The sequence below is a fragment of the Eptesicus fuscus genome, chromosome 13 (assembly GCF_027574615.1).
Source record: "Eptesicus fuscus isolate TK198812 chromosome 13, DD_ASM_mEF_20220401, whole genome shotgun sequence".
Lineage (NCBI taxonomy): Eukaryota > Metazoa > Chordata > Mammalia > Chiroptera > Vespertilionidae > Eptesicus > Eptesicus fuscus.
The window spans coordinates 23,344,990-23,594,806 of record NC_072485.1 but is presented as its reverse complement, the minus strand read 5'-3'; the positions used below and the strand labels follow the sequence as shown (position 1 = coordinate 23,594,806).

General features: G+C 44.9%; 4 protein-coding genes, 1 long non-coding RNA gene and 1 pseudogene across 5 annotated transcripts; 4 read left to right on the top strand and 2 right to left on the bottom strand.

The window, feature by feature from the left end:
- Positions 1-44,107: 44,107 nt before the first annotated feature.
- On the bottom strand, positions 44,108-52,666 carry LOC103292988 (transmembrane 4 L6 family member 1-like). The gene is made up of 5 exons (XM_054725106.1): positions 52,496-52,666; positions 48,509-48,574; positions 47,115-47,260; positions 44,431-44,617; positions 44,108-44,212 (listed from the first exon to the last, which is right to left on the bottom strand). The coding sequence occupies exons 1-5, from the start codon at positions 52,664-52,666 to the stop codon at positions 44,108-44,110; spliced, it is 675 nt and encodes a 224-aa protein (XP_054581081.1).
- A 40,722-nt stretch (positions 52,667-93,388) lies between these two features.
- HEPHL1 (hephaestin like 1) lies at positions 93,389-149,736 on the top strand. The gene is made up of 20 exons (XM_008149172.3): positions 93,389-93,558; positions 103,877-104,121; positions 114,384-114,596; positions 115,665-115,844; positions 116,836-117,090; positions 118,699-118,867; positions 121,220-121,359; positions 121,512-121,643; positions 123,476-123,687; positions 126,560-126,710; positions 129,465-129,677; positions 132,534-132,747; positions 137,453-137,592; positions 139,879-140,019; positions 143,651-143,757; positions 145,574-145,796; positions 147,270-147,409; positions 148,735-148,897; positions 149,366-149,440; positions 149,534-149,736. Exons 1-20 carry the CDS (start codon positions 93,389-93,391, stop codon positions 149,734-149,736), a joined length of 3,486 nt encoding a protein of 1,161 aa, XP_008147394.2.
- A 9,420-nt stretch (positions 149,737-159,156) lies between these two features.
- On the top strand, positions 159,157-210,240 carry PANX1 (pannexin 1). Its single transcript, XM_008149174.3, has 5 exons — positions 159,157-159,560; positions 185,966-186,105; positions 202,904-203,127; positions 204,187-204,845; positions 205,600-210,240. The coding sequence occupies exons 1-5, from the start codon at positions 159,380-159,382 to the stop codon at positions 205,677-205,679; spliced, it is 1,284 nt and encodes a 427-aa protein (XP_008147396.2). The 5' UTR covers positions 159,157-159,379; the 3' UTR covers positions 205,680-210,240.
- Positions 210,241-215,339: 5,099 nt separating this feature from the next.
- LOC103292934 (tetraspanin-6-like) lies at positions 215,340-217,038 on the top strand. The gene is given in 3 exon segments (XM_054725100.1): positions 215,340-215,488; positions 216,059-216,421; positions 216,423-217,038. Coding segments are annotated over 3 exon segments (954 nt in total). The 3' UTR covers positions 216,865-217,038.
- Positions 217,039-230,671: 13,633 nt separating this feature from the next.
- On the top strand, positions 230,672-236,740 carry LOC114234321 (uncharacterized). The gene is made up of 2 exons (XR_003620499.2): positions 230,672-230,794; positions 236,596-236,740. It is a non-coding gene; the product is annotated as an uncharacterized LOC114234321 (long non-coding RNA).
- Positions 236,741-245,196: 8,456 nt separating this feature from the next.
- Positions 245,197-245,881, bottom strand: LOC103292936 (ras-related protein Rab-11A-like; annotated as a pseudogene).
- Between the last annotated feature and the right edge of the window lie 3,936 nt (positions 245,882-249,817).

Below are 249,817 nucleotides of genomic sequence, written 5' to 3'. Positions count from 1 at the left end.
AGTAAGGTGGTGGAACAGAAAGGTGGAAAGAGGGAAGAGCATGGAAGTCCAGCACCCTTTCCTAGCTCCTTCTTCTGCTTCCTAAGGGGGACTCTTGGCCAACTCTGTGGATTCACAATGAGGCTGATGGTAGCGGTACCCTGCTGACAGCCGCAGGGTGGATTGTGAGGCATTTTGACCAACCAGAGTACACTCTTCACCAGCCAAAGTGTCTGGTTCACCGATGGGCTGGTCTTCCCTGGGAATTCCCTGAGGCCGTTGTGGGGACTTCTAAAATCAGAGAATACGAGGAACCATTTTGACTGTCACATGGAGAGGCCCTGAATGAAGAATGAAGCTGAGATGACACAAACAGCTGGGAACTGAGAAGACAGATGGAGCCCCAATGACATTGTGTGTCTGGGATTCTACACTTGCCTTTCCCAGTTATGATGAAATAAGTACCCTCTTTTGTCTCAGGAAATTTAAGTTGTATTTCTATGACATAAAATGAGAAAGTCCTGATTAATATAGGTGATCTTCCTGACATTTTCTGTTGTTGTTTTTTAAAATATATTTTTATTGATTTCAGAGAGGAAAGGAGAGGGAGAGATAGAAACATCAATGATGAGAAAGAATCATTGATTGGCTGTCTCCTACACGCCCAACACTGGGGATCCAGCCCGAAACCTGGGCATGTGCCCTGACTGGGAATCAAATCGTGATCTCCTGGTTCATAGGTCGATGCTCAACTACTGAACCACACCATGTTCTTTTTTTAAAAAAACAAAAAAAACACACAACACCTCAGATGGTCTTTGTCATTTTCTTTTTTAACCCAGACAAGGATATGCTTAGAGAGAGGAAGGGAGAAAGAGTGAGAGAGAGGACCATCAATCAGTTGCCTTCTATAGGATCAAACCCACAGCCCAGGTATGTGCCCTGACTGAGAATTGAACCAGCAACCTTTTGGTGCAACCAACTGAGCTACCCTGGCTGGGTGACATTTTTCTGTTTTCTTTATTCCATGGAAGGGGATTCAGGAATCACTTGTATCCATTTGTTTATTCATCAGATTTTTATTAAATCTGCCCCTGTAGCAGGCCTGCAGCTCCAAAGATGAATCACTCATTGCTCCTAGGCCCAAGAAGCTCACCAATAAATGGAGATAGAATGATCCAAATTGAGAAAGGCCTTCAGGCATACGGCTCTTCCTGCTGAGGCCAAGGAAGAGGAAATGGGCTGTATTGCTCACTGTCCTATACCTGGCACCTGGCACAGGGTAGGTGCTTAGTAACTATTCGTTAAAGAAATATATGAATGAGAGACTTAAGAGAGAAGAAAGAACTTCAATGAGATAAAGAGCGACTGAAGGCCAGCTGGACTGACTCAGTGATACCATGAGTTCATATCCTACTTCTGTCACCTACCAACTCTCTGGACCTCTGAGAGTTGGACTGTGTCAGAAATGGCTAACCCTGTCTGCACATTAGAAAAAAAGCACCATGCCTTGGGCCTCACTCCAGTTCAATGGAATCAGATTATTGGGGGTGGCATTAGAGTTTTTCAGAATCTCTCTAAATGATCTCATGTACAGCCATGATGGAAAACCACCACTCTAGATTAGTTAGAAGCATCTTGTGGTCATGCCGATGACATTTAGATCTGAGTTTATCAGATCCTTTCTTTAGAGTAGGATTCCATAGAGGGGAGTGTTAGACCCCCAGAGCAAGGACGATGGGCCAGGTACAGAAACTTATCAGGAAGAAAGCCCCAGATGCCTAGCAAGGGGCAAAACTGGGAAAACAAGAACCTTGCCCCCAGGGTAACCTATCCTCCCCTAGCATATCACTGGCCATGCAGTGTGGACCCCTGATCTTTCATATTGCTGGTCAGGTGATTTAGCTTCCCTGACCTTTTCCTCTCTAAAGATAGCATCGAGGCCTCAGTTGTATTTCAGCTCCAGGCCCCAAAAGCAGCAAAACCAGACAAGTAGTGCCAAGAGCTACTTTGACTAATGACCCCCTGCCCTAGCACCGACCAATCAGTGGAGACCACGACCCTGAAAGAGCACACCTGGAAAGCTAATGAATATTCTGTGAAGACGCTCCCCTGAGACCTCTCCAAAAATTTCCACCTGGAAGGGAGAGATAAGCTCAGGACCAAGGACTAGTTGGAGCTGTTTGTCCAAGGAGCACACCCCTGCCATTCTCCCACAGTCATGTATTCCACAATCTCTAAGGGACCCCATGAGACTTGCAACCAGGGGAGCAATGGGCAGTGTCAGCTCATCGTGGGCTTACCCCGGGAACCTATCTCCAAGGCCCCCCTTTCGGTGTGTAGCCCCACCTCCCATCCCCTTTTTCTTAAATAAATTCAATTTTCTTTAATCACCATCTGAGATGACCATTTACCCACCAACTTTAACCTTTCAGGGAGAATTTACAGTTTTAGTGGTCCTTCTTCCCTTCCTCCCTCCCTCACTTCCTTTCTTCCTTCCCCCGCTCCTTTCTTCCTTCTTCCTTCCCTCCCTCCTCCCCTTCCTTTCTTTCTCTTTCAACAGACATTAATTACCTGCAAGATTCCCGGCAGGGCACTAGTCTGATTGAAGCAGAGAGGAGGGAGTAGGAAGGAAGACTAGAAAAGTAGATTGGGGCTAAGATTTGAGGAATCTATGTACGAAGTACTGAGGATGCTTGTGTTTGCTAAAAGGATGTAATTCAAGATTCACACTTGATCCGAAATGTTGGCTTCTCCTCTGCAATCTTTGGCATATATTATAGCCCTCTGTTCTTGGGTACAGTGGAATATCAGTTCTCAAATGTAATTCATTCCAGAAGGTTGTTTGAGAAGTGATTAGTTTGAAAACCCAATAACTTTTTTCCCCATTAGAAATGATGTAAATGGAATGAATCCATTCTAGAACCCCAAATGATTCCCTGTTTTAACCTTTCTTATATACAGTACATGTTTAATGGGCTGTTTAATCCATACATAAACCCTTCTTAAATTTATCAAACCACCCCTACTAGCCTTCAAGGAATCACTTCAGCACTGGTTCCAGGGGTATCTTCCAGATCAGTATGTAGCATCTTTGCTTTTTCACATATGAAAGGCTGTCATGGGCTAACTGCTTTTTATTTATCCAAATCAACAACAGTTTTTCTACCTCTTCAATTGTCCTGATCATTGTTTGTTTCTCACCCTTAGCAACATTAGCACTCCTGATGAGCACTCTTGATAGCCTCTTTATGTGTTAAAATTGTGCTGATGTGGATTTCAACAGCAACAAAAGCATTCTTTCTTTTGTTTGTTGCCCAAGAGACGCTTTTTAAGGAAAAAAAAATATATATATATATTATTGATTTCAGAGAGGAAGGAAGAGGGAAAGAGAGATAAAAACATCTACGATGGGAGAGATTCATGGATAGGCTGCCTCCTGCAAGTCCCTCACTGGGGATGGAGCCCACAACCCTGGCATGTGCCGTTAACTGGAATCAAACCTGGGACCTCTATCCACTGAGCCAAACCAGCTAGGGCAACCACTTTTTGTCATGCTGAGGTATCAGCCTGAAAGGGTTATCAGGTCAACAACCAAAGCTTGGTTGGACAACTGAAACATTTTTTCTGGAATAACTTGGTCAAGAACCAAATTGTTTTGATGGCAGACATTTGAGAAATGAGGTTCGACTATAACTCTTCTCACTGTTAAGGTAAAAAACCATTGAAACCTGTAAAGAATTTTTGTGAGTTTATTTCACCCAAACTGTCGACATATGCCGGGAAGCAGAACCTCAAGGAATTGAGATAATGCTCCGGAGAATGGAGGGTTACATCTGTATTTATACATTGCAATCAAAGGAGGGACATAGGTGGGTTACAAGAAATTCATTGGTGATAGACTTAGGAGGTGGGATAAAGCAAAGCGGTGGGAAACCCCTGAGATTGACTAAAGAGTGAAATGATGGACACAAATGGTAAGATATGTACACATATAATACCTTAATAATAAATAAAAATAAATAAATAAATTGATGGACACATACTTAGGTGAGTGCAGGAACAATTAACATGATAATGAAGGAATTTGTGGTATGTGTCCTGGCGCCTACCACATTTGGTTGTGCCCCAGGGGCTCCAGAAAAAGGGAAGTTACAAGTTACCCAGACAGCTCACAGATATGTTATCTTAGAGGCAAAAGGCAAATGGGCTCAGTAAAGATCTAAGTTGATCTTTGTCAGGGAAGATACTGGCCTAGGATGTAACTGCCCACCATAACTGCGTTTAGTTAAAGTCTAATTTCAGACCATCGTTTGTGGTTACTTTAGGTCTCTGAGTTTGCAAGACTGTGATGCAGGCCTCCCCTGAGCTTGTCAGGTCAGCATGTGGCCCCTTTCGTCCACATCACTAACCAACCATTCTGGAAAAAAAGAAAAGAAAGAAAAGATAAAAGAAGCCCTGGCCAGTTTGGCTCATCGGCCTGTGGAATGAAGGGTTCCATTCCAGTCAAGGGCAAATACCTTGGTTGCAAGCTCCTCCCCAGCCCGGGCCCTGGTTAGGGTGCATGCAGGAGGCAACCAATCCAGGTGTTTCTCTCATCGATGTTTCTCTCATTGATGTTTCTCTCTGTCTTTCCCTCTCTCTGAAAGATCATGGAAAAATATCCTAGGGTATGGATTAACCAAAATAACCCACTGTTAGGTGGGGGGGGGGGGGAGGGGGGGTGCGGGTGAGTGCAGAGCTGATGCATGTAGCTGCAAGGTAGATGGTGACACAGATAACTGGCTCCTTCCTAGACCTCAGCCGAGGGGGAAATTCTACACCGCTCATGCCCTCTGCCCTCCCCACCTCACCACTAAACAGCTGTATAAAAGAAGTACCTACATTCCTTTTTGGAGCAAACTTCCCTTGCCCACCCTAGGACCATGGAATTTCGCCCGGGAGTGCAAGATTAAAACCTCCCCCTTTTAGTTGGCCTGACTCTCTGTCTCTTGTCTCCTGCTTCGTGAATCTCTCACCCCCCCCCCCCCCCAACAGTATTTATTTTCTCAAGACCTCAGGAGTTACTCTTCACTTCCAAGATAAGCAAATGATGTGTTTATAGAGTCCTGACTTTATGACCGCCATACATCTTTATACAGTTCTCATTTTCAAGGACAGTCCTAACTTTATGCTAGTCCATCATTCCTGTAAATTCATATGAATCTGTGAGACCAGATATGCTGGAGTTTGGTTCTGCAAAATTGGTCACCACCTTCAGATGACATAAAGTAGTATCTTTTTGTGGATTATGTGATTATGGGTAATTAAAAAAATAAGTATAAGTTACATACAATAGAATGCACAGATTCTAAGTGGTAAAGTGAGAGAGTAGAAGAGGTATGTGTAGGGGGAGGGGAGAAAAAAGAAAGGGAAGTGGGGACAAGGAAGGGAAGATAGGATGGAGATGGGAGAAGAAGGGCATGAGGAGAGGAACCACCCACCCAGCAGACAGCCTAGGAATGGCCCAGGACTGGAGGGAAATGCATTTGCCATGAGATCCGTGTCTGCCCTCGGTAGGCTGATGTCCAGGAAGTAAAGCTGAGTTGGGCTGAGAGCATCCCTCATTAATATCACAGGCCCCAGCAGCCCTAATGGCCATTGAGCCTAGTGCACTGCAAAGGGACTGGCAAGGGAACATGTTGGTTGGGCAGGTGCTAGGCCCTGCTTATAGAGATGGCACCTCCCTGGGCCAATTTGGGGTCTGATGCCAGGCCAAGGCCTAGAGACTGCTGAGACATCTGGAGGGTAAGGAGTATTTTTTTGGGGGGATGATGAAAACATGATCAGTCCAGTTCTCTCACCAAGCCTGGGTGACAGCAGCCCCTATGGCTATAGTTAAGGGTCAGAGAAGCAGCTTCTGGCAGCTGTGTTACTTGACAAGTGGTCAGTTTGGATTCATTTGTCCAGTCAACAGACACTGAGGCTTGCCTGGATCCCATCTGTCCTCAAAAGGCTCAGTCTAGTCAGTAGGTGAATTACTGATCAGACTGAAATATGTCCTACAAGGGATTAACCCTATAGCTCCTTTCAAATGTCAGGGGCTCAATAAAGATTTATTGAATAAATGAACAAATAAATGTTCAACCTGTGTATGTAGTAACACAGAAGAAAAAAGGTCATTTATGGACAATACATTGCCCAGGATTGGATACATGATCTTTGCCCAATTCAGTTTTATTAAATTGGGCTGATTACATTTCACTGCAGAGAAAAATGCAATACTCTCTAGGGAAGTAGACCTCTAAGCTGCTGTCACTCACTGGTACGTTAATATGAACTTATTCGTGTTGTCCATTTTTGCTGATATTTACAAATCACATTAACTCCCTTAAAACTCATATCCATCCTGTGAGGTGGGCAGGGCTGGCACCATCCTCTGCATCCTATCTAATAATAGACAAATATGCAAATTGACCGCACCTTTGCTAGCCCAAGCCACGCCCACCAGCCAATCAGGATGAGTATGCAAATTACCCCAACAAAGATGGCGGCTAATTTGCATATCAAGACAGTGTCGAAAGAAGCCAAGAGCTGCAGAAGGGAGTAAAGCTTCGGAGAAGCAAGCAAGCCGGGGGGAGGAGAAGGGAGGAGCGGAGGCGGGGCCGGGGGCGAAGGGAAAAGCAGGCGGGCTGGCGGAGAATGCGGGCGGGCAACAAGGGAGAAGCGGAGGTGGGGTAAAGTGCAGCAGGAAATCCTATTGCAGGATTTTTCCTGCAACGGGAATGCTAGTTTAGAGATAAAGACATGAGGGCCAGCCAGGCTGGGTGCTTTGCCCGATAGAAATATTAAAGCCACATCAGGAAGCAAGGCTCCTGCTGCCAATCCAGCTCTCATTGCACACTTCCTGTGGCCATACCCATGCTCAGTAAGGCTCATGGAGGGGCCTCTGGAACTGGGGTTTTGCGGGGGAAGGATTAATGGTGGAAACCACGTGCTGGCACTAATGTGGCTTTATGTAAATTACTTCATTTAACTGTCACACAACCTTCTGTGATGGGAGTTATTATCCCCATTTTGAATGAAGGAAATATAGGCTTAGAAAAATCATGTAATTTGCCCATGGTAAGAGCTGGGATTCAAACCAGATTGGTTGCGCTTCGAATCTCACATTCCCCCCCCCCCCCCCCCCCATTGCATCATGTGGTTACTTGAGGTCATTTTGGAGAGAAAAGAGCAAAGTGATGACAGGGAAGTGTCTTAGATTCTTCCAGCAAGGCACAATTGCTCTGGGACAGGGCGGGAGTGAAAGGGTGGAGACTGTGTATTTCCAGGTCCCAGGATTTCCTCCTTGTGGAGTGAAATCTGGAGTTTATCTGGCATCCTTCCTAGAGAGGGAAAAAGTGAAAAGTCTTCATTAGTTGGGGTAGCTGGGCTTCCAGGCGAATTCAGGGGCAAACCAACCCATCAAGCGTAAGTGGGGTAGAGTAGGGGAGAATTCTGAAGAAAAAGAAAGCAATTTTCCAGCCCTGGCCCGGTAGCCCAGTTGGTTAGAACCTTGGTCGGCAAACTGCAGCTCGCGAGCCACATGCGGCTCTTTGGCCCCTTGCGTGTGGCTCTTCCACAAAATACCACAGCCTGGGCGAGTCTATTTTGAAGAAGTGACGTTAGAAGAAGTTTAAGTTTAAAAAATTTGGCTCTCTAAAGAAATTTCAATCGTTGTACTGTTGATATTTGGCTCTGTTGACTAATGAGTTTGCCGACCACTGGGTTAGAACATCGTCGTGATACACCAAGATTGTGGTTACTAGTTTGATCCCCACTCAGGGCACGTACAAGAATCAACCAATAAATAAGTGCATAAATAAGTGGAACAGCAAATCTCTCTCTGTCTCGCTGTCTCTCTCAAGTCAATAAATAAAAAATTTTAAAGAAGAATGCAATTTTCCCACAGTTCTCTGAAGTGGATTTCTACCTCATACCAGCAACCAGCGGGGGTAATTTCCATGTAAATGGGGATGGCCCAGCCTGTCACTTCAACCTTCTCCCTTTCACTCCAGGGGCTTCAGCCTCCACTCCCATGGCCCATCTCATGATCCCGCTGATACCAAGAACAACTCTGCCTCTGACACCTTAAACAGCTTTCTTGTAGCCTCCTTCCACTGCCGTTCCAATACGCCTGGAAGCCTCCGGAGCCTGAACCCAGGCTCTGATCTCTGTTAGCCTTTATTCTGTTGGCCAGTTTGTATTATTAGTCAGGGCTCTTCCAGTGGCCAGTGACTGAGTCATTTTAAACTTGGTTAAAAACGAGAAGGATCCCTGAACATGGCAGAGCGCACAGCCACCTCTGTTCCTGTTTTCAAGCCCTATGACTTAAGGTTTTTCAGGTTGTACAGTGATATATGGATAAAGAGTCCTTCCAAGTTGAGGAGAGGTGCTTTTTCCTAATTCACACAAAGGTGCTACATGGCTTAGGACAGTCGTCGGCAGACTCATTAGTCAACAGAGCCAAATATCAACAGTACAACAATTGAAATTTCTTTTGAGAGTCAAATTTTTTAAACTTAAACTTCTTCTAATGCCACTTCCTCAAAATAGACTCGCCCAGGCCGTGGTATTTTGTGGAAGAGCCACACTCAAGGGGCCAAAGAGCCGCATGTGGCTTGCGAGCCGCAGTTTGCCGACCACGGGCCTAGGATGACCCTGGCCAGTCTTTCACTCTTCATCTCTCAGTTCTGTTTTTTATTATTCCAAACTATTATAGAGGGGTTCTGCCCCGGCCAGCGGGGTCTTCTAACGGGGGTACTGAGGCGGCGCACCTAAGAGAATGAGAGACAGACAAGGGACGCAAAGAATGGAGGCAAGACAAAAGGGTTTCTGATCAAGCCTCAAAACTTTATTTTTTACATCGTTCCTTATATGTGATTTCTAGAAGGGTGGATGCCTAGGAGGGGTGGGGGCTGACCTAGATAATCGGCTAAAGTCGTAACTATAGATAAAGGGTGTGGCAGTTGAAGGGCGGCTACAGAAGAAATGCTTTGTCCTCAGGCAAGAGGAAGTGGGCCTAGTTTCAGTAACTTACTGAAGGTCAGAGTTAATCCTTTGACCGACTCTTGGCTCCTGACATCTCCTCCCTCTCTGTTTAAGAAACGGGAGTGGGCATTAATCGACCGAGGAGACATTGACCTGGTTCCTCCCGTGGGCTTTGCATACCCACCGTGTGTGGCTCTTGACATCTTTTGGGGAGGAGAGGCAGAGCCATTATTTTTATCGATGTCAACCTCTATGCAAACCAGGTATACTCTCAGGGAAATCCAGAGGAGGTTGGAAAAATATCCCAACCTTCCCTTGCAATGCTTTGCTCTGCACCCGGTTCGATACCCATACCTCTGGCTCTGGCTAGAGCATAGGTAAGCATCCCTCTGGTTAAGATGCTGTCCCCGTAGGGAAGGAGCGAGTCTGGGTCCGGAGGTGCTCGCGCTCTTGGTAAACTGAGTCCCACCTATCGGCCATTTCCAGGCGTTGATAATGAATCTGAATGGGTTTTGCTAAAGCTGAATCTATTTGCTGTTTTACGAGGTCTAAATGCCCAAGGGCCAAATGTAAGAATAAGGAGAAAACCAACAAGGGGACCAAGGATGGGGAGGAGGTAGGGGAGGAGTCCATTAAGTCCACTCCAGAGCGGGTTCTTGTAGCTTCTTGATCTTGTCTCGGACGATGCCAGACTTGTTGGCGTAGAAGCAGCATCGTTCCTGTAGAGCCAAACATATCCCTCCCTGTTCTGCCGTGAGCAAATCTAACCCTCTTCTATTTTGTTGCCACAAAGGAAAAACTTGCCCGGGGGCAGGACATAGGGGCTCAGAGTAGTTAGTGATTTTGGAGCAGTTAGAAAAGGTTATAAATCCCACATCTAGATCATAACTGTCATTTTGGAATGTTCTTTGATAGCAGATAGAAAGGTTGAAACCTACGGGTTGAACCCTGAAGGGGACATTAAGACTACAATTGGTACCTTCAGTGATGGAGGAATTGGATGCCGGAATAGCTGTAGGCATGGGAGTTCCAATAGTCATGCATAGCCAGCAGTCTCCAGCAAGGTGAGGGTTGGTGGCATTTAAAGCTATGAGAGTGGCTTCTAGGATGTTACTTGTCTGGGTGTCAAGATCTACATCCCGAGACTTTGGGAGAGCCAATGGATGGTATTGGAGGGGAGGATACATGAGTTTAATAATTTCTTCGATTTGTTTTTGAACTATGGATTCTCGTACTCTGTCTGTTGGCCCACCACCATCAGATATGTGAATAGGTGCTTGTGTCAGCCAACAAGTATCTTTTCCAACATCGCCAGAGCAGGAGGCTTGGGCATATTTAGTGTGACCTGTTAAGCTGGAGAAATCAAGCTCACCTCCCATGGTTCCTAGTTTAGTTTTCTGGAGAATGGCTGTTAGATATATTTTACCATCTGTGTGGGTACACTGCTGGACACTGTTGTAGCAGGTCGAGTGGAGTTCTACCACGTGTTGGCAATTACTGGGACACTGCCCTGGTTTGCCCTCAATTGTAGGTATAACCTTGGGCTTCCCAACACATCTCCATCCTTGCTTGAATCCTCCCCCTACTAATCTTTCAGCGGCGTCCGTGAGGCGGCTGATAAAATCACTGTAAGGCTCGTCAGCCCCTTGGCGAATTTTGGCTAGCGAGGTAGTGGCAGAATCCTTAGGGGGGAGATGGCGCCAAGCCTTAAGACCGGCGACTTGGAAACCAGGGGGAAATTTGGCCTGGACTTCATTGGTTTCATAGGGGAGTCTGCCAAGAAGTTTATCTCTGGTCCACGAGCGGGAGTTTTTACTTTCATTATTACGTTGGGCTGTTTCTCGGCAGTTTTCAACAAAGTCTGTACGCCAAAGGACATAATCACCTCCTGAAAGCGTGGCTCGAGCTAAGGATAGCCAGTCATTAGGTGTGAGCCATTTGTCACTTAAGCTTTCGAGAAGGGCGATGGTAAAGGGGGCCGTAGGGCCATAGTTACTGACCGCGGCTTTAAGATCTTTAAGATGTTTAAGATTAAGGCAGCGGTATTTTTGTTCAGATGTGTTACTCTGGCTAGGGTTGGGGTCTTCAGTGTCTGAAGCTTCATTGTCTGAGTCTGGATTTTGAGTTTGAGAGTCAGAGCCTTCTTCTTCTTCCTCAATGACCATAGGGCGGGAACCCTGACTGTGGGTGACGGGAAAAGCGTGGAGGGTGGTTTTTGATTTCAGGTTTTTTGGGACGGTTTTGGAAGGGTTTGGGTTAGTAGTAGAAGTTCTGCCTCGAGGGCTTGGAAAGAGGATATGTCTCGGGTAAGAGAGATTTGGAGCTGTAAGCTTTATTAGGAGGCTCTTGAAGAGCAGGAGCAGTGAGACCCCAGGGATCTTCACCGTCGTGGCAATGAGCAGCCTGCTCATCAAGGGTTTCTTGATCTTCTGGGGAGAGTTTATCATCTAAGGGGGTCTTAGGGATTTTCTCTGGGCCAAAAGTCTCATAATAATCCTGAAGGGCGTCGCCCACTCTTTTCCATCGCTTTGAATCGATGGTGCCCACTAGTGGAAACCAGGGACATGTTTCATGCCTTTCTTTTTACCCTTACTCCTCGCGTCCTGAGGGACTCCTTGAGCCCATCGAGGAATACCTTGTGAGAACTGAGAGAGGTGCCCATGTTGATGTGGGAGCTTCTCAATTTTTTGCCTCCTCCGCGTAAGCCTCTGGGACGTATAAACCCCGTGCCAGGTCAGCCCTGAGTTTCCGTTGCCTAGGACAGTTGTCTCGTCAACAATCTCTGTTTGCCCAAAGGCCCCTGCTCGCGTATCATAGGTTGGGATGTATAAGCCCCATGCCAGGATAACGACCACTAAGACAAAGCGAGCTCAGGGTTTGCGAGAGACGTGACGAGGAACCGACCAGAGACAAATTACTCCTCAGGGTGATTCAGAGTTCTCGCTCAGCCAGATCGCGGTACCCTTAACTCTTCCCGGATCGGCGAGACGAGTGCTTATTAGCGGACTGGAGGTTGAATCGAGAAGCTCAAAGTGTAGGAAATCCGTCAAAGGGCACAAAAACTCATTCTCACAAGGAATTCACTCTTAAATCTTGTCTGAAAAAATCATCTGCAAAACTCAACTGCGATCATACTCACGGACGGGCAGCTCCGCGGCGATCAAGGGACCGAGTCTTCACTCACGGCGTTCCGCGGCGACTCAAGAGGGTGTCCGGCCGGACCGATGTGCAGATGTTCCCCGGAGAGCCGACCCTCGGGCCCCACGTCTGGGCGCCAGTAATGCCCCGGCCAGCGGGGTCTTCTAACGGGGGTACCGAGGCGGCGCACCTAAGAGAATGAGAAACAGACAAGGGACGCAAAGAATGGAGGCAAGACAAAAGGGATTCTGATCAAGCCTCAAAATTTTATTTTTTACAGCGTTCTTTATATGTGATTTCTAGAAGGGTGGATGCCTAGGAGGGGTGGGGGCTGACCTAGATAATCGGCTAAAGTCGTAACTATAGATAAAGGGTGTGGCAGTTGAAGGGCGGCTACAGAAGAAATGCTTTGTCCTCAGGCAAGAGGAAGTGGGCCTAGTTTCAGTAACTTACTGAAGGTCAGAGTTAATCCTTTGACCAACTCTTGGCTCCTGACAGGGTTCCTCTACCTACCTGTGTCAGAGATGGCTCCAAAAGGAGAAAGAGATGCTAACCCTTCTCTGGACTAATAACAGTATTAACCAAAATTGGATCAGCACCTTGAAAGTGTTTCTCACTTTATTATCTTATTTAATCCTTATAATCAGCTTGAAAGATGGGCATTTTGATTTCTGTTTTACTGCTCAGGAAACAGACACAAAAAGACCCGCTCAAGTCCACCTGGCTTTATTTAGCTCAAGTTCAGGACTGTTGACTTCAGCCTGGTGCTCTCTCCCTGCCCATAGTTGCCTTCCCTGTTGGCACTTAGCAGAAGTGGGTTTGTGTAGTGTTTTGTGTAGTGTTCTGTAGTGAGTGCCTGGTCAGGTTAAAATTTGGGGAGCTAGAGAAGATGAGAGTGGGCCAGAAGAAAAACAATTTCCATAAACTGGGTTTTCTACTTTTTATTTAACATGTTCTCTTCTATGAGGAACCATAATTCAGTCAGCGGATCTCAGTTCTCACTTAATTTGCTTTTATATGAGCTTTCAATTCAGAAATTAGTATAAGTCCTAATAAACCATGAAATATTTTCTTATTATATTGACAGAAACTTGATGGCACATATTTGTATTTTTGGTGCCTGTTACAATGTTTTGGGCAATAAATATTGCTGAGTGAATGCATTTTTCTTTTATTAACAAGCTAGAATCCTTCCCTCTGAAGTTAAATATTTTTTTTAAAAATATATATATTTTATTGATTTTCCACAGAGAGGAAGGGAGAGGGATAGAGAGCTAGAAACATCGATGAGAGAGAAACATCGACCAGCTGCCTCCTGCACACCCCCACTGGGGATGTGCCCGCAACCAATGTACATGCCCCTGACCGGAATCGAACCTGGGACCCTTCAGTCTGCAGACCAACGCTCTATCCACTGAGCCAAACCGGTTTCGGCTGAAGTTAAATATTTAATACCTTGAAGATCCAGCAGATGGCGCTCCAAGACTGCCTCGTTTAGGTAATACTTGCTGAAAAAGAATTCTGGGCACAGGGACAAGGCACTGAAATGCTGTTTTTGGTTTAAAAGAAAGAAAAGGGAGACAGAAGAGAAAACACCTTTGGCCTTGGCACTCTTTGCATCAACAGTTGAGCCATAGCATGAGACCTCCTGTGGTTTTACTTAGGCATTTATGACTCCCTCATTTCCTAGCTGCTCTAGGTCAGGGGCTCTCCTAGTTTCCTTTATACTCAATACAAGGTCCAGTGCATAATAGGAATCTGACATATTCTTGTGGATCTGAGGTAACTAGCTCTATCTGGAAGCTGACCTCTACAACATTTCCCTGAATTAGGCTTCTTCCTCTTCGGATCACTTCTTGGTTGATGGCATTGGCTGTCCTGGCATCATGGTTGAATCCTCAGAGCCACCCTGCTGCCCGGCAATCTCTCCACGAGTCTCTTGTGGGCATCCAGTCCCATTTTATACAGTAACTGCGTCAAATCTGCAGTTCTCTCCTCATTCCTCCCTTCCCTCCCTTTCAGGAGATGCCCCTTACCACCCCCCAACCCATAGATAAAGTAAAACATCTGTGGAGACTCCCTCAGCTTCCTAACTCTGCACTTCTGAACTTCCTCCTATTCCCATCTATCCTCTTCAGCTCACCTTCCGTGATGCTAGAAGAGGCACCTTTTAATTTGATCAAGGTAAATTCTATCTACCTACACTGTTTTATCCTTTCATTTGTTCATTTATTTACTCATTCTTCAAACATGTATTAATTATTACTGTGTGCTAGATTCTGGGAATACAATGGTGAGTAAAACTGACAAGATCTCATAGGAGAGACAGCTGGTTATTAATTGAGTCACCAAACCTCTAGATGAAGTGGGGTCAACATTTTCATTCTACACTGAGATATGCTAAGAAAATGTGGCTTTTAGTTTGCTATAACTGATATGTCTTCCTCACAACCAGTTATAGTGCCTCAAGTGTAGACTAAAGAATCAGAATAAACCCTCTAATAGAGTCACCTGCACCTCCTGGGGGAGGGCCCTGCTTGACCCCCTAAGAAGGGTTCTGCTGGGCACTGTGGCAGGAAAGCCACCATCACGCCAGTGACTCTGACTTCTCATATTATGCTGCCCTTGTGTCTGGGTTCAGCTCTCCCATTGCCTGGGTGGGGAACAGAGGGAAGACCCGAGTGGGGGCAGCATAGATGTGTGGCACCTATGGCTAAACTCAAAGAGAAGGATTCTGGGTACAAGTGGAAACAGGTCCAGTGGATGTTCAGGCCAAGTTCATGTCCAGGGTTAATTATCTGAAGAGGCCAAAGAAGAGAGTCTAAAAGACAAAGTTGAGGCAGAGCTACCATATGGAAAATCGGGGGATAAAATTATATGAGGCCCTGGCTGGGTAGCATAGTTGGTTAGAGTATCATCCTAATACACCAAGGTTGTGGGTTCAGTCTGCAGTCAGGGCACATACAAGCAACAACCAATGAATGCTTGTGGGACAACAAATCAATGTTTCTCTTTCTCTCTCTCTCCTTTCTCTCTCTCTCTCTCTCAAATCAATAATGAAGCCTGGCTGATGTGGCTCAGTGACTGAGCGTCAACCTATGAACCAGAAGGTCACTTGTTCGATTCCTGGTCAGGGCACATGCCTGTTTTGTGGGCTCGGTCCCCAGTATGGGGCATGCAGAAGGCAGCCCATTGATGATTCTCTCTCATCATTGATGTTTCTCTCTCTCTCCCTCCCTCCCCCTTCTACTCAGAAATCAATAAAAAATATATTTAAAAAACCAATAATTAAAAAAAAGTGGTATGAAAACAAGACGGACACCATGGCTGTTAAGAGTACGTGTACCTGTTTTGACTATGGGAGAGAATATTTGAAATTGGGAAGAATTAAGAAAATTAAGAATTAAGAAAATATAGCCTTTTTTTTTCTATAAATGGGTCACCCTAAGACTATTTAACGGTGTGAGGAGTCCTCAGTTTTCTTTCTGTTTCAAACTATTGCCTTTTTCTAGTTTCATGGTATTTTCTATTACCTTCTACGTTTCATTGCACGTGTCTCTTGACTTTAGGTCTCCAAGGTGTTCTATTTGGAGTATTGCAAAACCTCAGACACCTGGAGTCATCGTGGAATGAGCCCATTGAAGTTTCTCATCATCGTATACCTCTTCAGACACACTTGGGCTAGTAATGATCCTCCTAATAATAATTCTCAGGCTTCCTTGCGGTTAGGGTTCTGCCTGTGACCTAGGTGTGCCTTCTGAGACTTGGATGACAGGGCGACATTCTTCACAATGTAGGGTAACTGTAAGGTGGCGGCGATGTAGAGACACTGGGTCTTCCTGGATGCTGTAGTGGAGCGTCTATTCTGGCTCCAGAGATGCCAAGTGGCAGGCAACAGCAGGAGTGGGGTTTCTACTAGAACTGTCTCATGGTGCAGTTGCCCTAAATTTGTAGCAGCCAAACTTAATTCCATGTCTCCAATAAATTCTGTAAATCACACTGTAACAAATCCTTGCAGGCTTGAACTAGCTGGAACGGAGATCTGAGTCAGTCTCTCTCTGTCTCTAGCCCACATTCTGACTTCTAGACCCCTGTACCCAATGCCCACTGGGCATCTGCACTTGGGTGCTGGGCATGCACCTTAAAGTTAACATGTCCCCACTGAACTCAGCATCTCTCCATCCATACCTGGACCTCTACCCAGGCTTCCAAAATACAAACTATTTCAAAAATACAAACCTGATTGTGCTTTTCCACAACTCGCCATCCCCTAATGACATCCTTTGGTAACATTTCTTATTTTGGCGCTGACTATTCACTCCTCCTTCACACACACTGGCTATCATCCAATAGAGCTCCTTACATTCCTCACACTCATGCTGTCTCTCACCTCTGGACCCCATACCTCTGTCACTTCCTGTCTGCATCCCTCTGTTGGGGTTCTCATGCTCTTCTTTTGGGCTCTCCCTGAGTCCCCAAGACTAGATTAGATATCCCTGCTATGTGCTCCTGTGGTGTGGGCAATGGGGAAGTGAAGGCAAGAAGCAAAGACACATTTTGAGAAGATGGAGCCTTGATCATCCAAAAGAGCTGCTGTGCAGAACATTGTTCAGATAACACTTTATTTTTTTTTCTTTATTGATTAAGGTATTACACATGTGTCCTTATCCCCCCACTGACCCGCAACCCCTACACTCACGCCCTCACCCCACTGGTGTCTGTGTCCATTGGTTAGGCTTCAATGCATGCATACAAGTCCTTTGGTTGATCTCTCCCCCATACCCTCCCCCTCCCCTACCTTCCCTCTGAGGTTTGACGGTCTGATCGATGCCTCTCTGTCTGTGTAGATACTTTAAAACCCAAATCTGTGACTCTATTGAAAGGAGAATCTTGTTCAGGGCCTAGGGCAGCCGAGTCATAGCCTCGGGTGTGTCCTGATGACTGGCCACATCTATCCTAAGGGACGATGCACAAAGCTTGCACTTTATTTATGCCTTCCATAAACAGGCCACGTTGCTCTTTGTAGGAGCCTGGGCTAAGAGAGATCAGTTCCATTGGTCCTTAGAGGTGGCATCACTGTGGCCTCTTGGATGCTGCCCCAGAGTCCAGTCCTTTGGGAAGAAGAGCTCGCTGACAAGCACAGGGCAGCCTCAGCCCTGACCTGGGCGGCTGGGATTGGTTGGGCTGCTGCTGACTTATGTGTGGCCTCAGATTATTTACTCCTCCCTCCTGGTAGTCCTTCATTCGCCTATAAAATGGCTATAATAGTTTTTACCTACCTCAGAGGTGCATTGGGAGGTATAATTAATGGTGGTTAAAATATTTTGAGAGGCATAAATGAAAGGCTCTATATAAGTTCACATCGTTATTATGATTAATGATATTTTTCTTCCTCAAACACACTGGGAGACAGCCCTCTTAATTTAAATCATTTAACTGCATCTCAGCTCCCGGTTCAGACAAGAGGCAGTACCGCCTCCAGGCTGACCACACAAGAAAACTTTAATACTTTGGAAATCTACGGAGATCTCCAAAGTGATTTAAGTCTTTTACTCACTCTCTTTTGAGATTCCTCCCAAATGATGTGATCATGAATGATCTGTTTAATTCAAAGCATTTCAGCCAGTGTGAAGGGAGAAAAAAATATATACTCATCATTGTTAATTAATATGCATGGATTAACTTGGCCCCAGCCCAACCCTCTTCCAGATCACGGAGATAATCCAGGCATCATGGAGCCAGCGAGGGACCGATTTCCCAAGGGAGGAACCCAAGTGACTCATTAGGGGGCAGTGCTAAGACCCTGTTGGGTGTTTGGGTTCCTGGGAGTTGGGATCCCTGCTCCTAAAAAAAGGGAACTGCTTTTTTATTTCCACTCAGACTCCTCCAGCCCCATCCTGTGGAGCACATGTTACGTGTAGGTTGTGAGTAAAAGCGATGGCTTCTCTAGTGGCCTGTGAGAGGGACGCGCCAGCCTCGGCAGCCAGGCCAGGATTCTCATTCCTATCTGCTTGTAATTAGCTGAGTGACCTTGGGGAGGTTACATAAACATTCTGTGCTCCCTGAGGACAACACATGTCCCTCATAAGGTGATCAGGGAATGGAGAGAGAGGTTACCATATGTGAAACACCATAGAGCCTGGCACACAATTGGCGCTCAACACGTTGTCCCTTTCCTTTTCCTCAGTGGGCCTGCAGAGGGCTGCATCCGCTTCTATAAAGCAGCTGGGCAAATGCCCAGGGTGTCTGACCACCAGGCAGGCTTCCGGGAGAGGCAGAGTCCTGCCACTGCCTCATTTGGGCGATGTCATGATTATATACCTCCCAACCCAGTAACCCATGGGCAGGAGCCTCCTGTACTCAGGTAGGAGGACCTGGGGAAGCTCCTGCAGTGGCCCTTAGATCCTCTGATTCCAGAATCTTCTAACCAACTGCTGTAGCATTCATGACACTAATTGAAATGGAAGGCACAGAGGAGTTGGGGAGGGGTGAGGATTAGCCATGTGTTTTTAAATTATTATTTAACAGACTTGTAAACGTCTAACATTTATTCACATGCATGTATGCGGACATCGACTCCGTATGTGTGGGCTTATGAGGACGTGGCAACGTGGCATTAGTTATAGTTGTATCCCAACCCATTGCTCCTCTTTTTCTTGATCAGAACATGCCCTGGAGTAGGAGGCTCAGTTCTGAATACCATTGAAGAGGGACATAGACAAAATTGGAGTGAGTTTGGAGGTGATGCTCAACTGGGAAAAGGACACAGAGCTGAGAGCTGGAGGGAAGGAAGGCTCAGGGAAGACGTGGTCACTGTCTTCAAGTATCTGAAGGTGAAATGAAAGTCAGGTGAAACCCAGGGGCCAAAGGCTGCAGAGAGACAGCTTTTGGCTCATTAGAAGGAAGATCTTTCTAGCTGTCTGGCTGTCTGACATAGACCGGACCGCCTTGGGGATGGGTTCTCATCAATTAATGTCTCAACAGATAATTGACAGGCCTTGATCAGAGGATTCGGGCACTAGGGAGGAGCATTGACTTAAATCAGGTCTCTTTCAAATGTCCAAAACGTATGCCTTATGTTTCTAAAATTTGTCTAAATTAACAATCCATGTCTAGAACCTATGGCAGCTTCGTTAACCAGAATATTTGCTTAGTGGGATTGTCTGTCCTCGGCAATGCTTTGTAATATAAGGTTTGCTGTAATTTTTTAAGTTCTGGGAACATAGCCTTTGCTATGTACTCAATACTACTAAAAATATGAGCACAAGCTTTAGTATTAAGCTACTTTGCTAGGACCTCCAAAGTTGGGAAGTAGAGCCACAATATAAACTCCTTTCAGCATCCACAGTCCCTTTGACCACTTTGGTCAGTGTAGGTGGGAGATGCTGAAATAGTTTGACCAATCACTTGGCTGAGTGATGTTGGCACCATCTCCGAGGGCTCCCAGGCCCTTGGGGAAATGCCCTGGAAGTGGACTCAGCAAGCCGCAAGCCAGTGGAGCTCGGCCTTAGAGATGGACACTGGACCACACCTCGGACCACCGTAGGGTCCAGTCATGCTTCAAGACTAAGGTGCAAACAGCTCGGAAGGAAAGAGAGGGTCCCACACAAGCAGTAGGCTAACTGGGGAAGTGACTGTAGAGCTGGTTTCTCTGACAAAGGACTTCACTTCCTCGAGTCTGTTTCCTGATGTGTGGAATGGAGGCGATAATCACAGCACTTGGCTTATGGGATTGTTGTCAGGATGAAAGGAGTTGATGGGGATGTTCCAAATGTCTTAGTTCAGTTTTAAATCTTATTGTCTTCAGAAGGACAAATGACTCAAACTTAGGAAAAAAGCATAATTTTATTTAATATATGTTTTTATTGATTTCAGAGAGAGGAAGGTAAGAGAGATAAAAACACGGATTGACTGCATCCTGCATGCTCCCTACTGGGGATTGAGCCTACAACCCAGGCATGTTCCCTGACCACAGGCATCGAAGCGGCAACCTCCTGCTTCATGGGATGCCACCCAATCAAATGAGCCACACCAGCCAGCCAGCCAGAAAAAAAACATCATTCATCATTTTAAATGAACTCAAATGAATACCATTAAAGCACTTTAGAAGAGTGCCTGACATATAACAAGTGGAATTCACACCTTAGAAAACTGATTTGCTGGGAAGCCACTCCTGAAATCTCACAGATGGAAGGCATGCACTAGATAGTTTCAGGAAGAAGAAAAGGAAACGGGGATCCCGGAGCCAGTGGTCCCCAAACTTGAACGCTTGTCAGAATCACCTGAAGGACTCATTAAAAGTAGATTGCTGGGCCCCGCCCCAGGGTGTCTGATTCAGTAGGGTTAGGGTGGGGCCCCTGAATTTGCTTTTCTAACAAATGACAGGTGACATGGTGCTGCTGGCCTGGGGAGCACACTTTTGAGAATCACTATTGTGGGGGAATGGGTGGAGGAAGCTGATCTGGTCTTCAGGTCACCTCATCTTCCCTGGGAGGGAGAAGTCCAGGAGGCCGGGTCCGGGCAGGTTCGTCTCCACACACCAGTCTCTGAGTGGGTGGGTGATAAGAGGAGAAACTCCCAAAGTCATAAAATGGTGGCTGAGGTTAGAGCAAGCACCCCAGAGGCCCAGGGGTGGACGTAGAAGGGAAAATGGTGACCATCTGAGGCAAGTCCTGGTAACAAATCTGAGAAACACTCTTGTGAAGGTTACATTTATGTGTCAACTTGGCCAGGCCATGGTACCCAGATATTTGGTCAAAGATTATTCTAGATGTTTCTGTGAAGGTCTTTTAGAGATGGGTTCTGGGAGTGGGGTGTGGAGGGATTGAGCAAAAAAGAAAAAAAAGGAGAACTCATGGACATGGACAACAGTGTGGTGATTGCGGGGGGTGAGAGAGGGATGGGTGGAGGGGGAGAAGGGCATAGGGGGATAAATGGCAATGGAAAAACAAACAAACAAACAAACAAACAAAAAACAACCAAAGAAATAACACTGAAATCAGTAGAGAAGATTACTGTTCATACTGTGGGTGAGCCTCATCCAATCAGTTGAAGGCCTTTGGCCTCTACCTGTAACTCTTTTCTGGGTCTCCAGTCTGCCAGCCTACTCTGCAGGGTTTGGGCTTGACCAAGCCTCCATTATCCTGTGAGCCAATTCTCTCTCTGTATATCCTGTGGGTTCTGTTTCTCTGAGAACCTCACTTAATACAGCACACATGGGGATGTGCCCACACATATGATTCTTATTATTGTCAAAAATTTGAAGGCACATTTAGTCAATACAGTTTGAAATGTTCATTCCAGCCCTGGGCTGGAGGTGGGTGGCAGGTGGCAGTGTGTCATCTGTCGTGGTGTTATTTGGACTGAGCTCACTGAACATGAGTCAAAGGAAGAAAGTTGGTCCTGGGGGAGGGGGGAGGGCACATCCCTGATGACAAAAGGGTAGGCACTAGTTTGGTGTTTTTCTTCTAACAAGTGACGTACCTCTTTATTTTCCATGTTGGGAGACTCAGCACTTTCAGCTTCAAAGGTGCCTGCAAAAAGTAATTAATATCCTTAAGACAGCGCTGGGAGGCAGAGGGTGTTATTTCCATTTTATGTCTGTTAAGACTGAGGTAGTAAGATTCTGACACATCTGAAGATGTGAATAGAGACCTAACTTGGACTCCCTGGCACCCGGGTCTGTGTTTTCTACCAGGCCTTGCTTCCTTCTAAAGAGATTCATAATTGGAGGATCAAAAGTACTTTCATCCTATATAATAAAACCCTAATATGCAAATTGACTGAATGGAGGAGTGACCAGTCGCTATGATGCGCACTGACCATCAGGGGGCAGATGCTCAATGCAGGAGCTGCCCCCTGGTGGTCAGTGCACTCCCACAGGGGGAACGCTGCTCAGCCAGAAGCCGGGCTCATGGCTGGCGAGTGCAGTGGTGGTGGCGGGAGCCTCTCCCACCTCCACAGTAGCGCTAAGGAGCAGCAAGCCGAGCAGTAAGGAGCGAGTAGGTGGGCAGTAAGGAATGAGGGGTCCCGGAGTGTGAGAGCCCCGGACTTCGAGAAGGATGTCTGACTGCTGGCTTAGGCCTGATCCCCAGGCAGACATTGCCTGAGGGGTCCCAGACTGCAAGAGGGCACAGGCTGGGCTGCAGGACCTCCCACAGTACACAAATGTCGTGCACCAGGCCTCTAGTTAATAATACCTACCATGTATTGACAGCTACCATGTGGCAAGTGCTGTATAAAATACTCTGCATACATACATCACCTCATTCAGTTCCCCATAACTGCAGGTAGCTGATGAGATTACCATCCATACTTCATAGATGAGAAATTAAGATTTAGGAAGGTTAAGATATCTGTCCAAGGTAGCTCATTTGGGAAATGGGAGTGAAAGGGTTTGAACTCAGTCTCGTTTTCTCCACATCCCATACCTGCACCACTACACATCCTAAGGCCTTGTATGAATCCTGAGGAGCAACTAGAAAACAAGAGTTTGGAGACCAGCGAGTCTGAGCATCCAGAGATTCTGAGCACCATTGATTGTAAACAACATGAGGGCAAGGACCAGGGCTGGTTTGTTCACTACTGCAGCCCCCGTGTTTAGCACAGACCTGAAACCCAGTAGGTACTTAGTAAATACTTGTGGGAGAAAAAAAGAATAGTAGAATGCTTTTGGAACTTTTTGGAGAAATGCCTTGAAAATAAATAAGGCAGCTTATTCTAGCTCTGTAAGATATTGCAAATAGTATTTTGGTGCCCCAAGAAAGAGGGCAACCCCAGAGACATCTATAAAGGTTAATGTGGGAAGTGGTATGGTACGCAAGGACCTGTGGACGTGGTTTATGGTGCTAGTGGCTTCTTCTGGTTGGTGTTCTGTTTGGATGAATTACCATATTCTATCTTTCAGCAAAGCTGGAGAAATAGTATTGGGATTCAAGATGTCATGCCAGCCCGGCCAGCATGGCTCAGTGGTTGAGCATCAACCCATGAACCAGGAGGCCATAGTTCGATTCCCTGTCAGGGCACATGTCCAGATTTCAGGCTCGATCCCCAGTAGGGGGCGTGCAGGAGGCAGCCAATCAATGATTCTCTCATCATTGATGTTTCTATTTCTCTCTCCCTCTCCCTTCCTCACTCTCTAAAAGTCAATAAAAAACATTAAAAAAAAAAAAAAAGGATGTCATGCCAGCAGGAGGAGCTGATGTCCATTCCAGCAGCAATCTGTGACGAGGGCTTGACTCTTTCTACAGTGCTTCTCCTCAAGTTCTGTCCATTAGAGCAGATCTGGGCTGCGCTTGTCCCTCCCTCAGCTTAGAATCTAGAAGCTTCTCTCTCATTACATTATTCCTTTCTAAGACCTAGGTGGTGGAGAAAAGGTCTATCTGTTACTGGCTCAACCATATTATCTGACAAGGTAGGGCTGAGTTGAAAACAATTATTTTTTAATTAGTGATATATTATAATTAATGATATATTTAAATCAATGAATGTTTTTTATTGTGGTAAAATATACATAACAAAAATTTACCATTGTAACCATTTTAAGTGTACGATTCAGTGACATTAAGTACATTCACATTGTTGCACAACTGTCATCACCATCTCTCTTCAGAACTTTTTCATGTTTTTATAATGAAAGGCTGTTAGATTTTGCCAAATGATGACAGAAATCTATCTATTGAGATATCATGTGGCTTTTCCCCTGTATTTCATTTTACTTAAAAAAAATTTTTAAAAATAAAGTTGTTTTCTTTTATTACATTTTTGTTAATCCTCACCTGAGGATATTTTTTCTATTGATTTTTAGAGAGCATCGAAAAGAGGAGGAGAGACAGAGAGAAACATTGATGTGACAGAGACACATCGATTGGTTGCCTTCGCTAGCACCTGACCAGGGCTGGAGATCAAGCCTGCAACCGAGGCACATGTCCTTGACCAGAATTGAACCCAGGACCCTCCAGTTCTTGGGCTGACACTCTATCCACTGAGCCGAACCTGCTAGGGCTCCCATTTATTTTATTATGGTATATTACATCGATTGATTTTTGGACGTGAGCCCAGCCTTGCTCTCCTGGGATACGTCCTCCTTGGTGATGGTGTATTGTCCTTTTTCCATGTTTCTGGAGTCAGCCAGTGCTCTTTCATCTGCTACAGTTGTACCTCACAGGCCCCTTCTCTTCCTCAAAGCAAAGGTCTAAATCTCACCTCTGATCTCAAACACTGCTGAATGGAAAATGCTAATCTGTAAGCCAAACACCATTCAGTACATCATCTTGAAGCAAACTTATAGATGTAGTCATAGGAGAAAAATAGCTGGTTCCTCAAGGGACCCTCGGAGCTTGGTGAGACCAGCCACAAGGACAACTCAGAGGAAGCTCTGGGATGCTGCTGCTATTCTTCTTGTGTGTGGGAGAGGCAGTTGGTGAATTGCCTGTGACCTCAATGAGCTCATGTACCAGGTCTCCCACCACCACCCTATTTTCAAATATTTTTGCTGACTGGCATCAGACCACACGTCCAAACTTTTAGCCTAGAGAATACGGCTTCTCTTGTCATTAGAGCCAAGCCATCCAGATCTCAAGCCCAAATGACAGCACCATCTGGAATGTGGACCATCACCTATGGCTACAACTCGGAGAGAGGTTTGGCTCAAAGCAGATGTTCCTCCACCTCAGACTCTCGATTTTCCCGCGTTTTAGTGTTGTTTGCATTTTAAACACTACAAAAAATGCAAGAGAAAAGACTCTGAAACCGGAGGGATGAACATTTATTATAGCCAGTAGCTGGCGGCATATTAAGCACCCTAATTATAGCACATGGCCCAAAATGTACCCGCAGTAAAGGAAAAATAGTCAGTAAATCATGTTGAAGCAAACTTATAGATGTAATCATAGGAGAAAAATAGCTTTAGGTTTGGGATTAAATCAAATTGAGCCCTCTGAGTTTATGGCTCTCTGCACTAAGCACCATTATTATGTATTATTGTTATAGATCAAGGCAGGAGGATATAAATCCTGAGTCCTCCAAGGAATTTATGGGCCTTGAGGCTGTCATGCCAGCCCTCGTGCCTCTTCATGCCTCTTGGAGCGTCCACCAGGCTGGTTTCAGTGGCAGGTTTTATCTATCTCCCTGGTGAACTTTGAAGGTGGGCTTCACATCTAGGCATTACATGGTAATTTGAATACATTTCTCCACTCAATAGTCTGAGCTGACCCTGCCCCAGTTCTTGAAGAAAAAATCCAAATGGCTACAGGAGGTCCAAGACTTGCCATGCCCAGTGCAATGTGAGAAGTGGGCAAAGCTGGAGTTTCAGGTTTCCTGCCTCTTGCTAGGTAGTAAGCTTGGGAGATGTATCTTAATTAGAGACAGAACTTCTGTGTGTTTTTTTTTTTCTCCAGGAAATTGAACTTGCCTCTCTGAGTTGTCATGACGATTAAATGAATGCATACAAGGGATTTAGCAAGAAGCTGGGCATACAGGAGGTGCCCAGTAAAGGTTGATTCATTTTCTCCTTCAGTTGAGGCAAGAACCCAGAAAAGAGTCAACAGTACATGGTGGCTATGGGGTTGTAGCCATGAAGCCAGGCACGGCCATGTCAAGAAGATGTTAAGAGCCAGAGGGCCTGGGGTCAGTGCTGGCTCTGTTACTTACTAGTCATGTGGTTTAATACAGGGCACCTAAACCCTCTGAGCCTCAATACCCTCATTTTTAAAAAATATATTTTATTGATTTTTTTTTTTTTACAGAGAGGAAGAGAGAGGGACAGAGAGTTAGAAACATCAATCAGCTGCCTCCTGCACACCTCCTACTGGGGATGTGCCCCGCAACCAAGGTACATGCCCTTGACCAGAATTGAATCTGGGACCCTTCAGTCCGCAGGCCGACGCTCTATCCACTGAGCCAAACCGGTTAGGGCTTAATACCCTCATTTTATTTTATTTTATTTTTTATTTTTAAATATATTTTATTGATTTTTTACAGAGAGGAAGAGAGAGGGATAGAGAGTTAGAAACATCGATGAGAGAGAAACATTGATCAGCTGCCTCTTGCACACCCCCTACTGGGGATGTGCCCGCAACCAAGGTACATGCTCTTGACCGGAATCGAACCTGGGACCCTTGAGTCCGCAGGTTGACGCTCTATCCACTGAGCCAAACCGGTTTCGGCTAATACCCTCATTTTAATAAAAGAGGTGATGATAGTATCTGAGACTGAGGCATTTCTTTGCTCGCTACGGTTTCAATACTTATACATGAGTTTGAGCTTCATGCCTGGACCAACCAAGTCTTCCAAACTTTTGCTTTTCCCATTCTGCTCTCCCCAAAGTACTCCTTGCACCCCTCTGCCTGGATGACGAGGGCATGGCCAGATCATGATGCTGACCACAAGTCCCTTGGTTGTGGCACAATGACCCATTCTTTATGCTATGGTGGCTACCAGCATGGGATCTTGGTCAGTCATACAGTATGGGCTCTGTCAGTTACAGTTGGTGACCTTGATACATGACTTGATCTGTGACTCTTTGTTTCCTCATATATAAAAAGGGACTAATGATATCTAATACTTGCTTCAGAGAGTTGTGGTGAACTTTAATATTGGTTAATATTTATTAAGCATTTACTCTCAGTAAGTTAGTGCTAAGCATTATGTTAAATACTTTGCACAAGTTTCCTCATCTAATTCTCACAACTATGAAATGGATAATATTATTAAGCTTTCCAATGAATAGATGAGGAAACTGAAGCTCCAAGAATAATTAATCTTGTTCAAGGTCACATAGTTATTATATGACAAAGTTTGATCAATGCCCATATTTTTCTAACTTCAGAGGTAACCTCTTAGGTAATAAGAAGACATGTCTAAAGCACTGATAACACAATCGGTGCTCAAAACAAGCTACTTGCTATGATAAATAGAATATGTGGAGTGTGGTGAGATTGATACTTCTTTAGCTTTTGAGGATGACCAAATGCCCTGAAGACAGAAGTCAGAGGCCCACCTCAATCCCTGCACTCTCTCTTGCTGTATCTGCTGCCCTGCTAGGGATCCCCCCATACTCCTGGGACAGGGAGAAGGCCACTCTGCATCAACACAGCTGCTTCCTCATAAAGATGGCACTGGGCTCACTCCTGAAGGGATGAGTGAAAGAATGAGTAAAGCAAGATGGTTAATGAATCAGACCCTACCGGAGAGAGGTGATTGAGTGAGGCTGGGCTGGAAGAGGTAGAGTTAGAGTTTATGGCTAATGCTGGGTTTTCCACCCACTGCCTATGGAATGGGGTTGAGCCTAATGAATGTTTGCAAAGGGTCTTTGAAATTTCTGAGATGAAAGGCTATGCCCCATTTTTAAAGAAGCTTTTCTAGCTCTCATTGATCTATTTGTCTGTTGTTGGGGATGGAGGGCAATTAAATAATCTGTGAACATCAAAGATGTATTACATCACTTTGTATTCTCACTGTTTAACTGAGTGTCCCCTGTGTATAATGGGAGCTCTATATTCATCTGTTTTCACGAGAAAAGATGTGGGACACCTGGCTTTTTAACTGGCTCTGGTTGTCTTCATTCAGCCTATCCCCTCTTCTGTTAAATGTGTATGCAGTTCTGAGGTGCCATGCATGTTTATGGGGGATTGCTGGAGGGATAGAAGTGGTAAAAGGGAGAGGAATGGAACATTCTTCTTTTCCCTCTTTTGCATGTCAATCAGAGTATATAATGGTCAACACATGGGAGTTCCTGGCACTAGGGGAATGTGTGTGTGCTGGTGTTGGGGTGTATAATGAAAACCAAATGCAGAGCAAAAATACAATTCTCAACTCTAAAGAAATCAGAACTTGTTGCTACAGGGAAAGCGCTCTTGAAGGGCCTGTGAAACGGAGCTATGCATTTGGGCCAAAGTTGTAGTCTCTGGAAACCAGGCCTGCGAACACCTCTCAGGCAATGCCTTTCAGAAGCCATGACACTTACTCCCCCAAGATGGGCCTCAGGTTAGATTAATTATGACTTTTAATTAATTAACTAATTAACTAATTAATTAATTAATTTTTTACTGTTTCCACTGGCTAAGCAATGCCATTGATGGAACTCTGGATGTCCTATGCCTTAACCTTTTGCACTCGGATGTCGAGTGTGACTCGACACGGTTAGCATTGGTAGCAGGAATCGAGAAAAAAGCCAGCGAGTGCAAAGGGTTAATTTATGGAAGTTCTCAGATTTTCTTTATCACAAACATTCATGAGGCTCTCCATTACCCTTAGTTTGTTGTTTGGGTTTGTCAAGCCACCTAGCATTTCCTCGTTGCAGGATTTCAAATGAGATGCTACCTGTATTCAGGCAAGTGAGGGGACTGGGCTGGTTGGGTGTAATGGCGTGGGGCTACAGGTGAGCTGTCCCTGCTTGGGATGAGTATGGAGCAGTTTCTAAATTTTCCCTCAGAAGGTCTACACCACCGGCCAATCTGATAAACGAATTCATGCAGGGACATCTGGTGTGGTAGGCAGAGCCCTGCATTTTAAATCAGAAGACTTGGGTATAAATAATAGCTCAACTACCTATAAAGTTGTGTGTTAACTGACCAGCTCTCTAAGCCTTGCTTTCTTCACTCAGTGACGTGAGTATATTCATCTCTCTCTCTCTGTTACCGCTGTTTTGGGATCAATGGGATGATGAATGTGAAAGGTAAGGGGCCATATGGAGGAACAGATTTGTGAATGGTGTTCAGAGAGGGTAGAGAACTAACCAACATGCCAGGGCAGGTGCACATTTGAATTATATTTTCTAGAGAAAATACTCTTTCCTTCATTGTCAAACTCCAAGGAACTCTGTTTCAGGTGACACTCAAGTCACAAAGCTAAGAATCCAATGCCCAGAATAACAGGTGACATTTTATAGGCACCCAAACATTCTTCAATGGGTGACAGAATAAGTGGGCACTCCATAGAATGTTCTTGTGTAGATACCTTCTGAGTATTGTGGGGAGCATTTATTTACTGGGCTTAAAACAGTGATGGGCAACCTTTTGAGCTTGGTGTGTCAAACTTGGCCAAAAAACAGCATAACTCGGGTAGTGTGTCACTTTGAGGAAAAAACTAACTCCAAGACTCTAGTCGCAAATGTTTCATCCTCAGGAGCAGCAAATGTTTCATCCTCAGCATGCGGCCGCGTGTCATCAGAAATGGCTACGCGTGTCAGTGCTGACACGTGTGTCATAGGTTCGCCATCACTGGCTTAAAAACATAGCTTTAAATATAGGAACTCAGCTAGCATAAAAAAGAAAGGAAGCTCTAGAGTTCTCAGTAAAGAATTAACAAAATACTGCATTATGTATTACAGATTGCAAACCCAGAATTGTTTCTAGTAATTTCAAAATAACTGAGTATGTCTCGCAGCTTCAAATCTACTCTTCCATATTGGGCTCTAGGGCAGGGACTCAGCAAATCACCTTTCCCCTTTGCCAGTTGCTTCCCGGTAGCGCCAGGATGGTGGCGATAGAAGAAGGCTGGAGGAGGAAAAGGGGAGTGGACTTGGCCTATTGGTGAGACTTAGGTGCCTCTCAGCATCATCCCAGCACATTCACCTTGGCACAGCCAGTTTGTTCCAACTGCAGCAGGTGAATCGAATTCGCTATTTTCTCATGTTCCCAGAATCAGCCTTGTGACAATACCCCTCCCAGCCGGACCTGGGCCATCAGCTCCAGCTGGCCAGTGTCTCCTCCTCAGAGGTCTGGATCCCAGTCCCACTGGACTCCTCCTCCAAGCTTCCAGGTTTTAATCATTCCACCCTTTTCCCTTTGTTTCCCAGCCCTCCAGATGGGAGCTGTGTCCTGCCCTCTGTGATACCTTAGAGTCCTCTTTCTGCCTTTGCAGTTTTTTTTTTTTCAGATCGAGCCAACCCTTCTTTATATAAATTATCCCTCTTCAAATCATAGGTGTGGCAGCTGGTATGGTGGATTGCACTCTGACCCATACTCCAAGTCTTGGAAACCTTGAGAGCTCTAATGAGAAGTTGCTCCCTTCATGGGGTTAGTGGGTCCTGAGTGACCACCTTTTTAGCCAGCAGGCACAGGGCAGTGTACGAGGAGGCACTGCCTGTTCCAGAACATCTGGAGAGGTCGCATTCTTGGGAGTGAGGGGCAGACTTTTTAGTGGATATCTTATAAATATCTCTTTCTCATTGTTTAGAACTTTTTCTCCAGGCTTTTCAAAATACAAGGCTGGAAGAGACCTCAAGGACCACTTAGTTTAAGCTCTTAATTTTATCGGTGAAGAAACCAGGTCCAGAGAGGTTGATAGCTGCTTGAATTCAGTTAATTAAAGCTATCGTCTGGGCTGGACCGCATGTCTCTGGATGCCCATTCCTGTGCATTTGTCACATCACGCTGGACTTAGTTATCAGCTCACCTTGGCCTTGCATGGGCTGATTCCTGATCAGATGGCTCTCTAACCCATGTGGGCGTGGGGGGTGGTTGCACTTTCTGGAGTTATTAGGCATAGGGTATGGCTCTCCGGGGCTATGTTGTGACATGTATGTTGGAATTTTTCTGGGAACTTCATATCATAGATGCCACTGAGAAATGAAATTTTGACTATGGGGAAGGTATATATGTTTGCTTTGCTGGCTTCTTGCCTTCTAAATGTCCAAGTCCCCCAAGCCTTAGGCTTTGAACCTTTTCCGTAGCTATACTCACTCTCTAGGTGACCTTATCTAGTTTGACTTTCAGTTCATTCTGTTTTCCAGATTCATATCTTCAATTTTGCACTACTTTTCAGACACATATAACCAACTGCCTATGTGTCATCTCCCCAGGGACACCAGCAGGAAACTCAGACTTGACATGCCCGAAACCAGACTTTATCTTGCTGCAGTCACTAAGCCTGCTTCTCCCGCAGTGTTCTCCATCTCTCTAAATGGTACCACAATTCATCTTGCTGTTCAGGTCAAAAAGCCTTAGAATCATCCTTGATTTTTCTTTCCTTCATCTCCATATATAATTAATCTGCAAGTCCCATGGGTTCTACTGGGTTCTACCTTCAAAATATATCCAGAATCTAACTTCTCCTCACTTCCTCTATTGCTCTACCTCACCTTTAACCAGAATACTGTAGTTCTCTCCTAACCGGTGTCCTGTTTCCATTCTTGCCATCTTTCAATCTGTTCTCCACATTGCAGCCAGACGGGACTTTTACCACTGCAGGTCAGAGAACTGGAAGCAAACATGATGAGCCCAATGATCACTCCAGGCTTGCCGTCTGGAAGTGCTTTCCAGACTGTCGTGCAAGGAGGGAGAAGCTAAGCAGAACATGGTGGCCTTGCTGAGCTGAGGAGAGATTGGAATTTGGGGGTAGGGAGTGGGGTGCTGAAGCAGCTAAAATTTGCAAAGCAGAGTAATGAAGAGGAGGAGGGGGCACACCAAGAAAGAAATTCCCTTGAGTCATCAAACTCATTTCTTGCCTCTGGCCTTTCTCCTTACAATAATTTATCTACAATCCAGCTAGTGTATGCAAAACTGATCACTTTGCTCCTCTTTCTGTCAACTATTCTCTCTTCTGAATAAAGCCCGAAGCCTTATTCTCACCAAGCAGAAGATAGCATCTGCATTGCTAGCTGGCCTAATTGCTGGAAGACCAGAGTAAAAGATCTACTTGCCATTCTCTGTGCTCCCTGAACCTGACCTCACTTCTGGGGTCTGGCTAAACAATGCCCAGAAGGGAAGAAGGCCAGGCAAACAATGACAGTATAATGCATCAAGTGCCACCACAAAAGCCAACACTGAATGTTCTGTAGGGAGCAAAGAAAAAGTATTAGAGAGTGGGAATTTTTGAGCATGCTTTCTCCTAGTCGACTTGGCCATAAATCCCAGCTACAACTAACAAAATAGCCGTATACGATAGATCACTGTCAACTTTCCTGATAACGGGATGCAGTTACTTACTCCACCAGGCGCCAGGACCCTATAAATGACATGTTGACTTTACCTAAGAAAACTACTTTGTTTAAATTGTTTTAAAATTGTTTGCTCTGCAAAAACAGGAGGTAGTGAATGGGTATAAATATGGTTGGACACAAAGGGTCGGGGCTGCTCTCTGGGCTGCGTGGAGAGAGAGCAGTCAGCCGGCCGGTTATTAAAAGGCTCCCTAAATTTTAATCTGGTCTGGACTCCAGTGGTCGTTTACTCGTGTTTGCTCCACAACAAAAGGTGCTTGGGAGTGGCAGGAGGCATTTGGAGGAAGTGATACGTAAGTTGCATCTTAAAGGATGAGTAGGAGTTTTGCAGTGGTCAAGGTGAGAACAGGAATTCTGGGCTGCGCACACACTGTGACACAGGTGCAGATGTGTCAGATGACAAAGGGTGTGATATGTCATGCACATGATTCTGCATATGTACTGGAGGGTGTTAGAATCAGATTTGTGTGTTGAAAGACGACTTTGCCAACAATGTATGAGAGGGATTTAGCGGGGGTGTGGGGGGGGAACTGGAGGTCAGAAACCAGTAAAGAGCCACTGCGATAGTCCAGGCAAGAGATAAGGAGGGGCAGAAATACCGCCACTAGCTAACATCCATTCAGAGCTTACTATGTTCCAGGCACATAGTAGGTTCCCATTTTATCTCATTTTATTCTAACAACTTTTCTATGAGTTTGCCCAGGGTCATACAGCCAGTGGCAAAGCTGATGTAGAAGCCCCAGTGATGCCAGGCTGGGTGGCTCAGTGATTGAGCATCGACCTATAAACCAGGAGGTCACAGTTCGATTCCTGGTCAAGGCACATGCCCGGGTTGTGGGCTCGATCTCCAGTAAGGAGTGTTCAGGAGGCAGCTGATCAATGATTCTCTCTCATCATTGATGTTTCTCTCTCTCTCCCTCTCCCTTCCTCTCTAACATAAATAAAAAACATATTTTAAGAAAAAGAAAAGAAAAAAGGAACCGTCGTGGTGGCTCCAGGGCTCATGTTGTACACAGGGGTTGGACTCTAGTCTTCTAGAATATTAAGTAATTAAGGGACAAGTTCCCATTTTCCTCCCAGAACAGTTGAACTCAGAGTGCTTGATTTGGCTTGTGGGAGGGTCACCAGAAGCCAACCAATCTCCCCCGAGCATGGAGGACATGAGTCAGGCCTTCTGGGCTGGCAGCTGGGCCGGTTTGTGTTTCCTCTAAACTTTGCTTGCTTTGTTTCTGCCTTGTCACACGATGCCACCGGATTAGAATTAAGAGAATTACTGTGGTTGGTGGGTGCCAGCGTGATGCTTGACAATCTCCAGATTGGAAGGAATGTTCCCTGTGAGCTAAGTTTAGGGCACATATGGCTCATCGGGAGGCCCAGAGAGTGTCAGTATGCAGAGATGTATCGGCAGCCTCTCTGTAAGGCAAAGCAGATGACTCTGTTTTCTGGGAGGGACTAATAAGAAGAAAATGACTTCCCAGCATTTACCACTCACCAACAAGGTAGATTTTGAAGACCAAAGTGATTAAAAGTGTTTGTTTGTATTTCCTAGATCATCTCTAATAGGAATGCAAATTTATTTTAAGCTTTAAAAAGGCTGTGGTACATTTGAAACCAGACAAACAATGGGTCCATGCTGCCTGTCACTACTTGAGCCAATGAAGCAGAGGCAGGGTTGAATTGTAGTATCGAAAATCAGCGAGCTGGACAAGACTTAATGAACCAATTAGTTAGGAGTCATCTTTATTGCTCACAGGTTCAGAGCAGATTACCTCTGTCAAATTCTGAACAAACACAGGAGGGAGTATTTCCTTTTTATATCCTTCTAGTTCTTTGTGTAAGATAGCTTTAACCTTGAATACATATCGTATCTAGCAAACACCTGTCATATCTATACAGACAGCTTGTAACTCTGAGTACATATCATATCTATATAGACACCTGTAACCTTGGATGAACAAACACTTGGCAGAATATGTGAATTAATATCAGTATCAGTGTATCAGCCCCTTTAAATGGCTAGCTTGCAAGGTCAGACAGTTAAGTTTATCTTTTCTATTATTCAAGCTAAAAATAAAATTATTTTTTATAGAATAAGAGACTAAAAATAACAGAGTAGTTCAAACAGCAGTTTTCCAAAGGAGGGACCACCATGCTTCAGAATCATATATGAGTGTTTATTCTAATACTGCCCGCAGGATGGGAGAGCAGCAGGTCAGCCACAGAAATCTGCTCTGCAGCCCCCCATAAGCCAGCTGCTTATATAGGTAGAACTACAAAGGAAGAGTAGGCAAAAGGGCAGTTTATAGATATGCAAAAGGACTAGGGGCCTTTAAAGGGCTTAGTGATATGCAAGGGCTGGGAAATAGCCAAAGGGAGTGCCAGATGGGCAATTAACAGGTAAGCAGGCTAGAGGTTTGCAAAGGCCTGCAGGTATGCAAAAGGGCTGGGGGATCTTCAAAGGGCTGGCGATTCTGCAGCAAAGTTGTTCATCTTTCCATGATAATAGGCAGCTCCAAATGGGGAGGAAGGGCTGCATGTCCAGGTCAGCTCCAGCCAGGGTGGAATGTGCCTTCTTTAATCAGAATAAACAATCATGGTTAACAGAGCATGATTACTATTTCTTACAATACTTTCTCCCCCCTTTCACATTTACACAAAGGAATACTACTTGGCTGTGAAAACCTCCCTGAAATTAAGTAATTACCTTTTGTGACAGCATGGATGGGTCTGGGATTGTTATGCTAAGTGAAATAAGCCAGTCAGAGAAAGACAAGTACCATATGATCTAATTTATATGTGGAATCTAAAGAACAAAATAAACTGATGAACAAAATAGAACCAGAGGCATAAATACATGGAACAAACTGACAGATCTCAGTGGGGAGGGGTTTGGGGGTGGATGGATTAAGCAAACACACACACACACACACACACACACACACACACACACACACACAAAACATAAATATAGACAAAAGTGTGGTGATAGTCAGAGGGGTGGAGTTGGAGGTGGGCAAAGGGGGGATAAATGGGAATGGAAAGAGACTTTACTTTGGGTGATGGGCACACGATTAAGTGTGCAGGTGATGTTTTGTTGAGTTGTACACTTGAAACCTGTATGGGTTTGTGAACCAATGTCATCCCAATAAATTCAATTAAAAATTAATCAAACACGCTATTAGTGATCTATTGGTGATGGCTGTATTATCATGCTTCTTTTGCCAAAACAGACTTGTTTGAGCTCCACTGGCAGTTGGATAAGCAGAAGCAGAGCAAGCAGGACCCCTTGCTCATTGAGAACCTCCGTAAGTGCCTGAGAAACCCCAGCAGCTCCGGGGTCCACACAACTGGCCTGCAGGTCACTCTGATGTGACAACCTTCACAGTGGCCTTAAGCCTACCGGACTTCTGTATCCTGCTGCAATCGTCTACAACGCACATGAAATAAACAAATAACTTAAAAAAATGTAAAGAAAAATTAAGTAAGTATAAAAGTTTTATTGGCAGCCTTTTTATCGTGTTTAAACCTGTAGATCTCAAAGAATCACTTCACTTCCTTTAGCGCTCTGTTCAAGACCATCCTATCTGAGAGGCCTTCCAGACCTCTGAATATAAATACCAATGTTCCTTTGTCCTGACCACTGTTACCCCCTAGCCCTGTTGTCCTGATTTACTTTTCCCCATAACACTTAGTAGCACCCCACCCAATAAATATATTGCTTGTCATCCATTTCTCCCTAATAATCAAAATTTCATGAGGGCAGGGACCATATTTTGTTCACTGCTCTATCCCCAGTACTTAGAACAGTTCTTGGAACATAGTAGATGCTCAACAAATATTCATGGAATACTAATTTAAAAACTCCTACCTACTTCCAATTACATTAGTATAATGTGTATTCGAAGTTTATGCTGATCTTCAAGCTGCATACTCAAAAGCCTTCTATTTCATTCATCCCTTTTCTGCATTTCTTTTTTTAAAATTAATCCTCACCCGAGGATATTTTCCCATTGATGTTTAGGGACAGTGGAAGAGAGAGGGAAAGATGGAGAAATATATCGACATGAGAGAAACACATCGATTGGCTGCCTCCTGCATGAGCCCCAACCAGGGCCCGGCCCAGGGAGAAGCCTGCAACCAAGGTACCTGCCCTTGACCAGAATGGAACCTGGGACACTTTGGTCCTCAGACCTACGCTCTATCCACTGAGCCCAGTCAGCTAGGGCTCTGCATTTCTTGCTGGTGGCTATCCTTTTGCAGTTATAGCACTCCTCACATGTGGCAGAATTGCCTTTGCTTTTGAGAATCATTCCTATTGTCAAAGACCTTAGCCATCAGGATGTGCAATCTGCTTTTCATCATTTTTAACATTTATTTATTTATGTATGTATGTATTTTTCTTTTTTTTCTTTTCTTTTTTTTTTTGATAGGGAATGAAAGGAGAGAGTTTCCTAATCTGAGAGAACAGCACAAGCAAAGGCAGAGTAAATTTATATATATATATATATATTTTTTTTTTAATTGATTTTTTACAGAGAGGAAGAGAGGGATAGAGAACTAGAAACATCGATGAGAGAGAAACATCGATCAGCCACCTCTTGCACAACCCCTACTGGGGATGTACCCGCAACCAAGGTACATGCCCTTGACCAGAATCGAACCTGGGACCCTTGAGTCCGCAGGCTGACGCTCTATCCACTGAGCCAAACCGGTTTCGGCTGTATTTTTCATTTTTTATTGTTGACAGTATTACAGATGTCCCCCATTCCCCCGCTGTGTTCCTCTCCACCCAGCCCCTGCATACCCCAGGCCTTCACTACACTATTGTCTGTGTCCATGGGCTAGGCATATCTACACTAATAAAAGAGAAATATGCAAATTGACCATCACATCACAACTCCCACCAGCCAATCAGGAGTGAGTATGCAAATTAACCAGACAAAGATGGCAGTGGCCCCGCCCCCCAGCCACTCCGGGCCTCTGGGCAGCATGCATGCAGGCGTGGAGCAGCTGGGCAGGGTGGGATGCCTGCTATGAGGGGGAGGGCGGGGGGCAAAGGGAGCTACAGGAGCGGCACTCTGGCTGGAGCTAAGACTGAAGGCTCTGGCCCGAGTCTTCGCTCAGGCTGGAGTGAAGATAGAAGGCGGCGACCAGAGCGAAGGCCTAGGTCCCGGGTGCAGGAGGAAAACCGGTGCTGGCAGCCAGGGGAAGGAAGGCCTATTGCACGAATCTTCGTGCAGCAGGCTTCTAGTATGCATATAAATTCTTTGGTTAATTTCTTTCTGTCACTGTCCCCAACACCCCCTCACCCCTGCCTGAGATCTGTCAGTCTGTTCCATGCTTCTATGCCTCTGGACCTATTTTGTTCATTAGAGTCCACATATAAGTGAGCTCATGTGATAATTTGTCTTTCTCTGACTGCTTATTTCACTTAGCATAATAATCTCCAAGTCCATCCATGCTGTTTTAAAGAGTAAGAGATCCTTCCTTTTTACAGCCGCATATAATACTTTTGTTTCCATTACCCCTCTTAATAATATCAGTAAATTCCTAAAACTATGTGAGCATAGCCATGTGCCCCAACAATATCCCAGAGGGTAAATGACTGCTAACACCAAGTGCTGGTCAAGGACATTTTGGCTCCAGAGTTCAGCTTTGTTTTTGTGTGAAAGCTCATGCATATCAAGTTCACCAATAGAAGAGCTTCTCTATTCCCAGGCATGCAAAGTGTTTTGCCACTGCCCCCATCACCAGGCTCTGAAGAGTGTACCCTGGAGGCTCTGAAAGTCCTGCTTCCTCTGGCTATTCCCTCTGCCTTGGAATGGTCTCTCCTTTCCACTCATCCAGCTCAAGCCCCTGTCCTCCTGAGGCCTCCCTTACAGCCCTCTGGTTCTTTCCTCTAACGGGTTCTTGGCCGTATCTCTTCGACCAGGCTATGAGCAGTGAGAAGAAACCCTTGGACTTGGCATCTGTGAGCCTCCTAATCTGCTTCATCTTGGGCAGCCACCTCTGAGCCTCAGTTTTCTCCTTGGTTAAATAGGGATAATTATTCGTCCCAGGACAATGAGATGTGGCAATGTGAGGGTCAGATACAATCATGTAGGGAAAGAGCTTTGGAAATGATCCAGCCTCTGCAAAGGTCCCAGACATTATCATTATAGGACTTCGGTGTGTTGTACTGGTAAAGGAAAAAAAAAACAAACCACTGTTTTCCTTTACTGCATACAACACTCTGCCTGCTTCTGTACTCTGGTCAGCAAGTGTGTGAGGTTTTTCCCACACCAGGAAATTCTGTGACACCAGCCAGGTGTCCTGCGATTCAACTCAATTCTGGCAATACCTGGAGATAGCATCACATCCCACAGGTTAAGGACTCAATCCCACCAGACTGCACTCCCCTCCTTACCCGAGCTTCTGACTACTGGCTATGAATCAGCGGTTCCCAGGACCCCCTTCTCAGGTTCAATGAATTTGGTAGGTCAGCTCACAGAACTCAGGAAACAGTTTACTTACTAGATTACCAGTTTATTATAAATGATATAACCCAGGAAGAGCATCCTCCACGTGTTCACCAACCTGGAAGCTCTCTGAACCCTGGCCATAGAGTGAGGGTAGGAGTGGGGGTGATGAAAATTCCAATCCTCCAGTCTCAGTTGGTTCTCCTGACAAGCCAGCCCCTCAGGTGTGTAATGAATAACAGAGGACACCTTCATCACTCTTTTCACTTAGGAAACTTCAAGATATTCAGAGCTCTGTGCCAGAAAGGAAGGAAGGCCAGGTATATCCATTTCTTATTATAAATCGCAATATCACCATGCTGCGCCTAGAGCAGCCTGACCCATACCACGAACTTCATGTAACCCCCCGCTGATGGGCGGTGGCCAGCGACAGAGTACATTTTAACTTACAGTTGCAAAATGAAGTGACTCTGACTTGGCTTTGTTTCCTTTTGGGAACTTCCACATCTGGGCCAGGGCAGTGAAAGAGAGGAAGAGAAAAAGAAGGAAGCTGTTTTTTAATTTTTTGTTAAATTTTAGATATATTTTTATTGATTTCAGAGAGGAAGGGAGAGGGAGAGAGATATAAACATCAATGATGAGAAAGAATCATTGATTGGCTGCCTCCTGCATGCCCCACACTGGGGATCAAGCCTGCAACCCGGGCATGTGCCCTTGATCAGAATCAAACCCCGGGACCCTTCAATCTGCAGGCTGACGCTCTATTCACTGAGCCAAACTGGCTAGGGCTGGTTCATACTTCTTAACTCATATCACTGTGAGAACCAACTTTAGAGTACAGTGTTTATTGTACATACAATTCCGTTTTTCTTAGTTTATTGATTTTTAGAGAGAGGAAGGGAGAAGAGAGAATATGGATATGAGAGTCCTAATATCTATCAGCTGCCTCCTGCACCCCCCCCCTTCTCCCCCAAACTGGGGATTGAGCCAGCAACCTGGGCATGTGCTCTGACTGGGAATCAAACCAGCAACTTCTTGGTGCATGGGATGATGCCCAACCAACTGAGCTACACCGGCCAGGGCAATTCTCTTTTTCTTTAGCCTTACAGTTTCTAGTCAACACAACTTTTCCCATTCTTTTCAGTTACTTAGTTTATCTTCATTCTCTTCCCCCTACTCCTTTTAATGTAACCCCCTTTTAAAATTATTTTCTGCCCATCTGGCTTAGGAAAAATGCCAGATGTTGGTTTGTCAATGAGCATTTGAACCATGAAGTTTGTCTCAAGTCAGTGTAGACCTGCAAGAGCATTTTGCCAAATAAATGAGTTCTCTAGATGGTTTTTGTAAAATGGTAAAATCAATTTTTCACATATATTTACAACTAGAGGCCTGGTGCATGAATTTTGTGCACTCGGAGGGGGAGGGAGTCCCTCAGCCTGGCCTGTCCCCTCTCGAAGTCCAAGACCCCTCGGGGAATGTCCACCTGCCAGCTTAGGCCTGCTCCCCGGGGAATTGGACCTAAGCTGGCAGTCAGACATCCCTCTGGCAGCCTGGGAGCCCTCAGAGGATGTCCAACTGATGGCTTAGGCCCGCTCCCCAGAGGGAGAGGCCTAAGCCGCAGTCGGACATCCTTAGTGACTTAGGATGAGGCTCCCGTCACCACTGCTGCACTCACAGCCATCAGCCTGGCTTGTGGCTGAGCAAAGCTCCCCCTGTGGGAGTGCACTGATCACCAGGGGGAAGCGCCTGCATTGAGCGCCTGACCCCTGGTGGTCAGTATGCATCATAGCGACCAGTCGTCCCCGGGGATTCAGCCCTTAGGGTCAATTTGCATATTACCCTTTTATTATATAGGATTATACAAGTCATTCTTACTTTTTCTGGAAAATGTGGAAATCGTTATACTATAGCAAGGTGTAAGGAGAAAAATGGGAAGACTTTCTAAACTCACTAAGTAGAGCTACTTCCTCCACATTTCCAATAATGTGTATCACATTATGTAACCTGTATCCTGCAGTTAAAAACAGTTTTTAACCCCTAGAATGAGTCTGGGGGAGGGGGGAAATGTCAGGCAACTGCGGTCTGGAAAACACGTAGTTTCCCTTGAGAGAGTAAGGGATTGGAAAAGATGAGATGCGCTTGAAGACAGAGATTGAAGTGAAAATCACCACCTTCCCGTGTCTGCCTTACATCTGGGTGGTTGCGCGCTGCGATTTCCCCTTTGCTTAAACCTTTTCTCCAGAACACTCCACCCTCTTACTCCAGGCACTTTCGCTTTGCACGCTGTAGAAACTCAAGAAATACTGGTCATGTATTTGAAAAGTAGACCTAAGCCAGCCTTGAAAATAATTCATTTCTCCTTAATTTCAGAGAGCTATTTTTATTTGGCAATAAACACTTTCTTCAGTGTGTGAATCATGAATCATTTTATGGTTTGCCTACATTTCACACGTTGATGGTGCTCTTCCCTCCTCCAAAGCCCTTGATGGGGCGAATTAGCTGAGCCCCGTGTGTCCTGCACGAATCCATGAGCTGGGGCCCCACCCAAGAGCTGCTCGGTGCCTCTCCACCCACTTTATTGGCTACAGAAGGTACTTTGGTGTCTTTAACAGCAAATTCCTTTTAAAGGAAGAACCACAAGAGGGACTTTTTTGCCAGAGGCAGAAAACCATTCTCCCCCACTTGCTTCAAATCCATCACTTTACACAAAGGGTGTGTTAATGGGGAATAGCTAATAAAACGTTTTGCTTTAGATTTGTTTTTCTTCCCAGGGGAACAGTAATCGGGCCATATACAGCCATTCTGTCTGGTGGACCAACTGTCCTAAAGACTTCCCCTCCCTGAGCCCAGTTTCCTTTCGGGGTGACCCCCTCACAACATTGTCAAGGCTGGGCTGGTGCAGTGCTGGGCTCAGTGCTGGGGGCTTAGTACATCTCTCATCTGGGCTGTATGTCTGGCTTCGTGTCAGTGGGAGAGCTACAGGGAGGCTGAAGAAACAGCCTGGTTAGCAGGGCACTCAGGCATTGGTGACAACGGCAGGGCCACCCCGTTCATGAGGAGGTTCTTTCTGCACAAGACAGGTGACTGACTTTGTGTGTGTGGGTGGGGGGGTGGGGTGGGGGGTGGGGGGGTGGGGGTAGGATGGGGGATGGGGGTGAGGGTGTGAGGGTCTGCTTCCTTTTTTTTTTTTATTATTAGTGATGTTAACATTTATTAGCCAGTTTTGTTTCCTCTTTGGGAAAGTGTCTATTTATTTGTGGTCTTAGTTTTTCTTTTTTCTTTTTAATTACTTTATTGATTAAGGTATCACATATTTGTCATCAAACCCCCCCCTCCCATTCCCATCCCAACCCCCCCCACATGCATGCCCCCATCCTCCTGTTGTCCGTGATCACTGGTTAGGCTCATATGCAAGCACACAAGTCCTTTGGTTGATCTATCTCCCTTGTCCCCACCCTCCCCTACCTTCCCTCTGAGGTCTGACAGTCTGATCAATGCTGTTCTTGTTCTTCAGTCTATGTTGTTCATCTTTTCCCCTAGATGAGTGAGCTCATGTGATACTAGGAATACACTTATAGGAACCGAAAATGAGACAAGCAATAATGGTTATGCTGAGAGGCAAATGAATCAGTCTATAGTGAGTTTCTTTCTGGGCCAACAGTTCTTTTGAGTCCCGATTTCTATGTCCAACAGTTGTTAATGTGTTCATAACAGCAATGATATTTCAGTTCTGGATGGTGGACAAGAGGGTCTGCTTCCTTGCACCCTGGGCTGGGAATGTGTATTATATGAATTTCCTAAGGCTGCTGTAACAAGCTACTACCAACTGGGTGACTTAAAACACTAGGAATCTATTCTCTCAGAGTTCTGAGGGCTAGCAGTCCAAATTCAAGACGTCAGCCAGGTTCCGGAGGCTCAGAGGGAGAATCTGGCCCATGACTCCCGGCTCCTGGTGGTTGCCTGGAATCCTTGGCATTCCTTGGCTTGTGGCAGCTCCATTCTCTGCCTTGATCCTCACATGGTCTCCTCTCTGTGCGTGTTTCTTCTCTTTTTATAAAGACACTGGTCACATTGGACTTAGGGTCCATCCTAATCTAGTATGACCTCATTTTAACTAACTACATCTTCACAGAGCTTATTTCCAAATTAGATCACATTCTGAGGTTCCTGTTAAATATAAAAGTTGAAGGGATATTAGTCAACCCAGTACAGGCTGCATCAACCTGGAGGATAAGACGCCTTTTCGGAACTTGCCATTGGTTCTGCCTGCTTGCCACGCTGTATCCTCTGCTTTTTCTCTCATTTGTACAAAGGCGCCACACGGGCTAGCAGGGCCCGGATATCATGGAAGCAGTCAGCTAGGCAGGATCCATGAGTTTGCAAGCTCCCTCAACCAGAGACCCTGTCTGACGCCTTTTTGGGAACTGTCAGAGCTTGTATGGTAGATATTGAATTCTCAAAAATGTATATTGCAATGACAGTAAAGGAGCTTTAAAATAAAACTTCTGATTCCTGCGGTTACACCAAACTTAAGAAACAAAAGCAAAAACAAAAAACAAGTGAGTAGTTCTTAACCTATTTCATTCCGTATTTTTCTGCTCCTCTGCTGGTTTGGAAAACCCTCTTGGACTCGCATGGGTTAAGTGAAGTAGGTTCTCCCTTATCACCAAGTCATACAGTGTTTCTCCAAGTGTGCTCCATGGAATATTAGGCCCATAAAAAGTGTTGCAGGAGAAAAGCGCTTTGCGGCCAGATAAGACCAGGAAATTGTGCATTTGCTATTCTCTTCATGGAGATAAGCAATGCACACTGGCTCTGTAAAGGTTCTGACAAGTCCTGCAGCAGAGAAGCCTATTACACACTTTGTTTAATCCAGTGCATCTCAAGTTAATTTGACCACGGAGCCCCCACCATCCCTTTTTTTTTTTTTTGTAAATGAATAATAACTAGTTAGTGTTTAAGCAATAATCTATGAGATCCACAGGAAAGTGGTCTAGACTACAAATGTTGGAATCAGGCTCAAATTCAAAACTTAGATTCATTGACTTCAGACAAGCAACTGAACCTCTCTGAGCCTGAGATTCCTTATCTGCAATATGGCATTAAAATGCCACTTGCTTTATTTTTATTTTTTAAAAATATATTTTATTGATTTTTTTACAGAGAGGAAGGGAAAGGGATAGAGAGCTAGAAACATCGATGAGAGAGAAACATCGATCAGCTGCCTCCTACACACCCCCTACTGGGGACATGCCCGCAACCAAGGTACATGCCCTTGACCGGAATTGAACCTGACACCCTTCAGTCCGCAGGCCGACGCTCTATCCACTGAGCCAAACCAGTTAGGGTGCCACTTGCTTTATAGGATTAACTGAAATTGTGTAGATAAAGTGCTTAGCACAGGGCTTGGATATAATAACCACGGAATACAGTAAGCATCTATTATTATACTATTTTTTATTTCTATCATTGTACATCCCTATGACTTCTTACATCATGCGTAGAGATCATTTGGAGGAAATGTCAATCTTGCTTCTAGCAAAGTGGATGAAGTTCGCAACACTGTTTCCTTCATACAAACCTACTCTGGTAAGAAAGTCGGGGGCTTTTTCCCCAGCTTCTCAGAACTCTGGAGATTGACATTCGCCAAATCCAGTCCTCCTGAAACCTGGGGATTCTCTTTCACCTGTCAATCAGGTGTGATTTCTTAGGCTCCTCATAAACCAGTTATGTTCACCTGAAAGAGAAATTAAACCCAAAGTGGCAAATGAGGTTCTACATGTCAAAAGGCATTTCCTAGTTACTGGCTTACCTCTGGCCACGTGGGGCCAGGGCAGGAGAGAGACAGCGTGGAACAGATCAGGGGGAAGTGACTGAAAAATTCCCGGTTCTAGGAGCACTCACCTGTCCTTTTCGGATGCAGGTGCCACAGTAGACGTCACAGAGTCCACTGATGACTTGGCTAAGGCAAAGCACCGCTTCCACCACGCCGATCCCTAGGAGGATGGAGAACAAGACCACGTTCCACAGGACGATATGCTCAGGCTCTTGGCACGTGGCCCAGGTGGGCTGGTTGAACAAGTAGTTGCCCCTGCCAGGATAGACGAGAAAATGAGCCTGGCTTTGAGAGCCAGTGAAGGGAGGGAGGTGTTAGGCACTAGTCCAACACCGGAGATTACAAAGCTTCAGGGTCTTCATTGTTCTCATCTTCATAACGATAGAAGCTTTATTATTGCTCCTTGGTGGAAAGGCTGAGCAGACCCTTTCCCTCTGACTGCCCAGTTTCTCAGCAAGGCATTGTGGATGTAGACATAGCTGCACAAGACAGCATATGAAGAAGCGGGAAACCCTGGGCTACAAGATTTTAACGGCTGCTATAAGGTCTCAGAGGCAGTGGAAGTGGTTAAGAGCGTGGGTGTGAAAGTCCCACAGAACCAGGTCCTAACTCCAGCTTCCTCATTAAAAAGTTCTACATAAGTTTCCTAAATGTTTTTGTACATCAGATTCCTTATGTGTGAAATGGCGTTAAAAATGACGACAAGGCCCTGGCCGAATGGCTCAGCTGGTTAGAGCATCATCCCAATTTGCTAAGGTTGTGAGTTCAATCCCCGGTCAAGGCACATACAGGAATCAACCAGTGAATGCATAAGTAATTGGAACAATAAATCGATGTACACCCTCCCTACCTCTCTTTAAAAATTAAAATTAAAAAAATGGCATCAATACCATAGAGTGATTGGGAGGATTAGATCAGGTGTTAGCACATTGCCTGCCATGCAGTAGGCATTATGGTTTAGTTATATCCTAGAAAGGGGAAGGCTAGAGGTGTAGAGTAGCTGGAGAAGGCTTCATAGGGAAAGCTGCAGTCACTTGGCCTGGAAGGAGACAGCAGCGGAGAGGAGAGCAATGAATTATAAAAAGAAACAGCACGTGAGCAAAAACTGTAAGGGAAATTTGGACTCACAGTGTACCAGTTGGATAAAGAGAAAATGGAATAGGTTTTCAGGCCATATTTCACAGAGCTGTATATTACTTGACATTCCTGTCTTTATTTCTACCTTTACCCATATTCATATACGTATCTATTGAGTTTCCAAACTTAAACTTACATTTAAGTTTCTTTAAACGTAAACATTTCTTGGCCTTATCAGCATCTTTACATTTTACAAAAACCCTTTTGGCTAATCTATGGCAAAAGGCTTGAAGGGCAAAGTGGACCTGGGATACTGTTGCTTCCTAAACCTGGTCAGGAGCTTCCCAGGTGTGACCTGAAACCAGCCCCTGCAGAGGGTGGTTAGGGAGAAGCTGAAGAAAAAGACAAACCACTCCAGACTGGTAGGGGGCACATTTCATAAGCAAGGGAATTTAGTTACAATACTTATATGGCTACAGGATGAGTAGTTTTCCATACCCACCCACCTGCCAGCATCTTAAAAGTTTTTATAGCGAGGCCCTCACTGGATTCAGTCACGTATAGTCTCAATATCACATTGCTCTCTCCAGGCTGTATCCTTGGAACAGCTTCTGGGAGTGGGGAAGGCAAGTGAATGCACATTTCAAGGACGGGGGAGGGGCTGAGGAGCCTCCAATTGCCCAGGTCCAGCTTGACTGTCCATTGGCGATCACGTCTTCTGGATGAGCTCCCCCAACAGGTATTTGTTGGAGGTAGATGGTGTTGGAGATTGGGAACAGGGCGACACAGACTAGGTGAAAAGCAATGTATATTCAAGATATTGTCAGGAGAGAATTGACAAGATCCGGTAATGGATTGAACATGGGAAGTACGAGGGAGAATAATCAAAGATAACTCACAGCTTTTAGGTGACATTTACTAGGATGGGGATGACCAATAGGAGATTTGTGGATATAGAGTTTAGGACAAATTAATATTGAAATACCATGTGTTCAAGAGGAAATTTCAAGGAGGTAATTAGATATTTGGGTCAAGAACTCAGAAGATTTAAGCTTGAGATAGACATTTTGGGATTATTTACATGGATAGATGGATGGTTGTGAAAGCCATGGGGATGGATGAGACCTGCCAGGGAGAGAACATGAAATGAAAAGAGAAACAGGGTATTTCTCAATCAGTTGGTGTTGGGTTTCTTTCTGTATCCCTTCAGGAAAATAAATGTGCATCATCATCACAGGGTCCAGACATTACAGGTAATCTGTGTAATTCCAAACTTGGTGATTGTCTTCCCAGTTTGACTGTGAACTACTTGCAAATAGGCAAGTTGTCTCATCCTTCCTTTGCACTCCCTTCTCTTTTCACAGTGCCTAGCAAGTACCAAGCAGACCCTCAGCACATGCTCAGTTGAGTTTAATAACTGGGGCTAATGAAATCAGGTATTAATTATATTGAATACCTTGGGCGGACTGCTTAATTCAGGGGCACGTTTCCCCTTGGCCAATCACCTCCTAGAGATTACAGATTTGGAAGCAGGTGTGGCGAGAGGAACAAGACACTAGGTATGAATGAAAGTACCTGGTCCCTTGGTCAATACTGAGAGCACATACTCTTGTGGTCATCAGCTGTATCATCATAATATGTTAGACACTGACCCCAGACCATGAATGCTACTCACTCCAGGCTGTCATTCCTGAAAGGGTAGGTGTAGTTTCCACTGCCTGTGTCACAGAAGGGGCCACTGAGCAAACCCAGTGAAGAAATGACCACACAGTACACAGCCCCCATTGTGCCCTGGATGGCCAGAAGCACAGGGAACAGCATCTGCAAAGGAACAGAGTCAGAAATTCAGTGCAGCAATGGGAAGGATGGTGGGTGGGAAGCCAGCTTTTTACAGATGCACCCCCTGAGTTTCCTGGCAAATTGAAAAGGTTCCAAATCTTTTCTTGCAAATGCCAGACCAGGTAGGTGTCCTTGTTTTGCTTCCCAAACGTACAAAATGAGTGCTGGAGGTAAGACGCCCTCTGTCCATTGATCTACTCCAGTTACAATTCTAAAGAATGAAATGATCCACTACCATTTGCCATCCTGGTGCTCGGTGTTCAGTACGTGTTTGTTGTACGGTTGGATGAGTAAATGAGTAATTATTTTTCTAACGCCCGAGTCAGTGACCAATTGAAGGGCTGTGCTGTGTACAAACTCCATAAATATCTGTTGACGGGGTGGGTGGGTGAGGGAGTGTCACAGTGCGGCAAGTGTCGAGGGAAGGTGGCATATTAGCACATTAATGAATTGGGGATAAGCTGGTGAACTTGTTTGCTTCAAAGCATGAGCTTTTATTCCTGACACATCCATGTTGTGTCCCTCTCACCACAGGGAGTAAGGCAGGGGGACAGCTGGAGCGGAAAGGAACGACTCAGGGAGCTCCTTGGAGATGGTCCTTAGGCGGCATGGGGCTAAGATCTCTGCGGACACTCTGATTGGAAGCTGCAAGGGTTGGGGCAGGGACTTTTGAAGCAGAAAAGAGAAATGAGATGGTGTGTGAACTAGGAACCTAAAAGAAATGGACAGCTTGCTGTGATCAGGGACAAGATCAGGAACAAGAAATAAATACGTAACGGAAGACCTTACAGAGTGGCAGCTTTTGTTCTTCACAGGACATTTTGAGAGAATTCCTGTGAAAGTGTTTTTGAGAGTACAATCTTCAACATCCCTTCTTGCTTGAATCCCAGTTCTGTGATGTGTTACCCCATTGGCTACCAGGGGATAGGAAAGTCAAAGGATGTGAGGGTCTCCCCACAGACAGACAGGCAGACAGATAGAAGTGCAGACAACCAAATGCTAGCAGGCTGGTCTACCAGAGCTTTGTGTCCAATGCAAATGACTCTCCTCACATCTTCTCCAAGTTCGTTTTTCCTTGTATCTCTTTTGGCTAGAGCCCTGCATAATATCACTATGTTCCAAAGGAGCATTGGTCTAAAAGCACATGGCCTAGGCCCTAGGGAATAAGCCCTGGTGGGGAGGGGTGGGTAGGTAGGAGGTTAAACGTTCTGTAGAATCCACAGAACTTACCCCACATCTGTGGACACAGCAGCCTCCTCCACCTCCTCTCAACAGCATTAGTGCTGGCACCATAACCTGTGGCAATAATATAAATAAAAATTAAAACTCTTGTAATGAAGGGAAGGTTCCCCTTTTGGAACAAGGTTTTGATGTGTCTCTAGCTATTAAAAATGTCCAATGATTCCTCATTGCCTGTAGAATATGACATAGGCCCTGACTTGGTGTACATGAGCCCTTTGTGGCTTCACCTTCCCTCCATCATTCAGACCTCCTGACACACCAGTTTATGGCCTCCCGGGATGGACCCAGGACTTTCCTGCCTCGGAGCCTTGAATAGGCCTTTCACCCTTGGCCATCAGGTAGACTACTCTTCACTCTCAAAGGGTCCATTTAGAAGCTATCTCCTGTGGTAGGCTGAAAAATGCCCCTCTCCAAACCCTAAAGGTATCTTCACTTCCTAATCCTGTGACCTGTGAATTGTACCTTCTATGACTAACGATGTGGTTAAATTGGGGTCTTACTAGGAGTTTACCCTGGGTGGGCCCTAAATACGATCATATGCAGGGAGAGTTTTGAGAGACCAGCACACAGAGGAGAAGGCAGAGGCAGAGGCTGTGAAGATGGAGTGATGGAGCCACAAGTCAAGGAATGCCAGCAGCCACCAGAAAAGTCAGGGAATGGATTTTTCCCTAGAGCACAGAACATGGGGCTGTGCCAACACATTTCATTAGAACTCTGGCTTTAAGAACTGTGAGGGAATACATTTCTGATGTTTCAAGCCACCAGGTTTGTGGTAATGGATTCTAGCAGCCAAGAGACTCCATATGCCCTCTTTGTAGTTTTCAACGACCTTCCTCCCTCCCCCCTCCCCTCCCCCAGCTAAAGTGAATAGCTCCTTCCTTCCCACCACTCTGTCCTGTTGCTCTGAGCACACTGCATCCTCCTCCTCCCTCTGGGCTCTGGGCTCTGAGCTGGGGGGCAGGGCGGGGGGAGGCAGCAGCTCTTGCCCCAGTGCCGGACACAGAACCAGGCCCAAGGACATGGTGGTAAAATTTGTGATGACGCTTCCCCGTTTCTTCTGGCAGTGTGGGATAGGAGAAAGGGCACTGGCATGCTAAGACCATGAGCCAGGAACAGGAAATAAATACACAATGGATGAACTTAACTTTATGAAAAAAAAAAAAATCACCTCACCCGAGAAAGGGTTGGTAATGTATTTGCTGATGCAAACACCCGAGAGATCCCCAGTCCCCTGTCCTCATCAAGGTGACTAAGACATACCTTAGGGAAAATATGATTGGTATGTGGTTGATGCTAAAGATGATAGCCTGAGGCTGGGTGTGGGGGGATGGAGATGCTAACTCACATGACTTTAGAGGCTCTGCATGTAATTTTAAGTAAAAAAGTATGTCCTGGTATAAGGTATTAGGGAGTGGTGGGGACTGTGGAGAACTGGAGGGCACATTCTCCTCCCCAGAGAATCCAAGTCACTGTAAAGCAAAACATGCAGACACTGCACCAGACTCCCAGCTGGTGTGCAAGTTTTGACGTCTTGATGAGAGCTGGGGCAGTTCCATGGCACCCGGTAAAAGGAGAGCCACAGGACTTAGCAGTGTGTATCCACAGTGCTGGAGAAGAGTGCGCTGAGTTTGTCAGCTCTCTCTTTATAGTGGAAGTGGGTGGATCCAACTCCATAACCCTAGGTACAAGGATGGTTTGACCTCCCCTTGCTCCAATTGTCTTATGGCTGACATTGAATGAGCGCTAGCCACAAGCCAAGCTTGACTCTCTACATGATCTCATACAGTGCTCACCATAACCGTAGGAGATGGCTATTATGGATATCCCCATTTTACAGAGACTTTCAGAGAGATGCAGTGCTGTGCCTAACATCTCACAGCTCAAATACACACTCTTCTCTCCAACCCCATGGCCACTGCCTTAGTTTGCCCTAGAGCTGGGCACATAGGAAGACATAGAGCGGCACTAAAGACTGACTGAACAAAAAAGAAGGAAAAGAAAAGGAAAAAAAAAAAGAGAGAGAGAGAGAGAGGGACTGGCTTTCTGTTTTTCACTTTATGCAACCATTTTCCCAGGAGATCTGGGAGGTTTTGTTGGAAAGCTGGAGCCAGGGTTGGACAAGCCCGCTGGTGGTAAGGGGTGCTGTGGAGACAGGGTGCCGGGTCCCTGATTGAGCTGGGCTCCCTCTGTTTCCCTCCTGGTCAGAGAATGCTTTCCCTCTGAGTCATTCTCTTCAAATACAGGTTCTGAGATTCTGCTTTTAGGAAACCCAGGTCTCAAGCTGCTCGATTCCTTTCAATAGTCACTGTACCCACTCATTTATATTTTGAGAGAAGTTGGGTGCTGATGTTCCTATGCATTCTACAGTTAAAGAGGGTGAGTTTAGGAATTTGCCTGGTGGTGGAGCTGAGAAATGCGAACCTGTCCTGCAGAAAGAAGCAGCGAAGGTCAGAGGCAGGAGACAGGCGCTGGGTGGACCCACAGAGAAGGTGGAGGAGCTGGGAACCGAGCCAGGAAAGGGGACAGCTCGCATTTCACTGGCTGCCAGGGATTGGGGGCACTCTGCGGACGTGGTCTCATTTAGTGTCTCCACCCTGTTGTGAGATGGTGCGGATTTTCCTTTCACTGCAGCTCAGGGAGGTCGCACAGCAGGTGCAGGGCAGACTCATCATCTGAGCAGGGCCTGTGAGACTCCTGCGTCTGCGCTGCCCATAAGGAAGGGCTCTGAGCTGAGAAACAGACAACCTTGGCCCAGGAATTGCTGGTTTGGATGTTCCCTTGTGCAGGGAGGGGTGGGTGGTCAGTGGATGTCACTTGAGACATCACTGCATCTAATACTGTGGGGGGAGAAGGAGCAGGAAGGGAGACAGTCAACTTTTTCGGAGGCTTCCTTATGCCCCAGGCATTCATCCATTTACTGGCACTGGGGCCTCGAATAATTAAATGATCTTTTCAAAAGGGACTGCTGGGAGAGGGGGAGCCAAAGGAAAACAAAGGCGGAAAGGAAGGAAAACACACAATGTCTACTTCAGGGGGTAACAAACTACAACCTGTGGGCTAATCCAGCAAGTTGCCTGCTTAATAAATAAAGTTTTATTGCAACATAGCCACACCCAGTTGCTTACATATTGCCTACGGCTGTGTTTGCCCTATGATGACAGAGCTTGAGTGGTTGAAACAAGAGACCACATTGCTTGCAAAGCTGGAACTATTTACCACCTGGCCTTTTACTAGAAAAGTTTGCTAATCCCATAATTTTGCGCAGGGAAGCCTGGATGGGAGTGACATAATTTATATTTCAAGTGGGTCATCTTGAAGCCAGATGAACTTGACAGATACTCAGTTATTGTGCTTTTTATAAAGTGTATCTTTCATGCAATTAGCAGCCACATATTAAGCTCTAGTCTCAGCCGGCACTTTGCTAGGTAGGTTCTCAGTGGGCAAAGGTTAACAAGATTTGGGCTCTATTCTGGAGGAGCTCAGAGCCCAATGGGGGAAGAAGGGACATAAAAAGATGCTTGATATGTTGGGCACAATGTGGAAACTGTTTCTGTATCATGTGTTGTGGGTACTGAGGCGGAGCAGCCACCATGCTCTGGGGCCCAGGGAAGGTGGCTTGAAGAGGAGACAATTGCTCTGTGACTCGCCTGGTGTTAAGGGGAACCCTTCACCTGGAAGAGGTAAGCTAGCTAAACCTCATTCTTTTTGTTGTTGTTGTTAATCCTCACCCGAGGATATTTTCCCATTGATTTTTAGAGAGAGTGGAAGCGAGGGGGAGAGACAGAGAGAGAGAAGCATCCATGTGAGAGAGACATATTCATTGGTTGCCTCCCACACGTGTCCCGACCAGGGTTGGGGATCGAGCCTGCAACTGAGGTATGTGCCCTTGACCAGAATCAAACCTGGGACCTTTCAGTCCCTGGGCCGATGCTCTATCCACTGAGCAAACTGGCTAGGGCTAAACCTCATTCTTACCAAGAGTCCAGCTCCAAGAAAGCCGTGGAAAAACCAGACCAAGTCTGTGATCTTGGCAGGCTCCAGCACCTGCCCGTTGGGAAAGTACAGCAGGAGGTTGGCAATGATGGCAGCGACGGCCAAGGGCAACAGCAGCATGCCGGTGTACCTGGAGCCGGTCTCCGAGCACATGGTGACTCCTCCCTGGAAGAGAGAGAGAAAGCAACCAGGAACCCGCCGCTCCAGCATCTGGAGAGAGTGCATCACTGCAGAGCCCCAAGAGCAGGTGCCACGCCCCCCTGCCCACCTTCTCCGATGGTAGGTGGTGTGGCCTGGGAAGGCACGTCGTCTCTCCGAGGCTCAGTTTCCTCTGTAAAGCAGAGAAAAATACCGACCTCCTAGAACAGTGGTTCTCAACCTTTCTAATGCAGCGACCCTTTAATACAGTTCCTCATGTTGTGGTGACCCCCAACCATAAAATTATTTTCGTTGCTACTTCATAACTGTAATTTTGCTACTGTTAATGAATCGTAATGTAAATATTTGTGTTTTCTGATGGTCTTAGGCTCTACAGCAGCGGTTCTCAACCAACCCACAGGTTGAGAACCGCTAGCAGGGTCGCCTAAAACCATCGGAAAACACAGATATTTACATTATGATTCATTAACAGTAGCAAAATGACAGTTATGAAGTAGCAACGAAAATAATTTTATGGTTGGGGGTCACCGCAACATGAGGAACTGTATTAAAGGGTCGCGGCATTAGAAAGGTTGAGAACCACTGTCCTAGAAGATGGTGTATGGACCCAAGGAAGTAAAATCAATGTGAAAACTGCTGGCTCATACTAGATGTCCCATACGTTTCCTTAAAGGACTGGGGGGACTGAGGTCATATTTAGGAAATTACTGGTATCCTGTTCTGGTTCTTTCATCCACTCCAGGACTAATTCCCATAGTGATTATGAACTAGATCTGGGGTCTAAACCCTGGCTCCACTACACAGCAGTTGTATGACCTTGGGCAAGGTATTTAACCTCTCTCACCTCAATTTCCTCATCTGTAAAATGGGTTTGACAATAGTCCTCCCCTTGTGGGATCAATGAGACGATGAAAATACGATAATATATTCAAATATTCTCATACAAGGCTCTCAATGCACGGTAGCTGGAGAGTCAAGAACCAGGGGACTTGGAATCATCTCATTTTATTTATGTAGAAAACGTCTTTTCTCACGTTCTCTGTCAGTCAAGTTTATTGAGCCTGGAGGTTTCAGAGAAGCCAGGATGGAGGCATATGGAGAGAGGGAAAGGTTTTGCATCTTATTTTCCCTACACTCACTGCTACCAAGCAAACAGGAGATCCAAGTCAGGAATTCATTCGCTGGGTGAGGGCTGCGGGAGAAGCCTGTGGAATGTGACTGCGACCCGGGAGGTGTTCCAGTTTCGTGTTAGGGGGCGCTCTCCTCACACCTCTTTGTGGCATTCTCGACTCAGATTCAAGCTGAGATTGTTGACTGGCTCTTGAGTAGCAGCTCATTCACCACCCCGCTCCCCAGACATGGAGGCCTGGTGCCCGGACTGGCCAGTCCCACAGGGGGAAACCTGCAGTAACTGGCACGGCCAGGGACCGCCACTGAGAAATGTCTGGCATTAGCTCTCTGCTCCTTAGAAGGTTCAGATAGTTATTAGTGAACAATGGCTTACGCAGGAAGGTAATGCTTGGGGTCTTATTTCTAGCTGTTATCTAAGTCCAGGCTGCAGAAAGCTGACGCCTGAGTGGGGCGCTGCCTCTGGCTCCTTTGCTTGGATGGAGGAGAGAGAAACTGCTGACCTCACTCCCCATTATGATCACTAACAGCTGTGATCACGAAAATTTAACACTTGGAGGGGCGTAATACTGGATGAGGTGCAACAACAACACGCAACTACTTGCTGTTTGCTCGAGGCACAGTATAGACATTATTTCATTTAATCCCCGTGAGGTAACAGCTAACAGCTCCACGAGGAAACAGTATTATAGAATCCAGGGTCTCCCAGAAGTAAATGTCAGACCGGATACTCAAATGTTGGTCCGCCCATTCCCACCTCTAGTTATTCCCAGTTAGGGCAGGTGAGTAGGGACTGGGAGCTCTGAGAAGCCTTCTTACATCCTGTAAAAGGGTACAAACCCAACAGCCTCCTATTTCTCCTTAGCACATGGTGTCACAGCTCCTGGTGTAGTGAATACAGCTGTGCTCAACCTCTGGGAAAACTGCAGATCTTCTTAAGAGGAAGGGCGGGTGGGTGGAGACTGGGGCCCCATTTGGAAAGGGGGACCGTGTGACACTCAAGGACGGCACTTAATTAAACTATAAGAAGCTGATCATTCCCTTGGGCCATGGCAGAGACTGTTAGAGATACTAAGAACTCCTAGAAATCCAATCCCTTCATTTCCTGGGAAGCATAGACCCAGGGCGTTAAAATTATTTGTTCAAGGTTATACAGCTAGGTAGTGGGAATAAAACAGCAAAAATAGTCACAACCATGTCCACAGACTTGACTTCTTTTGATTCTTCAATAATCCCATCACAGAGACATCATTATAATACCCATTTTATGCATTTGTTGCTGGACACAGTCTGAAGCTCAGAGAAGCTAAGAAACTTGTCTGAGGCCACACAGCTTGTAATGGGGCAGATCGGCTTCTGAGTCTATCCAGTTCCCATAGCTTTTGGCCTCAACAGGCGGGACAAGCACAAGCCCTTGGGTTCCGTAAACACAGACTTCATTTCAAATCACCTGCCTCATGCTTCCCAAATAGTCATATTCATACTTGTCGGACAACTGTACCCCAAGTTTGGGTTTGGACAGCCTGGTCGCCGCACTGAGGCTTTTAGGCCGGCTGGGTAGTGCCAAGCCGTGGCACTAGCTTTCAACACCAATCCTGCCCATCCCTGAGCAGAAACGCCCAGACGCACCCGTCAACCCAGTACCTGGTCCGTGGGGGTTTGGGGCGCAGGCTCGCGGGGAAGCTGCTTCTGGCCACGCCACCCTGGCCCCTCCAGGCCAGCAGCGTGAAGGGGCCCTGCAGGCCGTGCTGCAGTTCCAGAGAATTTTCTAGCTCAGCTTCTGGAAGTTCCTGGGTGGGCTCTGGATCCTTCCACCTTTCAGGAGACACTTAGATGTCGGAGAGCAACAAGTCCCAGGCTCCCACCTCACAGGGCCGTTTAGACATCCAACCACAGCGTCTACTTTTCCCCGGAGCCTTCTGAAGGAGCAAGACTTTTGTCTCAGAGGCCGAGGCCCCAAACCTTTCCAGGCCCCTCTCAGGCCACTCAGCACTATGGCAGGCTGGGTCCTGCGACACGGGGGCTCCCCTCTTCCTGTCTGTCCCCTCCTCTCTCCTGCTACCCCCTAGACTGGGCAAAGCAGCTCAGATTCCCCCAATAAGAGCTGGCACTGCCTCCCCTGCCAGGCGGCCCCAGGGGAGGAGCCCAGCCACCCAGCCGCAAAGGCTCCCTGCGCTGGGTCACGCCTGATAACCTCTCAACAGTTTCCCTGGCGGATGTGTTTCCACGGAGCTGAGATGGAGGAGGGCGTAGGGCTGTGATTGATTGCTCTGGATGTTGGCAGGCAGGGCGGGCATCAGCCCTGTGTGAACATATGTGGGAAAGGCCCAGGTTATTGACTGGGGGCGGGGGTGAGGGTGAGAGGGGTGTGTGTGTGTGGAGCATCACCTTGTCATCCTGCAGAGGCCCTGCTCAAGGATCCGGGCTGTTGACCAATCACACGTCACCTTGATGGGCAGTGGGGCCTCCTGGCTGTGTTTGGTTTTCTGCCTGGGCTTGGTGTCTGAGCCAGCCAAGGAGGGGAAACGATGGTCCAGGAGGCCTTCCCTCGCTTCTCACCCATTCCTCTGGCCCTCAAGGGCTGTGATATGGAAGCGGCAAGAGATGGATGAAGTGTAACTGGGGCACTGCGCCAGGAATCTGGTTATCTGATCCCCCAGTGAGATGAGCCCCAAATGGCCCTGCCTCGCGTCTATCTCGACTTTCGCAGTCAGTGGCCAGCGGTGGCTGCAGGAGAAGGGCCTCTTTGTCTTTGGTCTGGCGGCCCCCCCTCCTGCCCATGAGAACACATTTCCCTTTAGTAATCTACCAAGTGTTATTTTTCCTCCACAGTGACCAGCAGTGTGTTACTAAACCTCTGAGAAAGTGGAATCAAGTGATTCCATAATCAGATACCAGGCTCCTGAGGTCCAACCATGTTGCAAATTATAACCTACATCTTAGCAAAGTGCTTTCCTATGCTGTGCCTAGACTGTCCTTTCCGCAACCCGAGGGCTGTCCGGACAGATGTTTTCCCCCTCCGTATTCAGATGGGGGAAGAGACTCATGGTTGAGCTGACTTTCTAATCTTGGGCTGTCCCCGACACAGCCTGTCGCCTGCAGAGAGTCCCTGGACATGCTGCCCATAATAATTTCTCATGTGTGCTTCTCCATCCCTCGTCTGCTGGCTGGATGCAGAAATCCTAAGGGATGCTCACACCACAACATCTTCTCAGCTCTATCCTCCATTCCCAAATTCCAAACCAGAACACTCCTGTCCCTGAGCCTGCCCAGGCTGAAGGACTTCACCGCATCCACAGCTTCCCCCTGCCAACTAAGTCAGGTAGCACACCTGCATTTGTTGGGATGTTGACATTCCCTGTTCTGTGATCTCATCTCCTATTCTCTTGGTCTTTTCAATTATTTTTACTGTGTTTTTGGAGGGCATTTCCAGGGGGTGGCAGAGACAAACACAGGTACGATCCTTCATGATTAAACAGCAGTCCTGTTTGACCACCTTTAGAATTGACACTGGAGTGGAAAATGTGAAAATAACTTCAGAAATAATGATTTTGCATTTATTAGTTGTTGTTTGGGATTTGTAAGCACAAACCACACCTGTGTAATTCATTTACCTTTAGTAAACTGGATAATAATTAATAGGACATTGAAATTACATATAATGTGTGGGTTTTGTTTTGCCTTTTTTTTTTGCTTTTATTTTTTAATGATTTTTTTTTTTTAAATAAAAAGGGATGGTGGGCCCTGGCTGGGTAATTCAGTTGGTTAGAGCGTCAATCCCCACTCAGGGCACATACAAGAAGCAACCAATGAATGCATAAATAAGTGGAACAACATATCAATGTCTCTCTCTGTCTCTCTTCCTCTCTCTCTCTCTCTTCTCTCCCTCCCTCCCCACCTTCCTGTCTCTCTCTAAAAATCAATCAATAAAATTAAAATTTAAAATAATAAGAAGGGCTGATGGGAGCTTCCTGACCAGTTTTGCCGCCTGAGCCTGTTTACTTTCATGCTGACTGGGATGCATGCCTGAGGCAGGCTGAGGCTGGCATGGTTCCTTGGTGGCTGTGGCAGAGGGAACTAGGATCAGGTGGGCAGCTGCATTAGGTGACTGTTGGTTTTCTCCCTCCTCTGAGGTCCCACGACTCTGTCTAATGTCTAATGTCCAGTTGTAACTTTTTTGCTCTTCTGATTCAAGCATGAAAGGCTAATCACCTCAGCCTCTCTACTGAAGTTGCTGAACAGCTTTCACGTATGTTTTAAACATGTATTTTGAGTCCTTTTCCGAAGATCAGATGAGAGAAATTTGTACTGAATGTTACCCTTTCTGGGCTTTAGAATATCAGAAGGCACCACCGCGTCGTACTCATCGCGCCCCTCAAAGGGTGAGCTCAGACCATACTTCTGGGTGAACGTGAGGAACTCCTCTGTAACCAAATATGGCCATTAGAGGGAGCCTTAGACCTTGTGAGAACATGAAACGCTGGTGAGGAAAGGATTGTATGAAAAAAGCAGCAGAGCATAGATTCTCTTATTCAGTTTTTACTCCGCATGGACTGGGGATCTGCTCATGTTTGCTTGTCATCATTGTCTTGTGTGATGAACAGAGAGTGTTCCTGAGTTTAGATCTTTACACTAAATGAATGGGCAAGGAATGGGCAGACAGGGCAGCAGAGGGAGGACACCGAAGAGCTGGGAAGACAACAGCCTTGCGGTCTGTCCCAGCACACAGACAGACACCATAGAGTTATGCTCTATTGTGTGCCACCTACTACTCTTGCCAGAAAGACTAGGGACCCATTTCTTTTGACGTGTGGAGGAGGTGGGTTGTAGCTGACGATGTGCATTAATCCAAGTGATTTCTCCTCCTGGCCCAGAGTCCTTGTCATCGGCAAGTCAGGGAGTTCCTCCTTGCTCAGTAAGCTGGTAAACTGAGCGGCTGTCTCCACCCTGACTCCTGGCCTCCTTCAGGGCCCCACGCGAGGCTGAGAATGCAGTGCACTCCTTCCTTGGCAAAAGGCAGCACCGCATGGACTTTGCTCCTCCTGAGTCACCCAAGGTGATTTGATAGCTCCACTGGCTGGTGTGGCTGGGATTTCATCGGGAGCCCACATGTTCATTGCATGTAGGTCCTTGACCAGACATTGGTGTCCTTTGTCAGGTTTAAGATACAACTTTGTGTTGATAGAGGCAGTTTTGGGCAATGAGCTCGTATAAATATGAAAATATTCTTAATAAGGAATATTAAAAAAACACACCCAGATTCTTTTTAAAAAATATATTTTATTAATTTTTTACAGAGAGGAAGGGAGAGGGATAGAGAGAAACATCGGTGAGAGAGAAACATTGATCACCTGCCTCCTGCACACTCCCCACTGGGGATGTGCCCGAAACCAAGGTACATGCCCTTGACTGGAATCAAACCAGAGACCCTTCAGTCCACAGGCCGACGCTCTATCCACTGAGCCAAACCGGTTAGGGCTACCCAGATTCTTACTGTAAAGTCAAAATTGGTAGAAGATTTGGAAATTTTTTTTTTTTTTTTTTAGTAACAGACATGGCTTGATGCCACCGTTAAAGTTAGTATAGACAAGAGAAAGAGGTTTGGAAATGGAAGGGGATACTTTTCTTAAACTCAATTAGGCAAAAATAGTATCATTGAAGGGAAGAGTCCTGGCCTAGGAGAAGAAAGCTAGATGACCTCAGGGAAGATTCGAGCCCAAGCCCTTCTTTCTCCTTGAAGCTTCTTTCTTTCCCTGCCTTCCCCTCTCTGGATGGTTCCCTCCCTCGGGCCAGAAACTCTCTCTCCACCTTGCAGGCACAATGTCCATTCTTTATTTAGGTCTCAGCTAATATACCGTATTTTCCGGCCTATAAGATGACTTTTTAACCCAGGAAAATCTTCTCAAAAGTCGGGGGTTGTCTTATACGCCAGGTGTCATCTTATAGGGTGGGTATATTCCAAATATATATTTTAACTGGAAAAGTTGGAGGTCGTCTTATATGCCCAGTCGTCTTATACGCCAGAAAATACGGTATTTTACTTCCGTTGGGAGGCTTTCCTGACCCATCCTGCCACATGCTCCCTACCAACTACTTCTCCCCAGATAATCTAGCCTATAAACCCATGGGAGATCAGGGATGGGTATCACACTAGTATATGAAGGCTCTAACACAGGGCCTGGTCTTTGGTGGGTGCTCACTAGAGGACTACTGGTTGGAAAAAAAAAAAAAAAAAAGGCTGCTCAAGCCCTTGCTCACCTTACGTTTCCCTACAATCTTATTTCACTTACTGTCCTGTTTCTACTTCCCAGGGCAGTATTGTTTCCATGTTTTTCAATGTATGCATTTTTTATGAATTCAAGTACATTATAAACTACTGGGGAATGGGCACCAACTTTATTCTTCCCTGAATTCTTCCGGCCATCAAGCATAGAACTGAAAACCTAATGGGGGGTATTATAAATACTTTCTGGTCTATTTAGTGAATGGATAAGACACTGCTCAAAATTAACTAGGTCTTTCTCATTTCTCCCCGTCTTCCTTCGCTGTTTGTGATTTACTCCTTTCTCCTCATGGCTCCACCTTTCTTGGCCCCAGATCACTCAGCCGAAAGAGGGAAGAGATGGAGCCCATAATTAAGCCTCCTCACAAGTGTCTTCACAAAAAGTACTCTTCAGGACTTTAAAAAGCCAGATTAAATATCCCAGAATCCCTTCCAAGGGTCCTGAGGCTCAGCACTTACCCCCTTAATTCTGAGTGATAGAACCAATCTAGCAGGTTGGTAATGAGAGTTCTTTGCCTCAGTTTTCCCATATGTATAATGGGGTTAATAACACCTGCCTTCTACCTTCCACACAAGAACATGGTGAGATAATGTCATAACATGCACTGCTGTCCTCAGATGAAAGGTACCCCATAAATACCAAATGCTATTAAAAGCCCTTGACCTGTGGAAGATCATGGAGGCTTTATTGCTTATGGTGTTCACAGCAAGATGAATGAAAAGGACTTCTTGGCGCTGAGACCTGGCAGCTGCCCATGAGAATTAGAATCTGTGCGTGAAGCAAGGGCCTAAAAGCGATTTGGCAGTGATCCAAGAATGCTTTAAAAAATTTCAAATACATTTATAAAATAACTGACTATGGTTAATAAATCAAAGTACAAAAAACTCTTGTAATAAAAGTTCCTCGTTTCATCCTTTTCTAATTCCTGTCCTTTCCCCAGTGTAGCCACTTGTAATCTTCTGACTGTATCTTTTGATATTATTTGCTGTGTCTAAATAAAATGTTTGTACTCCTGTTTGCTCATTGATCAATTTTAAAAGTAGTTATTGAATTTCTGCTACTAATTTATTATGATTTTACCATTCCCTTTCTCTCATCCTTTTAATTTAGCTATATCACTATTCTATTCTTTTATCACTGTTCTTTGAAACTTTGTCATAAGTGTACCACTCTATTTCTTGTTCAGCTATAGGCGTTTTTTACTTCCTACCTTAAAAAATGGGAACGTTTGCATCTTTACCCTTTCTTACAACTCCCCTTTCTGCTTTCCACCTCCCCACTTCTATCATTTGAATTTCTACACCGTCAAGATCTATAATATTTACACTCTGTCCCAAAACCATAACTGTATTCTGTGCTTTTCCTATGGGTTTAGTTTCAGAGCTGAAGTTCATTTAAATTGCTTATTGTAGAACCCTATTTTGTACTATGATTGTATTTCTTTTCTTGTAGAGCTTTGGGTTTTTTTTTTTAAAGTCTCTATCTCCTTTTCTTTTCTGGCACTGTTTATTTTTATTTTTATTATATTTATCTTTAATTTATTTTCAGCTACTTGATCCAAATAGGCATTCTATTACACACCCTTCATCCATTTCCCTGAGATACCCCTCCTGGGGCTCTCCCTCCTCTGACTGACTCTTCTCTAAATGCTGCACAGTCGCTACTCTGGGACTTCCTCACTGTCTCAGGTTTTTAGAGCCCACATTTTCCTTATTCTTGGTTAATCTTTTGTTTTGCTGAGGTATATTCTCAATAGCTCCCCAAAAAGGCATATTAAAAAAATAAATATTTAGTTTTGAATGCCTAGAAATGTTTTTATTCTTCCCTCAACATAAGTGATAGTTTGTCTGGGTAGAGAGTTCAAGGTTGGAAATAGTTTTTTTTTTTCCTGAGAGTTTTGAAGACCTTATTCCATTGTCTTCTAGTTCCCAGTGTTGCTGAGGGGAAGTCTAGTGCCATTCTGATTCTTGTTCCTTTGTCGGTAACCTATTTTCTTCACCATAAAATCTCATAGAATCTTCTTGTTTCCTTATCATATTGAACTTTCACAATGATGTGTCTAGATGCGGGTTTGAGGAGACTTGGTGGGCCCTTTCAATTTAGAAATACTTATCTTTTATCTCTGATAAGTTTTTCATATAGTTTCTTTGATAAATTTTTTTCCTCTTTGTTTTTCTTAACTTTTCTTTTCACTCTTGCTGGTTGTCATGGGCTGAGTTGTGTGCCCCAAAACCCACATGTTGAAGTCCTAATCACAAGTACTTGCAAATGTGACTGTATTTGGAGATAGGGCCTTTAAAAATGTGATTAAGTTAAAATGAGATTAGGGTGGGCTCTAACCCAACGACTGATGTCCTTTTAAGAAGAGGAAATTTGGACACACAGAGAGACACTAGGTAGGCATGCACAAAGGAAAGACCATGTGAAGACACAATGAAAAGGTAGCCTTCTGCAAGCCAAGGAGAGAGGTCTCAGAAGAAACCATACCTGCCAACACTTTGGCCTTGGATTTCTGGTCTTCAAAACTGAAGGACAATGAATTTATGTTGTTTAAGCTACCTAGTCTGTGGTACTGTGTTTTGGCAGATTACTATACTGATCAAGTTCAAGTGAAACATATAGAAATAAACAAACTTTAATTGGTTTCTTTTAATAAAGAAAATTTATTGGCCACATAACTAAATAGTCAAAGGTTGGAAATAGCCTTGACCACTGCTGAATTCAGGGGGCCCAGCAACATCACCAGGATATGACTTCTTTAATCTCTCAGCTCTATACTCTTCTGTGCTGCCATTATTCACAGACCCTGGGTGGGGGTAGGGTCACATGGTCCAAGGTTTAAGTACAGTGGGAACGAATCTCTCTCTCTTTTTCTGCAGTTCTAGAAAACATCTCCTTTTTCTTCATTTGTCTTTTTGAGTCACATGTTCCAAATTTTGAGACCAGGAAATTGTAGTATTCTGATTATCTAGTCTAGTATTACATACTCCCTTTGAGCTGGGAGTGTGGAGTCATCCGCATCTAAACTGAATGAGTGTGAATGAAAGAGGGATGGTTATCTTATACCAGAAGGAATAAATGCTGGTGCTAAATAATAGCAAAGGTTTATATAGTTAGGTTAAATTTAGAATTTTGATTTAAATGTGTCTGGTAAGAGGAGTATAGCTGCATTCATTTATATAAATTTGAGATATTTAATAGTGGAAGAATGGTGAGCGAGAGAAAATAAGGATCTGATCTAATTAGTATTTGATGAGTATGTACTCTGTGTCTTGGAGGTAAGTGAAGGTGAGGACAAAGAACCTTTTTATCTTTAGTGAGTATGTGTGTGGTCAGTGATTGTTGTGGAGTTTCCATCTGTGTGCAGATGGGTCATCCTTTAGCACTTTTCCATGACATCTGTCTTTGTAGTGGGATGGGGAGTTATGGCTCATCTATCTTATTTATCAACACTTGAGGCTCCATGAAAGAGCTCTGGGAAGAGAAACTTATTTCAGAGAGATTATCATCACTAGTCTGAACAGTGTTTATTTCGATAACCTCTGTCATCAGTGGATGAGTCCACGGACCTTTCTTTGATAGATGGCTTTCAAGCTGATGTTAATGTAGAGAAAGTGGGCACATTTTTGTTAGAAAATCTCCTAAGACTTGATGAGATTTGAATATGCTTTGTAACTATCCTCAGGAAACCCATTTCTGGGATTGGTTCCAGGTCCCATTACTGACTCACTGGATGGCCTCTGATCTGCAATTCATAGCTGGTTGCCTCAGTTTCCCCATTTGAGAACAAGCCGCAACCAGACCCATTTCCTTCTGTAAGATGTTGTGATATGTAATTAGAGTTTTACATTTCTTTTTAAATTTTTTATTGAATTTATTGGGGGTAACATTGGTTAATAAAATGAAATAGGTTTCGGGTATACAATTCTAAATAACACATCATCTGTATATTGTATTGTGTGTTCACTACCCAAAGTCAAGTCTCCTTCCATCACCATTTACTCCCCCATAGCCTCTTCTACTTCCCTCCACCTCCCTTTCCCTCTGGCAATCACCATACTGTTGCCAATGTTTATGATTTTTTTTTTTGCTTAATCCCTTCATCTTTTTTACCCAGCCCCTAACCCCCTACCCTCTACCAGCTGTCAGTCTGTTCTCTTCTGAGTCTGTTTCTATTTTGTTTGTTAGTTTATTTTGTTCATTAGATTCCACATATAAGTGAAATCATATGTCATTTGTCTTTCTATGACTGGCTTATTTCACTTAGTATAACAATCCCAGGTCCATCCATGCTGTTGCAAAGGGTAATATTTCCTTCTTTTATTACTGCCGAGTAGCATTTCATTGTGTAAATGCACCACAGCTTTTTTATCCACTCATCTACTGATGGAACTTGCTTCCATAGCTCGGCTATTGTAAATAATGCTGCACTGAACATAGGGGTGCATATATTCTTTCAATTCAGTGGTTTGGGTTTCTTCGGATCTATTCCCAGAGGTGGAATTGTTGGGTGGTAAGGTAGTTCTATTACTAATTTTTTGAGGAAACTCCATACTGCTTTCCACAGTGGCTGCACAGTCTGCATTCTCACCACTAGTGCAGGAAGGTTCCCCTTTCTCCACATCTTCACCAGCACTTGTTTGCTGATTTATTGATAGTAGCCATCACGTGAGGTGATATCTCGTTGTGGTTTTAATTTGAATTTCTCTGATGATTAGTAACATTGAACTTCTTTTCATATGCCTATTGGCCATCTGTATGTCCTCTTGGGAGAAGTGTCTATTTAGGTTCTTTGCCTATTTTTTAAAAATTGGATCATTTGGTTTTGTGTGTGTGTGTTGTGGTGTGTGTGTGTGTGTGTGTGTGTGTTGAACTGTATTAAGTTCTTTATAAATTTTGGATATTAAGCTCTTATCAGATATGTCACTGGTGAATATGTTCTCTCATTCAGTGGGTTGTCTTTTCATTTTGTTGATGGTTTTCTTTTACTTTGATGTAGTCCCATTTGTTTATTTTTTTCTTTGGTTTCCCTTGCTTGAGGAGATATATCAGAAAAAATATTGCTACAAGAAATGTCCAAGATATTACTGCCTATGTTTTCTTCTGGTATTTTTGTTTTTGAGTCTTACATTTAAGTCTTTAACCCATTAAAGATTCTTTTGTATGGTATAAAAAAGTGGTCTAGTATCATTGTTTTGCACATCCTTGCCCAATTTTCTCAACACCATTTATTGAATAGACTATTTTTTTACCCCATTGTATGATCTTGCCTCCTTTGAGTTTTATTTTCTTCCTCTCTTAACTTTATTTCCTCCACAGGCTGCCCTCAGTGCCAACTGATCTCAGTTAGAAGGGAAGTGGTATTCATTCTCATTATCATTACCATTATCATCATCATCATCATCATCATCATCATCTAATAACTACTACAGTAATAATAGCTTACATTTATTAAGTGCTTTCCATATATCAAGAACTCTGCTAAGTGATTATTTTTAATTACGCTTTGCGGTAAGTGGCCTTGTTACATAATCCCATTTTAACATATGAGGAAACTGAGGCATAGAGGGGCTAATATGGATTTGCTTTTTTTCCCTTCAAATTTTTAGCTTTTTTTTTTTTTTTACTTTTGTGAACACATTTTATTTATTTATTTTTTTAACATTTATTGTTGAAAATATTACATAAGTCTCCCTTCCCTCCTCCCCCATTGACCTCATCTAGCCCCCTACTTACCCAGGCCTTCACCCCCTATTGTCTGTGTCCATGGGTTATGCATATATGCATATAAGTTGTTTGGTTGATCTCTTCCCAACTATCCACACTCCCACACATTCCCTCTGAAATTCTGCAATCTGTTCCATGCTCCTATGTCTCTGGATCTATTTTGTTCATCAGTTTATTTTGTTCATTAGATTCCACATATGAATGAGATCATGTGATACTTGTCTTTCTCTGACTGGCTCGTTTTGTTTAGCATAATACTCTCCAGGTCCCTCCATGCTGTTTCAAAGGGTAAGAGATCCTTCTTTTTTACTGCTGCATAGTATTTGCCTCACTCTGGAGCCATTATTCTTAACTGTTACACACAGCTATCTTCCTGAACAGCAAGAAGTCAAAGGGCTTATGGAGCAACAGCAGCTTCTAGCCCAAGATCGCCCAACTTCAGTGGTCAGAAGACTAAAACTACTTGGGGGATTTAGGAAGAACTTTAGGGGTCATGGCTTCTAACACTCAAATTATAGGTGAGAAAGTTAACATAAAGAGATTGAGTGACTTACTCAAGTTCATACTGAACAGGACCTCTGTATCAATAATGATTTCCAAATATCTTCTGAGCCGACATCAGAGCTCACACATTGATTGCTAATTAACAAAATGTTCTACTCCTCTAACATTGATGTTTAGTGACAAAGAGAAAAGTTGCAGGCACGACTTTCTGATATGGGTATTTTCCATTTCAAGAACTGAGTCAGACTCTTCACATTGGTATTTCATCCAACTCTTGGAAACTTCTTGCTAGTATGTGCATGGGCTCCTCGTTGCTATGCCACAGTGTGTGCTGTTGATGTCATCTGATACCAACAGTATCTTTTGATGTGAGAATTTCGTCATTAACTCCTCTATATCTCTTTAAGTATCATATTGTGTGTTTGTTTTTAGGTGTTTTTTGTTTGTGTGTGTTGTTTTTTTTTTTTAACTTTTGGGTTGGGTTTAGAAGCTTTTTGGAACCATCTGACTTATTTATTTTTGTCCTGAGGAGTAAAAGTTTGAGTCATATCTCTGTGGGCTTTTTGCTCTTCCAAGACTAGATTAATCAATTTATTGAAAAGCAAGGCCACTGGGCTTTGTTTAAACAAGGAACACGAGTATTATATGGCTTTGTACTTGAGAAGTTTGTTCACAGATAGTGCACTGGCACTAGAGATGAATGCATTGTCCTATCATTAAATCAACTTTTCAGATAATAAAAGAAAGTCACTTTTTTTCCAGTCCACTGTGGAAAATCATCATATTCAGAGTTTCATTTATTCCAGTACCAACTCACAGTCTATAGTTACACTAGCATCTTTTTCACTGTCATAAAGGGTTGCTTTTGACATGGAGACATGCTAAGTAATCTTTCAGATAAAATGCTAACAGCTCTGCCTCTACAGGTGTCTGTCTGCTTTGAAACCAAGGGGCCTTTATTGTAAAATGCTTTGGGCAAATGAAGCCTTTGATGAAGGGAGCATATAAGATATGGTCTCATACCACATAAAACACACCTGTAGGAAGAAGTATCGATACATGAAAACCCTATTCTCTGTCTATATGCCTCTTTCATTAGGATTTATTATAGTATCAGTTGTTCATTTATATGCATGTATTAAGCACTGCAGAAAGTGTTGTTGGGGGATATGAAACTGAGCAAGCGTGGGATCTGTTTTGTGGGAACTTGTTGGATAGCTGGGGATCCAAGTTGTGAGCACAGGGCGGCTTGCACAAGAACTATGACACAGCAGGCAGGCACATTGACAAGGGTGCTACAGCGGGACGTAAAGGCCCAGTAATTCGGGATATGAGGAAAAGGGGCGGGGCTAACATTCCTATGGGAAATATTTCTGGGAGAGCTGGATTTTGATATATGCATCTCAAAGAAGGTAGAAGCTGTGGATTAGAGAAGAGAAATTATGGGATTTGAAGAAAAGAGTGCTGAGGAAAGGAATAAAGTATAAAAACACTAAAATTGACTTGGCAAAACATTTGTTTAGCTAGAACACAGGCAGCATGCAGGAAGTAGATGGGATTGCAGAGGCGTAGGCTTGGGGAGATGGGGGCTCCGTGGACAGACTACAAACGGAGAGGCTATGATTTGATATGAAAACGACATGGGAAGCACTAAGTGAAAAACTGCCATGTGAAATAAAGAGTTTGAGAAGGGCTTTCTGGCACGAAGGAACAAAGCTTGGAGTCACTGGGGGTTGGAGATCATCTAGGAAATTGTAATCATCCAACAGAAATATAATGCAAGCCACCTATGGAATTATACATTTTCTTATAGTCATATTGAAAAAGTAAAATTCATTTAAATAACATGACCGATTTATCCTGATATGTAAAAACATGACATGTCAACATGTAAGCGATATACAAGTTAGTAATAAACTATTCAACAGGTTGTTTTTTTTTTTTATATTGAGTCTTTGAATTTGTGCATTTATACTTATGGCACTTCTCAATTTGGATGTTAAATTTTTTATTGGAAATACTTTATCTGTGTTTAGATTTTATAAAATTTACAGTTAAAAAACGTTGATTCACGTCCTCAAGTTGTTCCCAACATACTTGAATGTTTCCCAATAACTGAATTGAGTACTAGCTATTAAATTAAAATTAATTAAAATTAAAGGGAAAACATTCAGTTTCTCCACTGTACTAGCCATGTTGTACATGCTCACTGGCTTCATGTGGCTAGTATTGACTATAGGGCCAGCTTAGGTGCAGAGGCTTGTCCTGGGGGGTAGGTAAGAGCCGGAGCTCAAGTGGAGGGAGTTTCCATGGAATTGTGCTCCTTGATGCCCTAAAGAGCAAAGTAATTTTGTCCTGAAAGAGAATAAAGATGGTCCCCTGTGTCTAAATATGTCCTGTCATAAGTTCCCTGACGACAGGGGCACACAACTGTACTCACGTTCCTTTTTATCCTCCCCCAATGCAATGCTTGATATGTGGTGAGTGATTATTAACAGGCTTCTTAGAACACCATGGTTTGTTCATATTTGTTTGAATTACAAATCCACGTTCGCCTCTGGCCATTCTCAGCATTTGATCGCAGACAGGGGACATGTAAGCCTGCCTCTCAGGGACCCTGTGTTAGAGAACATTGAGCGGAGAGTCAGAAAAGCAGGCTAAACAGAGCTTGGTCTGGGGATTCTCTCCTTTTTTTCCCCCTTGCTTTTTATAATATTTTCATTCCATTTATTGTGGTGACATTGGTTGGTGTACAATTCTATAATACATCATCTGTATATTATATTGTGTGTTCTCCACCCCAAGTCAAGTCTCCTTTCATCACCATTTATCCTCTCTTCTATTTATTATTTTCTAGCCCTTCTTTCCTTCCTACCCCTGTTTCTTCTTTCCTTGTAATAGGTTTAATATCTGAATCAAACTCAGAAAATTGTTCCACAGCATTATAAAAATCTGGGAACTTATCCTCTTGACATATGAAGAGAGCTGTGGTCACTGCTCTATGAAAGGGCAAGGATCGGATTGACCTTGCAGAAGGTGGCCCTGACTTTCATCTTGATCCAGACAAGAGTGAGTGGGTGGCCCTCTCACTACTTGCCAGCTCATTTCATTCAGCTGGGACTTATTAAATCGCTGTGCTACTTGGGGCCTCACAAAGCAGCCTTCATGTATGAGACATATATATATTTTTAACACTTTTTCAAGACTTCAAAAGTTTTTTTTATTAATTTTTAGAGAGAGAGAAAACAAGAGGGAGAGAGAGAAAGACATCGTGAGAGCAAAACATCGATTGGCTGTCTCCTGCATGCCCCCTACCAGGGATTCAGCCTGAAACCCGGGCATATGCCCTGACAGGGAATCCAACCAGTAACTTTTTGGTGCATGGGACTACGCCCAACCAATTTAGCCACACCAGTCAGGCACTCCCTTTTTTTAGTACAAATTTGGATTTGCAGAGTAATTGAACAGGTATTACATAGAGCTCCATGTACCCTGCTCCAGAACCCCATCACCCCAACACAATTTCCTTTATTTATATCTTGCATTAGTGTGGCACATTTTCTAAAATTGATAAACCAATATAAATGCATTGTTATTCACTAAAGTCCATAGTTTACCTTAGGGTTCACTCTTTGTGTTGTACACTTTACGGGTTGTGACAAATGCACAATGACATGTAGCTACCGTGGCAGTATCATACAGAATCATTTCACTTTCCTTAAAGTCCCCTGTGCCTCATGTAGTTAAGAAATCAAAAGGACAACATTATTTCATGACGTGAAAATTATGGGAATTCCAATTGCAATTCCATAAATAAAGTTTTATTGAGACACAGTCACGTTCGTTTGTTTACCTATTATCTATGGTTGCTTTTGCTCTACAATGAAGTTTAGTAGTGGCACCAAGGACATCTGGCCTGCTAAGCTGAACACATCCACCTGGCCCTCCACAGGAAAAGGTTGTTGACCTTAGTCTAGATGGTAAGTTCTGGAAAGTTTGAACTGTCACCTCACAGCACATAGTGAGGGAAAATGAACCTAGTATGTTTCTATCCTAACCTGACTGGTTTCAGATACAAAATGTCCTCTCTGGAATATAGTCATCTTTCTCCCAGGGTCCTAGAATCCCTTCTGCTATCTTGCTGATGGGTCTTTATCACTTTTGTCTTGAAATGTGCAGTTGAATGTTCTAAATTATAAAACTGGGGATACATGAATTCATTCATTTGTTCATATATCCTCCCTCCCTCCCTCCCTCCCTCCCTCCCTCCTTCCCTCCAACAAATAGTCACTTAATATTTGCTTTTTGTTGTGCACAGTCCTAGTTAGCAGAGGTTTAAAAAGCACCTCAGTTCTTTAGGGAGGTCGGATATGAGTGTGGATGACAGACAAATAAAATAATAACAACACAATAAGCCCAGAGGCATGGAGGCATGGAACAGACTGAGATATCTCTGAGGGGAGAACTTATACTTACTAGTGGCCCAGTGCACGAATTCGTGCACATTGAAAGAAATTAATTAGAAGAAATATTTTAATGTCACTATTAGCCCTTTCTTTATAATAGAAATGTCAACCAAATTCACAATCGACAATGACAGATGGAAACACATGTGTGCGATTGGCGCCAGCGAGAGCTTTATATGTATCACACATGCGAGAGTCAACTTAGCCTTTTATAGATAGAGAACAAACTTGCTTAATTAGACCTTCTTTCTGATTTAGTTAAACTTTTTCCAGCCCAGTGAAGCACCCCAGCTTCTCTTTCAGGCAATTATCAGCAACACAGCAGTAAGTATCAACATGAAGCAAATTATTATTGTAGATCACGCAGTGAGAACAAACGGTAAAATATTTAACTGCAGCAGTGTTTGACTATATTCTGCGCAGTGAGAAAGCATAAAGTCATTTTCAAGGTCCACCACTTCTTACTTCTTTCCAGTCAGGTCAAGTTTCTAAGCTTTCTAAATCTCCGTTTTCCAGCGAATGAAAAGAAAATAGGATTCTACCAAGTCTCCTATCTACCTACTCCAGGACTTCTGTGAGGATCAAATGAGATGAGGCACGGGAAAATGCTTCACAGACATTTGGTTACAGTGTAAAATGTTTCCAGCTGGCTATAAAGCTAGTCGTGTTCCTGGGCTGAAGAAACTCCAAGGAGGCTGGTTGTTAGGGAGAGGAAGCTGGGTGTTGCTATATTAGGGATGGACACTTAGCATATTAGCCACACACACACACACACACACACACACACACATATATATATATATAGCCCATGGATACAGACAATAGTGTGATGAAGGCCTGGGGTGGGGTAGGGGCTGTGTGGAGGGGGAAAAAGAAGGTGGGAATGGGGACATCTATAATACTGTCAATAATAAAATATATATTTAGAAAATAATAATAACATCAACACAGTGTGGTGAGTACTATAATAAGCCTTAGGCATCACAAATAGAATCATAGGCCCAAGAATCAAAGAACCACCAATCATTTATTTAACAAATAGTTACTAGATACCTGTTAAATGCCAGGTACTGTGCTAGGTGTTGGGAATATTATGGTGGGCAAGACAGATCTGAAAGAGCTTTAAGTCTAGCTTATAGTTTATAATTATCATAAATACAGGAGGGATTTTTGAGGCCATCTGATGCAATCCTCTTATCTGATGGAAAACCCTTGCTACTGCTGTCTTGACAAGTGCCATTTACATGAATGTGGTCTATCTCCAGCGATAGGAAACTCACAGATTAATTTACATCTAATGTTGGACAATATAAATGTTGGTTGTTATGCTTTATTTGACTTTATTTTATCTACCCTGTGCCTCTTAGTAGAAATGATATATTTCACTGCTGAAAAGTACTTGTTAGACAATCTCAAATCACTTTTTTTCATGTGACAATATAAAAGATATTAACACTCATTAAAATATAAGCTTCATAAGGACAGAGATTTTGTCTTTTGTTTATAGCATTTACACTTTATTTATAGCATTTACCCTGGAAGAGACTTTGGCACCTGATAGACATCATGTGAGTGTAAATGAGTGAATAACAGGCTTATCATACAACGAGCATAGACTATATATCAAACTCTTTACATAAATGATCTCATGTCTTATACCATGAGACTATTTCTTCCTTCTCATCCTCCCTGGGGGGCCAACTGATACTTAAATAACTTGCTGAGACCAACAGACTCAGGTGGTAAAGCTTAGGCTACAGCTGCTCTATACCTTCTGGTGGCCAGGTGTCCTTCTTGCCTGTACTCCGGAGACCTAGGGTGGGCAGGCATTCCACAGGCTTGTCTTTCCTGGCACAGGAGGGTAACTGGACAAGGACAGGCAAAGGTACATTGAGGAAGTAGTCAAGCAAATGTCGAACAAACTTTGTGGCACCACTGAGGCCAGGGGCACTGCATGGGGACCATTTGTAAGGAGGCCACGTCTTAAGGATGTTCTTAACCATCTAGTCAGACCACAGCATGCCCCTTCAGGTCCCGGAAGTTGGTACCTGAAAATAGCCATGGGCAGACTTGTGATAGCTGCATATTCTTTCATACACTCCACTAATGAAGGTAGGAACTTGCTCCCCGATGCATTGATGTGGGGTAACCTTTGCTTCTCAAAGAGTGGATCCCGCCAATCAGCAGCATTGGCAACATCTGGGAGTTTGTTAGAAATGCAGAATTTCAGGCTCCAGCCCAGCTGTACTAGATCAGAACCTGCCATTTATTAAGATTCCCAGGTGATTTGTGTGCACATTAAAGTTTGGGAAGCAACTAGTGTAATTCATAAAGTTAAAGCTTTGCTCAGCTGGTATCACAGGCTTCTATGTGGGACACGCTATGCTGTTTCCTGGCTTAGGGAAATCTTGTGTGGCCATATTTGGGCTGTGGGCAATGGGCCAACTCTTAGCAATCTCCAAAACAGTCAACTCTGATCTTAATTCCTTCTTGCCTTCTCTGCCTGCATGAAAATTCCTATGTATTCTTCAAAGGGAGCTTAAATGCTAACTCTTCCATAATTCCCTAAATCCAAAACTTACCCCAGGCCTTCAGTACCATTCTAGATGGACTTTCCTGGGAAGACGCTAAAGCCCTCTCCGCCCAAGCCCCCACCCCCCATCTCCATTTTTTAAAAAATAACTAGGTAGACTGTTTTTTTTTTGGGTTTTTTTTGAGCAGTTTTAGGTTTACAGAAAGATTGAGCAGAGAGTATAGAGAAGCCCTGCGGGTTTGGCTCAGTGGATAGAGTGTTGGCCTGCAGGCCAAAGGGTCCCAGGTTCATTTCTGGTCAAGGGCTCGGTTGCAGAGTCCTCCCTGTACTGGGCCCTGGTCGGGGCTTGTGCAGGAGGCAATCCATCGATGTGTTTCTCTCACATTGATATTTCTCTCTGTCTTTCCCTCTCTCTAAAAATCAGTGGAAAAATACCTTCAGGTGAGGATTAAAAAAGAAAGTATAGAGAACTCTCATATACCCCCCTTCTCCTCCCCCTGTTCCTCCTATTTATTAACATCTTGCGTTAGTGTGATACACTTGTCACAAGTGATGAGCCAATATTGATACAGTGTTATTAAAATACAGTCCACAGTTTATATTAGGATTCATTCTTGGTGTACATTCTATGGTTTTGGACAAATGTATTAAGACATATACCCACCATGGACCCACCATTACAGTACCACATAGCATAGTTTCACTGCCCCCCCCCCCCCCCCAAATCCCACCTGCAGCCCCTTTTGCCCCTCCATCCGCTGTCCTCAGGATCTGCCTCCCTGCCTCCCGGGCCCATGCCACACCCACTTGGACTGCCATCAAGGTGGAGCTTGTACTCAGGTTACCTGCCCCACCCAGGAACTTGGCTGACCTAGCACCTAGACATCTCTAAATCTCCACCGAACCTGAAGGGAAGTTCACCCCGCGAATTTGGAAAGTTCCAAAAGGAGATGAGAAGAGGCTGTGTCTCTAGGCTCAGAAAGTTACCAGGAACCCAGCAGGCTGAACAGGGCCATTTCATTTCCTGCTGAGCAGCCTCAGGGATTTTCCCAGGAAATGCCAGGATTTCAGAAATGGCTTTTCTTTAATCTTGATGACTCATTCCTCCCGAGCCAGTCCCCGTCCTTTAATGGAGCGTTTTGCGGACATAATTTTAGTGGTGCCACAATGTGGCTAATGAAGTAATAATTTATGGATGCACAGGGTATACGAGGCAGGAGGGGGCCCAGTTCAGGGAGCTCGGAAGCGAAGCCAAGGCCTCAACCCGATTTAGAAGCTGCCCATTTCCCAGGCTCTACTGGGCTGCCTCAGGTGGGCCCTGGGAACCCTGTGATCGGGAAAGACCCTAACAATACATTTTACACGTTATCTTTAAAATCTTTGTTCCAGGAAAGCAGCAGGGCAGACGGTAGACATTCCAGTTTGCAAGATTATATCTGAATCTGCTGGCAGCAGGTTCTGCTGGGTTTGGGAGCTGTGAAGTTCCTCCTTGGAAAGACACTGATCTTTGAGAGGCAGAAATAAGGTACAATTCCTCGTGGTCTGCAGGGCCACCCCAGGCGACAGTTCGGGAGGCCAGGACTGTCCCAGCTCTCTTCCAAGCTCTCTTACTGAGGGCCCTCCCCAATTCCAGACTCCAGGGAGCTGCCTTCTGACCTGTATGGGTGCCCCGGCCACCTGTCCCCCTGGCAGCAGGTGCTCTCCCGCCCTCTCCCCGCCCCCAATCAGGGAACTCGTCATAACCTATTGTCACTGTCTCCTGACATGTCCATAGCCCCCACTGGACTTCTTATTTACTCACTGAGGTCTGGACAATCCCTACAACAATGTTGGCAAAGTCCTCAGGTCAGTTGAATGAATGAATGAAATGAATGGTGATGGAGACCCCATAAATGGCATCTCTGTATTACAAAACAGAAGCCTCAGCGCTGTTCACTTCTTCCCTCGTCAACACATGCTCATTCTATTTAATCATGAACTCCTACCTGTTTTTTATCCTAAAACAACTTTGCAAACCTCTTCATTTCTTTGTCCCTACCAGAGGGAAGACTCTGAGCATCTCTTGTCAGGGCTGTCCGATAAAATATAGGATGATCAGTTACATTTGAATGTCAGAAAAACCGCTAGGGTGCTCCCCCACAAATGTATACACACACTTTGAATAATTATAAAGGCAGTGCTTATTAAAATACAGTTCATTTTCAAAATTGAGCTATCAGCTGTTGAAGTGTATATACATTTTTTGGGGGACACTATATTTTTGGGGGACATACTCTTGTTAAACATAATTCATTATTTATATGAATTTCAAATGTAATTGAGTGGTCCTATATTTAAAAAAAATTTTAAATTAAATTTATTGGGATGACATTGGTTAATAAAATTATACAGGTTTCAAGTGTAACACAACATACTGATGATGTATGAAGATTTTTATTGTTATAAAGCACACAAAATTTACATTTCTAGCCACTTAATTCAGTGGCATTAAGTACATTCACAATGTTGTGCAACCACATCACGATGCATTTCCAGAACTTTTTCATCTTTCCAAGTAAAAACTACCCATTGTGAAGAAACTCCTTACTCCCACCTCCCTGTGTCCCCTCGTAACATCTGTTATACTTCCTATCTCTACAAATTTGCTTATTCTAAGTGCTTTATAGAAGTGGAGTCATACAACATGTGTCCTCTTTTGTCTGGCTTATTTCACCTAGCATAATGTTTTCAAGGTTCATACATATTGGAGCATGTACCAGAATTTCATTGCTTTTGAAGGCTGAAAATATTCCATTGTTTGTATATACCACCTTTGTTTATCCACTCACCTGCCAATGAATATTTGGCTTGTTTCACCTTTTGGTTCTTGTGACTATTGATGCTCTGAACATTGGTGTAAAAGTAGGTGTTAAGTCCCTGGTTTTAGTCCTTTTGTGGATATACCTAGAAGTAGAATTGCTGGATCATAGGGTAAGCTTATGTTTAACTCTTTAAGGAACTGTCAAACTGTTTTGACAACAGCTACATCACTATGCAATTCACAAGGGCTCCAATTTCTCCACATCTTTACCAAAACTTGTTATTTTTTTGTTCTTGAAAATTATTATAGTTTTCCTAAGGAGCTTGAAGTAATGTCTCATGTTTTCTTCTATTTTATTATCAATTACATTCTAGTAAGAACATTTAACATGATATCTACTCTCTTAACAAAATGTAAGTGCACATACAATATTGTTGACTAGAGGCACAATGTTGGACAGCAGGTCTCCAGAACTTAATCATCTTGCGTAATTGAAACCTTCTATCTGTTCTGCCGCAACTCCCCATTTCCCCTCCTCTAGCCCTGGCAATCACCATTCAACTGCTTGTTTCTATGAGTTTGGCTATTTTAGATACTTGATATAAGTCGCATCATGCATCATTTGTCCTTTGGGAATGGCTTATTTCACTTTTCATGATGTCCTCAAGGTTCAACCATGTTGTCATATACTGCAAAATACCCTTCTTTTTAAAAGACTGAATAACATTCCAGTGTGTGTGTGTGTGTGTGTGTGCATGTATGTATCTACTTTCTTAACAAATAACATATTCCAGTGTGTGTGTGTGCATGTATGTATCTATTTTCTTAACAAATAACATTCCTGTGTGTGTGTGTGTGCATGTATGTATCTATTTTCTTAACAAATAACATTCCAGTGTGTGTGTGTGTGTGTGTGTGTGTGCATGTATGTATCTAATTTCTTTATTCATTCATTCACCAGGGCTTTTTAGGCTGTTTCTATATTTTGGCAACTGTGAACAGGGCTGCAGTGGACATGGGAATGCTAACATTGCTCCGAGATCCTATTTCAGTTCTTTTGGATAAGTATCCAGAAGTGGGATAGCTGGATCAAATGGTAGTGCTATTTGTTTTTTGAGGTTTCTTTACTGTGTTCCATAGCAGCTGTACCTCTTCACATTCCCACCACAGTGTACAAGCATTTTAATTTCTTCATGTCTTTGACAACTCTTACCTTTTTTTAAAAGATAAAGGTTGTCCTAAAAGGTGTGAGATGATATTGCATTGTTGTTTTGATTTGTACTTCCCAGATGATTAATAATGTTGAGTATCTTTTCTTATACCTGTCAGTCATTTATATATCTTCGTTGGAGACATGTCTAGTCAAATCTTTTGCCCATTTTTAAATTGGGGTTATTTTTTTCTATTAAATTGTTTTCCTTATATCTGTTATATATTAACCCCTTATCAGATATGTGGCTTGCAAATCTTTTCTCCCATTCCACAGGTTGCCTTTTTATGGCTCATTGTGGTTTTGATTTGTATTTTCCTAATGAGTAGTAATGCTGAGTAGCTTTTAAAAAATATTTATATATTTTATTGATTTTTTACAGAGAGGAGGGAGAGGAATAGAAGGTTAGAAACATTGATGAGAGAGAAACATCTATCAGCTGCCTCCTGCACACCCCCCACTGAGGATATGCCTGCAACCAAGGTACATGCCCTTGACTGGAATCGAACCTGGAACCCTTCAGTCTTCAGGCCAACGCTCTATCCACTGAGCCAAACCAGTTAGGCTGAGTAGCTTTTTAATGTATGTGTTGGCCATTTATATATGCCTTGTTTGGTAAAATGTCTACTCTAGCCCTTTGCCCATTTTTAGATTGGGTTGTTTTTCTGTTGTTGAGTTGTAGGAGTTCTTTACATATTATGGAAATTAATCCCTAATACCGTATTATCAGATATATGATTTGCAAATATTTCCTCCCACTCCATAGTTTGTCTTTGAACGGACCTTGTATTTTTACTTGTTAAATCTGGCAGCTATATGTGTGTGAGAGTCCCTCTATATCAGTGGTCCTCAAAACCATGGTGATTTTGCCCTCCAATTTGAAAACGGGCAAAGGATTTGACTAGACATATCATACAAATGACAGACAGGCATATGAAAAGATCCGCAGCATCATTAACATCATCAGGGAAGTACAAACGAAAGCCGCAATGAGATATTTGGAAATGTCTGGAAACGTGTTTGGATGTCCCAACTAGGGAGGAGTGCTCCTAACCTCTAGTGGAAAGGGACCAGGGATGCTAGTAAACATCTCACAATGAACAAGACAGCCCCTGGTGACAAAAAAACCTCCCAACCCAGACCACAGCGATGCTGGGGCTGAGAAATTTCACACACTGCTGCTTCTCAACGCATCACCTCCCGGGATGTGTGGGCGTGTCGGCTCCAGTGATGACACGGCTCTCGGAGCTTCTCTGGGGGTCCTCTGAGGCTAGTTCTGCCACTGTCGGTGCAGAAGGGGAATCTGAGGCAGTGAAAGGAAGCGGATCACAGTGAGGGGTGTTTAGAAAAATACTCTGTTGACCTGTACCACGGAGCTACCATAGCTCTGAACTAACGTCCTCGACTCCCAGAGATCAGATCCAGTCCTACTTCTGATATGAAGCCTCCCAGACAAAAGACGTATTTATTGAGCACCTGCTCTGTACACCAGGTCTGTCCTAGGCACTTTGACAAACATTAATTTGATCTTGGAAAGTATCATTCCTTTTATGCATGAATACATTAAGTTAAAGAAAGGTTATAAACTTTAAGTGCTTCTTAGATTGGATTGTGTGTGTGTGTGTGTGTTTTAACCTGTATATCTCCCAAGCTTACTAGTAGCTCACAAATTAAGCAATAGTAGAGACATAATAAATATTTGTCAGATAAGTGGAAATTAACATAGCAACCAAGTGGAGGAGCGAGGGTTTACCTTCCCAGTTCACTTGTAGGATCTATGAGAGCTAGAATCATTTGCTATATATTTTTAATAGTACCTTGAGTACCTAGCATACTGCTAAGAATATAATGAGTGTTCTATAAATACTTGTTTTTTTTTTTTAAACTAAGTATCATTTTTGGAGCAAATGCATTACTTTGGAACCTGAATGTTTGTCTTGTATGGGGCTCCCATGGATTCCCAGAATCTCAGAGATGGAATACACCTTGGAGGTTATGTAGTACAGCACGCAGCCTAATGGCAGGATATCCACTTTAGCAGTGGTTATCAACGTGTGGTCCCCGGATTAGCACCATCCACAGCACCTGGAAGTTTGTTAGAAAAGGAAATTATCTGGCCCCACCCTGGACCTACCGAATCAGAAGCTCTGGGGTGGAGCTGAGCAATCTGTGGTTTAACAAGCTTTCTAGCTGCTTTTGATTCAGAGACAGCTTGAGAACTGCCTTATTGCAGTCCTGATGTCTAGTTTTGCTCTTTCTTGGACATGCCTTGTCTCATTGCCCTTCACAGATGTTGTGTGTGTTTTCTTGTTTTATTTGAAGTTTTTTATTTTTATTGATTTCAGAGAGAAAGTGAGAGGGAGAGACAAAAACATCAATGGTGAGAGAGAATCATTGATCGGCTGCCTCCTGCACACCCAACACTGGGGATCAAGCCCGAAACCCGGTTATATTCCCTGGCCAGGAATCAAACCGTGATCTCCTGGTTCATTCACATCATTTTAATTGTTAGAAAGATTCTCCTTATTTTGAGCTATAATCTGTTGCCATTCCTACATGTTGACCTGCCTCTGTATTCTGGAGCTAGATGGAATAGGAATCAATATACCAGAATTTTCTATCTATATATATAAAAAGCCAGGAATGACCGGAACAACCGGTCAGTCACTATAACACCCACTGTGGCCAGTGAACCAGCCCAATCAGGGGGTAGGGCTGGCCGCTCCCCGCCCCCCATGGCCCTCACCCCAACCGGCCCCACCCCTGATGTGCCCCCACCACCCCAATCCGCCCACAGCCCTTCCCCCTGGCTGGCCCCATCCCCAATGGGACCCCACCACCCCAATGGCCCGCAGCCCTTCCCCCCCAGCCAGCTCTGCCCCTGATCAGCCCCCCCACTCCGATCAGGGGCAGGGCGAGCTGGCCAATCACCCATGGCCAGCTGGCCCACCTCCCACAGCCCCTGCCCATGGCTGACCCCACCCTCGACCAGCCCTCACCACACCAATAGGCCCTCGGCCCCTCCTCCCAGCCAGCTCTGACCACAATCCAACCCACAGTCCCTCCCCATGGCTGGCCCCGCCCCAAATTGGCCCCCCACCCCAATTGGGGGCAGGGCCCACCTGTCAATCACCTGTGGCCCCTCCCCCCTGATTCCTGGCCAACCTCCCACCATCTCCTCCTCCCAACAGGCCCAGCCCAGATCCTCTGATTGGGGCCAGGCCAGCCGGACACCACCTGTGCACGAATTCATGCACTGGGCCTCTAGTGTGTAGATAAAGATAGGCATTCTTTATGAAATTCAAATCTGGCTTTAGAGAAATGGGGATAGGTGGATGGCAGTAGCCTAGGTTGCAGTGCATCGTGGATGATTTGGAAATTGGCCTAGTCCCCTGAGGCTGCACATCACAGCCAGGATTAAATTACTGGCCTCACAGTCGTTCCCCTCTCATCCTCCTCCACTTGATTTAGATCTCTCTCTCTAACAAAGCACTTGACAGGGATCTCTCATGGGGACTTCCCCTGCCACAAGCATGATGCAACTAACCCTTGATCTTTCATAAATGGGGGCTCCAACTTCAAGCAGCCCAGAGAAACTTGTCTTGACGTTTTTCATCTCTGGTTTTTATAGAATCTCATCTAGCAGTTTCTCCAATAATGTCGTTTTGTTCAATGTCGTTTCATTATAATACTGATGAGAAAAACAAAATTGATTCCTGGCCAGGGCCACTGTCTGTGTGAAGTTTGCACATTCTCCCCATGTCTGCATGGGTTTCTCTGGGGACTCTGGTTTCCTCCCACATCCCAAAGCTGTGCCTGTGAGCTGAATCGGCGTGTCTGACTTGCCCCAGTCTGAGGGAGTGTGGGTGTGTGAGTGGCTCTGCAATGGAAGGTGCCCTGTCCAGGGTGGGTTCCCACCTTGTGCCCTGAACTGCTGAGATGGGCTCGGGCCACCCTCAACCCTGAATTGGAATCAGCAGGCTGGGGAAGAAGTATCTTATTAGTTTTTATTCTTTCTTAAATGTATGCATAGTTCACATTTATCTCAATGTTTCATATCAGAAGTGTTTTGAGTGTTTATTTAGAAGTTTGGTGATGTTTTTGTGACAGCAATATGCTGTAGGAACTTAACTCTTGTTTATCTCATAGCCTATGGTAAAATTCATTTCATTATATGTTGTTTCGCTTAAAGGTGCAGTTTCCAAGAAGCTATGATGACATGAACTGTACTCTTAATGTTAAAAATAATCTTAGGGGTCATCTAGTACATCTTATAAATATGAACACAGAAGTGAAGGTTAGCAATCAAGCACTGGGTCTTGAGGTATCTGTCTCTAATCAGTTTTATTGCCCATTGGTGTATGTGAAGGCTATTACTGACTACCAAGATTTTTTTACAAAACAGCTCTATTGAGATATAATTTGCAAACTATACATTCAGTCATTTAAAGTGTACTATTCAATGGTTTTTGACATATTAAATAATTAATTTTTTAAAATTGTGGTGAATATATAACAAAATTTGCCATTTAAACCATTTTAACTGTACCATTCAGTGGCATTGATTACATCTACAAAGTGTGCAAACATAAACATTATCTATTTTCAAAACACTTTCATTTTCCCAAACAGAAATTCTATAACCATTAAGCAATAACTCCCATTCCTCCTCCCTTAAGCTTTGGTAGCCTCTAATCTAATTTTGTCTCTATGAATTTTTCTATTCTAGGTATTTCATATAAATAGATCATACAGTATTTGTGCTTTTGTGTTTGGCTTATTTCACTTTGCAAAATATTTTTAAGGTTTATCCAAGTTGTGATATATATCAAAATTTCATTTCTTGTTATGGATAAATAATATTATATTATACATATATATCATATTTTATTTATTCACACCTCTGTAGAAATGGGTTGTTTATACCTGTTGGCTATTGTGAATAAACTGCAATGAAATAGGCATACAAGTATCAGTCTGAGTTTCTGCTTTCAATTCCTTTGGATATATATTTAGGAGTGGAAATTTACAAAATTTAGTGAAACATTTTTATTTTAAATCAAACATAAATAAAAGTAGAGAAAATGCTAGATATTATAAATTCCCCCATGAAGATAAAATATATATTAATAGTTTTCCATTATTTAGATCATTTAAAAAAATTAAAACATTTAAAAAAAGCTAAAGCCCCATCCCTCATTCATTCCTTTTTCTTTTCTAACCACAATCTCAAAGTTTTTGTATATTATTCTCATGCTTATTTTTATAATTTTATTATATATGTCATCTCTGTATGTATGTGCTTGTGTATACATTCTATATGTATATCCAAAAAACAATATACATTATAATTTGGGGTATTTTAAATATGCATAAATGATACAATCTTACTATATTCTTTTATTTATTTCTTTTTTCCCCCACTCAACATTATGTTTTTAGATTTACCCTTGTTAACACATTTAGTTAATTAATTTTAACTGCTGTATAATATTTAACAATAGTTAATTACATTTACAAATAATAAGGAGTTCACCATTTTATGTTTATTATTAGTAGTATATGTGAATTTCTATTATCATTTGTTTTTTCTATTTGCTATGCTTATTTTAAGATTTTTTTTGTTCCTTTCCTGCCTCCTATTAAATCAAGCTTTCTTTATTTCCTTTCCCTCTTCTGTTGCTCCTAATATTTCTATTCTTTTAGTAGTTACCCTTAAAATTCTAATATGCATACTATACATAAATTCTACAGTTATATAAAAATCTCTTTTTTCCTCTTGAACAATATGAATATACCAAGTAGCTTTAACAAATCCCTTCCTTCCATTTAATGTTATTGTTTTAAATGTGTTTTAGTGACATATATAAAAATATATATCCTAAAATTATTCCTATTATTATTATTTCATTCAATCAATGTAATTATCCTTTTCCCTCTTAATTTTGCTTCTTATATCTCATTTCTTCCATCTGAATTAAATTTATTTATTGCTGCAGGACATACTTTAGTAGCTCTTATTGGTCTGAAAATGTCTTTTTTTTCTGTTTTTAAAATCTCTTCTTTTTTTAAAATTTCCTTATTGATTAAGGTATCACATATTTGTCCTCATCCCCCCATTCCCATACCACAACCCTCGCCACGCATGCCCCCACCACCCTGTTGTCCTTAACCACTGGTTAGGCTCATATGCATGCACACAAGTCCTTTGGTTGATCTCTCCCCTATATCCCCAACCTCCCCTACCCTCCATCTGAGGCCCGACAGTCTGAACCATGCATCCCTGTTTCTGAGTCTGTTCTTGTTCATCAGTCTATGTTGTTCATCATTTCCCCTAGATGAGTGAGATCACGTGCTACTAGAAATACACTTATAAGAACCAAAAATGAGACAAGCAATAATGGTTATGCTGAAAGGCAAATGAATCAGTCTGTAGTGAGTTTCTTTCTGGGCCAACAGTTCTTTTGAGACCCAATTTCAATGTCAAACAGTTCTTTATGTGCACATGTCAGCAATGATATTTCAGTTCTGGATGGTGGACAAATGGTGGTAATGCAGGTCCGACCCTCTCTGGTTTGGTCCTGGGCAACCTGCAGTGACGCACAGCTGCTGACTGCTAGTATGGCAAGGCGACGTCAGTGTCTTCCATCTCTGGACTGCTTCTCTTCTGTCTTCATGGCTGGAGTAGTCCTGTTGATTCCTCTCTGTTGCCAGAATCCACATGGTCTCAGAGTTATTTTCTGAAAATATACAAACATATTCTCGACCAAAAGTTAATAAAGAAATATTTTCTATAAATTTGACTTGAAATCCTTTTTCGTTTTTTGCCCAAATGATTTTCCTCTGGCTTGTTTTGACACCATGTGTGTTTTTCATGGGTGTCTTGCTTTTAGCATTACAAATATTTTCTAAAGTACAAATTTTCTATATGTAATTTACTTACAGGATATTTTTCCTTACATGATATTCTTTTACTATCCCCCCCCTTTTTGATTTAAATATTAGGAGGCTTTTGAAAATTTTTTAATGTAGTCTTGATTGCTTTTAAATTTTAATTTTTTGCACTATAATATGACTGCTTTAGGTTCATTGCATGTTACACAATTTTATCACGAGATGAACTACCAATAAAAATTTTTTAGTTAACACTTTAGGAACTGCTTTTTGTCCAGTACTATTAATTTTTCTAGAATATTCGCTTGTTTCAATTAGCCAATTTAAATTAGCCTGAAAACTTGACTACTATTTTACTGTCAAATTTATTACTCTAAAAACAATCTTATTTTACCCTGTAAATATTAGTGGAAAGAATTATTTGCCTTCTTGAGTAGGCCCTGAGCATTCCTGGTGGTAGGCTGGATTTAGATATCAAAAACCCACTTCCCCACACCATGGGTTCAAGACAACTCAAACAATTCTTGTTGCAGTGAGAGGGCAGCTGCTGTCGGCCAAGTCTCTGTCTGTTACCCGGGTCCCGATTTGAGCTGGGCATGGGAAGTTAAGCAGCCATGGGGGCAGGAGACTTCCTTCAGAAAGGGTGAGGGTTCAGGCCCCTGCAAAGTTAGGGGGGTGAGGGTCTGTGCCCCACCTCTGTTGACCCCCAAGTTCTCTCCTGATGGCCCCTCTGCGACTGTGCCTGTTTTAGATTGTTCCTTCCCTGAGGAATCTTAGCCATCTCTGGCTAACCAGCCATCCTCTGGGGCCAAGCAGGGTGATGTGAGGTTCAGTTCTGTCTCCTTGGTGCCCTATGTCCCAGTGGCCTCCATGCCCAGCACCTGCCTTGGGATCCCCTCGCCTGCTGGCAGGGCCCCAGCACTGATCATATATCTTGGGGAACCAGGGTTGGTCTGAAAATGTCTTAATTTTATCCTTGTATGATAGTTTAGCTGGGGCTAGTATTCTAGGTTGGCAATTATTTTCTCTCAGTATTTTGAAGTTATTATCCTCCTAGCCTCTGTTGTGCAATTAGAAAGTATGCTTTCAGTCTAATTATCATTCCTTTGATCTGTGTATTCTCTTTGGATACTTTTAGAATCTTTTTTTATGTCTTTGATGTTTTGTGGTTATCCTAACCAGAAGATATTTTGTCCATTGATTTTTAGAAATAGTGAAAGTGAGGGGGGAGAGGAAGGGAGAGAGAGAGAGAGAGAGAGAGAGAGAGAGAGAGAGAGAGAGAGAGAGGAGAGAGATACATTGACTGGTTGTCTCCCACATGCACCCTGACCAGGGCTGGGGATGGAACCTGCAATCAAGGTGTATGCCCTTGACTGGGAATCAAACCTGTGACCCTTCAGTCCTCAGGCTGATGCTCTAACCACTGAGCAAATAGGGCAAGAGTTATTTCACTTTATAGAATACTTGTTAACAACCAGGAGGTCTGCTAGTTTCCTGGAGACATAGAAAAAAGACCAAGTCATACACAGATAAGTACACAGATATTTTCAATGTGTTATCAAAATAAATATAATAGCTAGGGAGTAGGGGGTGACTCACATGTTCAAGGCACTATTCTAAGCACTTTATATAAATCTCAGGTAATTATCCTAATAACCCTTTGAGGTTGAAGCTATTATTATATTTTATGTATGAGGAAAATGAGATAAGAGAGATCAGGTCCTGTGCTCAGATCATGTGACCTTGAGAGAGGTCAACCTGAGGATCTGCAGGAGCTTCAAGGTAGAGCAGCTAACCAAAGCTGGGAAGGACCAGAAGTGTTGCCAGAAAAGGTAATATTTGCTTTGAGTCCAGAGGACAGGAAGGAGTTAAAGTGGGGCAAAGGCATTTCCAGAAGAGGAGCTAAATGAGCAAAGCAGAGCTGAGGGGCAGCATGGCATGGTGTACGCAGGGAGCCCTGGCAGGGCATACTTCTGGAACAGAAGGTTTCCCAAGAGAGTAGCGGGTTTCAGGGGTGGGCAGGGCTCAGCTCAGCAGGGCTTTACATGCCATGCTGAAAACTCTGCACTTAATTTTGTTGAGTTTCACTTTGATGGTAGAAGAGAAAAGAGCTAGCATTTATTGTTCACTATAATGTGGCTTATTTTAACAGATTACCTTCTTTTTTTTATAAAGTTTCCTCTATTAATAAGGAATAGGGGGTCAAAAGTTACTTTAATCAGGCAAAAAGCTTCATAACAACATATCCCATTTTGTGTTGACATTATAAGAAAGATGCTGCCAGAATTAAGGTTACACAAAATTACTATTTTTAATTAGAAAAGGATGTAAAAAAAAAATAATAATACGCCTGCTTTACTTATACTAGACACAGCATTGTGAGTTTATTGTTAACCTTAAAGTGACAGAACCAATTAACTAGAAACCAATTTGTTGAAACTACATTATTTAGATCTCACCCTGTGATTCTATTTTAAGAAGAAATAAGAAAAAGACAAGAAAACAGTTGACATTAAAGATATATTAAGAGTAAAATAGCCCTAACTGGTTTGGCTCAGTGGATAGAGTGTCGGCCTGCAGACTGAAGGGTCCCTGGTTCAATTCCAGTCAAGGTTATGTACCTTGGTAGCGGGCACATCCCCAGTGGGGGGTGTGCAGGAGGCAGATGATTGATGTTTCTAACTCTTTATCCCTCTCCCTTCCTCTTTGTAAAAAAAAAAAAAAAGATCAATAAAATATATTTTTAAAAAAAGAGTAAAACAACCTCTAGGTCAAGTTCTGAGGTTCAGTGAACACTCATTCTAGCTCACTGTCTTTACCCTATAGAGTGTACAATGAATTATCAATTCAGTTCATTATGCTATATTTTTAAGTAAGGGGAATTTAACAGCTACCACAGAATGATTTTTTTTTTTTCCAAATAAAGAATTCATTCACTTATTTTTAGCAAATACTTATTGTGCTTAACTCTATACCTTTCCTTTTTAGGAACTGGGGTTTTCTCCAGAAGAAGAGAGTTCTTGAGCAGATACTGATCTTTGGACCAGGTCTTGAACAGATGAAACAGACAGATTTGAGACAGTGAGGAGTGGTGGGGTCTATGATGAAATGGGATTTGTCAGGGAGACAAGCAGGGAAAAAAAGCACTCCAGGTGGGAGAACTCCAAATTGTGCATTGAAAGGCCCTGGAGCCCCACTGGGCATGGTGGGTTTGGAGACATATGAAGTGGATACATATGGAGGATAAAATTCATAAGCAGTGAGGCTGGTTGGTTGTCAGGGGTTGATGCCACAAAGAAGGTTGAACAGGATGGTCATGATCAGATTCATGTAATAGAAAGATTACTTGGGGACAAAGTAGAGCCACCATATTGGGTACAAGAAAGGTCCTGAGACCAGTAAAGACCTGGGGGCCATCTCCAAGCATGAGATAATGACTGTCTCCACAATGACTGTTGGGGTGAAGAGGAAAGGTACAAGAGCTGTTCAGGAAGACAGCAATGTGAGTGTGGCAGAGAGCAGGAGGAGAGGGTAAAAGAGGAACCCATGTTTCTGGACTAGGCCCCTGGTGATGGTGTTAGCTGTCGGTGAGATGGAAGGAGCATGTTTTGGAGTTGAGATGGAAATACAGGTGATATCAGCCCTAATATCATACTTTGATCAGCAGAAAGCCAGGGTTGCTCCTCCCAGTCTTGGGTGGTGGAATAGCTCAAGTCAGACTGAGCGTTGGCATACTTGAAGGAGTCATAGGGCCTGCCACATTGCAAGGCTCCTCTCCGTATTTCTAAGAACCAAAAATATAGGCCTATTCATGTTTTTCCTTTAAAAAATTTTTACAACTTATGTAGGACAATATGCTTGTTGCAAAAATTTGTTATGTAATTTACTTTTGCTAGGTTTATCACAATAGATCAAAGTTCTGAAACTTCTGAACTCAGGACTTCTTTATACTCTTAAAGGTCATTGAAGACCCCAAAAAGCTATAGTTTACATATTTTATCTACTAGTATTTACCACATTCAAAATAAAAAATGAGAAATTTAGAAACTATTTATAAATTTATTTAAAAATATTAACATAAAACCCATTAAATGTTAATGTAAATAATATATTTTAAATAAAAACATATCTTCCAAAAATATATTTAGTAAGAACATCACAATAGTTATAGTTATGCCAACCGTTCAATGATAAGTTTATTATTCTCATGCCTGCTTCTGTCTCCAATCTGTTGTGATTTCATACATCATGTACCTCTGGAAAACTTCAATTGCATTTATGGAAGGATGATAGTGATGAAAGCAAATAATAGTTTTGTATCATTAGGAAAATAGTTTTGACCTCACAGATCCCCTGAAAGTACCTAGGGGACTCAGAGGCCCTTGGACTTTGAGAATCACTGGAGTAGGCACATTGGGGAGTGCGAAGGTCATGGAATAATTGGATTTCAGTGAGGTGCTTGGCAGTCCCAAGTGAAACAATCACATCTGGTCATCCTGCTTCTCACTAACTGCAGCTGTGCTCCAGAGCAGCTTTGTGCTGGTGTATAAGTCACGCAGCTCCCGGGCCTCAGTTGGATCAGCTTTGAAATGAAGTGGTAAGATGAGAACATCTCCAAGGACTCTTCCCCGCTTCTCCTACTAAAATAATGTGCTTATAAGTCTGCATATAGTAGGTGCTCAGTACATTTCTTAAAATGAATATATGAATAAATGAATGAAGAGTGCATATGTTGTTGAAGGGACTTTTGCATTGAGTGGAAAATTGGACTAGAGTTCAGTAGTCACAAACACACATATCTTTGGACCAGGTCTTGAACAGATGAAACAGACAGATTTGAGACAGTGAGGAGTGGTGGGGTCTACGATGAAATGGAGGGCTCATATCCTACTTAAAGGAAAAAAAATTGAGATGTTGTATCAGACACTATTCTAGACTAAAAACATGGGCAGATGAGTTGGAACTCCTGAACAAGATGCTCACTTGGGTTTTTTGTAACTTGAAGCAGAGCCTTACTGGACCTCTTCCTAGAAGTCCAGTGTTCCCCTCTTCCTCCTCTCAATCTAAAACTATTTGTGGGAAAGGACCTAATAAACTCATTGAAGACAACCTCAGCCAGTGAGACCAATATCAAGAGATCTTTGCATTTTATAGCGTTAGTCCTAAGCCAAAATCGGGGAGCTCCGATTGTGGAATTCGGGCATCAGTGATCAGGCTAGAGCAGCGAGCCTTGGCCATGCTCCAGAATCCATGCCGCATGTGCCTACGTGCCCCAGCCTGGGAGCTGAAGCGCTACCTATAAAGACCTTCTCTACAGAAGCACCAGGTGCTTTGATCATCAGAAACATTTCTCCTGGGAATCTGTGTCCCAGGGAGGTCTCAGCTAAGCCAAGCCTCACTTGGAACCAGGGCTTTCCTTTCTAATAGGAATTCACGTTCAGCCACTCTCACCCAAAAGTTTGCTACAGTTAAGCAGTCTCTGGTGCCATATAACAGGGTTTCCTGAAGTGCTGTCCTCCTCCAGTGGGATTTTTAATAAATGCTGAGATGAGCAGCCTGGTACCTTCTCAGAAAACAGATTGGGAAGTAGGTAAACCCCTTTCTGAGTGCCCTGCCCTGCTGCTTTGCATTCAATAGGCTCAGGGGTGTGCTGAGGACAGCCCTATTGAGCCATTACTGGAAGAACCACAGAAGGGTGGGAGGAAGGTAGAGGGTTATTGCACCTCCTAAGAAGTGGTATATCTAGAATGTGGATTGAACCGCAACCAACCAATCTTATAAAGCATCCTGATTTGCCAACTGACTTCATACAGACACCACTCTGAGACCCCCTGGCCTCTGACAAGAGAATTCTCTCTTAGTCTCTGGTCACAGTAATGGAGGGCAATGGAGCTTTCTCCACTAGTAAAAATCAGTGCTATCACAACCAAGATCATTACAAAGCAAGCTTCAAGGCTCAGGGATGACCCACTCTAGATGTCTTGATCTGTGTGGAAGAAGGGGAAGATGGAGGAGTTTGAGAAGAGAGTGAAGGGTAGCCCATTTCCTCTGCTCTTCTTTTTACTATGTCTGTGATTGAAGGCTGGCTCTCTTGAGTCTCTGGCATGAGGGTTTGCTTCAGGCATGTGGGAGGTGAGGCATCATGAGGCACTTCCCCAGTGGAGGAACAAGTAAATGCCCGGAAGTCCGCACTGGCCAGGGATGTGGTCCATTAACTTTCCTTGAAAAGGTCAACCAAAGTTGTCTATCAAGCTAACCTTGTATTTTTTGTTGTTGTTTGTTTTTTTTCTTCGATGATGTTGGTGGGTGGGGCTTCTGTAGAATGGGACTTCACTATGCTTTATTCCTCCCTATAAAACATAAACGTACTTCAGAACAAGCTGCCTGGCCATCTCCCCAAACATCTCAGACACCTCTTAACATTCTCCCCATTCATATTGGATTTAGCTTGAACTTTGCTGAGCCCATCATGATATTTAGCTAATATTTTAATTAATATTTTAAAACTTGTTTGTTTACAATCCATTTCCCTCACTAAAATATAAACACGTTGAGGGCAGGGATCATGGGTGTCATATTCCTAGTTGACTAGAACAGTTACTAAGGTAGATATTCAGCAAATCTTTCCAAATGGTTGAATGACTGATTTTATTACTAGACTTTCATTTGGTGGAGTGTTTGCCCATGTGCATTTTATATTGTGTTTCTTTTAAATTCTTAGGTCATGTTTATGCTTGAAGAAAATTCTTGTGTATTGCTAATGGTCCCTTCCTTGAAAGGGTCTTCCTTGAATAATTCCAGTAATACCTATTGAGTGTGGTATTCTGTAGATTCTTTTAATAAAGCCCTTGGACCTCAGATGTAACAGGAGGGAGATGTTGAGGGCTTGTCAGCTAAGCACTGTTCTCAAGGACTTTAGAGTCTAGTATGGGAGGCCAACATGTAAGCAAACAATAATATAGATAGAGATACTCATGCGTACAAAGTCTGGAGGAAATACAGAGGAGGAAAGGCATGGAGGATGTGGCAGGAACCAAGTAAGGTTTCAGAGAGGAAGAGCCTAGAAGGATTTGGGAGGATGAGAAGGAATTTAGTGCAGGTGAGGGATGGAGTGGGTGGAGGTTGGGACATAAAATGGAGGGATGAAGCAGAATGATGGCATGTTTGTGTGTTTTTAAGGTTCTGTAATAATCAGGGCTTTACCTGGACTGGGCTGAAAGGACATTTTGGGATTCCCTCCAATGGCCCCAAATAGTCTGCTTCTCTAGAGTATGAACAAAAACTTTTTGGTCCAGGACATTTCTGAATTCCAAGAACTCCTAAAGCCCTACTTCCTTCAAGGCCATGCTCAGGTTTGCCCTGGGAGTCCTTTCCCTATAGTGGCTATAGATGATGAACTCACACAAAGTGTCCAAACTCATATTGAAGAGTAGATGTGAGTTAAAGGAAGGTGTGCTGTGGCAATTAGTCCACAAGTGTCCTGATATTTATTTATTTATTTATTTATTTATTTATTTATTTATTTTATTGATTTTTTACAGAGAGGAAGGGAGAGGGAATAGAGAGCTAGAAACATCGATGAGAGAGAAACATCGACCAGCTGCCTCCTGCACACTCCCTACCGGGGATATGCCCGCAACCAATGTACATGCCCTTGACCGGAATCGAACCTGGGACCTTTCAGTCCACAGGCCGATGCTCTATCCACTGAGCCAAACCAGCTTCGGGATTGTCCTGATATTTAAAAAAAAAAAAATCAAACCTAAGGTCATCTAGATTTGCTCTTATGTCATTCTTTAAATTTTCTTAACAATCCCTTCACCCCTGTTTTGCAGAACCAAGTTTAGAGAGGTCCAGTGATTCTTCAATGCCACTAAATAAGTGCTGGGACTGGATTTCAAACACAGGTCTGTTCGACCTCAGAGTCCACCTTGGAGACCATCTCCTTCATTCCACATCTGTGGCCTTGAGAGCAAATCTGGGGACCACTAGATTGGTTCACTTGCAGGGTCGGATGAATTCTCTTTGTTTTGTTTTTGTTAATCCTCACCTGGGGATATTTTTCCATTGATTTTTAGAGAGAGTGGAAGAGAAGAGGAAAGACACAGAGAGAAAAACATCAATGTGAAAGAGACACATCGATTGGTTGCCTCCCACACAAGCCCCAACCAGGGCCAGGGATCGAGCCTGCAAGCGAGGTACGTGCCCTTGTCTGGAATCAAACCTGGGATCCTTGAGTCCACAGGACAATGCTTTATCTACTGAGCCAGACTGGCTGGGGCAGATGAGTTCTCTTTAAGCACTGAGATTCTAGGACACAGATTAGAGCATACAGAAGAATGGGCACTCCCTTCACCTTTTTGACCCAAAGACCTGCTACTGAATTAGGAATTCATGTGCCTGAAGGGTATTCCTCCTGTATCATTGTCACTCATGTCCAGAAAGGCAGCTCAGTCTTAGGGGTGATAACCTCTAGAATTGTGGCTGAACTGGGTGATTGAACTCCTAATTTTTGCCGGTGGGATTTGAATTTGGTGGAGATGATTCACGAGCAAATGAAGAATTAGCGTGGTTTTACAATGTTGTTATGAACTTTACGATGTGAGTTGATTGTTTCATGTAGCCCTATAAAACAAGTCGCAGATGGCAGAGCATGATTGCATCATGCCCTCTGCTCAGCCGACGGAGATGAAGCCTTCTTTAGTGCTTGAGATAGTTCCTGATGCTCTATTCAGGCCAGCCCAGTATTCAGATTTTAATATGTTCTTATAATGGGTGTGGAGGAAAAAAAAACAAAAGAGGAAGAAGGCGGGGAAACCTATTAGCCCAATTAGTTGTACTGCCATTCCTGGTAATGATGAATGATTAATATCAGAGCAGAGCCCCAAAACCTACAGAAACAGGCCTGTTTGGCTTGGGCACTAAATAAATAAGCCAGTTACACATTTCTTGGATGGCTGGCAAAGGTTTTGTCGTCATAGCAACTCCCCCATCCAGCTTGCTCTGCTTATTAGAGTTGTCAGCCTCTGTCCCAACCCCAAGCTCCTGAGGAGGAGGAGGAGCTGGAGCTGGGCCTTGTCTCTTTCTCATTTATAACTAACTCCGAATGAGGGGGAGGGACAGGCAGGGTTGCCTCCTGCACACGCTGCTTGCCTGAGTTACATTCACAAATGCCTTGGAAGCAGCAGGCTGCCTGCATCCTTCTCATCACATTCCTGGGTGTGTCTGGGCTGGTTGGCGCAGTTACCAGAACATACCACATTGGAATTGTGGAAGAATACTGGGACTATGTACCCCAGGGGAAGAACATTATTACTGGGAAAAGTTTCGCAGAAGACAAGTGAGTGAGCATGGGGTCCCCATGGACTCCCAGGTTTGGCTTCCTTTTCACTCGACGTGTGGAAGGTTGTATTCCTTGGGTGGTGGTAATGGGGGTGAGTTAATGTAAATCAACAGGAGGGGTTTTGCGTTTGCTTGGAAAGCCCAGTCTGGGGGCGGGGGGTGTGCAGTTTGGAAGAGACATTCTTAACTCCATCTATTTGCTGAACCTTCTATTCAAAGCCTTGTCTGTGAAGAGCCACAGACACAACCAGCTGCTTGAATAATGGCTCATTCTATAAATGGACAGTTTTCATTAGACATTTCTAGTAACTCGAGGAAGTTCTAGATTTTTTTTTTTTTAAAACAATGGCAATCTTTGAGATGGAAATTTGAGAATTTTCAAGAATTCTCCACTGTTAAAACACACAGTGTTTTATTAGTTTTTATTTTTTGGAATGAAACATCATCATTTTTGTTTTTGCTTTGTAATGTTTAAGAGAGGGACTGTTACAATAGATTTGGCTGGCGTTTAAAGAGCTTCCTTGAGTCTATTAGAAATGGCTTTTTCACTGGTGAGAGGCTTGTTCCAGCCCCGACTCATTCAATCTGAGGGCAATAGCCTATCTCAAGAGCCCATGGTGTAGCTGGGTGAGATGGTTCTAGAATGTTCTATATCCATGATTTTTTATTTTTGCAGAATATAGCCCTCACTTCCTGTTTTCCTTGCGGGATCTAGTGTCTTCTATCTCTTATTTGTTCCCTGGAGATCCATCTGAAGTCACCCCCTGGCTCCAAAAGTTGTTAGGCATATTTTCAACTTTGTGCTTCTTAGAACAACTTTTGAGGTGTTCTGGTAACCACTGTTGGATTTCTGGATGCTTGTTTCTTTTCTGATAAGGCAGAGCCTGTTGCATTCAATATTCAAGTTTCATTTTCTAAAGATGAAATTAGTTGCTAAGCTTCAGTAAGAGCACAGGTTCTGCCAGCAAGTCTTTCAGAGCCAGGTCCCCCTGCCCTGGGCAAAGACCAAAGATCCAGTTGGCTTGGACACACGGCTTCCCGGCTGTGCCACAATGGTGACACAGCCATAGCCATAGGTGTTGTGCTTGTTTGTTTTAAAATCAAAGAAGGATGATGCTTGTGCCAGCCAGGCTGCCAAGAAAGCCTTTTCCTTAAGCTTTGTACCCGGACATTTAATGTCCAGAGGCTATTTCCAAAGGAAGCTCTTGACTTCTTGGAATCCTACCTGTGCTGGCCTTCGGTGGTGGTAGTCTTCCCTGGATGTGGGATTTGAAAGGCTCCCCTCCCTGCTGGTGCCCTTCCCAAAAAATGGAACTCTGCCTTCCTCGAAAAACGCTCAATAGGAAATAGTCGTTGTGAGCCACCACTGGATGCAAGGCTACTCAAGATGTGTGTGTTGAGTGTAGTGAGTTTATTCCTGAGCTCAGTGTGATACTGGACAACCTTTCCATATGGTTGAGTAAAAAGGAATGCTATCTTTCTCCTAAAATGTCCATGTCAGTATTCTTTGTTCTTTGTTCTTACATAGGAATTCCATTAGAGACTTTCATTTCATTGAAGCTTGTACATATTATTATTCCAATTTTACAAGCCAGGAACTGAGGTTCCACGAAGTACTTGACAGAGTTTATAGAGTGAAGGTAGCACCAAACACACATTGCTTTAGCTCCAGAGGCCTTCCCCCCCCCGCCCCCTAAACCATGAAACCTGTTTCTTGGCAAAGGTGATCCTTTCCAGCTGAGTTAAACTCAGCTTTGCAGAGGTCAGGGATTCCAGCAATTACAAGTTCTAGAAAGACCTAATTCTTACCAAAGGTAGGTTCAGTCCGCTTGTCACTCTTCTCAGAGAGACACTGAAAGTGATCACCCGTGTCAGTGACCAAACTGGTTACCTATTCATTGAGAAGCCCAAAATACTTAAACCCTCAAATGTTGGAATGCTGTTTCCACAAGGCTGGGTGCAGGAGGAGTTAGGGGCTCTCTTTTCAGCCATAAGATGGTGCTTTGAAGAAAGCACAAAAAATGTATAGCCCTGGCCGGGTGGCTCAGTTGGTTGGAGTGTCATCCCATACACCAAAAGGTTGGGTGTTCGATATGCAGTCAGAGCATGTATGGAAGGAAATTGATCGATGTTTCTCTCTTGCACCTCTCTCTCTCTCTCTCTCTCTCTCTCTCTCTCTCTCTCTCTCTCTCTCTCTCTCTCTGAGGATTTTAAAAATGTATGAAAATAGTTATGGTGAAAAAGAAATGTAAAGAAGAGCCATGACTAAAACACAGTTTGGTATCAGATTAGAGTGAGATGGTTTAACAAATGTGTTTCACATGAGAGGACTCCTGCTTTTAGGGACAGCTAGTACATACAGTATATGTCATATTGGATGCCAAGGTCCCCACATGTTTCCTTCTGGTGTGTAAAGAGACAGATTAATGCAGGTGGCTCCTGACTCTTGAATGGGCAGCCTGGTTGAGTGTGCCATGTATATTGGTTTTTATCAACAATTATCTCAGGAAGTGCTACTGGTGAGGCAGGTGGCTCAGAGGAAGTCCCCAAGAAGGCTGCTGATCCTTGTTTGAAGACCACAGAACACATGTCTCAGATACTACAGTTCACAGTTGTCACAGCTGTCACATGTGAAGATGCCATGATTGTGGAACATGTATGTGTGCTCTGCATGGTGCCATTTTCCCAGGAGCAAGGAATCATCTTGGATGATGTGGCCATGCTGTCGCTCAGCCTCCCGCAGGATGAGTAGGTAGTGTTTCTGAGGACGGGCTGCTATTTGGATATTCAGAACCAGACAAATGCCTGGTATTTAGAGGTTCCCAGCATTCCACTATGGGTGGAAAGAACCTGAAATAGGAGTCAGGAGACCTGACTTCTAGTCCTTGCTCTGTCCCCACTTGTTAACTTTCCAACGTGGTGCCTTTGCTGGATCACAGGGTTCAAAATATAATTGAGATTATATCCACTAACATTTTCCTAGGAAGTATAGGATATAGGAGTTATATTCTATCTAGAAATATTTTTCCTCGGTGACTACATTCCCCCTCTTCCCTCCTGTGCCTAATGGGGACACAGGGCTCCTTTGATTTGCCTGGGGACGGTGTCAGCATTGGATCCATCGGGCCAGTGCTGCTCGAGCTTGTAAAGCACTTAGGGCATGACTGTGCTTTGGTGGCAAAGCCTGGTCTTGCATGGAGCCAGAGTGGGCTCACTTTATTTAAAGCCACAATTCTCACCAAAGCCCTCATTAGGCAACCAACATGTGCAGGCTTTTGCTTCCCAGTGAAACTCAGAGGTTTTTGTGGGCACTAACTCACAGGCAGAACCACACTTGAATGAGTGTGGCTGGCAACTGTTCAAACCCCAAGTTTAGGGAGTTCACTTAATCACAACACTGTGTAAGCCCAGTTGATGGCAAAGGGTTTTGAGCAGGCCTTGGATGGGTGTGAAGGAGAGACCCGTGTGTCTACTGAAAGAGTCAACTGGAGGAAGCAGGTGGGAGAAGACAAGCTTTAAAATAAAGAGGAGGATTTCATCTTTTTAGGGTTTAGTCTTGGACAGACAGTGACTTTCAAATCTCAACTTTTATCTTATCAGCAGAAAAAAAATCTTGTGTTGGGCCTGATGTCATGTGACTCTCTTGGGGTTGCTGTTATTTCCCTGTATCAGTTAGTGATTGCTTTTGGCAGCCAGTAGTGACAAGAATAGAGTGGCTTAAACAAATTAGGGTTTTGTATTCTCTTCTGAAAGAAATCCAGATGTGGGCAGTCCAGGGTTGTTGGGACAGCTGGTATGATAGGATTTCAGGAGCCTTAACAATTTCTGACCCAACATCCCTAGCATGTGATTTTATTCCTCAAGGAAGATAAGGGTCACAAGACGGCTGCTGGAACTCCAGCCTTCATGTCTATGTTCCAGGAAGAAAGAGAGGAAGGAAAAAGGTAGAAGGAGCAAATTTCTACTCCATTAGCCCTATAAAGTGCTCTCATTGATATGCCACCCAATTAATTCTACTTATATCTCATTGGATACTCCACACCTCAAAAGGAGCTTGGCGATATAATCTTTCAGTTATGTGCTTTTTGGCCTGAAAACAGTAGGATTTAATTCTTTTACTAATAAGTGGGGCATGAATTTTGCAAAGCAGCTGGCAGCCCCTTCCACCTTCCCCTTCCTCAGTTCTCCCTGTTTCCCATCCTTCACAAAACCCTCTTGATCCCCCTCTTCTCTTTCCCACCCCAAGGCCTGGTTAGTGGGGTTCTAGACAACATTAATATCTAAGTGTCACTGAGTCCTTACTATGTTGCAGGCATCGTCATAAAAGCTTTTCATGCCATGCAGAGGAGTGACAGATCTTCTGCCCAGTCAGGGGGCCCAGGAGGCCCAGGGTGGGTTTCCCCAGCCAAGTGTGGCCCAGCAGTGGTCTGGCAGGGATGCCAAGGCAGCCTGGCTTTCTGGTGGATGTGGGGCTCTAGCATCAACTTAGAAACTTAGAATTCTTGTTCCACTTACTAAGCAAGTAATTGAATCTCTGCCTCAATTTTCTCATCAGTAAAGTGGGGATAATGATAGTCCTTTCTTGGTGGTGGTTGTGGTGGGGTCTATGAGTTTTCTGTGGCTGCTGTAACAAATTACCACAAACTGGGTGGCTTAAAACAATAAAAAATGTACTCTCCCAGTTCTAGGGGCCAGAAATCTAAAGTGAAGGCGTTGCCCTAACCGGTTTGGCTTAGTGGATAGAGAGTTGGCCTTCGGACTGAAGGATCCCAGGTTCAATTCTGATCAAGGGTATGTACCTTTGTTGTGGGCACATACCCAATAGGGAGTGTGCAGGAGGCAGCTGATCGATGTTTCTCTCTCATCGATGTTTCTAACTCTCTGTAAAAAAATCAATAAAATGTATTTAAAAAAAAATAAAGTGAAGGCATCGACAGAACCACACTCCATCTGAAGGCTCTACAGGAGGATCAATTCATTGCCTTTTCCAGCTTCTGGTGGCTGCTGGCAATCCTTGGGTTGAGGAGGGGGCATCACTCCAATCTCTGCCTCCATTTTCACATCACCTTCTCCTGTGTGTGTCTAATCCCCCTGTTATAAGAACACTTTTAATGGCATTTAGGACCCACCTGGATAATCCAGGATCATCTCCTCATCTTAAAATCTTTAACATCTACAAAGGCCCCTTTCCCAAATAAGGAGATTAGGATGTGGACTTCCTTTGGAAGCCATTATCAACCCATAAGACAGGTATCAGAGGTAAAGCCTCTGGGTTAAGCACATAAGACATGTTAGCCGTCATGCTATCTCTCCTATCTCTAGGACTTCTCCTGCGAGCCGGAGCTCTGTGGGAAAGACACTTCAAACGGTCACATTTTCTTCTTTTCTGATTGGAGCTTTGCCAGAAATAATCACTACTCCCATAATTATCATTGCTTCAACATTCAGATACTGTGCATGGGGCTCCACATTTCGTCTCCTTTACTCCCCTTGATGACTCTACGATGGCCACCAGTTGACAGCCAAGGAAACTGCGGTTCAGATCTCCCCAAGATCTCACAACCTCAAGTGGGGAAGTTGGGATTCAAGTTCATTCCCTTTTCCCTTCACGGTGTGAATTTGTTTTCAACTTGCCTTATGTGTGTTCTGAGGGGCTTCTGTGGAAATGAAGTGGGAGAAGGAGGAACTCAAGACTCAGGTGGTGCCAGGAAACCAGGGTGAGAGGACGTGAATGGGAGCACATCGCTTAGGTGGGATGGCTGTGAAATCATTAACCTAATTAGGGAGAGCGTGGCTGCACCTGAGTTGCAATGCATAATCACCATCTCCACCCTTGTCTTTGCCAAGTGTCATTTGTATCCATCTAGTCCTGTTTCTCCTCGGCGAACAATGTCCCTTCTCCGACAACAATTGCTTATCCATATTGTGACTATAATGATTTCCCATGTTTTCCCTGACCATACCTCTGCTGATGTTATTCAAAGCTCATCTTTACCCTGTCCTCATACTCTCTCACACACACTCAGACATTCAGCTCTATATGATATATTTGCCACTTAATATGGAAAACTGGGTGTTGCTATTTATTCTCCAATGCCTATGCTTTGTCTTCCCAACCAGATGGTATGTCTCTTGAGTGCAGGGACTGAGATTTACACATCTTGGCCCTCCTTTCTAGATTAATGTCCCATATACAGGAGAGGTTCTACAATTGCTCAGTGGTTGAATGGATGGGGAAGAATCCTGCTAAAAGATCTAGACTGTGGGGGACAGTGGTTCTGGCAAGGTGCACACCCCCTGTGAGCTATGAAATCCTTGGAATCTAACCTGGAGTCCGCCTCTGCACTGGTTAGATGATTCCCAGAGGCAGGTTCATTCCCGAAGTGGTTGATCTCACCTGCTTTTAGAAGGTGTCTCTTTCGCAGCATTGTCCCTGGCCTTGGCAATGTGAGCGTTTTGCATCTCGTTTTGTCCTTAAAGCAGTTGCTGATGTGAAACTTCCCAGCCCAACTGGATTCCTCCACAGCAGGACAGAGATACCTGCTCGATTTGAGTCAAAATGTTAGGATATATGCTGGGGATGGACCTGAGGGGTAGTGATCGCTCAGTCCATCACAGTGGGACCGTCCTGCAGCTGCACTATAAACAATATACAGCCCACCAATGAAGCATCCTAATGCGTGCACTCTAGCTACACCTCGGGCTGCTTCCTGAGGATGCCTTCCGTGAGATCACCCCTGGCTTTGTTTTGGGGCAAGACTTGCACTTTTAGAACTCATATGAGCTAGAGTCTCTGTCCAACTGTTACAAAGGTATACTGTGTTCTTAGGGGTGGTTGGCTGCATAGACATCCTCTTCCATTCCTTCCCTGCCTCTTCCACTTCCAATAGTTCCCGTGGTTTCAAACAGTTACTATGGTTCTTCGGGCTGTTTCTATGGGTTTTGTGCTAAATACTATAGAAATGTGATTTCCAAACTTGCATTCACATCAGGATTGTATTAGTCAGAATAAGTCAGCTGGTGCTATAGTTACACATAACCTCCAAGTCTCGGGCTCACGCCACAGAGGTGTATTTCTCACCCACTGGGGTTCACCGAGGGCCATGAGACTGCAGGACGCCTGGGTGAACTAGCGAGCCAGGCTGCTTAGATCTGGAGGCTTCACTGTCGCCGCTGAAGGTTTCCCCTGCAGCAGAGGAAGTGAGGGGTCTTGTCATTAAAGGCCCTGGCCCAGAAGGGGCACAGGTCACTTCCTCTCATAGCTCACTTACCAAAATCTCATGGCCCCACCGAACTGCAAAAGTTCTTTGTTCTCCCCTTCTGCTGGGAAGAAAGAAGACTCCGAATGGGCAAGCACTGGAAAGCTCTGCCGTGAGAGTCGGTTAGTGGGCTCAGGAAACATAGATGCCACGGCCCTGACACAGAAAGTCTGATTCAATTGCCCTGAAATGGGGCCTGGGGACCTACATTGTTGGCAAATGTCCCAAATAATTCGGATATAGTTAGTGCCTAGGTGGACATTTGGGAGCCAGGGCTTGAGTAAACCTAATCCCTTCTCGGGATGAGATTGACACATGTCCAGGAAGGTGCAAAACAAGTCAATATATAACTCAGTGCTAAAATATGCAGCATATGCAATAAGTGCTGTAAGAAGTCAACCAACAGTTCTCCTCCCTCTCGTTTGGCTGGCTCTGCCAGACAATTCATGATAAGGAACTTTTGCTCAGCATGCATATGCATGTGTGTTTACTGGTGTGAATGTGTGTGTGTGTGTGTGTGTGTGTGTGTGTGTGTGTGTGTAGCCCAGAATAGAGAAGTGAGGGGGATCAGATGTTCAACAGTATTTTTGATCCGCATTTGGGAATTCCCATTTGGGAATGCAAAAATACTGTTTTTCTATCTGTACTTGAATGAATCCTCGGATGTGAAACCCAAGGATACAAAGGATCAACATTATTTCTTTAAAACAACCTGCGTATAAATGGACCCACACAGTTCAAACTTATGTTGCTCAAAGATCAGCTGTATATCCGATGATGCTTGGGTCCAGGGTAGAGTTTGTGGCTACAAGAAAATATCCAGTGAACATCTTTCCGGAAATCCACCAAGTAACCTTAAGAACTTTGGTTTGCTGGGCTTGCCTTTCAAAGACTGTTTTCTTTCTCCCAGGGACTTGCTAACAAGGAGGGTTTACTTTGCCTTTATAAATTGATGCTCATTGCACTACAAAGTTAAAAGAAAAGCATTTAATTAGACTACAGCACGGTTTTAAAGTTAAAAGTTGATTTTTCACAACCTTATCACTTCCTCACTCTAACTAGCTGAGGCATGCAGCCTGCCCCAGATCACCTAATATGATCATAGGACAGGGTCAAACCTGTCAGCAAAAAGCCCTTTTAACGAGAAGCCCTTGGTCTCGGAGGTGGGAGAACTTCCAGGGGTCCTCAGCTGAGCCAGAGGTGGAACATCTGGGCCTCAGCTCTGAAGGGCACTAGAACGTCCCTGGGGTACTGCAGGCATCACTGAGGGGACAAAATTCACTGGAAATGACATTGAAGGTGAAGAAAATGACTTCTCATTTTGTGTCTGATCGGTTAGACTGAGTCACTTGCCCCATCACTGGAGTTGGGGGTGGAGCCCTCTCCAAAGTACTTAGCATGAGAATGGGAAGGTGTGCTATCAGATCAAAGAATGGTGTGTGGGCACTGACTTGGCACAGCTCCACAGTATCTACTACATCAGCCCTTTCCATATCATTGCTTGGGCAGCTCCTCTTTGATCTTCGAGGCCATATTTAGGCATTACTTCCTCTAGAAAACCTGCCCTGATCTGTCTTCCCCTCCAGATTAGATGCCCCAGAACATCATCTGTGTTCTCATGACTCTCCTAGAATGAGAGCTCCTTCCAGGCTTTGCCTTTTTGTTCTGTAGCCCAGGTCTGACATAAAGTTTGTTGAGTGACTCAGAGGGAATGCATGTGTATATGCAGGAATGTGTGTGAGAGGGGGGCCTGCCTCTCCCCCTCAGAGGGCACAGCTACACTAGGATGGCTGCACCCGAAGTGGTGGAGCTTTCCTTCAAGCAGAAGCAGTACTTCCTGGGTGGAGCCCTGTGCTAAGCACACAGACGGAGAGTGGGGAGGGGAGGCCCACCTTCCTGGGAGCTGGTGTGGCCACCTCTGAGGTGGTGTCAGCAGCACTGCTACTGTCTCAAGCTCCCAGACCCTGGGACAAAGTGTCCCCTTCCCCCTGGGACCAAGTGTCCCCTTCCCCCTGGGGACCCAGGAGGGCATTTGCTCACATCACCTCTTACAATCCTACTTTTTACACATCTGCTCCTTTCTTTCTATTGCAACTCCACCCAGCCCCCATCTCCACTGGTCTCCTGGCAGCTCCCCTGCCCCCTCATTCATGCTCTCCCCTTTGCCCGACTCTTCTACAACTTGCACACCACTGTCACAAGGATGGTCCTGAAAGACTGATGATCATGTCACCACTTTAGGAAAAAACCTCCGTGAGTTCTCAGGGCTTCCAAGACAAATCCTAAATGTTTCAACCTGGAATTAAAGTTCCTGGTCAGTCTTCTTCCAGATGTTCCATGCATCCATACTTCTCACTGCTCCTCCCCTTCCGGACTCATAACCTCCAGCCTAGAACTTCCTCTCCCCCAAAACGACGGGGGACTGCTTCTTTCTCGTGGCTTATGCTCGGTCCCTGCCGAGTGTCCTCACTTTTCCCTTTTGTTATCTAATCCTCCTCCTCCTCAATTCCTGCATTTTTCCTGAGGTGTTTTACTGACCTCTTCAACCACTGCAACCTTTTCCTTCTCTGAACTAATTATTCCTAGAAAATGTGAGCTATATCTGATGCTTCAACCACTCAGTTGGCACTTGATCAAATACTGCTCTAGGCAGTTCCTTAATTTTTCCATTATTAGGTCATAAGCTCCTTTGTGTCCCCTCACAGCACCCAGCAAAGTACTGGGAATGCAGCAAGTGCAAATTAAGGGTTTGTCAAACAAAAAAGCAAAGGCGGGGTAGGGAGCGTGTTGAATGAAAGGGGGCAAAGGGGCAGCGTGACTTGAGGGTGTTTGTGTTTTGTTTTAATCTGTGCCTTTTGGCTTGTCACTTAACTCACTCAGCCTCCATTTCATCGTCAATAAACCAGGGGTAATCTTACCAGCTCTCCAGTGGTGACAGGGTTATGGTGAACACCAAAGGGGAAATTATAAGTGCATGTACTTTATGACCTGTGAAGGCATGTTATTAAGATTTTCCTTTCAATTTCCACTTTTAAATATTTTTCTTCTTCTTTTTAGACTTGCAACCTTATTTCTCGAAAGAGGGCCCAACAGGATAGGTGGTCTTTACAAAAAGGCTGTTTACAGACACTACACAGATGAGACGTACTCCACAGAGATCCCCAAACCGCCCTGGCTTGGATTCCTGGGCCCCATCTTGAGGGCTGAAGTGGGGGACGTGATTGTCATCCATTTAAAGAACTTCGCTTCCCGACCTTACTCTTTGCACCCACATGGTGTTTTCTACAACAAAGACTCAGAAGGTAAATGTCAATCCTGTAGTATTGGTGTCCTGTCTCTATTTCATAAGTCAGGCAACAGCCCATTACAGAGAAAGGGATTCTAAGAGCCCAATGATTGCACGGATTCATTTGTCTCCTCCCTGTCTCCTTGTCTCCCATCTCCAGCTCTTCCCCCTTCTCTTTCTCTTCTTCCTTTTCCTCTCCCTTGTTTCCACCCTCCCTTCTTTCTTATTCTTGTTTATGTTGGTTCCAAGCTGGGTGCTGGGCTCCCTTGGCACAAGTGCCCCCACACCCCCAGCAGCACACTAACTTTCGTCCTTGTCAATCACTCGTGACTGGGTAGCACACTGGATAAGGAGGGCACGCACCAACAGCTCCCAGGGCCTGTCAGCAGTAACAGCCTTGGTGTGGGCAGCGTGTCTCAGGGCGAGCTGACCTCAATGCCCCCGCTTAAGGCTACTGTCTTTGGTGCTTCGTTTATGAAACTCCCCAGTCTTCTGTGCACTGCAAGAGCTTCCACAGTGCAGGTTCTTGAGTCCTCCCTAATGGTTTTTAAATTTTTTAAAGCGATATTCTTGGACTTTTGATATAAAAGTACTTCTGAGACTTCAAAAGTTTTCCATCCTTATCCTCCACTCGAAGTGTGCAGCAAAGCTCTCGTGGTGTACCTGAGTCCTCCAGGACAAGCACATAAAACGTGCCAAGAGAGTTCTGTGACTCCAAGGGTTAGAGACTGATGCATTTTCTTTAACATGGTTTTGTGAAAGTATTATTTATGTTGCAGGTAGAAAGCAAAAATGCGTCACGATAGCGGTGCCTGTCCTTTTAGCTGTAGAGAAAGTAAGGCCATCTGTGAATCTTTAATTTTGTCTTTACCCCTTCATATATTTCTGGGGAGCATACCTTAATAGAGCTGATGGTGTTCTGGTAGATCATCTAGACCAGTGACTCTAAAGCTTGATAAGGTTACAGAAACATTTTTTTTTTTACAAATTGTGGTAAAGTACACATTACATAAAAGTTCCCATTTTACCATTTTAAGTGTACAATTAGTGGCATTAAGTGCTATAAATGTAAGGGTTTATTCCAGGGATCTCAATTCCATTCCACTGATCCGTGTGCTTATCCTATCACCAATGCCGCACTGTCTTGATTACTAGGGATTTATAGTAAGTTTTGAAATCGGGTAGATAAATCCTTCAACTTTGTTCTTCTTTGCAAGACTTTTTAGCTTTGCATTTCCATATACATTTCAGATCTGCTTGTTAATTGAAAAAAAAAAAAAAAAACGGACCAGCTGGGATTTTGATGAAGATTGCATTGAGTTGCTCTATCACGGGGGGAGGGGGAGGAATTGCCATGTGTATTTTAAAAATGAACTACCATCTAGATAATATTTTGAGTTTCCAGTCCATCAACATTCAATTTAGATCTTCAGGTTTTAGTTTCTAGTGTACAAGATTTGCATTTCTTTTTGTTGTTGTTAATCCTCACCTAAGGATATTTTTTCCATTAACTTTTAGAGAGAGTGGAAAGGAGGGAGAGAGACAGAGGGAGATAAACATCAATGTGAGAGAGACACATTAATTGGCTGCCTCCTGCACTTGCCCTGGGCCCTGACTGAGGCCAGGATCTAGCCTACAACCAAGGTACATGCCCTGACCAGAATCGAACTCAGGACTCTTCAGTCCTTGGGCCGATGCTTATTATTGAGTCAAATTGGCTAGGACTGCATTTCTTTCGTTAAATTTATTCCAAAGTATTTTATTTTAATGCTCTTATAAATGGAATAGTTTTCTTAATTTTATTTTTTGATTGTTGCTGATGTATAGAATACAATTGATTTTTGTATATTTATCTTGGAACCTACTGTCTTGTTGAATTGGCTTATTAGTGGATAGTTAGAGGGGTCCTTGGAATTTGCTATGTATAGAATCATGACACTGTGAATAAAGGCAGTTTTATTTCTTCCTTACCAATCAGTGTATTTCACTTTTTTTTTTTTTTTTTGCCCAATTGCACTGGCTGGAACCTTCAGGACAATATTTAATACTAGCGATGAGAGCAGACATTCTTGCCTTGTTCCCAATCTTAGAAGAAAACATTCAGTCTCCCTCCCTTTAAGCATAATGCTAGCTGTGAGTCTTCCTTAGATTGTCCTTTGTCAGGTTGAGGACGTTTCTGTCTGTTCCTAGTTTGCTGAGAGTTTTTAATTTGTTAAGTTTAATTTGATATAGATTTTGTTAATTATTTTTTGGCACATATTGAGATAATTCTATGGTTTTTGTCATTTAGTCTATTCATGTGTTATATTACATCACTTTATTTATTTATTTAAAAAAATATATTTTTATTGACTTCAGAGAGGAAGGGAGAAGGAGAGAGAGATAGAAACACCAATAATGACAGAGAATCATTCATCAGCTGCCTCCTGCACGCCCCAGATTAAGCTTGCAACCCGGTCATGTGCCCTGACCAAGAATCGAACTGTGACCCCCTGGTTCATAGGTTGATGTTCAACCACTGAGACACGCGGGCAGGGTCATCACTTTATTTTTTAATGTTAAGCCAACCTTGCAATCATAGAATAAATTTGGTCATGTTATATAATTTTCTTGATATGTTGCTGAACTCAGTCTGCTAATATTTTGTTAAGAATATTTGTTTTTACATTCATGAGGAATATTGGTCAGTGTTTTCGCTGCTTGTGATATCTTTATCTGGTTTGGTAGGAAGGTAATGTCTGTCTCATAGGATGAATTTGGGGCAATTCCCTCCTTTATTTTCTGAAAGATTTTGTAAAGTATTGGCATCATATCTTCTTTAAGTATATTATAGAATTTATAAGTGAAACTATCAGAGCCTGGGTTCTTTGAGGGAAGATTTTAATTGCCTATTGCATTTATTTACATGCTGTAGGTCTATTTCAAATTTTTATTATTCTTGAGATATTTTGATATTTGGTGTCTGTCTAAGAATTCATTAATTTCATAAGTTGTGTAATATTTTGACATAAATTATTTATAATATTCCCTTATGATCCTTTTAATTTCTGTCTGAATAGAGTAATGTCCCATCTTTCACTTGTTTTTTTGGTGGTTTGTGCCCTCTTTCTTTCTTGGTTAGTCTCAGTAAAGTTTCCTCAATTTTGTTGATCCTTTCAAAGAGCCAACATCTGTTTTCACTTTCCCCTTCATTGTTTTCTGCTCAAATCTTTATCATTTCTTTTTCTTTTTTCTTTTTCTGTTGTTTTAGGGATAGTTTCACTTTTGTTTTCTAGATTCTTAAGGTAGAAGCTCATGTTATTGATTTGAGACTGTTACTCTCTTTTGACATAAGTGTTTAAAGCTCTAAATTTCCTTTTAAGTACTACTTTAGCTGTATGCCACATATTTTGGTATGTCTTCTCTTCGTTTTTTATTTAGTTCAAAAATTTTTACAGTTTATCTTGTGATTTCTTCTGAGACCTATAGGTTGCTTAGAAGGGCATTGTTTTATTTCCAAATATTTGTGGAATTTAAAAGATTTATTTCTGATAATGATATCAAATTTAATTTCATTGTTATTGGAGAGCATACTTTGCATCCTATGAGTTCTTTTAAATTTATCAAGATTTATTTTATGTGTATGTAGCCTATTGTTCATCCTGAGGAATGTTCCATATGCTCTTGTAAACAAGGTGTATTCTGCAGTCATTGGGTAGAATGTTATATAGATGTTATGTCTAGTTGGTTGATGGTATTGTTGAAGTCTTCTACATTCTTGCTGATCTTCTACCTGGTTCTATCCGTTATTAACAGAGAGTGTTGAAATCTCTAACAATTTTTGTTGAGCTGTGTATTTCTCCTTCAATTATATCAGTTTTGATGTATGTGTTTTGAGACTCTTTTGTTAGATGTGGATACATTTATAATTGTTATATCTTCCTGATACATTAACTCTTATCATTATGAAATACCTATCTTTGCTCTAGCAATATTTCTTGTCTTAAAATATAGCTTGTCTATATTGACAGCACTTCAGCTCTCCTGTTGTTACTATCTGCGTTCTTTTACTTTCAACCTATTTCTGTCATTGAATCTAGGAAATAGACTGCATATAGCCGGATATCATTTTTTTTTGGGTCCAGCTTGACAATCTCTTCATACTAATATGGATGCTTAGAATATTCATATTTAATGTAATTATTGATTGGTTTCATCTACATTTGTCATTTTGCTAGTTATTTTTTATATGCCTTCTGTCTCTTGTTTCCTCTGGTCCTCCTTTATTGCCCTTTCTGGTGCTAAATATTTTAAGTGTATTCTTTATATTCCTTTATTAATTTTTTTACTACATATTGAATTATTTTTTATTGGTTGGCCTAGAGATTATAATATGCAACCTTTAACTGATCACAATATACTCCATATTTTTACTGACCTAGTTCTGTCAAGACATAGAAACTTTGCTCCAATAGTGCTTCATTCTCTTCCCCTCTTTTGTGCTACTATTGTCGTGTTGTCATTATATCTATAATAATAAAAGCATAATATGCTAATTAGACCAGATGTTCTTCCAGACGTCCTTCTGGATGACCTTCCGGACGAAGCCAAGGGCTGTGAGGGAAGCCCCAGTCCCGGGTGCCAGAGGGAAGCTGGTGCTGGCAGCTGGGAGGAAGAAAGGCCTACTCTTGCACCAATTTTGTGCATCGGGCCTCTAGTCTCTCTATAAATACAACAATGTGATGCTGCACTCAGTACTTTATATTATCTTATGATTTGGAAAGAGTTAAGAGAAGAAAGGAAAGTATTTGTAGAACTTTTTATATTGATTCACATATTTTCCACTTTGGTGCTTTTCGTTTCTTCTTGTAGATTTAAGTTACTCCCAAGTGGTATTTCCTTTTAGTCTAAAGGACTTCCTTTAGTATTCCTTATAAAATAGGCCAGATAGCAACAAACTCACTCAATCTTTATTTATCTAGAGCATTTCTATTTTGCCTTGTTTTAGGGGGCAAGTTTTGCTGGACATAATATTTTTCAATGGCACCCCCCACTAACACTTTGAGTATATAATCCCAGTTTTTGTCTTCTCATCTTCAATATTCAGAAGGGAAGTCAACTGCTAATCATGTTGATGCTCCCCTGTATGTGATGACTCATTTTTCTTTCTCTTTTCATATTATCTTTTTGCCTTTCAAAAAAGTTTGACAAAAATGTTTCTAAGTATGGATTCCTTGTATTTATTCTATTTTTGATTCATTAGGCTCTTTTGGTGTGCAGATTAATGTTTTTCACCAAATTCGTAACATTTTTCAGCCATTATTTCTTCCAACATTTTTTCTGCCTCTTTTTCTTTCTCATTTCCTTTGGCAGACTACTGTTACACATATGTTAATGCACTTGATGTTTTGTTTATTTTCTTCAATCTTTTTCTCCCCCTCTTTTCTGATAGGATAATTCTATTAATCTATCTTCAAGTTCACTTATTCTTTCTTTTGCCATCTTGAATTGTTGTCAAGTCCCATCTAGTGAATGCTTTATTTCATTTATGTATTTTTTAATGCCAAACTGTAACTTGATTCTTTATAATCTAGCTCCTTATTAGATTTTATTTTTGTTGAATCATTTTCTCTGTTTCCTTTAATTATTTGAATATAGTATTTTTTAGTTGTTTGAAAATATTTATAATAGCTGCTGAAAGTTTTTATCTGCTAGGTTCTATATCCAGAGACACTTAGAGAGAGTTTCTACTGGCTGTTTGTTTTCTCCTGAATATGGTCACACTTTCTTGTTCCTTTGCTTGTCTCACTTTGTTGCTGTTGTTGAAGACTGGACAATTTTGAGAATGTATTGTAGCAACTCTGGATTTTGATCCCTCCCTCAGACAAGGTTGTTTTTATTGTTTGTTTGCTTTTTCGTTTAATAACCTGCCTGTGATAAATCTGTTAAATCTGTCTTTTCTATAGTGTTTGGCTACTAAGGTTTCTGCTCTTTTTTTCTTTCCTTTTTTTTTCTTTTTAAGCCTGGCTACTGAGAGTCTCCTCTATATCTGCCTAATCTAAAGGTCAGAAATGATTGGACAGAGGTTGCATCAGTAAATCTTCTGCTGTCTGCCATTAGATCTGTAGGTAGATAGGAAACACATTCAAAGTTTAGGTGGTTTTTTATCTGCCTTGGCTTTTACTTTTTGCTGGGCCTGTTGCCTCTTCTCTTTCAATGCACACAGCGTTACAGCCAGCCATGAGTATGTAAATAACCGATGTTCCAAGCATAAACATTGTTGTATGCCTTTATTTAATTTCTAGAGCACAAACATGGTTATATTTATCAATTTCATCCAACTTTGTAGTTCCTTTCGGGGAGAGAATTTGAAGACCTACTCACTCTCTTTTAATCAGTTTTTATCTTGGCTATAGTTGCAAGCTTGCCAGTCTTAGAATCTCTCCTCAATTCAATTTAGTGTTTACTGTGAACTAGACACTATACTAGATACCGGGGCTGCAAAATCCAGTATCTACATAGTTGTTACCTCCAAGATACTCATCTGAGGAGAGGTAATGAAACTTAGAGCTAGGTGGGTGGGAATAACATTAATTTAGCAGTTACTGTAAGCCAATGCCTATACTAGGGCTTTTACAATAATCTCATTTAATAATAGAATTAACCAGTTCTTTCTTGATCTCCATGTGAAATATAATTAAGTATTAGGACTATTTTAAAAAGAACATTTATTGGTTTTTTTAAATATAGAAAAGAGTACAGAGAGGTATAAAAAGTAAAAGCCCCTCTTACTTGTCTTTCACCTGAAAGACAATTAACTTTGTAATTTTCTTGTAAATTTCTTCTAGAAAAATTTAAATATATCTTATTGTGTGTATGCATATAAATGCTTATTCATGTATAAAAAAGAGAAGATATTATAATGCATTTTGTTTTTCATTTTTTACTTCATCTTGGAGATTTTCTCATATTATTACATATAAAGAGACCTCCTTTTAACAGTTATAGTTATACAATATTCCATTGTATGAATATACCACTTTGGTATTGATGATTATTTAGATTGCTTTCAGTTTTGGGTTGATACAGTCTAACATGAGAGTCAGGCATTAGTCAAGCAATTACACACATTTTATATATATATACATATATAATTAAAAATTTAGATAAGTGCTATTAATAAATAATAACCAATGTTTATTGAATGCTTACTGTATAATAGGCACTATGATAAATGTTTTATAGACATTGTATCATGTAAACCTCAACTACTCTATGAGGTAAGGATTATAATTATCATCTTACAGATAGGAAACTAAGACTCATAGAGGAGAAGGGAATTGCCCAAATCACAAGCTCACAGTGATGGAGAAAGGATTTGATTCCAAGCAAGTCTAACTTCAGTAGCTGTGAACTTAACTGCTATCTCTACTGCCCTTCTCTCTGTGTGATGCATTTTAGAAAACCGGCCTAGTCCAGGGAATTCAGGATTGCTTGAATCAGACTATGCTGGGCCTTGCAATCTATTTCAACACATTTGACCTTCATCCCAAAAGTGATTTTAAGTAAAGAACAATATAATCAGATTTGAGATTTAAAAAGACACTCTTTGTATGGTTTGGGAAATGATTAGAGAAGCAAGAGATGCTGTGAAATCAACTAGGAGGTCACTGCAGAAGTCCAGGTGAGAGATAATGTTGTTTGGACTAGGACTGTGATAGTGGAAATGGATACAAATGGAGACATCTTGAAGAAGAAAAGACAGGACCTTGTGGTGTTTTGGAAATGGCACAGGAGGAAGAGGAAGGTGAATAGAATGCTTCTTTGTTTTTAGCTTGTGGCATTGAATACTGGTGGTGTCTTTCATGGAGAGGGGAGGCAGTGGCTGAGGACCAGGTTTGGGAGAGCTAATGTTTTGGGGGAAGGTTGCTTTTGAGATCTCTCTGAGATTTACAAGTGGAGATGCCCAAGAGACAGGAGGATATCAGTGTAAGGTTCAGAGGCCAGGTCCAGGCTGGAGATAAAAGTGGGAGTTGCTGGCATGTAGCTTGTTGGAGTCTGTTGGGATGGGTGCTATCAAGCAAGGAGAGAGCTCTGGGCATGGAGCCAGCTTTATAACTTGAGGATTTCTGACATTGAATGGCAGATAGAGGAGAATGTGCTGGAAAAACTAGCCTGAAAAAGAGTTGCCAAAGAGGATAGTGTGATGTCACAGGAGCCAAGGGAAGAGAATTTTTTACGAGGGAGGAAAATGACAATATTATCAAATGCCACTGAGAGGTTAGGTAACAGGAATTTTTTAAAATGTCCTTTGGATTTAATGCATGGTGGGCAGCACTCTGGATTTTCCCTATTCCTTTATCAGGTTAGATCAATTATCAAGTTAGAAAGCAGTAAACTACGTTAGTTTAACTTTAAGTAAAGTGGTTTTGCCAAATATTTTTCAGTGTTATATTCTCACATTATATTAAGAGACAATGTAAGACATTATTTTTAAAAATAACATTTTTGTACCTTTGAAAATATCTAAGACATAATTTGTTATATTACTCAATAATTTGTATATAATTATTTTCTTGAAAATATTATCTTAGAATTAATATCAACAAAAAGTTCATCTCCCTTAAGGAACTGGTAAATTTCTTTTTATTAGACAAAGAAAGAATATAACCTAATTATATCACCTAATATATATAATAACACAGATATACCTCCCCTTCCTCTCTGTAATATATTTAAAAAAGAAAGAAAGAAACTATTTAGCCCAGTTGGCGTGGCTCAGTGGTTGAATGTCCACCTATGAACCAGGAGATCAAGGTTCGATTCCGGGTCAGGGCACATGCCCAGGTTGCGGGCTCGATCCCCAATGGTGGCGGAGTGCAAGAAGCAGCCAATTTGTGATTCTCTCTCACCATTGATGTTTCTATCTCTCTCCCTTTCTCTCTGAAACCAATAAAAATATTTAAAAAAATAAAATATGTAAAAATAAAGTGAATAAATATGTTAAACAGTTCATACACTATATTCCCAATAATTTTTGGGGAGGTATCATAGTATAGTGGGAAGTCAGACACAACTAGATTGAAATCTGGCCCAGCCACATGCTCATGTGTTACCTTGACTCGATCTAAAAGAAGGTATTAATACACACCATATGGGGTTGCTGTGAGGAGTGAGGTAATATACACAAAGTACCCACTATGCTTGGCACATAATAGGCTCTTTGCTGGTATTCTTCTCCAAAAATCAAACTGTGATTCATGGTAGAATTCATTTAAAAGGTAATGTTAGATTTTTAGTTATATCTTTTCTGCTGCTTGCCTTGGATACACTGGCTCTTGCTGCCTTATTCGAATTTGCATTCCTAACACCAGCACATTTGCTGGCCTCTGGTCAATAGCCAATACAGGGTTGTTGAGTGACTTAATGAGAGAATGAGAATGAACTTGGAGTGTTTTCACATCCATCTTTCTCTCAGCCCTCACCTTCCAGCCTTCTTCTCAGTACCATCCAAGTCCTCCCAGTCTTTCAAGGCCCTTCAAATCCCACCTCTGTTATGAAGCTTCTGATAATTATAACTTGCGCAGGTTGATCTGCCTTCTACCCAGGTGATTTTCAAACTATTTTTAGGGATGGACCTTCCTTAATGGAAAAACCTTGTGCAATCTTAGTTTATAAAACAGAGGAAGGGAATGCCACGCCCGTGTGCCCCACCCTTCTCTGTGGTAGAACCTCCACCTTGCATAGACCCCAAGTTACACAGAACACATCACCCTGCTTTATCCTCCAGTGGACCTGTGTGTTCATAGTTCATAGTTCACATTCTTGTCTTCCCCGAGGAGCTGTAAGATCCCTGGAGGCAGGAAGAATGTCTTCACTCTCTTCCTATATTTTGTGAGACCTCATAGAGGTGCTGAATCTGTTCTAAGTGCCCAAGAGGTGTTTGTTATTTCTTTTGCTGCTTCTCCTTTCCTCCTTGAGTTGATGTTGAGTGGATTGCGCGCTTCCTGATTGGTACAGGAGGCCTATCAGGAGGGGTCCTAGGAACACCTGGGAAGCATCTGGGTCTTGTGCAGGACAGTCATACACATGGTCATCTAGTGCTCACATCCCTCTGGGGTACACAGCAGCATTCCAGCTGTACTGATAGAAAACTAAGGCACTGAGAATGTAAGTGATTTCCTTCAATCTCAGAGGAAATAAAATTTTAATTCATATGTGTTTGATTCCAAAGCTCTGGCCCTAACCACGATAGCCCATGGTCTCGGTGTTTAACTGTGTTTTCTCTTTTCTTGGAAGGAGCCTTGTACCCAGATGGGACGTCTGGAAAGAACAAAGATGATGATATGGTTCCACCTGGCAAAAATTACACCTATGTCTGGCCAGTGAGAGAAGAATATGCCCCTGCTCCAGCCGACGCCAACTGCCTGACCTGGGTGTACCATTCGCACATCGATGCCCCTAAGGACATCTGCTCTGGGCTCATTGGCCCACTGCTGGTGTGCAAGGAAGGTAAGGGGGTGCCCCCGCCCCCCACACACACATACACACAACCAAGTAGGCTGTTCCCAGGTGTGATAAAAAGTGTGCCTACATTTCAGGTCTTGTTTTGCCTACCTCCTCTGCTTCATGTGGAATGTGCCTCTTCTTCCAATCTTTCTATAAGATGGGAGAAATTCTTCTAACGCAGAAGATCATTCTGACACCATAGCAGGGGCAATAATTCAGACTTCTAAGGACCACCATAGCCTTCTGAAACATAAATGCTTTATTTTTTTTTAAGAAAAAATAAGGACTTTCTCTAGTAATAGCAGTTAGTACCCCACTGACACCATGCACAGGAAAATGAAAAAAAAAATGTAGTCAAATGACCAGGAATGCTTTTACTTCTTTATTTCACCCACATATTCATGCTGCTATTTCATTCCCTATTGGTTTGGTGTGTCTGTGTTCTGTCCATAAAGTTGGCTTCCTTCTGGGATGGACAGATTTCTAGGTCTGCAGTTGTGAAGATTTCTGTTCTATGACTTTTCTTTTCTGCAGTTCTGTCATTTTCATCAAAGCCCTTCGCTGCTTCTATGTTGCAGATTACTATGGTACAGATACACTGAGTGGCCAGATTATTATGATCTCTGAACGCATAATAATCTGTCCACTCAGTGAATATCCTATATAATAAAAGGCTAATATGCAAATTGTCCCTTCGAGCAGGAGTTCGACCAGCAGGCAGGCCGGCCAACCCGTCCCCCTGGCCAGGCTGGCTGGACCCACCCATGCACGAATTCATGCACCAGGCCTCTAATATATATATTATATTAAATAATCTGTCCACTCAGTGAATATCCTATATAATAAAGAATGACCAGGGTCCTGTGGTTCTGCTCGCCTCTGCAGGGAAGTCTATATATATATACTGAGTGACCAGATTATTATGCGTTCAGAGATCATAATAATCTGGCCACTTAGTGTAGGTCTTTGACAGACCTCACACTTATGTGACACCATTGGCAGGAAGCAAAACTCATCTTGATTTAGTTTACTCTGAACTTCTTTCTCTTCTCTTTTCAATGTGTTTGATAGGTGTCCTGAACAAATATTCAGGAACAAGGACTGATGTGGACCAAGAGTTCATCATAATGTTTACCCTGGTGGATGAGAACCAAAGCTGGTACCTCGATGAAAATATCAGGCATTTCTGCACTGAGCCTGATTCAGTTGACAAAGAAGATGCTGTTTTCCAGAGGAGTAACAAAATGCATGGTAGTGTCTCCCATGTTACCAAATACATACGGACCGCCTCTGTGTATTTGGTGGTATGAGGGTTGCAAAAACACAGAAATGCCCAACCTAGTTTTCCAAGATTTGTAACTTAGTGATGAGAATGGTTAGAAAGTGATATGAAACATATTAACACACTACGTGTCAGGACCCGCAACAATCTGAGAAGGAACAAGACAATAGATAAAAGCTAAATTGCGTATGATAAAGCTATGGTACAGCAAGTGGAAGGATTGATGTTATAATTGGGAAAGAATCAGGAGGTGACCCCAGAGGATGGGTGGACAGAAGAAAGAAGAACAAATCATCATCCTATAACAATCCTGTGATTTACAGCCTCTTGTTTTATCCAGGAACTATTTTCTAAGCAGCTGCTAAACATCAAGAATGATGCTACACCCAGAGTTAAATACCCTCTTGTGAATTCATGTTTCCCCAGACATTCTTTAAATCAACGACATCTATTGAGCATTCACTATGTGCCATAAGTCCTTTCTAATCAGTACCTTTTCTTTCCATCTTGCTGCTTGCTTTTGTCACTCACATTAGGTAGTTACTATGGGCCAGGTTTTCTGCTAGGTCCTGGTAGCTGTAAGATAAGGTTGCCAGGGACAGAGTCAGTGGGGAAGGCAGATATGCAAATGAAGGATTGGGAAAGAGGTGGCCGACCAGTCCTGGAAGTTTGAGAGGCACTGTTTACTCCTGATCTCATTGTGCCCGCACAGCAGCTCCAAGGCTGTTTTCTCGTGTGCCGATTACCATTTTTATTGAGTGCTTTTCTCTCAAAAAGACCAATACCTTTCATTCCCTCCTGGGACTATATTTTATAAAAGGAGCTTTTCTGCACAAAGTCATTGCGGTCAGTGATCTGCGCTGATTTTCCAGCTGCGCTAGAGAATGAATGACCAGGGTCCCGTGGTTCGGCTCGCCTCTGCAGGGGAGTCTATTCCTCTCGTGTGCTTCTGTGTTTCAGCCCTCAATGGATACCTCTTTGGGAACTTCCCCGAGCCTGAGATGTGCGCTGGTGAATCAGTGTCCTGGCACCTGTTTGGGATGGGGAATGAGATAGACATCCATTCCATCTATTTCTATGGTAACACCTTCATCAGCCGAGGGCATCGGACTGACGTTGTCAACCTGTTCCCAGCCACCTTCCTGACAACAGAAATGATAGCCGAGAATCCTGGGAAGTGGATGATAACCTGCCAAGTCAGTGATCACCTACAAGGTAAAGGGACAAAGACCAGTGTGAGAAGCTTAGACGAGAACAATTAAATCACACGGTCAATGGTGCTCATTCAGTGCCCTCTGTATGTGTTACGTTTAATTAAATATTAAATATTTAGGAAAATGCACAATGCTTATGTGACAGCCTGTCAACAGATATTTATTGATCCCCTCCCTATGAACCACGTGAGAGGTGATTGAAAGAAATATGGCCCTCAAAGAATCTGTAGTCTAATAGTCACTTGCAAAATGACTAACATTTGAGGCAGAATGATAAAGGCTCTTTGGGTGCCATCGTCACTTCTCTAGAGCGATCAGAGAGGCTTCCTGAGGAGTTGGCTCCTACCCTGAGCATGGAAATATGGGTAGGAATTGAATAGATGAAGAAGGGAAGAAAGACTTTCCAGGTAGAGGAATCAGCATGGACTGGGAAAAAAAATGTTCTCTATGAGCAACTGTAATCAGAATAGCACATTTTTAGCACTGTCAAGGAATTTGTAGATAATCTGGATCAATCCCCCATCATATTCTTCAATTTTCTTTGGAGCTTCTATTTTTAAGTAATTGTAGCAGCCCATTTCATTTCTGGGCTGCTCTGTTAGAACATTCTTCCTCATATGCAAAATCCGATGAAAGGTGTGCAGTAAACATTTGTTGGCTTAAATGCCTGCTGAATGACTCGGGCCTGGTTCTCCGGGACCACATAGAATAGGTCTTTACTTAGCTGGACCCACGCTTGAGGTGTGATGAGAGAGAAGCCTAGAGAGGCAGTTTGGCCCCAGTGGGAGCAGTTTTGAAAGGTAAGGGTAAGGAGGCGGGACTGTGTCTAGAAGGCAATAGTGAGTCCTTCTAGATCCTTAGGCACACTAGTGACATAATCAGTGATAGTATTTATCTGTCATTGTGCAAATTTATCACAATATTATTGACTGTTATATTCTCCTTAATCTTTTCATCTATCCCCCAACTGTCTCCCCTCTGGTAACCATCCCTTTGGACTCGGTTTCTATGAGTATGTTTTTGTTTTGCTTGTTTGTTTTATTTTTTTTTTTTTTAGGTTCCACATGTAAGTGAAACTATATGGTATTTTCTTTCTCTGTCTGACATTTTATTTAGCATAATATCCTTTAGGTCCATGGAAATACCAAGAAAATACCATATGGTTTCATTTATAATGGAATATTACACAGCGATAAAAAAGAACAGTCTTGTATTTATCCTTTATTTTTAACTTTGTTTATGGTCCTGTTTTCTGTACATAAGATGTTGTTGTTGTTGTTTTATATATTTCTTTTTATTGATTTTAGAGAGGAAGGGATAAGGAGAGAGAGAGAGAAACATCAATGATGAGAGAGAACCATTGATCGGCTGCCTCCTGCACGCCCCCCACTGGGGATCGAGCCTGCAACCCAGGCATGTGCCCTTGGCTGGAATCAAACCTGGGACCCTTCAGTCTGCAGGCTGACACTCTATCCACTGAGCCAAGCCGGCTAGGGCTGTACAAAAGTTTCAAATGTTTTTTCATGAAGTCAAATCTATCGATCTTTTTCTATATGATTTCTTTTGTGAGCAGTTATACCTTGGCTGATGGTTTTTCTCTGTTCTGCAGCTGGTATGCTGGGGCAATACAATGTTGGTAACTGCAAAAAGGGTATTTCTCATCCCAAGATGAAGGGTCGACAGAGGCGCTACTTTATAGCAGCTGAAAAAATTCTTTGGGATTATGGTCCTCAAGGTTATAACAAATTCAGTGGTCTTCCCCTAAATGCCTCTGGCAGGTAAGCTTTTTTGATGGTGTTTCTGAGCCTCTCATAAAAGTGGCATCTGTTGGCCTTTTCCCTGAGATCTCATTCATATTCCCAGCACTGCTCTTATGAGCACATCTTATGAGATGACATAATGATACCACTTAAGGAGTTCTGAGCCCTGGATATACTGCTGAGAATTGGCAGACTATTTATTGCTTCACAATTTTCTGGCTAAATCAAAACACCAGATTCATTCAGGCAGTCATCAAACATTTCCTGAGCACCTACTATGTGCAAATTGCAGTGCTAAGTGCCATGAGCAATACTAAGCTGACAGAGAACAGAACAAAGCCTCTTTGTACATATGGAGCAGACAGTTTTGAAAAGGGAATAAGACAGGACTCTTTCAATGGAGATGACCTGGCAAGGAAGGTTACCCTTTTTGGTTCGAGGACAGCCTGATATAAGCCTCCCTGTACAGTAAAATGCCATTTTCCTTCAAAATCTAGCACTAATGTCACCTCTTAAGTGAGGCCTGCCCTGAGTCCTGAGTCACAATTGATAATTTTCTCTCTTGGCTCCCATAGAACATGGAATGGGATCTAATGGTTTATTGAGTGGTTGTGGATTCCTATTACTTCTTATTGTAGAAACACATGCAATGATGCCTGTGAAAGCATTTAAAAATGTATATTGTAATACCAAAAAGTACTGCTATTACCCTATAATCCTTTTTGTTTGGGGAAATGTTTTTTTTTTTGTTTTTTTTGTTTTTTATTCTCTTTGTGATCAATAAGATACCCTTTGTTTTTTTCAATGTAGATTTCATTCATTCATTCATTCATTCATTCATTCTTCCATCAAACTGCTGATACACTTGATCCTTGTTTAAAGAATGTGTGTCAACCATATATGAAAAACTCTGATATCAACATTCTCTACTGACCAGTATTTCTCCATAAACAGAATAATGAGAATTAGTATTCAAAATTGTGTCTTAGAAGCCTTACAGAGTATGAAGCACTTTTTAAAATCTGAAGTTAGATTAAGCTGTATTCAATCAATATTTAATGTAATATATGAAAGCACAACATACACTAAGTGACATGAGGACACAAGACGATCTCAGACAATGTCCCCACCCTAAGGTGGAGAAAGAATCTGTATGCACAGAAGAGAGGTAACTGCCAGTTACAAATAGGAGTGAGTTGTTCAGTCAGTTCTCTGGGCATTCAGAGAGAACTAAGAGAGACAGGAACCCTTCACAGAGGAAGCGGGACCTAAGCAGGGCCATGAAGAATGATAGACTTTGTTACACAATAGTGAAATTTTAGATGTAGGGGTTCATGCAGCACCTTCTATGCAGGAGAGAGTGATTAGATCAGAATGACTGGAGAGGGGGATATGTATGGTGAGTAGGCATTTACATAGAGAGAACTGGAGCAAAATAAACTGGATATCAATTGCAGAGGTCCTTTAACCCTCATTTGATTGGCAATTGGAAGCAAATGACAATTTTGAAACTGGTATTGGACCGTGCAAATTGCCATTTTGGAGGTCAGTGTTGCAGTAGTGTGTATGCTGAGAAAAAACTGAGCGAGCCTGTGTGAAATAGAGGATGGAGAGTTAGAGGTTCATATAATAGTCCAAACACAGGTGATGAGGGCATGAACTGGGTCATGGCAGCAGGAAGAAAGGAAAGAAAAAGATGAAAAAAAAAAGGTGCTGAAAAGGAAGGGTGCATTAAAAGGTTACAAATAAACAAAATAAGGGGGGTAATAAACAGCCTGTGTGACCGCAAGAGTGATGGTACCATTGACAGAAATAAGATAATATAGAGTTAGTACTAGTCAGAATGTATAGTATTATATTTCACAACTTTGAAGTAGTATTTCATGTATGTAGCTTATATAATAACTCTCCATTAATTAGACAATTTGATTACCTAGACACTCCATTCCTTAATCATGCCAGATATCAAAGAGCTTACGATATGCAGAGATATTCATATTGACATCAGCAAGAGAGAGAGGGTTTGCTTATTCTGCAAAGAAACCAGTTAGCTCTTTGTTACTTTGTAGGACACCATTCTGGGACTCCAGTACCGGTAAGGAAGGAGTTACCTGTGCCTTCTTCTTCAGTTGCTGGACCTTTGGGGAAGAAAGTTCAGTGGCTAAGAGAGAAATGAGTTTGCACATCATCCAGCTTCTGACGACTTTTAAGGCTGACTGTTCCTGGGAACTTGGTTGAAGCCTGTTTTGTTGTTTCTTGGGAGATGGGTGTGTGAATGGACTAAAGATCATAAAACCAAGCTCCATATTGAAGGCAGTTGTGGTGGATATCAGAGATGTGTTCTCAGTCAGGTTCCTACTCTCTCCACAGTGACTCTGAGCTCTACTTCACCCAAGGGGACAACAGAATAGGAGGAAAATATTGGAAGGCTCAATATATAGAGTATGTTGATGCAACTTTCACGCGAAGAAAGAGACTCTCTGAGGCAGAAGCCCATCTTGGAATTCTTGGTAGAGTAAAACCATCCGGCATGTTTTGAATGGGGGAGGGGAGATGTTTTAGCAGGCATGTGCATCTACTTGGAATGACTCTTCTTCTCTTGCCTATATTCACGTCTCTCTATTTTCATCCTCTTCTCTCTTCTCTTGTTGGTATTTTTCAGGCCCAGTCATCAGGGCAGAGGTGGGCGATACCCTGTTAGTGACCTTTGCCAACAAAGCTGACAAAGTCTACAGTATTTTGCCGCATGGCGTGGTCTATGACAAGGCCTCTGATGCAGCCCCAAACATAGATGGTAAGTCTCGGCCTCAGCTTAGGGAGGAAACAGGATGAGTATGCGAAGGACTTAGAACTGGACAGAACAGGTTCCAATCCTGGTCCCTTCACTTACCAGCTCAGTGAGCTTGGGCAGTTATTTCTACTTTCTAAACCTTATTCTTCTCACCCATCAAATGCAGATAATGGCACTCAACTCACAGGGCTTGGGGAAGCAATGCAGAGAATTCAGGACGGAGTCTGGCCCACAGTAGGTTCTTAGGAAATGTTAATTCCTTTTTTCCCCCCTTAGTAATGTAATAAATCTCAAAGCAAGCCACTTTCACAGTCACCCCCACTTCTTTAAGGTGAATAACTTTTCTGCTGCAGGTTACATGGAATTCTGTGGGTGAAGGATGAGGGGGGAAATGTTTCATTAAATCAAAATTTTATACATGGTCTTCGCTCCAAATCTACCAACAAAACATTTATTTGTTTATTTATTTATTTTATTTTACTTTTTTGTTAATCCTCACCCAAGGATATTTTTCCATTGATTTTTAGAGTGGAAGGAAGGGGGCGCGGGAGAGAGAGAGAGAGAGAAAGAGAGAGAGAGAGGAGAGACACACCGGTTGGTTGCCTTCTGCATGCCCCAACCAGGGCCTGGGATCAAGCCTGTAACCAATGTAACTGCCTTTGACTGGAATCGAACCCGGGACCCTTCAGTCAGCGGGCTGACACTCTATCCCCTGAGCCAAACCAGCTAGGGCCAAAATATTTATTTAAAACTGTATTATGTGCTTATCATCATCGATGGCTTCTCCCCATCACAGAGTAGGTGACACAGGCTCTCTGTATGTAAGGGAGGCAGCTTCTGCCCAGCAGCTGCAGGAAGTGTCCTTCCCTTCATGACACTGCTCCTGGGAAACTCCGGGTCTCCTCGGAAGCCTTCTCCATCGCTGCAGCTGATATCATGGCTGCCTGGGCTACCTCTTCATGTCCCAGGGTGAGGCCAGGCCTATCCAGAGCTGGCTTTGTGGTGAAGATGAGGAGGATAGAGGACGAAGGAATGGAGAGAGAATTCCTCCTCCCTAGGCCCATCCTCGCCCTCCCTGCTGCAGTATCTCCTGTACCTGCACTCTCTTCCTTGGTTAAAATGCTCACAATGACTTTTTGTATGTGTCCAGAAAAAAAAAAAGTGACAACCCAAATGTCTATATTTTCTATTGTTTAACTCAGCAAACTTATAGGGCACCTTTTTTTGCAAAGCCCTAGACAATATGCAGAGTGGCTTTGTCTAGCAGGAGAGATTCAATGTGTTCATTGCCATGTAATGTGAGGATTAAGTGCACAGTCTTTAGAATTGAACGGCCCTGGGTTTGGATCCCAGATCAGCCTTGCAGCCTTGAACTTTTCTTATAGTTACTTGGGTTATTTCCTAGTTCAACCTTCAAGATTTTAAACTCTTTAAAGATAGGCCTTTGCTTAACTTTTTGGGATATACTTTGCTGGGCCAAATGTAATATATTCCACATAGAAGGCACTCAGTAATATTTTATGGCTACATTTAATTGCTAAATGGGCAACTATCACTTTTTAAATATATGCTAAAGCTGGTATTTGAGTAAGAGTAGCATCTATGAAAATAACAAATGTAATCTATGAAGAAGACAATCCTTTGATAGAAGCTTCTGTCTCATGAAACCTAAGACTGTGGCAGTAGCTTCCCTTGATAGATACATAAGCAAAATCAACTATCCTTCTTTAAAACATATCAGAGAGAGAGACACCTTGGGCTGGAAGACCCAATCTGACAAGCTTAATAATGTTCCTGGTTGTTGCTTCGAGTAATTGTTTCATTTATTTCCTCAGGATTTGTGAAACCAGGGGCACATGTTAAGCCGGGTGAAACCTTCACGTACAGATGGACAGTGCCTGAAAGCGTAAGCCCAACAGCTGGTGACCCTCCCTGTCTGACCTACCTTTACTTCTCAGCAGTTGAGCCAATCAAGGACACTAGCGCTGGCCTTGTAGGGCCTTTGCTAGTCTGTAAAAAAGGTGCTCTCAATGCTGATGGGACACAGGTAAGTCAACAAATGTTACCAAGTTCTTCTCAGGGTTGTATGTATGAAAAATCAGTAATATGGTTAGAGATTAGATCATAATACAGAGTTGGTTACAAAAAGCAATTCCCCCTTCTTCCTCTTGAAATTGACTTCTACACAATGGGAATTTTATTTTTTTGTAAATTTACATCTGACTTTCCTGAGTTACAGATGCCCACCCAGAAACCCAGGATTTCTGCTTGTTGGCTGGAGTTTGGTGGGTCTCTCCCTGTGCATTGCTTTGATTCTAGAATCCTTTAAAATTACACAAAATGCAAATTGGGATCCTTTCTTCTTGGACAAGGTTACTCAAACCTGGCCACCCATTGGAATCACCTGGGAGCTTTTAAACATCTTTTTTCATGTGTTCCAGACCAATCCATCAGAATCTCCAGGTGATTTCAATGAGCAGCCAGGGCTGAGTGAGAACCACTGTTAACTCCTCACTAATTAACTACAAACTGGAAGTTAATCACTCTGGCTGAAAGGACAAGAAACATGTACATAACTTCTGGCAAGTACACCTTAGAGGCTTGGATGGTTGCACTGGTTAGTGTGGCAAAACATAGCATCCCAAGCCATGTCTGCATGCTATTAAATACACTGATGAAAAGAGGAAAGTCCAGTCATTTAACCATTTGAAATTACTTCACCAATCAAAAATAGCAAGACTATTTATTTAAATGGTATATTTATAATGCTTGCATTGTATGGACCCACTTCTGGGCTTAAAGGAAGTTCTAGGTACAGGACATAAAATGTATTGGTCCGCCTCACATTCTCATTTCCCTGTGCAAAGGACCAATCCTGGAAATGTCTATCTGAGATTCAATGTGTCCATGGCCCTCTGAATGACCCTCAATAATGCTTGTGCAATAAGACTGAATATTTATACTGATCCCCAGCAATCATATAAGGCAAAGCAGAATGACTATCCCTATTTTAAAGCTGAAGGAACTGAGGCTCAGAGACGTTGAATGATATTACAGGAAACACACCTAGTAAGTAGTGATAGTCAGCAGAATTTGGAACTTTGAGCATCCAACTTTGATCTTTTATCAATACACTACCCTGCTTTCTATTAGCTAAATACCTGAACCAAAAACATAGTGTGCCAGAAACATTTTGTTAGGTACTTCTGATTTTGTCCCTGTTGCATCCATTCAATGGTAACTTTGAGGTTTGCTAGAAGCGTCTTATAAGTATTCTCTGGGAGTTGTTACCTAAGCCAAATACCATTTATGGTCAGTCCAGTTACATAAAATCATGAAAAAAAAATAATGGCATTAGAACCTAGGCCTGCCTGCTTCCATAATCCATAATCTTTAAAAATATACTTGTGGCCCCTTTGCTCCCCTCACATTTTTATATTTTATTTTGAAAAATTTCAGGCCTACATTGTTTCTTTCTATAGCCCATTATCTTAAATTCCTGCCTGCTAAAACACCATGCAATTAAAGCAGTTAAGTGTACAGGTACAGTATGAGCGTAAAGCAAGCAGTATCCACATCTTCCATAGGGTGTTAGGAAAGCGTCACAGAGATAGGACAGCTAAGCTGGCCCTTGAGGCTGCATTAGGGTGGCAGACCATCAAAGTTACGGAGTACATGCATGAAGGACAGAGACCTCCAGAACACAGCACGTTCAGATTGGTGCGAGAAGCTAGACCTCTCTTTGGTCTAAGTGCCAGGAGGGAAGGGCCAGGAGATGGGGCAGTCCAGGCAGGCAGGGACCAGGTCACTGTGAGTTTAGGTTGTATTGTCCAGTTTAAGAGGGAAAGAGATGTGATCGGATGGCATTGCTGAGGAGCTCTCTGGAGCAGGCAGCAGGATGAAGGGTGGATTAGATAGGAGCATGTTAGGGAAAGGAGACAGAAAATTGAGGGACAGAAAATACAGTCACCTCTCTGTTTCAGCGTTAAAGAAAAGCATATTCCATAAATTTGAGATGCTTTGTGGTCAGATATGCTCAAATAGAAGGATTAGGAATATACACAATGGGAAGTAATCCGTAATCCCTTCAAGGTCAACTCAAGTTAACATAATATAGCGAAGTCTCATGGATTAACTCAATTCATTATTTCACTCACAAACATGTATTGGGTGCTTGCTTTTCCAGACTTTTTTTTTTTTTTTTTTTTTTGAGCTGGGGATACAGAGAGGAACCTAGGATGTTCCTACAAGGCCTACATTGCAGTGAGAAAAAGATAAGTTTATAAACAAGATATAATTTAAGGTAAAGAAATGTGCTATGAAGAGCAAAGTAAGGTAAAGTGAGCATGTTTGAAGGCAGGGTGGAAGGTGAGTGACTGTTTTAAACAGGGTATCAGGGTAGGGCACCCTGAGGAGGTGACCTTTGTGCAGAGAACTGGATGGAGTTAGGGAGTGACCCAAGCAAAACCTGGGAGAACCTTCTAGGCAGTGAGAACAGCACATGAAAAGGCCCTGAGGGGGGAATGAGCAAGGTTGGTGTAAGCGTGGTTGCAGTAAAGCAGGGGGTGAGTATGAGGGCATGAAACCAGGGAGAGAGAGAGAGAGGCTGAGGCCATGGTCAGGAGAGTAAGACAGTGAGGACCAGCTGACAACAGCAGTACCACAGGTAGAAAGTCTCCCGAGCAGGGCCTTATTTCCCACCTGGGGAAGGAGCAGGATAAAATGAGAAAGACGAATTTTGGGGGGGAGTGTAATAAATTTATCAGAATCATCCTCAGAATCCCGATTTACAAAATTACCCCGTACATCTATGGCTGAGGCGGATTCTTGTTTACTTCGTGTTATCTTTGAAAGTGAAACCGAGCTAAGAATTTCTCCAAGCTGTACTTTTCATATATTCATTTCTTTCTTCTCTGTAGAAAGGAATAGACAAGGAATTTTACCTACTATTCACAGTCTTTGATGAGAATCTGAGTCGGTATCTTGATGAAAACATTCAGAAGTTTACCCTGCGCCCCTTCAGTGTTGACAAAGAGGACAAAGAGTTTGTGAAGTCCAATCGGATGCATGGTATGAAAAATGACTTTTCCCCTGTAAAGAAAAGGCGTCGTTGCGTTTGAAGTGAAAACGTTTGGCATGCTTTAACTATCTTAGTCTTTGGTGTCTTGGGTATTGTTCTTGGACGAGTAAATTAGTTCATGGCTTTAGCCTCACAAGGTATAGTGAACCCTCACTATCTTCCAGAGAGGTTGTGACCTTAAGTAACACTTCTAAAACACTTCGTCAGCCTTAGATGAAGCAACACAAAATTAGAACTTGCAAAGGTCACAGTGCATCTTAATTGTATAAAATCACTGACAAAATGCCCCCCCCCCTTGGTTCGTGATAACAGCATTAAGTCTGATAACCCCAGTGATAACTGGAGGTAATCACTACATAGCAAAGGAGTTCTTATCAAGTTGTATGTGTGTCTGTCTAAAGGGTTAATTTGTAAAATTCTAGCCATTCCTATTCCAGATCTTCATTTAGGAGGAATTACTTAATTCACCTTCCCTGCAAGAGTCCAAACTCAAATGCCTACAAGAGTGTGCAGAAAAAAAAAAAAAAAAAAAGCAAGCGGGGGCGGGGGGGGGGGGGGGGGAAGAGGGGAGGAGGGAAAGGAATCTAAAACAAACACTGTAAGATAGATAAAGGTGCTAAACTGCTTGTCTTAGGACCCAGGATAACATCTATTTATTGCCTTTAAAACATTATGAGAAAATAACAAAGCAGCCCTTAATCTCCCTCCCCCACAAGGAAGTCCAAGGTTCCAAGTGACTCACAGCACCCAGCTCACAGACTCCTAAGGTCCTGGATGCTCCATTACAACAGTTTCCTCTTGGGCCAATAGAAAGCATGGAGTAACGCATTTTCATTATCATCTACAAAAAACTTTTTTATAACTCAATACAAAGTTTGTTTGCAATCTGCCTAGTAGCCAATAAAAAAAAAAAAGCGGGGGGTGGGGGGGGGGGCAACTAAAACTAGAAATGAGGAAACATAGCAATTCCTTAGTGGAGAAGGTAAGTGGCAAATGAAGTTTATCATAAGAGAGGCCTGTATATAGAAAACATTCAACAACCTCATGGGCCATGTCAAATCCAGCGCCATCCTGGTTTGGCAATGTGAATATGTTTTCCTATTTTGGACATGCAGACTGTGTCATTTTAAAAGCAAAGTTCAAGGAAAATCATGTATTTTAATTTAAATTTTGCATTAATTGTGAATTAAATTATCTCTCCAGTCTTGCTTGCATGGAGTGGGAGGCAGAAAGGTGGTAACAATACCAAAGAGAAAGTACCTCACATGGTATACAATGCTTTGCATTGCACCTATTCTATAGTCTATATTCGAAGATGTTTGCTGAATGAATGAACAAATGAATGAATGAATGTTCCAGAAAGAGAGCCATTAAAGTAGAGTTCCTGAGCAAGAGAAGATTCTTTACCAGCCAGCCAAGGACTAAGTTATTACAATGATATCTCTTTGATATTCAGTGGACAAGATTTAGATAATTTATTTGCAAAGCATGATCAAAGATTCTTTTTTTAGAAAATGAGATGTTCCCTCTCAGAAGTCCCAGGGCTTCTTGGAATTTCTACTAATAATCTTAGATATCTGAGATATGCACTGCTCCAGGTAGCCACTATCAATACTTTGGGGTTGATGTAAAAGATAAAAACAGTTTGCATTTCTGAAGATACAGTGGTATTCATATCTAAGTAAGAAGTATTCTAAGTTCTTTCAATTATTTTACTGAGATAGGAAAAGTTACCATAAGGCAAACTTATTTACCCAAAGACTACCTTCTTATAAACTTAGTGTTCCTCTTCAACACCCCCCCAACCCCCCCCAAAATTCCTCTCCACTGACACAACAGCCAATATAATGTCAATTAATTGCAAATCTTTCAAATGATGCAGGATCCATGAAGTCAGTAAAGGAATGTCTGATATCTTCTAGAATGAAATGCAAAGCATTGACAAATAAGGATCTGACAAAATTATATGAATTAATAACTGAGAAAGAGACATTTTATAAGGGAGATGACAGGATAAGAATCTCAAAAGAAAATGATTTTCATATCAAGAGTTTTAGAGAAGCCCTAACTGGTTTGTCTCAGTGAATAGAGCGTCGGCCTGTGGACTAAAGGGTCCCGGGTTTGATTTCAGTCAAGGGCATGTACCATGGTTGCAGGCTCGATCCCCAGTAGGGGTTGTGCAGAAGGCAGCTGGTCAATGTTTCTCTCTCATCAATGTTTCTAACTCTCTATCCCTCTCTCTTCCTCTCTGTAAAAATCAATAAAAAAAATATATATATATTTAAAAGTTTTAGAGAAGACTTTGGGGAAATTGATAAAGTCCATAAATATTTTTACAAGGACGATCCTCTTTATAATCTGTAAAACTAAAATTGAAAATGAAAGATATGTTAATCATCAAACAATCTTATCAGAAAAAAGGATGCCAGAACACAACCTGATTTATTCCTTACTAATTCTTGTAATTCATGCATGCCCTTGTGTATATGTTGTTACATATAACATTTTCACAGTTTTCGTATATTTTTATTATTCATTGTTCATTTCAGTTTCCATTTGAAATTGATTCACCATGAATTTTCCCCAGTATTATTATTCTCTGATAATAAGGATCTTCTGTAAAGAGTTTGAACACTTGAACACCCCACCCCCATGCATATTGATAAGTTTTCACTAAGATGATGTGTTTTGAGTATTTCTATCAAATTATAGTGGGCTCTGACTATGTCTTTCCTTCCATTTAGCTATTAATGGATATATGTATGGCAACCAGCCAGGCCTTAACATGTGCAAAAAGGATAGAGTTTCCTGGCATATGATTGGAATGGGCACTGACACCGACATGCACGGAGTTTATTTTCAAGGCAACACCATCCACCTACGAGGCACTCACCGTGACACCCTGGCCCTGTTTCCTCACATGTCTACAACAGCGTTCATGCAGCCGGACAACGCAGGTAAAACGTGGCAGAGCCATCTCAGGTGACCAAGTTTCTAACTTCAGACATATACTCTTAAGGTCCTTCCTCAGAAGACATTCGTCAAATTTGGGCACTTCAGGGCGTGTAGAAAGAGGTACAGTCTTGATTAGAATCAGAGAATCCTGTTTTATTCCAAACATATAGTGTAAAGGACAAAGGAGAAGCATCTAAAATAACATCCACAAAGCTGAAGTGGGAGTCCTCTAAATGACCTTGCTGCACAAATCCTACAAGCATGCTCTTGATTCATATCCATGAACAATTTAGCACCGAGAAAGAATACATTTTTTTCTCTTTAACCACAAACATCATTTTTAATATTTCTTATTGATTTCAGAGAGGAAGGGGGAGAAAGAGAGAGAGAGAGAGAGAGAGAGAGAGAGAGAGAGAGAGAGAGAGAAAGAGAGATCAATGATGAGAGAGAATCATTGATTGTCTGCCTCCTGCATACCCCACACTGGGGATCAAGCCTGCAACCCAGGCATGTGCGCTTAACTGGAATCGAACCTGGGACCCTTTAGTCCACAGGCTGATGCTCTATCCACTGAGCCAATCCGGTTAGGGCCACAAACATCATTTTAGTTGCTGCTCTGAAGCATCTTACCAGGTATGGACAGCCCAGTGGGTGCTTCTAGGTTATGGACATGGCCTGGTCTGCCTTCTCTAGAGATTGATAATTTCCCTTTTGATGACTTATTTGGGGGCTTGTCTATTTTTATTCTGTTGGGCACCTTTGGTTTCCCCAGAGGATAAGCTGCACTGGGCCTGAAGTCCATGGAAGGCCCATTGAAGTGCCTGCACCCATCTCTTCTTTTAGAGACTCCTAAGCCAATTAAATACTCAAGGAACTTTTATAAGAGATATAGAGCAATACATATGCTTGCTGTTGCATGGAAAGTAGGGATAGCAAGTGCTATGGGCTTTCAACATGTTTCTACATCCAACATTTTCATTAGCTTTGAAGAGAAACCAATATGATACTCAAGATGAGTTCTTGCCAACTCTGCCTCCTTCATGAATGGATGTTTACTTCTTTAATTAACACTGAAACTGCAGTGTAGGTGCCTCCTGGGGCCATTGGTTAAGAACTTGAGGTTTGGGTTTCAAAACTTTTGCCCAATAATTGCCTGAGAGTAGGAACTCCATAATCTGTGCCTTGTAAACATCTAGTATTCAACCTTTCTATATTAATGAGATTGTTCAATTATGAGTCACCCAAACCAAGGGATGCCTTGGGCACAATGAATTTTGTTTTTAATATACTCCAAAACCAAAAAGAGGAGGGGAGAGAATTGCCAAATAGTTTTAATCCATTGAAACAGACATTCAAAGCTAGAGCTGCCTGGGATAATTTTAGAGACATGGCTATTTATTACATGCCACGAGTATTACTCATGTGCTCTACAGGCTTCTAAAGAGCTTCATGACAATGGTTTCCGGTTTATGTTTGGTGGTAAGTATAAATCTGTGGCTGCTTAAAAGCTTGGTCATGTCACCAATTCCTGTCCCTCGTCTATCAGCCAAAAAGAGTGCCCCAAACATGGGCAAAGTAGACGATAGTCTGCAACTCAAACATTTTCTTTTTCTTTGTTTTAAAATCACTCTATTGAGGTATGATTAATATGCAAAAAGCTGTACACATTTAATATCTACAAATGAACTAGTTTGGAGATAAGTGTACATCTCTGAAACCATCACCACAAACAAGGCCATAAACTCCTCTTTGTTCTGAGAGAAGATAATTCCTTGACTACTGAAAAACATGGTGAACACAACATAAGCAGAAGAAGCTCTTTCCAAGTCTGACCTCACAGGTGCTTTCCCTTGTGGTTTCACAGAGTCTCTTCCTCACGAAGGTACTCACCAGAGGCTTGGGGGTTCTAAGGTAGCCACTGAACCAACAATTTTTGCTCATCCTGAAGGGATAATTTGTCAGTATTTACACAAGTGTAGCATGATAAAAATTCTCTCTGTGCATCATAGATAATGAAAGCTACAGTAATTACTCACCCCTAAGAACAGACTCTACTAGAGGAAGAGAAGATTTATTGATCTAATAATTTTACTAACAGTAAATATCTTCCAACAATTTTGTTTTATATGACTTTATGTCGAGTTCAATTAACATACATCTACCTGATGCTAATGCATCTAGAAAATTCATTTTAAAAATCACATAATCTCAATCATACATGAATTTTGGCCCTCTGTGGGGAAATCTAGTTGACTTTTTATTTTTTGCTTTTCATCTGGCATAATGCAGACCTATCATTGGTAATGAGAATCTCGTTGGCTCAAAGGCTTAATGAAGTAGTATGTTTGGCTTTAATAATACCTTATATGTGTATTGTGCTTTATAGTTTATGAAACCCTTTAGGGCAAATACATGGCTTCAGAAATGTGTCCTCATTTGAACTTTGTCTAGGATATTAATCTTACAGGTAATTAGTTCTGCTTCAGCTGGGCTGGGCTAAGATAATCATCCCCAGCTGTGATTTTCCAGGAGTGCTATCTTCTAACAGGTGTGCACAACAGGGAAGACCCAGGTAAATCACTTCTCGGCAGCAACTTCACAAGTTTTATTTTTCCGTTGCAAATGAATTTCAGAAGGTATCTCCCCCGCCCCCCTAAGTAAATATACTCCAAGTAATTTTTCTCCCTGGGGGACAGATTTTGAAATACTACATAAAGTTGACATTTTTAAAAAAATCTACCTTCCCGGTTATTGATTTTGGGATAACATATGTAAGTTTGCTAGCAAACCCAAACCAAGAACAGCAACAAAACCCACAACCGACCACCACACCCACTGCCAAGCCGTTTCTCTTCCAGGTATTTTCAGGGTGTTCTGTTCCACCATGCACCACTTCACGAGAGGCATGAATCAGATATACGAGGTCAGCAGCTGCGGCAACAAGGACCCCTCCGAGCAGCCGTACGGGATGATAAGAACCTTTTACGTCGCCGCTGAAGAGGTAGAATGGGATTATGCCCCTAACAAAAACTGGGAGTTCGAAAAGCAGCACTTGGACGCAGGAGGGGAAAGGTACCGCGGGCGAAGCCGCCAAGTCTCTTGGGTGGGATTGCACATGCGCTTGTAGACCTTTTTCAAATGTGGAAACCTAAGGACGCCCTGGTTTTTGCCCGCACAGTGTTGGCAGAGACTTTTACTGTGAGCACAAAAGATGAAGGAAGCTGCCCGTCTCCATCCCGAGAAGGGCGCCTGAGGTCATTTGGAGGACACTCGCGGGCGGGCTCTGTCCACCTCCGCCAGGCTGGGACGAATGAAAGTGACTTTGAATATTTTTTTATTGATTTTTTACAGAGAGGAGGGAGAGGGAGAGAGAGGAAGAGAGAGTTAGAAGCATCGATCAGCTGCCTCCTGCACCACCCCCACTGGGGATGTGCCCGCAACCAAGGTACATGCCCTTGACGGGAATCGAACCTGGGACCCTTCAGTCCGCAGGCCGACGCTCTAGCCACTGAGCCAAACCGGTCAGGGCTGAAAGTGACTTTGAGTGAGCGTCTAGAGCGAAAGGATTTAGGGGCCGGGGCAGATCCCAGTGATCGTGGGACTGAGAAGACAAAAGGTGCAGCGGGCGGCAGGGAGGGTGTAGACGCCGGTGAGAGGATGGACTGCTGTAGATGGAGGACCGCGAGGAAGGGGGCCGGAGGGGGGGTTGCCACTGATCAAGTGCTGACCCGGGTGGGAGGCAACCCAGCAGCAGGCAGAAAGGCCAGTGGAGGATGGAGGAGCAGGTCTCCTCTACGGGGCCCTGGACCCAGGAAGTCCGAGGGACTGATCTTCGCCTGAAAGCGCTGTCAGCCACGCTAAGCAGCAAAGCCTCAGCGAGGCTCCGGCCCCTGCGGGCTGGTGAGCCCTGGTCCTCCTAAGCCCCCAGGACGCACTGCGGTAGAGTCAGACAAGGTAGAGAGGCCTGTGTCAGGCTCAGACCTGCAGACTTTCTCCCCCAAAGTTCATCTCCCCCCACTTCTCAACTTCCCTCTGTTTGGCTATCACTGCCCCCCAGATACAGACTCGGAGAGTTCCGTGCAGAGAGTTAAAATCGCCCGACTGGTCATTGGCCGAGCTGGAATTGAACACAGACCTTTTGAAGGACAAATAGCAGGACATGTTGACTTCGGTGCCCCTGTCCTCTTGGTTCTTTATTATCATCCTTCCTTCTCCCCTCCCCTCCACACTCCTCATACTTCTCCCCTAAGGCTAGGCCGCACACAAACTCCTCTACGCACAGCTGTTCCTGACCCAATAGGACGTTTCTCTTCTACCTTGTTGACCTCTGTTTTGAGGGTTCAGACTCCTGGAAAAGAGAGTATAACAGTGCCACCTTATGGATAACTGAAGAAACAAAATGAATCTACATTTTAAAAAGATTTGCCTCGGGGACAAGACGACTTAATAAATTCATTCAGTTATTCACCAACCCATTTGTTAAACCAGACACCCCTCTCCTGCAAAACCCGTGCTGCCCACACAAGCTAAGAACGGATGTCGGTGCAATGGAATGGGAATGAATGCTAATCTGGCCTTTTCTAAAAACGATTATTCCTTTACACGGCTGCCGTAACTAAAGAAATAATTGTGTTGCATGTACAATTTTAGCTCACGAGTGTGTAAGATACATGGCCTTCCTTATTTTCTTGAAACTCAGTGTAATTTCAGTATTAAGACCCGGACTCCCATCCCCCATCCCTCTGGGCTGGCAGGAAGTCCTAGCTTCATTCCTCTGGGATTGTCTCCCGAGTTATACAGAAGGAGAGCAGGTGCTGAGTGTACTTGCACTCTGCCCCTGCCACTCTGGATATTGCCCATGAACAAATAAATAGATAAAAGCGAAGTAAAATGAGAGCATGCTCACATGTTCAAAGTACAAACAATTTGTAGATAAAATAACAGAACAGACATGAAACAAGTTCCCCTAGTGGCACCTCTGTGGTACCCCTGTCAATAGGAACCCAGGATCAAAGGCCCCTTCTATACCCCAGTTGCTATTCCTCTGCCCTTTGACCCAAGGCCATCGCATGGGACACATCTGTTTTTTCAAACCACCACTGGGTACAGGAAGTCTTTCCCTGGGGCTTCCTAAGGACACACCGGGAGAGCCTTGGGTCCCAAAAGGCGAAAATGGGGCCATCAGCACAATGCCAGGGCTTGTGCAGGGGGAGGGAATTTGAAAACAGAAGTTCAATTGCTATGGAGAAATAAAGTTGAATTCCTAGTATTCCTGACTGACATGCAGATAATGTAACTAACCTGGGATTCAAGATAATAACCACCATCTATTGAGCACCCACCGTGATCCAGGCATTTTGCTAGGGCTTTTACAAACTACCTGGTATGACCCTCACAACACACTTGATCAGCTTTGACTCAGCATCACACAGGACATCCTAAAGAGATAATGATAGAGCAAGTGCTTACATGGTGCTTAATAAGTGTCAGACTCAGTGCATTACAGATCTTATCTCATATAATCCTCACACCAATCCTGGGAGCTAGACACATTATTATCACCCCATTTGCAGGGGAAAAAAAGCTGAAAACAGCACAGCGTGGCTCCAGAGTCTGTGCTTGTCACTACCACAAATGTTACTGTGACACCTGGAAAATAAAAGTAGAAAAAAAGTCCCTTCCTTGGAAAGCATACAGTGTAGGGTAGAAGGTAAATGTGCATTTGTTAAATACCTACTGTGTGCTAGGCATTGTGCAAAGTGCTGGTGAAACCGTGCTGAGAAGGGCAGACAAGGTCCTTCTCACACAGACTTGATGGTCCATGGGGAAGACATTAGGACAAGAACATTGAGTGAGGCAATCACTATGGGAGGGAAGTGCAGAGTGCAGCCAGAACTCACAACAGGAGCACACAGCCCGCTGTAGGGGAGAGAGGGGGATAGGGTAAGTGGTTGGGGAAAGCTTCTGGGAGGAAGAAATCTTCGACCAGGAACATGAGGAGTAAACAAATTGAAGTGGCAGGAACTGCACTCTTGGCCCAGGGAACAGCACCTGGGAGGCCTGGAGGTGGAGAGGGCATGTGGTGTTCAAGAGAGTAAATGTTTAGCCCTGGCTGGTGTGGCTAAGGTGGTTGAGCATGGTCCCATGCACCAAGAGGTAGCCGGTTCGATTCCCGGTTGGGTCACACGCCCAGGTTTTGAGCTTGATCCCCATAGGGGGCATGCACAAAGCAGCCAATCAATGTTTCTCACATCAATGTTTCTCTCTCTCCCTTTCCTCTCCCTTCCTCTCTCTCAATAAAAACTTTTCTCTTTTTAAAGAGTGAGTGTTTAGAATGACCTGAGCATAGAGTATGTGAGGGCCAGTGATGGGAAACAAGGTTTGGGAGGCTGGCAGAGGCAGATAGTGAAGTGGTGGCATGCGAGCCAATTTAAAGAGTTTGGCAGTGGGAAGCCATAAAAAGGCTTTCCACAAGGGCCGACTTGGTTGAATGTATTGTTTAGGATCACTGTCTGCAGTGGAGAGCATAGAGGAATGGGAGGAGTGTAGTTGGCAGGAGGATGATTAGGAACAATTCCAGTTAATGCGGGTGGCTTAGATTGAAGTGTGGGCAGCTTCACGTATCGCCATAGTTTAGAGATAAAATTGATAGATTTTTAAAAATCTTTTGTGATGGTCTATCTTGGTGATAGATTAAGTATACAGCCAGTCTTCATTATTGGTGGGTTCCACATTTGTGAATTCGCCTGTTCACTAAAATTTATTTGTGACCCCCCCCCCCAATAAATTCTTGTGGTGCCTTTGAGAACATTTGCAGATATGCATAAGGCAGCAACAATTTTGTGTCACCTGATATTCATGTCAAGCAAGACCTTGCTCTGCCTTCTTGTCTCCAATCTTATGCTGTAAACAAATGTTCTATTTGTCGTTTATTTAGCAACACTTTGTTTTTTTCCATTTTAATGCTTTTTATTGGTGATTTCGCTGTTTAAAATTTCCCCCAACAGTATCTGAATGCCCAAGAGGCCTTACAGAGGAAATATTTGTGTTAGACAAGCTTCATTCAGGCCTGAGTGACAGGGCTGTTAGCTGTGAATTCAGTGTTAATGAATCAGAAGTATATAGTAAATAAGATGTGTTTAAACAGAAACACCCGTAAAACAAGGTTCTATATTGATCTCTTGATGGAAATATTGTGGCCAAAGGTGAGGTGGAACCCAGCCCTGTATTTCCCCGAGGAACGTGGTTCAGTATTTGTTAATTCAGTGTTTGTGGTGACTTTCTAGGACATAATAACTACTATGATTAACGAGAATCAACTGTATCTGTATTTGTACATTGGCATATGCTCAAACCACAGGCTTTCTTGAGATCTTTCAAAGTGGGAAAGCATACCAAGGAACAGAATGATAACATATGAAATCTGGAGGAATGTGGGTGCGTGGGCATGTGTGTGAGGTAGTTACTACCCAGAAGGAAATTACAACCGCAAGGGGCCCTTAGGAGTCTCTGACTGAGCCTGGCCCTTACTCAGCACCCAGCAGGGCTGTGGAGCAATGGCTCCCAAGAGTGAGCCATGGGCCAGTGCTGGGCTGCTTGCAGCAGTACCCGCTGAGTGCTTTAAATTCGGATTCCAAAAGGCCAGCTCCCCAGGGAGATGATCCTAATCGCAGCGAGGTTAGGGAAGCACTGCCCCAGAGTACCCCGCATCACCCAGAAGCACTCAAGGTTTTTCTACCGTCTAACAACTTTAATTTCTGCTGCTTCTGACTTGCAGACATGGAGATATATTTATGAACCACACTGAAAACTGGATTGGCTCTCAGTACAAGAAGGTGGTTTACAGGGAATACACCGATGGAGAATTTGTGGAGATCAAAGCCCGGCCACCTCGAGAGGAGCACTTAGAACTGCTGGGTATGGCACACACACACACACACACACACACACACACACACACGTCCGTTAGATTCACACCTGAGAATGGAGGAAAGGAACAGAGTAGCCTGCCTGCATTCAGCCAAGTGCTGCATCTTCCTGCCCTCCCACCCTCAGGGAGCATGCTGTGTGCGCAGCCCATCCAGCGCATAGTCAGATGGACAGAGCGCTTGCATAACTTCTTCCAGGTCCTCGATTACCCGTGCACAGGACCATAACAACACACATAAAAATAATTCAGACGAAAGAGGAAGCCCCTATGTGAGAGGGGTGCTCAGGGTGAAAGGCCTGGTTTCCATTTGGGCCATGGCCTTAGAGCCACTCTGCCTGTCTGATGCCTGGGCCTGCCTGACCCTGCCATCTAGTTAACCCTCCCTCCCACCCTCCCTTCCTTCCTTTCTCCACCTGAGAATCCCCAAACCTGATCCCATCGTGAAGATGTGATCTCAAGGCAGAGGACTAATCTGGATGACTTTCTGAAATCCGTTCCCATTTTTAAATGCACAAGGTAACTTACGTGCCTAACATGACTTTATGGAGTGCTTTTTAATATTAAGATAAGGGCCCAAGGCTGCTAGCTGGATAAATGATCAAATGCCCCACCCAGCCACACCACACCTTCACCACCTATTAATATTGGCACACAAGCTTGCTTGTCACACTAAATGAAGTCAGCCCCGGGGGGAGCGTTTCTTCTTTTGAGACTTGTGTGTGTCAGCTGAGCTCCGGAGAAAAGGTCCTGGTCCTGCCGAGGGAGCTGGGTCGCCCCTCAGAGAGCCCCAGTTTGGTTCTGCTCAGCAAAATGACACAAACGATGACTCCATCAGAGGCAAGTCCTGCAGCCCTTCAGCCAGGGGAGCAGGAGGCCCATCTGCTCCTCTTCTGCAGCTCAGGGAGACGCGTGCATCCTGAAGTTACAAAAGGCACAGGGCAGGCACAGTACTGCTCATTACTGCTCCCTGTGACCCACCAGGCCACAAATCCAAAAGCATCTGCTGTCACCACTGCAGCAAGCCTGTGCAATTTAAGTGGTAATGAATAGACAAATAGTGATTTTTAATTTAGGCATACACATGCCCTACTTGTAGTTATACCAAACTTACTGTTTAAAAATATGCTTAGAAATTTCTTTGCTAGCTTTATCATTTTTTTCAGACACTTCCTGATTTGCACTATTTCCTTCCAAAGATAATAATAGTCCAACAAATGATATATATATATATATAGGTCTTTCTCAGAAAATCAATTAAAACCATGGTCTGAATCAGTAATGAATGGATAGGTGTGGTCAGACCTCCCTTTCATGAGTATATCTCTCCCCATGAATGTAGAATTCAGTAAATGCCCAAGAATGTGAATAAATAGGGAACTGGTCTCAGGTGCTTCCAAAATGGGAGTCTGTTTCCATCCCCATCAAAGCGGTGCCTCAAGAATGCCACTGTGTGCGTATTGCTCTGTCAGCGTGGTTGGGGGCTGGGCAAACCGCCTGGGCCACTAAGAGGTAAAAGGCACCTGGCATGGGCGATGGCATCCCATAGTCATGCTGGCACAGGCTTCCCCTGTTTTCCATTGGCACACAGGCTGGTTGCTTCTAACAGAAATGTGCATAAATGAAGACTGAAGAGAGCTCATCTCAGCTGTCCAAATATTGAGAAACAGCATTGGACATGCATTAGTGAAATCACTGTATTGATCATAAATCAATATATAAATGCTTACATTTTGTTCTTATCTTTCAGGTTCCTTTTATACACATTACTGTATTATTATTATTATTATTATATCCATTTACCAGATAGTGAACAATTTCAGACTTAACCAAAGTTACATGCAGGGAGATTACAACTGAAAGTCTTCATATTGTGGATATGGCTTTTCCTGGAGATTATGTCTAAGCAGTAGTAGAAATTTAAGCATTTATTATTGTGTTTCAATGCACTGAAATAAGAACTTCACATACATTATCTTATTAAGTCCTATGATAAAAGCATCATTAAACCCATCTTATAGAAGAAGAAGTTGAGATTCAGGCAGGCCTTGACTATAAGGCCTCTCTAGTAAGTGAAAGAGGCAGGATTTGGGCCCAAATTGGTCCAATTGCCAAAACTACATGCTCTTTAATACTACATATATGGCCCTCTAAAGGAAATACACTAATGAAGAAGCTAATATTTATTTTATTTTGCCAAATACTACCTACATTTAAAATACTTCAGTGTTGAAAAGAGCAACGATAATGCACACAGACCTGTGTTTTGCCTTTAGGCCCAATGATACATGCTGAGGTGGGTGACTCTATCCTGATCATATTTAAGAACAAAGCCAATCGGCCCTACTCCATCTCAGCCCACGGTGTGGAGAACACAGAGAGTGGGAAGCGACTCCAAGTGTCCATGACAAAGCCAGGTACGTTACCCCAGAGATCTGCTGCATCCTGATGAGGACACCAGACTCAACTCTTCTCTGCTCATTTCTGATCTCATCTTAATGTTAATGCGTTCCAGCCATCACCTAGTCACTCCCAATATGAGATCATCATTCATCCAATGACCAAATGTTTATGAGGCCCTATGGTCCATTAGGGACCTAAAAATGTAGTAAGACGTGATAATAGTTAACACATATTGAATGTTAACCTTGTGCCAGGTGCTATGCTTTATATATTTAAAAAAACAAACCACAACTAATTTATCCTTATAATAACCCAGTGAGGTAGACACTAACAATAGTTCATTAAATCTGATACCATTGATTATAATGTCCATCATTATTTTATCTGTTTCTTAAAAAAGAAAAAGACATGCTGCCAACTAAACTTTAACATGCCACTGATTGAAAAACACATCCTGACTTCAATTGTATTAAATTGTGAAAAATGTTTATCCTATAATTGATGAAATATGGTATTATGTCCGTTTAACAAATGACAAAAGCACAGAGGAGTAAAGAGCTTGACCAGGTCATACATTAGTAATGAGGGAACCCCAGTTTGTTTGATATTAGAACCTGACCTCTTAACCACACAGTTCTCTAAAGATGCTTCAAATGAATTTGGGAGGAAAAAAAGCAAATAAGCTCAATCATTTCAGTAGTAGTGTGGGTTATACATGATGAAATTCTAAGTATTGAAGAATTTTAAGGATATGTTTATAAAAGTTCCAGAGAAGGAAAATTCATATAGACTGATTGATTACTTAGAAACAATTAGGAAAAGGAGTAATTAGGTAAAGCTTTATAAAGGAGGTAGAACTCCAGTTGGGTTTTAAAAGATAAACTGAACCCAGCTGGTGTGGCTCAGTGGTTGAGCATCGACCTATGAATCAGGAGGTCATGGTTCGGTTCCCGGTCAGAGCACAAACCTGCATTGTTGGCTCAACCCCAGTAGGGAGCATGCAGGAGGCAGCTGATCAATTATTCTCATCATGTATATTTCTCTCTCTCCCTCTCCCTTCCTCTCTGAAATAAAAAAGATAGATAAAAAATAAATAATGCCCCAAAGGGAGAGAAAAATCTCATAATTTAAGCAGCTTCTCATACCATTTACACAGTTGAAGTGTGGTTGTAATAAATGTGATGAGCTACTGTGACCTTCAGTGATGAAATTGACAGCAACCATTGGTATAATTATAGGGGAGTTATAGTACTTTTTACCTCTTCTGTGTAGTAGTATTGTAATACTTAATACTATAGTAATTACAATAAAAGTCATATGAACTTAAAAAAAATAAAAACACATAAAAAGGAGAAAACTAAACAATCTCATGAATCACTAGAAACATCAGCAAGGTACCTCCTACCTATACAAGCATGCAGCTGGGGGAAGAAAAATCGTCATTGGCTGATATTCTTCTGCCACACCCCACTCCACGCCATCCCCAGTAACAGAAGCCTGTATTTTGCTGCTTCAAAAAACTTCTCATGAACATCCTAAATGTCTCTCTATAGGAAAACAGTTAAGTAAATGTTGGAATATCCTTACAATGGACTATTATGCAGCCATTAAATGAAATTTAAGAGTTTGAATGACATGGGAAACACTGGTGGTATCATGTTAAGCAAAATACAAGTATAATGGGAAGGCCCGAGGGAAATAAACCAAAATGTTAATAAAGGTTATATCTTCGTGGTGGTATTTGAGTAGCAGAGTGATGCTCTTTTCTACTTCTTCACATTTTGTTGTACTTTTTAGATTTTCTATAATGAATGTGTCTTACTTAGATGAAGAGGGACATGTTTTAAAATGGGTCAAAAAGCCATAAAGGTATTCATTTTTGATGGTTGAAAGCATCTCGGGGGTAGAGGGAGAGAAAGAAAGGTGCCAATCAGGCATTGATGGGACTCTGGTAGGGCTGTGGACAAGTTGGGGTGACCTTTTGCAGGCTGTTGTGCCCTAATGGTGAGGACGTGCAAGGGACACAGCTCCTCTATGCTGGCTGGCCTTCAAAGAGTCCTTGATGTGAGGTTATGGGAGTGGGGAGAAGAATGATTAGGAAGTGACAAAGGGGCATTTTTCTTACTGGAAATCAGAGAACGAGAATCCCCACAAGGGTCTGACAGGCTGAAAGGTATGGGAGAGCCCAGAGATGAGGGTAGGAGCAAGAAACTAACTTTGGGCAGGAAGTCCAGGCAAGCTGAGAAGAGTAATCTGGGCATGGCTGAGATAAGGAGACAAGCATCGTAAGAAAACTAAGCAGCCCCTATCTTCTATTTCAAAATTATATGACTCAGAAAACATTTACTGAGCATCTTCTTTTTATTTAAGGCTGTGCTCTCTGCTGGGTTGTTCCAACTTTAATCATACCACACCTGTAGCCACTTGCATTTAGGAAGCTAAATATCAGCGTTTTATCTTGTGATTAACAAGGCATAGAGGCTATAATGAAACTTAATGGAAATTAGACCTAAAGTTATATTGCTAACCCACTGGTGTATGAGCACTTATGGAGCAAAGTTACATGTAAGCAGTGCTTTTGTTTTGTTTTGTGGCTCACATTCAGCTATAGGTTATTTGCCCTGATGTGGTGGGGATGGGACACAATTCAAAAGGAGATAATGATTTAAATATGGCTTTTATTTGAGACGTTTACAAAGGGATTATCATGCTAATTCATGAGTATATTTATGACTCCTCTGCAAGGCTCTGGATTGGCCACGGGGGTTTGCCCAGGTATGGTGCCTAGCAACAGGCAGTGCACACATTTGTTATTAGTCTAGATAGAAATTAACGTTTATTGACTGCCTTCAATGTGAGGCCCTATCCTAGGTATTTTATTTCCTTTAATCCTCACAACAGTCTGAAGACTGGATAACTACCCCACTTAATAAGTAAGGAAACTAAAGGTCAGGGAGGTTGAGTAGTGTGTCAAAGGTTGGGTAAGTAGGAAGTCATGGAGTTGAAATTTGGAACTAGATCTCTCTAGTTCTAACAAGATCTCACCTGTTTGCACATTAAAAATCACCTGAAAAGCTTTAAAAAAATACCAATACCCTAGTCCCAGACCCCCCACACTCTAATTTCATTGGTTTGGGATGAGGCCTGAGCAGTGAGGGTTCGCAGAGCTTCCTGGTGATTCCATAGGAAGCCAAGGCTGAAATCCATGGTAATTCAAATGAGCTTGAGCATAGCTCCTGGGAGAGAGACATGACATTTGAGGGGGAAAGTAGTGAGGTATAAAATAAGTCTTTATTTCCTAAATAAACATCAATTGATAATAGAAAGAACAAACTAGAGGGGAAGCTCTAGTCCGAAAAGAAATATCTGCCACTTTGAAACGGCAGAAAATCAAGATGTGAGTTTAATGGCAACATTTCTAATGAATGGGTACTTCTCCCCAGCAAGAAACATTAACCAAAAATACCATATTTTCTGGCGTATAAGACGACTAGGCGTATAGAAGATTTTCCTGGGTTAAAAAGTCGTCTTATATGCCGGAAAATACGGTATATAAAGATCTGTTTGTAGTATTTTTCCAGCTAAATTGCCTGGAATAAGAGGTAACATTAGTAAATCCTTTCTATTTCTTCTCATTCGTTTCAGGAGAAATAAAAACTTACATATGGAATGTCCCTAAAAGGTCAGGTCCAGGGCCATCTGACCCAAATTGTATTCCATGGGTTTACTATTCAACAGTAAACTTTGTGAAGGTAAGATGGAGAGAGCAACCAAAATGCTCAGAGTAATATGGCTGTAAGTTGACTATTAAGTTATCACAATTCTGGTGGGTATATGTGAAGGGTGTCATGGTTTAGAGCGGAAGTCTCAAATTATGGCCATTTGTTTACATTTCCTATGGTTGAATTGAGTAGTTGTGAAAGAAACAGTATGGCCAACAAAGTAAAAAATATTTATTATCTGGTGCTTTGCAGAATATAAGTTATTTGACTCTAATCTAAAGTATGGGGGGAAAGATCAAATCAAATCCCAATGTTTTAATTATCACATTTAGAATTTACAAGGTAGTTTATGTAAATAGGTAGCCATAAAATAAAAATATTTTAAATATAATTTATACCATGGTTTTTGATGTGGAATCTACCATTTTTAAAGGCATCACCACTGCTATCTGGGTTCAGGAAAAGAAAACACATGCCAAACATAGTAACTGAAACTACAAACTATTTGAATAATAAATAGGCTAACTTTATATAGAAATGAAAGGCAAGATTCACTACTGATTGAGTCAGAGATATATATGGTAAAACAACTAGTCTTTAATTATATGTCATAAATCAAAGTCCAAACTAAAGTCACATCTGTATATATAAAAGGCTAATATGGAAAGTGTCCCCTCCTGAGTTCGACCAGGAGACCGGGAGTTCAATTGCTCGCTATGACGTGTGCTGACCACCAGGGGTTGGCACGGAATGAAGGGAGGCCCCTGCCAGCAGCCGGAAGGCCCCAATCAGCCCTGATTGCCAGCCAGGCCTAGGGACCCTACCTATGCACAAGTTTCATGCACCGGGCCTCTAGTATGCTATAAAATTTCAGTAGTGCCCATTGTTTAAAAAGTAAAAGATTCTCTTAACCTTCCTCTTAAATGTTAGATGGCTACATTATTGTCCTTGAGTTGTACTGGACAGTGAAGGAGTTACAGGGTGACATAAAAGACAATTCAAAAAATAAACTTATATTTTGGAATTATGGGAAATGTACACTTATTCGTTTATTTCTTTGTACATCCCCCAAAATATTTATTGAGCACTTGTACTATGAGCTATGCAAACATTCTTGTCTTGAAGGACTTACACTCTTTGGGGAAAATAATACATATGCACTCCCATAATTATAACAAAATTCTGAATCTGGTGCGTTCTATAGGAGTGTCGGAGAAAGAGAGTCTAGGAAGAGAGAGCATTGTGAGCAAAGCTGAAAATAGGAAAGTCAGTGTGTTTGGGAAATGCTGAGAGTCCCATTTGGCCAAATGGGTAATAAGAAAGGAAAGCAGTGGAGGAGCTTAAGCTAGAGAAATCCATTGAGGGAGCTCCTGAGGGGTTCAAGGACCTGTTGAGGATTGACATTCTATTCAGTAGGTTGTGGAGATTCACTGAGGACTTCTAGATATGGGAATGATGAGGTTAATCTGATGGCAGTCCATAGGAAGGGCTGGGGGTGAGTGAGCCAGAGACCAGAGAGGGGCCGATTTCCAGTCCAGGGTGAGGTATTAAGGTCCTACACTAGACGGGTGGCAGATGGACTGGAAAGGAAGTCGCAGAATGGAGAGGCATGGTGAGGGAAAATAAATGTAAGGTTTGATAGTAAATGAAACAGGACCAACTGAGAAAGAAAGAGGAATTAAACACTGGAATAAAGTTATCTGACCTAAATGACAGGTAATATCATAGCACTGTTAACAGAAATAGAGAAATAACTTTCTTGTAAGAAAATGACTTTGTTACAAGCACTTAATCTGTATTATTAAATTATTTAAAGGCTCTTCTACTCAATTTTATTTTCTTTCAGGATACATATAGTGGTTTGATGGGCCCTCTGATTATATGCAGAGAAGGAGTGTTGAATGAAAAAGGAAGAAGAAGCGATGTTGATTACGAATTTGTTCTCTTGTTTTTGGTATTTAACGAGAATGAATCTTGGTATCTGGACGACAATATTAAGAAGTATCTCAATAAAGATCCACGAGATTTTAAGCGCACTGATGATTTTGAGGAGAGCAACAGAATGCATGGTATATCAGAGATTAAAAAAGAAGACCCTTGGTGAGATAAGCTCATAGAAATTCCTGTAACTGTAGGAGGTCCCCAGCCTCCTTCTCTGAGCTCTTCCCCACCCCCAGGTGCTCCTAAAGCTTTCCTTCACAGGGAACCAGTCAAGCCATTGGATGGCTGTCAGCAAGGTCCAGCCAGGCTATGGACCAACTGTTTTAGGAAGTTCTACCCTTGAATGCTGGGATCCCTAAATTTTAAGACTATGAAATAATTCTTTAAAAGTGAATCATCACTTATTGGTATATTTCTCTAAGAATACATCATAACTTCTAATTGATCAAATTTAAGGGCCTGGTTGAACTGTTTCTGGGACATAAAATACCATCACCAAATTTCTGTTTTAATGTGTCTTTATTATTTAATTCTACGTAATTTAGGGTAGTTTTATTTTTAAGCAGGAGTAATGTGTTTCATTGACATATCTGTACTCTCTCACCAAGATCTACTTTTGACCAAAGGTATACCAAAAGAGGTCACAAAGCTGATTAATTGCTAACACATATCAGAATTAGCCTGATCTCTGGCTCAGCTACTCTTTCCCCTACCCATTTTGCTTCCTTCTCCAAAAGTTTCTTGATATGCTCTCTATTTTTTAAAAATATATTTTATTGATTTTTTTTACAGAGAGGAAAGGAGAAGGATAGAGAATTAGAAACATCGATGAGAGAGAAACATGGATTCAGCTGCCTCCTGCACACTCCCTACTGGGGGTGTGCCTGCAACCAAGGTACATGCCCTTGACCTGAATTGAGCCTGGGACCCTTCAGTCCGAAGGCCGACGCTCTATCCACTGAGCCAAACCTGTTAGGGCTGCTCTCTATTTTTAATGGATTAATTCATTTGGTTGTGTCATGATGCACAGAATACAAACAGCAGAAAGTGAAGGAGAGTCCCACATCACGTCAACCCACCTTGAGCTTGCTTTGGTCCCTGTGAGGTCATGGGCTCTGCTGGTGTGAAGCTGTTTAGAGAGTCAGCCAGGCTTAGAAACTTGCCCCAAGGTAGTTCTCAGGAAGTACATGTTAAGGAAATAGCTTCTAATTGGTTCAATTATGATTTATATGAACTTGATTCTCTGTGCTTTAGTCCACTCAACTGTAGAATGATATAAATCTGGCTACCTCACAAATGGGGCTGTAATCTACTCCACAAAGAGAATATTCTAAATAAACAAACCGACAGCACACACTGCTACCCAAGATGTAGCTTTCAAAAACAAACTGCTATTCTCTTTCCTAGCAATCTTCGTATAAGGATTTCTTAGGAATGTGAATTTTGGGTCTAGAATGGTGGGGACATTGGCAAGTGCAAATGAGATTGTTCCATTTTATCAGGCAGGTGAGAACATTGGTGACTTAAAGATTGGCTTGAACCAGATTAAGGACTGAGCATCTCCTCACTAATCAAAAGCTATTTTCTCTTCACCATCTTAGCTATTAATGGAAAGATTTTTGGGAATCTCCATGGCCTCATCATGAATGAAGATACAATGACAAACTGGTATTTGTTAGGAATAGGAAGTGAAGTGGATATACATACCATCCATTATCATGCTGAGAGCTTTCTTTTCAAAGTAAGTATAAGGAAAATGCTTTGGGGGATGAGACATTTTGAACCAATAAATTCAATGCATTTCCACTATAAAGTAAGAGGTTTATTTGGCAATAAAGCTTGGGGGAGGGGGGTCAATATTAGAGAATAGAACAGAGTAATGTGGTTATAGCCTACCCCTGGTAGATATTTCTTAATATGTACATATATTTTATTGTGCATAAAAAGTCCACAAAGACAAGCAAAAAACCTCTCCAAGCTTCAGATGAGAGTTTTTGCATCTATGGTCATGAAGAATATTGATAGTAGCTTTATTTTCAATGTAAACTATTTGTCTTGGGTTTGGTATCAGGGTAATAAGTTTAAAGTGTTCCCTCCTCTTCTATTTTCTGAAAGCTATGTTTAGAATTGGTATCATTTCTTCCCTAAAATTTGGTAAAATTTGCCAATGAAGGCCTATGGATGTGGAGTTTATTTGATGGAAGGTTTTAATATAATTTCAGTTTTTTTAATAGGTAATCTGAATAGTGATATTTATCAGTTTTTACCTTAAGGACTTTGTCCATACCATCTAAGTTGTAGAATTAATGAACAGTTGTTCACAATATTCCTTTATTATCCTTTTTAATGTCTATAAAACTCAGTAATGTCCCCTCTTTCCTTCCTGATATTTGCAATTTGTGTCTTCCTTCTGCTTTTTCCTCTTTGGTGAGTTTGTCTAGAAGTTTGTATTAGTTATCTATTGCTACATAACAAATGACTCCCAAACTTAGTGACCTAAAACAATAATCGCTCATCTCAATTTCTCGGGGTCAGGAATCTGGGAACAGTTTAGGTAGTTGGTTCCGATTTAGCACCTTTCATGAGACTACAACCAGATGTCAGCTGGAACTGCAGTCATCTGACTTGACTGGGGCTGGAGGATCCACATCCAGGCATGCTCACAGGGCTGCTGACTGTAGGCTTCCGTCCCTCACCATGTGGGTATGGCATGGGAGCTGGCTTCCCCAAGAATGAGCGGTCTAAGAGGAGAAAGCAAGAGAGAGGGTACAAGACAGAAGCCACTGTCTTTTATAACCTACTCCTGGAAGTAGAATGCCATCACTTCTGCCATAGGCTGTTGGTTTCATAGACCAACTCTCATGCAATGTAGGAGGGGACTACAAAACTTATGACTACCAGGAGGTGGGGATTTTGGGGGCCATTGTGGAGGCTGGCTACCACAAGTTTATCAATTTTATTGATCTCTTCAGAGAACCAGCTTTTGGTTCCTTTATCTCTATTATATTTCTATTCTTGATTTTATTGCTTTCTGCTCTTACCTTTAGCATTTCCTTCTTCCTGCAGATAGATAAATCTTACCGAGAAGATGTGTACGACCTCTTTCCTGGGACATTCCAAACCATCGAACTGTTTGCAGATCACCCAGGGACATGGCTGTTACACTGTCATGTATCCGATCACATCCATGCTGGCATGGAAACAACCTACACAGTCCTTCGGAACATAGGTATACTGTTGTCTGCCAGTGATGCCAGGGGATAGGCTTCCTGTAGACCTTGGAAACAGGAGGCATGAGACCCCCCAAGGAGCTCAGAGTCAAGCAAGAGAGACAGACATGTAAATAATAACCGTAATAAAATCTGCAACATGCCAACATAGAGTGCAGCGTGCAGGGCTCAGTGACAGCAGTAGGAAGCAATGGTCAACCGTCTGGGGACATGAGCCAAGGTTCCACAGAGGCCATCATGTTTCCGACGGGTCTGAATGGATGAGTAGAAGCTTGAAAGGTGACTGGGGTTGGAACCACATGTATAGTGGAAGGAAGAGTAGCACTGAGAATCCAAGAAAGGCTTACAGATAACTGACGGGGGAAAGTTCTGTTGGGTGAAAGGAAACAACCCTTGAAACAACTCATGTCATGAAAAGAACCTACTTCTATTGTCTATAAAACAATCAACTTGCCTTCTTTGTCCAGACAACAGGATTCCTTACTCCACCAAGTCTCCTTCTGGAGGAGCCTCCCATCCGGCCACCACCACGCCCTCCCACGGTAAGGACCCCCTCCCTGACCCCTGCGTGGGAATGGTCAGTCTCCCGCTCCAGGGAAAGGAGAGACCTGACACCTCATTTTTCTTTTTCACAGAAGAGCCTGTCGAGGAGCAACTCTATTTCTTTGGCAAGAATCTGAGTCCCAGAGGAGCTAAAGCAGCCTTGGTCATCCTATTCATCATCGGACTCCTCCTCCTGATCGTCACCATGACCCTCTCCCTCAGACTGCGCTCTGCACGGAAGCAGGTGGCCTACCAGGCGGTGCAGTCCTGCGCGCTCCCCACCGACGCCCTGTGAGCGGAGCGGCCGCTCTTGCTCCGCAGGGGAACTGGACAAGGCATGGTTCACCAAGGAAGGTCCACACGGTACCCTGGATGGGCGCTGATCCTCGGGAACACAATCAAAGCAATTTGCTTTTAGTTATTTGTTTTTAAATGGGCTGTGAATAATCCTCGGGTATAAAATACAGGGAGAGGAGAATGGGTGTGACTGACTGTTCTCAGAATACATTTGCTGAAGTATGGATTCCCTTGGAAAGATGTCTTTCGTTTCCAGCTCTCACACTTCTTCGATTAGACAGTGAGTGCTTCCTTAGCTAACCATCAGAGTTTTCAGATGGACAACTTCTGGAAAGTTAGACGGCCTCAGACCTCTAACTGGAAGAGCACTGATTTTTCAACCCTGTTAAACAAGATGCTTCCTTTAGCTGTTCCAGGGGAAAGGCCTTTCTCAGGAGTTCATGGAAATGTCTATGTCAGTATCTGCTGATAGAATCTGACTAAGGGAATGTTTTAGAGCGTTAGCCAGCTCTCCGGCCTTTTCCACTTTAATATAAAATATTGGTGCTATTTTTATGCAAACTCATAGAGATACTTGAATGTGTATGACTCACTTTATGTTATTAGTTTTTACCGTATGTTTCTATGGCAACGTTTGTATTTTCAAGAATCAACTAGAGAACTTGAATCTGTGTTCCAGGAAGTGGAGGGCTGGAATCTGAAACAGCGGGTGCATCAGGGGCTCCCTGAGAGTTTCGAGGGAGCTTCTAAGATGGAAGGAAACTTCTCAGGAGGCGAGTCTGGGCTTGAGTCTGATTTTTTATTCACCTCGGGGTCCTTCCCAAGTCTCCATCTTCTAGGAAATAAAAACAGTCTCATCATGTCAGAAACACCAGGAAGAACTCAGTAATGCAGCTGACTGGTTGGGAGGAGAAGAGAATCTCACAGAATCCTTGATTCTATGCCTCTTAAAGACATAGCCCCTTGTGAGAGAGGAAAAAAAAAAAAAAAAAAAAAAGGAAAGGAAAGGCTAAAAAAAGAGAGTCCCAGTGGCAATTATTTACACCATTAAATCAGCTTTCAAAATAAATATTGCAGTTTTCAAGGCTCAAATGCAAAAATAACATCTTAAACAACTAAACTCAATCCACTATGAGGCAATCCATACTCTTTGTATGCATAAAGGTTAGGTGTAAGATTAATAAAAGCAATATTGTTTATTACTAGATTGAGAAATTGCCCTTAGTTCAGGGCCAGTTGCCCTGTGATGCCAATGCCGATGCCAGACTAGTGACAGTAGTATATCTGCATTCGCCATGGATCACTTGGATGTCCAGATGAATGAGTAGGATCTAATAAATACCGGTGGAGGGAACTTTCATACTTTCTGTCTTCATCTTGGTGAGGGGAAACAGGATTTGGTAGAAGCTAGTTTTACATAAGACAGGATGTGAATGCTAATAGTTCTGTTCATTGTTTGGTTGAATGCCCTATCAAGCAGGGGTTTGAACTCTCTCCTGCTAACCACTGATAATGTGATTTTGTAATAGGTGCTCTACAGTTTTCATACATGTGTAGACTGCATCATTTCATCATAATGATTATGGGAAATGTCTTATTTATAACTCACTTAGACAACAAATTATTTAGTTGTAAGTTTTTTCCCTTTTCTCTTAGTTTATTTTTTTAATGAACATGAAACCACACAGTAGTTTGATTATTCCATTTCTCTTTTTAATAAAGTTTCACATAAGATGGCTATTTGCATGTTTGTTTGTCTTTTAACTAAAAATTACCTAACATTAAACCTGGGATGGGGAGTAGTTAAAGGAGAATATATTTTAGATACTCAGCAGCTATCCCAGCTATACTTGCTAAGGGAAATGAAACAACAATTTATCTCCACAAGTAATATGACACTCCCCAACCATTGTTTCCTCAAACGTTTCACACTTCTTCATCCTCAGCCTCACTCCTTTGAGAAAATCAACCACATTACACACGTCTTTTCTCCAGTTACAATAGAAGAAATGTCCCTGCTCCTGGGAGGGCTAGTTTCTCACTTGGCTCTGGACCTCATCCCTTTTTGCTTTCTCAAGGACTTCATTCCCTCAGTTATCAGTTTTTCCTCCTGCATGAAGTCATCAGCAATACCCACCATTAACAATAGAAAGCAAAATTTCCCTAGCCAGTTTGGCTCAGTGGATAGAGCGTTGGCCCTCGAACCGAAGGGTTCCAAGTTTGATTTCGGTCAAGGGCAAGTAACTCAGCTGCAGGCTCGATCCCCAGCCCCAGGCATGCGTGTGTGAGGCAACCAATCCGATGTGTCTCTCTCACATCAATGTTTCTCTCTCTGTCTCTCCCCCTCCCTTCCACTCTCTCTAAAAATCAATGGAAAAATATCCTGGGGTGAGGATTAACAACAACAAAAGAAAGCAAAACAAGAGCCCGTGTCCTTAACTCCGTAAACCCCTCCAGCCGGGTTTCTCTGTTCCCTTGATAGCAGAACTTAAAACACTGTCCACGCTGCTGGCTGTACCACCTCACCCCATGCATTCCTCAACCTAATCCAGGGTGCCCGGTCCTCTCTTCCCCCACATCCCAATCTGCTGTTGTCAAAATCAATAACCATCATGCCATTTCTACTGGTTTCTTGCCCATCTTTATCTTACTCAACCTCTCAGCAACAATTGAGAGCCCCTTCCTTCTAAACATCCTCTAGTTTCTTGGTTCTGTAACATGACTCACTGTCAGCCTTCCATCTTCCTCAACTGCTATTCCATCTCAGTCTCTTTTGCTAGTTACCTGTCCTTTCTCAGACTTCGATGTCAGCATGCCTCAGGGTCTGACACTAGCACCTTTTCTCTCTTATGCTCTCTTGGGTAGACTAAATAACGTCCCCAAAGATTTTTGCACTAATTCCCAAACCTGTGAATGTTACTTTATATGGGGAAAACAAGGACTTTGCAGTTATGAGAAAGTTAAAGATCTTAACACATTGCGGATAGATCACGAGAATTCTCGTTTTTCTGTTCTAAGGCTTGTGGCCAATCATGAGAATTCTTAAAAAAGATATTAGCTTGTAAGAACATGTAATAAATAACTTCAAAATGCAATGGGCATTTAATTTTAAAGCATGCCTTTCACATTTATGTAAAACTTTTTTGTACTCGTTCAATAGAAATTTATTTGGCCACTGGGTAAAGCTAGCAATAAAAACTACTGGTCCACAATGTGTTAATATGAGAAGTGGATACTGGATTACCCACATTGGCCATAAGTGTAATCACAAGTGTCCTTCTAAACGAGCGGCAGAGGGAGATCTGATTACAGAGGAAGGCATTGTGAAGCAAAATTCTTCGCTGCTGGCTTTTGGGATGGAGGAAGGGGCCACAAGCCAAGGAATGCTGCCTTAAATGCTGGAAAAGGCAAGGGAACAAATTCTTCACCATAGGAGGGAGCATGGCCGCTGACATCTTGATTGTACTCTAGTGAAACTGATTTCAGACTTCCAGAGCTCAGAGAGAATAACTGTGTGCCACCGAATGTGTGGTAATTTGTAATAGCCCTCTCCATAGATTATTTCATCCATCTTCATGGATCTGAAAAACACCTTTATACAATAAATTCAAAGTTGCTTCTCGTTAGGCTGCAGACCATAAATCCTGCTGAAGCAGGATGGATGGCTGCCGCAGCCCCCTAACCAGCCTCTCCCTGTCACTCTTGCTCCTTCCACCCAGCCCACACAGCTGCAGCAGTGTTCTCCCACATCTGACACATCACTTCCCGGCGAATACCCTGCAATGTCTTTCCATTTCACTTTCTTTTTCCTTTCTGCAAAAACCCAAAATTCCCCAGTTGCCGACACCAGAAATATAAAAATAAACAATGCACAAACATTAGTCAACTTATTTTTAGCTTATTTTATCTCATTCACTAAGTCAACAGTCCCCTCACTGATCATTCCTTTTCTTCTATCTAGACAGTCTGTTTCTAATCCACCTGCCTACCCATTCTGGGCAGCCCCCACCCATCTAACCCATTTTAATTTTAGAATTATGGATTTTGCTTGAGGGTGGACACTATAACACTGCAGAAAGATCACGGGCTTCAGAGTTAATAACCCTGTTTTGGACCCTGGCTTTATTCTTACCAACATTTTCATTTCACTTTTAATAATATTCAAACACCTTAGCTTGGTCTAGAAGGCCCATTCTGATTTGGTCCAAGCCTACCTCTCCAACTCTGACTCTGCTGTAGCTTGTATCAGTTCTCCTGCCCTGCTAGTTCTTTCTCACCTCAGGGCCTTTGCATGTTCTGCTTTCTATGCCAGGAATGCTCTTCCTCTCCAGCACCTCATACCCTTTCCTACCTTTTGTAGTCCAGCTGTGAGCTTCCCAGAATGCCTTCTCCAAAGTGGGTCTCTCTTCTTGTTATTGCCTACCTCTATTGTTTTCCTTTGTAGCACTTATCACACTACATAAACATTTAATTGCTCTGTTGATTTTAATATTGTCTGCCTTTTTGACTGGAATTTGGCTCCAGTCAAAGCAAGATGCCTGACCTGTTTTGTTCACTGCTGCATCCCCAGGGTGGACCATAGTACAGATACAGAATAGTTGCCCAGCAAATATTACTTGAATAAATGAATGAATGACTATATAAACAGAACAGACAGTGTAGTGAGCTCAATTATTTTGACTTTGACTATTTTGGTTGCAAAAGGTCTCATATTCAAGTGTCAAAACTCAAAAGTCTCAAAACAAACAAAACAGCTCTGGGGCAGTAGCTTTGAGGCCCACTACTGCCTTGGCCTCCTTCAAACAAATGACACTGGGGAAGGGGTGGGGGCAGGAGGACTATTTTATCCCCAAATGTACCTTACGATGATTGTAAAAAAGCAATAACAAAACAAGGGAAGTCTAAGAAACTGTCACAGCCAACAGGTGCTAAAGAGACATGACAACTGTCCACAAAAGAATGTCCAGCCTAAGAAAAGGCCTTATAAGAGTTTATTTGAGCCAAACTGGTGACAATTTCTGGGAAGCAACATCTCAATGAATTGAGAAAATGCTCCCGAGAATGGCAGTTTTGCAACTTATTATTTTGTTTTTTATTTTCATCTTTTTAATAACTTTAAAAAATTTCACTTACAGTTGACATACAATATTATCTTAGTTTCAGGTGTACAACATAGTGATTAGACATTTATGTAATTTACAGCTTATTTTATACACTAGAACCAAAGGAGAAGACATAAGCCAGGTTACATGAAATCCACTGGTGGTAGATTAGAAAGGCGGGAGAGAGCAAAGCAGGAAAATCTCTGAGGTTGGATAAAAAGTAAAACAAACATACATGTACTTGTTTTACATTGGTGAGTACAGGGTAGTTAACATTTGATAGTTATAGCACAGAGATGGGATTTGGGCAATAACAATGAGGGTTTCTGTGGTCTCTTGCTCTAGAGCAGTGGTTCTCAACCTTTCTAATGCCGCGGCCCTTTAATACAGTTCCTCATGTTGTGGTGACCCCCAACCATAAAATTATTTTTGTTGCTACTTCATAACTGTAATTTTGCTACTGTTAATGAATCGTAATGTAAATATCTGTGTTTTCCGATGGTCTTAGGCTCTACTGCAGCGGTTCTCAACCTGTGGGTCTCTGGCCCCACCCTTTTCATCTCTGACTCCCTCCCTTCGTCTTTCCTTTATCAGTGTTAGACATCTCTACCTCCCATTTCCTAGCATGTTCTCTTTCTTGCCTCTATTGTAAATTCAACAAACGTGGACTGACTTTCTGCTAAATGTAAAAAACTCTGCCAGGGCTGAGGGCAATTTACAAAACTGCAGATTCTGTTCAGACCCTCAGAGGAGCTTGATATGTAATGAGAAAGCAGAGACGCAACCCACCACCACACAAGGGAAAAGGAGCTAAAAGCTGGACCAGGAGAAAGTGCTAGGGAGGGAGTGATTCATCACAACTGGGGGCCCAGGAAGCTTCCAGAAGAGGGGACATTTGAGCCTGTTAGATGTGTCAATTTTGACAAGGAGAGAAAGGTCACAGCATCCACGCTTTCATTCACTCCTGGAAAGCTCCTGTCCCAGCTCTGCCTGCCAGACTTATCCATCCTAGGCCTCAGTCTTTTATGCACAACCCCTTGGCACACCCCACCCTTCACAAAATCACTTACCCTTTCCAACTTGTATTATAGTTAACTAGCTTTCCCGTTGCAGGAAAATTCCTGCAATGGGATTTCCTGCTGCACTCTACCCCGCCTCCGTTCCTCCCTTGCCGCCCGCCTCGCCTTCTCCTCCAGCCCGCCTGCGTTTCCCTTCGCCCCCGGCCCCGCCTCCGCTCCACCTTTATCACCCGCCTCGCCTTCTCCTCCAGCCCGCCTGCGTTTCCCTTTGCTCCGCCATTGTCGCCCGCTTCCGCCCCGCCCTGCCCTTGCCGCCCGCCTCACCTCCTCCTCCAGCCCGCCTGCTTTTCCCTTCGCCCCCGGCCCCGCCTCCGCCCCGCCCTTGCCGACCGCCTCGCCTTCTCCTCCAGCCCGCCCGTGTTTCCCTTCGCCTCCGGCCCCGCCTCCGCCCCGCCCTTGTCACCGGCCCCGCCTTCTCCTCCAGCCCGCCCGTGTTTCCCTTCGCCCCGGCCCCGCCTCCGCTCCGCCCCGCCCTTGTCACCGGCCCCGCCTTCTCCTCCAGCCCGCCCGCGTTTCCCTTCACCCCCGGCCCCGCCTCCGCTCCGCCCTTGCCGCCGGCCCCGCCTTCTCCTCCAGCCCGCCCGTGTTTCCCTTCGGCCCCGGCCCCGCCTCCGCCCCGCCCTTGTCACCGGCCTCGCCTTCTCCTCCAGCCCGCCCGTGTTTCCCTTCGGCCCCGGCCCCGCCTCCACTCCGCCTTTATCACCCGCCTCACCTTCTCCTCCAGCCCGCCTTCGTTTCCCTTCGCCCACGGCCCTGACTTCGCTCCTCCCTTCTCCTCCCCCCCGCCCCCCTGGCTTGCTTGCTTCTTCGAAGCTTTACTCCCCTTTGCAGCTCTTGGCTTCTTTCGACACTGTCTTGATATGCAAATCAGCCGCCATCTTTGTTGGGGCAATTTGCATACTCGTCCTGATTGGTTGGTGGGCGTGGCTTGGCTGGTGGGCGTGGCTTAGGTGTAGCGAAGGTGCGGTCAATTTGCATATTTGTCTATTATTAGATTAGATTGTGCCCATGTCTTATTTCTCTTGCTAAACCATGAGGTCTTTGAGGGAATGGAATGTGTCCACTTCTTCTTTTGCTTCCCTATCCATCAAGCCCAGAACCGGCCCATCTCTGGCCTCTAATATGTGCCTCGAGTGTGTGGATAAATGAGTGTAAGTTGGTTTACTTGTTTTTAAACAGTTTTCATGGTGAAAACGTTTCAGATTCCTTTAGACACTTAACAAATATTTATTAAAAGACCTACTATGTACAAGGCATTTGTGCTAAGTGTTAGAGATAAGAGTGGTATACCTGGGCATGGACCTGCCCTCATGAAGCTTACCACATCAAGGGGGAGGCAAACATTAATGAAAAGTTAAACAAATACCTGTTGAATTATAGTTGTGATTAATATTAAGAAGAAAAAATAGAGGGCAACAATAACAGATAACACTTATAGAGCACTCATCAGCTGTCCTCGGCACTTTATATAGGTTAAGTCAGTTGATCCTTATCACAATCATAAGAGGTATAACCACTTTGTAGACGAGAAAGCAGGCGCAGGAGGGTCAAGTACCTTTCCCAAGGCCCACAGCTAATAACCAGTAGTGCCCGTATTGCAAGAATGTATAACAAAGCGACCTCAGAGAAGACTTTCCTGGACAAGTGGCATCTATCTGAGATAAAGAGGGTGAAAAAGAGCTGGACAGGCAAAAAGGCTACCGTGGGAATGTTTTGCAAGGAAGGGCCTGGAGGAGGCAAGGAGCCTGATCAACTGGAAGAGCTGTATGGGAAGTAGTGAAGCTGGTGAGACAGGCAGTGACCATGCTAAGAAATTTGGATTTGATTCTAAAAGCAACGTCCACTTTAAGAAGGGGGAGGTGACATGACCAGATTGGAGCTTTTAAAAGCTCCCTCTGGCAGCTGGGAGAGAACGCTTGCAGGCCTAGGGGATATATTCCTATGTGGTTAGGGGAGAGGCTGGTGGCCTGAATTGGGGTGTTGGAAGTGCAGGGAGAGAAGAACTGCCAAATTTTCTATATTTAGGAGAGAGAAGCAAGAGGATTTGGAAGTCGGTTATGGCAGCTGGGAGAGAAGGAAGTGTTGGGCAGATGGGTGGGTGGTGATGCATTTAGCAAGATGCGGAAGACTGGAGTTCAGGCTGAGAGGAAGATGAGGATTGCGGTTCTCTGGTCATTATGAGTTTGAAGTCCAGTGAGCATCCAAGTGGAGAGTTGAGTAGGCCCTTGGAGGAGTGCTCAGAGGGCAGGCCAGGGTGGAGAACTACATGTGGGAGCTGAGAATATATAGAAGAGGCTTGTGTGCATGGGCGCCACCACTACCCCTCCCCTCCCCCACACACACACATACAAAGCAGAGAGGGCAGTCCAGCCCGGCTCCAAGGAGACATCATGTTTAAAGGTCCTGTCTGCTCCCATGTTGCTGATTAGAGCATCTCCTATTTTCTCAGCATCCACTTTCTGTAAGTGGTTCCAAAGCTGCTCCACCCCAACATCCACACATCCTCAGTCACCCCTCCGCAGGCTCCCAGACCAAGGCTCGGACAAGGAACGCAGGAGAAGCTCCACTGAGCAGCGCTGAGGCCTGAGACCCAGTCACATCAGGGCTCCCCACCGCGGCCCCTGTGCTCATCGCCACTCAGAGCTCCTGGAAGGGCCCAGGGCTCCCTCTTCCCCCACGCGCTCAGACTACACCGCGCCATTGCCTTGTTGCTCTCTGAAGCATTCGCCGCTCTTTTTAACCTGAATCATCAGGTGGAAATGTTGGGGGTGGGATGTAAAAGTGGGCCATTCTGTCCACCGCGTAAGGGACTTCTTTTCAGAAATGATTTCAAAACTTCCGGGTGCCTAGAAGTGGGAATAGGAGGATGGGAGGAGCGCGAGGATGATCTATGGTGGGAAGATCTCTTTGGGGATGTAGGTGCCCGGTTCGCGGGAGGCGGCCGTGCCTCTCCGCCCCGCGTCACCGCGGTTTCCGGAAACTCCACGCCCCCGGGTCCTCCGTCGGCCTCCAGGTTCCGGAAAAGCGCATCGGAGCGGGCTGAGCGCGCGGGCCGGCCTGGAAGCAGCTTCAGGCGCCCGGCGGAGTGGATCCAGGGCCCGGGCGAGAGCGAAGCGCTCTGTTCCCTGGTTGATTCTCGCGCCTCCGGGCAGCGGAGAGGCGCGGAGCCCGGGCGGCGCGCGCGTCGCGGGGACCTGCGCGGGCCGAGCGCGAGGGGGCGGGTCTGCGCGGCGGCGGCGGCGGAGCGCGCAGAGCTCGTGCGCCCGGCAGAGGCGCTGGCAGCCGCGCGCGCCGAGGCACAAAGGCTGGTGTGGAAGCCACCCGCGAGGCGGCAAAAGGAAAGCGAAAGCCTCGGCGGGGCCGGGGCCGGAGTGAAGGCGCCGCGCTGCGCTCCCAACACCGACAGTTCCCGGGCCTGCCCTCTGGGGTCTGACGGGCCCGAGCCCGGCGCGCCGCGGCCATGGCCATCGCCCACCTGGCCACCGAGTACGTGTTCTCGGACTTCTTGCTGAAGGAGCCCTCGGAGCCCAAGTTCAAGGGGCTGCGGCTGGAGCTGGCCGTGGACAAGATGGTCACGTACATCGCCGCGGGGCTGCCCCTGCTGCTCATCTCGCTGGCCTACGCGCAGGAAATCTCCATCGGTAGGGCCCGGGCCCGGAGGGGCGTGGCGGGCGGAGCGGGCGGTGGGCCGGGCGGAGCCGGCATTCTGGGTGGTGCCCTGGGTGGTGCCGGGGCCTGAGAAGTGATCCTACCCGGTGCCCCTGGCAGTGCTCCCTGCTGAGCTGCGTGAACGTGGTTGGCAGAAAGGTAGCCCCGGTTTTATGGTCTGAAGCATTCTTTGTGCACGGGGGCTTCGTTTGTGCCCCGGTGGACTCTGCTCTCATCCTTACTCCCCAGTTGTGTCTCCTGCGCCCTGCTCATCACGACTGTGGCTGCGTGTTCATCTCCACTCTTCTGACCGGCGCCCTTGCCACCAGAACACCTGTCTCCCCCCTTGTCCCCTGCACACATTCGTGTTGTCATCTAAGATTTTGTGCCAGAGAAGTCCCTGCGTGGCTGAACGTTGGATAGGGAGACAAGTGCCCCGTGAAACGTTATTTTATCCCATTGTTATCTTATTTTAATTGATATTTACTGAAACTTGGGGGCTGCAGGATTGCGAATGATAGGACATACCTGTAGTTGGCAGGTAATAGACAGATGCCAACATCCTCCACGTAGATGTTCTTACTATGAATGAGATGAATGAGTCCCCTTCGTGTAAATTCTCACTTGATCACAACAACAGTTCTGTGAGATTCGAAAATCTGGTGGTTTGGGCAGGATCAGGTGGCTAAAAAGTGTATGATCTTCCACCTCAGCTCTTCTGACTTTCAGCGCCTGAGAGAGTGTTTGAGTCAACAGGAAAGCGCGTGTGACGGACAGCTGGGGACAGTTGGGGGTGGGGGCGCAGAGGCTGGTGGAGCTGGACCTATGGGAGAGGTTGGGCCTGAGCCTTGGAGTGTGGGTGGGATTTGGATAAGCAGAGGTGAGAGCTTTGCCAAGATGCTGAGATGGCAAAAAATGTTACATGTTCCTGGAAGAAGGAGGAGGGGGGGGGGGGGGGGGGAGGGAGGCGGGGGGAGACTGTGGCGGTCCTAGCTGAGGCAGGATCATTAGTCAGGGTTCCTGGAATAGGAGAGTGATGGGGCCTGAGTCACTTAGAACAGAGGTGTAAAGACTTGAAGGTTTAAAAAGTACAAAGTTCTTATTTGAGCAAAGGATGGACCCGTTGAAAACAGCACTTAAATAAATAATAGCCCGATGGTAGCATATAGGGTCTGCGAAGGAGGGGGGAGTGCAGTTAGGGAGGCTGGGTGCCGAAAGGTGGGCATCAGTCGAGGTCTTGTGCATGCATGGGGGCCAAGAGTGGAAGGAAAGGGATGGGAAGGGGTGACTTCTGAGAGATGGAGGAGCATCAAGCAGCACTTGAGTACCTCATTTTTATTTTTATTTTATTTTATTTTTTTAAGTACCTCATTTTTAATAGGCCATGAAGGGCAGAGACAGGTCAGAGTTTTGGAAAGGCTGCGGGCCTGGGGAGGGGAGAGTAGTGTTTTTGTGGAAGGAAATAGTGAATAGAGGGAAGAGTTGGTTAGAAAAGGGTTACGATGCGTTTGATTTGGGCACTAAGTTGTTCAGCTTCTCAGGAAGTTGCCAAATTCGCTGTGGAAAAATAATTGTGCCGTTTTCCCTGTCTCTGGGTAGGCATGGCCACGGGTTCCTTCCCTTCCACCTTCTGGATGGCCGGCTGCAGAGGCTTCCAGCAGGAAGGAAAACCACCGACTAGCATGGGTCCTGGAGATAGTCTCTCCCTGCAGCAAGTGCTCCTGGAGTGTGAGGACACCAGCTGTGGGCTGGACCGAGTGCTGGGCACCGAGGACCCAGGTGTAAATGAGTCACGGTCCCTGTCATGGAGGAGCAACAGTCTTGGGCACCTGATGCCAGGAGGGAGGAGTTGGTTACCATCCTGGCCACATATTAGAGGGGCACCTAGGGTACCTGCACCCACATTGATGGGTTATGTGAGAGGCATTTAATTGGCCTTGGGAGTGGGTTTGTGCAGCCAGGGCGTGGCTTTAGGCTGTGGGCATAGCAGTGCTAGGTGTTGAGGGGACATGAAAGGAGTTTGAGGCATGGTCCTCCCTCGCCCTGCAGGAGCTTACCATCCAGTTTACCACTAGGACAGACATGCTGACAGGTAGCATCATCCAGTTGTGTGTGATTCAGTGACAAGGGAGTGTAGAGCTCCAAGCACCAGGCAGGTGAAGGTTGGCCGGGACTTGGCTAAAGAGCTGCCGAGCAGACTCCCATGTCTTCTCAAATGCTTCAGGACCTCCAAGGGCAGGACAGGCATGTGGGAGGAAGCCATCAGGACCAGGGAAGACCTGTCAAGCTCAGTACCCACCAGATAAAGCCAGAAGAAAGGCTCAGGAGAGAAGAGGAGAGGGACATAAATTAGCACCTGGAGTTGGTACAGTGGGGTCCCGTCACGTAGCATTTTGTTTTGTGCACACTCAGCTTTTGTACAAAAACAAAGCAATAAAGGAGAACAACAACAACAACAACAAGAGAGAGGAGTAGTTTAAATGAGGCAGACGCTCTTGCCCACCACTTTGGGGAATGAGCACTGGCCCAGAGTGTGAAATAGGCCTGCAAACTTTAAAGCTGGTTTCATCCTCCCTCTCATGAGAGGTGCACCCTGCCTCTCTGGTGCCTGGGGTAGCCTTTCATTGTCGTACATTGTGCATTGCATTATAACCGGTCCCTGTGGCTGCCTCGCCTACAAGGTACTTCATTTGTCTTCTATTGGTCCTGGAAGCTGGCCAGTGGGGAGAGGGGACTGTTAAGGTTAGAGAGAGAATGGCCTCATATGGTAAAACATACAGGGTGTCCTATTAAAGGCTTCTTCTCAGCCTTTGGCCCGTTTTCTCACTAGTTCAGTTCACTGGGTTCCTTTCAGAAAAGAAGGACAGAACCTGCCCAGGCCTTAGAGACTGACAGGCAGAGCAGCAAGTGGGCCTTTAGGCTCTGCTGGGTGCCCGCATGGTGGCTGCAGGTGAGTCCACTCCATGGAGATTCTGGCCCCTCCGCCTCCACAGCAGCTCACACAGGCCTAGGGTGGAGGCCGCAGGGAGACAGTTTTGTGCCACAGAAGGACCCTCATTTCCAACACAGCTGTCCCCAGATGCCTCTAGAGGGGCAGCACGCTTCACCCTGGGGTGGGGGAGATTTAGGAAATAGCTGGGTGTCAACTCTGTGTAGAATCCTCCTATCTAATAAAGAGGGAATCTGCAAATTGTCCATCACACTGTCACAAAGATGGCGGTGCCTATAGCCACAAGATGGCGGCTCCCAGTCCCCTCAGCCCCGCCGGAGTCCCCCAGTCCTTTCAGCCCAGCCGGGGTGGCGGCAGGCGCACCATGCGGCCAGACCCGCCCTCAGCCCCCAGCCGCCCAGGGCCGGCCCGAGGCGCAGGCAAGCCTCGGATGGAGGCTGCCCAGCCGACGCCCAAGGCATAGGCAAGCCTTGGATGGCGGCTGCCCAGCCACCCAGGGCCACCTGAGGCTCAGGTAACCAGGGCCGGCGGAGGCTTGTGCTGCTGGCAGTGGCAGCAGCAGAGGTGTGATGGGGGCATCGCCTTCCCCTGATTGCTGGGTCGCCTCCCACCCCTGAGGGTCCCCAGACTGTGAGAGGGGTAAGCTGGGCTGAATTTTCATGCACTGGGCCTCTAGTCCTTTATAATAAAAGCCTAATATGCTAAGTGTCCAACCATTCGTTGGACCAACTGTTTGACCATTCGCTATCATGTACACTGATCTCCAGGGGGCAGATGCTCCGACCAGTAGGTTAGCTTGCTGTTGGGGTCCAGCTGATCTGGACTGGACCAGGCAGGCTGGACACGCCATGGAGCCCTCCTGCAGTCCCTCCCCAGCCACGATCGTACACCAGTGTGAGCAACCCCACTGGTGCACGAACCTGTGCACTGGGCCTCTAGCACAAGCATAACTCGACTGTGTGGCCTCCAAGCTCTGAAATTCTAGCAGTATTTATCCAAACTATTGGAGAAACGAATTCCCTGAGTGTGCGGCTACCTTTCAGTAGACCAGACTCTGAACGGGGTTCATGCTCTTGGGGACTTTTGAGAAGGTTTGTAGTGCAGGCCTTCTCAGGGCTGCTATGATTCCCTGGGGCCCTAACCTGGTGTGTTAGGAGACCCTAGGAAAGGGATGCTTGTTGCTGAGCAGTGGAGGCAGCCAGTGCACCTCTGGGAAAGGGAGTCCGGTCTGGCCAGGGAGCTGTCTCCTCCTGCTGCCCTCCCAGCGGGCGGCCACAATTCTGGACAGAGGGACTTGGTCCCTTGGGGTTAGCTATGTTCTGCTGCTGTCATTATAGGCAGGCCCTGGGCCAGCCTCAGAGAGCCAAAGGACAGATATAACGGCAGCTGCTTCAGATCCTACGTGTTCGGTTACAGTTTCCCTTGTGCTTTCTCCATGTGAGTCAGCAGCCAAATGGCTTAAGTCATCTGCTCTGTTGTGCCCGAATTTAGGCACATCTTTGGGAATACGTTTAGGCTTCTTTTCAGCATGTACTGGACGGCAAAGCTGGTTGATTCTTTTCAGGGTACCTATAAGAATGGGCTAATATTTAGGGTCTCAGAGCACATCCCCCGTAACAGCACACTCTCAATTCATACTTAAAGCCAAAGAGCACAGAGAGCCTCCTGTCCCCTTCCAGAAAGACGCCTGCTGTTCCGAGAGGCTGCTAATGTGTGTGTGGATCTCTTTGTTAACTTTTTTTGTTGTATTTTTATTGCACAAATAGTACCTAGATATTTTTACAAAATATGTAGGTACTAAATATAGTCTCATGCCAAAGGAGTCATAAACTTCCTTCCTCACATGCTAGAGGTGACTACTGTGTAGAGACCTGTGCAGCCTTAATGTCCCCTTTGTCTGCATTAATAAAACCTGTACACGTTTTTTAAAGCAAATTGAGTCGTACTTGCATTTTCTCACTTTATATGAGTAGTGGCTTGCATTTTCTCACTTAATATTTTGGATAGCATTCTGTGTCAGTGCATAAGTGTCACCTCACTATTTTTTAATAGGCAGCGTATTCTGTAGCCTAGTATATTCTTATCATAATTCTTCTAAGAACTCCCCTAGTGAAGTACATGTAGGTTCTTTCAAAGAATGTCTTCTATTACAAATGAAGCTTGTGTGTGTGTGTGTGTGTGTGTGTGTGTGTGTAAATCTTTGTAAATGTTCTCTCCTCCCAACATTGAAAGGGAAAGGGAGAGAGCAGTATCATTTCCCCGAAGGATAAAATCATCTTCCAGGATAGTTTGCATTTCCGAGTCCCTATTTCAAGTAAGTAGGAAAAAATGCTGCCTTGTATACCCCGCACCTCTCACTCCTGCTTAAGGCGATTCTATCAGAAGATTGGAGGAGGCGTTTTGATGTGCTCCTGGTTTTAAGAAAGTAAAATTGCAACTTTTGGTGGATTCCCTAATGTGTTCCCAGAGCACACTGTAAATTTCCTTCCTGACACTGAAGTTGCAGTTAGGTAATTATTTGTATTACTAGAGGCCCGATGCACGAAGATTCGTGCAAGAATGGGCCTTCCTTCCCCTGGCTGCTGGCACCGCCTTCGCTCCGGCCTGGAGCCGCCTTTCCGTCTTCCCACATTGCCCAGAGGCCTGGAGTGGCTAGGGCAGTGTGGAACGCCTGCATCCCGCCTTACCCCTGGCCGCTTGGTACCTGTGTATGCAAATTAACCCACCATCTTTGTTGGGTTAATTTGCATACTCACTCCTGCTTGGCTGGTGGGCGTCACAAAGGTACCATCAATTTGCATCTTACTCTTTTGTTAGTGTAGATTTGTTGAATAGTGTTTCCCCACCAGACTGTACTTTCATTAAGGACACCTGTCCTCTTTTGGGCTCACTGCTCTGTCCATAGCTTTTAGCAGAAAACTGATACACAGTAGACATTCAGTAGAGGGTATAAATGAAAAATATTATCAGGAGTGTCAGTATTTTGGGGTTATCTATAAGGTGTGATTAATAGAGCAAGGAATATGAATTGACAGATAATAGCAAACATTTAGTAATGATGAGATCAATTAAAAAATATATTAGAACTTTACCCAATAGCATTTGTTCTGTTTCAGTACATACTGTTACCTGACTTTAAAAGACCCAATGAGCCTGGCTGGTGTGGTTTAGTGTTTGAGCATGAGGTCACAGGAGGTCACAGTTCGATTCCCAGTCGGGCATGCAGGAGGCAGCCAATCAATGATTCTCTCTCATTATTGATGTTTCTTCTATCTCTCTCTTCCTTCCTCTCTCTGAAATAAATTTTTAAAAATACTTAAAAGTGAATTACAGGATCCATCTGTATATATAAAAGCCTAAGCAACTATTATGACTGAATGACCGGTTGGCCAGTTGCTATGATGTGCACTGACCACCAGGGAACAGATGTTCAACGCAGGAGCTGCCCCCTGGTAGTCAGTGCGCTCCCAAGCCAACCTCCTGCAGCCCCTCCCCCCTGCTGACAGGACCCCCCTGAATAGGTCCCAATCCGGGGGTGGGGCAGGGGGCAGTTGGCCAACCTCCTGGGGTCTCTCCCCGCTGCCAGCCAGCCTCCCGATAGGCCTCGATCACCAGCCAGGCCAAGGGACCCCACCCATGCATGAATTCATGCACTGGGCCTCTAGTATTTAATGATTTACTTCTCCCTTTTTCTGTCACCCCACCCCACCATCTCAAGAAAAAAGGAAGAAAAGAAAATGAGGCTGTGGGAAATACTCTTATTATTTCAAAATAGTTGGAATTCCCATCTGCAGCAAAAACTGAACATACGTCTCAGAACCTTTGCAGAAGCTAGGTTTGAATTAGTGACATCCTTTCAAAAAACCATGCCAACTCCATCCTTCCCTGCAGATTGCGTCCTTGGACCACTTTCTTCTCAAACCTCTGACTGAGGCAGTAAGAGTTTGGAGAAGGGGAGGCAGCTTGGGAGCACTGGGCCTGGTGAAGCGAGGTGGGCACAACTGTGTGCCCTGGGTTACTGAGGGCAGCAGAGCGAATTTCCCAGATACTTTTAATGTCTGTGTCTTTGTGGTCAAGATCAGACAGTAAGAAGAAATTAAATTAAAGCCCTGCTTTTTTTTTTTTTGACACACCCCAATTTTGTTCTCTTCCTCAGAAGTAACTACTGTGTGTGTGCATGTGTGTGTGTGTGTGTGTGTGTGTGTGTGTTTCCTTTTACATTGCTCTATGTTCCTAAGGAAAAATTTGATTCCATTAGCATTTACCATTATTAAATTTTTAACAAGTATTCTGCCATGCATTAAAAATTTGCAATTTGTTCATTTACTGTAATATGTCCTGGAGATATTTTCATGTCAGTGTGTATAAATCTGCCTCATTTCGTTGAGATGTGGCATCATCTTCCAGAGTCTGACTATGGAGAATTTAACCATTCCGCTAAAGGACATGCAGGTTCATGCCACTCCTTCTCACTGCAGACATGGTCCAGTGAGCATCCCCGGACATGCCTCCTCATTCAGAATGTGGTGGGTCTCAAACTTTTTGTTCTCAGGACCATGGAGCACTCTTAAATTTTATTGAAGATTCCAAAGAGCTTTTGTTTTTGTGCTCTATCTGCAGGTATCAATCATATTAGAAATTAAAACTGAGAAATATTTAATTTTTTTCATTCATTTGAAATAAGCCCTCTTACATATTAACATATATATTTTTATGAAAAAATAACTTCAAAAATAAGACTTAGTAAGAAGAGTGGCACTGTTTTCCAATTTCACAGATCTCCTTAATGTTTAGCTTAATAAAAGACCACTGCCTTCTCCTATTTGCTTCTCATTCATTTTGTGGCGATAACCCATGTCAGCCTCTGGAAATTCCACTGTATGCACTAACGAGAGAATGAGGATAAGAAGGCAGATAACAACAATTATCGTGAAAATAGGTTTAAGGTTATGAACCTCCTAAAAGAGTCCCAGGTTCCAGAGCACACTGTGAGAGCCATTACTCTGGGGTCAAACTTGAGGATGGAGTTTACAGTTAGAGGGTCAACAGGTGTGCACATTTCAGTTTAAGATGCTTCTCATTGCCCTCCGGAATACCAGTTCACACCGCGGTCAGCAGTCAGCATCATTTCTATGATGGAAATGGCATCTCACTGTTTCAGTTTATAATTCCCTGCCTGCACTGGGATTTCACATGACACAGTTCTGGGTCCTGCGGTAACACAGCAGTGTTGTGGGGATTGCTCATTCTCTCTGGGCTGTTTGATCCCAGAGAGTCTGTCAGGTCTTAGCTGGTTATCATTAATTTATGAAATATTCTCCTGCCCAAGTATATCTTAATTACCTCTTTCCACCTTTTTTTAAAACTAAAGGTTAAAAAAAGTTGTTTCATTCGGAGCCCTCTGTTTCCTATTTAAATTGAGTCAACTAGCAAATACAGTTTATTAAGAATCTAGAGGCTCGATGCACAAAATTTGTGCACGGATAGGGTCCGTAGGCCTGGCTGGTGATCAGGCCAATTTGTGGGGCAACCAGCGGGGCAGTCAGGGAGGGCCCTTCCCCCGACTGGCACCCGCCTTGGCTGGCCTGGCGCTGCCCGCTCGCCGGCCCCGCCCCCCACCACCACTGCCAGTCGCCTCCCTCTGGTTGCCTTCCCGGGGCGACCAGTGGGGTGATTGGGGGTCCCCCACACCCGGCACCCTCCTTGGCTGGCCTGAGGCCTGTGGGCAGCTCCTGTATTGAGCATCTGCCCACTGGTGGTCAGTGTGCATCATAGCGACCAGTCGTTCCTCTGTTCGGTTGATTTGCATATTAGGATTTTACTATATAGGATGTAAAGATACCTTTTAAAAAATCTTTTTTAAAATGTTACCATGTGACCCAACCAGTGTGGCTCAGTGGTTGAGTGTCGACCTATGAACCAGGAGGTCATGGTTTGATTCCTGGTCAGGGCATATGCCCAGGTTGTGGACTCCACCCCGTGCTGGATGTTCAGGAGGCAGCCAATCAATGATTCTCTCATCCCTCTCTGAAGTCAATAAAAATATATATTAAATAAATTGATAGATAGATAAATAAATAAATGTTAACATCTGCTTCGCATCTCATGATGGAATGTAAGGGTTGTCAAAGCTTTCAAAAAGCATGGTCGCTCCAGTGGAAAGCTTACTTTTCAGAGAGTTCTTGCTCAGCTCTACCCGGGCTTGCTGAGTTTCACCTCTCCTCTCTGACAGCACTAGGTTTTCTTTTGCAAACAGGTAATGTTACCTATTAAGTGGGATAATATATGGAAATGGACCTGACACATGGTTCGTAGCCAATACTACATGTTGGTGACTCTGAAACTAGCATGCACTGCGCTTCCACATTCTGAAGGGATGTTGTGAGCAGCCACCCAAGCTGTGACAGAGACCTCAGGCTTCTCTCCAGTTCTCACTCAGATTCAGGAGTTCCTCCCATGGGCCCTAGGAGGCTCCGCCAGGTTGAGTCTGGGTGATGGGGACTGTGGCTTGCCTCCCTTCCTCTCCCAGTGTCCCTTCGGGAGGAGCGTCCAGGGGCTGGTGGTCTTGACACTCTTCTTAAGGCTTTATTCCTTTCAAGTCTCTAAACACCCAAAGCCTTCATGTTATTAGTGTGTTTTCTTTGTTGCACACATTGAAATGAAAACCAGAACAGAAAAATGATGCACTTGAAAGAATTAGAGGAACACTCTAAAGCACTATGAACAGTGAGGAGCAGCTGTGTGTGGCATGTGTGACCAGAAGGCATCTCACCTTAGAATCAGTTTCATCCCTTGTAACATGCGGACACTGGACTAAAATTAGTTATTAGATGCTCTCCAGTACCCTGCATTCTGGTAGAATGCTTCATGCCCCATCTTACTGTGATTACTCTTGTTCACCTTTGGTCTCCATTCACTCCTGTTCTCGTTTATTTGGCACTTGCTCAGTGAGCGCTGTGCTGTGCACCAGGCCCCATCAGTGAGGAAGGCGGATGTGGTCCTGGGAGCTTGCACCCTGGCAGAAGAGATGGCTTCCCAATATTGTAGAGTTCTGGCTGTAAGTGCTTTGGAACAAGCACCATGGCAGGGAGGCTTGTCCAGTCAGAGGCTTTCTGAGGAAGCAACACTTGGGCCGAGTTATCCAGCAGCATTCGTGAAGCCTCGGATGTGGTTTCTTGGAGAAATAGAACAGGATTGGCGTTACTGGGACCTGTTGGGCAGGGGGAAGAGTGAATGGTATAAAGCAAGCATGTCAAACTTGTGGCCCACAGGCTGCATGCCTCGTGTATTTAGCCCGTGTTAGCCTTTGAGTTTGACATGTTTGGTATACAGAGATTGGAGAGATGGGCAGGGGTCCGATCATGGAGGGCCCTGTGGGATTTGGATTTTAGAATTTATCCGGAGCAGTCAGAGGGCTTTTGGCTATAAGTGACATGATCAGATATGCATTTAAAATCTCACCCCAGATACTTTGACAATGGATTGGAGATATGGGGAGATTAGTTAGGGGTTATTGCAGTTAATTTCAGGCTTATTAACTCTGTGCACTTTGAGGACAGGGCTGTCATATATATCTTGGTCTCCACCATGGTAATTTGTATGGGGCAAGTATTTCATCAAAGTTTATCAGGAGCTGTTGTGGGGGTGCCTGATGCCTCCCGTCTGTCCCGGGATGCTCGGGCTGACTTGGGAAGGACCCGAGCTGGTCGCATTCAGCAGCTCTGCCCTGGGGCTCCATGGACACCGCCGAAGCCTGGCCCGGCACAGTGGACGCTGAGGAAGAAGGCTGTGTCTGGCGGGAATGAGCCAGGTCCTGGGTGGGAGCCAGGTCCTGGGTGGGTCTCAGTTGGCTCTCATCACCTGGCAGAGCAGGAAGCCCTGTCTGTTGAGGGGCTGGGCAAAGCTGCTCTGGGGGGCTGACCTGGGCCCTGGAGGTGAACAGCCGAGGGGTTGGACCTGAGGGAAATGTTGCTACTCACCTCTGCACTTAGACAGTCATTCCTAATGCCTCCCCCCCCCGCCCGCCTCTTAGTACCAACATTAATAGCTACTCTGTGAGTGTGTGTGTGTGTGTGAGAGAGAGAGAGACTTTTTTAGAGCAGTTTTAGGTTCATAGCAAAACTGAGGGGAAGCTACATAGATTTGCCATGTAATCCCTGCCCCCTCACATGCATAGCCTTCCCCACGATCAACATCCCCGCCAGAGTCGTACATTCTGTGGGTTTGGAGAAAAGTATAATGACATGTATCCATCATTGTGGTATCAGAGTATTTTCACTTCCCTGAAGGTCCTCTGTGCTCTGCCTTTTCACCCCACCCTGGAGGGGGTGCCTGGTATGTTAGAGTCGAGGCCAGCCCAGCCCCCAGTTCAGCATTGCAGTCTCTGCAGGTCATCAGGACCAGGGCTGCAAGGATTGCAGACCCGGGGACATTAAACTGCAGCTCCCCCCCCATCCCCACCCCCCCGACCCCGGCCCTGCCCTGCCAGGCTGTCCTTGGTATTATTATAGAATCCAGTCTGGACTTCCCAGCATGTTGTCCCAGGGTGTCCTTTATCTGATCCCTAGCCGGACTCTGTTCCAGGCACGAAGTCTGCTCCCTTCATGACATGCTGTCACTCTAAAGTTCCAAGCCTTTATTTGTGCTGTTTGCCCATCCTGGGATTTTTCCTCCCTTCGAATATGAACATCCACCCTGGCTCAGCCATTACCCCAGATAATTTTTTTGTCCATAACATCAGTGATTTGTTTCTTGGCTTCCACTGGATTATAAGCTCTCGGAGGACAGGGACCCTGCCTTCTTTCTCTTGAATCCCCCATTTCCCGCGAGGTACCATGTACATAGGAGGTACCCAATAAATGCTGTTGGGGTTGAGTTCAACACCACTGAGTTCTGAGTGTGTGAGGGAGGACATCTGTGCTTTTTTGGTACCATAATAGAGACAGAAAAAAACAGAGTCCTTGGGGAGGCAGGGTCCTTGGGTCCCTCTGCTAAGCTGCTGGCACAGTGGCCCTGTGGCCTTAAATACCAGCTCTGATCAACGTGGATGCCTCTTATTTTGCATCTGTCATGTGAAACCCTGATGTTCTCTTTAGAATGTCTTTGTGTTTGCATGACCATTCTAAATAATGGTGACAGTCATTTGAAGTTCTTTTCATTTTATTGGAGTCTCTCATCATTGATTCAGTACTGAATTTAGATGCTCAAGGCCTCCTCCTACAAAATAGGGTTTCTTTGTTGCAGGAACTACAAAAGCTAGCTGTTAAAAGTGTCAAAGAAAGGGCGTCCAGCCTAAGAAAAAGTCTTATAAGAGTTTATTTGAGCCAAAATGATGACAGTTGCTGAGAAGCAAAATCTCAATTGAATGAGAAAATGCTCCCGAGAATGGCAGTTTTACAGCTTATTTTATACATTTTAATCAAAGGAGGAGAGGTAAGGGGGGGGGGCGGTATATGAAATCCATTGGTGATACACTAGTATTAGAGAAACGAGAGAAAGCAAAGAGGGGAAATCTCTGAGACTGGATAAAAAGTAAAATGGAAAAACATACTTCTTTGATACTGGTGAGTACGGGATAATTAATGATTAATATTTACAGCACAGAGATGGTATTTGGGCAATAAGATAACAAGGAAGGGTTTTGTGGTCTCCCGCTCTGGTGGGAGACTGTGCCTTTGGGATCTGGAGAAGGAGATTACTCTGACATTTCAAAGGTATATTATCTTAAATGCAAAAAGACATGCTCAATTAAGATAAAGGTTGACCTTTGTCAAGGAAGATACTGGCCTATGTCGTGACTACCTGCCATTACTGGCATTTAGTGGGGAATTTCTGTGTTGAGACCATCCTGTGTGGTTACTTTCAGTCTCGGTGGTTGTAACACCCACCGTTCAGGCCTCTCCTGAGTTTGTCGGCTTTAGCATGTGGCCCCTTTTTGGTCACAAAAGGCATCTTTGAGGGAGAGATGATACAAAAGGGCTTAACAAAGTTGGGTCAAGTTTGAGGCTGTGGCCCCATTGAATCTAAGATCCTAGTTATCCAAGGCCCGCTGTATGTTCAAGAGTTGAAGAAGATAAGACAAGTAAACCAGTAAGTGCAGGTGAAATTGGAATAATTATAAGTGCAGTAAGAAAATAATACAGGAGCCCTGTCTCATGTGGCTCAGTTGGTTGGATTGTCGTCCTTACACTGAGAGGTTGTAGGTTCAATTCCCAGTCAGGGTACATACCCAAGTTGCGGGTTTGATCCCCAGTTGGGGTGTGTGAGGGCGGCAACCAGTAGATGTTTCTTTTTCACATTGATGTTTCTTTTCTCTCTCTCTCTCTCTCTCCTCTCTCTCTCTCTCTCTCTCTCTCTCTCCCTCTCTCCCTTTTTCCCCCTCCCTTCTTCTCTCTCTAACATCAATGGAAACAATCCTCAGGTGAGGATTTTAAAAAAAGAAAGAAAATAATACAGGATGTGACAAAGGAACCCTATATCTTTGTATCTCCATTGCTCATCATGGTATCTGTCACATAGAAATAAAAATAATAGCTCCACTGCCCTAGCTGGTTTGACTCAGTGGATAGAGCGTTGGTCTGCGGACTGAAGGGTCCCGGCTTCAATTCCTGTCAAGGGCACATGTCCGGGTTGCAGGCTTGTTCCCCAGTAGCGGGCATGCAGGAGGCAGTCGATCGATGATTCTCTCTCTTCATTGATGTTTCTATCCCTCTCTCCCTCTCCCTTCCTCTCTGAAATCAATAAAAAATATATTTTTTAAATTAATAATTAAAAAAATAATAGCTACCACTGATTGAGTTCTTACTGTGTGCTGACACTGTGGCCAACATTTCTTTTAATCCTTATAGGAATTCTGTGAAGTTTTACAAATGAGAATATTAGGTTCAAAGAGGTTAAGTAACTTGCTAGCAAGTAAAAGGAAAAACTCAATGCCTATTGGCTATAATGGGATCTTTTAAAAACAATATTCAGGAATAAAAATTCCAGAGCCTCTGTTTATAGATTACTTAATTACTTTCCTTTAGGCTAAAATTCCTTCCCCATATCTAACTGGACTTTTATATATTTTTTTTCGCACAGATTAGGCTTCTGTGTCAGTGAAGATCACCTGGACAGTAATTTTTTCTAAGCCTTTTTATACTTAAACATGTCTGTTAAGTTGCCCCTTGGCATTAGATGATCTGTTCCTTTAATTTTTTCCTTATGCTACTCCCCTCCCCCTTCTTCGGGGGCAACATCCAATATCTCATGTTCATCTTGGGATGGTGCCCAGCTTCCCCCTGCCCTCTTTCAATGCAGAAACTAAGACCAGTGGTGGAAGTGGGACCAGTCTGGAGTTGCCACAAGGACCTGTTTCCCGATTCTCACATGTCAGATTCCTGCTGTGACATTTTTGATGATGTAGTTTATCCTTTCTGGTCCTTTCCTTTGTGGGTCCAGCCTCCGCCCCTGCTGGGTGCATTAACTCCATGCCTGCAGTCCCGGCCACCCTGCCAACAGTCTGTCCGCCTCCACACAAAGCAGCACCAGGTGCTCTGGGTTAGGCCTGCACACACCAGCCATGGACCACGTGGGGCTGCCCTTGTTGGCTCTGTGGTTTTTGATGACACTTTGATGAACGTGCACTTTGGGCCTAGAGCTCAGGACCAGGCTTCGGGGGAGATTGAGGCTGGCCCTCTCCTGCCGCTTCGTGTGTTACTGACAGGCCTTGCATCCCACAGTGCCTGTCCTTCTCCACTCCGCCCTGCTCCATGCCCTGGTCACTCGTTCCCAGGGCATCATCGCACTGGGGAAAGAGTAAGGGCCACACTCGTGAGATTGTATCGCACCTATACCAAATGTTACCTGTCCGACTTTGGAAGTTAATCTCTCTGAACCTCTATTCCCTCATCTGACAAATGGGACTAAATATGATGACTGGTGCCCCGACGGGTTCTTTTAGTGGATTGAGTGAAAGCATCTAACTAATTCCTACCCAGTCGTAGTAGTTAGTAAATGACATGTGTTCTCCTTCGGCAGGTGATTCTGTGATGGGAAGTAGCTTCTGTTATCAGCACATAGGGCAGGGATGGGGAACGTCTGGCCCGCGGGCCGTGTAAGGACCGTGAAATCATTTGGTCAGGCCCTGCCAAGGCATTAGGGGTGACTTCATTAAATATATAGCTTTGACCAAATATAGCAGGCTGATTTTTAAGTTGATAATGTTGTATGGCCCACAAATTATGTTATAAATATCCAAATGGCCCTTGGCAGAAAAGAGGTTCCCCACCCCTGACACAGGGGAATACCAGGATAATGTGGGAGTCACAGATGCTCATATGCCTTTCCCCCCCAGCATGTGAATGATTTGTGCCTCCAAGTTAGAGGACCTGGATGAAGCAAGCTGCAGAGGAGTGTGTCAGGCACACAGTGCCCATTCGCCCCCGGCTCTTCCTCTTGGCTCTGTTTGGTCACGTGCCCTGTTTCGGAAGTGCTCTCTGGTCTTTGTGCATTTTTTTATTTTTTTGTGTGCCTTACACAGCAGCTCCAACTTATCACACCCCTTTATCCCACTAGGATGTTTTCATCCGGATCGTTGCTGTTAGTGTTCTAGGTTCAAAATCTGCAGAAGGGGGAGGGGACACCTGTAATAATGTCCACATTAAAATTTTTTAATTAATAAAAATCTGCAGAGATTTTGAGTGATAGGCCCTAATCCTATAACATCCATAAATTTTGTTAATTTTAGTGATTCTCCAGAACACTACCCCACATAAATAGCATTATAGTAGTTATTTGTGTTGATTTCATTTCTACCTTCCATCTGACGTTTTGCATTAATCTTCATTTCATGGAACCAGAGTCTTTGGCCTGGACCAGGCTAGGACCTAGAGGTGATGGAAGAAACTTCAGACAGACGTGTGCTGTGACTGTTTCTTCACACTATCCCTCACCTGGACCAGTACAATAGGTTCCTAACTGGTCTCTGCTTCTATTCTTAACCCCAAGGGCCAGTTATTGACATAACATCCAGTGTGAACCTTTTTATTTATTTTATTTTATTAACAGGCTAAATCCACTTTATTTCTTTCTCGTATAAAATTATGTGGTGGCCACCGCCGGAGCCTGGGTCCTCTGCGCAGAACCTCTGGTGGGGTCTTTACGAGATGGTCAGTGAGTTCCTGAGAGGGAGACTGGGTGAACACGGTCTCTTTCCAGAGGTCACAGGTGAGATGGCTGGAGGCCTTGGAGGCATCCAAGGTGGCCTTGGCGAAGTTGCCCAGGGTGGCCGTGCTGCCCCTGGCCGAGGGGTAGCAGTCCTGGATACCGGCCATCAGCAGCAGCACCCTGGGCCCAGCGGCTGAGACGATGCCAGTCCTCTGTGGTGGGGATGAGGTGCATGAGCACAGAGCCACGGCGGCTGGTCACCTTGCAAGGGACGGTGTGGGGCTTGTTGATCTTGTTCCCCCAGTAGCCTCGCTGCACAGGACAGTAGAGAGCTTGGCCTGGATGGTGGCCCCACAGATGGCAGTGGCTGCTCCCTTTGAGCACAGACACCATGTCCGTTGTATCCAGTGGTAACAAATGCCTTGAACCGGGTCCTCTCGCCAGCACCCTCTCGCCAGCGTATGTCTGCTTTTACACCAGCATAATCTTCAAAACCTGTCCTTGAGGGGTGCCCCCAGGAAAAAGGTCAGTGACCTCAGATTCCTCGATGGGCAGGGAGAAGGGGCAGATCTCCTCTAGGGTCTCGATCTTCATACCTTGACCAGGCGGCCTAGCTTGGTGACAGGGGTCCACTCCTTGTCCTCGACCTTGCCTCTGCGAGCTCTGCGGCCTCAGCGTGGCCCCGACCCCAGCCTCGACTTCAGCCCCGTACGCTGCTAACTCCTCCATGGAAGCTGCTGCGGCCTCCCATTCCGGGACTGGGGCCACAGCACCGTGCTATCTGCCATTTGCTGTTTCCTCAGAGAAGAAGCCAGTGTAAACCTTTTAAAGTGAAAATCAGAAGGTGTCTTTGCTTTTAAAATTCTGAAATTATTTTGTGTGGATTTTAGGATTGAGTAACTATGATACAGTTGGGAGCTGGGGTTCTCACTGTAAAAGAAGGACGATACAAACATGGAATAGGAGCAGCAAGGAAGAACCCAGTGGTGATGGATTGGAATTAACATTTCAGTATAAACACACCCACACATACACCGATTTCCTAGCTGTGTCTTCTGAAAGGGCCTGGGAGCCGTAGTCATGAGTGCATCCAGCATCTTGGCTTTAAACTTTCATTACCCACTAAAAGGAACGGAGGGCTCCTTGGAGAAATGGCGAATGGCAGGGCTGGGGCAGGGAGACTACAAGAGAAGCCCAGAACATCTTGTGCCAGGAAGTGTGGACGAGAGGGGCCTATCAGAAGGACACAGGAGGTACTTTGGCACAGTGTGAGCATCCAGATGCACAACAGTAATGGATTATAACATTGAAAAACAAGAGACTCAGAGCCCACATGGATACTAAAAAACAATTGCAGGGGAGGGGAAGTTCCTCCTTATAGTAAAACTGGAGGCCCAGTGCACACACGGGTAAGGTCCCTAGGCCTGGCAGGTGATGGGGCTGATCTATGGGGTGATTGGGGGACCCCCGCTGGCACCTGCCTTGGCTGGCCTGGCACCGCCTGCTTGCCCCCCCCTCTCCCCTCAGCCCCCCCCCCCCCGCCACTGCTGCTGGTTGCCTCCCTCTGTGGGGCAACCAGTGGGGTGATCGGGGAGTCGGGGGGTGGGGGGGGTGCCGCTGGCACCCGCCTTGGCTGGCCTGGGGCCTGTGGGTGGGGGGCAGCTCTTGCATTGAGTGTCTGCCCCCTGGTGGTCAGTTTGCATCATAGCAACTGGTCCTTCCGCCATTCGGTCGATTTGCATATTAGGCTTTCATTATATAGTATGCCAACTAATAAATGTAGAGGGAAGGATAAAGTTGGAAAATCTTCATTTTGCAACCACAGTTGAAGTATTCGATGCCCTGCTGAGTGAGAGTTTGTTGGGGGAAGGAATAGTTACACTGTCTCAGAGGGTCTCCCCGTAGACCACTTATTTCACAGGGAAAAGGCGCATTTTACAGCAGAGACCTGGCAGGCAGCACCTAACCAAGTGGTCATCATAGGTGACATCACCAGTCTTGGTGACGGGGGCTCCAGGTGTCCTGTGGAGGACCCACACCCTCCCCTGGGATTCCTGCAGAAATACGGAACCTGGACTGGAGCGTAGAGAAACAGTCAGACCGACACCAGCACGGGGCCCGTGGAGAATGACAGAAAAACTGGAACCCGTCCAGAATAAGGTGACTAAAGAGACAGGGCACCGAAATGTGGAGGATGGCACAGGCTTGGATTCTTGTGCCAGAAAGGGGGGAAAATAGTTGCTTCAAAAGATAGTGGGGGAAATCTGAATATAGATTGCAATATTGTATCAGATTTTTCTAATTTTGTGATTGCATTGGGTTATAGAAGAGAGTGTCTTGTTCTTAGAAATACATACACACTCTGAGAGTTAAGGGTTATGATCTTTGCAACTCCCTCTCAAGTGGTTCAGAAAAAGAAAAGAATGCGTATAGTGCATATGCATATGCATAGAGAGAGGACATGTGGCAGGAGGTTGACAGTGGTTGAATCTAAATTCCAGAGTGTATGGCACTTCATTCAAATAGTTTTTTGTTTTTTTTTATGATACTGTGTTTTATGCAGGTTTACAACTTTTATTTTTTTCTTTTCATTTTATTGAGATATAATTGACATAACATTGTGTAAGTTTAAGGTGTACAGCATAATGATTTGACATATGTATTGTGAAATGATTGCCACTATAACTTTAGTAAACCTCCATCACCTCATACGGTTATAATTTGTGTGTGTGTGTGAGAGAACTTTTAAGATCTACTCTCTTAGCCGCTTTCAAATAGACAAACCTGTTGTTGTTAACCTATGTAAGGTACAGTCACCATGCGGTACCTTACATGCCCACGACTTACTTTTCTTAGAACCGGAAGTTAGTGACTTTTGACCACCTTCACTCATTCCTTCACCCCTCCACCTCCCACCGCTGGCAGCCACCAATCTGTTCCCTGTTTCTAAGGGTTCTGTTTTGTTAGCTAAAACATGTAAGTGAGATCATGCACTGTTTGTTTTCCTCTGTCTGCCTTATTTCACTTACCATAATGCCCTCCTCGTCCATCCGTGTTTACGCAAATGGCAGATTTCCTCTTTTTTATGGTTGCGTTGCATTGTAATATTCTTGTAACATTTTTGTAGGTCTGAAAAAAAAAATCAGCATGTTTTAAAAAGAGATGAGGTAACTACAGCAAAACGTCCATATTGTTTTAAACTCCTAGGTATCTGTTATATTGTTTTCTGTATGTTTGAGTTAGTTCATCTCAGAGGACAACATTTTTTAAAATAAGATAATACTTAGATACACCGAGTAATTTTTTGCATGTTTAGTAGAACATTGAGGTTTTATATGCCTTTCCTCCTCTGGTACCCAAGCTCTGAAAATTTAATTCACTGGGCAACTGGTTAGGTTTTACATTGGGTTTATACAAGTTCTTCTCCTGTGTGGGTTAGACTCCTGGGCATGCTAAGGGACTGGGCTCTCCACCACAGGAAAGAAACCCCTCAAACCGCTCCTGACTTCTCTCATCTCTCCTTCTTGGAATAATCCGGCTTCGTGGTTCCTTGGGGCTGTCGTCTCAGTCCAACTTCCTTTTCGCTTTCCCCTCTTGCACTTAGCAAGCTGTATAATGTTAGATTGTTTATGCCATCCTTCTCGACTTCATTAAAGGAGCCTTGTAGGTTCCGTCTGAGGCTCACCAGCGTGGTTGCGTGTTCCCTGTGGTCACACATGCTGGACCCGGGGGTCGGTCAGTGCAGGCTTCCATTCCCTCCGCATTAGTGAGAGCAGTGTGCACGGAGGGGGCCTTTATCTGGTGTGTTAGACCCAGAGGGGAGGACAGTTCTGAAATGCTGAGCAGTTGTGTGTTGCTCTGTACAATGTGGCGTGGGTAGCGAAGTGTCTGGGGACTTCTTGGAACTGGTTTAGAAGTTTACATTTGAAGATGTCCGTCTTAGCAAAGGAGCAGATGTTAGCCCTGCTGGTCGGCTTCTCTTTAAAAGTCAGGCTTAGCTGTGGACACAAGAGGTCTGGTGAGTCCGTTTGGTTTAAAGGAAAAGAAGACTGTCATTTCAATTCAGTTTTGTTTTGTTTGGGCTACAGAGAGTACTTACATGTTTGTGCCGGTTTAAAACTCATGTGTGCCTTGGGGTCAGTTCCTGCAAAAACAAAGGCAGTGGTGGGCAGTTTGGAACTTCCAGGATATATTTAGTTGCTTGTGTTTAAAAGCTGGTCTGGGTGGAAGTCTGATGGGGAGGTGAAAGGGGGGAAATTTGCCCCTTTTTTTTCTTTTCAATGTAAAGATCTTATTGGCTTTATTGAACGACTCATGAATCAGACAGCTATCTAGTAAATAGAAAGGTGTTCCTTGGCTCTTTCTTAAGAAAGAGAAGATACTCTGAGAGTCGTAGAATTTTGCTGCGGTTTATGAGAGCTGGGAGCTCGGAGTATTTGGCAAGGTAGGGTCCTTTGGGGCAGACCCTTTGGGTCATCGGTTTGATCATGTTGGGGTCAAAGGTACTTTAAACAGACCCAGGCCTGTTTTGTCCGGGGAGTGCACTGTTCTGTGTTTAAGATCTGACCACTACCCATCTCTTTCTCTGCTCTGCACATTCATGGTCCTGTTCACATGATTATTCTCATTGAACTTGAGAGTTTGTAATAGTATTCAGGTTTTTTTTTTGGCAACCTTAAAATGAGCCAGAATTTTTTTTTTAAAATATATTTTATTGATTTTTTTACAGAGAGGAAGGGAGAGGGATAGAGAGCTAGAAACATCAATGAGAGAGAAACGTCGATCAGCTGCCTCCTGCACACTCCCTACTGGGTATGTGCCCGCAACCAAGGTACATGCCTTTGACCGGAATCGAACCTGGGACCCTTGAGTCTGGAGGCCGACGCTTTATCCACTGAGCCAAACCGGTTAGGGCTGAGCCAGAATTTTTAAGTTCGGTTCTTTCTAGGTTGTATTATGATCTAAATAAATAAACAAACAAACAAGTGTGTGTGTGTGTGTGTGTGTGTGTGGTGTGAATATAATTTATATTACTTTGAATTTAACCTTTTGCACTCGGATGTCGAGTGTGACTCAACACGGTTAGCATTAGAATAAAGAAATCGAGAAAAAAAGTGAGTGCAAAGGGTTAAATCTAATTTTTGTTTTGCGAAATAATATTTTGTACATTTTAAGAAGTTATATAGATAGTAATGATTATAATTGATATCATCATTATTATACTCTATTTTTACTTTGTACCTCAGAACAGCAACCCCAGGATCTATTGTCCCCCTCAAAGAAACTCTCCTGTCTCCTCCTTTCTCTTTCTACCATCTCTGACTCAACCTTTGTCAACAACCTGTGCTCTATGTCTCCTCTCTCTTGTGTCTGGAAGGTGAAGGCAGACACCCAGGTTGATAACCAGCTCTACAACCTACTAGCCACGTGATCTCAGGGCCTCACTTTTCTCATCTTTAAAATGGGGCTAAAAGCACACACAAGGGATAGTTCCCTGTGCTTGCCTTCTATTGCCTCTTCACTCTTTCCAATGCATCGGTCATTTCAGCTTCAAATCTCTTCTATTTGGAAGGTCCTCTAAAGTTCTCCCAGCCAGTTACCTAGACCCTTCTATTCGTGTTTTTATTTTTTGTTAAACTTGTGGTTTTGGTGAGTTTTCTTAATTCCTCAAGAGGCCCGAGTCCTGTGCCACCTCACAGTTGTATGTAGCCTATGAATGCAGAAGCGAATACCGGGAACATGCTCACACAGCACCCCTGGGTTTGTCAGGGGACACGGGGTGCCTGCTCAGAACTTCCAGCCCCTCAGATGGGGGTGAGTGATGCATAAGAGTGAAATGAAAGCCTGTTCAAGAGAGCGGGACCACAGCTAACTAGGCCAAAGCCCCTCTTTCCGAGGCTGGACTGGGAACAGAGGGCCTTGCACAAGCTGCGTGGGTGCCATTGAGAAACCACTGCACAGGCTTGCCCTTTCCGGCTCCGGTCCTGCGCACCCGCGGGTGCTCCGCCAGCTGCTACAGGTGTAAGCCGCCTGGGCTGCCACTCAGGGAGAAGGTGTGACCCTCGCCTGGGCGCCCTGGGCTCCACGCCGAGTCCAAGAAGAGGGGCAGGGGGGACGTCTGTGGTTGGGTTACTTACTTGGCAGCTGTTGTCGCTGCTTCCATCGTGCCCACGAACACATGTTTCCTCCTTGTGGTCTTTCATAATTTCTGGCCAGGCCCAGGAGGGTAAAGCCCACAGCTCCCTCTGAGCTCCCAGCCAGGGGAAAGTGGTGTTCCCTGTTCCCAGTATAAACCGGAGACTCGCTGCGTGCTTGCTCTGCAGTTGGGAGGGCAGTGCGTATCTCACTAAAGCTCCCCGCTAGGAATCCCTGCTCATTCAGCCAACACACAGCAGCGTGGAGGCAGAGTGTGGGACTCGGGCCCCTGGGCCAGAGGGTCGCTGTGGGTCAGGGGGCTGTTTTCTTGGCTATCAAGCAGGGATACTTGAACATCGAGACAGTCTTTATATTAGTATTTTGAAATGTTTAAAACACCAGACAGGTGTTATTTATATAAGAGAGAGAGAGAGAGAGAGAGAGAGAGATTGATTCTCTGTCAACCCTACTGGCCAGGAGTTGAGATCTTACTAGAGGAGATGAGACATAACTGCATGTTTATACAGCATGGATGAAGGTGATTATCTGCATGTCTCTGATGGCTTTAAAGGGCTCTGGGAACTCCTTGGGGAAGAAGCTTCATGGTGAAGGTGACCATCTGAGGTGGGTTTTGAAAGATGAGCCATGGAGGTGGACGTGGAGGGGCACTGACTTAACAAACAAGTATTGGAGAGAGGGCCCCAGGCAGAGGAATACTGTGAAGAAAGGCTCAGCGTTAGGAATGAATGAGGCCTGTGCAAGCTGCAGCAGTAATTGGGTTGGACTGGAGCATTCGTTTGGATTTATACGCGGTGCAAAGGAGAACCCGTGAAAAAAGTTGAGGCAAGGGAATGTCAGGATTAGAACTGAGCTTTAGGACGAATAATCCAGCGGGAAACTGGAAGCTTTCCTGATGGGAAGGTTACTAGGCAAAATCTAAAACACCTGTGCACCTTTCGATACTATTTTGAAAAGTGGGGTAAAGGATGTGGGAGTACATTTGGAGATGGATCAGGATGGTCCAGGACCCGAGCATCCTAGCCCCATGGCAACAGCTGAGCACCCCGACACGGTGCCTTTAGCCAGGCTGGGCTGTCATGCCCTGGGTGAAGGTGTGGGGCTGCAGCACTCAGCACATGCTCGTTCCCCCACACCCTCTTGTTTGCCCCTTCCTTGGCTCCTGTCCTTCACTCCCAGTTTGGCTTCTGCACCTGCCTGGCTCTTGACTTCCTTTGTTTCCCATTTCTTGCCTGGGAATACCCAATCCCTGGGGCTTGGTCTGGTTCCCCAGATTTGTCCTCGACCCTTCCCAGGAAGCTCTGCCTGTTCTGGTCACTTGGGGGAACTATTTGTTCAAACCATCCCAACTCCAGCTGAGCCCTGGCTCCTAGGGCCTCCTTCAGCATGGCCTTAAAGTGTTCTAAGAGAATGAGAGTTGGACACAGTTTCAAATTCTGGCGCTACCATTTTCTAGCTTGGGTGGGGGATTACTGAACTACTTTGAGTTTTGGTTTCCTCCAGGATAAAATGAAAGTAACATGGATCTCTTTATCTCTATCTCTTTATCCATCTCCCTCTCCCTCTTTCTCCCTTTTTCAACTTGGTTGTGAGGTTTAAATGAGGTAATGATTTAAGAGCTGCTTGGTGTCCTCTGAATATTGGTTGTCCGCCATCTTTTCCTCTCACCTTCTATTCCAGATGAAGGACATTTACTTGTGAGCTCAGCACATCCTCATCTCTGTCTCTCGTGACTCAGTTATGTTTTCTTTCTTGCTCTTTTGCAAAAGCTTTGAAATAAAAAGTTTAGATATTTATGCTCCAGCAGTTTCTACCACCACCTTGGTGTAGTCCTCTGAGGTCCCAAGACAGAACTTGAAGCCCATTTTCCAATAGAAAAAAAAAAATTGCTACATGTTGGCTACATGTACTAAGAGCACAATACCTAAGGAACACATGGGCCAGACAGGTTCTCACGAAATCTTAACAGCATGGTCCATTTTCATGAAAAAGTATTTGGGCAGATGTTGCCAAGCAAGCGACTTGCCAGGACCCACCCATGGGTAACCTGAGCCTGCCTGTCCCTCTTTGCCTCTGTGGTCATGCTCAGGATGTCTTGGTGGGCGGGACCACACGGGAAGCATTTGACCAAGTCCTGCTGATGGGAGAGCAGTGTGACCTTGGCCCCATGGTCCTGTGCTGTCCTGACTTGTAAAATGTAAGAACTCAAGTTGAATGGGATGAGAGAGTTGGAAGGGACCTTGAAATACCTTACCTACCCCCAACTCATCTGTAAGCCGTTCCTAGCAGGTATTACGGGCATGTTCTGGTGGCACCTGGCTTTTCACAGTGATCTCCACGGGCTCTTCCTGAGAGGTCCTTTCTCGATGCCTGTGGACGTAAAGGCACCGATGAAGGAGAAGGGATGCTCAGGACCTTGCCCATTGCGCCTTCCGCCACCACAAGAATCTACTCTGTGGACAACATCCCCATCACTGCCCTCTCCTGCCACAGCTATAAAGGCCACCCCCTCCCCAGGGAAAGGTGACCCTTCCAGGCTTTTTATGTCCTGGGGAGTAGGGAAATTCAGTTCAGTGTCTTCTTACCATCCCTGTCCCCTCTCTGTAGGGAGGGAGGAGAGAAAGGTGGGCATGCCCCACCTTTAAAGCCGTAACAGAATATACTAGTTACTTCGTGTAGAAGAGTATAGTGCTTATTAAGCAGCTACTGGGAACCAGGCGCTGTACTAAGAAGGTAGACGTTAATGCCATCGCCCTTTTGGAGATCCTTGGCTTTGGGAGGCTCGGTGGCCCGAGGTCACGCAGCTGTGTGTGGCAGAGTTAGGTTTCAGTACAGCTAACATCAGAGCCCAGGCGTCTGACACTTCCTCTCATGCTGCACAGGATGTGGACAAGAGTGTGCCTGCTCTTGGCCTCAGCAGCTGGTCCCCGTGACACACCCAGGCTCCTACGGGTGCTGATGGGACAGGGAAGCGCGGCTGGGCTGGGCGCTGCCAGGAGAGGCTCAGTGCCAGGTGCTCTGCCTGCTGTCAAGGAGGGGGGACACAGCCTCAGCCCTGCACCCCAAAAGTCCCGGCCAATTTCCCACATGGCCTGTGTGAGTCAGGGGCCCTCGGGGAGCATGAAGCGTCTTCAGGTAGTAGGTAGTGGTAGCATTTGCAGAGTGATGTCCTCCCAGTGTGCAGAGGGGAAGACTGAGCTCCGAGCTCCCAGAAGAGCAAGGTAACAGCGAGCAGGACCCAGCCCTCCCGATTCCCCATCCAGCACCCGTCTCCCTGCCTGGAGGCCTGCCTTTTGGAGCATCTGCCTTCCAAATGTAAACACTTGGGCTGCAGTTTCAGCCTGCGCCTGTTTTGTTAGAGGAGATGGAAAACTGCTGATTTGTCATCAGGCAAAGTATTGCCAAATGTTCCATCAGCCTTCCCTTCCTCAGGCTAAAAGGTCTTTAGTTTCTTTGTTCCAGGCGGCCTTCCTTTCTAGTCTACTTGTCTGCCCTGACTCTCCTCCTCCCTGCCCCCCCTCTCCACACACACACCCGATAGTCCCCCTCCTTTCTCTCATTCCTCACCCCAGAGGGAACCAACTCTATGTAGGTTTCCTCCGTACATTTTCGGCTCTGGTTCTTTTCCCGCTCACTTTTTCTTTTCTTTTTTAAAAAAATATATTTTATTGATTTTTTTACAGAGAGGAAGAGAGAGGGAGAGAGAGTCAGAAACATCGATGAGAGAGAAACATCTATCAGCTGCCTCCTGCACACCCCCTACTGGGGATGTGCCCGCAACCAAGGTACATGCCCTTGACCGGAATCGAACCTGGGACCTTACAGTCCGCAGGCCGACGCTCTATCCACTGAGCCAAACCGGTTTCGGCCTCACTTTTTCTTTTTATGGTGGTTTTACTTCTTTCAAGAGTCTTTCCCCACCTGAGCCCAAGCTGCTGTCATGACCAGTGTTGGCCCCAAAAACTCTCAAATGCTCAGCTTTACCACACACGTGGGCGTTTGGTTCGGCTCTGCCCTTACACCTGCGTGGTGCTCCCCGACTTAGCTCACACTGGAAAACCGGAGGCAGGAGGGAGAGGTGGGCGGGGTGGGAGGGGTCCAGACCCTGCGCCTCCATTCACCTGGGTACGATCTGTTTTTGTTCCTCAGGTACACAGATAAGCTGTTTCTCCCCGAGTTCTTTCTCCTGGCGTCAGGCTGCCTTCGTGGATTCTTACTGTTGGGCTGCCGTTCAGCAGACGGACTCCTTGCAGGGCGACTCTGGGAACCTCCCGCTGTGCCTGCACAAGGTAATGGGGACTTTTTCACGTGTCACCTGTTTGCTTTAGAGATGTGGGAACCGTGGCCCTGAGAGGCTGGGCCATCCCTTGCCACCCAGATACATCCGGCCAACCAGGGCTTAACTCCGATTGTACAACCGCAGCACTTTAAAATCCAAAGGAGCCTCAGAGGAACTTGGTCCAGCACCTTCATTTAGCAGATGGGGAAACTGAGGCACTTTTTGCATTGTAGCTCCGTCACGGCGGGCACCGCATGTATGCTCGTCACCTTTCTTTTTTTTTTTTTTTTAAATATATTTTATTGATTTTTTACAGAGAGGAAGAGAGAGGGATAGAGAGTTAGAAACATCGATGAGAGAGAAACATCGATCAGCTGCCTCTTGCACACCCCCTACTGAGGATGTGCCCGCAACCAAGGTACATGCCCTCGACCGGAATCGAACCTGGGACCCTTGAGTCCGCAGGCCGACGCTCTATCCACTGAGCCAAACCAGTTTCGGCGTGCTCGTCACCTTTCTATCCTTAATGCCCGCCTGAGTGTCTGGCCCGCAGTGGGCTCTCGGTACATTTTGAACGCCTGAATGAGCATTGTTAGATAGTGGCAGAGAGGACCCAAACATAGCTGTGGGACCAGCAGAGAGTTCATTTGCCTCTAGCCAGCGCGTGACTGAGCACCGAGACACCCAGGGATTGACTCCCTCTGGGCGTCTGGGCTGCAGCACAGCTTTTGGAATAGATTCCTCTGCTTTCTGACGGACGCAGACACTGCAAGGAAGGGGGGCCACTGCATAGGAGACGCCTGTGTCCTATAGGGAAGAGGTGCAGGCCAGGAGCTCTGTGGTGGAGGTGGGGGAGGGAGGGAGCAAAGAGGCTGGGCAGGGTGAAGAGGCCCCAGGAGGTCTTCTCTGCATGTATGGAAGCAGGGCTTTGTTTCAGCCTGTCATCATCTTCCACCACTGGTTCTTTGGTCCAGGGTGAACACAGATAGAACGCGTGTGTGTCTTTTCCTCCACTGAGGAAAGTGTGGTAGGTTAGCTTCTGAAAAGGCGAAGGATGAAGTTTGTTGGACTCTCCCCCCCGCCTTGGCCTGTTGCCAAACACAGTCAGCGTCCTTCTTGTGTAAAAAGGGTAATTTAAGTCCTTGGCTGTGACTCAGGCCTGTTCCCCTCATGTTTATGGATGGCGTGCCGTTGGGCGCAGTGATGCCCTACAGTGACTCTCTTCTTTGGGGTTGGGCTTTCCTCTTTGACTTTCCAGCCTTAGCGTTTGGTGGGGTTCTCATCAATTTTGCATGACTTTATAGCCAGGGCAAGAAATAATGAGGCTCTTCAGTATGAAAGGGCCCAACAGTTCCAGAAATTGAACAACTTTGCTGGCAAATCTAAATCCATGCTGTTGTAGTTTTACGTCCATTTGTTATAATGTTCTTATGAGAACAGAAAGTTGTAATCCGTCACCAGGCTGGGCCATGATGGATCCGCCCAAGCGGAATGTATAGCCTGGGATTGTCCTTACGTCAGGGAGGTGAGAGATTGCAGAACTTTTAGAGCAGGAAGAAAGCCAAAGATTTTGATCCACCTGCATTTTACACAGAAGGATAAGGGCCCCTGGAAAGGCCAAGCCTAGGAGTCACAGGACGAGTTGCTGGCTGAGACTAGAATCAGATCTCGGGGCTCCCATTGCTCCTGCAGGTGGGAGGGGAGATCTTACAGAGCAGTGTGGTAGGCAAGCCTTAGGTTTTGAGAATGAGTGAGGATTAAGGAGCCCTCTTCTGGCGGTGGTGGTCTAGATTGTTTGGATGGAAGTTCAGCTTGGGATCTGAGCAGAGCTCTTGCCAGGTTCATAGAGCTGGAGACAAAAATTGAAATTGGGACCTGCCTTAGTTGGAAGGACATTGTTCAACACCCAAGGCTTGAAAGGCCATTGCTGAAGAGAAGTGCGAATCCAAAATTAAACCAGCCCTCAGAGGGACTAGAGCCCTGGTGTGAATCATTTCAATACCAACGGAATGAGTGAGATACGGGATTGTCAGTGTCTCTCCAGCCTACCTGCCAACCAGAAGCAAAAATAAACCAGTCTCTCTGGAGGAGGGGGTCCCTTCATCCAGAGCCTCAGATTCTTGCACCAGTTTTTCGCATGTAATGTTCAGCACTCAGTTAAAAATAAGCAGGGTGTAAGAAAGTCAAGAGAAAAACCAGAACTAGAAACAGACCCACAGGAGTTCCAGATAATAGTAGTTATCAGACACACACTTGAAAATAATCATTAATGTAATGTTCAAAGAATCAAGATAATATGGAGAATTTCCCAGGGAAATGGAAGTTCTCAAACTGAAAACAGTAAGTGGCAGGGAGTTGATGTTTGCTAACACTGGCTGAGGGCCTGCCATATACATTCTAGTATATTTGCTATCAGAGAACCACACATGACATGGTCCCTTCCTCTAGGAACTCACTGTGTAGTGGGGAAAACAAACATGTGAAGAAGATACTGAAGATACTGAGAAGGAATAAACAGAAAGCTAGATGAAAAAAGGAGAGTGTGGCTGAATGCTGCTGAGAGAACAGTGCACTAAAGGTGGAACAGAACTTACTGGATTTGGTGAAATTATTAGTCATCCCAACAGGAGTGATTTTAGTGGAGAAGTGGGCACCGGATGGCAGTGGGTGAGTGGGAAGTGAGGAAAGATGACAGTAATAGGCAGTTTCTTCAAATCTGTTTTCACTTTTAGAAAAATCTCTGTCCTAGAAAGGAAAGCAACAAACGTGATGGTAACTGGAGGGTTTGGGGTCTAGGAAGTTTGGTTTTGTTTCAGTGTGAGAGAGTTTTGAACTTATTGAAATGATGATAGAAATAAGAAGGCAGGGAAAGAAAAGGATGGCAGGCACTGCCTGGGGAAGGCACATGGCACCTTCTGGGAGAGGGGAAGGCATTGGCTTATTCTACTGGGGAGCAGTGGGGCCTTGATCAACTTTGGAGGGTCAGGCCGGGTTATAGAGAATCTTTGAAAACTGCATAGGTGTACAGACTACCCGGTGGGGGACCATGGGAGCCATTGCAGGTCCTTGAGCAGGGTGAGCATGGTGTTTCCAGGAGTTAATCCTCAGTGAAGGTTTGCTGGAGCGAACAGAGGCAGGGAGAGTGCCACTTGGTAGGCACAGGGTTTTGATCAGAAAATGGAGAGGAAGGGACGTCATTATTTCTGAGAAGGCAAAGAACTAGCACTCAAAGAGCAGCAGGTGGTGTTTTATTGCTGGTTAGAGATTACACTAGGGGCTTAATCACAAGGAACAACAAGAGCCTGTAATTATTGGAATCGAGAGTCTAGGTCAGTGGTCAGCAAACTCGTTAGTCAACAGAGCGGCAAACCGTGGCTCGCAAGCCGCATGTGGCTCACGAGCCGCAGTTTGCCGACCACTGCATTAAAAGATTGTCAACAGTGATCAGATGCTTAGACTAGGGGTCAGCAAACTTTGCCCTGAAGGGTCAGAGGGGACAATTTTTCATCATTGCCAGGTGTGGTCACCGTTGCCGTTACTCGGCTCTGCCGAGGTGGAGGACATGTGCACGATTGGTTGTGGCTGGACCTGGCTCACGGACAGCGGAGCTGGTCCCCTGGGCTCAGGCGGTTGATAGCAGCAGGGCTGGTGGGAAGGAGACAGAGCTGGGGCGTCACAGAAGGTGGAGCCAACAAGATGTCCTGATTGGACTGGGAAGAAGAAGAAAGATTAGAATCAAGGACATGCCATGACCAAGGTGTTAGGTTCTGGATAAAGGTGAGACCATTTGCTACACTGAAGAAGTCTGAGGAAGGAGAAGGTTTAGGAGGAAAACCAAATAATTCTGCTTGAACACGTGAAATCACAGATACTCAATGGCCCAGGTGGGCTGTGGTTCTGGAGATCCGAGGGTGGGTGGAGGCATAAATATAGGGTGAGGCAAAAGTAGTAGGTTTACAATTGTTTGTATGGAAACTAATACAATAACACACACACACACACACACACACACACACACACACACACACACACACGTAATATGCAAATTATCCAGGCGTCACAACCGGCTTGACTCAGGAGGAGCTGCGCGCACAGATGGGCGGGAGGGGACTGCTTGCTGCCCCCACCCCAGGTACACACACACACCAGGGGTGGGGGCGTGCTCTGAACGGCTCGGCACAGCTCGGAGCACACCCTCAGTGGGTGGCAGCAACGGCCCCGGTCCCAGATGCCTGGTGGCGGCTGCAGCAAAGCCGCCAGGGTTCCAGGTGCCTGGCAGCAGCTGGAGCAAAGCAGCCCAGGTCCTGGATGCCGGAGGGAAACCGGTGCCGGCAGCCAGGGGAAGGAAGGCCTATTTTTGCACGAATATGTGTGCATCGAGCCTCTAGTTAAAAAATAATAATACAAGAATAAACTGTTTCGTGTGCTCACAACTGTGAACCTACCTTTGCCCCACCCTGTATAGCGGTTGTCAGAGGATAGATGGGATTTAAAGCTGTGGGACTGGATGGGGTTGGCTCGGGAGCGAGTGCAACAGGGACGAGGTCTGAAGGGTGCTCCAGCTTTGGAGGTGGTGGAGTAGGAGGCGTTGGCAGGGGAGAGAGAGTTGGGGGATCATGGGGAAAATGAGAAGGGTGTGCTGTGCAAACGAAAGACTGCTGTCCTGTAAGAAGGCCTTTATTGGTATAACAGGTATCTGCTGTCCCTGCTGTCAGTTCTTTTGAGTAGATACCCAGACGTGGGATTGCTGGCTTCTTTTTCAAGCTCAGAAAACTTTTCCCGTTGGTTTTCTTTAGCCCTGTCCACATTCAATGAACTCGTGTCTGTGAGGATGACTGGGGTCACCTCATCCAGGCTCTCACTTGACAGAGGGGACCCTGAGGACCATGGCCAGATAGTGGGAGAGCAAGGTCCCATGGCCTCCTTCAGATTTCTCACACGTGTGTGGCTTCAGACGTCTGCACTCTAACCTGTGGGTGGAAGTTCCCAGCTGGACACAAGGAGTCTTCCCAGCAGAATGCTGTCCAGCAGCAGAGCCCACAGTTGACGGGGAGATCCTTAGTTCAGGCTGGGCACAAAGCTATGTGTCCTCTTACCATATTTTTCCTCCTTACCCTTGCCGCACTTCCTTCATGTAGAACCCTGGCTCCCAGGATGTACTTGACACCCAGCTACATCATCTCACCCCCTCCCCCACCACTTTCAAAGCAAATGGAAGCTCGGACATGAAAACAAGCTCAGCTTCTGCCATCAGACCTACCAGGTGTCCCGGTGGCTGCACCAGCCTTTTCCTTCCCTTTTGATAAATGGAAGAGGCCCCTTCTCCTGACCCAAGGCCAGACCCCTTTGTGCCCCACTTGTGTTCTAGATCTCCCCAATCTCTGCTTGAAGGAGCTCAGCCCCGATTTCTCTCTTTTTTTCTGCATGTTCTCTTCCCATTAACACTTCACATTTCTTTCCACCAACCTGATCTTGCCCAGATCACCAACTGTTGTTCAATTAATTCTCACTCATAAGGGTTCATCCTCCTTGGCTTCGCTCTGGCATCCAATTCTGTGGACCATGCTCGACCCTTGGGGCAGAGTCTCCCTGGCAGACTTTTTGCCCAATCCTGAGAAGTTGGGGCTCCTCTGGGCTCTGTCCTAGGCTACTTTCTTTTCTCCCACTGCACCCTGTCCCTGGGTCACATCATCCCCCTGGTTTCAGTTTCCATATGCCACCAACACCAGGGCTTTATCTCTGACCAGCCTGCTCTCCTCAGCTCCCGTCCACACTCCCAGTGTGTCCTGAACTTGAACACTTGAAGGTCTGGCATGCGCCTCCAACACTAGTTCAAGGCTGAACTCACCTTCCCTCCTGTCCCCCCTGGACCTGTAGTTCAGTTAAGGTCACACCATCCACCCTGTGACCTCAGCCAGAAATCAGAGCCATTTTGACTCTTTTCCTCTCCCACCCACATCCTGTCAGTCCCCGAGTCCCATCAGTTCTGATTTCTATAGTTCTTAAATCCTTCATCCCTCCGTCCAAATCCTTCATCCCTCCGTCCACCTCTCTAGGGTGGCCGGCCGTCATCCCTCACCTTGCTGCACTCATTCCTGCCATTTCCACATAATCATGGGTGCTCTTTTTTGCCTGACTGTCATCTCCCTAAAACAACAACAACAGCCCTTCAAGTCCCTACGAAATGTCTCTATCACTTTGAAAAAGCAAACCATTTTGTCTTAACTGTGTTCACTCTCCCTCTGGCCCCTGTGAACCACCCCAGCCTCACTTCTCGGTGCAGCTCACCACCCCGTGTGCTCCAGGGAACCTGACTTCCCTCAGGTCCCTGGTTTCTGTGCAAACACACCCTGCTCAAAGACTCATCCCCTGGCCACCCTCCCCCATCCCCAGATCTGGTGAACTCCTGATGTATTGTTCTGGCCGTGGCTTCAATGTCACTTCCACCTAGAAGCTTCCTCTGAACCCCTAGACTGAGGGTTGTTGCCAGTTCAAACTGCTTCCAGAGCCAGCGGGGTCGATGTGAAGCCTCCAGGAAATGCCACGTGCCCTGCCTAAGACACAGAGCCTAAGAAGGGGGTGCTGGGTAAGCAGAACACCAGCTGCACCCCATTGTGGTTTGTGTTGCCTGGTTGTACATTCCCTGGGGTCACCCTGGGATATGGCAATTACTTGCCTTAATTCTACTGAAGTGATTGTTTATTTCTAGGACTCGGTTCCATACAAGCAGATACCATGCTCGGGTCTTGTTTGTTGGTGTACAGCTAGGACAGTGTGTAACTCATGGTGGGTGTGCAGAACACATCCGTGGAGGGAAGGACACACGGAGGAAGGAGAGGAACGGGGAGCTCGTACGTCCTGTCCAGAAGCAGACGTAGCTCTCTAGGAGCATCTGACTCTGGGTGAGAGGCACAGAGTTGAGGTGGACTCAGTTCAGTTCTGATGCCAGGGTTAAAACCAGGAGACCCAAACTCCCCCCAAAGAAGTTACTCCATGTAATATTTCAATGTGATTGGCATCAGCATAGAGTTTATGGCAGTGGTATAATGAATACTGTAATTTCTCCCCCACCTGCTTCTTCCATTTCTCCTTTCCTTTCCCTTTTCCTTTCTCTTCCTCTCTTGCTGGTGGCCTCTGGTACCCCCTGAGGGAAGTCTTTTGTGCAAATGTGGGTGCACTCAAGGACACCAGCAGGTGGCGCCACAGGACTTTTTGATAACTGGCTTTTTGGGGTGTTCCGTTCTTTGTCAAGTTCATAGCGTAGGCAACTGTTAGGCAAGATTTCTTTCTGAAACAGGAAAGCAGGTTTTTTTTAAAAAAAAACTGAAAAACAGAAGGGAAAGTAACAAGAACAAGAAAGTAAAATTAACAGATTTGTCAAATCTTTTTAGTTCTCTTTTTAAAAATATATATTTTATTGGTTTTTTACAGAGAAGAAGGGAGAGGGATAGAGAGGTAGAAACATCAATGAGAGAGAAACATCGATAAGCTGCCTCCTGCACGCCCCCTACTGGGGATGTGCCCACAACCAAGGTACATGCCCTTGACCAGGAATCGAACCTGGGACCCTTCAGTCCGCAGGCCAATGCTCTATCCACTGAGCCAAACCGGTTAGGGCTCTTTTTAGTTTTTTTAAGTGGCTTTACAGAAACTTAGAGGGGTCCTCTGAGTCTTCCAGACCAGAGGTTTCAAACCTTAGCATTATCTGTGTGAAAATATAGGCTCCTGAGCCCCATCCAGACCACTGGATTGGAACCTGGGGGCGGCGAGGGGGGGAGTGTCAAGGCCAAGAGTATGGTTTTTATCCATTTTGGGGAGATTCCTGATGCTGTTGGCCTAGCTTGGATTCCAATGTAGATACCACTCATCTATACCCATGCTTCCCAAACTCTGTGTGCATGTGAATCACCTCTCTGTGCCTAGGCCTATCAATGGAGGTCTTCGTTGAAATATAGACTCACATTCAGTAGGTGTCATGGGGCCTGCATTCTGCATTTCTAACAAGTTCCCAGGCAATATTGAGATTGCTGGTCTGGGGATCACTCTCGAGAAGCAAGGATGCAGACAGAGCATCCTTGGCAAATGATCACGTCCATGCTCCAGCCACATGCAGCCCATCACCTGTTTCTACACATAGTTTTACTGGGACACAGTCATGCTCATTCCATTACTCATTGCCTGGGTCAGCTTTCACACTGTGACAGAGTTGAATAGTTGCCACAAAGGCCATATGGCTCACAAACATTTACTGTCTGGCTCTTTGCAGGAAAAAGTTTGTCCTCCCCTGATCTAGAACTTAAAGCCCATCCAGTGGATCCATGGAAAGGGAACTCCCTGCCTCACAGGACAAGTCATTTCTTTTTCTTTTTTTTTAATCTACAGGTGAGACTATGTTTTCATTAACTTCAGAGAGAGAGGAAGGGAGAGAGAAAGAGACAGAAACATCCATGTGAGAAACATTGATCTGTTGCCTACTGTAGGCACCTCAAATAGAGCCCGAACCCACAACCTCGGTATGTGCTCTGACCGGGAATCAAACCTGCAACCTTTTGGTGTATGAGACAATACTCCAACCAACTGAGCCACCCAGCCAGGGCCATTCCATTTTCATACAGAGCTTAAGGAAGGTTTTTCCTTGCTTCCATTAACTGGGTTCTAATCCTGTGGACAGGAGTCTTTTCCTTCTCACACACACAAATGCTGTGCTTACCATCTCTCTTCCATGTTTCTCCTTATGTTAGGTCCCATGGATAAGCTAGAAACCCAGAATAACACCCAGCACAGAGCCTTGGGTGTCTTCCCTTGATTGCAGAGTGGAATGACCTACCACTTTCTTCTCTGTCCTCTGTCAGCTGCTCATGGAATGCACTAGCCTTTTTGGGTAACCCCTCACTCTTGACATCCATATTTGGGATTTTTTTAAAGTGGGGTACTGTCTAAACATCATAGAACCAAAAACAAATATATTTTGCACATCTTTTTATTTCACCTCCTCAGTACAATTTGTTCTTGGTTTTATCTGCTTCCTGCTTCCTGACAATTCCTTCATATCTCTTCAGTTCTCTTGTTTCTCGACCCTTAAATGGCAGGTCCTCAAATCTCTCCCTGGTCCTCCTATCTCCTCCTCCTACACATTCTCCTTGGATGATCTCAGCTAAGCTCTTGGCTTCAACCCTCTACATGCTACAAAGTCCCGAGTCAGAAGGCCAGCCAGACCTTCTCCCTTTATTTTCAGTTATCTACGATGTGTGTCTACCAGGATGGTCCTGACTACAGGTATCTCACGTTCAGAACTTCTCATCGTAGGGTCTGCTTCCCATCTCACCCTTTTCTACTGTGGGAATCTGTTCCTTCTTGTCTGTCCATTTTAACTAATGGTACCCCCACCACGCCCTTGGATAAGCTAGAAACCCAGAATTAGCCTCACTTCTTCCCCTTTTCATCCCTCACCACCAAGTGGGCACTGAATTGTATGTTTCCCCCTGCATGTAGCTCTCAGACCCACCTTCCCTTCTCCCCACTGCTGCTGCCTCAGCCTCAGTTCAGTGCTTATCACTCTCAGCGCTTATCACTCTCCGCCTCCGCTGCAGGAACCTCCTGCCGTGTCTCTCTCCTCTCCAGTGCTCTCCAGTCTCCACTGCTGGCTGGAATAGTCTTTCTACAATCAATTTTTATCACGCCATCCACCAGTGACTTCCCATTGTGTGTATGGGAGGAAGCCGAGGGCTTCATAATTCAGTCCCTGCTTACCCTTTTGTGAGTTCCCAAAGACTGCCATAAAAGATTAGCACAAACGTGGTAGCTTCAGAAATTTCCTCTCTCATAGCTCTGGAGGCCAGAAGTTAGAAATCAAAGTGTTAATAACCAGACAAACAATGATTCTGTGCTGCCTGTCACTACTTGAGCCAATTAAGCAGAGACAGGGTTGAATCCTATATGAGCGTTTATTCCAATACTGCCAGCAGCGCGGGAGAGCAGCAGGTCATCCACACAAATCTGCTCTGCACCCCGCCATAAGCCGGCTGCTTATATTGGTAGAAGTGCAAAAGAAAGCAGGCAAAGGGGCAAATGGGCAGTTTACAGACATGCAAAAGGGCTGGGGGATCTTCAAAGGGCTTGGTGATATGCAAAGGCTGGGGTCTTCAAAGGGCTGGTGATTCTGGTTTCTGCAGCAAAGTTGTTCATCTTTCCATGATAACAGGCAGCTCCAAAAGGGGAGGAAGGGCTGCATCTCCAGGTGAGCTCCCGGGTCCGGAGTGCGGCTGCCAGCCAGGTTAGAATGTGCCTTCTTTAATCAGAATAAAACAGTCATGGTTAACAGAGCACGATTAATGTTTCTTACAGTTCTAGCTGGTTCCCTAACATTCTACTTCTGCCCTTATCGGTGTCAGCAGCGTTGGTTCCTTCCTGAGGGCTCACAGGGAAAAATCTGTGCCTCTCTTCTAGTTTCTAGTGGTTGCCAGCAATCCGCCGTGGCTCAGAGTTGCACCATCACTCCAATCTCTGCCTCCGTCCTCACATAGCTTCTCCCGGTGTGTCTGTCTTCCTGTGGCCTTCTTAGAGGGCCGCCAGTCACCGGGTTAGGCCCCACCCAAATTAATTATGCCCTCAGCTTAACGAATTACATCTGCGAAGACTGTATTTCCAGACAGTGTCACATTCTGAGGTTCCAGGTGGACATGAGTTTTGGAGAATGCCATTCGACCTAGTATACACTTCCAGCCTCAGCTCTGACAGCTCCTCACGGTGGGCTCACTCATGATGCTGTGATTCCCATCAGAGTCCACACAATCGTTACATCTGTTCAGCATGATGAAGAAGTTTGTCTTGATGAGATGAGGGATGAAAGTCATCAAAGCCGTTGTACCTGCAAAATACCTTGATGAGGTTACAATCTATCATCTACAGCCATTACATTTGGTGCCTGGGATGGGAGAGAATTCACCAAGCAGGCAAGGAGAAAGGATTCCAGTAGAGGAAAGAGGATGTCTGAAGGGCCACAGAGAAGGTGAAATTTGAGCTGAGTCTTAATATAATATAGTAATGCTTTATCTTTTGTGTGTGTGTGTGTGTGTGTGTGGGGGGTGGGGGTGTTTGTTTGTTTGTTTTTGCCTCACTGTATTTTAAAGCAGCGGTCGCCAACCGGTGGTCTGTGAGGTCCGAAAGGTTGGCAACCGCTCCTTTAAAGCATAGCTCAGATGTTACCTCCTTGACAGAGCCTTCCTTGACCTCCCCAAGAACATTTCTGTTCCCTCAGTACTTAGTACCTACGTCTCTTGCGGCCATCACTTTTATGTTTTGGTTGGTTAAATAAACGAGGCGTGCGCCGGCCGCGAGTTTGACATGCTGGTTGTACACTTTCAGCCCACTGCCTAGCTCCTGGCAGGTGCCCAGATGTTTTTGAATGAATTTTCCCATCTGCAGACATGATCACATCCTAACTGGACAGTTCTTCACCTTATGAAGTGGAGGGGATTTGAACATGGAAGGAGGTTATACTGGATCCCCTCCATGCCTCCTCCTACCTGGAGGTTCTATTGGTCTCATGATAGTCCCTTATAGGAAAAAACACAATTTTTTAATGTTTTTATTGATTTTAGAGAGGAAGGGAGATGGAGAGAGAGATGGAAACATCAATGATGAAAAAGTATCATTGATCAGCTGCCTTCTACATGCCCCACACTGGGGATCGAGCCTGCAATCCCTGACCGAGAATCGAACCCTGACCTTCTGATTCATAGGTCGACACTCAAACACTGAGCCACACTGGCTGGGCAAAACACAATATTTTAAGGCAGGTAGATCGAAAAGTGTGCCAACTGCTTGTTCCCGCGCTGCTTTCAGAAGCTTCATTGTCTTTGGAAGAACTCAGTGCCCCTCGGACATCGTGCAGAAACGCTGCCGTCACAGCTGTGGGAGGTGCTGAGCATCTCAGATCTAATTGGGCGGAGACGGTGCTGTGGACAGAGCTGTGTCCGTCCCGCAGATGCAGTCATAAAACTCAGCAGTTTCCCGTGCTCCTTATTTGGATGAAAGGATTGTAAAGACTATATAGTGGAACCTCGGTTCTCGAACTTAATTTGTTCCAGAAGGCTGTTTGAAAACCAAATCATTTTCTCCCATTAGAAATAACATAAATTTAATAAATCTGTTCCAGACCCCCAAATGATTCCCCGTTTTTACCTTTCTTATATACAGCACATGTCTAATATACTGTTTATAGGTAAACCCTTTAACACAGTGGTCAGCAAACTCATTAGTCAACAAAGCCAAATATCAACAGTACAACGATTGAAATTTCTTTTGAGAGCCAAATTTTTTAAACTTAAACTTCTTCTAATGCCACTTCTTCAAAATAGACTCACCCAGGCCATAGTATTTTGTGGAAGAGCCACACTCAAGGGGCCAAAGAGCCACATGTGGCTCGCGAGCCACAGTTTGCTGACCACGGCTTTAAAAGATGACCAAGAAACATGTGAAAAAATGCTCAAAGTCACTGATCAGCAGAGAGATGCAAATTAAAATGACAATGAGGTATCACCTCACACCTGTCAGAATGGCTACCATCAACAAATCAAGAAATAACAAGTGCTGGAGAGGATGTGGAGAAAAGGGAACCCTAGTACACTGCTGGTGGGAATGCAGCCATTATGGAAAACAGTATGGAGTTTCCTCAAAAAATTAAATATGGAACTGCCATTTGACCCACTGATCCCACTTTTAGGAATATATCCTAAGACACCCGAAACACAGATCAGAAAGAATGTATGCACCCCTGTGTTCATAGCAGCACACTTTACAATAGCTAAGATCTGGAAACAGCCTAAGTGCCCATCAGTAGAAAAGCTATGGTACATTTAACCCATGGAATACTATGCAGCAGTAATAAAGAAGAATCTCTTACCCTTTGAGATAGCATGGAGGGACCTGGAGAGTATCCTGATAAGTGAAATAGTCAGAGAAAGACAAGTATCACATGATCTCATTCACATGTGGAATCTAAGTAACAAAATACACTGATGAAGGGAGTGGATCCAGAGACTCGAAGCATGGAACAGAATGTGAAATCTTGGATGGGAGATGGGGGAAGGTGAGTGGGTGGGAGGTAATCAACCAAGGACTGTGTATGCACTTATACATGGCCCATGGACACAGACAATGGGGCAGTGTGGTCTTGGGGCGGGGGTGGGGCATTCTGGAGGGAGTCAATGGGGGAAAAAAGGAGACATATGTAATACTTTCAACAATAAAGAATTATTTTTTAAAATAAATAAATAAACACTTTAAAAACAAAAAGGACATGAAATGTAAATGAAAATTTAACAAAAAAATGAAATGTACAGTAAAAATTGAAAATTTAATAACAATAAGCAGCAACAAAAGCAAAAAAAATCACAAAAATTTTCACAGAACAATTTCCTGACACGTTAACAACGTGAGATTTAGCGGTAAACGGACTCCTACTTGCACATTCGCTCCTTTGTCACCTGAGAGACACGACTGGTCATACAGGTGTCAGCATGAAAGACTTGTCGAGGTGAGAACCAAATTGTTCAAGGAGGGAGATGTTCGAGAACCAAGGTTTGGCTATAATTGAATGCTTTTTTTCAATTTGTATTTTAGTTGAATTGAGTTTAACCTTTTGCACTCGGATGTCGAGTGTGACTCGACACGGTTAGCATTAGAATAAAGGAATCAAGAAAAAAGCAAGCAAGTCAAAGGGTTAATACCACCTTGTTACAGATTCACTGAAAGTTGCCTTTTTATTTTTGATGGTGGGAAATAAGATTTAACTGGAGAACACCAAGGAATGGTGGCATTCAACCATTTATGTTTCTAAGGGGTGGTCAAGGTACAAGGATATTTTGGGGAGAAATCAAACACCCAGTACATAATACCTTTAAACATTCATTTTCCTAATTATAATAAGCCAGGCAGAATGGCGAATTGGTACTAATTATTACACCAAGTGGGCATGTTAGAAAAATTGCCACAGCGTGTAAAAGAGTCACTTTTTAATTCAGAACAGTTTGAGGTAAAATGCTATTATTCACATAGCTTTGACAGGAAAAGTGTCCTATAAATAGATCTCACGTCCCTGAGTTAGAAATAGTTCCCTCTGTGACTCTCAAGAAGAATGCCTGGCCCTGACCAGTTTGGCTCAGTGGATAGAGCATCGGCCTGCAGACTGAAAGGTCCCAGGTTCGATTCCGGTCAAGGGCATGTACCTTGGTTGCAGGCACATCCCCCGTAGGAGGTGTGCAGGAGGCAGCTGATCAATGTTTCTCTCTCATTGATGTTTCTATCTCTCTATCCCTCTCCCTTCCTCTCTGTAAAAAATCAATAAAATATATTTTTTTTAAAAAAGAAGAATGCCTGGCGGTGGAAACACCACAAACTCTGTGGCCCAGTTACATTTTTATGCTAATGGGCACCCTTCAGAGTGGGCAAGGGTTGAAGGAACCCTGCTTCTTTCTCAATGCAGCCAACCCCGAATTATGCAGCCCCGGGTCAGCTAACCACTGCCTGTGGTGTCAGTGTGCGGCAGCCCTATGCACATTGGGTTAATAATCTTGAGAAGGCCCGTCCTAGGCCAGAACTCCTAGGCGAAGCCGCTGTGTTGGTGAGAGGGCTTGGCGAAGCTCAGAGCCATTCGTGTGATTTCTCTCTTTCCTCTGTGGCAGGGGTACCTAACCTGGGGTCTGTGATGGCATCAGGGAGTTTGTAAGTGGGATGGGAAACGCATGCCAGCTTTGTTTTTAATGCACTTCTAACGAACTTAACATTAAAGCGTGCGTGCCACCATCCACAGTGGTAGGACTTTTCACCCACAGAAACGACAGATAACTAGGAATACTGTCTCCCCCTCATGACTTAGAGTTACTGCTGTGAGACCATCTGTTAGATTCTATGAATGTGTTAATAAAGAATCACATGCAAGCCTGGCCGGTGTGGCTCAGTGGTTGAGTGTCGACCCATAAACCAGGAGGTCTCTGTTCCATTCCTAGTCAGGACATATGCCTTGGTCACAGGCTTGATCCCCAGCAGGGGGCGTGCGGGAGGCAGCCGATTGATGTTTCTCATCGTTGATGTTTCTATCTCTCTCTCCCTCTCTCTTTCTGCAATCAATAAACTAAAAAAAGAATCACATGCAAAATTGTTTGAAGTATTTCATGCACTTATAAATATTATTCTCCATGGAAAACAAGGAAAGATTCAGGAGTGGTCACGGAACCAAGGCGACTAGGGAGTCGTGACAGCTCGATGTAATGGATGCCCCAAAATGGCTCTGGGAACAAAAAGAAGACAGTCATGAGAACACTGGAGTAATTTAAGTAAAATCTGTAATTTAGTTCCTAGTAATGTGCCAATGACGGTTTCTTAGTCTTGACGGGTATACCATGGAAACATAGATGGTAACAGAGGCTATTCGAGAACTCTCTGTACCCTTGCTAATGCCGCTCCCAGAGAGGTGTGGAGTGGAGGTTTTGTGTCAGCTCGGGCCTCTTCCCGATCCAACTCCGAGGAACTGTGGGAAGGGAGCAATCCAAAAGCAGGAATCCAATTTGCAGTGTATTATGGTGGGACAGGCATGCCTCTGGGGTCAGAAGCCAGGCTTCATGTTCTGTCTCTGTCACCAGCCTTGTGCTCTGCAGCCAGGCAACGGCTGTGGACTTCTCTCCCCGCTTGCAGCACGCAGCCATCACCAAGGCCTCGCCAGGGTCATCGTGAGGACTAAAGATAACGTGCCCGTCAGGGAGCCCTTCGTTGCTTTTAGCTCGTATGTTTTAGTGCCTATTACACGCCACGCTAAGCATTTTTCATAAATTATTTAATTCTCCTAATATCTGTATTACATGACCACTTTATAGCTGTGGAAACGGAGGGTCAGAGGCTCAGTGACCTCACTGCCCAAGGCCACTGGCTGAGCTGAAATTCAGATCGGTGCTGACTGTAGTTCATGGACGTCCTGCGTCTTCTCTTGAGGCCAAGCCTTCCCTGACCACCCGACAGACCTGGTTGCAGGGTGCTCTTTGCCGTCTCCGACTTCTGGACCCCCTCTTGTTTGTTTTTGCACAACCACCTCCATCCGGATGCCCTCCTCCTCCTGTCACTGCTGCCCGTGTGGTCGGCTTCTCCCGACTTGAGATTGTCCAGCTGGAAAGGGCGGGTGTTGGGCCGAGCTCAGGTCTGTCCCGGTGTGGAAGGTTTGTTCTCGTTTCCCGATGGTGAGCTGCTTGTTTCAGCGGTGGGGTGGGATGACTCCTAAATCACTGAAGCCAAAGTTTTTCTCATTTGTTGTGAGCGAAGTTATGCCTTTCTGTGTCATTCTCCCAGATTCCAGAGAAGGAGAGAGAGGGGGGAAAAAAAGAAAAAAGCGGAGCTCTAACTCTTAGTGACCTTTTAAAACTACAGCAATTTTTAAAATAGAGCCTAGCAGAGGCCACTGTGACACTGATCTCTTCTTTGATTGGGGTTTTGTTGAGGGATTACTCAAAAGGATATGGGAGTACTTTCATTTATTTATTTTTGTTTCTGTGATTAGAGAGAGAGGAGACATCCTGTGTCACCCTGTAATGGCCAATTATTTCCAATTAAAGTCTATTGAAAGGAAGGACAAAGGTAATTACCAATATCAAAGCTTACCTGGACAAGTGAGTTTAGCCATTAGAAGCAGTTATTCGGTAACGAGCCTGATTCCCACAAGCGGCATGGGCGCTCACATCTGTCTCAGAATGAGGAAGCCACGCGCGCGGTGAGGTGGCCTCCGAGGACCTTTGATCCCACGGTGTGCTCTTGTGTTTCAGTTTTTCCCCTACATCCTGTTGCTGGTCGCCATCCTGCTGTACCTGCCCTCCCTGTTCTGGCGTTTTGCAGCTGCTCCGCATATTTGCTCAGATTTGAAGTTCATCATAGAAGAACTTGACAAAGTTTACAACCGCGCCATTAAAGCCGCGAAGAGCGTGCGTGACCTCGACCTGAGAGATGGTTCCTGCATAGTTCCCGGTTCTAATGAGAACGTAGGACAAAGGTAACTTAGTCCCCTGCAGGTACCGAGTCAAGTTTTGTCGTACACACATTCTATGCCCTTTTCCTGCCCGTCTGGGCTTCGGGTTCCCATTGCCAGTAGATGGGGGGGGGCGGGGGGGGGGCGGGAAGACTCGCTCTCCCTACATCTCACCCCCACCTGTATGCCCCAGCATCTGTCCTCACATCAAGAGTCCTCTCCTTGTTGAGTGAACCATCACAGTTTCACTGGAAGAGGTAACAGGTTAGGGCACTGGGTGTGGCTCACTTGCTTTGACCTACACCTTAATGGGGGCGCACGGAGGATTATGAGACCACTGAGCTTAGAAAGCAGGTGTGAGAGAAGGGAATGGGTAGGCGGTGCCTTGCCTTTTTCACATTCTTCCTCTGATTCTTGTTATTGACAATAGTAATAGTATGAATAGCTCTCATTTAAAAAATACTTAATCCATCCCAGACATCAAGTTGAGTTCTCTAAGTACATGATCTCGATTGATCCTCAGAGCATCAAGAGCATTTATTTCCCGCTTTGCAGATGAAAACACTGTCCTGTAGCAATCAGTGGGCGAGATGGGGCCGGAGCCAGGTCTGTTGGCCCACAGCCTGGGCCCACACCCACGGAGCGGTCTGCCTCCCGCCCTTGCCAACAGGAAGCACGTGTGTTGTAGCCGGGCCAGAAGATTCTTCTTTACTTTATTCTGCACATTTGAGTGAGCAGAAAATTATAGTTTAAAAAAAGCAGCAGAATAAGAACTATCAAATTTATGTAACCAACGTGTACATTCACTAGGTAACAGGTGTTCAACGAATTTACAAATGTAACTCATTCAACTAAGTAGACCTTTTTAAAAATATTAAGGGGAAAGGGGTTTTGTTATTGCTTTTCATTCTTTGTTCTTCCAAATCTGATTTGATTCTCTTGTACGTGAGTGAAGTTATCAGTAGAGGAGTTTGTGAAGGAAGGCGTTTGAGATTTTTAGTGTGATACTGTTAGATGTGTTTATGTCTTTACTTAATCTGATGGTCTTGGTAAGGGTTTAAATGCTTTTTATTTTCTTATTAGTTTGTGGGAGATATCTGAAAGCCACTTCAAGTACCCAATTGTGGAACAGTACCTGAAGACAAAGAAAAACTCTAATAATTTAATTGTCAAGTACATCACCTGCCGGGTGCTAACACTCAGCATTATACTGTTAGCATGCATCTACCTGGGCTATTACTTTAGCCTCTCCTCCCTCTCAGATGAGTTTGTCTGCAGCATCAAATCAGGGATCCTGAGAAATGACAGCACCGTCCCCGATCAGATTCAGTGCAAACTCATCGCAGTTGGCGTCTTCCAGTTGCTCAGTTTCATTAACTTGGTGGTTTATGTTCTGCTGGTTCCTGTGGTTGTCTACACGCTGTTTGTTCCGTTCCGGCAGAAGACAGATGTTCTCCAAGTATATGAAATCCTGCCCACTTTTGGTGTTCTGCATTTCAAGTCTGAAGGGTACAACGACTTGAGCCTCTACAACCTTTTCTTGGAGGAGAATATAAGTGAACTCAAGTCGTACAAGTGTCTTAAGGTACTGGAGAATATTAAAAGCAACTGTCAGGGCATCGACCCAATGGATCTCCTGACTAACCTTGGCATGATCAAGATGGATATCGTCGACGGCAAAAATCGCCAGCAGTCTGAGACGATGGGAGAGGAGCAGGGGAACCAGACGGCAGAGCTCAAAGGTAGGGTTAGCTTTCACCTGAGGGAACCCACAGAGAGTCTTGGCAGCACCCTTTTATGAATGATAGACAGTCTTTGCCACCCCACCCTTCCGCATTAAACCATTTTCCTAGTGTGATCTTAAGTGAAACCCTTCAGTGCTAGGAGAGAAAGGGAAAGAATTGGGGCGGCCCCAAATTTCCAATGAAGGAAAGCTTCTGTGCTTTTTCTAGACCGTTCTCTCTTCCTTCTCCTTCTCTCTGTTCCATACTCTGCCTCTTGCTCAAGCATTACCCCTTGTTGTCATTCTTGCTTATTTTTTGGTCTTGTTTTACTGGCTTTTCTCCCTGTACCTCTGATCCTTTTGTCTTTTATTCTCTGTCTCTTTCAAAAGGGAATGAAAGACCCGGCCAGCATGGGTTAGTTGTTTGATCGTTAACCTGAAGGTCGTGGTCGGAGCACATGTCCAGCTTTCAGGCTCGATCCCCAGTAAGGGGTGTGCAGGAGGCAGGCGATCAATGATGCTCTTTCATCATTGATGCTTCTCTCTCTCTCCCTGCCTCTCTGAAATCAATAAAAATATATTTTTTTAAAAAGGGAGTGGCGGCGGGGGGGGGGGGCAGGGAATGATAGTGTATTGGTTTAATTGTTGCCCCGACCTAACTTCACTGTGCAGTGAAATTGGCTAAGGCAAAGAACATGAGATAGATGTCTAGCAGAGAAGTTAATTTGTGCTATGTGACTTCTGTCACAGATAGATGCTTTCCATTTTGACAGATTTGAATGCACACAGTGAAACTAAAGCAAGTAATGGGGAGAGGAATGCTCGACAGAGACTCCTGGATTCTTCTTGCTGATGATCGTTTTCAGGAACTTCAGAGCCGTGACTTCTGTGACGTGGGATTCATTTTGGCTGCAGCGCTTCTGTGAGGTTTCATCTGGTTCGCAGTAAATGGCTCTTGGTAATGGCGGGACACGACTTATGGAGTCCCTAATGAAAATGATGGCCCTCCGAATGCTGTGGGAGAGCCGTTCATGCACTTCCTCTGAGAAGCAATGCAGAGATGAGTAAGCCACAGCAAGTATGTGAGCTCTCATCAGATGAAAAGTGGAAAGGCTAATCAGAGTAAGAGTGGTAGCCCTTTTAGTGCCTCAGAGCAACACCTTTCTGTATAGATGGTGCGATGAGACTCGGAGCTACGGGAAAGCATGGACCTCGGGAGACTGTTGTTTTGTGAAATAATAAGCATGTCAGGATACAACTCCGTATGAATCTCCCACGTGCCCTAATGACTGCTGGACAAGAAAAATGTTCCCTGGCTGTGGACCCAGAGGTGGACCTGCTCTTGGCCTTGTCCTGAATTGGGAGAAATGCACACCCTGGCGCTCTCTACACTGCCACCTGAGAGCCTTGGCCAACCACGCTAACCACTATTGGTTGCAGCCTGGTATGGAGGGCGCCCGCCCACGCACTGCTCTGCCTGACAAGTTAGTTTATAAGGCAGAGTCTAAAGGGTCCTGACTTGTGACTGCTGTACAGGAAAGAAGGCTCCTGAAAGAGCCCTCGGGGAAATCCGCACATTCAGCACAGGTTGGTTCAGGCACTGTCCAAGGGGCGTTCAGAGCGCAGCCCCTGTTAGCAGAAGCATTTGAAACAGGGTGCTGCGGAAGCAAATTAACTGAACACAGGATGTTTAAAACGAGGGACATTTTACCTACCGTGATCAGAACACATAAACGACAGCTGCCGTACCGTGTGCCTGAAGCCAGCACAGCTTAGCAGTGTGTTTTATTTATATTTAAGCACATCTTTTACACATTTAATTTGGTGTCATATGGTGTCAGAATTGAGGCCATTTGGGAAGAACACTCTAACATTGATGGAGAATTACAGAATAAATGTGACAAAAGGGTACCTAATATACCCAAGCATTATTTTGTAAACATTTTCAAGCTAAGACTATATAAAAACTCTAACCAGTTCTGACCAGGTAAAGACATCCTCACTATGTTTACATTTTATACAAACTTTGTGAAAATGACACCTGTGGACCTCCCCGTTTTTATTCTCAGAGAGTGAACACATGGCTAACGCGAGCAATCTTCAGGAACCTTGAAGTTTACATGTGGCTCTTAGGGACAGTGTTGACCTGATATAGTGACAGTTTTGTGAAGAACAAAAGTTATATAAGCTGCTCTTTGTCTTCCAGAATACTCACAAAGGCAGGCAGGTTTCATTTGTGCTTCTGTGATGGTTTCTGAGATGGAGAGCTAATAATAAATAATCAAGGATGCAATCAACACTTTAAATTATTCTTATTATGTGATATTTATTACCAATAAATTATAGTGGAAATGGCAGTAATCCAAGTAACCAATTTTGCTACATGTTCATGTCATTGTATCTGAGATGTTCGGTCACCCTACTCTACATTCATTGCTTTTTATAATTTGAAAATATATATTTTTCTATGCTATGCTTTTCTTTCAAAAGGCCTCATCTTCCCTGTAGACTGTCCCTGATGTGTATTTTGAAGCAGTAAAGTGGATACATTATTTAGGAGACAGGAACTCTCTAAGTCCCGCCGTGTGTCATCCTCCCATCAGGGTTATAATTGGCTTCTGTTCATGTCCCCGTTCCCACTCTCGGAGCTCTGAGAGGGTCTGTGACACTAGTCACCGACTAGGTGGGCATGAAAAAGACAGGTCCCCATCTTTGAGGAGTGCAGAGTCTAGTAAAAGGCAGCGAAGACAGAGGCAGGTGCAAGAAGAAGAGGAGCCACGATAAAGGCCCTTCCAGAAAACGCACAGCCGGTGCTCTACGCTCCTGGGAAACGCCTGTTGTTTTTCTCTTTTTCGTAGTGTCCGTGGCTGATGGTTTTGAGAGCCTAGTTCCAGGTTTTCCCAGTAGCTCTATAGCCATGTGCCCCCAGGTGGAAGCCTGGGCAAAACCATGGCATAGACGGTGATTTTGAACAGTGAAGAGCTCCAGTCACTCCAGTCACCTTTCATACCTGACCTGGCATGGGGTGGGGAGGACCAGCCCATGGGCTGGTTGCCTGAGAACAACAGTCATGCCGCCAGGAAGCTGAGGTGGATGGCATCCATTTTTGCTTGGAAAAAAAGTGCTACTAGGAAAGTTAACCCATCTATCCACTGTGTGTTCCTGGCTTAGTGAACTAATTTGAGCAGCCAGATTCCTGAGGGTGAGGAGACATTCATTGCTCTATAAAAGGAGACAAACTTCCTAAATGTCCTCGCCCCTTATCCCCACCCCCAAGTAGCACTTGACCTTGCCTCTGACCCAGGTCTGCCTAGTAAACCACCAGGCAGCCTCTGAACCAGGCTCGTACCACCCGTGTTGCAGCTGGGACTGGGCCCTTCATTCTGAATGCAGTGACCAGCTGCGTGTATAATCTTACCAAGGAACAGGCGGAGACCCTCCCATGCAGAGGTTCTTAAACTTCTGGGAGGTTACAAACTCCCTTGGAAATATTTTTTTAAAGCTCTATACCTTCTTTTCAGATCTACACACACACTAAACAAACCTCCTGGGGTCACAGCCCACACACCCAGGGTTAAGCTGTGCTTTAATGGCTGAAGGCCACCGCACAGCAGCGAGGAGACCCCCACTGCCCTTGTGTTCCCACAGGGAGCCTCAGCGGAAGGCTCGCTTTTGAGTGAAGGGTACCTGTTGAGTAACTGACTTCGTTTTCTAAAGTCAGATGGAAAAGTTACAAGAATTGGCGTGGGTAGCCTGGATTGGTCAGGCAGTTGGCATTGACCACTGTTCTCTCTCTGGCCACCAGGGGCTACGTATTCCAGATCCGAATCATTGTCCCCAGGCAGCCTCACTGGAAGGTGAGGAGGGTGGACTAACACTTGTAAAATGCTTTGTCCTGCTCCGTAGTGGTCCTGTGAGGGAGCTGGGAACTTCCAGTTGCGTGGTGGGTCTTGTGGCATGTTCATGTTTCATTTGTGGAAGCAACCCGTTGACGGGGTATCCTCTCCTAGCCAAGAATGAGCCAAGGCAGGACTGCAGGGCAGTAGGGCCTCGTTCCTGGGAAAATTAGTTCAGCTCTTAGAGGCAGGTGCACACTTTTTTTTTTTTTTTTAAATGCGTGCATGTTTGGTTCCTTTTGCTATTGTCAGTCCAGAGTAAATAGAAAATCCACAAGGGTGGGAGTTTTTACCCACTGCTGTACCCGAAGCTCCTAAAACAATGACTGTCGTGTACTAGGGATTCTCAAATGTTTGCTGAATCCATAAACACACCAGTGTGATAACTCCTCATTTGTTGGCAACTGTGATTTGATTTTAAAAGGCAGATGGTTCTCTGCAGGAGAGGGGGGAAGGGAGCTCACTTAGCTTCTTGGTAGAGGGGGGAACTATTTCTGCAGATGAATAGGCTTCTACAGATAAGGGACTGTTCTTAGCTTTTTATTGTGGAGTTAGTCGTGATCACTTTCCAAGTTCAGTACGAGTTCAGTGCTGCTCTGCCATGATTAGGGCGACTGACGTTTCAGAGGTCCTGGTCTCCGTAATTTCCCAGAAGAACCTCATGAAAAGGACTGTTGATTGACATGTGCAGTTGTCGGTAATTGAGGTTTCATCCCGGGGCTTTGAGATGAACTGGCTCCTGCTGGGCAATCATTGGCCTTTTGGCCCGTTTTTTCACAAGTGAAACCTTTAAAGAAGGATGATAATGTGTTATTTGTGGAATATCATAAGTGTTCATCTGTGACTGGTTTTGCCTGCATGAAATGAAATGTTTTGTGTTCTGGGTTCTCTTGGTAGCAGTGAAAACACTTTGCCACTTAAAGCATGCGGCTTGATCAGTAATGGTTATTCAAGTTCCTGAAAGTTATAAAAGCTCCTGGTGCCTTGAGTGCTTCCCCGCTGCCCACCAGAAGAGGAAAATCTTGCAGAGTTCTACAGCGTCACCAACGTCCCTACAAAACTGGAGCCATCAGCTCCTCTGTAGCAAGGTGGCTTTTTAAAAGCATTCTAAGTACAATTTAATGGTATTCTGTAAGTGGTGCTTCTGGGTGTAATTTAAATTCTTTTTGATGACTAAATTTCTTCAAAACTTTTAAAGGAAAATGTGTATGTTCTTTTTGCTGTGTCATTTGGAAAGAATGATGGCTTCTACTCCACGAAGGATGAGAACATGTCATGGTTTAGAAAACGATCCTTAAAACCAGTACGAGCACCTTGAAAGTTCTGTGTTTGGGTGGTTATCACTCTTGTATTTTGCATTCATTCCCACGTGGGTCAATTGTCCCAGATCTTCCTTCTGGTCGTGCTGACTTCTTTTAAGGGGGGATGACAAGCTAAAATCAAGGCTGTAGTGTCCATGGATAAAGGTGAAACGCTGTTTTGGTTCTGCACTGTTGTGTCCACCTAAATAAAACTTCTCTGAGTAATAAAAAATGTCTGAATATTCCTTGCCTCCTCTTCAGGGAAGATGAGTCCTGAAATGTCTTGAGGCTCATTCTTATCCGCTGGATGCATAAAATTCAGTGGGCTCCATGGTACTTACTAAAATCCAGCTGGTGATAACGGAAGGAAGAAAGGCTTGATTAAGGGCCCACGGATTCTGGAATTTCTAAAGCAGAAATCACAGGCTTTCTGATTGGGGATTGTTTGGCTGGGCTTGGAGAGGAAGGAGTACAGACTCTATGCTGCTAAACATGATTGGCCTGCCCACTTCTCCCAAGAGGGGGACTCCTTTGTACAATGGTCAATTAACACAATTCAGAGCCATTCAAAATCTTAGTACAGTGCCTGCCATCGAGTGAGTGCTCCGTACATGGTAGTTGTGGTGATATTCCTCCTGCTCCTGGCTGTTTCCTAGGGCGGCATCCCAGGAACCTTGGAAGCTGTATTCATCTTCTATCATTCCATAACAGATTACCGCTACCCTAGCAGCTTACAGCAACACACTTATTATCTCGAGGTTCCCTGGGTCAAGAGTCTGAACATGGCTGAGCTGAGTCCTCCGCTCAGGGTCTGACAAGGCTGCAGTGGAGGTGTGGATGGGTTACCTTCTCATCAGAGGCCTGACTGGAGAAGGAGCGGCTCCCAAGCTCCCACAGGTTGTTGGCAGAATTCATTTCCTTCTGCTTTTCTGCTTGTCTGACTTCTTTTTACTGAATGTTGGCTGGAGGCCGCCCACAGATCCTTGCCACATGGGTTTCTTTGACATGACTGCTGATGGCATCAAGCCTATAAGGGTTGTCTCTCACCTCAGCTGGGGCCCCATCCCCCTTTGAAGGGTTTTTACCTGATTACGTCAGGCTAGTCAAGATAATTCTCCCTTTTGGTTAACTCAGAATCAACTGCTTTGGGAACTTAACCACATCTATAAAATCCCTTCACTTGTGCCATATTCTGTTGCCTAGAAGCAAGTCTCAGGTCCCACCTACACTTGGTGTGGGGTCGGGTGGGGGGAGATTACATGGGGCATGAACATCAGGGGGATTATGGGGGTCATTCTAGGGTCTGCCTGCCATGGAAGTTGTCCTAATCCCAACCTCTCTGTCTCTGAGCTTGTAGTATAACCTCCTGCACATCTTTTTGAGGCCCCTCTCCATTCCCAGTGCTAATGTCAGGCTCTGGTCACTTCCTGAATTCCTCTAAAAGTCTCACTGTGACCCATGCTACAACATGGATGAACCTTGAGGACTTTATGCTCAGTGAAATAAGCCACTCTCTCTCTCACACACACACACCCCAAAGCAAAAAAACAACAACCATACATATGATTCCACTTATGTGAGGTCACTAGAACCGTGACATTTATAGAGACAGAAAGTAGAATGGTGGTTGCTAGGTGCTGTGGCAGGGGAGAACGGAGAGTAGTTTAATGGGTACAGCGTTGTTTTGCAAGATGGAAAGAGTTCTGAAAATCTGCACAACAATGTGAATGTACTTAACACTACTAAATTGTACACTTAAAAATAGTGACGATGGTAGGTTTTATGTTGAGTATATTTTACCGCAATAGAAAAACAAAGCTGTAACGTGCCCCGAGGGAAATTCTCAGTGACCTCTCCCCAATCCAGGTGTTTCTCCTGCCCCGGGGATTGCATATTGCCTCCGTGCTCAGCACTGGTGTTCTTGTCTGTCTCCCACCAGCGTGGGAGGCCCTCGAAGGCAGGGGTTGGTGCCTTCCTTGTCCCTGTATCCCCAGCACCTGGCCCCCAGCCTGACACTAAGGAATTATTTATGCCTTCATGTTCCCCATGAATACCTTCTGAGGATGCCCAGTGTGGAGAGGAGCGCCAGATAAGAAGGGAACTGACCCCGGGCCCACCATGGTTCTCATTACTGCTCCTCCATTTTGCCCAGTTCCAGGCGGCCAAGGACAAGGCCTCGTCCATCCTCCCACTTCAGTGATGGAGGGCTTAGCGGGGGCCGCTCGGAAGGGGCTGGCGGTTTCTCCACCCGCACTCATGCTCATTGACAGCTGAGCTGTCTCGCTTCATGCTCTAAAGGTTCTAATGAAACCAAAATGTGGGGTTTGGGTCCAAGTCCATTGTCTCACAAACTGAAGAACGAATTCACGGACAAAAACGGTTAACAGGCAAAGCTTGAGAGAAGCCAGTCCTGGAAAAGGTGCATCTGAGGCTCCATGTTGCAGCTGGGTGTAGTTCAAGCAAATTAAAGTCTATGAGTACATGTATGGAACCCCACATGGCCATAAGCCACATGGGCGCAGGGGAGCATGTCTCCTGCCATCAATCCAAGAATCTAGAGTGTGTGTGTGGGGAGGAGGGAGCGGAAGGGGGTGTGCTTTTTTTATATATATATGCTTGCTAGTTTCTGGTTGGTCCTTTCAAAGAATTCTATATTAATAACATTCTTGGGATTGGTTATATATCTCACTGTCTTGTGATTGGTTATCTGCAAGCTGCCTGTCTTAGCAACATTCATACATTTTAAAGTTTATGTCTCCCTCGCGCACCCTCCCATCCCTGCCCAGTTGGGTTGCCTTAGTAACTCCATCTAGCTGGGTTCTCGAGTCTACTTTCTCCCCCTCACCATGGCCCCGAATCCTGACTACTAGCTTGCTTCTGTCTCCTCACTAACATACACCACTTGATTGGAACCCTGCAGTCGGAACTAGTATTGCACACTGATACCACTGTAGTAAGAGGAGAACGATGACACCTTTTCTGTTCATGATCTGTGCCCAGTCAGGAAAGAGGCTTTGTCTATGATGCTTTCCACCACCGCCACCACAAACCACCACCACCGCCACCACTACCACCCCCGCCACCCAGGGGTGAGGACAGGGTTTGGGGAGGGACCTGAACTGGAGGCTGCTGACCTGGGCCTCTGGCTCTATGCTCACCTCTTCACTTTGAGATGAACAAAGAGAAGGAACAAATAAATGCTACTGTGTGGTACACTAGACACTGCAGACCCCTCGGGAAAGGAGAAGCAACTCAAGTGTGGGGAATGAAGGAAAAGCAAGAGACCTGTTCCAGCATTTCACTGTGTCTTTTCTCAGACACAAGGAAAGGAAAACAAGAGACTCTAAAGTGCTGTCAGAAATCACTCCCAAATCCCCAGAAATGTAATTTGCATTACTTCAGGAAACAAGGAGTCCAATAGAACCCCAGCTTCCATGGAAACTTATGGAATGTAAAACAAAGTATTCTAATGGTAATTTCAGAGGTAAGGAGACCCTACAGATTTTAATTGTCAATGCATTTATTCATTTTGAATATCAAAACTGTCTGTTACAAAGAAAGTACTGATAAACACAGAGGCCGTTGAAGCTCTTTACCATCTTTCTAAGTACTTTATAAATAATATCATCTCTTGAGATAAGGGAGGCTTCATTTAAGAAAAAAGAAAAGAAATTGCCCCAAACTATGGCTGCTTCAAAAATGAGCAGAAAAAAGAGCAAGCATTAGACAAAGAAAAAGGATGTTCAAGACAGGGATGAGAGCCACATAAGTCATTTTAACTTTCTGGTAGCTGTTAGGTTTAGTCAAATAATTGAATCGATGCCCCCTCCCTCTGGAAACTGCCCTTTAGGCCACTTCACAACGGACATTCCCTTGCGCTTAGACCACATTCCACTTGCTAAGATCATTATCTCTCCCCTCCAGACTTTCCCAGGATCCGGACCTGCATAGAGAATTCTCTGTCCAGAAAAAGCCCACCTAGAGTCCTTTAAAATCTCTGACTCCCCATCCCTGGGTGCAGGCGCCATTTTGGGGTTCAGCCCATCTGTTATGCAGATGACCTAATACATTTATAATCCCTAATCACTTTGGCCTCCTGCATTCCTCCTTCAGCAACCCTAACAGAAGCCACATAAAAAAACAAAATGAAACAGTTGACAATAATAACAAGTAATAATTTTAACTAACCTAATACATCCAAAATATCATTATTTGAACATGTAACCAATATAAGAAGTGTTGGAATTTTTACATTTTTTTGTTCTAAGTCTTTGATCCAGTGTGGATTTTATACTTACAGCACATCTCATTTCAGACTAGCCTCATTTAAAGAGCTCAGTACTAGGACAAAGGAGGCAAGGATATACAATGGGGTAAAGACAGTCTCTTCAATAAGTAGTATTGGCAAGACTGGACAGATACATGCCAAAAAAATGAAATTAGACCACTTTCTTACACCATAAACAAAAATAAACTCAAAATGGATTATACACTTAAATGTTAGAACTGAAACCATAAAACGCCTAGAAGAAAACATAAGCAGTAAACTCTTAGCAATCATTTTGGATTTATCTCCTCAAGCAAAGGAAATACCAGGTAAAAGAAAAAATAAATGAGACTACATCAAACTAAAAAGCTTTTGCATAGCAAAGGAAAGCAAAAGGAAAAGACAACCTACTGAATGGGAGAAGATATTTTTTAAAATGATACATCTGATAAGAGGTTAACATCCAAAATACATAAGGAACTCATATAACTTACACCACCCCCACCCCAGACAATCCAATCAAAAAATGGGCAGAGGGCCTGAATAGACATTTCTTCAAAGAGGACATACACATGGCCAATAGACATATGAAAAGATGCTCAACATCACTATCATCAGGGAGATGCAAATTAAAACCACAATGAAATATCACCTCACACCTGTCAGAATAAATCAATAAATCAACAAACAACAAGTGTTGGCGAAGATGTGGAGAAAAGGGAACCCTTGTGCACTGTTGGTGAGAAGTGGAATCGAATCTTTACTGTCCTGTTTGCTTTCCTTTGCTGTACCCTGACCAGAGTACACCGAGTGTTCAAGGCCCATGTGCCCTACGCATGTGCAAAGGCAAGGACCCAGCAGTTTTACTGTATGCACTGCACAGGTGTACCTTTCTAGAACCCAAATATTGATGTCACCATTTGGCAAGAAGCCTCTTTTGTCTAAGTTGGTACAAATATGTGTTGCTGACCAGCCGGTGCGCGGCTGCTTTGCGGGGGCTACTTTGAAGAACTGCTTTGTCTGATGGCTCCTGTGTTAGCAATGGCTACATGGTCTGCAGTCAAGTCCCTCCCATATGCCTCTCCCTCTGCTACTCATGTCTTCTTCCAATTCCCGTGTCCACGGAGGCCCAGCCCCTGGCAGAGGGGCTGCAACCCGACAGTGGGATTGCAAACTGGTGCAGCCACTATGGGAAAAGGTATGGAAGTATCCTCATAAAATTAAAAATAGAACTACCTTATGACCCAGCAATTTCTCTTCAGAGTATTTATCTAAATAAACAAAAACACTAATTTGAAAAAAATATATGCACCCCCATGTTCATTGCAGCATTACCAGTAATGCCAATATAGGGAAGCAACCTAGTTAAGTGATAGAAGAATGGATAAAGAAGATGTGGTACTTATAAATTATGGAATATTACTCAGCCGTACAAACGAATGAAATCTTGCCATTTGTGACAACATGGATGGACCTAGAGAGTATTATGCTAAGTGAAATAAATCAAACAGAAAAACAAATACTGTATGATCTCATATGTGGAATTTAAAAACGCAAAATAAATAGCCCAGCCAGCAGGTGTGGCTCAGTGGTTGATTCCAGGTCAGAGCCCTTACTGGGGTTGTGGGCTCAATCCCCAGTAGGGGGTATACAGGAGGCAGCCAATCAGTGATTCTCTCTCAGCATTGATGTTTCTCTCTCTCCTCTCCCTTCCTCTCTGAAGTCAATAAAAAATATATATTGGAAAGTAATAGAATTTTCCCGGGAGACTCGGGGACGCCGCTTCTCGCTTTCTCTGCTCTGATCCGCAGTTCGGCGGGCAGGGTCCTGGGCTAGTCCTGGCGTCCCCGTCTCGGAGACTGCAGACCAAACCAGTCATTACTTGTATCAAGAGCGTCCTCCTGATCTACACTTTCATATTCTGGATCACTGGTGTTATCCTTCTTGCTGTTGGCATTTGGGGCAAGGTGAGCCCTGAGAATTATTCCTCCCTTTTAAATGAGAAGGCCACCAATGTTCCCTTTGTGCTCATCGGCACTGGCACCGTCATCATTCTTTGGGGCACCTTCAGCTGTTTTGCTACCTGCCGGGCTTCTGCGTGGATGCTAAAACTGTATGCAATGTTTCTGACTCGTTTTTTTGGTTGAACTGGTCGCTGCCCTTGTTGGATTTGTTTTCAGACATGAGATTAAAAACAGCTTTAAGAAGAATTATGAGAAAGCTTTAAAGCAGTATAATGCCACGGGAGATTATAGAAGCAATGCAGTAGACAAGATTCAAAGTACGTTACATTGTTGTGGTGCCACAAACTTTAGAGATTGGAATGTTACTAATTATTACATAGAAAAAGGATTTCCCAAGAGCTGCTGTAAAGTTGAAGACTGTTCTCCTCAGAGGGATGCCGATAAAGTAAACAATGAAGGTTGTTTTATGAAGGTGATGACCATTATAGAATCAGAAATGGGAGTTGTTGCTGGAATTGCCTTTGGAGTTGCTTGCTTCCAGCTGATTGGAATCTTTCTCGCCTACTGCCTCTCTCGCGCTATAACCGACAACCAGCATGAGATAGTGTAACCAACATTACACATGCTTACTCCTTTCCAACTTTAAGGATATTTACATTACCCTCTGTGAGCTACTAGATTGCCTGGTTTGGAAAACTGCCCCATGTTACCCATTGACCGAAAAGCTACACCAATAGTCTGATTCCATCTAGACATTTGTTCAATAGCGTATAAGTCCACCTTTTGTCCCATTAATCATGTAATATCATTGAAACTTTCTTATCTGAAACACTGGAAGAGCTAGTAAATTGTAAATGAAACAATGTTTGCTTGTTCCTCTTGATTATTATTTTTCTCAATGTAGGGCCTTTGAAAGGCACTGTGGATTTTCTGTTTTGATGTACTGTTATAAAACGGGAATTTGACCCCTTTGAACTGGCCCCTTCCCAGCCAAGGTTATGTGATTTGATTGCATAATTTGTATCAAGAAGTTAAAATGTTTTGATTAGTCTCTCTCTGTTCTGATAGGCAGAGTGTTGCATTGTGTAGTTTAATTCCAGCCAGGAGTTGGATGGCACCCATCAGAATTGCCAGATGGTGGTAACGGTCTGTGACCTAAGGTACCCAAGACTAAAGGGCACTACCATTTCTGTGACACATCAGATAGCAGCACACTTATACTTTACATTTCTTTGCCTCCAAGTTAAGGTGTTATATTTCCTCCATCACTTGAATCGAATTAATTGTGTCAGAATTACCGGTAGTGTGTTTTCCTGAGAAATTTAAAGCAACTCATCTTCATTAGCTTTAGCTGGTATTTCCTTACCAGATTGATATGACTTAATTATCAATATCGTGGACAACTTTAATAATCTTAGTTTTGATTTATGCCTTTCATAAATATGACTTTTACACAAGAAATATTGTTTTCCTCTAAAATCGTGTTTAAATTCACTTTTAGAAACTACTGAATGGTTATTTTCTACTGAGAGCTAAGCCTCATATTTCTATTTGGAGTACAGTTTTAGATATGAAATGTAGAACTGAGCTATTGACTATGAGTTTTTATTTTTTTGTGTGTTTATTCATTTGTTGCTTTTAGTTTTATATCCCACATATGAGTGAGACCATATGATTCTTGTTCTGTCTGATTTATTTTGCTTAGTATGATATTCTACTTGAAACCTATGTAATCTTATTAACCAACTAGAGGCCCAGTGCATGATTGAATCATGCACATGTAGGGTCCCCTACACGCTTTCGCTTTCGATCACGGGGGAGCTGGGTGCCTGTCCGCTGGTGCACCAGGCCTTTCAGAAGCCTCCTGCGCAGCGGAGGCTTCTGAAAGGCCTGGTGCCTGAGCGGACAGGCACCCAGCTCCCACGCTTTTGCTTTCGATCGCGGGGGAGCTGGGTGCCTGTCCGCTGGTGCACCAGGCCTTTCAGAAGCCTCCGCCCCGCCAGAGGCTTCTGAAAGGCCTGGTGCCGGAGTGGACAGGCACCCAGCTCCCCCGCTTTTGATGGTCCACGGTGGGATGTGAGCTCGCTGCCCCAAAGGCCTCTTCTGTGCCGCAGCACAGCCATGGCGCAGACGCTGAGCTTGCGCCGCCGCTGGCGACGCAAGCTCAGTGTCCCGCCGGCCCAATCGGCCACCCCCGGCCACCCCGAGTCCCGCCCCCCCCCCGCCCGCGCCTCCTGGCCAATCACGGGCATAGTGAAGGTACAGTCAATTTGCATATTTGTCTATTATTAGGTAGGATGTCACCCCAATAAATTTAATAAAAATAATAAAACTGCATGTAAAAAAAACAACAAAAAAAACAAAAACAAAAATAATAAAATATAAACAAAATAAATGAATAAACAAAACAGAAACAGACCCATAGATATAGAGAACAAGTTGATGGTTACCAAAGGGGAGGGGAGGGATAAGAATTTTTCAAAATTAAATAAATGAAGTGTTCAGTAGTCACATGTGTTCAGTGGCCACCATAGAGGACAGAATAGGTCAAATCAATGTTTTACCCATGGCTGCTCCTACCTAATGACATGCACTTTAATGTACGTGTGTCTGCAGATGTTCTTTTGGCCTGGGATTCTCTTCCCTTGGAGTCTAACTCCTTTCTGAAAGATTATCTGTCCTTCCCATCAGAAACAATGGGATATGTATTCTCTGCTATCCTGAAACTCAACAATCGGGAGTACTTATCCCCTGCTCACCAGACCTCTCCCTTTGAAGCAGCTTTAGTTTGAAGTAAGCGCCGGTGGCTGCTTCCCCAACCCACATACTCTTTTGACTTAATTGCTGTCGCTATTTTGTTTTTTTGCTACTTGCTCTTGTTCTACTCAAACAGGCTATAGGCTTCATTAAGTCCTTGTCAGTTCCTTAGTGTCTTCACAGTAGATCTCTCCACCCAACCTCAGTCTAGCAAGTGCCAAGCACACAGCAAGATGAAGTGAGATGAGAAGTAGCTGAGAGAAAGTGAAGAAATGTGAGGGCAATCAAACTGTACGTGTTCAGGGTCATTCTTTCTCCTTCAATCAAAGCCTTGATGAAGGTGGGTAAAGAAGGGTAATACGACGGCATGGTTTACACCCTCCAGAAGGGTGTTCCCACCTATGAGCTGGCTCAGTCATACAGTCTCACTGCCCAGGTGGAAAAAGAAATGGACCCTCCACATCCTCCCCTGGAGTGGAGACTAACGGGATTGTGTGGGCCGCCTTCTGGCAGCTCCCTTTCCACTCTCAAGGCCTGCAGTGGAGAGAGAAGCTCACAATTCAGGGGTCAGAGGAGAAGTGGGAATCTTTTCTGCCCTGTTCAGAGGCGTGTGAGCTCGAAGAGCCTCAGATCTTCCATCTGCAGATGAAAATAATTAGAGACCCACAGGAAATGGCAACAATAGAGAGGTCTCCTCTACCCTTCACCCAGCTTTACATGCACTCATTTGTGTGTATGTGCATAGTTCTGTGCAACCTCATCACATGTGCAGATGTGTGTGACCACAACCACAATCAAAATACAGAACTGTTCCTGTATAGTCAGCCCCCACCCACCCATCCCCACCCCCTGGCAACCACTAATCTGTCCTTCATTTCTATAATTTTGTCATTTCTAGAATGCTATAGAAATGGAATCATATACCATACAACTTTTTGAAATGGCATTTTTCCTTTCAGCACAGTGCCCTGGAGATTCGTCCAAGTTGTTGCGTGTGTCAATAGTTGGTCCCTTTTTATTGCTGAAGAGGGTTCTACGAAGGCTTGTTTGGAGGAGCTCACAGAATAGCACAAAGGCATGTCACTTGCAGAGAGCTCAGTAATTGTCAGGCCTTCTTTTCTGGCAGCTGATTCTGAGCTCGAGCTGGAGATGGGCCCCAGCTTGGAGCAGCGATTCCCACTGACCATGAATTCACACTCCCGCTCAGTCTGTCTTCCTGCTGAATAAAGCCCTGTGGCCAGAGCTCATCTGGTCCACTCCTTCCTTTTAGAGCCAAGGATGGTAAGGCCCAGGGAGGGGAGGAGGCCGAGAGTGTAAGACCCCAGGTCCTGGACGCCCAGCCCAGGGCTCTTTTCACTCTACGGTGCTTGCTTCCAGGCTTGCAGTCTGAGTGTAATCTCCCATCTGGCCCAGGACAGTCTTTGTTCAGCACATCAGCTGATGAACCGGGCTTCTCCCCAAGCTGAACATTGATCTAGTTGGGGCAGGGAGCCAAAGATGGTTCGTTTCCCTAGACACAAAGCTCTGGTGAGGAGCCTTCGTGGCCAAACTCCGCTCAGCGGCACCATGAGGTGGCATACACTCATTCAACAAAGGCTGTTCCACTCCTACTGTGACCAGCGAAGGGGCTGTAAAGTTGAACAAACCGATAGGCCCTTGGCTTCATGGAGTTTTCTGGAAAGGACGGTGGCAAAAAGGGAGGGGAAGGCCGAGAAAGACTCGGGCTATGTTTCCAACTATTTCCCTTCTGACAGCTGTCTGCCCAGTCAGGGGCTCCATAAACAGCCTGTGAATATGTACATTAGCTCACTACATCTTCACAAGCCCGTGAGAACGTTCCCTTAGCTTTGGGGTGAGGCACATAGTCAAGGGGTTAAGGGACAGGGTGCTTACGACAAGCTGCCTGAGTTCTGTCTCGAGGCCACCAGTGGCCACTGTGAGATGTTTGTTACTGATTTCCTCATCTGCCACACAGGAGTCAGGGGGGTTGGGTGAGGATTGGAGTAGATGTCTAAATATAGGCACTAGACAGTGTCAGCTCATCGAAAACACTCAATCCTTAAAAAAAAAAAAGAAAAAAAAAAGGTCAAACAGCACAAAGTACACTTTGTTTGAAAACTAAAAAATCCCAAACTTTTGCAGCATATTAAAAAGGCAGTGTGGTATGTTGAAAGATTCAGTTTGGGTTTTGATTAGGAAAATCTGGGTTGGCGCCTTAGCTTTAATACTTATAAGAAGTGACTGGGGGAAGTCATTGAAAATGTCTCTCAGTACCAATGTCTGCCTGTCAGGGCTGTGGTGAGGATTCAGTGAGATAATGTGAACCAAGGTCACACTCAATAGGTCAACAAATAGTACCGATTATCTTATCTCAAATAGAAACCCACTCACAACAGGTAAGCTGCAAGGGCAGGCACTGAAAGTATCTTCATAGAACCCAGTGGTGGGGCATTGGGCTGATAAAGATTGTGGAAAGGCCATTTCTAAGACAAGAAAACCTCCACCTTTTCCAAGAGGAGAGTTTTGTGGCTGGGTCCCAAGTGAATGGCAGCCAAGACAGGGGAGGGTTGTAAGAGTGACGGGTATTTTCAAAACGACTCAGGAATATCCCTGACTCAGAGAGCCCCCGAAGATACACCAGATGGGCCCTGTGGGCGAGAACCTCCAGCATTTGGAGCGGAGGCTGGAGAAGCTACTGGGGAACCCACCTCCAGGCCCACTGTGCAGCCTTTGTGGGCGCTGATGGAAACCACACAGTTCAGGCATTAGCGCTCCTGTTCCCAGCCTTGGGCTCCCGCCCAACCTTCCCCACCCTCACCCCAAAACAGGTCACTGTTCCTCTTGGTCTCTCCTTTCCTTTCTCTTTCCTTTTCTTTTTAATTAAAAAAATAAAGATGATGCTCTTCATGATTACACATTCATTTCCAAAAATTAAAAAAATCAGGCAATACAGAAACATAAGGAGTCAAAGTCCTACAGTCACTGCTCCCTCTCCCAGGCCCTGTCCCTCTGTCCTGCGGGAGTCACAGTCATGGCTGGGTGTCTGTCCATCTCACCCACCTTGGTACCCACACCCCACATGGAGCCACAGCTCTCCATAGACACCTGCCTTGTTTTGCCCACGTAATGATTTGGGGACTGAATTACTCAGGAAGAGAACGCACATCGTAATTTCCTAACGTGTTTTTCTGTCAACACGCAACAGTTCAGTCAAGCATTGCTGGCGTGGGAGGAATTCTTTCCCAAATAGATTTAAAGAGGGTTGAGTGGGTGGGCTCCGCAGGCTGACAGACTGGCTCCTAGTTGTGGTTTTGCTGCGTGACTTCAGGAAGCTCATTACGACTCCGTATTCAACGGGAAAATGGGGATAATCTCGCCTACCTCAGACGACCATTGTGAGGATTCAATGTGGGAGCACATAAGTGGGTTTCTACTTGTTTATGACAGTGCCTGTGCCTGGCACAGAGAGTCTAAGCCTAGTGTGAGTTCTCATTATTTTATCAGAATTCATTGTGTTTGTCCTATTTTAACTCGCAGGTGGTAATCTTCCACTGCATTTGCAGGTCCATAGTGGGTGTCTCACAATAAGAATCCATCCAATTTACAGACGTAAAAAGAAGGATGGGAGCGTGTAGGCTTCTGATGATCCAGCATCCAGGCCCAAAGGAGTCAGGTCTGGTGGGTGGGAATTGCCAGCGGGGGTAGACATGTTTCCCTAATTAGAACAGTAATATATGCTCATTGGGGGAGAATTTGGAGAGCACACACAGAAAATAAAACAAAAAGTCACTCATGTATGTGGCTGGACCAGGCCATCTGACGAGAGTTAGGATTATTGATTTACCATGTGTCAGGCCCTGGGCATTTTACAGGCATGGACTTACTTGCCTGTGAGATAATAGAAAATACTTGTATTGCTCTCTGCCCCTGGTAACTTCCTAAGTGGTAAGAGCACTAGGAGCATCTTTTGCTCTGGTATTCGGTCTTCCACCCCGGTTCCCGACACAGGGATGCTGAAACCCCTGTAATTTCCTAGGTGATGGGAATGCCTTGCTCTAATGAGGTGACTCTGGGGGGCTCCCTGTGCCGTACCACCTACCCTGCCCTGGGCCGAGGAAGGAAGAAGGGGGCTGCTCCAGCCGGGGTGGCAGAATCTGCTGAGATCCACTGTTTAGGAAAGCCGTGAAGCTTTCAGGAACTGCAGGAACAATGAGGTTCCCCAAGGATACCCCTACCCGGGACCCGCTGGATGCCTGCTGACCCCTACATTCTCACATACATATCTCTAACTGCCTTCGCCAGCTCCAAGACAACACAAATCCCCAGTGCTCTGCAAGGGCGCTGGCATTCACAGAACCCCTGAAGCAGCACCAGTGAGCTGTTCCAAGGGCGGGGCACCCTCCTGGCCCCGTGCACCATACCCCTTACCCCCCTGTGCACCATACCCTTTACCCCCCTGTGCACCATACCCCTTACCCCCCTATGTACCATACCCCTTACCCACCCTGTGCACCATACCCCTTACCCCCCCTGTGCACCATACCCCTTACCCCCCTGTGCACCATACCCCTTACCCACCCTGTGCACCATACCCCTTACCCCCCTGTGCACCATACCCCTTACCCCCCTGTGCACCATACCCCTTACCCCCCTGTGCACCATACCCCTTACCCACCCTGTGCACCATACCCCTTACCCCCCTGTGCACCATACCCCTTACCCCCCCTGTGCACCATACCCCTTACCCCCCTGTGCACCATACCCCTTACCCACCCTGTGCACCATACCCCTTACCCACCCTGTGGACCATACCCCTTACCCACCCTGTGCACCATACCCCTTACCCCCCTATGTACTATACCCCTTACCTCCCTGTGCACCATACCCTTTACCCCCCTGTGCACCATACCCCTTACCCCCCTATGTACCATACCCCTTACCCACCCTGTGCACCATACCCCTTACCCCCCCGTGCACCATACCCCTTACCCCCTTGTGCACCATACCCTTACCCCCCTGTGCACCATACCCCTTACCCACCCTGTGCACCATACCCCTTACCCCCCTGTGCACCATACCCCTTACCCCCCTGTGCACCAAACCCCTTACCCAACCTGTGCACCATACCCCTTACCCCCCTGTGCACCATACCCCTTACCCACCCTGTGCACCATACCCTTTACCCCCCTGTGCACCATACCCCTTACCCACCCTGTGCACCATACCCCTTACCCCCCTATGTACCATACCCCTTACCCACCCTGTGCACCATAGCCCTTACCCCCCTGTGCACCATACCCCTTACCCACCCTGTGCACCATACCCCTTACCCCCCTGTGCACCATACCCCTTACCCCCCTGTGCACCATACCCCTTACCCCCCTGTGCACCATACCCCTTACCCCCCTGTGCACCATACCCCTTACCCCCCTGTGCACTATACCCCTTACCTCCCTGTGCACCATACCCCTTACCCCCCTGTGCACCATACCCCTTACCTCCCTGTGCAACATACCCCTTACCCCCCTGTGCACCATACCCCTTACCCCCTTGTGCACCATACCTCTTACCCCCCTGTGCACCATACCCCTGGCTCCTGTGGAGCCCACTCTGAACTCAGGGCTAGTTGCTGCTAATGTGACAGGCCATCTTTAGTGAGCAGGGGACCAAAGGGGTCAGGAACTCCCTTTGCACGATGTTATAGGACTGGTGCCATCTCCTTGTGCAGGTGAGAGGGCTGATTATGCCCATTTTATAGATGAGGAGCATGAGGGCTGACAATTGGGGAGGCAAATTGGAGGGTAAGAGAGGCTGCATGAGGGAGTCGTGCCCTGATTTGTCCCGAGATGGGGAGGGGGAAAGTGGTAGCCGTCACCTGAGTGGTCATTGCACGGATAGGTAGGGTAGCCCAGCTCCCGCAGGGCAGGACTCAGAAGCACTAGCGCAGGGCCAGGCCCGGAGAAGGGACCCCAGAAATTATCCTACATTATAATAGAGAAACATGCAAATTGACCGCACCTCCGCTATGCCCATGATTGGGCCTGCCAGAGGCTGGGGGCGGGACTCCGGGTGGCCTAACTGGCCATTGAGAAAACCAAGATGGCGGCGCCAAATCCTCTTAGTTCCGGGGGTCCTGGTGAGTGATGGCAACCCTAGAGGGGCGTGGTATGCACAGCCAGCAGCCTCCCGGGGGTCCCGGGACCCATCGCGACCCGGGGGGGCGTGGCCAGGCACGGCCAGCAGCCTCCCGGGGGTCCCGGGACCCATCGTGACCTGGGGGGGCGTGGCCGGGCACGGCCAGCAGCCTCCGCGGTGTCCCGGGACCCATCGCGACCCGGGGGGGCGTGGCCGGGCACGGCCAGCAGCCTCTCGGGGGTCCCGGGACCCATCGCGACCTGGGGGGGCGTGGCCAGGCACGGCCAGCAGCCTCCCGGGGGTCCCGGGACCCATCGCGACCCGGGGGGGGCGTGGCCGGGCACGGCCAGCAGCCTCCCGGGGGTCCCGGGACCCATCGCTACCTGGCGGGGCGTGGCCGGGCACGGCCAGCAGCCTCCCGGGGGTCCCGGGACCCATCGCGACCTGGGGGGGCGTGGCCGGGCACGGCCAGCAGCCTCCGCGGTGTCCCGGGACCCATCGCGACGGGGGGGCGTGGCCGGGCACGGCCAGCAGCCTCCCGGGGGTCCCAGGTTCAATGGCGACCCGGGGGGCGTGGCCGTGCCCGGCCAGCAGCCTCCGCGGTGTCCCGGGACCCATCGCGACCCGGGGGGGCGTGGCCGGGCACGGCCAGCAGCCTCCCGGGGGTCCCGGGACCCATCGCGACCCGGGGGGGCGTGGCCAGGCACGGCCAGCAGCCTCCCGGGGGTCCCGGGACCCATCGCGACCTGGGGGGGCGTGGCCGGGCACGGCCAGCAGCCTCCCGGGGGTCCCGGGACCCATCGCGACCTGGGGGGGCGTGGCCGGGCACGGCCAGCAGCCTCCGCGGTGTCCCGGGACCCATCGCGAACCCGGGGGGGGGGGGCGGGGCCGGGCACGGCCAGCAGCCTCCCGGGGGTCCCAGGTTCAATGGCGACCCGGGGGGCGTGGCCGGGCACGGCCAGCAGCCTCCGCGGTGTCCCGGGACCCATCGCGACCCGGGGGGGCGTGGCCGGGCACGGCCAGCAGCCTCCCGGGGGTCCCGGGACCCATCGCGACGGGGGGCGTGGTCGGGCACGGCCAGCAGCCTCCCGGGGGTCCCAGGTTCAATGGCGACCCGGGGGGCGTGGCCGGGCCCGGCCAGCAGCCTCCCGGGGGTCCCGGGACCCATCGCGACCCGGGGGGGGCGTGGCCGGGCACGGCCAGCAGCCTCCCGCGGGTCCCGGGACCCATCGCGACCCGGGGGGCGTGGCCGGGCCCAGCCAGCCGCTCCAGGGGTGATGTCCCTGGGCAATCGCCACCCTCGCCTAAATGGCTGGTGCTGAGAGGGATCAATGGGGCCAGTGGAAGGAGCAGGTGGTAGTTGACCACCGAGGCCATCTGCAGCAGCCGGATGCAGAGCTGGGGTCCACGTTCTCCAGGTTGGCCTCCGTGGGGCCCGAGTCGCACCCATAGTAGCCGAGTGGGCATGCTGGCATAGTAGCCCCAGCATGAGGCCAGCTTCCCAAGCCAGGCTGCGGAGGGAGGGAGGGCCTCTGGGCTGGGAGCACTCCCCCACCCCAGTGGACAGGGCACAGAGAGCAAGCAGCAGAGAGCTACTAGAGGTGGTGGGTGTGGTGGCCTGGCTTCCAAGAGGCTGGCTTCAGCTGCTGTGGCCTGCGCTGAGGTGGCTGGTGGTGGGGGCAACTGCATGGGCGCATCCGAGGCTGGGGCACTGGGAGACGTGGGACTGCAGCCCAGAAAGCGAGGCTCCGGAGGACCTGGTCACCGACCCCGGGCATTAAAGCCGCCTCCTACAAGATGTATCCTAGCCTAGGTGTGTGGGAAGCAGGTTCAGGAACCTCTCCCTTTGCGGCGCCAGAGCCCAGGCCTGCCAGCACCCCAGAGGAGACCCCCACCAGGATCGGGGGTGTGACCAGTCTCTAAACCAGGGTGGCCATTAGCCTAGGCCTGCCAGCACCCCAGAGAAGACCCCCACCAGGATCGGGGGCGTGACCGGCCTCCAAACCGCCAGTGACCCTAACCCAGGCCTGCCAGCCCCCCAGAGGAGATCCCCACCAAGATCGGGGGCGTGACCAGCCTCTAAACCTCCCGCAGCCCTAGCCCAGGCCTGCCAGCATCCCAGAGGAGACCCCTGCCAGGATTGGGGTCATGGCCAGCCTTCAAACTGTGGCGGCCCCTAGCCCAAGGAGGCCTCCTGGCCGAGGACGCCTGAGTCTGTTCTTGGCCTAGGGCCGGGCTCTCCCCGCAAGGGACTCAGAAGCCGCCAGAGTCTAACTGCCAGTCTCTGGGAGTGCATCCACTGTCCACCAAAAAGTTGGGCCATCAAACCATTCAGTCTCAGTGCAGGCACAGGTCTGTGGCTGACGGGGTGGAGGCCAGACCAAAACAAAACAGCAGAAACACCCTGCCCACCTGGGCGGGTACTGCTGTAGTCCACGTGGCCTGGGCAGTGTAGAAAGCGCTACCTTCTCCCAGGTCCTGTGCTGGCACCGCCGCCTCGCTCACCCTCAAGCCCCCCTGAGTCCTGACAGCAAAGTGTGTGGGGCATTCTGCAGGAGTTGTGCCGTTCTGGGTGCTTTTGCCCAAAGACACACTTTGGGATGAATTCAGAGCCACATCTCATTTCCCATGACACTGGAAGAACCATGTAAAAGGATTTTGACAAAAGCTTTCCACATCTCTGTTTATTCTTTTGAATCCATAAAACGACCTTAAAAAAAGCATCCAGGCCACCTAAGAAAGAATGCACTTTCTGGCCAGAGCACGCAGGATTCTTTTGCCCAACAGGTTAAAGGGAGCAGAGCTGGCACAGTGGGAATGGCCCTGGTGCCCTATGAGGAGACCGGGGGAATGGGGTTGCCGAAATTCCATAAGCCTCTTGCCACCTTCTCCTTTGCAAACCACACCATCCAGATCCACCAGGACTGGAGGCAACTGGGAATCACAGCCGTGATTTGGGACATGGTGAGCAAATCTTGAGGGGCCTCTGTAAACATCTGCAATTGATTATAAGACTGGTCTTTATTTAAAAAGAAATAAAAGAACAGCTTTGTTGAGAAATATCCATATACTGTACATGTCACCTAAAGTGTACAATGAACTGGTTTTTTAAAGTAAATTCAGAGTGGTACAACCATCACCATGCTCAATTTTTAAATATCTTCATGACCCATCCCCTCCCAAAAAAACTTCTACCCATTGGAATCACTTTCCTGATCATCTTCCCCAAAATAGATTGCACTTTAAAGGTGGGTAAAGGAAAGTTGAGGGAAGTTAAAACACTGCACAAAGGATATTGTAAGATGACAAAGCCCAAAGTGAAGCTCATGTGTTTTCTTTAAAAAATATATGAGTGGTTGTCTTCCGGACATCTTTCCAGACAAAGCCGCAGTGGCTACAAAGGCCAAGGCTCAGGCAGCCATAACCAGCTGCAGTGGCAGCAGCATTGGGGTTATGGGGGTGGTGCCTCCAGAGGGAGGCCAGACTGGGGGCCAAGGCACAGGCAGTTTGGGGTGATCAGGCTGATAGGGGAGGACAAGGTAGGGGCAATCAGGCTGGCAGGAGATCAAGGTAGGGGCGAGCAGGCAGGCAGGCAGTGGGGTTAGGGACAATCAGGCAGGCAGGCAGGTGAGTGGTTAGGAGCCAGCGGTTCCGGATTGTGAGAGGGATGTCCGACTGCTGGAAGTTGGACATCCCCTGAGGGGTCCCAGATTGAAGAGGGTGCAGATTGGGCTGAGGGGCACCCCCCCCCACTCCCACCCCCAGTGCACGAATTTCGTGCACCGGGCCTCTAGTACCACTATAATAGTCTGTTCATCCAGATGTTTCCTCAGACCGCCTCTGTGCCCAGCACTCCCACTTGACCTGCAGGGGATGGAGACCTGGGGAGGGGCCATCCCACAGCCTCCGGAGCTGCTCTGCCACCAGGCGAAGTGCAGCATCAGGACCAGCAAACCTGAGCGCTAGTCCGGCCCTGCCGCTGACTAGCTTCATGGTCTTGGGGGGCCACCTGGCCTCCCAAGGGAAGGTGCCCTTCTCCCCACTTAAAATCAAGAGGATGAGGCTTCAGAGGCGGGAGCACAGACTTGAGACTTGCCTGACTAGAATTCATGGTCCTAACTGGCACCCACACTAGTGTCTCCCGGGGTGGCCCCACCAGGATCCCCCGGTGTGTCTGGAGATGCAGATTCCTGCCGCCTCCAATCCACTGATGGAAATGCAGCAGCGCAGCCCTGGAAGCCGCACTTTCACAGGCTCTGCACGCGATTCATCTGTGCCATGAGCCTTGGGAACTAGCTCCCCTGACACCGCAGTTCCACTTTTAAACAGGCATCTGCAAGCCATCACCACGGAAGCAGCGGGCACTCTGGGAGCACTGTTGGCAAAGGCTCTGCTCCCTGCAGCTAATGGGGAGAGAGCTGCCTGCGGCTGGCGTGGCTTCTGTGACCGGAGGAAGTCACCGAGCCACCAGAACTGCTGTGGGTCAGTGGGTGGAACGAGCCCAGGCCCCAGCCTTTCCTGCTGAGAATGTTACCCATGGCCCAGGGAGAAAGAACTGGAGATGGCATCCGAGCTGCACTGGAGTAAGGTATATTTCGGTTTTATAAATTCATGTTTAAGGTATAAATATATTAAATTCATCATTCCTTAGAGTTCGCTCAATTCTCTTCAATCTTTGTTCTGCCCGTAAAATCCCCAGCGAAGGCACAATGATGTAAGGTTAAAAGATCTTTAGTAAATACTTGTCAGTGTGTGTTAGGGGGTTCCTTAATCCCCCATAACCTTCGTCAGACCCACCTCCCAAATTTACATGCAATTTAAGTCAGAGTCAGTATGCCTGGCATGTAAATATAATTTCACAACAAAACCAAAACCCACTATATGGCTGCCCCATTACCTTTTCTATCAACATCCAGGAACTGCCAGGGTGCCTGTTAAAATACCTGGACACGCCCTGGCCCAGTGTGCCTTAGTTGGTTAGACATCGTCCCATGCACCAAAGGGCTGTAGGCTCAATCCCCAGTAGGGGGTGTGCAGGAGGCAGCTGATAGATGTTTCTGTATCTCCCTCTCCTTTCCACTTTGTCTAAAAATCAATGGAAAAAATATCCTGGGGTGAGGATTAACAACAACAACAAAATCTTTTTAAAAAAACACCACACGAAACCTGACCACAATGGACCAGTTAGTGGCAAAGGGGCCCAGAGCAATGAGCAGTAGCTCCAAATGATGTCGTCTGTCTGCCTCTCTGAATCACAGCCACTGTCTGTGCACAGATCTGGGAACTAGCCACACCCACACCACAGCCTGCCCGGCCCAGGTCTCCCTGTCTTCAAATCCCAGTTCCCTACCCACTTCCCTCTTCCAAACTCCTCAACTGGGCTCTGCAACAAGGGGCTGAGTTTACAGGGACTCTCAAGAACTTCTTGTTGGTTGACCCATTCATTCTGTCTCTATGGGAACCATCAGATTCTAATAGAACTGTGGGACTCCTTCCTGACTTTATGCTAAAAAAACAAACAAACAAACAAAAAACACACCCCACACTGACTCTGGGCTTGCTTCTTCTCTGTGAACCACCCCATCTGAGTCAGAGGAGCGACTGTAAGCAGAAGCCCCAAGAGAAAGGCGGGGATGGTGGTAAACCTGGTAAAGTAAACAGTGAGAGGGGTGTGCGGTCAAGAGGGGCTCAGCCCATTCCATTGTTTAAGGCTCTGGATAGAAAATGAACAGCTAAACAGTATTTCATAAATTGGGGAAAGCTTAAATGTGAACATTTAGTGAATGATAACTTCCATATCAAAAATACAATGAAAGACGATTACAGGAATTCTAGAAAATATTAACTCAAGGAGCTTGTAGACTCTATGTTCAGAAACAATGTATGATGAATATCCTCTTCTCAGGAAATCTGTGTGGTCATATTTATAATCTTTTTGAAAATAACACTAATAGTCTAAATGTGTAGTCCTCTGTGAATGAGCTACTCGGGTGACCCTTCTGCTCCCAATCAACCTCTCTGGGCACAGAGCCAGTGCTCCAATAACCATCAGTGATTTTAAGCATCAGCAAAGCAGAAACCATTACTTTACTGCAGAGTTATGCACTTCGCACCGTGCACTGGTGGAACACCTGGGCACCTTCAGGCAGTGCAAACGTGATTGTCCTACCTGCAGACCAAACCCTAAGTCTTGGCTTCCCAGACCCTGTGCAGCAGTGTAACTAGTACTTGCACTTCAGGACCCAGTTCAAGGGGCAGCTGCCCTTTGAAGAGCCCCCCAGTCACCGGCTCAGAGTTGGTAATGCCCTTATTCATGCTCCCAGTACAATCTGTTCAGACCTTTGAGCAGTAATCATGAATACTGTTCACCAGATGTTTCCCGTTCTCCCTCTGCCCCATTGGAGTTAACGGTGGCCTTGTGAGTTTGACAAGTCAAATGAAGAGCATGTGAGTAGGGAGTGTTCCCTTTCCCTCTGCCACAGCAACTAGCAATGTTCCAGACAGTGGCTGTCAGCCCGGGCCCTGGATTGAGAACAGCACAGGTGGAGGTCATGGACATATAGCATGAGCTCTAAAAAGACCATGTAAATTCAGGGTTATTTATTACTGCAGCATTAACTAGCCTGTACTGATTGATATAGGTTCTTTTAGACTTGCAACATTGTGATAATTTTGTTTATATGTTTGTCTGTCCTCCTTACCATGAACTTTTTAAGGGTAAATACTATGTGCTACTCTGTCCTTGACTAGTACTGTATTACCCATATGTATATGGAAATGTATAACATCAGTCATTTGGCACAAGATATCACCCACCATCACATCATCTTCAGCAGCCCTCCTGATTGCTTCAGACATCCACTCATCCATCCACTTTTTCTCTCATTAAAATATATATTCATTTATCCCTCAAATATTCTATGAGTGTCTACTATGTGTCAGACACTTGCTATTGGCTGGGAATTTGGAAATGTACCACATGTACATCTCAGTCTAATGGGGGGGAAACAGACAATTGGATGTGAAAAATGCATCCTATAACAATTATTTCTGTTAACACAAGGGGTGTTCATATTTTTTTTCCTAATGAAAGAAAACTTCAAAAAGGTCTAATCCCCTGGTTTTTTATTTTAAAAAATATTTTTTTATTGATTTCAGAGAAGAAGGGAGAGGGAGAGAGAGATAGAAACATCAATAATGAGAGAGAATCATTGATTAGCTGCCTCCTGCACTCCCCCTACTGGGGATCAAGCCTGCAACCCGGGCATGTGCCCTTGACCAGAATTAAACCCGGGACCCTTCAGTCCACAGGCCGAGGTTCTATCCACTGAGCCAAATAAGCTAGGTCTCCCCTTGTTTTTTAGACAAAGAAACTGAGGACTTGCTGGGCGAGGGAAGCAGCCCCTCACCTAGTGTCCTGTCAGGTGGCTTAAAAAATGTGAGGGGCTGACCTGACCTACGAAGGGCTGATATCACACAGAATGTTTCTGTGGCAATTGAAAAGTAAGGGCCAATAAACTAAAAATTTATTGACCATTTGACCCAGTGATCCCACTTCTAGGAATATATCCCAAGAAACTAGAAACACCAATCAGAAAGGCTATATGCACCCCTATGTTCATAGCAGCACAATTTACAATAGCTAAGATTTGGAAACAGCCTAAATGCCCATCAGCAGATGAGTGGATTAAAAAACTGTGGTACATCTACACAATGGAATACTATGCTGCTGCAAAAAGGAAGGAACTTCTACCATTTGCAACAGCATGGATGGACCTGGAGAGCATTATGCTAAGTGAAATAAGTCAGTCAGAGAAAGATAAATATCACATGATCTCACTCATTTGTGGAATATAATGAACAACATAAACCGATGAACAAAAACAGATCCAGAGACAGAGAAGCATCGATCAGACCGTCAAACCTCAGAGGGAAGGCAGAGGAGGACGGGGTAAGGGGGAGAGATCAACCAAAGGACTTGTATGCATGCATATAAGCCTAACCAATGTACACAGACACCAGGGTTCGAGGGCATGAGCGGGGTGGGGGGGGTAAGAGGGAGGGTAAGGACACATATGTAATACCTTAATCAATAAAGAAAAAAGTTTTTTTTCTTTATTGATTTCAGAGAGGAAGGAAGAGGGAGAGAGAGATAGAAACATCAATGATGAGAGAGAATCATTGATTGGCTGCCTCTTGCACGCCCCCTACTGGGGATCGAGCCCGCAACCTAGGCATGTGCCCTTGGCCAGAATCGAACCTGGAACCTTTCAGTCCACAGGCCGACGCTCTATCCACTGGGCCAAACTGGCTAGGGCAAGAAAAATTTTAAAAATAAAATAAAAGGGCCAAATTGAATACGCCAGGAACCACACCTATAAAAGCCTTCATAGCACCTCTAATGAAACACTCTCAGTTGTCTGACATTGTTCTCCCTATTTGTGCATCAGCTACTAGGAGTCATGACTGTCCTCGGGCCAGAATACGACTGGCTGAGCCAACTGTGTCCAAGTGTGCTAAGGCTGTGGAGTTTAGGGCTTGGTTAAGGTGGGCATGCCATGACGTTTTGCTCTCTGAGGCAGCCAGGGAGGCCTAGAATATGGGCTTTGGCCTGGACAGATTGGGGTTCAAATTGTGGTTCAGCCACATAATAATTGTGTACTATTGTGCTATTATTTTAACCTCTTAGACCCTCAGTTTTCTCACTAATAACATAGGGACAATAACAGAGAGTTGTTGAGAAGATCCACTGAATAATCTACAGATGGCATTGAGGTCTATGGAAATCCACATCATGTGGCAGATGTTATTGTTCCCAATGTCATGGTTAAATCAGATGATATATGCAAAGTGCTTAGGCCAGAGGATGCTCCATATAAATTAGTCATTATTTTCATTACTTAATACTATATGCAGAACATGACATTCTTAAAACGCTAACTTTAGATTTGAGTATGCCTAAATCAATACCAAAACAGAGTATTTTTTGCCTGTGGATAGCTTCATGTACTTTTTCCCCCCTTGTATAGAAATGAAGCTACCAAGGAGACAGAAGTGTTTGCCTTGAGGCTCATTGCAGATGCCAGCAGATTTCATGAGATGAACTGCTTGGCTTGAAAAAGAGACATGGATTACAGCCAGGCAACTCTTGTGCACAGTTAACCAAGCCTATTAAAACAGTGAAATACTGCCCTGGCTGGGTGGCTCAGTTGGTTGGAGCATCATCCCATACACCAAAAGTTTTGGGGTTCGATTCCCCATCAAGGCACATATCTGGGTTGTGGGTTTGATCCCCCGTCAGGGCATGTATTGGAGGTAACCAAGCAATGTTTCTCTCTCACATCAATGTTTCTCTCTTTTCCTTCCTCTCTCTCTCAAAATCAATAAAAACATATCCTCAGGTGAGGATTTTTTTTTAAAGTGAAATACTAAAATCTAATGCAAAAGCTCTGTTGTGCTTCACCCAGAGTTTATAGGGCTCTGAAACCCAACTACCCATAGAAATCACTCTTTGTGACCCATCAGAAGAATGTGCTGAAGATAAAGTTCATCAGTTCTGAACCAAATCCAGGGGAGACGGTGCCATACGCTATCTCAGCTTTTGAGACATATGCAGCACAAAATGAAAACAACACCCAGAAACAATCTTGCCAAATGTCAGGAATTATCTGCAGGGGGAAAGAATTGGAAATTGTTTCACAAGCAAAGACATTTTAAATCTCTTTGGTTCTCAGAATCACTGAGCTGCTCCAGGCTAGGTGTCAGTCTCCATCATGTCAGGAGCAGGGCAGGTAGAGACTGATGGTGGAGGGGGAACTCAGTGTGACCCTGGGGCCAGGTGTGCTCATAACTTGGCAGTTAAGGGAATGATAAGGACCAGGATGGGGCATTTAGAAGGCATGGAGGACACAAGCTCTCTAATGGCTGTCAAAGGCAGTCATCCAAAACGAGATGACATGAGCTACTTCTTCTACTCTAGGAATTTTCTAGAGCCACCATCTTCCTGTCAATTCAAAATGCTCTGCTCTGAGTCTTCCTTTTGCAGTGTGAAGAAGCAGAGGTCCAATGGGATTATTAATTCTCATGATCTCAAAGCCAGTGAGCTCAGCGCCTTTTAAGGCACTGGGTTTGCCCCATTCTAATTCCTTTTGGCAGTTTTGAATTTGACACTGTTAAGTTACATAGCTTTGCATCCATTCACTCATCAACAAATATGTATACCACTAAATGCCTTCCTTCTTGAAATGTCAAAACCTTGTCTCCCACCCCCATATTGTAGCACCTTCCTCCTCCTTTCCTTTCTGCCTAGGAATTGCCTTATGTCCAGCATTGTAATGTAATTTACCCAATAGCCACGACCTGTGGATGTGCTATGTATTTTTACTTACAGCTTTATTTTCTTTTATGTGATGTGATAAATGAGTATTACATAGGCAAAAACACACACATAGAAAACAGAGACCTGAACCTGAATTTGATTATTCAACGATAATCAATATCCTGTTCCCAGAGTCCAGAGCCCTGGATCCTCGTTTTATCCTTCAAACCACCTCCTCTACCCCAGCATTTCTCCGTCACTGCCCAATGGGCACCAGCGTTCCTGATTCTCTATATATCCTCTTCAAGCCCCTCTTGGTCTGGATTGAAAATAGGAAATGGGGAAATGTGAGCAGTTGAACCAGTGGTTCTCAAAGTGCATCCTCGAACCAGTAGCAGCAGCATCACATGAGAGCTTGTTAGAAATGCAAATCCTTGGTCCCCACCTCATACCCAATGAATCAGAAACTCTGGGGGTGAAGCCAACTATCTTCACCAACCATTTTAACAAACATCCAGATGATTCTGAGGCTTGAGAATGGCTGGTTCAAACCACTCTATAGGATATAAAATTTCCATTTAGCCCAGTCTAAGCTGATAAGGACGGAGGACCTTAATTTCCCTGAGAGTACTCCCAGCAGGTTATTGCTTGTCCTGCCTTCTCAATTTTCTGGACAGGGTTCTTAGAAGAGGAAAGTCATTTGAAGGAGAAAATATCAGTCCTGTTGTCCACATTCTCACCATTCATATTTTCCATGTCCTAGAGGATATCAAGGATTATGTGCCCTCTGTGTCTGCCCTCTCAGTGGTCCCACATCTGTAGAGAAATTAAAATCAGTTTCTTCCCACAAAAAGAAGGGCATGTGCTTCACATTAAGAGTGAAGTCTTTAAAAAAAATCTCCTTTGAAACATTGCATTATCATTTCATGATAGATTAACTGACAGAGGAAAGAAAGGGAAGAAAAGAGGCACTTCTGTTCATAGACATAAAGCAGCAGAAAGATTTATATATACATCTGCCTGTATCTTCCCGGGGATGTCCACCACATCCTGGGAGGAGATCTCAAAGCTCCGTCAAGGTCAACCCCTCACATAACCCTGTTTGTCTTTCTCCTCCATATGATTTCAAAGGCAAAACCACGTGAGGAGCAGGGCTTGGAGGTGACTGACAGCAACCACTGGAAAGTCAACGGCCATGGCAAGCCAGGGAGTGATGCAGCCCCATGACCCCTGCAACAAAGCCTGTTCCAAATAAATGCCAGCAGCACAGAAACCACGGGGGTTGTTTCTCTGTCTGTCTCTATCTTTTTCCTTTTAAATATAAAAATAAGTGCAATTTTTAAATGTCAAAAGAGAGAGAAACAAATCCATCCTTTCAAAAGCCGACTTAATGGCGACTGTAGATTTTTCATGAGCTTTTCAGTATCGAGCCATTTGGGCTCTGTACTAATGCATGCCTTGGGTTTTGTAGGTTGTCTCTTAACTTTGGCATTCATGCATTTCCCCCAGGTTATTGTCAAGCAAAGCCTGCAATCTCGTCAGAAGGTTGCCCCAGAATTGCAGAATGTTAGAGCTATATAGTATTTTGTAGATCATCTTCTCAAGGAATTCTTAACTACCTCTCCAGAGATGGGTTTCAGCCTTTTGTATTGCTCTGGAAATTATATGTAGAATTCACAACAGGATGTGCACCTTTCTAGGGATAGTGATATTCCTGTTTTTCATCAGACCCTCAAAGCAGTTTAGACCCCAAAAATTATCCATTCTTTCTACAAGTGTCACTGTGTGCAGCCACAACTCCAGGTGAGTGGGAGGGCTTCACATAGACTATAACACCCCCTAGAGTTGTGCAGTGCACACCCACGGACGGTGAGCCTGCATTCTATTCTACATTCATTTTATGGCTGGCATTGTAATTAAGTGAAAGCTCCTTCTGCTCACCACAATGACAGCCAATAAGTCAACTGACAAGGAGTTGGGTCAAGGAAAGCGACTATTCAGAAAGCCGGCAAGCCGAGAAAATGGAGGACTAGCATCCTAAAGAACCATCTTGAGAAAATGCAGAATTCTGGCTTCTTTTATGTCCAGGGAAGGGGGGGGGAGGGCAGTAATGGAAGGGGTTTGGAGTCAGGAGGTGATTGATAACTGAAGACATCTGGATGTCAGCAAGGGTTCCAGGGGGATGGTGAAACTTCTTTGCTTTTGGTCAACAAACTCTGATTGCCATGGTCCCAGTCACAATGTTCCTATAAACCTTTTGCTAAACAATCATTATTGCATAGATACCTTCCTTGTCTCCTTCAGAACCATAGACAGGGCCCTATCTTCCAGTACTATTTTGAGCTGGGAGGCTGTTTCAGTAACTCCTAGGCTACAGGTTAGATCCCTTTAATGAATAGCATATCTATGTGCAGGACTAGGCAGAAGTGCTAACACACATGTTATGGGAACTGGGCAAGCACAAGCAAGATGGAATCAGAAAGACTGGTTATTTTATTCTATCACAGCACCAAAAGTCTGGGAAGTGGTTTGCCCTTTCCCACTTCCATGGCTCCCTAGATACATTTTGTCCCATCACATTTAAATTACATTGGAATAATTTTAGGAGGTATGTCTGTCTAAGTTCTAGGGTTCAGGATTAAGAAATCCACTGCTGCACATACACTCATGTTCTCCAATGTCAACTTTATTATGAACAAAACTGGTATTTTATTCTCCTTGAGCCTCACTCCTGTCTATTTTTAGTTGGTTCCCAAAATCATGTAAAGAAGAGGAATGCTATTTATTTCCCCATAATCTCTAAATATGTTCATGAAGAGTCAATCAACAATTCTTGAGTAGGCTGGGTGAAAAAGATAAAAAGATTAAGCAAAAAAAAAAAAATCCACAGAATAGTAAGGTGATTACCAGAATGAAAGGGAGGTTGGGAAAGGTAAAAGAAAATGGGGATACATGGTGGTGGAAGGAGACTTGACTTGGGGTGGTCAACACACAATACAATATACAGATGATATATTATAGAACTGTATATCTGAAATCTATATAATTTGATTAACCAATGTCACCCCAATAAATGCAATAAAAAAGTAAAAAAACAAAAAACAAACAAAAAAAAACACCACACCATACACACAAAACAAATTCATGAGTAAAAGGAATGTAAAAAATAGTTGTGTGAGGCAGTAAGGACTAAGGACTCAATGAAAAATCAATCCCTTTTCTAATCACAGCTGCTAGCAGTAGTTTCCTAAGGCTATTTTTGTACTTCGTTATTTCTCTATTTAGAAACTTCAGCTCCCTTTTCTATTAAATCTTGACAAAGACTTCTATTAATTTTAACAAAAGCCAGTGTTTACAGCTTTCAGAACACTTGCAATTACATGAGTTCTTCTGCATCTCAACAGGAAGGACAGGTGTCATTTCCACTTTACACAAAGAGAAGAAGTAAGACTCAGGGCAATGGAGGGACTCATTATTGTGAGTGGCAGAGCTGGAACTGGTAAACAAGGTATGTCTGATTTTAATTCATTGCATCAACAGTGTGGTAGACAATACAAATCATTACTAACACCTGGTTCTCCTCTATTTTCAGGTAAACGGAGAATTGCCCTTCCCTTCCTCCTTGAAGTTAGACATGGTTGTTCATATTGGACAGATATAGCCAATAAAATGAGAACAACAGGCATTTGCATCACTTTTGGACCAAAGCACTTAATTCTTGCTGGTCAACTCACCAGACCTCCCTCTTTCTTTGTTACAACTTTCAACACATGGAAGCAAGTTTTTATATGGAGATGCCATAAGATCAAGCAGCCTGAAATGATGAGCCAACATATTGAGGACATTTGCTCTGGTGAGCCACCTGGTCCTGCAGCAGATGTTGCTTTAGCAAGAACTTTTCCTGTGGTCAGATGAGATCTGGGGATTGCTTGTTATCAGAGCAAGACCTATCCTATCCTGACCAGTACTGGCAGACTCTATACTGGACTGGCATTCTCTCTATTAGAGCTCAGACTGGCATACAAAGAAGCACATGTAGCCATGCCCAGCTGCACTTCCCTCCTCCAATTCAGCAATCCCCTTGGCTCTTTGTACCATGAGCCTTAAGTTACCACACCATGGATACAGCAGCAGAGTTGGGGTGGGGTAGATTTCTACATGGCTGAAGGCAGAGACACCCTCAGGTGTGGTGAAAGTTCTGGTCTGGGCACTCATAAATTTGCCATGATTGGTTGCAATGGCCTAATGAGATGAGGTCAAGATTATGGTTCCAAGACCAGTGAAAAAGCAAAAGATCAAAGTAGCAGTGATCAGGGTCAAGTAAGAGAGGAGATGGGGTCAACCTGGCTGGGAGCTGGTTCAGCACCACAGACAGGGCCCTATCTTCCCAGTTGTTTTTCCTGGGCAGCTCAATCTTCTCCAGGTAGCCTGCTGTGTTTCTACTTTCACATTTTAATGGTTATTAACAGCCCCACGTTGGTTTTGTAGGGCTGCTATAACAAATAATCGAAAACTGGCTATCTTAAAATAGAAATGTATTTCCTCACAGTTTCAGAAGCCAATAGTCCAAAATCAAGGTGTAGCCAGAACCATGCTTTCTCTGAATGCTCTGGGGAAGGCTCCTTTGTTTTCCCTTCCTAGCTTATGGTGGTTGCTGGCAATTCTTGGTGTTCCTTGGCTAGTAGGCACATCATTCCAATCTCTGCTTCCCTGTGTCTCTTCTCTTCTTATAAGGACACCAGTCATATTGGATTAGGGCTCACTCTAATAATGATGTCAACTTAATTTTATTACATCTGCAAAAACACTATTTCTAAATAAGGTCACATTCACAGGTACCTAGGGGTTAGAACTTCAACATATCTTTTTTGGGGGACAAAAAACTCATAACAAGCCTGATCTCATTTTCAAAATATTTTTGAAGTGACTTACAAAAATGAATGAAACTGCATTAGCCCAAGCCTCTCACCAGCTTGAGAGTTTGAAGGTGGTTGTATTCATACCAGTATTAATCTCTTAATTACACTAACAAGTTCTCTCTGCCTGTTTATGGGGAACCTCAGCACCCTTCCAAAACCAAACCAAACAACAAACCTAAGAGCGATTCTCCCACCACGGAGGTAGACCACACTCACACTCCTGTGCTTTTGCTCTGCACCGAGCCATGTCTCCCCACCTCTGTGGCTGGGGACAGCCTGAGAGTACTTGCCACTGCTAGGCCCACTGCATTTCCGTGGCAGCGCCGCACTGTGGTTTGTGGCAGTGGAAGGAACTTAGGCCCTTTTACTCCTTCTGGTTGCACTTTGTCACCTCACTACCTTGCTTTATAAAATTCATCTTGAGCCAACCCCTGCAACCTGGGGTCCTATGCATTCACACAGAGGCTCATATCTGGGCTGGGGACACTTTCTCAATGGACATCATTTCAGAATGTCTCCTCAAGCACAGGGCACACAGCTCCACCCCCTCTCCCCCCTTAATTTCCCTTTTTTCCTCCCAAACACGCAGGTAAGCAAACACCATTTCTTATCAATTCATATAACTAGACCCTAGCAGAGCCCAAAACAAACCCATAAGATCCTTAGCAAACAACCAGACTTTGAAACTTGGTTTGGGTTCACCCCAAATATAGGAGCCCAAAGGTATCTTCTTCATACACAAATCCATCTCCCCAAGATTGAGAAAGAAATTTTATAGAGGAGGAAATAACGGAGAACTGAAATATAAGGCTGGAAGAAAAAGATCTATAATAATAAAGGCATAATATGCTAATTAGACTGGACAGGTGAATGACCTTCTGGACGTCATTCCAGACGTCCTTCCGGACAAAGCCACAGTGGAGGAGGCCAAGGCAGAAGTGGTTAGGGGCAATCAGGTAGGCAGGCAAGTGGTTAGGGGCAATCAGGCAGGCAGGCAGAGGCAGTTAGGGATGATGAGGCAGGCAGGCAGAGTGGTTAGGGGTGATTAGGCAGGCAGGCAGGAGAGCAGTTAGGAGCCAGTGGTCCCTGATTGCAAGAGGGATGTTCTACTGCCAGTTTAGGCCCGATCAGACCTAACCAGCAGTAGGACATCCCCCGAGGGGTCCTGGATTGCGAGAGGGTGCAGGCCGGGCTGAGGGACCCCTCCCCCCCATACACTAATTTCATGCACTGGGCCTCTAGTTATACATAGAAGCACACATTGTAAACTTTTACAGTTGAGCTTTGTAGTGGACAAAGTAAAGATAGAAAAAGAATCAGCAAAAAGATTCAAAATGTCTTCAAAAGAAAACAGAATGGTAGATCAGGAGGAGTGAGGCTTAGGCTGACATTGTGGCCTGGAATCTTTATTTCAGTTAACTTTATGTATTGGTTTGCTGTTTTGTCATACCGAGCCCATTTCCCTCTCCTCCTAGGCACACAGCTAGGTGAAGCCATGTGACTGAGCTCTGGCCAATGAAATATGGCAGAGGTGATTTGGGGCAGAAGCAGATAAAGAGGTTACATTTTTAGAGTTTCTGCCCTCACCTATAGAGCTGAATTCATTCTACAAGCTGAATGGGGAAGACTCTGACCTATGAGGAGGGTGAGCCACACAATGGAAATAACCTGGGTCCCTGAATATTGATGTGGAAGGTGGCTGGCCATGCTACTCACATCAGACTGTGTCATAGAGATGGGCAACTCTATTGTGTTAAGCCACTGAGACTTTGGGGTTGAGATGTTATAGCAGCTAGTATCACTTGAACTAAAATAGGTGGGATAACACTGGCCTCCTCTGTCTTGTACTTCTCTTCTACCCTATTTTTCTGAGGCACCAACAAAGGTTCCAAAATTTCAACTGCAATGTCTCCCAGTACAATAGAAAATATTTTATCGGCGGGGGATGGGGTCTCCAAGTCACTTGGATGAATTCTGAGCTCTTATGTGATCTTTGTTTCTCCTGGATCTCTGTGCTGTCTGGCTAATATAATCTTGTTCTTTCCCATCTGAAAACTATTCATTCTACTTAATAAAAATGACTACACTGAGGTAGGACTTGGGAAGTTCTGCATTCTCTCTGGCTACAATACTGTTTTCTTTGAAGACAAAGCATGTGTCCTTCCTCCTGCTGAGTGGCAGAACAAGTTGTCCTCACAATTTTCCCAGAAGAGCCAGGCAGAATGAAGAGAGGGGAGAGGGCCTACTCCAGCTACTCGTGTTTTACATAGAGTAGGTTAAGCATGGGCCTGGCATGATGTTCACAGGCATGCTGAAATGGCTAATGGAGTCGCTGTGTCACCCCATTAGTACTCTGAATGACTCAGGCACTATTGTTTTCTGGTAGGTCATATTGACATAAAATTCTCATGATGATTGGCTTTGCAAAACTCACTGGTCAAAATGTTTATTTCCTGAGCACAGATTGCAGTTGGTAGCCAATCAATGAAGCCAATCATTTAGCACTTCCACTTACAGCTCGAAGAGGACTGAATTTCCTGATCATGGGTCACTTGCTAAGATCTAGAAGAAGCACAAATCTGGAAGACACACTGCCTATTATTGATCCAACAATAGCTACCACTTACGGACACTAGCAGGTGTTCCAGAGCATTCTGGCACTTTGCATGCATCGCCTCAAACATGTCCATTGAAATAGGATACAATTTGCATGTCTGCAAATTGTATAGATATCTCTCTTTTGTAATAACTTTACAAATATTCCCATTTTTCAGATAAAGACACGGCGGCTCTGTCCACTATATGCTGAACAGTATACTATTGCCTTCTGGAAATAGATTAAGACTCAGATTTTGAGGAGTTTAAAATCTCTTTAAGGAAGTGAGACTTTCTGGAAGTAATTTTGGAATTATATACAATAGCATAGAATGCTGGGTGAATCCGTTTGGTGCTCAAAGCTAGAGACTGAAGGCCGTGACTACAGTGGGGGTGAGAGTCATGTCCCACTTGAGAATCAGGCTAGGATATCAGGGTAAAATCAGTTCAGTTGCCAGCTGTCTGTATAAACAAACACGAGTAGCTGAGTGGGAGTGTGGCCAGCAGTGAAGTGTGGGTGGGGAGGCACAACAGACACCAACCCAGGAGAGAGGAGACGAATGCTCAGGAGGAAGTTCAGGATGGGCTGTTTGTATTCTGTTGGGCAGCTGGCCAAGGGTTGCCCTTAGAGCAGTGATTCTTAACCTTATTTGTACCTACAAGATGCTCAGGGGAGCTTTTAAAACATACTGATGTCTGGTCCTCATCCCCCAAGATTCTGACTGACTTAATGGAGTTGGATCTGGGTGTTGGGATTTTTTCAGAGCTGCCCAGATGTTTCTAATATAAAGTCAAAACCGATCATCTCTGCCTTAGAGGTGCCACCACTCACCTGCCTGATCATTCATGTGTGGTTTTAATAAGCTTCCACGTTCATTGGCTCTATTCTAACCCTTACAGTTGCTTTCCTGAGAAAAAGTATCGAAGGGCAGTCTTCCTGGAATTTGTGGGTCTCCAGTCAGTTAGTCCATGTTTCTCTCAGAGCCGGTGTGGTTGTGGAGCAGTGGAACTGTTGGTAGTGGAAAGAGGACTCTTTCACATTGTCGTAGGAAAAGCATTTCAAGGATACAGGTATAGGAGGAGGGGTGGCACTGTGGCAAGATTTATTGGAGCAAAAACAAAGGAAGGGCTTAGGCCATGTCTCATCCACAACAAGGTGGTCTCACTGTGAAAGAAGTCCAGCCCCTGGGGCCTCAGGCCCACACTTGTCCTCACTAAGCCAGGAGGACCAGGGTCCAGAGATGCTGTGCCCTTGCCTGGGCGTTGATATTGGAAGCTCCAGTAGTCTAGCTCAGTCTCTGTTTCCGGCCGGCTGGGGGCTGGCACTGTGCTTGGGCCTGCACTTGAGCCCCTGTGACTGCTACAGAGAGAGAACGCATGAACTCTGGGCCTTGGTTAAACTTTGATTATATTATCTCTGACTTGGGAAAGAGCAGGCTTTCTTTCAAGTTAACCAGTCTTTTCCCTGACTCTTTGCAGGCTTGTGCTGGGGACCTCCCCCTGCACCATCTTCGCTTCTACTGTGAATGTGCCCAGCAGAAGGCATTTCCCTTTACTGGTGCCAGAAATGTACTGAATAGAGAGGTTGTTCCTTTGGGAGATTGGAAAGCCACCAGCTTGAGGATTCAGTCCCTTTGGCGTAGGATGTGGCTGTCCCCTGGGGTGTCTGTGAAGTTGCCCCTTCCTTCCAACAGCTACTTACCTACTGTAACAGACCAAGGAGTTGGGATGCCAGGTGAAATCCTGCCTCCACCTAAGGGTGGAGAGAAGCTGATAAAATATTTCACACCTTGGCTGAGGTCTTGCCCTGTAAGCATGGGCTCCTTCCGGGTCTTGCCTTCTAGTCAACCTTAGAATTTACATTTGCAGAGTTAGCAAACACCGATGGAACACTTTTTGTGTTCCAGGCCCTGTGATGGGGGCTTATTCATGTTACCTCACATTAGGCTTTCTTTCTTTTCTTTTTTTTTTTTTTTTACAATCCCTTTTTCTCTTAGGTCCTTGGAGACTTCATATAAACATCTTATTAGCTGGATTGTGGAAGAGGGATTAGTTTTATTGTTTGGGGATTTCAAGAATAGTTAATACTTATTACTATTATCATCATTTATTTTTTTATTTTTTAAATTATTTTTGACCACAAGAATTACAAAGATATTTAAATCTCAGACCTGGGAAATGGACTATACACAGCCTTGTGTGGGAGAAGAGAAACGCCTTACATGTTCTGACTGCACTGCCAAACCTCCGAATGCCAAACCTTTGGCTTATTTTCAGTGGTTGGTGGAACATGAACAGGAACCACAGTGTTGCTTGGAGACATGTCATTTTCACGTCTGTCTGACATTTGCTTCTGGGAAACAATGCGGTGTATCTCTGTCAGAATTGTCTGAAAAGCAGCTTCTAACTTTGTAGAGTCTAGAGCTGATGTCTCAATGAATGACAAGCCATTCTTTTCTGCAAAAGCTCTTGCTTCATCTGTAGGGACTGCCCTGAGATGATGCAAATCACTCCTATTGCCCACAAGCATGATAACAATGTTACTATCAGCATGAGCTCTCAGTTCTCTCAGCCATCGCTCTACATTTTCATATGTGAGAGGTTTAGCAATGTCGTCAACCAACAAGGCACCTACAGCTCCATGATAGTACGCTGATGTTATAGCTCGATATCACTCTTGCCCAGCCGTGTCCCATATCTGTGCCTTTATTGTTTTCCCATCAACCTGGATGCTTCTTGTTGCAAACTCTACTCCAATGGTGCTCTTGCTTTCAAGATTAAACTCATTTCGAGTAAATCAAGACAGGAGATTACTCTTTCCAACACCAGAATCTCCGCTAAGGACAACTTTGAAGAGGTAGTCGTACTCGTTGTCGCGGGTGCCCATTGCGCGGCCGAGGAGAGAAGGGCTGGGAGCAGCAGCGGTATCGGCCACTATTATCACCATTTATTGAGCACTTACTAAATCCCAGGCATGAATTAAGCATTTCAGATTTTTGCTCTCCCAATTCATTTTCATAGCAACTCTAGAGATGTATCATTCCCTCTTAGAGATAAGGAAACAGATGTTTAGAGGCTTTAAATAAATGTCTAACGGTCCTCTAATGGTCTTGCCAGGACTGGTGCTCAGATCTGTTTGTGTCCAATCAGACTGCTCTGATACCCTAGGATTGTGGTTCTCAACCTTTGGGGGGCATAAGGGAACGTTCATGAAACTTTTTAAAAAGTAAATGTTTTATTTGGAATAATTTTAGATTTGCAAAAAAGATGCAAAGACACAGTGTTCAAGCCCAATTATGTTGAGTGTTCAAATGTAAATATGGAAAATTTGATTTAAAGAAACAAATGATGAATTTAATCCAAGTTTGGGGTGGTGGTGGTGGTGAAGGATGGCCGCACAGATACTGGTGCTAAGTTCTAAGGGATGTGTAGTTTCCCAGCAGCCAAGTAGGAGGCAGCAAAGGTGCTCAGGCTCCAGGGATCTCATAAACAAAGGCACAGCTGCCTGAAAGTGCATGAGGATATTTGGGCAAGGATAAGCTCCAAGGTGGGTCTGAAGTATGAGCTCATGGTAGAAAAGTAGATTAGGTCAGGAAGAGAATCCTAAAATATCTTTTTAGTAACACGATCATGTATGTTCATCAGAATGAACAGTTTGGACTATGGAGAGGATGGATTTAGAGGTTTGCTGGACTGTGGTTCTTCAAACTCCACAAGTCCAAATCGGAATTAATTCCCCATTGTTCTCCGGCATTTCTCATCTTGGAAGTTAAGGCTTGCGTGTCATATCCAATCACTCTCCAGGCCTATTGATTTTTTTTTTACCCCCTTCTCTCCAGCCCCACTGCCATTGACATAATTAAAGGCTTCATCTCTTTTCTGAGTATTGCATTAGCCTCCCACATATTCCCTTGATCATAATGTAGCTCTCATTTAATTTACCCTCTCCACTGTTGGTAATGTTTCTAGCATACTGAGTTGATTTATGTCACTCCCACACTAAACTCCTTCAGTAGCTGTCTTTATCCATAAAATAAAAATAGAAACCTCTCGGCATTGCTTCTAGGACCTTTCATGGCAGGACAGATCCCTACATTCCACCTCTTATTCACCCATTATAGCACTTCATGTTTTAGCAGCATGGAGCCACTCATGGGTCCCCCAAACATCAAGCTGTCTTAGGCCCCTGTGCTTTTGCATCTGCCATTTTCTCTGCTTCAGACACCATCCTTCCCAGCCCCATGTATCCACCTGCAAACTCTTGCTCCTGCTTCAAGTCTCAGCCTAAAGGGCACCTCCTTGGTGAAGCCTTCCCTGATTCCTCCAGGCAGACCCACAGCCTGTAGCAACCAGCCTGGAAAGGCAAACCACAGCCTGCAGCAGCCAGTCCATGACATTGAATCACAGCCTCTATAGCAATCGGTCCTGTGTGGCTGGGATTTCATCAATACCTGACAGCTTCCCTAAGCTTTGTCCTCACTTCCAGCTGAGGACCAACAAGAGAAAGCTAAATACGTCCCCCTAACCAATCGCACGGGATGCTCTGCTTCTCGTTAGCCTGCATCCAGCTTCCCCAGGCCAACAGCTGCCAATTGAAGCCTTCCTTCTGCCCACTACAAAGCTTTCCCACACCCCTGCCTGCTTTTGAGGCTCTGTCAAGATGCAAGTGATGGTGGTTGACTCCCTTAATAGAGCAAGTTCTGAATAAGTAGCCTTTACTTGTTCTCATGTGGGTGGTCTTTATTTCCACCCTTGATTGTGTGCTGGTACGCTTTAGTAATGGAGTTAAGAACATGCCAACCTCAAATGTGCCATTTTGCTATGTTGATTATTTTGAGCTGAAGCACTTGAAAAACAGCAAAAGGGGAGAGGGAGGGAGAGGCAGAGGGAGAGGGAGAGGGAGAGGGAGAGAGAGAGAGAGAGAGAGATCCTCTGAACTCCTCTTATCTATCTAAGGACCAGTCCTCCAAAAGGATCTCAATTGTCATAAATCCCCTTTCCCCTGGGATTTCATCAACCAGAGAAGACTGACTCTTACCACAGGAGAGGAGGCTGGCAGTCAGCACCACACCGAGGCATACCTTCTCACAGCTGTTGTATCTCCCATGTATTCTTTGAAGGGCCCATTCATTCATCTTTTCTAGAAACCATTTACTCTCCCCTAAGTTGCCTACACCCCTTCCCCTATTAAGATGGCACATAAGCTCTCACCACTTCGGAGGGTATTCAATTTTGTTTGTGGTGCTCGTGTGCACAGAGTGTTAAAAATGAATAAATGTGTATACCTCCCTCCTGCTCATCTGCCTATTGTCAGTGTACCTCATGGACCTAGAGTAGGAGGGCAGAGGCAAAGTCTTTCTTCCCCTACAGCATCCCCTGGTGCCTTGCGAACCCCTTCTATGGAATTCAGATGACTCCTACCTTGAGGAGTTACTATAAGAATTAGAGACGCTCCAACACAGGTGAATCTCAAATGCATTATGCTAAGGAAAAGAAGCCAGATTCAAAAGGCCACATCACACATGACATTCTGAAAAGGGCAAAACTAAAGAGACAGAAAACAAGTCAGCAAATGCCAGAGGTGAGGGGTGGGAGGAGGGTGGACAAGGGGCACGAGAGAATTTGGGGGGATGACGGAACTGTTATACATCTTGATTACAGCGATGGCTGCATGTCTATTAGTGTCAAAATTCACAGAACTGTACATAAAAATGATGAATTTCACTGTGCAGAAAATAGACCTCAGTAAACTTGCTTTGGAAAGTCATGGCAGAAGTAAAAGGCACGGACACAATCATTCTCTCATGCCAGCCCCTGGAGACAGCCACGTGGGCTTAGATGGCACCTCTGAGCTTGCTGAGCTTAGTCCAAGCCTGTTTTTCCTCATCCTTGCCTACATCCTCTAAGACTGCCCGCCCACACCTCCATGTCTTGGGGAATTTGTCACTCTGTGGAACACAGACTCGGCCCAGGGAAGGCGGGGCCGTGTGTGATCTGGAGTGGTACTAGGGCCACTCAGAACCAGCACGACCATCCTCACCTATGGAAGCAGAGACAGCGTCGTGCCCTGTTGCTCAGGATCCCATCAGCTAACACTTCATTTATCATCAGCATCTATGGAAATTCACGTTTCTTACTCCAAGCCACCAACTATGATGTTGACACAACCAAAGAGCACCGGCTACAAATCAGACGTGTATGTTATGTGTAACCTGCTAACAAAGTGATGAATTTCCCCTCACTTACACCAGGGAGACAGAGAGCTGGAGCTGTGAGTGTTTAATCAAACCGGAAAGTGAGAAAGAAACAGAATATGGCAATGGAGCCTGTTAATCTCAGCCCAGCCACAAGCCTCCATTTCTATGGAAACCGTGAAAGGCAGTTTGGATAAAAGGAAATGAAATCAGAGAAAAGAAGGGATTTAATGTGTTCTAAGTAAGGCTGAATTCCAAGGCTGGTCAGTTGACAGGCAGCTTCACAGCTCAGGAGACCTGGAATTCCCGGCACTGGCCAAGGCCTTTCACAGCCTGGGGGCCAGGGGGAAGCCTGGGTCTCCAACCTCTTCAGGCCTCAGGGCTACTTAAGGAAATCCATGTGTGTGGGTGGGGCTGGTCAAAAGCACAGGCCCGAGAAAAGAACAAAGGAAGTAGTTCCTGCACCTCATATTTGGGATGGCACCCCTCCTCAGAATCGATTACATTCAAATTATTAATGCCTGACGGAACGTTCCTGATGCCTGACCAGCTTCATATCACTCTTATCTGTAGATTCTCCCACCAGGAGAAAAGACTCTTTGGAATAAGTACGGAGTGTTAGAGAATCCAGGTAAGCAACAGAAA

What these genes read in the sequence shown, in the direction of transcription:
- LOC103292988 (XM_054725106.1), bottom strand. Translation starts at nt 52,666, where the DNA reads ATGTGCTCGGAGACCGGCTCCAGGTACACCGGCATGCTGCTGTTGCCC. An exon ending in TTCTTGGAGCTGGACTCTTG is followed by an intron (nt 48,575 to 52,495) that starts GTAAGAATGAGG and finishes TTATTGCCACAG; the next exon opens with GTTATGGTGCCAGCACTAAT. An exon ending in GCTGTGTCCACAGATGTGGG is followed by an intron (nt 47,261 to 48,508) that starts GTAAGTTCTGTG and finishes GTTCCTTTGCAG; the next exon opens with ATGCTGTTCCCTGTGCTTCT.
- HEPHL1 (XM_008149172.3), top strand. Translation starts at nt 93,389, where the DNA reads ATGCCTTGGAAGCAGCAGGCTGCCTGCATCCTTCTCATCACATTCCTG. An exon ending in AGCCCATCTTGGAATTCTTG is followed by an intron (nt 121,360 to 121,511) that starts GTAGAGTAAAAC and finishes GGTATTTTTCAG; the next exon opens with GCCCAGTCATCAGGGCAGAG. An exon ending in AGTGTCCATGACAAAGCCAG is followed by an intron (nt 140,020 to 143,650) that starts GTACGTTACCCC and finishes CATTCGTTTCAG; the next exon opens with GAGAAATAAAAACTTACATA.
- PANX1 (XM_008149174.3), top strand. Translation starts at nt 159,380, where the DNA reads ATGGCCATCGCCCACCTGGCCACCGAGTACGTGTTCTCGGACTTCTTG. An exon ending in CGCGCAGGAAATCTCCATCG is followed by an intron (nt 159,561 to 185,965) that starts GTAGGGCCCGGG and finishes TTTGTTCCTCAG; the next exon opens with GTACACAGATAAGCTGTTTC. An exon ending in AATGAGAACGTAGGACAAAG is followed by an intron (nt 203,128 to 204,186) that starts GTAACTTAGTCC and finishes TTTTCTTATTAG; the next exon opens with TTTGTGGGAGATATCTGAAA.